This window comes from Salmo salar, chromosome ssa20 (genome assembly GCF_905237065.1).
Source record: "Salmo salar chromosome ssa20, Ssal_v3.1, whole genome shotgun sequence".
Classification (NCBI taxonomy): Eukaryota; Metazoa; Chordata; class Actinopteri; order Salmoniformes; family Salmonidae; genus Salmo; species Salmo salar.
The window spans coordinates 21,034,850-21,323,207 of record NC_059461.1 but is presented as its reverse complement, the minus strand read 5'-3'; the positions used below and the strand labels follow the sequence as shown (position 1 = coordinate 21,323,207).

The following is a 288,358-nucleotide window of genomic DNA, read 5'->3' as shown; positions in this document are numbered from 1 at the left end:
AGAGCCATGGGGGAACCTAGACCTTACACCTCAAATTGTGTGAGACCTAGCTATATAATAACTAACCAGATGATTTATGCTTGGTTGAATTCACATTTTTATTGTACAAATATAATAACTCATCAATCTACTATCTGAAAATGTTCCCTCTCCAAACTATACAGCCATCGCATATTCCGTCCAAGACTCACTCCTCATCCTGACTTCTTATCGTGATGACAAGCTGGGGGAGCTGATCACATCATCTCCATCTGTCACGTTTAATTCCTACAGTACACTACCAATGTAAGATCTTAATTTGATCACCATGTTGCAGGATACTTTTCCTGCAGATTTGTAATTTCCATTTAGAAATGTCCAATTTCCCTTATGAAAAATTGATCAACCCCTACAAAAATTATAATCCACATAAGAATTTACATTTCCTGTTGCTGCAGGATAATTTTCATGCTGTAGCAAACTGTCTCAAATTAAGATCCTACATCTGTACTCCCTCTGGCTCTTTTAGTCAGTTAAAAATATCAGCTGTGGGAAGGAGCTGGGCCAGCCAGCCAGAATGCAATGCTCCAGCGTGGGTTGGACATGGACTGTATGGTGCAGCTTGACACATGTACACTGTAAACCCCAATGTGCTGTCATTACTCAAAACTTTTGAGGAAACCTGTTGCACTTAATGTATCTGAGTACAGTTACTTAAAGTGATTTTGTATTCATTACTCAAAGTGATACGAGTCCCTTTGACTCTGTAAAGGGTCCATATTTGAGATGTATCAGCTTAACATTTTTTGAGTAATGCCCCCACTAAGCCACACCTCACGTATAATTTCTGAGTGTGCCTTGCTTTATCGAGTGAATTGTAGAGTTACCATCCATGACCTTAATTTGTAAGTGACAGAGACATGAATGTTGAATTTGTTCATTTTCAGTCCTGTGGTCTTCACCAAGTAAGTTCCTAGGTGAATGTTATCATTGTAATTAAACTCTTTATGACAATACAGTTCTGTAATCCAGAGTCTTTTAGTTATTCAATGGACCTCATATTTGCATTTGCCTATGATGACTTACTGTGTTCTCCACTACAGGTTGTCAATTTACCTTCTGTCCTCTCTTCAATCCAACTCTTTGTTCTCTCTTTAATTCGGGGTGATATCGGTCTTGTACGTTTTATTTCAATGCTAATATCTCATTAGGCCTTATTTTAAGGCCTAGCTTTACCCTAACACGGTGGCCTGCAATTCGTAGTTATCAGGCCACATCAGGCCTGCAAGTAGGGTTGCAAAATTCCTGAAACTCTCCTAAAATTCCCAGATTTTCAAAAAATCTTGGTTGAACGATTTCCAGGAATCTTCCAACCGAGATTTCTGGAAAACCTGGGAAATGTAACAGTGTTTTGCAACCCTACTTGCTAGTTACATTATGCTGGCTTGCAAAGTAATGTGTAATTCCTATTGGAATCCAGCCAGAGTTAGGATATCCAATAGTTGATTTTTAATGATTGCCAGGGTTAGGAACAGTGTGAGGAGACTACCTAAGCCATTTAAACTGGAACAACCATTTCAGTAACGGGTGCAAAAAATCTAACTAAATGAATGGATTTGTTTTTAAAAAAACATGTTATATATAGTTGTTTAGCATAAGATTAATACATTAATCACTCAATGTACATGTAAAAACACAGATGTTGAAAACAATTCCAAAAAATGTACCTCCAGTAGAGTATGCTGGGAAAAAAAGTTCATTTGTTATCATAACTTTAAAAAAGAGATGATGTGACTTCTCGTTTAGTTTTGAGTTGACTTTGAGTTCAGCTTACTAGAAGTATTTGAGTAAAAAATGCCATGGGGTTTACAGTGTAGTTATTGATAAAGTATAGTGTGGAGAACCAGACTGGGACACTCGTTATGTATTTATACTGTTCTAACTGCAGGTTATGTTGCTGTCTGGAGCTGGGTGGATGGATAGTGTTGTGACTGGAGGCTCTGTACAGCAGGACTGGGGAAGGAAGCAGTGGCAGGAGACATCTAGCGGCCTTTTGTAACTTGAACACAGACAGGGTTCATTGGTTCTGCTGTTGGGGGATATCAAGCCCTTTGGTGTCTCTGGTGCCTGGTGGCAGGTAGCATTGCAGTTAAGAAAAGGTCACTGGGCAGAATCCCCAAGCAAATGAGGTGAAAATCCCTAGTTGCTCCTGTAAGTTGCTCTGGATAAGAGGGTCTGTAAAATGTTAATAAGTCATTGTTTATTCCAGTCAGGCGTACAGTAACATCACCCACTTTTACCTTTTGCTCTCTTTTGGTTTTGGAGACCAATATTTTAAAAGCATACATCATGTAAACACTTCTTAAAAATGTTTACATGTGTATCTATGCAATTCACAAGAAGGACACAGCAGATTTATATGGCCATATACAACAAATGTAAATATATTTAATATCTTAATGTATCCAACAGCAACAATATACTTGATTTACTGCTGTGCAACAAAGAACCTTTGAAAATGCATAAAATAAGATTGAAACTTTATAGCTTGTAAGTATTAGACAAAAAAATGTAAACCCCAGCTCTCCACAGTTAAAAGTATTCTAAATGACATGGCTAATGTGTGCCATTATATCATCTCTTACGTCCAGTCAAATGAATCATCCCTCCCAGCCAACCAGCAGGCTGAGGGCCAGGGCATGTGCAGACAGGGGGGCTCTGACTCCCCTCTCCTCCCCCTATCCCCAGGCCTGATTTAGAGAGACATGGCCCAATAGGACAGGGGGTTTTCTGTACACTCCCAGGCAAGGGGTCTGCCTTCTTTTTCTACCCATCATTCTGTTATCTTGACAGACTGTCAGACCAAGGCAGCTACCTTCAGTCTCAACCAATTCCCAACATGTCTCTGGTATGCACTGTGTTGACATAGAATATCATATCATAATGTGATTTTTTTTATACCCCAAACGTTTTGTTGTGTGTCAATGTCCTGGGCCACTGGACTCGGATGTGGTTTCCTCCGAGTTTATAGTCAAGCAGAGAGCACTGGGGGAAGCTGAGTCTAAATAATGGAAATATGTACGTGAACACATGGGGACATACAGGCCTGTTGACACCCAGTCTTTTAATATGTTTGAATTGGCACATCAATTAAAGTTAGGTAAGCCCATGGTTCGGGTTTAATTACGTTCCTGTCAGGTTACGCTCTCCCCCATTCCCCCTGACCTCTCTCTCCATGACTGTTGCCATGCCATTTGTTCCTGCCTGCCAACCATTATTTTCTCAGTGTTTTGACATCCTTCTTTCTGTTAAATGCTTGGTTAGAGGTGGCGGTAGGTCAGCGTTGGAGCATTGGGATGAATTACGACAGCAGCAGCAGCAGTACATGCCAATCGTTCCCTACAGTGCTTTCATAGACAATGTGTTTGACGTAAGGAATGTATGTGCACCAGTGTGCATGCATTAGGTCATTTGTGTGTGTGTGTGTGTGTGTGTTGTTACGGAGAACACGTGCATGGGGGATGCATAATGAAGAGATATCTAGCTCTTTAGACTTATGTCATACCATTCACTTTAGATGATGGAAATGAAGTAGATTAAACTGCAAGAGTCCAAACCAAATAGAACCCTTATAGCCTTAGCTCTGAGTGTGACAGAGGAGTGTTTGTTACCAGGCTCATGGTCTCTGTGCTGAGGGCAGAGGTTGCAGTGCCGCGGTGCCAAACTCTGGAAGTGGGTCAGTGCTCAGTCACACAGTGGCTGTAACACATACATCATATCACGCGTGCACCTGTAAAAACACACCGAGCTGAGGGAGAGCAGAGCAGAACAGAGCTGGCCTGGCGTCACCCTCCAAATCTGGACACAAACTCAAATAGTGGGTCATTTTCACCCACAGAAAATACTCTGTGACTGGGCTTTCATTCCTCCTCAATGGTAGGTTCTGTCTTCAATATACCTAACCCAGGACAGGTCAGGACAGGAGGGAGGTTACCGGACCAGAGGATCATGGCAACCACGATAGTCTCTGATTCTAAGTTGAGATATTTATCTTAGTAAATTATATACAATATATAATAGTGAATATTAGTACATTCTACCTGTAATAGTAATAAAAACATGATTGATGGTTTGTTTATATCTCATTTGGTGAATTTATTTGTTTTAATAAAATAATGTGTTTCCATTCTATGGTATACTTATCCCCTAAATCTTTATGTGTGTTCTACACCACTTTATATTTGGGGTCTATCGGACTACTTTGACTCAGCATTTTAACTACACATCCCAATGGGCACAGACGTGAATTCAACGTCTAGTTTTGATTTACATTTGGTTGAGTTGCCAACTATTGTGAATTCAACATGAAATGAACAAAACATGTCACCATGTCATTTGATGTACGTTAATACAAAATGGCCTTACGTTGAGGACTTCTTGCGAATTCAATTAGTTTTCCACATTGATTCAACGTCATCACATTGAGTTTGGGGTTGAAATGATGGGGAAATAAAGATTGTGCCCAAGGCAGTATCGAGTTGTGAGTTTAGCATGTCTGGAGGAGTAGGCTGTCAGTATGACGTTTTGAGCCAGACGTCTCTTTGTCTGAGGCTACAAGCCTTCATTTGGAGCACTATGCTATACCACCATTCTTCTGGAGATCCGAAAACACACAGTTCAATGAGGTCTTACAGCACAAACCATTCTGGTTTTGGATTGTGCTTGTTTATATGATAGTTAATGTCATAGACAAATAGAAATCGATGGAGTCTCAAGCACAGACAGAGTGATGTACTCCAGACATGGTAAAGGAAGAATAACAAATGATGACGGCCACTGAGTTGCACCGTGGGTCGGGTCTGGGGGTCTGGAGAGGATCAGACGTATAAGGAAAGGTCTCATTCCTCCCCTGGGTTAACACACGGCCATCTCTCATCTGCTTATCAGCCCCTGAGAGAGCCAGAGTATAGCCAGAACACCACAGACTGTGTGGATGGACTAGTTTCCAAGATCACTGGAAAATGTATATACAGGCAAGTCCAATATATTGTTCCCATCTGTGCAACTTTAATCATGAATATAACCATGTGCCATGTTTTAATGAAAATAACAAAATTTAAGAGAAATATGAATCTTCAGAGGGACTCCACCCATCTATACATAAAAAGACTGCACAGAGGAAATTGTGTTGATTACACCAGTCTATGGAAAAAGGCCAGTATATGCCAGCTTCTTGATTGACGTTGGTTTGTTGGGCCTTTAACAACTTTACCTCACTGTGTATTTTTTTTTTTACAAGTTTACTCACATTGTCTAAACATGTCTCAACCATGTCTGAAATATGAAAAGCTGAATCTCAGAGGGGGGTAGGCCACTGTCTCTCCCCCTGTCACTCAAACCTTCCGAACATGGGCTGCCATGTATGACATCAAGTAAACAACATGTATTAAGTTTAGTTTGTTTAATGTTTGAATAAATTGCACCAGCCTTGTAAAGTGTAACAGCTGTTTCGTTGCTCATTTGCACTTTCCTGCGTGGTTGATGTTTACAGTGGAAAATGTCCCTGACAGCAGGCTCTGCTATGAATCTACTTGTTCACATAAAACAACCTTTTTTTGGGGGTGGGATTTTTTCCAACGCTCTGGCATACGGGCTAGTCTGAACGCTTTCTTCTCATCGCGGGAAGCTTGTAAAGAGAAATTCCAGTAAAGTGGTTCATTAAAACATTTTACGACCAGAACTTGATTAAGGAGCTTTAAAATATATATATATTATATATATTTATATAGAGAGAGAGAGATTATTATTCTATATCAACCTCCACAGTCTGGGTTGCATAGAATACTATTGTTTGGAATAGCATGTCTGTCAGGTTAGACAGGATGATAAGCTTGACCTATTAAAGCAGAACATCCATCAACTCTACTCTAAATGAAGATTGAGGCTGGAACAATTATAGGTCAAAATAGAGCCATATCATTACAATATCTCCTTGACTACAAAATATGGCCCCATTTTCTATTTTAGAGTGTCAGAGTTGTTAACTCTGAATCCCAGTTTGACCAGTCTGTCAGTTCTCTAATGTTACCTGTAATCCTCTGAGTAGACAGAAAAGGCCTCAATCAGGAGTGGCTGCTTCGTTCACCTGTCTAAACAGCTGCTGAACAAACAGGCTGCTGTTAGTTTTTGAGTTATTCTGGCCGGGTTTCGAGGCACACTGAAAGGTAAACATCCCATTCTGAGGATTATTGGCTGCACCTGAGAGAGCCCAAAGCCAGCCGCACAATCCTGTATCTGTTCCCCAGGACTCGGAAAGAAATCTGTCAGATAGATCTGAATATATACATACACCAACTGCCCTGCACACAAAAATGGCATCACCCACAAAGCTCAACCACAGGACAACACGTTTACACAGTCTGCCTTGATATGTGAATAAACTTATCAAAACTTGCAACCACACTGACTTACCAACATTGTGCGGTGTAGATTTTTCGTCCCTTAGTGTGAATACACACATTCACAGACAGAGTTAAAGGACAACTTTCCTCTGTCAAAGGTGTTGACACCCGGTGTGCATTAGGGTCAAATATTGTAGTCCCTGTTGGCAGCATTGCCCTTCATTTTCAGCACAGTAATCAGCAAGTTTACTTGCAATAATCATCAGCTGTGTGTCTCCAGCAGAGCAACAGATGTGCCCTCACCGCCTCTGGTGCTTTAGAGCAGACATACTGTGGGAAAGCAAAGAGTTACCTTATTTACATGTTTTCAGCAATTGAAATATGCTGAAAGTACAGTTCTTTTTGAACACAAGCATTCATGCTGTCCATTCTTTTTTAAATAGCTTGGTGACTGATTTGAAGCTAATCTCTTTTGAGACTAGTTAATGTGGTTTTCATGCGTAAGATATTGACCAACCGTAAGTTGATCAGTCTGTCCCATTAAGCAGAAACCAGCTCTGTTAGCCACCCTTTTCAAAGAGATCTAATGTCCCAACTCACAGTGTTTCGGCCCAATGGGCACATCTCACAAACTCACACAGTGTTACTGTTCCCTGCGGTTGGCTCCATTCTTGGCAGTCACAATGCACACACACAGTGCCAGGCAGGCCAAAGAAGGGGCGAATGTGCCAACGGGTGTCCTATTTAGCATGACTCAATGTCAGTTTAAACGATCACTAGTCTGTGTGAATAAGATCTTTCTAGACCCCATCACTGGTTACCCAGGCCTGGACACTTCAGTCTGGCACTGGAATTAGACCTAGACCTGGAGGCTTTAGGGTCCTCTGCCTCAGAGGGTGAGGTAGTTATGGAAACTTATGCAGGTAAACCAAGCAATGGAGAGTGTTTAGTTTGCTCATGGAGAACCCATTAGAACAACCTGCACTCATTTTGCCCTAGTCTGGTTTGAGGACCAGCATGATCGCCAAGTCAAATTAGCTCTGAAAGGAATACATTTAAGAGTAGTGTTTGCAGTGCTGGCAGTCTTTCACATCAACTTCTAGACTGGCCCAGTTCTACACCCTGGATTGAATTGACAGCGCAGTTTGTGGTATGGTCCCCACATTGCGGTTTTGTAGTTTACACCTTTCCTGCCATGGGGCGGCCAGGCTGTGGGGGTTCTGTTTATTGATGTATAAATACTCAGGAAGATATATGGTGTGAATTAGAGAGCACCACCGACCACACTCTGAGCACACCAGGAGCTCCATTTTCGGCTGGCGGTACGGAGGCAAACGCGCATTTTCAATTTCATCATGTAATCAAATTTAATTTTCCAGCCCTAACGGTTCGGCAATTTACCTGTGTAACATCAGCTCACTTGCGCCTAGGCCTATATGTCACGGTCGCATGGCATATTTAACTAACAGGTTATAGAGCAAACAACACAATTATCACAACACACAGGTTGTAATATGGCTTTTGTTCTGTCTTCCCCAGTGATTTTACCCACGCACCTTTACTGGTTTAGCGGCCAGCTATCTAAACTTGTTATCATGGTCGAATTATCGGCTGGGGGGGGGGGGCTCATTGATTTTGTTAGTAAGTCTCACTCAGATATCATAGAATAACTGCAAACGTTTCTATGGCAAAATGCAGAGGAAATTGCATTGCATTCGAGCCATGCATCCTACGTCTTCACCATAAACCCATGGACGGTGAATCTTTCTAATAAACTATTAGTTTTAACTCAAATGAAACGAAAAAAATATACATCTTGTTTAACAAACAACAATATTTCTAAATAGGATCAGGTCGGAAGCATGATATCATAAATCGCTTCTCTCGTTCCATGGCACTGTATGCACACACAGGCCTAAATGTCTACACGTAACATTCACTCATCTATACAAAATAAGAGAGGCCGAGACAATAAGGCAGGCACAGTGGCACAGTAAATTCAACCACACCTTTGTTTCAACACAAAACCGGAGATCAACCTGTGACCGGTGAAGTTCACAAAGCATATTGCATGTAATAAACAGTTACCTACAGCATGGTCAAGCAAGTTAATGTTTCCGACATTTTCGCACCACTAAACAACTTTCGATTAAGAACAACGGAGAATTACCGCAAATCGCAAATAAAACAGGAGCCGCCTCCACTATTCCAGGACTATTTCAACTTCAACATAATCAAATCTCCTATGCTTGGTCTAATACAGTGACAACCAAAAGCAATTTAGTCCAATCAACGTAAACTACAGTGCATTCGGAAAGTATTCAGACCACTTTTTCCACATGTTCTTACGTTACAGCCTTATTCTAAAATGGATTAAATATTATTTTCCCTCATCAATCTACACACAATACCCCATAATGTCAAACCAAAAAAAGGTTAAGAAATGTTACACATTTATTAAAAATAAAAACAGAAATACCTTATTTACATATACCACCAGTCAAAAGTTTGGACACACCTACTCATTCAACGGTTTTTCTTTATTTAGACTATTTTCTACATTGTAGAATAATAGTGAAGACATCAAAACAATCAAATAACACATATGGAATCATGTAGTAACCAAAAAAGTGTTAATCAAATCAAAATATATTTTATATTTGAGATTCTTCAAAGTAGACACTTTTTGCATGGATGACAGCTTTGCACACTCTTGGCATTCTCTCAACCAGCTTCATGAGGTAGTCACCTGGAATGCATTTCAATTGACAGGTGTGTCTTGTTAAATTCCTGCCATTCTAATGGGGATCCATAATAAATGCAAATACATTTACATCAAAAATAGAGATTTGGATGTAAAAAATAAAATGTATCCTTTAAAGCAGTTAAGTAGAGGTTACTCAACCATCTCCAACTGCCTGTAGAACTCAAATCATATAATTGGTACTCACTCTGACGTCAGATGTTCTTATGTTTTTTGAGTACTGTTTACAAATATTTCGTTCTGCTAATCTAAAGTTACTGAGTTTACAAGTTATGATTGTTTAATATTTGAAAGTCTAACATTTATTAGACAAGTTGTTGTTACTTGATTCTGTTAGGTTTTACTTCTTTACTTAAAATAGTAAAGTAGTAGCATGACACTGATATTTGAGTAAAAAACACTTGATTTGTCTATGTTGTGCTGATATAGAATGATTACTTTTTTGCAAGTTACGAATACTTAATAAAAACAGCAAATCCCTTCCTCATCCTCGTTGTGGAGTATGGCGGCCCCCAAAAAAACATGGGCTCAAAAAACACCCAAATACGTCCTTTTAGAAATGACAAAGCTCTCAGTATAGTGATGCACGTCTTTAGATTTTGTACACATGAAATTGTTTCATTCCGAACTTTATCCGCAATGTTATATTTCCTTTTGCACGACTCGAGATGTTTCCCCTATTCAGCTGTTCCATTCTCTGTGTAGCCTGCTGCTACAGGTAACTGCCAAATTAAAGGAAACACCAACATAAAGTGTCTTAATAGGGTGTGCGTTGGGCCACCACGAGTCGACAGAAAAGCTTAAATGCGCCTTGACATAGATTCTACAAGTGTCTGGAACTTCCTGTGTGGAAGCACCCCAGGGTTTCAATATACTTTGCAGCCCTCATTTACTCAAGTGTTTCCTTTTTTTTGTCAGTTACCTGTACAGTAGAATGGATGGAGAGGTATCACTTGAGTCGCAACAAAATGGAAGATAACATTGCTGATAAAGTTAGGAATGACACAATTTTATGTGTACAACATCTAAAGACCTGCATCACGAATGTATTTTGGTGTTTTTGGAGTCTTTGTTCATGTTTTCTGTGGGCCCCTATACTACACAATGAGGAAGGGATTTGCTGTTTGGGGTAAGTTTCTCAAAAACATGTGAAATCACCACAAAAGGTGTCCGGACCCTTCTATAACATGCCGTTTATATCAAAAATAGAGGTTTGGTTGTAAAGAAATAAAACATCTCCTTTAATGAGTTAGGCAGTGACTTTTAATAGTGTATAGGCCTAGCCCCTAGATCAGTGTGAATGCCGTAGCCTATGTTTAACAATTCATTTCCATATTGACACAATGCAATTAGAACAATGCTTTGCAAATGGGGCAGGCTATTTAACAAACTAGGCTATAACGAACTAGCATTTGAATTGGAGTTGATGACGACGCAACACATAAAATACTGTAAATACGCAACTTGAAGCAACCACATATTTAACCATGGAGCACGTTCTGACTGGCCAGTGAGGGGCCAAGCCTTGACACACCCACAACGTGTTTATTAATCAAAACCCAGCCCTTAATCAAAACCCAACTGCGCCCATAACTGTGGTTGTGAAAATAGCGAAGATATTTCTGACACACCCCCGAACCTATAGTGCTACCGCCAGCGCTTAACTTTACCAATGCATTAGGTTTGTTAAAACAGAGCCACAGCAGAAATACTGAGCCACTGAACCCGCTTGATTATGTTCAATTACTATTTTAGCCGAGATGCTTGGATTCAACAAAGAGGTATTCAGGCCAGCTGAAGCACAGTTTTCTCCTCAAGAAAGAGAGGTTAATCCTAAAAGCTGTATTTGTTATAGTCACTTTGTAGAATCAATCAAATCATGAGATTAGATGATGTTAACTATAAACACCATATTAGAAGAGTATTGCATTTGGCATATGACAAAATAAAAAAAGGCAGTGAGTAAAGTAGTTATTTAATTCAACAGAGAAAAACAATGAAGAGAAATTGTTCAGTCATTTCACTCTCTGCAACTCATAATTATATACATATTTGATTTGCAAGACAGTGCTTTTCCACATGCGAGTGTCTCTGTCAGTGAAACATGTAGGGAAAGGAAGGCAAGGATGGGATGAGGAGGGAAGGAGGACAGAGGTATGTGTGACCAGAGCCCCTCCGCAGAGTCCTCAGTATCAGGTGAAAGAATAACAGCAGTGCTGCTCACTGGATACAGCCGCTCCGCTACTTCAACAACATTACAACATTCTTCAGTGGCATTCAAAAATATTTAGAGAGGGAGGGATGGAGAGAAACCCAAAACAAACACATAGACCTGGGAGGGCTAACTGGGTCTGAAGGAAGAGCTGCCAACAGGAGCTACTGCTTCTGTGGTGCACAGGAATGTGTACAAGCACACCACTATATTCCATCCAAACCTGGACTGGGGTAGACGTACAGTAACATAGTAAATATAAATCCGGGACACTCCAAATAGTATGATATGTTACGTTTTGTATGGTTTGTATTCATTTGTGGATGTCCATCATCCATTTCATATGATTTGTTACGAATTGCATTTCTTCCAAAATGCTACGAATTTGAAAAACGTATATATTTTACGAATTCCAATTTATTATGGCTAACGTTACCTAGGTGGCTAACGTTAGCTAGGCTAGGGGTTAAGGTTAACGGTTAGGTTAAAGGGTTAGGGTTAACATGCTAACCTTTGGGTGTGATGTGGTAAGGTTGGACCCAGGTGCAGAGAAGAGACCAGACGAGGAATCAGTGGTTAAGGATAAACATAACACTTTACTGAGAAACGGTAGCTGCAGGATCACACTACACTTGAAAAAAACAACACACACTTAGTCTCAAAACCTTACTCAGGAACCGACCACACACGGTAAACAATTCAAACTTTGCAAACGACAACAGAAAACACACCTCCTTTAACAGGGAAATCACAATGAGTAAATTGGACACACCAGAGTGTCGTTAATGTCTCCAGGATGGTCTCTGCCACCCTCTGGTGACAGGTGGAACCATGACATTGGGATGCTAGACATTGGTGTTATACACCCACCCTTCCACCCCGACTAACCACCCTACGTTCGTAATATGTACTATATTACATCTAGTCTATGAAACCAGGCTGCCCATCCCCATCAGTGTCATTCTTTCTCTCTCTCTCTCTCTCTCTCTCTCTCTCTCTCTCTCTCTCTCTCTCTCTCTCTCTCTCTCTCTCTCTCTCTCTCTCTCTCTCTCTCTCTCTCTCCCTCTCTGTTGCGGTCAGCATTGGACATTTGGAGCAGAAACACTAATGATGCTGTGTGTAGCTGTTACTTTCGTGCTCACTTCCCCCTGACATCTCACCACCTGTCTCTCTCCACTGCTTTCTCAGCACTACTCAAAGTCAGCTAGGACAACACTGACAGCCACATAGCCACTGTGCTTATCTGACCTCTGATTCTGCTGTTTCACACTGGCAAGTTCATTTAAGATCAATGCTGTCAGATAATGATACCCTGCCTGCCAATGTGATATAAACATGCATTAGGTCTGTACAGACCTGTGTGGTGTGGAGCCCAGCCTAGTAGCAGATTGCTGCCTGCCTATGACTGCAGGCTATTAAAGGTGCAAGTCAGAACACTGTATAAATGTAATCTGGTGTTACATTTACAGCATTATCAAAGTCAGGAGGGTGTGCTTGCTGCCAACCACTTGTATCAGTGGGAAACCTTGTGCCAAACAAGTAAAATCCAAACAGACAAAGGAGTGATTTATGCAAAGGTGAATTGGGAGAGTTTTTAAATTGGTCCTGTGTCACAAAATTGTATTATATATTTTATAGTATGATATTCGATAATGTTTTCTATTCCCCCCAACAATAACAGTTTCTTATCACAAAGGTGTAATTGTTAGGTTCACAAAAAAAGCCTGTGAATAAAAAAAAACACTGTGAAAGTTTATGGACTTAACTTTTGGTTTGTGTATCCTGGGCAGCGCATGCATTCTGTCAACTAGAGGTTACACATTTCAACTGCAGATCATTAAAGGGGTCTTTTTGATAAATGTAAAATGTAAGTGTTTCTGGCGAGGTGTTGTTCATGGTAATGAGAGTGACTGAGTGGCAGATAAAGCCTCTTTTCATTGAGTGCTCTGGGGCAACTAGAGTGGACCTGCGAGGCAATGAAAATACAGCATGGAAAGTATTTCCTGAAATGAAACTCAATCTGATTTGCTTCTAAACAGCAGAATGTAGACCCGCTTAGGGATCATCGGTAAAGTTCTGGTTTTGAGTTGTTTCTAGAGTGGTTGGCAAAATAAAAAAGTTGTTTACATCCAAGTTATTTTGTTGTATTATGGTGACACATTCATCAGAATCTGACAGCCTAATAGTTCAGTTACATGGTTGAGAAGGAGAGTTCTTTAGAATTAACAATAACAGCATTGTGGAAAAAATGATAATAAAAACACCCACAATATTGGTTTAAAGAAATGTCCACTGTACAATTCAATGATTTCCATCTGAAGCGTTCAGACTGTGGCAGGGCCCCTCTATTGCTGAGCTGCCTTCCTTCAGAGGAGATGGGTGGAGTGCCAGCCAAGGACGACATGGGCGTTACTAAAGATACATGGTGTCGCGGTGGAAGTCATAATCCATAGCTTTCCTGTGAGGGCTAGTTTCAAAGAGCCCAGCTGGTTTTGGGTTTCCACCGAGGCAGCTGGGCTCAGAGGGCCAGTGGTCCCCTTCAGTTCCCTTTGAAAGAAGATAGTCAAGCTGAGTCCTACATGGGGCCCCTTGGACCCTGCCACTGAAGATGTGCACAGCAGACACACAGTGAGGCTAGTCCCTAGGTCATGCTGCTGAAGAGGCATCAACAACAGCCAGAAAGCCTACAGAGAGCAGCTGGACGACTCAGGGAAACAGGTGAACACTTAAATAACCCCTTCCAGGGGAAAGAATTGGGAGTGGACTGTCTGGGACCAGGATGGGAAGCCAGCCATACCAGGTGCCATACTAGTATGGATGGATAGAAGAATGGCATAGAGGGGTAGTGCAATGGTCCAAGGGAGGGAAGGTAGCACAGAGATAGGGCAGGGTGTGTGTGGAGCCTGACTTTAATTCTAGGAGAGAGGTACCGGGCTAGTTGACTGAGTCCATTTACTTTCCCCACAGAGGAAGCTGACAACTTTAGGAAAAGCCTTGACAGTGCGTTGATTGGGTCTTTTCGCCAATCTCTCTGATCTACATTTTTTCAATTGGGGAAGGTTTCAGGGTTGAAATGGTTTCCTTGTATTTTTCCTGGCCACACAGTCGCTGGAAAATAGGTCTGAAGCCCATTTTGCTTGGCGAGGTAGCTCCGTTTTATTTGGAGGCCTCTGCTAAAGGATGAGTAGCACTGCTTGCCTGGAGCGGGCCCAAGACCTTTGGAGATCACACAGGCACTAAAGTCCATGTGTGAGATGTATAAACAGCATCCAGTGTTTATTTACGGCATAAGCTCCCTCAGCAGGTACCTCATACAGCTCCACACCGGAATGAGAGAGGAGCAGGACTCTAACATTCCTGTTTCAGGTATAAGAGTACTGTATGTATAGGATACTGTTTTTATGAAGTCTGTCCCACAAAGAGGTGTATGTGTCTTACACGTTATCTACCTGTCACTATCAATTCTGACTTCAGTTCTCCAGCTTTGTAAAATGTTTTATTTTGAAGGTAGCCTTGGGGGGCAGCAGGTAGCCTAGCGGTTAGACCGTTGGGACAGTAACTGAAAGGTTTCTTGTATGAATCCTCTTGCCGGCAAGGTGGAAAACTCTTCCCTTGAGCAAGGCAGTTAACCCCGCAACAACTGCTCCCCTTCCGTCCTCCATCTGGGCAGGCTGGAGAAACTGCTCCCCTTCTGTCCTCCATCTAGGCAGCCTGGAGAAACTGCTCCCCTTCTGTCCTCCATCTGGGCAGGCTGGAGAAACTGCTCCCCTTCTGTCCTCCATCTGGGCAGGCTGGAGAAACTGCTCCCCTTCTGTCCTCCCTCTGGGCAGGCTGGAGAAACTGCTCCCCTTCTGTCCTCCCTCTGGGCAGGCTGGAGATACTGCTCCCCTTCTGTCCTCCCTCTGGGCAGGCTGGGGAAACTGCTCCCCTTCTGTCCTCCCTTCTGGGCAGGCTGGAGAAACTGCTCCCCTTCTGTCCTCCATCTAGGCAGGCTGGAGAAACTGCTCCCCTTCTGTCCTCCATCTGGGCAGGCTGGAGAAACTGCTCCCCTTCTGTCCTTCCTCTGGGCAGGCTGGAGAAACTGCTCCCCTTCTGTCCTCCCTCTGGGCAGGCTGGAGATACTCCTCCCCTTCTGTCCTCCCTCTGGACAGGCTGGAGAAACTGCTCCCCTTCTGTCCTCCCTCTGGGCAGGCTGGAGAAACTGCTCCCCTTCTGTCCTCCCTCTGGGCAGGCTGGAGAAACTTCTCCCCTTCTGTCCTCCCTCTGGGCAGGCTGGAGAAACTGCTCCCCTTCTGTCCTCCCTCTGGGCAGGCTGGAGAAACTGCTCCCCTTCTGTCCTCCATCTAGGCAGGCTGGAGAAACTGCTCCCCTTCTGTCCTCCCTCTGGGCAGGCTGGAGAAACTGCTCTCCGTCTGTCCTCCATCTAGGCAGGCTGGAGAAACTGCTCCTTCAGTCTTTCACTTTTTTTTCTCAGTTGAATGCATTCAGTTGTGCAACCCCTTTCACTTCCTTCAGTTAGAGTCTGAATCTGAAATGTAACAATGTTTCTGTTCATTGTATTTCAATGTAGATGTTGCGATCATAGCTACCAGGGAGCTGGTGGGTTTATGTACCCTGAACCTCATCAACACTCCTGTACAGTCATACCTACAAATAAACATTGGAGCGGTGCTGGAGGTGCAGGGTCCAGTTACTGGATCCCCAGTGAGCTGTTGGACCCTCCTCCCCCTGCACTGGGCAAGTAGAAGGGTTTAAAGATGTGTTCTTTAAGGGCTTCCATCATACAGACATACGAATGTTGTGAATATTGAAAATCTTCTGATACTGTACCAGTGGTGGAGAATGGATAGAAACAAGAAGCCGAAAAGTGGAAGTCAGCAGAATCCTCTTTATTATGAGTGTACACTGGGAAATACACCTTCTACTGAAAAACAATCATCTTTGAGCTCTGTCCGTGAACAGTGATTATGATGGTAAAGAAGTGACGGTTGAGGTGGTTGAAATCGGAGACTGGAGGATTTTCAGTCTGCTCTGAGTCCAGGAAAGGCAGGTCTGCTGGTACCATTCCATTCTGTGAGTGATTGTGTCCATCACAAATAAGACTGTATATACACTTAGTGTACAAAACATGACATAGACTAACCAGGTGAATCCAGGTGAAAGATATGATCCCTTATTGATGTCACTTGTTAAATCCACTTCAATCAGTGTAGATGAAGGGGAGGAGACAGTTTAAATAATTATTTTTAAGCCTTGAGACAATTGAGACATGGATTGTGTATCTGTGCCATTCAGAGGGTGAATGGGCAAGACAAAAGATTTAAGTGCCAGGGTATGGTAGAAGGTGTCAGGCGCACAGGTTTGTGTCAAGAAATGCAACGCTGCTGGGTTTTTCACGCTCAAAAGTTGTGTATCAAGAATGGTCCACCACCCAAAGGACATCCAGCCAGCTTGGCACAACTGTGGGAAGAGTTGGAGTCAACATGGGCCAGCATCCCTGTGGAACGCTTTCGACACCTTGTAGGGTCCATGCCCCAATTAAATGAGGCTGTTGCAACTCAATACTAGGAAGTTCTTAATGTTTTGTACAGTCAGTATAGATACAGTTCTAAGGCAAGGTTCTGTTTAGATTTTACTGTTCAGAGAAAATATGGAAAGCAGCTTGTCCAGATATTCAGTGAGCAAGTTACAGGTAGGCCTATTAGACTGTACAATATGAAATATACAACATGGTTACTATGCATCTTTGGTGATTTTAGTGTGGTATGTATGTATATGTTGAAACATTGAGTTCTGAAGAGAAAACATCACACAGTCCTAGAGCCAAAAATACTACAGCGCCCATATGTTATGTTAATAGCAAACCTACAGTGTATGATTCTTGGCCTGAAGGAATGAGGCACTGCTATTTCTTTACAGGAAGATTCAAAGGTTAAACCACCGCCAGAGTGTAAAGTCTGTGCCAAGTCCCCTTCCTGATCATTCGGGATTGACTCTTCAATAAAATGTCAAAGTTCAGGAGCAAAATCAGGAGTCCCTAGAAAGAAGAATCCAGGTTTGTGCTACTAATAATAAAACACCTCCCCACCATAGGTCCATGTATTCAATAGTAATGCTCTCATGATGACTTCATCCAAATAGATGTTCACCACAGACTGTACAGTAAACAGGACAGATCATAAAACAGCTCATGAGGAGCGTCTTGAGGAGATGTCTGTTCTGTGACATATTGTTTCAGACAATATAACATGTGTTTTTGTTACTCCATCTATTTGTTGGTGGAGGGCAAAATGGTTGATTGTTTTAGATGAACCTCTGTGCTTCAAGTCAAAGTCTGTATGTTGTCATTGTCAGCTGTCCTGGGAACCCAAATGTTTTCATGTCCTGTCACTTCACTGACACTCTGTGTCTTATCACTATGTCACTTGTACTGTACATGTTAAAAGATTCATTATACAATAATCTTGCGGCACATTTTTCCCAGTGAGGCCGGTTGTGTGGGCACCTAGAGTTACAGCCACTTCTGAGGCTGGTGTTAGTGGTCCATTAAGCACCGGTAATTAAAGTGTGGCTGTGAATGGCATGGGCATCGTTACTCTCTCTGGACTGTAAAAATGAGTCGGCCTGAAAGCACGTCTTTCTCTTATAGTCCACCCTCATTACCAGAATATAAGGAAAGTGGTTTGGCAATGGCGGAGAAAGCAGTCCTAGTAAACCTTTCCATGTCGACTTTAAACAGTATGTAACATGTTCAGTACACTGTAGCTTTTCTCTCTCTCCTCTTCGCTGTCATTATGTTCTCTTTTCCATCTCAGTCAGTAAACTTGTCCCAAACTGATTGGAGGACATAATACACATAATCAACAGAGCGGTGGCACATTGTAGACTTTTTCTGCAAGTTTTATCTGAAATCACATATATTCAACACTTTCTTCACATCATCAAACCTTGTTTTCACACATTATTTTAGCTAACTCTCATGAGCTAACCCTTACAGTAAGTGTCCCCCCTTCAGTCTTACAGTAGGCCTATGTCTCTGTGTGTTCCAGATGCTACTACAGAGATTCTCTCAAAGGACATACATAGACAAATACTTTCCACACCTTAGAGCAGTGTGCATTGAGCAAAGGCAAAGGCTAAAGCCTCTGGGAGGTCCCATTTACCATTTTAGAGAGTGGGAATAGTCTCAACATCTGGTTCAAACATGATGAGATGCCTTACCAGAACTGGTGTCCCTTTGGGGTATAGGTGGTTACAGCAAATTTTGTGTATGTGTTCTGGGTGTATTGAAAGTAATTTAGAGTTGATGGCAAAGGTTAAATAGTACTCTAATAGTTAAGAACCGGTCAAACAGCGTTATACATCTAACATATTGAGGGTGAAATGCATCATGATGAAGTTGAAGTAATTGAAATTAATCATTTATTTCAGTTACTGTAAATGGACTGGTAGACTTGCTGACTTTGAAGTGATCAGATAAATGACACATTGCATTCAATATTGGAGTGATTACGACTGTCTTTTCACAACAACAAAAAAGAAACTCTTGGAAAATGACATTAGGTTTTCAGAGTTTCAGGGCATTTAGCCTTGCCAACCTCAATATAACAACTGTAAAACTACTACAACCTGAAAAGAGTTGGTATTGGCAACTGGTCAGAGCAGAGGTTGTAAAACCCAGCCTTATTGGATGCTACAGTATACAGCCACATCCGTAATTTGATTGGATTTCCATGGCATTTCGTGGCATCGGACACAGCAGGTCTGAGTATCTCTATTAACCCTGATGTGCCAACTAAGAGCCCATCACCCACATTCTTTATTCTCCAGTTTAACAATTTCATATTTATTTTTCTGACCTCCCTCTCTCTGTGTGCTTGACTGAATATATGCTGTTGTAACAAAGGCTTAACAGTTCAGTCTAATTACTTTCCCACCAGTGTGCCCTAGCTGTGCCTCCCTATGACAGTTTTGGGTCCTTTTCAAATACCCGTTTGTAAGGCATCACTTGGAACATTTCTGAAGATATAGCTGAATTTGGTGTCACTTGAAATAATGTATTTTCTTGCCTTTGTAATAAAATAAAAATCACAATCTGCAGGACTAGTGGGCAGTAAATCACTGCCACGTTTATTGGGCCTGCCAGCTTGTTAAAGGAAATCACAGACAGTGGACGGCTCTGGCATGGGGGAGTGCTTGGGAGATGTGGGGAAGGACATTTTTCAGCAGGAGTTAATCGGCACCCCATCACTGTTACAGAGATTCTCCTAAGGTGAGATGTCTGGACCTGCTTTTTATCTAAATAGATGGTCATGAAATGATATAATCTGGTTCCTTTATGAATCTTTGGAACACAAAAAGCCAAACTCTTGACCTATGTGTAACGAGTGTCGTACGGAGTAGACCAAGGCACAGCGGGTTGAGTGCTCATTCTAACTTTTATTGAGACACGTAACAAAACAAAACAAGAAAATGTACGAAAAAAGGGGCTACCTAAGTATGACTCCCAATCAGCAACAACGATGTTCCTGATTGAGAGCCATACCAGGCCAACAAAGAAATACACAACCTATAAAATCATTGAAATACAAAACCAGAACAATACCCAAAAACCCGGAACACATAAAACAAACACCCTTCTTACATAAGAACATATCCCAACAAACCCCGAACCACATAAAACAAACACCCCCTGCCACGTCCTGACCAAACTACAATAACAAATAACCCCTTTACTGGTCAGGACGTGACAGTATCTCCCCCCCCCCCAAAAGGTGCAGACCCTGGATGCACCTCACATAAAAAACACAAAAATAACCCCAAAACAAAAAAAATCCCCAAACTACATGGGTGGGAAGGGAGGGTGGCCACTGTCCCCGACGGTGCTTCTGCAACACCCCCCCTTCCCAATACTACCCCCTATGGAGGTGGCTCAGGAGCAGGACGCAGACCCTGCTCCACCCCTAGCTCACCCCACTTACATAACGTCTCTAGAGCAAGGTCCCTCTCCGTCAACCCCAGACTGGGGACCCTCGCTACGGGCGACTCTGGCTGTGTCCTACTGGAGGGCGACTCTGGCTGCGTCGTATTGTAGGGCGACTCTGGCTGCGCTGGTTCCAGACTGTAGGGCGACTCTGACTGCTTCGGTTCCAGACTGTAGGGCGACTCTGGCTGCGCCGGTTCCTGACTTTAGGGCGTCTCCGCTGGCTCCGGACTGTGGGCCGTCTCTGCTGGCTCCGGACTGTGGGCCGTCTCTGCTGGCTCCGGACTGTGGGCCGTCTCTGCTGGCTCCGGACTGTGGGCCATCTCTAGACGGGGCACTGTCGCCGGCCACTCTAGACAGGGCACTGTCGCCGGCCACTCTGGACGGGGCACTGATGCCGGACACTCTGGACGGGGCACTGTTGCCGGACACTCTGGACGGGGCACTGTTGCTGGACACTCTGGACGGGGCACTGTTGCCGGAAGCTCCAGACGAGGCACTGTTGCCGGAAGCTCTGGATGGGGTACTGTCGTCGGAAGCTCTGGACGGGGACTGAGCACTGAAAGCCAGATGCGTGGGGCTGGCTTAGGAGGTGCCAGCCTAAGGACACGCACCACAGGGCTAGTGCGAGGAGCAGGAGCAGGACGAGCTGGACTGGGCTGACGCACTGGAGGCCTGGTGCGTGGGGCTGGTAGTGGAGGTACCAGACTGGAGACACGCACCCCAAGGCTAGTGCGAGGAGCAGGAACAGGACGAGCTGGACTGGGCTGACGCACTGGAGGCCTGGTGCGTGGGGCTGGTAGTGGAGGTACCAGACTGGAGACATGCACCCCAAGGCTAGTGCAAGGAGCGGGAACAGGATACACTGGGCCGTGGAGACGCACTGGCGGTCTCGAACACAGGACTGGCACCACCCGTACTCGCTGGGTGCCTACTTCTCCCTGGCAAATGCGGGACGCTGGCACCGAGCACACCGGCCTGTTAATGCTCAGCCTCGACGCCGTGCGCATCACCCCATAGCACGGGGCCTGACCAGTATCACGCTGCCTCCGGTAAGCACGGGGAGTTGGCTTGGGGCTCAACCAGCCAAACTACCCGTGTGCCCCCCCAAAAAATATTATTGGGGCTGCCTCTCACACTGTCCAATCAGCGTGTAAAATGTCTCATAACGTCGCCGTTCCGCCTTGGCTGCCTCTATCTCCTCCGGTGGGCGACGGTATTCACCAGCCTGGTGCCATGGTCCAGCCCCGTCCAGAATTTCCTCCCATGTCCATGATTCCTTGTAGTCCACATAGTTCCTCTACTGCTCCTTCCCCCGCTGCTTGGTTCGTTGGTGGTGGGAAGTTCTGTAACGAGTGTCGTACGGAGTAGACCAAGGCACAGCGGGTTGAGTGCTCATTCTAACTTTTATTGAGACACGTAACAAAACAAAACAAGAAAATGTACGAAAAAGGGGCTACCTAAGTATGACTCCCAATCAGCAACAACGATGTCAGCTGTTCCTGATTGAGAGCCATACCAGGCCAACAAAGAAATACACAACCTATAAAATCATAGAAATACAAAACCAGAACAATACCCCAAAACCCCAGAACACATAAAACAAACACCCCTCTTACATAAGAACATATGCCAACAAACCCCGAACCACTTAAAACAAACACCCCCTGCCACGTCCTGACCAAACTACAATAACAAATAACCCCTTTACTGGTCAGGACGTGACAGTACCCCCCCCCAAAAGGTGCAGACCCCGGATGCACCTCACACAGAAAACACAAAAATAACCCCAAAACAAAAAACTACATGGGAGGGAAGGGAGGGTGGCCACCGTCACCGACGGTGTTTCTGCAACACCCCCCCTTCCCAATACTCCCCCCTACGGAGGTGGCTCAGGAGCAGGACGCAGACCCCGCTCCACCCCTAGCTCACCCCACTTACATAACGTCTCTAGAGCGAGGTCCCTCTCCGTCGACCCCGGACTGGGGACCCTCGCAACGGGCGACTCTGGCTGCGTCCTACTGGAGGGCGACTCTGGCTGCGTCGTACTGTAGGGCGACTCGGGCTGTGCCGGTTCCGGACTGTAGGGCGACTCTGGCTGCGCAGGTTTCGGACTGTAGGGCGTCTCTGCTGGCTCCGGACTGTGGGCCATCTCTGCTGGCTCTGGACTGTGGGCCGTCTCTGCTGGCTCCAGACTGTGGGCCGTCTCTGCTGGCTCCGGACTGTGGGCCGTCTCTGCTGACTCCGGACTGTGGGCCGTCTCTGCTGGCTCCGGACTGTGGTCCGTCTATGCTGGCTCCGGACTGTGGGCCATCTCTAGACGGGGCACTGTCGCCGGACACTCTGGACGGGGCACTGTCGCCGGCCACTCTGGACGGGGAACTGTTGCCGGACACTCTGGACGGGGCACTGTTACCGGACACTCTGGACGGGGCACTGTTGCCGGAAGCTCAGGACGAAGCACTGTTGCCGGACACTCTGGACGGGGTACTGTCGTCGGAAGCTCTGGACGGGGACTGAGCACTGAAAGCCAGATGCGTGGGGCTGGCTTAGGAGGTGCCAGCCTAAGGACACTTACCACAGGGCTAGTGCGAGGAGCAGGAGCAGGACGAGCTGGACTGGGCTGACGCACGGGAGGCCTGGTGCGTGGGGCTGGTAGTGAAGGTCACAACTTGCAGACTTGTCACAACTTGCAGACTTGTTTACGCTGCTGTGCGTTTTGTTGCCGATCTTACTTTGCTACCTGACGGTTTTTTACTTTTTCATTACCGTATCTTTTTACTTTTTCCCTCACTCAACTTTTTTCATTCAACTTTTTCACCCCGGAGGTTTTATCTGGACATGGTTCGTCAGGACTTCAAACAGCCGAAGCTAAGTAACATTAACATGATGCCTTCTAATTGCAGTCGTTGTACCTATAATATACAGGAGAACGATCGCCTTACGGCAAGGATAGCTGTGCTGCAAGCCCAGCTTCAGACGCGATCGTTAGGCAAGGGTAATTTCAGTGTAGGAAAGGATGAAACAGCATCTGTGCCACCAGTAAGTACAGATGGTAACGTTAGTATAAACCCCCTCGCACGGTCCCCGCAGCCGGACATCTTTCTCATGGCTTCTGGAGGGAAACGCTGTAGGAATGCTCAACCGGTGTCGCTTATTCAGCCGACAGAAACTTTCAACCGGTTCTCCCCATTAAGCGAGTCGGATTCGGAGGCCGAGACTTCTCTGGTCTCTACTCCTCCCGTTGTGGGGTCTGAGACGCCGACGGCTCCCACCATTAGCTCTGACAAATTGAAAACCCTAGTCATTGGCGACTCCATTACCCGCAGTATTAGACTTAAAACTAATCATCCAGCGATCATACACTGTTTACCAGGGGGCAGGGCTACCAACGTTAAGGCTAATCTAAAGACGGTGCTGGCTAAAGCTAAAACTGGCGAGTGTAGAGAGTATAGAGATATTGTTATCCACGTCGGCACCAACGATGTTAGGATGAAACAGTCAGAGGTCACCAAGCGCAACATAGCTTCAGCGTGTAAATCAGCTAGAAAGATTAATTGTCTCTGGCCCCCTCCCAGTTAGGGGGAGTGATGAGCTCTACAGCAGAGTCTCACAACTCAATCGCTGGTTGAAAACTGTTTTCTGCCCCTCCCAAAAGATAGAATTTGTAGATAATTGGCCCTCTTTCTGGGACTCACCCACAAACAGGACCAAGCCTGGCCTGTTGAGGAGTGACGGACTCCATCCTAGCTGGAGGGGTGCTCTCATCTTATCTACGAACATAGACAGGGCTCTAACTCCTCTAGCTCCACAATGAAATAGGGTGCAGGCCAGGCAGCAGGCTGTTAGCCAGCCTGCCAGCTTAGTGGAGTCTGCCACTAGCACAGTCAGCGTGGTCAGCTCAGCTTTCCCCATTGAGACCGTGTCTGTGCCTCGATCTAGGTTGGGCAAAATTAAAAATGGCAGTGTTCGCTTTAGCAATCTCACTAGTATAAAGACCTCCTCCATTCCTGCCATTATTGAAAGAGATTGTGATACCTCACATCTCAAAATTGGGTTACTTAATGTTAGATCCCTCACTTCCAAGGCAGTTATAGTCAATGAACTAATCACTGATAATAATCTTGATGTGATTGGCCTGACTGAAACATGGCTTAAGCCTGATGAATTTACTGTGTTAAATGAGGCCTCACCCCCTGGTTACACTAGTGACCATACCCCCCGTGCATCCGGCAAAGGCGAAGGTGTTGCTAACATTTACGATAGCAAATTTCAATTTACCAAAAAAAAAACAATGACGTTTTCGTCTTTTGAGCTTCTAGTCATGAAATCTATGCAGCCTACTCACTCACTTTTTATAGCTACTGTTTACAGGCCTCCTGGGCCATATGCAGTGTTCCTCACTGAGTTCCCTGAATTCCTATCGGATCTTGTAGTCATAGCAGATAATATTCTAATTTTTGGTGATTTTAACATTCACATGGAAAAGTCCACAGACCCACTCCAAAAGGCTTTCGGAGCCATCATCGACTCAGTGGGTTTTGTCCAACATGTCTCTGGACCTACTCACTGCCACAGTCATACTCTGGACCTAGTTTTGTCCCATGGAATAAATGTTGTGGATCTAAATGTTTTTCCTCATAATCCTGGACTATCGGACCACCATTTTATTACGTTTGCAATTGCAACAAATAATCTGCTCAGACCCCAACCAAGGAGCATTAAAAGTCGTGCTATAAATTCTCAGACAACCCAAAGATTCCTTGATGCCCTTCCAGACTGCCTCTGCCTACCCAAGGACGTCAGAGGACAAAAATCAGTTAACCACCTAACCGAGGAACTCAATTTAACCTTGCGCAATACCCTAGATGCAGTTGCACCCCTAAAAACTAAAAACATCTGTCATAAGAAACTAGCTCCCTGGTATACAGAAAATACACGAGCTCTGAAGCAAGCTTCCAGAAAATTGGAACGGAAATGGCGCCACACCAAACTGGAAGTCTTCCGACTAGCTTGGAAAGACAGTACCGTGCAGTATCGAAGAGCCCTCACTGCTGCTCGATCATCCTATTTTTCCAACTTAATTGAGGAAAATAAGAACAATCCGAAATTTCTTTTTTATACTGTCGCAAAGCTAACTAAAAAGCAGCCTTCGCAAATGGAGGATGGCTTTCACTTCAGCAGTAATAAATTTATGAACTTCTTTGAGGAAAAGATCATGATCATTAGAAAGCAAATTACAGACTCCTCTTTAAATCTGGGTATTCCTCCAAAGCTCCATTGTCCTGAGTCTACACAACTCTGCCAGGACCTAGGATCAAGGGAGATACTAAAGTGTTTTAGTACTATATCTCTTAACGCAATGATGAAAATAATCATGGCCTCCAAACCCTCAAGCTGCATACTGGACCCTATTCCAACTAAACTACTGAAAGAGCTGCTTCCTGTGCTTGGCCCTCCTATGTTGAACATAATAAACGGCTCTCTATCCACCGGATGTGTACCAAGCTCACTAAAAGTGGCAGTAATAAAGCCTCTCTTGAAAAAGCCGAATCTTGATCCAGAAATTATAAAAAACTATCGGCCTATATCGAATCTTCCATTCCTCTAAAAAAATTTAGAAAAAGCTGTTGCACAGCAACTCACTGCCTTCCTGAAGACAAACAATGTATACGAAACGCTTCAGTCTGGTTTTAGACCCCATCATAGCACTGAGACTGCACTTGTGAAGGTGGTAAATGACCTTTTAATGACGTCAGACCGAGGCTCTGCATCTGTCCTCGTGCTCCTAGATCTTAGTGCCGCTTTTGATACCATCGATCACCACATTCTTTTGGAGAGATTGGAAACCCAAATTGGTCTACATGGACAAGTTCTGGCCTGGTTTAGATCTTATCTGTCGGAAAGATATCAGTTTGTCTCTGTGAATGGTTTGTCCTCTGACAAATCAATTGTAAATTTCGGTGTTCCTCAAGGTTCCGTTTTAGGACCACTATTGTTTTCTCTTGGGGATGTCATTCGAAAACATAATGTTAAATTTCACTGCTATGCGGACGACACACAGCTGTACATTTCAATGAAACATGGTGAAGCCCCAAAATTTCCCTCGCTAGAAGGCTGTGTTTCAGACATAAAGAAGTGGATGGCTGCAAACTTTCTACTTTTAAACTCGGACAAAACAGAGATGCTTGTTCTAGGTCCCAAGAAACAAAGAGATCTTCTGTTGAATCTGACAATTAATCTGGATGGTTGTACAGTCGTCTCAAATAAAACTGTGAAGGACCTCGGCGTTACTCTGGACCCTGATCTCTCTTTTGAAGAACATATCAAGACTGTTTCAAGGACAGCTTTTTTCCATCTACGTAACATTGCAAAAATCAGAAATGTTCTGTCCAAAAATGACGCAGAAAAATTAATCCATGCTTTTGTTACTTCTAGGCTGGACTACTGCAATGCTCTAGTTTCCGGCTACCCGGATAAAGCACTAAATAAACTTCAGTTAGTGCTAAATACGGCTGCTAGAATCCTGACTAGAACCAAAAAATGTGATCATATTACTCCAGTGCTAGCCTCCCTACACTGGCTTCCTGTTAAGGCAAGGGCTGATTTCAAGGTTTTACTGCTAACCTACAAAGCATTACATGGGCTTGCTCCTACCTATCTTTCCGATTTGGTCCTGCCGTACATACCTACACGTACGCTACGGTCAAAAGACGCAGGCCTCCTAATTGTCCCTAGAATTTCTAAGCAAACGGCTGGAGGTAGGGCTTTCTCCTATAGAGCTCCATTTTTATGGAATGGTCTGCCTACCAATGTGAGAGACGCAGACTCAGTCTCAACCTTTAAGTCTTTACTGAAGACTTATCTCTTCAGTAGGTCCTATGATTAAGTATAGTCTGGCCCAGGAGTGTGAAGGTGAACGGAAAGGCTGGAGCAACGAACCGCCCTTGCTGTCTCTGCCTTGCCGGTTCCCCTCTTTCCACTGGGATTCTCTGCCTCTAACCCTTTTACAGGGGCTGAGTCACTGGCCTACTGGTGTTCTTCCATGCCGTCCATGGGAGGGGTGTGTCACTTGAGTGGGTTGAGTCACTGACGTGGTCTTCCTGTCTGGGTTGGCGCCCCCCCCTTGGGTTGTGCCATGGCGGAGATCGTTGTGGGCTATACTCGGCCTTGTCTTAGGACGGTAAGTTGGTGGTTGGAGACATCCCTCGAGTGGTGTGGGGGCTGTGCTTTGGCAAAGTGGGTGGGGTTATATCCTGCCTGTTTGTTCCTGTCCGGGGGTATCATCGGATGGGGCCACAGTGTCTTCTGATCCCTCCTGTCTCAGCCTCCAGTATTTATGCTGCAGTAGTTTATGTGTCGGGGGGCTAGGGTCAGTCTGTTACATCTGGAGTATTTCTCTTGTCTTATCCGGTGTCCTGTGTGTATTTAAATATGCTCTCTCTAATTCTCTCTTTCTCTCTTTCTGTCTTTCTCTCGGAGGACCTGAGCCCTAGGACCATGCCTCAGGACTACCTGGTATGATGACTCCTTGCTGTCCCCAGTCCACCTGGCCGTGCTGCTGCTCCAGTTTCGGCTGTTCTGCCTGCGGCTGTGGAGCCCTGGCCTGTTCGCCGGACGTGCTTGTTGCACCCTCGACAACTACTATGATTGTTGTTGTTTGACCATGCTGGTCATTTATGAACATTTTAACATCTTGACCATGTTCTGTTATAATATCCACCCTGCACAGCCAGAAGAGGACTGGCCACCCCTCATAGCCTGGTTCCTCTCTAGGTTTCTTCCTAGGTTTTTGGCCTTTCTAGGGAGTTTTTCCTAGGGAGTTTTTCCTAGCCACCGTGCTTCTTTCACATGCTTTGCTTGCTGTTTGGGGTTTTAGGCTGGGTTTCTGTACAGCACTTTGAGAATATCAGCTGATGTACGAAGGGCTATATAAAAATAAATTTGATTTGAAGGTACCAGACTGGAGACATGCACCCCAAGGCTAGTGCAAGGAGCGGGAATAGGATACACTGGGCCGTGGAGACGCACTGGCGGTCTCGAACGCAGGACTGGCACCACCCGTACTGGCTGGGTGCCCGCTTCCCCCTGGCAAATGCGGGACGCTGGCACCGAGCACACCGGCCTGTTAATGCTCGGCCTCGACGCCGTGTGCATCACCCCATAGCACAGAGCCTGACCAGTATCACGCTGCCTCCGGTAAGCACGGGGAGTTGGCTTGGGGTTCAACCCCGGCCCAGCCAAACTACCCGTGTGCCCCCCCAAAAAATATTATTGGGGCTGCCTCTCACACTGTCCAATCGGAGTGTAAAATGTCTCATAACGTTGCCGTTCCGCCTTGGCTGCCTCTATCTCCTCCGGTGGGCGACGGTATTCACCAGCCTGGTGCCATGGTCCTGCCCCATCCAGAATTTCCTCCCATGTCCATGATTCCTTGTAGTCCACATAGTTCCTCTACTGCTCCTTCCCCCGCTGCTTGGTCCATTGGTGATGGGAAGTTCTGTTACGAGTGTCGTACGGAGTAGACCAAGGCGCAGCGGGTTGAGTGCTCATTCTAACTTTTATTGAGACACGTAACAAAACAAAACAAGAAAACGTACGAACGCACAGTATTGCAGGTTACACAGAGCTATACAAAAACAACTTCCCACAAACCACAGGTGAAAAAATGGCTACCTAAGTATGACTCCCAATCAGCAACAACGATGTACAGCTGTTCCTGATTGAGAGCCATACCAGGCCAACAAAGAAATACACAACCTAGAAAATCATAGAAATACAAAACCAGAACAATACCCAAAAACCCCAGAACACATAAAACAAACACCCCTCTTACATAACAACATATCCCAACAAACCCCGAAACACATAAAACAAACACCCCCTGCCACGTCCTGACCAAACTACAATAACAAATAACCCCTTTACTGGTCAGGACGTGACACTATGAGGACAATGTTGACAATGCAAGTCTAAACAAAACACAATAGTGTAAAGGGCACTGAGGACTTATGCAAAATAAAAGTCAATGGCAGGAAAGGAGCTTTCCACATTGATTCATTTACATGTCCATACACTCAATCATTGCTCTATAATAAAGGTGACATAAAGCATGTTGAAACTGGATTACAACCTGTCTGGTGAGTGATTTTGTTCTCTTATTCAAAATAATGTAGACTATTCATGATATGTTTTTTAAACAGCTGATACCTTACATCAAGGCAATCTTGGAAGGCACAACAGACAAATATCTGGGCATGGGCTTGAGTAAATGAATGTATTACCAGAACATTATCTTTGGATAATCTTTTATTTGGGAGAAGGGATTGGAATCTACGTCAGTATAAGGACAACACAAACACACAACCATAATATTTCTGGTATGGAGCATAGTAAAAATGTCTTGGAACAAAGAAAAAGCGCACTGATACAGTATAGACTAAAGCTCCTGGTGCCCCGCTTTTCTGTGAATAGGTATCTGAGTGACACACACAGTGACACACTCACTCTCAGTCATGATTCAGTGCTTTAGAGACACTGCACTGACTGCTTCTAGATGGTAGTTTATGATGGCCAAGCTCCTTGTTTTACTTGGTGGGTCTCTCCCCCCTCACTGAGCTATTTTACTACCTGTTATGATATATAAATAACTCTAACAGCCTTTAAGTAAAACAAATAATGAGGAAGGTATGAGTCTCGGCTGAGGAATAATTGTTCACCTCAGAAGGGTAAAGAATATGCTGGAGGAAGGATATCTTATCCTCACCCCAACTGGTTGGTCTCTCCTCTCGATAGAAGGATCTGGGACGTGTGCCAGAAACACTAAAAATAAAGAAATTAGAAGAATTTAATCCCAGTCAAAAACATGCCAAAGCCAGAGAGAGGGATTAAAGTCTGCTTTCAAAAGCAAGACAATAATCCCATTTATTCCATGAGACATTTTCCCCATTCATTTGAGACACTTTCTTAGGTTGGTTATGAAAATTGATTTCTTGTTTTTGGTTCATATCGTTTTACGCAGTATATGTGCCACTGTGGAATTCCTCTTGCCAGAGATAATTTAAGGTAGCTTTGTCAGAATGTGAGATGGAGTGCTGAGGGTGAAATGGTGGGAGTAGATAAAAAGTCCACTCTTCTCACAGTTTATATACAAAAGTAGAAGAAACTGAGGACCTGAGCAGAGCTGTTATTCAGAATTAAGCTTAGTTAAATCTTACTGCTTGAGAGGAAAGCAGGCAAAAGAAGTATGCTGCATCAGAGATCTCTTTAGGCTACTGTACTTACAGTTGACTTGAAATAACTTAGAAGTTAGTATGTCTGATGTGTCAGGAAAAAGTGTTTTGGGAAAATACTACCTTTTGCACTTAAAGTCTTTACAATGCCTATTAAACTCTGTTCATTATTGGTCAGAAGTAAAGATTAGCCGGGAAGGTGGAAATATGTTTTATTTTATTTTATTTTACTGTCAATGGTTTAGAAGTTGCAGTATCTTCCTAGGTTTAACCTTCTCTGTAAATGTTTGATATGAGCTTTCCTGTTTGGATACCTGTGGGGAATGTGAAGAAATGTGGACTTTTCAAAGTAGAAGAGAAGTGTGTTCAAGTTTCAGATACAGGCCAAAAAAAGTTGCATTCCAATCTTAGTTGAAGTGAAAATCAATCTGCATTATGTCAGTCTGCCCATAATTGTAGGCATATGCAACATCTTTAGGTGGGCTGCTGTGCACTACTGCCCTGCACGTCAAAGGCCCATTCTTGAAGCATTGCTTCCCTCTGCTGTCTGTTCTGGTGTGTTGTATGTCATAATAATATCACAATTTAGGTCTATTATTTTTGTTCAGATATTTTATCTTTATTAATACTTAGATATAAATATTGTGTAAATGAATTCTGTTGTTTCATTTCCTTTTTACATTGTGAGGAAGAAAGAGAGCCCTCACCAGTTATGTGTGCTCCTCTCTTTGCTAGATGGCTCAAATGTACAGCTGAAGTTGGAAGTTTACATACACTTAGGTTGGAGTCATTAAAACTCGTTGTTCAACCACTCCACAAATGTCTTGTTGACAAACTGTAGTTTTGGCAAGCTGGTTAGGACATCGACTTTGTGCATGACACAAGTAATTTTTTCAACAATTGTTTACAGACAGATTATTTCACTTATAATTCACTGTATCACAATTCCAGTGGGTCAGAAGTTTACATACACTAAGTTGACTGTGCCTTTAAACAGCTTGGAAAATTCCAGAAAATTATGTCATGGCTTTAGAAGCTTCTAATTTACATAATTGTAGTCAATTGGAGGTGTACCTGTGGATGTTTTTCAAGGCCTACCTTCAAACTCAGTGCCTCTTTGCTTGACATCATGGGAAAATCAAAAGAAATCAGCCAAGACCTCAGAAAAAAAATGCAGACCTCCACAAGTCTGGATCATCCTTGGGAGCAATTTCCAAATGCCTGAAGGTACCACATTCATGGGACCATGCAGTCGTCATACCGCTCAGGAAGGAGACGCGTTCTGTCTCCTAGAGATTAAAGTACTTTGGTGCGAAAAGTGCAAATCAATCCCAGAATAAGACCAAAGGACCTTGTGAAGATGCTGGAGGAAACAGGTACAAAATGATCTATATCCACAGTAAAACGAGTCCTATATCGACATAACCTGAAAGGCCGCTCAGCAAGGAGGAAGCCACTGCTCCAAAACCGCCATAAAAAAGCCAGACTACGGTTTGCAACTGCACATGGGGACAAAGATCGTACTTTTTGTAGAAATGTCCTCTGGTCTGATGAAACAAAAATAGAACTGTTTGGCCATAATGACCATTGTTATGTTTGGAGGAAAAGGGGGAGGGTTGCAAGCCAAAGGACACCATCCCAACCGTGAAGCACAGGGTGGTAGCATCATGTTGTGGGGGTGCTTTGCTGCAGGAGGGATTGGTGCACTTCAGAAAATAAATGGCAACATGAGAAGGAAAACTATGTGGATATATTGAAGCAACATCTCAAGACATCAGTCAGGAAGTTGAAGCTTGGTTGCAAATGGGTCTTCCAAATGGACAATGACCCCAAGCATACTTCCAAAGTTGTGGCAAAATGGCTTAAGGACAACAAAGTCAAGGTATTGGAGTGGGCATCACAAAGCCCTGACCTCAATCTTGTAGAAAATTTGTGGGCAGAACTGAAAAAGTGTGTGCGGGCAAGGAGGCATACAAACCTGACTCAGTTACACCAGCTCTGTCAGGAGGAATGGGCCAAAATTCACCCAACTTTTTGTGGGAAGCTTGTGGAAGGCTACCTGAAACGTTTGACCCAAGTTAAACAATTTAAAGGCAACGCTACCAAATACTAATTGAGTGTATGTAAACTTCTGGCCCACTGGGAATGTGATGAAAAAAATAAAAGCTGAAATAAATCATTCTCTCTACTATTATACTTACATTTTACATTCTTAAAATGAAGTGGTGATCCAAACTGACCTAAAACAGGGAATTTTTACTAGGATTAAATGTCAGGAATTGTGAAAAACTGAGTTTAAATGTATTTGTCTAATGTGTATGTAAACTTCTGACTTCAACTGTATCAGATTTGTGAACAGGGCTGCGTTCAGTATGTTCTTACGTTCTAGAACGAATGGGTTGTACTACAATCCTGGTTTTACAAATGAAGAATGAGAGTTCTTACTATGCTATAAGCTGTCTCCAGACAGCAGCACTGAATAATTTTCAACTTTGCAACCACCCAAGTTACGTCTTGGCCACGGCAGGCAGTGATTAGCCCCTCTGGGCCATGACGCATATTGCCCCGCCCCCAAGGATATAATATGCACTGCCCTTCCGGAAAATGTCACTCTAAAGACCCATTCAGCCCACGTAATGGGAGCCAGCAAGGCCGCATTAGTAAGAACTCTCGTTCTTCATTCGTAAAACCAGAGTTGTAGTACAACCCATTCGTTTTACTTCATTTCGAACTTGAGTTCTTACTTTGCTATAGTGTATATAACCAACCTTGCTGGTCAGAAGGACGGGCACCAATGTGCAGCCTGCCGGATACAGTCAAGTGGTCTATAGAGAATACCCCTGATATAACATACTCAAGACCTGCAGGCTATGTGATAGATTTAATAAGAAATAGGTAACACAGGCCATTGTAAATAATAACCTACTCCTACGGCTACGCACTGGTAGAAGGGATTATAGTGTGGACATGTAGGGCCTAAAGGGATGTGTACAGTACATGTTTTGTGGGAACTAACGTCTAGCTGCAGATTATAGAACCTGACAAAAGTGTGAGGTGTAGCCCAAGAGGCTGCCGCGCCCCAAGGTAGGGCTGAAGTTGTTTCCACACCTCTAGTAGAATGCGCTTTAAGTCCCACTGGGGGAGCCTTCCCTGCAGAGGAGTATGCCAAAGAGATACAGTAGCTTCAACTATCCAGCGAGATAGTCGTTCTCTGGACAAAGCCTTGCCCTGTGCTTGTGTACCAAAGCACACAAACAACTGGTCAGAGTGGTGTATGACTGGTGCAAAGAAAAGGCCGCTAGGTCACCTACCCTTTTTGCAGAGGCAAGGGCTAATAGTAAACAAGGGCATAAAAATGTTTTGTGTCTATAGGCTCAATAGGAGGGTTAGTTAACACATCCAGAACGGTAACCAAATCCCATCTGGGGAATAGAAAAGGTGTAGGCGAGCGCAGACAACGAGTGCCCTTCATAAACCGAGAGGCCAAAATGTGGCTTCCCGAGGGCTTGCCATCTATATCACCGTGACAAATAGACCTTCAATGTAGAAGGAGAAGGCCTTTATCAAACAGACTCTGAAGGAAGCTAAACATTTTACCAATACTGCAGTGCACTAGGCGCCTCGCACCAGCGCGCAAACACTTGCCACCTGTTTGAGTGAAGAGACGTTGTTCACTTAAAAGACGTTCCCGTTCTGGTACCAAGCGACCAGCTTCCATTTGTGCGGGGAGGGATGGAATATATCCCCTCCAGTCTGAGACAGAAGGTCTGTGCTTAACGGAGTGTCTAAGGCGCTCCGGACACCATTGAACTCAGGTCTGCAAACCAAATCTGTGAGGGCCAAAACGGGGCCACCAGTATCAGCTCCAGCTTGTGCTCCCTCACTCTGTCCAAGACCTGTTGTTGCAGGGGAATTGGAGGAAATGCATATGGACGAGCACATGGGCCAGGACATCGCGAGACAACGGTGGGTTGTTGTTCAGAATGGAATGCCAAAGAGGGCAGAGTGTTATGCTTCGAGATGCGAACAGATCTACATGGGTTCGTCCGAACTGTCGCCAAATCGCCTCTATCCCCTGTGGGTGGATACGCCACTCCGCAGACTGAGGCTTGCCATTCGACAATAGACTGCAACTAGATTCAACCGGCCTGGAATGTGTGCTACTGACAGTGAGCGCAGGTGTGTGTGTGCCCACAGATGTATCCGTGATGCCACTTGGTGCATGGCCAGTGAGCGGACTCCGCCCTGGCAATTGACATACGCGATCGAGGCTGAGTTGTCTGAACGAATCAGAATTTGATGCTCCTCTATCCTGGGGGCAAAAATGTAATAGAGCCAGGTGAATCGCTTCCAGCTCCAAAACATATATATGATGATTTTTGTGTTCTTCCCACTGACTGTTCATTATGAGTCCCTCGTAAACTGCCCCCGATCCCCTCAGGGAGGCGTCAGTCTTTATGACAACCCCCAAGGCTACTTACTGGACCCAGCTCGATCCCAGCTGAGAGCATGCTCGGGTTTTGCCAGAAGGATAGGCTGTGGCGACATTGCTGCGTAATGGTTAATAGGCCGATAACGGTCTCTGTTGGATGAATGTGTTGGTTTACTGGAAAGGTCTCATGCGTAATAGGCCGTGTGGTAAGACTGCTGATGCTGCAGCCATCAGCTCCCAGTAGAACCAAAGCCCGGCGAACCCTGAAGTGCGTGTGCTGCAGTCAGAATGCACCTATGCCTGGTGACTGTTAGACGCGCATGCACAGACAGAGTTCAGCTGCAAGCCTAAGAAGCTTGTCTGTTGTCTAGGAGTGAGACAACTATTTTTCCAGTTTATCAGGAAACCTAGATTGCAGATATGATTTAGCAATATCCTGGTGTGTCTCGGCCAATTCTCTCGACTTCGCTATTATAAGACAGTCATATAGATAGCACATTATCCCTATCCCCTGTGATTGTAGGGGGGCGATAGCTGCATTCACGCAAACGGTGAAGCAGCAAGGGATTAAGCTTAGGCCGAATTGGAGGACACAAAACTCGCATTTTTTGTTCTGAAATAAGAACCTGAGAAATTTCCTGTGCCTTTCCACAATAGGTATGTGAAAGAACGTGTCCTTCAGTTCCACAATGGTGAAATAATCTGCCTCTCTGACCGCTTTGAATAGACGGCAGTGTGTTAAAATGCGAAAAGGTAGATTTCGTAAAGATTTGTTCAACACCCTCAATCTAAGATAGGTCTCATTTTTGTCTGCATCCCTCACAGGGCGAATAGCTCCTTTTCCTAGAAGGGAGATTATTTCCTGTTCTAGAACAGGGGCTGCATGAGCTGAAACTGTGTGGGCAAGACACCAGTGAACCCCGGTGGACTGCGAGCGAACTACAATGTGTAACCTTTCTAAATGATATTCAGTCCCCAAGTGGTAGCTGGGCATGTGTGATTCCGCACACTCAGTCAGCTGGACAGGTCTGCTCTTTCTATTAGATAGGGCAGGGCTGTGGATTGATTGGGAATATCTGACTATAGACAGAGGCTGCTGAGCAGTTTGCCGATTTAGATGTGGACTGTTTAGCCAAGTCACAGGCAGAGGCTGCTGCATGACTGGAATTAAACTGTGTGTCTCGGTGATACCTAACTGTCCCAACCTTACAGTATGTTTGGCTTTGGGCTAATGGAATCTTTCTCTAGGACCATGACACTTGTAAGAACAAGTGGATAGGGGGCAGTTGAATGTGTGCGAGACACAGGAGTGTGTACACTTAGTGTGTGTTGGAGGGATGTGTGGACTTCTGTGTCTTGTGTGCACATATACCAGGCGGCTTTTTCTGGCAGTGGGTAATGTGTCGCTTGTCTTCTCTTTCGTGATGCTACCTGGCGTGGAGCGGATTTCTCCGACTGTAGGATACAACATGAAGTCCCTCCCAGGAAGGCTCTCAGGCCCTCTGCGGTTTCTTCCCTCTGTAAGCCTGGGCAGCGTGCTGCTGCTGAGGGCGGCAAGGATTGCGGTTCCAGCCTCTCGCACTAGCTGCTGGAGTGGTACGGGACACCTCAGATGTCTGAGTGTGTCTGTCCTGGATCCGGGAAGCACTCGCAGAGTGACGGCGAGATGTCTTGGCGAGGCTGGTTGGAATGAGGTTGTGGGTCAGGGAAAGGAGCCCAGGCCTGCGGGGCATGACAGCCTTGAAGGCTGCAGACTCCTTCTGTTCTGCTCAAACTTGTGTGTGATGGTCTCCACAATAGGCCCGAAGGGCCCAGGGCCAAGATTCACAAAACCTTCTTGAGAAGAAATGTATTCTTAACTGTCATTCTTTCCTTAACTATAGACTTAAGGAGAAAGTCAAGTTGCTATTCCTCAAAGGGTTATTGGGGGCCTCCCGAGTGGCGCAGCGGTCTAAGGCATTGCATCGCAGTGACCAGGAGACCCAAGACGCGGCGCAGAATTGGCCCAGCGTCGTCTGGGTTAGGGGAAGGTTTGGCCGGCTGGGATGTCCTTGTCCCATCGCGTTTTAGCGACTCCTTGGGGTGTCCGGGGACATGCACACTGTCTTCAGTCGTCAAGCAGTGCGGTGTTTCCTCCAATCTAAAATTAAATCAAAAATATCTTTGCTACTCAGTCGATGGCGTAAGCCATCCGATATTAAGCAATTTAGATGAAAAAGAAGTAAAGATTAATTTACAGATTATAAGAATGGTGGCTTTGATAACTTCTCTAGGGTCGGTGGGACGAAATCGTCCCACCTACTCAACAGCCAGTTGAATCCCGTGGCGCGTTATTCAAATACCTTAGAAATGCTATTACTTCAATTTCTCAAACATATGACTATTTTACACCATTTTAAAGACAAGACTCTCGTTAACCTGTTGGGGATAGGGGGCAGTATTGACACGGCCGGATAAAAAAACATACCCGATTTAATCTGGTTACTACTCCTGCCCAGTAACTAGAATATGCATATAATTATTGGCTTTGGATAGAAAACACCCTAAAGTTTCTAAAACTGTTTGAATGGTGTCTGTGAGTATAACAGAACTCATATGGCAGGCAAAAACCTGAGAAGATTCTGTACAGGAAGTGGCCTGTCTGACAAGTTGTTGTTCATCTTGGCTATTTTTATTGAAGACTGAGGATCTTTGCTGTAACGTGACACTTCCTACGGCTCCCATAGGCTCTCAGAGCCCGGGAAAAAGCTGAATGATATCGAGGCAGCCCCAGGCTGAAACACATTTACGCTTTTGGCAAGTGGCCGATCAGAGGACGAGTCGACCCCGTGCTTTATTTTCTTTCGTCTGTTTACCTAAATGCAGATTCCCAGTCGGAATATTATCGCTTTTTTACGAGAAAAATTGCATAAAAATTGATTTTAAACAGCGGTTGACATGCTTCGAAGTACGGTAATGGAATATTTAGAATTTTTTGGTCACGAAATGCGCCATGCTCGTAACGCTTATTTACCCTTTTGGATAGTGTCTTGAACGCACGAACAAAACGCCGCTGTTTGGATATAACTATGGATTATTTGGGACCAAACCAACATTTGTTATTGAAGTAGAAGTCCTGGGAGTGCATTCGGACGAAGAACACCAAAGGTAATAACATTTTTCTTATAGTAAATCTGATTTTGGTGAGTGCTAAACTTGCTGGGTGTCTAAATAGCTAGCCCTGTGATGCCAGGCTATCTACTGAGAATATTGCAAAATGTGCTTTCACCGAAAAGCTATTTTAAAATCGGACATATCGAGTGCATAGAGGAGTTCTGTATCTATAATTCTTAAAATAATTGTTATGCTTTTTGTGAACGTTTATCGTGAGTAATTTGAATGGTGTCTGTGAGTATAACAGAACTCATATGGCAGGCAAAAACCTGAGAAGATTCCTTACAGGAAGTGACCTGTCTGACAAGTTCTTGTTCTTCTTGGCTCTCTTTAATGAAAACTGAGGATCTTTGCTGTAACGTGACACTTCCTACGGTCTCACAAGGGGTCTGAGGATCTCATCTCGGTACCTAATGGCAGTCAGGCTACCTCTGGCTAGCACATGGAGGGCTGTGCGGCCCCCCAAAGAAATGCCACCCCACACCATGACTGACCCACCGCCAAACCGGTCATGCTGTAGGATGTTACAGGCAGCAGAACATTCTCCACGGCGTCTCCAGACTCTGTCACGTCTGTCACGTGCTCAGTGTGAACCTGCTTTCATCTGTGAAGAGCACAGGGCGCCAGTGGCGAATTTGCCAATCTTGGTGTCCTCTGGCAAATGCCAAACGTCCTGCATGGTGTTGGGCTGTAAGCACAACCCCCACCTGTGGACGTCGGGCCCTCATACCACCCTCATGGAGTCTGTTTCTGACCATTTGAGCAGACACATGCACATTTGTGGCCTGCTGGAGGTCATTTTGCAGGGCTCTGGCAGTGCTACTCCTGCTCCTCTTTGCACAAAGGCGGAGGTAGCGGTCCTGCTGCTGGGTTGTTGCCCTCCTACGGCCTCCTCCACGTCTCCTGATGTACTGGCCTGTCTCCTGGTAGCGCCTCCATGCTCTGGACACTACGCTGACAGACACAGCAAACCTTCTTGCCACAGCTCGCATTGATGTGCCATCCTGGATGAGCTGCACTACTTGAGCCACTTGTGTGGGTTGTAGACTCCGTCTCATGCTACCACTAGAGTGAAAGCACCGCCAGCATTCAAAAGTGACCAAAACATCAGCCAGGAAACATAGAAACTGAGTAGTGGTCTGTGTTTCCCACCTACAGAACCACTCCTTTATTGGGGGTGTCTTGCTAATTGCCTATAATTTCCACCTGTTGTCTATTCCATTTGCACAACAGCATGTGAAATGTATTGTCAATCAGTGTTGCTTCCTAAGTGGACAGTTTGATTTCACAGAAGTGTGATTGACTTGGAGTTACATTGTGTTGTTTAAGTGTTGCCTTTATTTTTTTGAGCAGTGTATATACTACAGTACTAGTCAAAAGTTTGGACACACCTGCTCATTCAAGGGTATTTCTTTATTTTTACTATTTTCTACATTGTAGAATAATATTGAAGACATCACAACTATGAAATAACACGTATGAAATCATGTAGTAACCAAAAAAGTGTTAAACAAATCAAAATGTATTTTATATTTGAGCTTCTTCAAAGTAGCCACCCTTTGCATTGACGACAGCTTTGCACAGTCTTGGCATTCTCTCAACCAGCTTCACCTGGAATGCTTTCCAACAGTCTTGAAGGAGTTCCCACATATGCTGAGCACTTGTTGGCTACTTTTCCTTCACTCTGCGGTTCCACTCATCCCAAACCATCTCAATTGGGTTGAGGTCGGGTGATTGTGGAGGCCAGGTTATCTGATACAGCACTCAATCACTCCTTCTTTGTCAAATAGCCCTTACAGTACACAGCCTGGAAGTGTGTTGGGTCATTGTCCTGTTGAAAAACAAATTATATTCCCACTAAGCGCAAACCAGATAGGATGGCGTATCGCTGCAGAATGCTGTCGTAGCCATACTGGTTGAACTCCAAATACATTTTTATTTATTTAACAGTGGGTTAACTGGCTTGTTCAGGGGCAGAACGACAGATTTCGACCTTGTCAGCTCTGGGATTCGATCTAGCAATGTGTCAGTTACTGGCCCAACATTCTAATCACTTTACTACCTTCTGCCCTGGAAAAGCACCATCACACCGCCTCCTCCATGCTTCATAGTGGGAACCGCAACATGAAGGCCGACTCTTTTCTCTGTATACATCAATGATGTCGCTCTTGCTGCTGGTGATTCTCTGATCCACCTCTACGCAGACGACACCATTCTGTATACCTCTGGCCCTTCTTTGGACACTGTGTTAACTAACCTCCAGACAAGCTTCAATACCATACAACTCTCCTTCCATGGCCTCCAACTACTCTTAAATGCAAGTAAAACTAAATGCATGCTCTTCAACCGATCGCTGCCCACACCTGCCCACCCGTCCAGCATCACTACTCTGGACGGTTCTGACTTAGAATATGTGGACAACTACAAATACCTAGGTGTCTGGTTAGACTGTAAACTCTCCTTCCAGACTCACATTAAGCATCTCCAATCCAAAATTAAATCTAGAACTGGCTTCCTATTTCGCAACAAAGCATCCTTCACTCATGCTGCCAAACATACCCTCGTAAAACTGACTATCCTACCGATCCTTGACTTCGGCAATGTCATTTACAAAATAGCCTCCAACACTCTACTCAGCAAATTGGATGCAGTCTATCACAGTGCTATCTGTTTTGTCACCAAAGCCCCATATACTACCCACCACTGCGACCTGTATGCTCTCGTTGGCTGGCCCTCGCTTCATATCCGTCGCCAAACCCACTGGCTCCAGGTCATCTATAAGTCGTTGCTAGGTAAAGCCCCGCCTTATCTCAGCTCACTGGTCACCATAGCAGCATCCACCCGCAGCACGCGCTCCCGCAGGTCTATTTCACTGGTCACCCCAAAAGCCAATTCCTCCTTCGGCCGCCTCTCCTTCAAGTTCTCTGCTGCCAATGACTGGAACGAACTTCAAAAATCACTGAAGCTGGAGACTGATATCGACCTCACTAACTTTAGGCACCAGCTGTCAGAGCAGCTCACAGATCACTGCACCTTTACATAGCCAATCTGTAAATAGCCCATCCAACTACCTCATCACCATATTGTTATTTATTTTGGTCCTTTGCACCCCGGTATCACGACTTGTACACTCATCTTCTGCACATATATCACCCCAGTGTTGCCATACTGTAATAATTTTGCCACTATGGCCTATTTATTGCCTTACCCCCCTTATCTCACCTCATTTGCACACACTGTATATAGACTTTCTCTATTGCATTATTGACTGTATGTTTGTTTATTCCATGTGTAACTCTGTGTTGTTTGTGTCGCACTGCTTTGCTTTATCTTGGCCAGGCCACAGTTGTAAAAGAGAACTTGTTCTCAACTAGCCTACCTGGTTAAATAAAGGTGAAATAAATTAAATAAATAAATAAACACATGCGGAGATCATCTGTTCACCTACTCTTCATCTCACAAAGACACGGCGGTTGGAACCAAAAATCTAAAAAATAAAATTAAAAAAAAGAATCTGACCAAAGGACAGATTTCCACCAGTCTAATGTCCATTGTTCATGTTTCTTGGCCCAAGCAAGTCTCTTCTACTTATTTATGTCCTTTAGTAGTGGTTTCTTTGCAGAAATTCGAACATGAAGGCCTGATTCATGCAGTCTCCTCTGAACAGTTGATGTTGAGATGTGTCTGTAACTTGAACTCTGTGAAGCATTTATTTGGGCTGCAATTTCTGAGGCTGGTAACTCTCATAAACTTATCCTATGCAGCAGAGGTAAATCTGGGTCTTCCTTTCCTGTGGAGGTCCTCATGAGAGCCAGTTTCATCATAGCGCCTGATGGTTTTGCGACAGCACTTGAAGAAATGTTCCATATTGACTGACCTTCATGTATGATGGACTGTTGTTTCTCTTTGCTTATTTGAGCTGTTCTTGCCATAACATGGACTTGACCTTTTACCAAATAGGGCTTTCTTATATATACCACCCCTACCTTGTCACAAGGTATTGGCTCAAATGCATTAATTAGAAATTCCACAAATTAACTTTTAACAAGGCACATCTGTTAATTGAAATGCAATCCAGGTGACTACCTCATGAAGCTGGTTGAGAGAATGCCAAGAGTGTGAAAAGCTGTCATCAAGGCAAAGGGTGGCTACTTTGAAGAATCTCAAATATAAAATACATTTTGATTTATTTAACACTTTTTTGGTTACTACATAATTCCATATGTGTTATTTCATAGTTTTAATTTCTTCACTATTATTCTACAGTGTAGAGTTGGTGTGTCCAAACTTTTGAATGGAACTCTATATATAATAATAATAATAATAATAATAATAATATACATGTATTTAAATTACTCTACCAACTAACCCATTCGTGCAAAACTGAAACTGCGAACCATCGCATTTAACCATGGCAAGGTGACTGGGAATATGGTTGAATACAAACAGTGTAGTTATTTCCTCCGTAAGGCAATCAAACAGTTAAAACGCCAGTACAGAGACAAAGTGGAGTCGCAATTCAACACGACGCATACGATATATGGCAGGGTCTACAGACAATCACAGATTACAAAGGGAAAACCAGCCACGTCGCGGACACCGACATCTTGCTCCTGGACAAGCTAAACATCTTCTTCGCCCGCTTTGAGAATAAAACAGTGCCATCAACGCGGCCCGCTGCCAAGGACTGTGGACTCTCCTTCTCCGTGGCCGACATGAGTAAGATATTTAAGCGTGTTAACCCTCGCAAGGCTGATGGCCCAGATGGCATACCTAGCCACGTGCTCAGAGCAGGCGCAGACCAGCTGACTGGAGTGTTTATCAACACGTAGCACTCACTTCTGTCATCATGAAGTGCTTTGAAAGGCTAGTTAAGGATCATATCACCTCTTCCTCACCTGACACCCTAGACCCACTTCAATTTGCCTACCGCCCCAATAGATCCACAGACGATGCAATTGCCATCACACTGCACATTGCCCTATCCTATCTGGACAAGAGGAATACTTATGTAAGAATGCTGTTCATTGACTATAGCTCAGCCTTCAACCTCATATTACCCTCCAAGCTCATCATTAAGCTCAGGGCCCTGGGTCTGAACCCCGCCCTGTGCAATTGGGTCCTGGACTTCCTGAGGGCCCGTCTCCAGGTGGTGAAGGTAGGAAACAACACTTCCTTTGCTGATCCTCAACACAGGGTCCCCACAAGGATGCGTGCTCAGCCCCCTTCTGTACTCCCTGTTCACCCACGTTCAATTGAACGTTCAATTGAACAGAAAAACGTTCATATGAACAGAAATGGTGCTGTACTGAACGACCAGTTGATAAACGGGTAGGGGAACACTGTCAGCAGGGACTTATTTTCTACAATCTATGGCATGACAACTGCCCTTTAATGTCACTCATTGCTTCAAGCCACACCTCACCACGCCCACCAAACGAGAGCAAACATACCTCAAAGTCTGTTCAATAACATAAAATAATGTTTTGGAGAAACGTTTTTACGTTATGGAACATTCAATTGAAAGGAAATTGTGCTGTACTGAACGACCCGTTGAAAAACGGGGAGGGGTTGAGGAACACTGTCAGCATGGCCACCGCCCTTTAAATACATCACTCATCGCTTCAAGCCACTCCTCGCCACATCCACCAAATGGGAGCCAACCAATTAAGTTTATACACATCATTGGAGCAAACATACCTCAAAGTCTGTTCAAGAACGTACAAGAACGTTTTGGTGAAACATGCCATTCAGTGCAAACCCTTCATAACTAAACATTCAAGAGAACTGAACGCACCTCAGCAGTGTTCTATTTCTATGGCAATGAAGCTTACGCCCCAGATCAGCCTTTCTTAAAGTATGGGTCCATACCTAAAGTGGGTCGCGGACCTGTTAATGGTAGGTTGCGACGTATCAGAGTAAATGTATAATTATATTTCATTGATTACTGGAATTGATTTGGCCAAGTGCAACTGCGCTCACTGTTCAGTGCGCTCTCTGCTTAGCAGCTGCCTCTGCTCAGTTTGGAGGGAGATGCCTGTGTGCTTCGTTTTTACCGGATATTTTTTCTTTGGTTTTCTTGAAGATCACTCCATGACCCACATGCTGCAACTCTGTCGTTCAGCAGCAGATGATGCGCTGTCAGCCACTGACTTGACATTCCCACAAGCCATCACTCACCACTGTCATCAAATGGACTCAAGCTACCTAAAAGTTCTGCCTGAGCTCAATAGTCATGAAACGCAAATACAGCAATGAGTTTCTCTCTCTCTTGGTTTCATACAAACTTTGAGAAATAACGAGGAGCACCCACAATGTGCTTTGTGCTGGGAAGTACTTAGTAATGAGTCTCTCAAAACAAACAAATTGATAAAACGACCAGTGGCGATTTTAGCATGTGGTGGTGGGGCAAAGAAAATACAAGTGGAATGCAAAGCCACTATACAACACAACACTAAACAATACATTCATTGCAGTACAATGTTGACAATAGGTGCCAACAAACTGTTAGGGCCTACATAAAGCTGTCCCAACAGCATTCCCAACATCTTATCACTGCTACATCTAGCTATCAGCAGAGCCTTGTCTGGTAGAGAAACAGTTAATTCAGCCTCATTTGCTGCCTTTAAAAAAAAAACATAGCTGATATGACTGACTTGTTTAACAAATGTGGTTTCTAATGTCAATTGAGATGTACAAACTATTGCATAAGGGGACGACAGGTGGGTAAGAGGCAATCCGTAATTTCAATTAAGACAATGAGCGAGCTAGGACGGACATAACATTAGTCAATTGAACTATTTGTTTAGCACTTTGGAAATGTACAGCGACAAAATTCAGAACATGGGCCGTTCTTACAGTGCTCTCCCTGTACACCAAGTTAGAACCATAGGATAAATAAAGGGGCATAAACGCAGACAATGAAAGCTCTTACAATATTCAATGATTACATTTCTCTAAAACAGGTTATAGGCTATAGTAGAACAGTCAGAACAGTATGCAAAAGGAAGAGGGGTAAATAGACCACATTTTTAGGGTGAAGCACATGGGCTACTAACATCTTACATACACTTAGTATTACTTTCTTAGCTACAGTATACATATAGCCCTGGCATATTACTGTAACGCTTGTCGTAAGTGGTAGTTGAAGTGGACCAAGGCGCAGCGTGGTAAGTGTTCATGATTTCTTTATTCATAAACACACTCAAACAAAACAACGAAAACAAAAACGCACAGTTCCGTCAGGTACAGACACTAAACAGAAAACAACCTCCCACAAACACAGGAAGAAAACAGGCTGCCTAAGTATGATTCCCAATCAGAGACAACGATAAACAGCTGCCTCTGATTAGGAACCACACTGGCCCAAAAACATAGAAACAGAAAACATAGAGTTTCCCACCCGAGTCACACCCTGACCTAGACAAACATAGAGAATAATAAGGATCTCTACGGTCAGGTTGGGCATCTCCTCTTGGTGGAGGCTCCGGTGCGGGACGCAGATCCCCCTCCGCTTTGGGCTCCCCCCACTTTCGTGGAACCGGACGCCGGAGGCTCCGGACCCTGGATCATTGCCGAAGAAACCGTACCGTAGATCATCGCCGGAGGCTCTGGACTGGGAACCCCCGCTGGAGGCTCCGAACTGCCGACCGTCGCTGGAGGCTCCGGACTGCGGACCGTCGCAGGATCTCTACGGTCAGGGCGTGACAATTACATAATTTATGAAGCAGCCTACAATAGATTTTTGGACTCACATTGTTGTGCTCGGCTCACTTGAACAGGAAGGTGGCACGGCAGTTGTTGTAGCATAATTACAAGATTATGTTATGTTTATGCACCAAATGGTTGTTTTATGAAATAGAGTAAGGTTCTTAGGACTCTCTCTCTTCCTTTCTGAGTTAACTGAGAGGAGTCTTTTGAAGCTTGGGCTGGCAACTGTTAAAGAGATGGTTTCCACTCTAGCTTCCTGCAGTTAGCCCGGGCATATGGTCAATGAAAAATGGGTTTTGCTAGAGATAGCTTGAGCTGACAATGTCTTGGTGATAAAAACCTAAAGTTGGCATTTCATAGACAAGATGTGGTGTGTGTGACTCGAGATAGAGATAGCCTGGAAGAGCTTAGAACAATGCCTCATTGGCTCATCTTCCTGGCATCTGGGAAACTAAGCCCGGTTGGTGGTAAAACACCAACCTGTGTAGATAACCAAGGTGGCTTATGGGAGTTAGAACCAATCTGACTAAGCATTTTTAGGTCCTATATAACATCTGTTTTTTCATTATCAGTTAAGCACTCGGCAACACACTTCAGAGTGTGGGGTCGATGGTTTCATAATTGCAATAATTAATCGATATTAAATAAAGATGATTGTTTGAAGAAATTACTAAGTCTCTCTTATCATTTTAAACTTGGAAAAGAGCCCCTTAATCCCAGATTTGGGACCACACAACCACTGTCACTGATTCCTTCCAAACCACTCACTGAATTTGCGATTTCCAACTTGTTGTGTAATGTTTATGTCCAATGGCCAATGAGCACCGATATGATTTATCTATAATTTCTCTTCATTATTTATCTTCATACGACAAGGATTAAAAAGGATTTGCCTGTAGATTGTTGACTTGATTCATGATGATGACTGCTATCTAAAATTGTGAAAGTATGATGTTGCGACTGTACATATAACATGATTTGACGTAATTTTATCTGTGGCCAATGACCTTGAGTCTTCTTGGATGAGCACTTCAATGGCAGCAACCGAAGGGCTAGAATTTTCAATGTCTCCTCTTACACTTGGCAGTGATGTAAAGTCCCCGTGATGTAAAGTCCCCATGAGTGACAGAACACTGAGCCAATCATGGCGCAATGCTTTGTATTTTCTGCTGGCTTGCCCCACCACCACAGAAAGCACTGAGCTGGGCTGAAACACCTGCATTTTGGAGCTGCCTTACTCAAGAAAACAAAAAGAGACCATGTTTGTATGCTGTTTTATTAACTCACTGATAAATATTATTTTTACATTGTTTGCAAACTGATATGTGACACATATTAATGCCAAAATAACATGCAAAACAGGCAAGCCCCCAAAAAATAACAAAAAAAAGTATTTTTTATTTGTTTTGCTAAAAATGTAGGGCTCAAAACAGGTGGGGCTCTGCCCGGAATGGCGGGTCAGCACTGAAAATGACACGTCCTGACCAACATCCACAGCATAACGTTAAACCCATAGAGTTCTTTCAGAACAGGGCAGAATGCTTCAGGAAACAGTGCTTTGACAGTGGAAAAGTAAGTCAGCTAGCAAGGCATTGTTGTCATTTTATAAGCAGATATAATGGAGTACTTTATTTATTTATTTATTTAACTAGGCAAGTCAGTTAAGAACACATTTTTATTGACAATGACGTCCTACCAGAAGGTAAAATGACTCCTGCGGGGACGGGGGACAAATTTTTTAAACTAAATATAGGACAAAACACACATCACGAGATGAGAGACTGTGAGGACAGACGCTGGAGACGAGAAGCAAGTACAGAGAGTGAATATTTAATGAAACACGGACAGGAACAGAATACGGACAGCGTCTGGACAGGGGAAAACAAAATGACGATAATGCTGACATGGGGATGAAACAGAGGAAACAGACAGATATAGGGAAGGCAATCAAACGTGAAGAAGTCCAGGTGAGTCAAATGAGCACAGCTGTGCGTAATGATGGTGACAGGTGTGCGTAATGAAGGGCAGCCTGGCGCCCTCGAGCACCAGAGAGGGGAATCGGGAGCAGGCGTGACAGAGACACCACAACACTACATAAAGAGAGACCTAAGACAACAACATACAGTAGCATGGCAGCAACACATGAACACACAGCATGGTAGCAACGCAACATGACAACAACATGGTAGAAACACAACATGGCAGCAGCACAACATGGTAGCAGCGCAAAACATGGTACAAACATTATTGGGCACAGACAACAGCACAAAGGGCAAGAAGGTAGAGACAACAATACATCACGCGAAGCAACCACAACTGTCAGTAAGCGCGTCCATGATTGAGTTTTTGAATGAATGTTTGTTGCAGCTCGTTCCATTCGCTAACTGCAGCGAACTGAAAAGAGGAGTGACCCAGGGATGTGTGTGCTTTGGGGACCTTTAACAGAATGTGACTGGCAGAATGGGTGTTGTATGTGGCAGATGAGGGCTGCAGTAGGTATCTCAGATGGGGGAGTGAGGCCTAAGAGGGTTTTATAAATAAGCATCAACCAGTGGGTCTTGCGACGGGTAGACAGAGATGACCAGTTTACAGAGGAGTATAGAGTGCAGTGATGTGTCCTATAAATAGCATTGGTGGCAAATCTGATGGCCGAATGGTAAAGTACATCTAGCCGCTCGAGAGCACCCTTACCTGCCGATCTATAAATTACGTCTCCATAATCTAGCATGGGTAGGAATCAGGTCATCTGAATCAGGGTTAGTTTGGCAGCTGTGGTGAAAGAGGAATGATTATGATAGAGGAAACCAAGTCTAGATTTAACCTTAGCCTGCTGCTTTGATATGTACTGAGAGAAGGACAGTGTACCGTCCAGCCATACTCCCAAGTACTTGTATGAGATGACTACCTCAAGCTCTAAACCCTCAGAGGTAGTAATCACACCGGTGGTGAGAGGGGCATTCTTCTTACCGAACCACATGACCTTTGTTTTGGAGGTGTTCAGAACAAGGTTAAGGGCAGAGAAAGCTTGTTGGACACTAAGAAAGCTTTGTTGTAGATCGTTTAACTCAAAATCCGGGACTATATCATCTGCATATAAATGTCAGTAACAACCACATCATCAACAATAAGGGACATTGGCAGCTGTGAGGAGGAGGGTTTATTCTCCAGGTCTTCAATCCTTTTCCAGAACTTCTTGGGGTTAGACCGACAGAGAGAGAACTGCTCCTTAAAGTAACTAACTTTGGCCTTCCGGATAGCCTGAGTGCACTTATTTCTATTTTGCCTGAATGAGAGCCAGTCAGCCTGAGTATGCATGTGCCGAGCGATTTGACAAATGGAATTCTTGAGGTGGAGTCAAACCAGGGGCTGAACCTGTTTTTAATTCTCATTTTCTTTAAGGGCGCATATTTGTTAACGATACCACTGAAAATATCAAAAAAGAAGGTCCAAGCATCTTCGACAGAGGGGGATCAAGCTGATTCTATACTAATTTACAGAGGCCAGTTCATGAAGGAAGGCTTGCTCATTAAAGTTTTTTAGCAAGCATCTGACAAGTCAGGACAGGTAGTTTCACTGAGCAGCCATTACGAACACAGGCTGTAAAACAGTGATCACTAAGGTCATTACAGAAAACACCAGACTGATACCTATCAGGATTATTTGTAAGGATAACATCAAGAAGAGTAGCCTTTTCTGGGTGTTTGGAATCATACCTTGTGGGATTGGTAATAATCTGAGAAAGATTTAGGGAGTCCCATTGCTTTAGGACTTGTCAGGTGGTTTAAGCATGCCCCAGTTTAGGTCACCTAGCAGGACAAATTCAGACTTAGTGTAAGGGGCCAGGAGAGAGCTTAGGGCATTTAGGGTACAGGCCAGTGCTGATGGTGGCCAATAACATCCAGCAACAGGTAACAAATAGTTATCTAAAAGTTTAATGCGTAAAACCAGAAAATCAAATTGTTTGGGGACAGACTTGGTGGAGACAACCGAGCACTGAAGGTGTTCCTTGGTAATGATTGCCACTCCACCACCTTTGGAAGATCTGTCTTGCCGAAAAAGGTTATAACCAGAAAGGTTAACATCCAGTGTTCAAAACACTCTTTCTTAACCTCGTCTCAGTAATGATCAACACATCTGGATTGGAGCTGTGAACCCACACATTCAATTTATACATTTTAGGTAATAAGCTTCTAGTGTTAACGTGCATAAAATCCAGACTTTTACAAGAGCAGAAATCAGTGAAGCAGATATCAGAGCACAAATCAGAATTGGGGCTAGCAACATTAGATGGGCCAGGGTGTGCATGCACATTTCCAGATGTAATTAGCAGTAATACAATCAGGGCACGGCAGAGGACTGGGAGAGCTCTGCAGTGTTGATTTATAACATTTTTATGTGCATTAAATGGCAACAATATCATATTGTACAGCAATTTCATCAGGTAACATGAATACAAAGCCGGTGAGAGGTGGTTAGAATAGGATGGGAGGCCAAGAGTCCAATAGAGAGTCAGAGTTCCGAGTGTGGGAACAAACATAGACTGTCCCACGGTTGGGTAAACAAGCAAGTTCATAGTCAACAAAGCATGCAGGAGTCATGAGGCAAATAGCATAAAGCACAAGCAAAAAATATAACAACTTGGGGTTAGCCATTGTAAGTTCAGAGTCACTCGCCTCAACAGTGCATGTGTGCTGGAGGAGAGCGAAAGCTCGGGAGAGAGGGGAGAGTGTGGCGGGTGTACCTGTACCAGACAGGGGGAGACAGGGCAGATGGTGAACAGATCACCAGGTGAAATCCAAGCAGCAGTGCAGCAGGCAACGGGAGTAGTTGTCACCAACTTGGGAGAAGCTTTTTTCGGGAGGCAGAATCCTTGTAGAAAACCCCAGCTAGCTAGCTAACGTCTAGCAAGTCTGTCCGTCTTTTCCACGTGGAAAGTATCGGAGAATGTTCCTTTACGACGCCCAAACAAAGTTGTCCTGTTGTATTTTGGGGATTCTGAGGAGGATATCTTATCTGCACAGATGGAGGGGGCTTCAAAGTTAAACTCTCCTGCCATTGTTAAGCTCAAGAGTTTTCACACCTCTCACTTCACACTTCAGTGCTAATTTCAGTCAGATTCTTTCCTAGCAGCTTGGTAGCTTAGTGGCCTTATTTATTGAGCTTTATATAACAAAATTACCTAGACATTGTTGTACCTCTTACTGTATAAATTATTGTTGAAAATAAGTCTAGATTGGAACTGTGCTGTTAAAATATAAGTCATAAGTTTCATTCTGAACTGGAATAAACTGATTGAAGCAAGATGTTTTTAGAGGCAAACACACTCACACAGTTCTGGGTTGCTCATCTACAGCAGGACTGAGAAAGTATGTTCTTATCCAGTTTGGCACCACAAGACAGGATTCTCAACTCTGGCATACTTAAAAAACAAGTACAAAAACAGACTCAATGCTGAGCATGACCTCTATGTTGCACTGTTAAAACTGAGCCCAGAATAGACATGCTTGATAAAAACTTCAACCTGTGTGATTTGATCAATACGCTTATTCCAGTTCAGAGTGAAAATTATGTGTTGTATTTTAACAGCAACAGTTCCAACCTAGACAGATATGTAAATGTTTTTAATGGGGAAAAATAAACATGACTAGGTATTTATATGGGTATTTAATTTCATTGTTATTTGTTTTTGTCTATATTGCATTTGTTTTAGGCATAAGGGCAATGAAATGTACCAATATTTACGTATAGTTGCATATTTTCATGAGCTTGGCTCCCAGGAAAACACAGAATTTCTCATTTAGGCCCCAGGCTGAAAAAGTCTTGTTTTACCAATTTTATGTTTACTAAAATCACATTTTCTTTGATTTCTTTATGCATCTATTTCTGAGTGTCAACTCATAAGTAATAAAACAAACGATAATTTATTTAACATAACTACTTTCAGTAGTATCCCATGATGCATCGCCTTATTTTGTTGTAGCTCAGGGAGATGAGCGAGAGAAGTGACAGACATAGTCCTATCTGTTACTGCAGGAAAGAGGAGCGCTTGACCAGCAGCAACGACAATGGCTAACATGGCAGAACGGATTTAGCCACTGTAGCAATTACGGCAACTATATATTACAGAATACCAGACGATATTGTAATATTGTTGAAGGTAGGTATCACGATATGTTATTACATTTATAAACCGTTTTCCACATTGGTAACAGCAGGACCCCTCATCGATTGCACCTGCCTCTCGCAGAGTCTGGTTTTTTTGTTAACATTCTCTAGCTAGCAGCAAGCTAGCCAAATGAGCATAGCATTGTCAATGATTTATTGCTAAAATGAACATAACAGCTTCGAAATGTCTTCGCATGCAGCATCTTAGGTAGCGCTAGCTTCTGCACTCGTTGCTAACGTTTACGTTAGCTAACAGTTTGGTTGTTTAGCGAAGTTAGCTAGCTAAATGTGACATGCCATGTGTGACTGGATATCAAGAATATAAACTACTAACGTTAGCTAGCTGACTTAATGGTTGGTTGGCTACACAAAATGACAGTCGTATTTACTAGCTAGTAGGTGTACCAGATATTACCAGTTCAGCTATTTGGATTGGGAGTGCAATAAGACGATGTTGTTTACAAACAGGGCGGCGGCCTTAACCAATTGTTATGGACCGATCATCGTTCGTCTGAATTACAGTTAACATCAAATGAAACAATTAGCTATTGTAGCTAGATGCCTAGCTAACATTGTTGTCAAATATATTTTGGATTGGAAAGTGGTAGTCAGACGCGTGCCTGTGAAAGTTGGATCGGGTGCTGTCCGCAATGCAGGTGCTGAAACCAATATAAAACGACTATAATTTTGTCCTTGCATGAGGTCAGTTTGACTTGCTTTTCCATTCTAATGAATAATTAGTCCAACAAAGACAGTCTTATTGCTCCAAACCCAAATGGCTACCTGGCTGTTATGGTGACAAGTGCATACATTTTAATTCTACATATTTTCTAGCAGAGAAATGCAGGCTTAATGTCTCAATTGATTATTTCAAAGCACATGGAAAGTTAGTTATATGGACTGGAACAAAGTATCCATGAGACAAAGACATTTGCTCAACACCCACCCTCCATAGGAAAGCTGTGACTTCATGATATTTTCAGCATACTAATTTGAGGCAACACTTAGCTTGGTTAGGTTAATTGAACAAGATTTTCTCAGTCTTAAGTGTGTGAGACTTCTACTCACCTTTTATCACAGGGGGTGTCTGTAGCGTTAATCGCTGTTTAGCGAAGTATGGTAGCTAGTTTGTCTTGCTTCTGCAGTTCATTGGAGAGAGGAGATTGGGGAGTTGGATATTCAGTTCTCTCTCCAGAAGCAACATTAATTTAGGATAACTGAGTATATCAGATCACTACAAATGGAGAAAGAGGGTGGAGGGTTGTTTGTTGGTGATGTCATTACAATGTGATATCATTAGAAAAGTATCATAATGTAATGTTGTCACAGTGCTATGACATCAGCTGAGCTCTCAAGAACCACGCCTGATGCTAGGAATGGGTTGTGCTGTGTGAGAGTGTCTGCCATCCAGGGTTTACAGGAAGGACTCAGGATTACTCATTTATTATAGATTACCTCTTTGAGTGCACCCTTTACTCGCTCTCTCTCTCTCTCTGTGATTACTCGTCTGTGTTGTAGGTCAGCTGGCGTCCTTTGCTTCTGTACACAATGAGAGAATTTGACATAAAACTCCTATCGCTGAAGAGCAAGCTTTGAGAGCCATCAGAGGTGACACAATTTATTATTAATGTTAGTAAGCCGATGATGTAAGAGGGAGAAGCTATGAGATGTGTTATTGAAGCTTGCTTGCTAATGCATGCAGTGGAAGGCTCTCTCTGCACTCAGAGGGGAAAATCAATGTGTTCTCTACTCCCGGCCCAGTAGTGTTGTCTGGGAGAGGGTGGAGACAATGGGACGGCTGCTCTGCTCTGAGTGATGGTCTCTTACCTCACCTCTGGGCGCTGTCTCTGGCTGAACACTGGACGCAAGGACGTCCAAGGAGGGAGGAAGGGACGGGAGACGAGCGGACCCTGCCTGCTGCTGGAGACTGGCTGCATCATGCCGCACCCTGTGTCACTGTGACGTTTACTAATTTTCTCAGGATCTCTGAAAGCATTCTGTACTTAGCCTCCTCCTCACGCTTTGTGCACTGAAATGGAGGAGTAAGTTCCTGCCAGAGTTTGTTTGTTCTTTGTTGCCTAGTTTTTTTGGATGACCTGTTGATAATAACCTATTCAGCCTATGAAATACCCATTGGCCTATTAACCTATTAATTTCATCAAATCCATACCTTGTGTTCTGAAATGTGTGTTCTCTTATATGGTATTTGGATTGGTATTCATGAGGTCTTTTTAATCCAGGGTCTTGTCTCATTAAAGCGTTGATGTTTATTTTAAGCAACATGCTGGTAAAGGGCCCAAGAAACCCCAAAAAAGATTATATGACTTGTTTCCCCCAGAGCTGTCTTCTTTAGAGACGTAGACTGCTCTCTATCTGATGATAAAATCAATAGTTCGACATCAGTGTGTGTAAGCCAATTAGAGTAAGCAAAAAGGTGTTAGCCTATGTGCCCCTTCTCTCCTTGCAAGAAACATAGAATTCGCAATGCAGCCTAATTCTATCAGGATAAAAAAGGGTATTGACTGAGTAGCATTCCAAAACCAATATTCAGTTCAATACTGTGCTATGACCATATGACCATATGTGCTTCATGACCAAGAAACTGTATAAATGTACTCGGTTCATTATATTTTCTACATAGTTCTGATTTGGTTTGAGTCATTTTTAAAGTATACCGAACAAATATATAAACGCAACATGTAAAGTGATCCCGTGTTTCATTAAATAAATCCCTGAAATGTTCCATACGCACAAAAAGCTTATTTCTCTCAAATTGTGACCAAATTTGTTTACATCCGTGTTAGTGGGCATTTCTCCTTTGCCAAGATAATCCATCCACCTGACAGGTGTGGCATATCAAGAAGCTGATTAAACAGCATGATCATTACACAGGTGCACCATGTGCTGAGTACAATAAAAGGCTACTCCTAAATTGTGCAGTTTTGTCACACAACACAATGCTACAGATGTTTTGAGGGAGTGTGCAATTGGCATGCTGACTGCAGGAATGTCCAACATAGCTGTTGCCAGAGATTTGAATGTTAATTTCTCTACCATATGCCGCCGCCAATGTAATTTTTTTAAATTTGGCAGTACGTCCAACTGGCCTCACAACCGCAGACCACGTGTAACCATGCCAGCCCAGAACCTCCACATCCGGCTTCCTCACCTGCGGGATTTTCTGAGGATGGGGGGCATTTCTGACAGAGACATTTCTGACAGAGTATTTCTGTCTGAAATAAAGCCCTTTTGTGGGGAAAAACTCATTCTGATTGGCTAGGTCTGGCTCCCAGTGGGTGGGCCTATGCCCTCCCAGGCCCACTCATGGCTGCACCCCTGCACTGTCATGTAGAGCCATAGATTAGGGCCTAATGAATTTACTATATTTCAATTGACTGATTTCCTTCTATGAACTGTATCTCAGTAAAATCTTAGAAAATGTTGAATGTTGCGTATATATTTTTATTCACTATATATTGAGTTATCCTCACCCCAAAAGTAAGAAAAATCAAAGGCAAAGTAAAGCTGGAGCACATCCCAAATGGGTGAAAGGGGGAGCATTTAGGCTAAGCACTGAACCCCTGATGGTACGGCTCTTGTTTTGATGATGTCTCTCTGTCATCTATGTTTGCAGGTCTCAGAGCTGGTGTGTTTCTACTGCATCGTCTGCCATGGCATCCCCCATTGGTACCCTAGAGAATAATCTGCACAGCGCCCAGAAGAACCTGCTCTTCCTCCAGCAGGACCATGCCAAGACACTGAAAGGTCTACATGCAGAGATCCGCAGACTACAACAGCACTGTACAGGTGAACATGCTGAACCTCAAACTGAACTTGAACTAGGGCCACTAAACCTAAATACATACACTTCACAGGGTTCCTACAGTCATGAAAATCCTGGAAAAGTATTGGAATTTGAAAATGGTGTTTTCCAGGCCTGGAAAAGATTTGGAAAACGATAAAATCCTAAAATGTATTTAGGCAGAGTTTTTTAATAATTAAAAAATATATATATTTTAGATATATATTTTTTTTTACCCCTTTTTCTCCCCAATTTCGTGGTATCCAATTGGTAGTTACAGTCTTGTCTCATCGCTGCAACTCCTGTACAGACTCGGGAGAGGCGAAGGTCGAGAGCCATGCGTCCTCCGAAACACAACCCATCCAAGCCGCACTGCTTCTTGACACCATGCACATCCAACCCGGAAGCCAGCCGCACCAATGTGTCGGAGGAAACACCGTACACCTGGCGACCTGGTCAGCGTGCACTGCGCCCGGCCCGCCACAGGAGTCGCTAGTGCACAATGAGACAAGGATATCCCTGCCGGCCAAATCCTCCCTAACCCGGACGACGCTGGGCCAATTGTGCGCCGCCCCATGGGCCTCCAAGTCGCGGCCGGCTGCAGCAGAGCCTGGGCTCGAACCCAGAATCTCTGGTGGCACAGCTAGCACTGCGATGCAGTGCCTTAGACCACTGCGCCACCCGGGAGGCCTTAGGCAGAGTTTTTAGAAATATTTCATCCATCAAATAAAAGTCGACATATCAGCCAGAATCGGAATGTCAATATCTCATCCGTATTTGCGCGCATCACTTGCATAGTGCGAGACGAGTTTGCCTTTGCTTAAGGAGAGAGTGACAGTCAGACATTGCAGCAACAGGTAGAGAACAGATTAACTAGGTAGCCAAATCCAAACATATCTTGTACCCTCTAGTTTTAACTGTTTAGCTATTATTAGCATATATTCATGTTTTGTTATGTCCCCAAAAACGTTCCACCGACATTCGCGAAAAGGTCATACAAAGTTGATTTACTTTTTTTGAACGATGCAAATTATTTATTTAAACAATTATTTTTGATGAAACAAACAATTCACTTCGCCATTGTATTAGTTGGGAATCGGTTCAATTGCGGTGAATCAAGTCATGCGATACAAATAATAATTTGTGAATCGTCAACATTCATTTTAGGATAACAGATCAGATGTAGCTTTATTTTGGATTATGTGGCATCAACACTTGTTTTGTCGATACTTCCAGTTGATTTGAGCATCCAATGTAGGGGACATTGGAACTCAACAGATGCTCGTCAGCCTGCAAAGTAAACACTTCTAAGATAAATATGGCGAAACTAGAAAAGGTACATTTCCTGAAAAATTGCGGGCTTGCTTCTTCTGAATAAAATGATGTGTAACCTACCATAGCCATTTGATCTTTGATATATTGAATGAGCTAATTATTTCAAAAGGCATAAATTGTATTCAGGTTGCAATGTTTTACATCAAGGGTGATCAACCATCCTTCAGGAGAGCTAATGGTTGTGCAGGTTTTTATTCAAGTCCCCCTCTAACAAACCACATTTTAGAAATGAGCTGCTCAACCAGACCTTGATAAACTGGCTCTGATGCTTTTGAGCAGGGCTTGATCAAAAGCCTGCACACTCAGTAGCTCTCCAGACTGAGGGCTGATCACATGTGTTTTACACAGTTGCCTTAAAGGTATTCTACTTTGTGGGGGGTTAAGTGCCTTACTCAATGACAGGAGATGGTACATGGGATCAGAGAGCAGCCTCCCAGTATCGATACCACATTACGCATACTTTTATATACGTAGATAGAGATGCCGCTAATTGTTGGTCATGGAAAGCCATGAAATTCCATCTGTCAAAAACTGTATGAACCCAGACTGTTACAGAAAATGAATACATACTCACTCAACCAAAGGAAAACATTCTCAACACCTGGACCTTGAGCAAAATGGCGCCGGAAGAAATGGCAGCAGTTTTACTGGCGCCCAACCAATTATGTGCTATTATGTGTTTTTTTCGCGTTATTTGTAACTTATTTTGTACATAATGTTTCTGCAACCGTATTTATGGCAAGAAAGAGCTTCTGGTTATCAGGACAGCGATCACTCACCTTGGATTAGACAACAAAAAAATCCACAACAAACAGGATGCACAGGACATTCTCCAAACACCTGACAGGGCCGACATCCCCGTTATTTGCAAGAGGAAGCGACGCAGGTACAGAGGACAAAGAGTCGGATGCCTCGTGAGGACCCGTAAAAGGCGAGTGGGAAAGCTGCCGTTACCGTCAATACTACTTGCCAACGTGCAATCATTGGACAATAAATTAGACGAGGTACGAATATCCTACCAACTGGACATCAAAAACTGTAATATCCAAGGTTTACGCTATCGTGGCTGAATGACCACATGGATATTCAGCTAGTGGGATATACGCTGCACCGGAAAGATAGAACAGCACACACCGGTAAGACAAAGGGGGGGCGGGCAGTCTGTGCATATTTGTAAACAACATCTGGTGCACGAAATCTAAGGAAGTCTCTAGATTTTGCTCGCCTGAAGTAGAGTATATTGTGATAAATTGCAGGCCACACTACTTGCCTAGAGGGTTTTCAGCTATACTTTTCGTGGCTGTTTATTTACCACCACAGACAGATGCTGGCACTAAGACCGCACTTAGTCAGCTGTATAAGGAAATAAGCAAACAGGAAATCACTCACCCAGAGGCGGCACTCCTAGTAACCAGAGACTTTAATGCAGGGAAACTTAAATCAGTTCTACCAAATTTCTATCAACATGTTAAATGTGCAACCAGAGCGAAAAAAAAAATCTACATCACCTGTACTCCAACACAGAGACACGTACAAAGCTCTCCCTCGCCCTCCATTTGGTAAATCCGACCACAACTCTATCCTCCTGATTCCTGCTTACAAGCAGAAATTAAAGCAGGAAGCACCAGTGACTCGGTCTACAAAAAAGTGGTCAGATGAAGCAGATGCTAAACTACAGGACTGTTTTGCTATCACAGACTGGAACATGTTCCGGGATTCTTCCGATGGCATTGAGGAGTACACCACATCAGTCACTGGCTTTATCAATAAGTGCATCGAGGACGTCCTCCCCACAGTGACTGTACGTACATACCAGAAGCCATGGATTACAGGCGACATTCGCACTGAGTTAAAGGGTAGAGCTGCCGCTTTCAAGATGCGGGACTGTAACCCTGAAGCTTACAAGAAATCCCCCTATCCCTGCGACGAACCATCAAACAGGCAAAGCGTCAATACAGGGCTAAGATTGAATCATACTACACCGGCTCCGACGCTCGTCTTATGTGGCAGGGCTTGCAAGCTATTACAGACTACAAAGGGAAGCACAGCCGCGAGCTGCCCAGTGACACGAGCCTACCAGACGAGCTAAATCACTTGTATGCTCGCTTCGAGACAAGCAACACTGAGGCATGCATGAGAGCATCAGCTGTTCCGGATGACTTTGTGATCACGCTTTCTGTAGCCGACATGAGTAAGACCTTTAAACAGGTCAACATACACAAGGCTGCGGGGCCAGACAGATTACCAGGACGTGTGCTCCGGGCATGTGCTGACCAACTGGCAGGTGTCTTTACTGACATTTTCAACATGTCCCTGATTGAGTCTGTAATACCAACATGTTTCAAGCAGAACACCATAGTCCCTGTGCCCAAGAACACAAAGGCAACCTGCCTAAATGACTACAGACCCGTAGCACTCACATCCATAGCCATTAAGTGATTTGAAAGGCTGGTAATGGCTCAGATCAACACCATTATCCCAGAAACCCTAGAACCACTCCAATTTGCATACCGCCCAAACAGATCCACAGATGATGCCATCTCTATTGCACTCCACACTCCCCTTTCCCACCTGGACAAAAGGACTATTTATGTGAGAATGCTATTCATTGTCTACAGCTCAGCGTTCAACACCATAGTACCCTCAAAGCTCATCACTAAGCTAAGGATCCTGGGACTAAACACCTCCCTCTGCAACTGGATCCTGACGGCTGCCCCCAAGTGCTGAGGGTAGGTAGCAACACATCTGCCACGCTGATCCTCAACACTGGAGCTCCCAAGGGGTGCGTGCTCAGTCCCCTACTGTTCTCCCTGTTCACCCACGACTGCATGGCCAGGCACGACTCCAACACCATCATTAAGTTTGCAGACGACACAACAGTGGTAGGCCTGATCACCGACAACGACGAGACAGCCTATAGGGAGGAGGTCAGAGACTTGACCGGGTGGTGCCAGAATAACAACCTATCCCTCAACGTAACCAAGACTAAGGAGATGATTGTGGACTACAGGAAAAGGAGGACTGAGCACGCCCCCATTCTCATCGACAGGGCTGTAGTGGAGCAGGTTGAGAGCTTCAAGTTCCTTGGTGTCCACATCAACAACAAACTAGAATGGTCCAAACACACCAAGACAGTCGTCAAGAGGGCACGACAAAGCCTATTCCCCCTCAGGAAACTAAAAAGATTTGGCATGGGTCCTGAGATCCTCAAAAGGTTCTACAGCTGCAGCATCGAGAGCATCCTGACTGGTTGCATCACTGCCTGGTACGGCAATTGCTCGGCCTCCGACCGCAAGGCACTACAGAGGGTAGTGCGTACGGCCCAGTACATCACTGGGGCTAAGCTGCCTGACATCCAGGACCTCTACACCAGGCGGTGTCAGAGGAAGGCCCTAAAAATTGTCCCCCAGTCATAGACTGTTCTCTCTACTACCGCATGGCAAGCGGTACCGGAGTGCCAAGTTTAGGACAAAAAGGCTTCTCAACAGTCTTTACCCCCAAGCCATAAGACTCCTGAACAGGTAATCAAATGGCTACTCGGACTATTTGCATTGTGTGCCCCCCCCCCCAACCCTTCTTTTACACTGCTGCTACTCTCTGTTTATCATATATGCATAGTCACTTTAACTATACATTCATGTACATACTACCTCAATTGGGCCGACCAACCAGTGCTCCCGCACATTGGCTGACCGGGCTATCTGCATTGTGTCCCGCCACCCATCACCTGCCAACCCCTCTTTTACGCTACTGCTACTCTCTGTTCATCATATATGCATAGTCACTTTAACCATATGTACATACTACCTCAATCAGCCTGACTAACCGGTGTCTGTATGTAGCCTCGCTACTGTATATAGCCTCGCTACTGTTATTTTTAACTGTTTTTTTACTGTTGTTTTATTTTTTTATTTACCCATTGTTCACCTAATACCTTTTTTGCACTATTGGTTAGAGCCCGTAAGTAAGCATTTCACTGTAAGGTCTACAGCTGTTGTATTCGGCGCATGTGACTAATAAACTTTGATTTGATTGCAAGCTCACTTGGTAGACTACATTCTGAGTCATACATGCAGAATACTCATTTACAGTTCTGCTTGAACAACATGCAGTCACATTAGATCACAGAACAGCAACACTGCAAGGGTAAACAGGATTAACCATAAGTGAATCATGATACCCTGAGCCACAAACCAGAGCGTACCACACCAGAGTGGCTAGCAAGGGCCGGGTCCATTAAATTCATCGCTCTGTGCTTTGGCCCAGGTTGTCAACTATCCTTAGACAATCTGCTGCCATTGCTAAGCTAGCCTGTGACTCTCACTAATCCTAGCCCATCTGTAGAGCCCTGCCATCTCGCCTCTCTCAGGGGGTTTTCTGCACAGAAAAGGGTTAATAAAAAAATCTGTGTTAACTTCAATTACTAAAACCAGATATAAACAATGTAGAAAAGAAAATGGACCAATATAATTATTTTTTAAATTAACATATTTGACAACTAACAAACACCAAAATAAAAGCTAGACAGTCAGGGAGAATCTAAAACTCCAAAATTATCCATTGATTTTATGTTTTATATTTGAGTCACTCAGATAGCCATAAGTCTTGGCAAAATGTGCAGAATTTAAGGAAATTTGCTTTAAAACAGCAAAATGTTGTCTCTGTGGCCAACAGGAAGGCCTCTAAAATTTAGGGTAGGCGACCATGCCATTGGCCACGCCTACTCCCACTCCCTGGCCATGCCCAACATCTAATCCACATTTTGATCCAGAAAAACCCTGCTCTCCACTAGAGCTGATAGACAGGCTCTCTGAATAGCATGCTCCTTTATGCCACCACACCACTCCTGTCAGAGCTGAAGATGTCACTCCCTGGTCTGACGGTGACATTTGATCCTCTTCTCTTTTCACAGACTTGACATATGAGCTGACAGTGAGAAGTTCAGATCCAACAGGTAAGATGTTTAACAGGCTTCCTTTCATAACGTGACCCCAGGCACACCCACTTGACCTGACTTTTTCAATACTTAATTATTACATAGTAATACCATAGTTATTGAGAGATTACTACTTTTTTACTGGGGTGGGATCCAGTCTGTGGGAAATAGGGTAGGGGGCAGCGGCAGTTAATTTTCTCACAATTTTTCGAGATGTAATTCTGTGGGAACTCACTCTGTTTTGACTTGACTCATTGTGTAAGTAATGTCAGCACTGGCAGTATAGTACACTGCTAGACAGAGACATGGAATGTAGCCATTGATGTTTTACCACTTGTAGTTACTCTCTTTGACACTTTGATTGGAAAACTTTAGAAATGAAATGCATATGGATATACGCCTCTGCAAACTGGCAGGTATATTGTTCATAATATTATGTAGCCTATGTGAACTAAGAATGTTTCTCTGCTTGCCTTCACACTGGCTGTTCGAAAACAGTGTCAGTGCCCATGAACAGCCCAGGTACTAAAACCTGCAAAGCTATAAATAAGACTCTCTGCAGCAGAACAGAACAGAAGCCTCCGTATGTCTTAGCCCTGGGAATGGGAGAGAGCAGAAGGCTTGTGCTGTATCCTGGTAACACTCTCCCACCCAGGAAGCGGTGCGCTGCGGCCGGGACCCCCTGCTGTTCAGGGCACTGTCCTCCTTTCACTGTCAGCTCACCGTCAAGCTCATAGCACAGCCCCCTCCCCCACGTTACCATGGACATGTCACAGAGTCAAACAGAAGTCTGAATTATATACACAGGAGAACTGACAATGAGCATGCAGTAGAACCACACAGAGGTCCAACTCTGGGATTTGACCACGTAGTAGACAGACTCAAATAGGAATTGAACATGAATCACAGGGGATCTGTGCAATAGTTAGAAAATATAGCAATCAATGTGATGTTAGATATTCTGTAACGGTCAGTACTACAGAAATACTATTAACAATGGGCAGAAGTCAAGGCCCTCCCACCCTCATCTTTCAGGACATCATTACAGTCTTGATTAAGCAGCTGAAATAGCTTTATATACTTGCCAGAGAACAGTGGGCTGACGCTACAAAGTGTGAGTATCTCTAGCCATGGACCCAAGCAAAAAATAATGATAGAAAAGCAAAACAAATCATGGTTCTGAAATCGGAACTCTTACAATCAGGCTTGCTCTTTGATGTCTTTTGTGCTTCTGAATTATTGAATGGGAAATCAGTCAGTTCACTGTTACAGAATAACAGTAGGTTGTACGACAGGTAACATATCTCACTTAATGTTACCTTGTGAATCCTGTAAAGGGGCTCTGTGCAGTGCAGACAGCGCGGTACTGTGGGGGCTATTTTCAGAGACTGTAGCAGGTTAGTGTGGGACAGCATGCAGATTTCAGTGCAGGAAATTAGATGATGTGTCACAGCACTAATGGACAGTCTGCAACCTACTTAGTGCAGCAGGCAGGGCTCAGTGGCTCCAAAACAAAGACGACATCCCCTCTCTCGGCTGGTAAAGAAACACCAATCGTCACCGCCCCGCCCATTAAGCTGATTGGTATATTTCCTGACTGCCCAGTATAGAAAATAGACGTCTACTCTAGTATTAGATGTAGATGGGTTGTGTTGGGTAGACATCATTGTGTAGGCTCTACAGTATGATGTAGGCCTATCTATCTGATACAGAGAGCTAATAGCTTGGCTATATCTGTACAGTAGCTGCTTGTGAATGTGTGTCTGATCAATGCTAATGGGGTGGGGTGAGGCGAGGTAGGAGCTGTGTTGATGTGGTAAGGGGAGGAGGAAGAGCAATGATGGTCAGAGCAGTGCTGTGACCTTGCTATCGACCAGATCTGTAATATGAGACAGGAGCACTCTCTCTCTCTCTCTCTCTCTCTCTGCCCATCGCAGATGAGTCTCTGTAGACCATCACTCACATCAGCTGGCAGACTCAGTCCATGGTCAGTGGATGTACTTACTCTAGCACTAAAGTAGTCATTCGGACTGCTCATGAATGTAATTTTTGTATTACTCTGTCATTTTTAAAGTCATACCCCCTTCCCTCCTTGACATTTCCGAAATACAGGGCATTCGGGAAGTATTCGGTCCTATTGACTTTTATGCACATTTTGTTACGTTACAGCCTTATTCTAAAATGTATTAAATCGTTTTTTTCCCCCTCATCAATCTACACACAATACCCCATAATGACAAAGCGAAAACACGTCTTTAGAATGTTTGGCTAATTTAAAAAAAGAACATTGAGAGACTTTTCCCGAAGCCACTCCTGCATTGTCTTAGCTGTGTGCTTAGGGTCATTGTCCTGTTGGAAGGTGAACATTTGCCCCAATCTGAGGTCCTGATCGCTCTAGAGCAGATTTTCATCAAGGATCTCGCTGTATTTTGCTCCGTTCATCTTTCCCTCCATCCTGACTAGTCTCCCAGTCCCTGCCGCTGAAAAACATCCCGACAGCATGATGCTTCCACCACCATGCTTTACTGTAGGGATGGTGCCAGGTTTCCTCCAAACGTGATAATTGGCATTCATGCCAAAGCAAAGAGTTCAATCTTGGTTTTATCAGGCCAGAGAATCTTGTTTCTCATGGTCTGAGAGTTCTTTAGGTGCCTTTTGTAAAACTCTAAGCGGGCTGTCATGTGCCTTTTACTGAGGAGTGGCATCCGTCTGGCCACTCTACCATAAAGGCCTGATTGGGGGAGTGCTGCAGAGATGGTTGTCCTTCTGGGAGGTTCTCCCATCTCCACAGAGGAACTCTGGAGCTCTGCCAGAGTGACCATCGGGTTCTTGGTTACCTCCCTTACTAAGGCCCTTCTGCCCCGATTGCTCAGTTTGGTCAGGCGCCCAGTTCTAGGAAGAGTCTTGGTTGTTCAAAACTTCTTCCATTTAAGAATAATGGAGGCCACTGTGTTCTTGGAGACCTTCAATGCTGCAGAAATGTATTCGTACCCTTGACACAATCCTGTCTTGGAGTTCTACGGACAATTCCTTCGACCTCATGCCTTGGTTTTTGCTCTGACATTCACTGTCAACTGTGGGACCTTATTGTGAGCGGACCAAGTCATTTGGTGTCACTCTAAAGTGGAAAGGTGGAATAAACGAGTCCAGAGTAGGTTTTCTTGATTCAACACAGTTCTCTATTGAGGGATTTCTGACTATACAAACACTCCAACACAGTCAATGAGAATCTCCAAAGGAACAACATACATCTTCTTTAGATGACACAGGATCACATTACGATTATCTTCAAACTATAACAACAATCACATATTCGTCAACGTCTTAATGGATCTTCTTGGATAGCACCTCTCTCTCCGTAGCCATTCTCCAGAGATAGTTTATCTTCCTCCCTTCTTGCTGGTTCCATCCTCTCTCTTGTAGGGGAAAGAGAATATCTCATTAGTACCGTCAGCTGTGCTTAATTGACTCTGGTTACCTTGTCTCACATGCCTTGTTGGGCTACTATCCGTGAGCCCAGCCTGCCCTCTGGTGGTCCTTCCACATTATATAGACAGGTTTGTGCCTTTCCAAATCATGTCCAATTAATTGGGACATAACATTTTTACATCTGAGCTCCTAGAGTGTGCGGCTCTCCTTTATTTTTTTAAGTGTTCCACTCTGCTAGCCAGCACCTCGCCTAAATAGGTGTGCGTTTTTTTTCACCTCTCAATTAGTTGGGTTTACCACAGGTGGTCTCCAAAGTTATAAAAACATCTCAAGGATGAGCAATGGAAACAGGATGCACCAGAGCTCAATTTCGAGTCTCATGGCAAAGAGTCTGAATACTTATGTAAATAAGGTAATTCTGTTTTTTTTGCAAACATTTCCAAAAACCTGTTTTCTATTTGTCATTATGGGGTATTGTGTGTAGATTGATGAGGATTTTTTATTTATTTAATGCATTTTAGAATGATGCTGTAACTTAACAAAATGTGGGAAAACTGAAGGGGTCTGAATACTTTCCGAATGAACTGTAACACACGGTCGTTGTTAGAATCTTAAAATCACAAACAGAACTGGAGTTATAACCATTTTTAAATGGTATTCCCCCGTTGCTCCTCCTTCTCCCGACAGTAGGCCTGGCCTGCTCCCCTCCTTCTCCCGACAGTAGGGCCTGCTCCCCTCCTTCTCCCGACAGTAGGGCCTGCTCCCCTCCTTCTCCCGACAGTAGGGCCTGCTCCCCTCCTTCTCCTGACTGTAGGGCCTGCTCCCCTCCTTCTCCCGACAGTAGGGCCTGCTCCCCTCCTTCTCCTGGCAGTTGAAGGTGATGTGCCCAGTTGATAATCACACCGATAATTGTCTCAACTGAACCTAAACTATGCCCAAACTAATTTCACACATAAGAACAGAATAAATAAATTAAGTAAAGTATGATGGGGGAGAATGGGTGATTTGATGAGCGAGGGGAAGCGTACGTTGCAGTCAGACGTCTTGATTCCAAGATGGCGTAGCAGTCAGACGTCTTTGTCCTCGTCTTGTCGTGTCCTGTGTATATATATTTTTTGTGTGTGTGTTTTTATATATATATATATATATATATATATATATAGGGCAAAGAGAAATATATATATATATATATAGGGCAAAGAGAAATATATATATATATATAGGGCAAAGAGAAATATATATATATATATATATATTTTCTTAACCTCAACTTCAACATACTCTCCTGCAATCCGCCTCACCCAATGTGGATGTGGATCTGCTATTTTCTTTTGAACCGGAACCCCCAACAGAAGCTAGCCAGCTAACTAGCTAGTAGTCAGCTAGCCACTGCTAGCGGTCATCAGCTAACCTTTAGCCCGGACAACTCTTGCCAGTCTGCACAGCGCGACTCAAACCAGAGCAAATCGGACTTATTTTTCTCCATATCTCTGGATTCCTACCGCAAGCTCTGAACCTTTTTACCTGGATCATCACAGATAGCTAGCTACTATTCCGAGTGGCCACTCCTGGCTAACGTCTCTGTCCCGAAGCAAGAACCAATTAGCCTGGAGCTAGCCTTTGCTAGGCCCATCTCCCGGATAGCCGAAGAGGTCCATCAGCCACTCCTTGGGCTACAATACCTATTTTGCCAATTGGCCTGGACCCTTTTTACTGCCGACACGGAGCCCCGCCGATTCCATCACGACTGGACTACCGACATAATCTGCCCGAGGGGGTTTTTCAACTGGCTCCTCCGTCGCGACGTCCCCTGAATGCCCATCTGCTAGCCTGCTAGCCGTGGCCCGCTAGCTGTCTAGAGCATATCGGGCTGTTAGCTGAAGAGGCCCATCGGACAAATTCTTTGGTCACTATACCTATTTTGGACCCTTGTGCCACATGGAGCCCTGCTGATCCATCAAGACTAGTCTGCCGACGTAACAGCACGAGGGGGCTACAACAGACTTCTTCCGTTGCGACGTCCGTCTAAGGCCCTTCTGCTAGCTTGCTAGCCCCGACCCGCTAGCTGTCTGAATCGACATGTCTGCAGCCCGCCAAGCTAATCACTGGACCTCTATGATCACTCGGCTACGCATGCCTCTCCCTAATGTCAATATGCCTTGTCCATTGCTGTTTTGGTTAGTGGTTATTGCCTTATTTCACTGTAGAGCCTCTACCCCTGCTCAATATGCCTTAGCTAACCCTTTAGTTCCACCTCCCACACATGTGGTGACCTCACCTGGTTTAAGTGATGTTTATAGAGACAATATCTCTCTCATCGTCACTAAATGCATAGGTTTACCTTCACTGTATTCACATCCTATCATACCTTTGTTTGTACATTATGCCTTGAATCTATTCTACCGTGCCCAGAAACCTGCTCCTTTTACTCTCTGTTCCGAACGTACTTGACGACCAGTTCTTATAGCCTTTAGCTGTACCCTTATCCTACTCCTCTTCTGTTCCTCTGGTGATGTAGAGGTTAATCCAGGCACTGCAGTGCCTAGCTCCACTCCCATTCCCCAGGCGCTCTCATTTGTTGACTTCTGTAACCGTAAAAGCCTTGGTTTCATGCATGTTAACATTATAAGCCTCCTCCCTAAGTTTGTTTTATTCACTGCTTTAGCACACACTGCCAACCCGGATGTCCTAGCCGTGTCTGAATCCTGGCTTAGGAAGACCACCAAAAACACAGAAATGTCCATCCCTAACTATAAAATTTTCCGACAAAATAGAACTGCCAAAGGGGGCGGAGTTGTAATCTACTGCAGAGATAGCCTACAGAGTTCTGTCTTACTATCCAGGTCTGAGCCCAAACAATTTAAGCTTCTACTTTTAAAAATCCACCTTTCCAAAAACAAGTCTCTCACCGTTTCCGCTTGCTATAGACCACCTTCTGCCCCAGCTGTGCCCTGGACACCATATGTGAATTGATCGCCCCCCATCTATTTTAGAGCTCGTGCTGTTAGACATGCTTAACACCCCAGCCATCCTACAATCTAAACTTGATGCCCTCAATCTCACACAAATTATCAATGAACCTACCAGGTGCAACCCCAAATCCGTAAACACGGGCACCCTCATAGATATCATCCTAACCAACCTGTCCTCCAAATACACCTCTGCTGTCTTCAACCAGGATCTCCGCGATCACTGCCTCATTGCCTGCGTCCATAATGGGTCTGCGGTGAAATGACCACCCCTCATCACTGTCAAACGCTCCCTAAAACACTTCAGCGAACAGGCCTTTCTAATCGACCTGGCCCGGGTATCCTCGAAGGATATTGACCTCATTCCGTCAGTAGAGGATGCCTGGTTATTCTTTAAAAGTGCTTTCCTCACATCTTAAATAAGCCTGCCCCATTCAAAAAATGTAGAACCAGGAACAGATATAGCCCTTGGTTCACTCCAGACCTGACTGCCCTTGACCAGCACAAAAGCATCCTGTGGCGTACTGCTTTAGCATTGAATAGCCCCTGCGATATGCAACTTTTCAGGGAAGTTAGAAACCAATATACACAGGCAGTTAGGAAAGCAACGGCTAGCTTTTTCAAACAGAAATGTGCATCCTGTAGCAAAAACTCTTAAAAGTTCTGGAACAATGTAAAGTCCATGGAGAATAAGAGCACCTCCTCCCAGCTGCCCACTGCAGGCTAGGAAACACTGTCACCACCGATAAATCCACGATAATTGAGAATTTCGATTATGCGTTCCACCTGGCTACCCCTACCCCGGTCAGCAGCCCTGCACCCCCCACAGCAATTTGCCCAAGCCTCCCCCATTTCCCCTTCACCCAAATCCAAACAGCTGATGTTCTGAAAGAGCTGCAAAATCTTCACCCCTGCAAATCAACCGGGCTAGACAATCTGGACCCTCTCTTTCTAAAATTATCTGCTGAAATTGTTGCAACCCCTATTACTAGCCTATTCAACCTCTATTTCGTATCGTCTGAGATCCCCCAAAGATTGGAAAGCTGCTGCGGTCATCCCCCTCTTCAAAGGGGGAGACACTCTAGACCCAAACTGCTACAGACCTATATCTATCCTACCCTGCCTTTCTAAGGTCTTCGAAAGCCAAGTCAACAAACAGATTACCGACCATTTCGAATCCCACTGTACCTTCTCCGCTATGCAATCTGGTTCCCAAGCTGGTCATGGGTGCACCTCAGCCACGCTCAAGGTCCTAAACGATATCATAACCGCCATCGATTAGAGACAATACTGTGCAGCTGTATTCATCGACCTGGCCAAGGCTTTCGACTCTGTCAATCACCACATTCTTATCGGCAGACTCAACAGCCTTGGTTTCTCGCCTGGTTCACCAACTACTTCTCAAACAGAGTTCACTGTGTCAAATCGGAGGGCCTGTTGTCCGGACCTCTGGCAGTCTCTATGGGGGTGCCACAGGGTTCAATCCTCGGGCCGACTCTTTTCTCTGTATACGTCAATGATGTCGCTCTTGCTGCTGGTGATTCTCTGATACACCTCTAGGCAGACGACACAATTCTGTATACTTCTGGCCCTTCTTTGGACACTGTGTTAACTAACCTCCAGACGAGCTTCAATGCAATACAACTCTCCTTCTGTGGCCTCTAACTGCTCTTAAATGCAAGTAAAACTAAATGCATGCTCTTCAACCGATCGCTGCCCACACCTGCCCACCCGTCCAGCATCACTACTCTGGACGGTTCTGACTTAGAATATGTGGACAACTACAAATACCTAGGTGTCTGGTTAGCCTGTAAACTCTCCTTCCAGACACACATTAAGCATCTCCAATCCAAAATTAAATCTAGAATCGGCTTCCTATTTTGCAACAAAGCATCCTTCACTCATGCTGCCAAACATATCCTCGTAAAACTGACTATCCATCGATCCTTGACTTCGGCAATGTCATTTACAAAATAGCCTCCAACACTCTACTCAGCAAACTGGATGTAGTCTATCACAGTGCCATCCGTTTTGTCACCAAAGCCCCATATACTACCCACCACTGCTACCTGTATGCTTTCATTGGCTGGCCCTCGCTTCATATTCGTCGCCAAACCCATTGGCTCCAGGTCATCTATAAGTCTTTGCTAGGTAAAGCCCCACCTTATCTCAGCTCACTGGTCACCATAGCAGCACCCACCCATAGCACGTGCTCCAGCAGGTATATTTTACTGGTCACCCCCAAAGCCAATTCCTCCTTTGGCTGCCTTTCCTTCCAGTTCTCTGCTGCAAATGACTGGAACGAACTGCAAAAATCACTGAAGCTGGAGACTCATATCTCCCTCACTAACTTTAAGCACCAGCTGTCAGAGCAGCTCACAGGTCACTGCACCTGTACATAGCCCATCTGTAAATAGCCCATCCAACTACCTCATCCTCATACCGTTATTTGTTTTCTTTATTTTGCTCCTTTGCACCCCAGTATCTCTACTTGCACACTCATCTTCTGCACATCTAATTGCTATATTGTAATTATTTCGCCGCTATGGCCTATTTATTGCCTTACCTCCCTTATCCTACCTCATTTGCACACACAACTACATAGCCTTTTTCTATTTTATTATTGACTGTGTGTTTGTTTATTCCACGTGTAACTATGTGTTGTTTGTGTTGCACTGCTTTGCTTTATCTTGGCCAGGTCGCAGTTGTAAATGAGAACTTGTTCTCAACTAGCCTACCTGGTTAAATAAAGGTGAAATAAATAAAACATTAAAAAAAAATAATGTAATCACCAATTGTGAATGAAGATCAGGGTGGGCCATTCTATACAATTGTATTCTATTGTATGGATCTATTCTAATTATAATCTCAAAATGGTATGTATCCTATATCAGTCCACCGACTCCAAGCAGTCTTATCAGTCTACTCTGTCCTACTTAGAGTACACAGTGTGCGTAATTTACAATGGCAAGAAGACCAAGACGAATGGATCCACATGCTGCGTTAGCGTTGCTACAAAACAAGCATGGCCGATTTATCAGCACAAAATGTCCTCACTGAGAGAGAAGGCCCTACATCGGAAGCAAAAAACATCTGCAACGCACACCATGTAAGCACAAGCTGACAATAGTTGACAATTATTTACATCTGTTGCTTCTGTCCTGTTGTTCACTATTTATCAAGCACACTTTGCGCTTATAATGATGTTTAGGTTACTGATGTTTTCATCCTTTCACCGTGTGTCTTGGTGGTTGGGGTATTTTTAGTATTTTTTTTGTCATTATAAAAAGAAGCTTTCTAACACATGCTTTCTATTTCATAGTTGTAAAAAGGCACGTATACTCCCTCTCCAGCGCTCGAGTTTGCCAGGCTGCTTATTATTACGCACAGCTGTAACCATCGTTATGCGCGTCAGCGCCTACTCAGACTCAATCACCTGCCTGATTACCTTCCCTATAACTGTCACTCCTGTACGCTGCTCGTGTTTCTTGTTTTGTCCATGTTGGTTTTATTTATTAAATTATTCACTCCCTGTACTTCCTTCCCGACTCCCAGCGTACACTTTCCAGCACTCCATGAATAAAATGTGTTGGACACTTGAATATTGGTGTTGTTTGTTTTTTACATATAGCCTACAGTAACATAAATGAATGAAAATGCTATTCTTTTTTTAAATAGATATTTTTTATATTCTAACGTTACCTAAGACCTTTTATAAACACAACCAAATGATTATATTTATGATAGCATATATGAAATATATTGATTACACTGTTAGAATGTTGCAGTCAGGTTGGCTGCTCATTAGCTTGAAGGGGGGTTCCTCGAGTCCCGGCGGTTCTAGTGTTAAAGTACCTATGCGCAAGGTGTGTGTGTGTGTGTGTGTGTGTGTGTGTGGGGTTGGATACACAGTATGTGTAGCCTATATTTGGAATTTGCAGTGTGTGTGCGTGTGTTAGGCCCAATGCAGCGGTTTTTATCTTAATATAATTTCGGGGTAACAGTTATTTACCTTTAAATTAAAATGGCCAAAAAGAACCAGAAATAGCTTCTTAGCAAAGAGCAATTTCTCAAGCAAGAATTGTACAATGTTTTGTTTTGACCAGTTTCTCACAGCAGGAAAATAATCCAGCAGTAACAGGAAATGTGAATTATTGTCTGGATTCTAATTCATTGACATTTATGTAGGGGTTGTGACAGTTTTAGTTGAGGCAAATCAAGTCTGACATTTTTAAGTGGAAAATACTTTCTTTAGAAGCATTTTTAAACCTTGAATACACTACAAGTTTGCATTTCCTGCTGTGCAGGAAATGTCCTGCAACAACAGGGTGGTCAAATTAAGATCCTATATCTGTACACAAGCCTACAGTATTTTGACTGCAGATGGCAGCCCTACCAGACAAATGGCAAAACAGCCTTGTTTGTACTCCTGATGGAATATTTTGAGAGGAATGGACAATGTTTTATTGAGGATCCAAATGAAGCAGGCTACTGTATGTGTGACTATTTTGTGTGTTGCAACAGGGTGTAGATTTCTGATGGTTGTGTGAATGTGCATGTTTTGTCTTCATATAGAGGTCTAACAGTGTGATTTGTTTGTGTGTGTGCAGACAGCAGTGAGGCGCGCTGCAGGGAGCTACACAGTAAGTGTGAGGAGCTTGAGGCTCAGCTAAAAGTGAAGGAGGAGGAGAACACTGAGCTGCTGAGGGACCTGGAGCAGAAGAATGCCATGATCTCTGTCCTAGAGAACACCATCAAGGAAAGGGAGAAGAAGTACCTGGAGGAGCTGAAGATGAAGAGCCACAAGCTGGCTGTCCTGTCTGGAGAGCTGGAGCAGAGAGCCAGCACCATCGCCTACCTCACCTCTCAGCTCCACGCCACCAAGAAAAAGCTCCTGGCAGGCAGCTCCTCCGAGGCCAGCCCCAACGTCAGCCCTGTGAGCTCCTACAAGCCCACCCCTCCCAAAGCCAAGGACCGCCAGTCTGGCCCTGAGACCCCTCTGCGCCGCATGAAGAAGAGCCTGTCTCAGCCGCTGCACTCTGAGTTAACCGAGCTGTACCGGCTGGGTTCTGATGGTAGGAGGATGGTCCTACGGGAGGTGGTGGACGCCATGCCCGACCCCACCCCCTTTCTGCAGGCAGCTCGAGACACGCCTGATCTACAGATGGTACGAGACCGCCCTGCCGTCATCCCCCCCATCGCCTGTGATCGCTCATCCAGCCCCCGCCACAGCCCGGCACGGGACCGTCAGCACCGGGCACACGTGGGCGTGGCACACCGCATCCACCACAGCACCCCTCCACTAGCGCTGTCTCAGCCAGAGGTGGAGATGCTGGCCGTGGACCAGGTCAATGGGGACAAGGTGGTGAGGAAGCGATCCGGGGCGGACAGAACAGTTTAACACACAACAAGAGCGGGAAGGAGCATCACCTACTCTATAATCAGCTGCTTTTTATGCAATTCTGCAACAAGCAAAAGAAAGTAAAATGGAAAACAGACAAAAAAGAAAAATGTCACTTTTGTTCATGGTCCTCCTTCAAAAAACGTTTTTAATATGTAGAAACGGACTACTGTAAGCATGCCAAATGTTTTGTTTTGAAACCCATGTGACTTACACATCCTGTCCTTTTTGCATTGTCTCTCATCTCACTCCATCTTACATTGTGCACATAAACTTCTCCGCCAAACATCTGCATTATTGCCTGCTTACCTGGTGAATGCAATACATATCGTCATAGTTACTACTACAGTTAAGTTATCCATACTTCATCTGGTCAGCAATACTGTCCAGTCAGATAAACAAGCTATATAAAGTCTGCAGCTACTTATATGTTATCGAAGTTAACTTATGAAACTAATACTCCCTGAATGTTTTTCATCTTGTGATGTCAATACATTAACAGAAACAAATCACACAAATGAATTGGTAATTGTCTAGTTATCACACAAACGAATTGGTTACATGTCATGGGCATTTCTAAGACATAATCTACACAGAACTGTCACAGAACTGTGTCCGTGATATCTGTAAATATGTGATGGATTTTTTTATTTATTGTTTGTTTTACTTTTAATATAGAAAATACATCTCAAGTGTCAAAAAGTGGCATAATCACTTATTGTCATGCTTCTCACATCACACTTACTCGTCCTTGAATACTATGTATATGACAATATAATAAAGCAGTCTTTTTTTGTTACTAATGTGGTGTGTGTTGGGAAGAATCTAACCTCTGTCACAGGCTTTCACCATGTCAGCGAAGCCTGGAAGCAGAACTTTGGAAGAATCTGAAGCAGAAACTGCTTGATGTTTCAGGCTGCCAGTGGACATAGGATGAGAAATAGGTCATTAATAGCAGAGTTTTTTTGCAACTATTGAAACACTGGGTGTGGACAAAAGAAGACCAGCATTTTCACACTGTCATGCTGTTATTATAATAGCACAAGTAATCTAAAGTAGGTATTTGACCATTCATAGATTTGGTCTATTATTGGTAATAATGTGTGGGATACATCTTTCTCTGTCTAAATGAAAACAACTAGTTTCCACAAACTCATCAGGTTTGCCATAGACATGGGCAGCCCTGCTTACTACTTTAAATCTGTGTCACCCTTTGCCCAGGAGATAATTTCCTTTTAGCCTAATGGTTAAGAGATTGGTTTTCCAAGAGACAGGTTCAGATCGGGTTCAGATCCCATCTGTGTGTAGTTGACGTGAGTCGGGGTCACGGTCTCATGATGAGGTAGCCCTGCATGTGACTTCAAAATCAGTGTCTCCCTCGGCCCAAAAGGGAATTACCTATTGGGCTAACTGTTAAGACATTGGTTTCTTCTGTGGAAGATCTGGTTTCAGATCCCAGCCGTGAATGGTATTCTTTCGTGGGAGAGGAGGTCAAAGGGGGGTGAATGTAGCAGACATTAGTTGCGCTCAAAGTCTTGTGATGTAGCCTTGTGATGTAGCCTGACATCAAAATCACTGTCGCCCAAAAGGGAATTCCCTATTGGGCTAACCGTTAAGACGTTGGTTTCTTCGGTGGGAGATTGCGCCCGTGAGTCATACTCTGTTACCTCTCATTCGAATTCCCTCTTTCCAGAAGTCTGCTCTAAAGCCAGCAGAGGTCGTCTTTTCACAGACAATCAATGGTGAGCCAAGTAACATGGTGGACAGATGTGTGAATCAGACAAGCACAGCATGAGTGACTTCCAGAGGCAAGATATGTAATAAACAAGTGATCATACTGTACTGTACAAATTCAGTCCCTAGGTAATGAATCAGTGGTCAAATGACCTCCACTCATCACTGTCAAACGCTCCCTGAAACACTTCAACGAACAGGCCTTTCTAATCGACCTGGCCCGGGTATCCTGGAAGGATATTGACCTCATCCCGTCAGTGGAGGATGCCTGGTTATTTTTTTTTAAATGCCTTCCTCACCATCTTAAATAAGCCTGCCCCATTCAAGAAATTTAGAACCAGGAACAGATATAGCCCTTGGTTCTCTCCAGACCTGACTGCCCTTAACCAACACAAAAACATCCGGGGACGTTCTGCACTAGCATTGAACAGCCCCTGTGATATGCAACTTTTCAGGGAAGTTAGAAACCAATATACACAGGCAGTTAGAAAAGCCAAGGCTCGATTTTTCAAGCAGAAATTTGCTTCCTGCAACACAAACTCAAAAACCTTCTGGGACACTGTAAAGTCCATGGAGAATAAGTGAACCTCCTCCCAGCTGACCACTGCACTGAGGATAGGAAACTCTGTCACCACCGATAAATACACTATAATTGAGAATTTCAATAAGCATTTTTCTTCAGCTGGCCATGCTTTCCACCTGGCTACCCCTACCCCGGTCAACAGTACTGCACCCCCCACAGCTACTCGCCCAAGCCTTCCCCATTTCTCCTTCTCCCAAATCCAGTCAGCTGATATTCTGAAAGAGCTGCAAAATCTGGACCCCTACAAATCAGCCGGTCTAGACAATCTGGACCCTTTCTTTCTAAAATTATCTGCCGAAATTGTTGCAACCCCTATTACTAGCCTGTTCAACTTCTATTTCGTGTCATCTGAGATTCCCAAAGATTGGAAAGCAGTTGCGTTCATCCCCCTCTTCAAAGGGGGTGACTCTCTAGACCCAAACTGCTACAGACCTATATCTATCCTACTCTGTCTTTCCAAGGTCTTCGAAAGCCAAGTTAACAAACAGATTACCGACCATTTCGAATCCCACCGTACCTTCTCCGCTATGCAATCTGGTTTCAGAGCTGGTCATGGGTGCACCTCAGCCACGCTCAAGGTCCTAAATGATATCTTAACCGCCATCGATAAGAAACAATACTGTGCAGCCGTATTGATTGACCTGGCCAAGGCTTTCGACTCTGTCAATCACCACATCCTCATCGGCAGACTCAACAGCCTTGGTTTCTCAAATGATTGCCTCGCCTGGTTCACCAACTACTTCTCTGATAGAGTTCAGTGTGTCAAATCGGAGGGCCTGTTGTCCGGGCCTCTGGCAGGCTGTATGGGGGTGCCACAGGGTTCAATTCTTGGGCCGACTCTCTTCTCTGTATACATCAATGATGTCGCTCTTGCTGCTGGTGAGTCTCTGATCCACCTCTACGCAGACGACACCATTCTGTATACTTCTGGTCCTTCTTTGGACACTGTGTTAACAACCCTGCAGACGAGCTTCAATGCCATACAACTCTCCTTCCATGGCCTCCAACTGCTCTTAAATACAAGTAAAACTAAATGCATGCTCTTCAACCGATCGCTGCCTGCACCTGCCCGCCCGTCCAGCATCACTACTCTGGACGGTTCTGACTTAGAATATGTGGACAACTACAAATACCTAGGTGTCTGGTTAGACTGTAAACTCTCCTTCCAGACTCACATTAAGCATCTCCAATCCAAAATTAAATCTAGAATTGGCTTCCTATTTTGCAACAAAGCATCCTTCACTCATGCTGCCAAACATACCCTCGTAAAACTGACCATCCTACCGATCCTCGACTTCGGCGATGTCATTTACAAAATAGCCTCCAATACCCTACTCAATAAATTGGATGCAGTCTATCACAGTGCCATCCGTTTTGTCACCAAAGCCCCATATACTACCCACCACTGCGACCTGTACGCTCTTGTTGGCTGGCCCTCGCTTCATACTCGTCGCCAAACCCACTGGCTCCAGGTCATCTACAAGACCCTGCTAGGTAAAGTCCCCCCTTATCTCATCTCACTGGTCACCATAGCAGCTCCCACCCGTAGCACGCGCTCCAGCAGGTATATCTCACTGGTCACCCCCAAAGCCAATTCCTCCTTTGGCCGCCTCTCCTTCCAGTTCTCTGTTGCCAATGACTGGAACGAACTACAAAAATCTCTGAAACTGGAAACACTTATCTCCCTCACTAGCTTTAAGCACCAGCTGGCAGAGCAGCTCACAGGTCACTGCACCTGTACATAGCCCATCTATAAATAGCCCAAACAACTACCTCTTCCCCTACTGTATTTATTTATTTATTTTGATCCTTTGCACCCCAGTATTTCTACTTTGCACATTAATCTACTGCAAATCTACCATTCCAGTGTTTTACTTGCTATGTTGTATTTACTTCGCCACCATGGCCTATTTATTGCCTTTACCTCCCTTATCTCACCTCATTTGCTCACATTGTAGAGACTTATTTTTCTACTGTATTATTGACTGTATGTTTGTTTTACTCCATGTGTAACTCTGTGTTGTTGTACAGTATGTGTCAAACTGCTTTGCTTTATCTTGGCCAGGTCGCAGTTGTAAATGAGAACTTGTTCTCAACTTGCCTACCTGGTTAAATAAAGGTGGGGGGGGGGGGATGAAGAAGAGGACTGGCCCAACTAGTCTATATACTGCATATTCTATGTATTGTTTTAGGCAGAAAAGGGCTCCATGTTGTATCAGAGAAGGTTGGAAGATGTGGAGAAAGACAGTTTATGGGATGGAAGAAATTATGGGCCGTTTTTTACATGTAAACTCTTAATTTACAATACTTGAGTGAAATAAATTCAATGTACTTAGGACCAATCCAATTTAATTACTCGGGGAAGGTTTACCTCTAGCCTACATTTCCATATCTAGACACAAGATGTCACTATACTATCAGTACCGACTGGCAAAACCAAACATGTATTTTAAAATACCAAATGAAGCATAGGATAGAGAACAAAGGCCTAGAGATTGAGGAGACACAGCCAGATAAGGGCTTGAACCATGTAACCATAGGATTACAGCGTAAGTACACTACCTCCTGACATAGGCCTACAGATCCAGACCTCTTGGCAGAGACAGTAGCAGGTTACACTATTCGGGACACAGAGAGATGGAGAGAGAGCGCACGCAGTTAGAGGTGCAAACATGGGAAACCAGAGATAATCCCACCGCTGCCAATGGCGAACATATCAAGTTCGCTATGATAAAGTCAAGTGTAGAAATATCCTATGCCGCGAAAGTGGTGCTTTCTGTTAGGCTTATCTCTATAGCGTACTATTTTATCTTAAAGTTGTGGAGCAACAATCCAGTGCTGTGATGCACACACCGCAGGTTTTTCTCCCAGACTCGGCTTGGGTCTACCGAATGTAGGCTAAGGAAATTCAATGGAAGCGTTCAGATCAAAGCGTTGAATATGACCAATTTCATGCAAGGATTTATTTATTTGATGAGTAAATAATATAGTTGATTTCGTTAATTTACATGAGCAATATTTTGCTGTTTTTAGAACATACTGTTCACCGTCGTCTCATTTTCACTTCAGCGATGCAACATCTTCCTGTCATTTTTCCACAACGCAACGCGATTACGCGCGCAGCCAAGGTAATAGTAGAGATTTTCTTGGTAAGCATCACAGGTGCTCGTGGACCGTTGTGCGTAATTTTCGACCACTTTTGCATGTTCAGTTTATGAGCGAATTAATTTGATACATCTAAGGGGAAAACCACCAGACCAGTCCTATAGCAATAATGGCTCCGCACCTCAAACGTTCGGGTGATTGTAATTGGGGCATGCGTTTTATTGTTTATCCATAGCAGGCTGTCTGAGTTCGGATAAACTGAGATGCATAGAACGGAAAAATGAAAATATTTCGAAATAACACCCGGCACTGCTTGATTGTGAGGCAATTCATCATCTGAAATATATTTTATTTGTAATTTTAAGGGAGGACATAGCACAGGTTTGAATAACGCTACTGTCCTGAAGAATCGAATACCCTTTTTGTAAGTATTCCTGCGTTATACTAAATCACAACCTATGATTTGATTTGCGCCTGTGTTTATTTTTGCTTGAATTTGCAATAGGCAACATTCGCCTCGATCACAACCTACAGGTCTGTCTGCCGACCAAAATAGGCAATCATTGCAAACTCGACGGGATTAGAACAAAACCTCGATTATTATTACAATGGTTTGTCGAGTCCAGACAAAATTGTGCTTGGACGTAGCTATACTTAATATATATATATTTTTTAAATGTATAATTAAGATCTCGGTAGCCTAGTATGTGTTGGATTAAGCTATAATTATATTCAACACATAAACACTTAAGAGCTGAATAGGAATGCGAACCCTGTATCGAAAAAAGAGACCTCGATAATATTGTAGAATACCGTTGAGGAATATCGTGCACATGATTGTAAATAATGAATAAATAAGATGTTGTAAATAAATTCCAAAATGAAAAGATAAAGACTCCAATCATCCTTACATTGCTGTCGATATGGTAACATGTACATTGTGTCACCATACTTCCTAGAAATAACTATGCAAAGTATAGGATCCTGGGGCAGCATGCTTATTATGGAGTAATAACACTGTGAAGTATTGATGGTATCCTTTGAACGTATTTAAATCATAATGTTTTTGTTGGCATGTGTCCTTTTAGTTAAGACATGGTGAGATTTCGTTTCTAAGTCAGCTCAGGACAAATCCTACCAATGTGCATTTTCTATCCGTTTTTTATGTCACATTCTTTCCTGTCTCCTGTCTGATTTAGAGTGTATATCCCATGTTCATCTGCTTGGGTTTTCTGAGACTGCTCCGGTTGTATACTTCTGCAAAGCTCATCAACATCATCTGCCACTTCAAACACATCAAGCCATAAGAGGAGGGAGCTTAGCTGCTTTTGGCATTTCAAAAAGAGGCTGGTTAAAGAAACTGCAGTGAAAAAAAACACCTTCAGGATGACAGTGAGTTTCTTCTAAGTGAACCAGATGACTCCACTGGACCTGTGCTCTGGAAACACCACCATTTGACCGAGGACTATCAGAGTGACTACTGACATCAAAGTTTTAATTGTTGTTTTAAAAAAGAAGAACAAATGCTTGGGCATCTCTGGTAGCCTGCTGGGTAGCAGTGGTCTTCTTGTACCGTAGTAGCAGCAGCTAAACCACGGTTGCCATAGTGGAACAATGGCACGCCCAGGCTCTGGGGTGCTGGTGTCGGTCAACGGGCTGGGGTACCCTCCTCAGAACCTGGCCCGGGTGGTGGTGTGGGAGTGGCTGAACGAACATGGGCGCTGGCGGCCCTACAGCGCGGCAACGTGCCACCACATAGAGAACGTACTGAAGGGGGACGTGCGGGGGACTGTGGTCCTTGGACAGGTGGATACCCAACTGGCCTCTTACATCATCGACCTGCAGTCCATGCACCAGTTTAGACAGGACACAGGTAAGAACCAGTCAAACACCTGTGTCGTTCATCATCATTATCATGTGATGCATGTGGGGTCACAGACACTTATATAACTGTATTTCCCCATTATGAACTTCAATGGTAGAATAGATGAACAATGTAAAAGGTGCAGTTCATGCCACAGCATGCTGTACATATTATTCAGATGTTCATTCTTAGCCAATAGACCCGTCCATTATGGTGTACATTTTCTTTGCAACCTAGCTCAAGTTATTATGGAAACCACCCTTGAAGGATGTGCATCTATTTCTGTATTTGCCGTACAACCATTGGCGATATTAGCATCATGGTGGGGCAAACTCAAAAACATTTATTTTAGATGCATGCCAGCAAAGCCACAACACAACACTAAACAATACATTAACTGCACTATACCGGGTCCAAGCGGTGCCCACAAACTGTTAGTGCCTACATAAAGCTGTCCCAACAGCAGAGCTTTCTTTTCAGCACCATGGAGTGAATCCTTACCACCGCTACACCTGGCTATCAGCGGAGCCTTGTCTGGCAGCGAAACAGTTCATTCAGCCTCGTTTACTGCCTTTTTTAAAAAACATAGCTGATATGGCTGACCATATCTCCCTGGCATATTACATAATTTATGCAGCAGCATATAAGACATTTTCGGACTCACCTTGTTGTCCTTCGTTGGAAAATTTTGTCATCAAAGAAGAAAATTGTGGGGCTCCAAAAAATTCCGAGTTGCCACTGCGTACAACAAATTGAATTGAACTCCTTGGGGAAGTCAGGCGAGAGATCCAAATGTACTGGGACCTATCTGAACCACAGGTTGAGGTGGGTATTGTTGCTACAACAGAAGAGGAAGCACTCCGAGGACCATTAATGCTCATCAGATGAAAAAGAAGTTTAATAACCACCTTAATCATTACCTCATCTTCTATGCTTTAAAGTCATGACCTTGCCAAAGGTCACCGTCAATGAGGCAGCCAAGCATTTCAAGTGATCGACTGCTGTAATCCTCACTCTCTCCAGCGCCATCAAACAGAAAAAGGATATTTTCTGTCAGAAAATAACAATGTGAAAGATAATTAGTTTTCACGTTTGGTTTTGATGTTGCATTTTCATGCTTCATCTTCTTGCCTCTTACCAGTACTCACAGTGCTGCCACTCTCAGGTACAAACCTATCAGTCATTCATGATGAGAAAAGCAGCATTGACTCAATCTAGTAAATAGAGATACTCTTAGAAATACAGGATAGAGATATCCTATAGATCAGTGATTATCAACCAGTTTCAGCCGCAGGCCGATTTCTTTTCTTGAGTGGATGGTCAAGGGGCCAGAACATAATTACAAATAATTAGTAAACAGCAAATTGACCGCAAGAAACCCAAACAGATATAATATTTGACAAAACATAATCATTTAAACCTTGCTTTCATTTGTATACTATCACATACACTGATTGTACAAAACATTATGAATACCTGCACTTTCCATGACATATACTGACCAGGTGAATCCCTTATTGATGTCACTTGTTCAATCCACTTCAATCAGTGTAGATGAAGGGGAAGAGACAGGTTAAAGAAGGATTTTTAAGCATTGAGACAATTGAGACATGGATTGTGTATGTGTGCCATTCAAATGATGAATGTGCAAGGAAAAATGTAAGTGCCTTTGAATAGGGTGTGGTAGAACTGTGTCAAGAACTGCAACGCCGCTGGGTTTTTCATGCACACCAGTTTCCCATGTGTATCAAGAATGGTCCACCACCCAAAGGACATCCAGCCAACTTGGCACAGCTGTGGGAAGCATTGGTGTCAACATGGGCCAGCATCCCTGTCGAACACTTTCGAAATCCTTGGAGAGTCAATGCCCCAACGAATTGAGACTGTTCTATATTATTATTATTATTTGGATCATAAAACTTGGGGCCAAAGGTCACAATCCCAGCAAGAATCAACAGAAACATACTAGGCTTCTGATCTCCCTATAGGTTGTTTGGTCATTGAGCTTACAAATGTATTCCACTGAGGTGTTAATTTCTCTGCCTGTGTTGCTTCTGTTTCTTGGACACGTTTGCTTCTCAGATATGAGAGTGTTTTTGCCTAAGATTATCAAAGCGTTCCTGTCTGAGTTTTAGATGTAAATGCTGCCACAGTGTGTTGTGGGAGAGGATGCATGCATGTGGGGGAGGTCTCAGAAAGCTGTTCAGTCTCAGCTATAGAGAATCCTTTGACACCTCAATTAGCCTCGCAGGCTCATTCACCTGAACAATTAATGTATCATAGTGATTCATTAATTGATGAACCTTCTATGTCCCAATGGCCAGACTTCTATATTAACACGGCATAGAACATGACACCGTGTCAGAGAGAGGGCAGGAGAGAAAGGGGAGGAAATCTCATTGAGTTTTACTAGCCGGTGCATTTCTTTTTTCATAGAATATCAACTTACTCAGCATGAGCAAAACATTCTTGCTATCCTATATGCTGTGTAGCTTATGAGGATTGGCACAACAAATGTTACTTTGAAGTGAAATGAATTGTTCAGTTGGATTCAAAGTCATTGGTCTTCAATTGATAGCCACGGTGAAATCATGTTAGCTGGTGTGAATGTGACGAGGCAGTATCTTAGCATGGCTGCCTGTCACACTTGCCTAAAAGCCTAAGAAAGTGCTGTGGGTGATTTCTGCTGTCCTTGTCGTCGTGTCCTTTGATAGAATAGAGCTGCACATGTGTCTGAGACTGGGTGGCTGAGAGAGAGAGAAAGGAGCCAGCCAACCGTTTGTCAGCCATTACCATGGTGCTGGGCCTGTGCCTGACGTTTATCGCTCCTCATTGTGCCGTTCTCCGTGTTACCTTCCCCCTCAGCTGGGATAAAACTGTCACAACAGGTGCTGACGGACAGCATCCTGGACACCCACCCCAGACCCCCCTCCTCTACCTTCTCAAAACTGTGATAGGCTCCTGCAGCTGTGGCTGTCTTCATATAGGGCCCTGGTGAGAGGCTATGTGATATTGATGCACAGCCACCATTTAAATGAACGCTGGAATGGGAAACCGTGGCCTCGGCTCTGTTTGTTATGGCTTTCAATATATTTGTTCACAGTGGATGTTTGCAGTGTGAAGGACAAGCGCAAAACCACAATCAACTAGCCTGCTGCAGGGCCTCAGATTGTTCCTCTGGTGGAAGACCATGGTTAATATACCAGTGGTGCTGCTGTCTACTGCAGCTGTGGATGGAGCTAGAGGCTGAAAACAACAGGGTCAGGGTCGGACTACCGCATTTGGGGCCCCGGGGCACCGACTTAAAATGATGCAGTTTTAAAGCAAATTTCCTGCTATTCTACACATTTTGCCTTGAGGCTGAGAGAAAGTTGACTAGCAACAAGTACTGAGACACCCACCATGAGTGCCCACAAAATTTACCCAAGAAGAGGAAAACAAAAGAAAAACTCACACCAAATCAAAAAGTGGTGAAAAATAAAACAGGGAAGAGCAGATAAAGGATTGTTTTTTTTAAATAAATCATTGTGCCCCACGTGCCAACGTCCAACCTCAAAATATAAATGGAAAAAACAAAGCCTGTAACACCTTCCCCCTTAAGACCACAAATATATTCCATATTTTTGTTTGACAAGTTTACTCACAAGCAACAGAAAATGACTTCCATATCACAACATGATCAACTTAAATGCGCCGCTTTCTCCAAAATAAACCAATTAACACGGGCAGTCTTTCATACAAGACAAAACAACCACTTTTTTTATACACTACCGGTCAAAAGTTTTAGAACACCTACTCATTCGAGAGTTTTTCTTTATTTTTACTATTTTCTACATTGTAGAATAATAGTGAAGACATCAAAACTAATAAATAACACATATGGAATCATGTAGTAACCAAAAAAGTGTTAAACAAATAAAAATATATTTTAGATTTCAGATTCTTTAAATAGCCACCCTTTGCCTTGATGACATCTTTGCACACTATTGGCATTCTCTCAACCAGCTTCATGAGGTAGACACCTGGAATGCATTTCAATTAACAGGTCTGCCTTGTTAAAAGTACGTTTGTGGAATTTCTTTCCTTAATACGTTTGAGCCAATCAGTTGTGTTGTGACAAGGAAGGGTTGGTATAGAGAAGATAGCCCTATTTGGTAAAAGACCAAGTCCATATTATGGCAAGAACAGCTCAAATAAGAAAAGAGAAATGACAGTCCATCATTACTTTAAGACAGGAAGGTCAGTCAATACGGAACATTTCAAGAACTTTGAACGTTTTTTCAAGTGCAGTCGCAAAAACCATCAAGCGCTATGATGAAACTGGCTCTCATGAGGACCGCCACAGGAATGGAAGACTCAGGGTTACCTCTGCTGCAGAGGATAAGTTCACTAGAGTTACCAGCCTCAGAAATTGCAGCCCAAATAAATGCTTCACAGAGTTCAACTAACAGACACATCTCAACATCAACTGTTCAGAAGAGACTGTGTGAGTTAGGTCTTCATGGTTGAATTGCTACAAAGAAATCACTACTAAAGGACACAAATAATAAGAAGAAACTTGCTTGGGCCAAGAAACACGAGCAATGGACATTAGACTGGTGGAAATCTGTCCTTTGGTCTGGAGTCCAAATTTGAGATTTTTGGTTCCAACCGCCGTGTCTTTGTGAGACCCGGTGTGGGTGAATGGATGATCTCTGCATGTGTATTTCCCACTGTAAAGCATGGAGGAGGAGGTGTTATGGTGTGGGGATGCTTTGCCGGTGACCCTGTCTGTGATTTATTTAGAATTCAAGGCACACTTAACCAGCATGGCTACCACAGCATTCTGCAGCGATATGCCATCCCTTCTGATTTGGGCTTAGTGGGACTCTCATTTGTTTTTCAACAGGACAATGACCCAACACACCTCCAGGCTCTGTAAGGCTATTTTACCAAGAACGAGAGTGATAGAGTGCTGCATCAGATGACCTGGCCTCCGCAATCCCCCGACCTGAACCAAATTGAGATGGTTTGGACTGAGTTGGACCACAGGGTGAAGGAAAAGCAGCCAACAAGTGCTCAGCATATGTGGGAACTCCTTCAAGACTGTTGGAAAAGTATTCCAGGTGAAGCTAGTTGAGAGAATTCCAAGAGTGTGCAAAGCTGTCGTCAAGGCAAAGGGTGGCTACTTTGAAGAATCTCAAGTATAAAATATATTTTGATTTGTTTAACACTTTTTTGGTTACTACATGATTCCATATGTGTTATTTCATAGTTTTGATGTCTTCACTATTATTCTACAATGTAGAAAATAGTAAAAATAAAGAAAAACCCTTGAATGAGTAGGTGTTCTAAAACTAGTGTATATAAAAAAAAAATGTCTTTTTAAAACTTATTTTTCTTTATTTATAGCAGCCTAAAACTCTGACGTTTTCTATAACGCTCACCCACTTGGAATGAGCTAAACCAAAAATAAACTAAACTCCAATATGGTAAAATTGCAGTCAAAACAAAATGTGTGCCAGGGCTACACAAGGGCTAAACACATCCTTGAAAGACGATCAGTAACCAAGTTGTCCTTACCATGGACATGTCTGTTTTCAAGGGGCAAATCTTGCGATGTGAGACTCCAGCGAAGGAGTTGGCGGTTCGTGGAGCTCGTCTTTTGCAGGAAAAGAGAGAGTTGTGATCGGTATAGACCACCATAGGGGTAGAGGCCGTTACATAAAACTCGATGTAATGAAGAGCCAGTACCAAAGCGAGTGTCTCCTTCTTGATAGTTGAGTAGTGTTTTTGATATGTCTCAAGGAGGAGCACGTGCCTCGGGGCCCCGGGGCACGTGCTCTGCGTGCCCAGTTGGTAATCTGACCCTGAGCAGCGTTGTGTTACGCTTGTGTGTCCATGGTGTCCTAGCAGGAGTGTGAGTGATGGAGTACTCTGTCAGTTGGATGGTGTGTGTCCTCTCTACACGCTCTCTGGGATCTGGACAGTCTCCTGTGGCTTTGGGCAAAACCGTCCCGCCTATGGGTAGGATCCAGACCATAGACCTACACGCACCAAGCCCATACTACCAGAATGAGAGAGCAGCAGCTCTATTTGAACTCCTCTCCCTGTAATCAGTGGAGGATGATGGCAGCAGCACCCACCACAGCCTGTGCAGCAGGGCCCTTCTCTCTATCAGCCTACCCAGCACATCTGCATGCTATTGCCATTCTAAACACAGGGTTTACACAGTGCTCAGCTCAGCATTGGCTTGTGAAGAGAAGATACCAGTCTATGGTGAAGTGTAAAAAATGGATTGCGTGTGCACAGGCTTACAGGGTTGCCTAGTTTGTGGAAGGATCTCTGGCTGGAGGCTGGGAATGGGTTGGCTCATATCCAAAGTGGATCGATCCATTCCCCTCCCCAGAGGGGTGCTTGAAGCTCTAAACACTGCTCTGGACTGATCCCCTTTCACTCCACCCACTCCCATAGCACAACACAGGGGCTTATCAGCCATCTCTATTGTACCCCAACACTCTCCCTGCCACTGGTCAGTGATAGGGTTCAATGCTGCCTCACCACTGTTTACCTCTCATTCTCCTGATGATGGAAAGACAATGTAATAAACACCTATGCACCACACACAGTCATGTAACACTACATGACTGTTACATATGCAGATCATGACATTAGACACACAAACTGTTGTTTGTAATTTCATTCCATGAGATGTTATTTTTACATGGAATTCAACACGCTTGAAACTCCACAGCAGCTTATGACTAATCAAAATGTAGAACTTGTGACTACGTCATGTTATGCTATGACTTTAAGGACATTGTATCATTCTTATATACAGTCGTGGCCAAAAGTTTTGAGAATGACACAAATATTAATTTCCACAAAGTTTGCTGCTTCAGTGTCTTTAGATATTTTTGTCAGATGTTACTATGGAATACTGAAGTATAATTACAAGCATTTCATAAGTGTTAAAGGCTTTTATTGACAATTACATGAAGGTGATGCAAAGAGACAATATTTGCAGTGTTGACCCTTCTTTTTCAAGACCTCTGCAATCCGTTCTGGCATGCTGTCAATTAACTTCTGGGCCACATCCTGACTGATGGCAGCCCATTCTTGCATAATTCTTCAATGCTTGAAGTTTGTCAGAATTTGTGGGTTTTTGTTTGTCCACCCGCCTCTTGAGGATTGACCACAAGTTCTCAATGGGATTAAGGTCTGGGGAGTTTCCTGGCCATGGACCCAAAATATCGATGTTTTGTTCCCCGAGCCACTTAGTTATCACTTTTGCCTTATGGAAAACTGTTCCTGGATGGTTGGGAGAAGTTGCTCTCGGAGGATGTGTTGGTACCATTCTGTATTCATGGCTGTGTTCTTAGGCAAAATTGTGAGTGAGCCCACTCCCTTGGCTGAGAAGCAACCCCACACGTGAATGGTCTCAGGATGCTTTACTGTTGGCATGACACAGGACTGATGGTAGCGCTCACCTTGTCTTCTCCGGGCAAGCTTTTTTCGGATGCCCCAAACAATCGGAAAGGGGATTCATCAGAGAAAATGACTTTAGCAGTCCAATCCCTGTACCTTTTGCAGAATATCAGTCTGTCCCTGATGTTTTTCCTGGAGAGAAGTGGCTTCTTTGCTGCCCTTCTTGACACCAGGCCATCCTCCAAAAGTCTTCGCCTCACTGTGTGTGCAGATGCACTCACACCTGCCTGCTGCCATTCCTGAGCAAGCTCTGTACTGGTGGTGCCCCGATCCCGCAGCTGAATAAACGTAAGGAGACGGGCCTGGCGCTTGCTGGACTTTCTTGGGCGCCCTGAGGCTTTCTTCACAACAACTGAACCGCTCTCCTTGAAGTTCTTGATGATCCGATAAATGGTTGATTTAGATGCAATCTTACTGGCAGCAATATCCTTGCCTGTGAAGCCCTTTTTGTGCAAAGCAATGATGACTGCATGTGTTTCCTTGCAGGTAACCATGTTTGACAGAGGAAGAACAATGATTCCAAGCACCACCCTCCTTTTGAAGCTTCCAGTCTGTTATTCGAACTCAATCAGCATGACAGAGTGATCTCCAGCCTTGTCCTCGTCAACACTCACACTCACTGTGTTAACGAGAGAATCACTGACATAATGTCATCTGGTCCTTTTGTGGCAGGGCTGAAATGCAGTGGAAATGTTTTTTGGGGATTCAGTTAATTCACATGGCAAAGAGGGACTTTGCAATTAATTGCAATTCATCTGATCACTCTTCATAACATTCTGGAGAATATGCAAATTGCCATCATACAAACTGAGGCAGCAGACTTTGTGAAAATGTATATTTGTGTCATTCTCAAAACTTTTGGACATGACTGTATATATACACAGTTGAAGTCGTAAGTTTACATACACCTTAGCCAAGTACATTTAAACTCAGTTTTTCACAATTCCTGACATTTAATCCTAGTAAAAATTCCCTGTCTTAGGTTAGTTACGATCACCACTTTATTTTAAAAATGTGAAATGTCAGAATAATAATAGAGAGAATGATTTATTTCAGCTTTAATTTCTTTCATCACATTCCCAGTGGGTCAGAAGTTTACATACACTCAATTAGTATTTGGTAGTATTGCCTTTAAATTGTTTAACTTGGGTCAAACGTTTCGGGTAGCCTTCCACAAGCTTCCCACAATAAGTAGGGTGAATTTTGGCCCATTCCTCCTGACAGAGCTAGTGTAACTGAGTCAGCTTTGAAGGCCTCCTTGCTCGCACACACTTTTTCAGTTCTGCCCACAAATTTTCTATAGGATTGAGGTCAGGGCTTTGTGATGGCCACTCCAATACCTTGACTTTGTTGTCCTTAAGCCATTTTGCCACAACTTTGGAAATATGCTTGGGGTCATTGTCCATTTGGAAGATCCATTTGCGACCAAGCTTTAACTTCCTGACTGATGTCTTGAGATGTTGCTTCAATATATCCACGTAATTTTCCATCCACATAATTTTCCTCCCTCATGATGCCATCTATTTTGTGAAGTGCACGAGTCCGTCCTGCAGCAAAGCACCCCCACAACATGATGCTGCCACCCCCGTGCTTCACATTTGGGATGGTGTTCTTCGGCATTTTCCTCCAAACATAACGATGGTCATTATGGCCAAACAGTTCTATTTTTGTTTCATCAGACCAGAGGACATTTCTACAAAAAGTATGATCTTTGTCCCCATGTGCAGTTGCAAAACGTAGTCTGGCTTTTTTATGGCGGTTTTGGAGCAGTGGCTTCTTCCTTGCCGAGCGGCCTTTCAGGTTATGTCGATATAGGACTCGTTTTACTGTGGATATAGATACTTTTGTACCTGTTTCCTCCAGCATCTTCACAAGCTTCTTTGCTGTTGTTCTGGGATTGATTTGCACTTTTCGCACCAAAGTACGCTCATCTCTAGGAGACAGAACGTGTCTCCTTCCTGAGCGGTATGACGGCTGCGTGGTCCCATGGTGTTTATACTTGCGTACTATTGTTTGTACAGATGAACGTGGTAGCTTCAGATAAATTGTTTACACAGTATTCTTCACAAACACTGTAGCTCTTAGGTGATTAATTTTCTTCCTACTAATTGAGATTTACATTAGGTTACTGTGTGGGTTGCTGGTCTGACATTCTAGTGTGTGTGACTGACTACAGAGATAAACTCTATCAGAGCGGCTTTGTTCCGTTGCTATGGCCAGTGACGTGCATTGTTTCTCCTCCTTATTTGTTTTGGTATTGCAGGCGTGAGAACCTGTTCTCCTCTGACCTGCCTTCTCTGTGCTTGCAATCCTCAATGACTAATTCAAAACAGTTTTGTGGCTTGTGGTAGAAAAAGATAGAATTGCATAAAATTAAAGCTATCACTTTCCGTTTTCATGTGCAGATGACAACCGGCAGTAGCTGCAGTCTTGGTTCTATTGCTGTTGACGGCATCTTGCTGTGTGTGGTTTCTATACTAGCCTGCAGTGTGTGTGGGGGAAGTTCTGAGAAGGATTCCTGCTACGTGCTACAGGTCGGGTATGACTTGGCCCTCAGCCGCCACCATTTGAAATCAAAACATTATTGACCCACATGTGAACAGGAAGGATGAGCAGAGCAGAGTAAAGATAAAAGAGGACATGTGTATTAGAAAGGCTACGTGTATGTTTTGCAGAGGGACTTTTGTAGAGCTAACTCCATCACCCTTCTGTCCTGAACTGAAGGATAACTGGCTGGATCTAAGGAGATATCGGGACCATTCAATTAGGAGGACCATGGACTATTTCTAATTTCCTGTATAAGCCTACCTATTATTTATATTTCCTGTATAGGCCTACCTTTTATTGTAATTTCCTGTATAAGTCTACCTATTCTTGTCATTTCCTGTATAGGCCTACCTATTCTTGTAATTTCCTGTGTAGGCCTACCTATTCTTGACATTTCCTGTGTAGGCCTACCTCTTCTTGTCATTTCCTGTATAGGCCTACCTATTATTGTAATTTCCTGTATAGGCCTACCTATTCTTGTAATTTTCTGTATAGGCCTACCCTATTCTTGCCATTTCCTGTATAGGACTACCTATTTTTGTAATTTCCTGTGTAGGCCTACCTCTTCTTGTCATTTCCTGTATAGGTCTACCTATTCTTGTCATTCATTCTTATTAATTGTTCTGTCTCTCTGAATTTCTGTTTTATTGGAAATAGCACACAATATATGTAAATCATGTACACAATAATACAGTACAGTTTTATTGTGTACCTGAAAGGAAGGAGGAGAGGGAGAGCTTGTTAATGTAAACTGTGGATGCGGTGGGAGGGGTGGTGCGTGTTTGTGTGTGTGTGTGTGTGTGTGTCAGCAATACGGAAGTGAATGTGTGATGCCCTCCCTGTCAAGGCAGGAATGTTGTTGAGTGACACAATGGGGTTATGTTGAGCTACAACAGATGTTCTACGCATTGTTAGATAAGACCACATCAGTGTTACGATTGTTGAGTGAGAGAGAAAGAATATTCCTATCTTCTAATGAACACTGGTGCCATGGTTTACAGTCATTACATCCAAAGCTGAGAAGAATAGATGAAGTAAATGAATCAAAAGCTCCCAAGTGAACTCATAAAAGCACTTGTACCTCCCGTATTTGAGAGAAGTTTTAGTTATGGGAAACCATTTTTATTTTAGCGTACAAAGCAAAAGCCCATGAGAAAGGTGCAGAGAGGAGCTGAGGACTGAGATCCTGAGAGAAAAGGGACAGAGAGAGAGAGAGAGAGGTGGAGTGTTCCCCGGATGTACAACAGAGTACAAAACAGTTGGAACACCTGCTCTTTCCATGACATAGACTAACCAAGTGAATCCATGTGAAAGATGTAGATGAAGGGGAGGGGACCGGTTAGGATTTTTAAGCCTTGAGACATTAATTGAGACATGGATTGTGTATGTGTGCCATTCAGAGGGTGAATGGGCAAGACAAAAGATTTAAATCCCTTTGAACGGGTTATGGTAGTAGGTGCCTGGTGCACCAGTTTGACGGTGTCAAGAACTGCAATGCTGCTGGGTTTTCACGCTCAACAGTTTCCCGTGTGTATTAAGAATGATCCACCACCCAAAGCACATCCAGCCAACTTGACACAACTATGGGAAGCATTGGAGTCAACATGGGCCAGCATCCCTGTGGAACGCTTTCGACACCTTGTATAGTCAATGCCCTGATGAATAGAGGCTGTTCTGAGGGCAAAAGGGGGTGCAACTCAATAGTAGGAAGGTGTTCGTAATGTTTTGTACACTCAGTGACAGCCATAAAAGAGGGGAGCACAAAGACAAAAACCAGACAGAAACACAGGGCAGGTGTGATTTCTCTTTTCCTTTCTCTTTCCATGTTTCTCTCTTTATCCATCATCCCTTCTCTCTTTTTTCCAGTTCTACCCTCCCCTGTTCACTCTGGATAGAAGTTAGCTTTCCACCTCATCTGGTCCTTCAGAACGTTAGTTTATTCTTGTGCCATTGTCTTTGTTTAGATCACATCAATGCAAAAGTACTGCAAGCTCTAATCAAATGTACAGGATCACATTCTAACTTAAGGCGGCTATACAGCATTTCTGTATATGGAACAGAAAGACAGTTTATGAAGACTGATTCTTTCAGAATCAAACAACAGTCCTAGCCTCCTGATCTCCATCACTACGTCATGGTTCCTTTTCTGGAATGGGGACAAGTAGCTCTGGGGTACTGTTCCACTCTCTAGCAGCTTGGAGAGGTAGTAGCTTACTACAACACTTGTTGCTCAGTGTCCAGACCAGGCCTTCCTCCAGCTCCTTGGTGAAAGTGATCCTATGACCCCCTTTATTCCTCGACGTTGGGGCTGTAGTGTTTGTAGTTCTGGATGTGGTCCTGTGAGGAGGAGACAGTCTGAGATATGGCCACGTCCTACCCAAGTGATTGAGGTAACTGGGCGCTGGGCAGTGGAAATGGTAGCAGCTGCTCTGGCTTGGCAGCCTGGCACATGCAGAAGCACAGTTAGACACCCAGGGCATCTTTCCCTCCTCTCAACCTCTAATCCGATGAGTCACCACTTTTAACTTCTGAGGTGGATATCTGTCTCTTTCATTGCCCGTAGGGCGGCGCACAATTGACCCAGGGTCGTCCGGGTTAGGGTTTGGCCGTCATTGTAAATAAGAATTTGTTCTTAACTGGCTAGTTAAATAAAGGTTAAATAAAATATATGAAATAAATATCGAGCCAAACCTTTTAAAGCTGCTCTCCGCCAGTGCTTCCCTTATCAGGGCCAATCTAGGAGGTCACTCAGAGCCTCCCCTCTCTCTCACTCTCTCATGCTCACTCTCACTCACTCACCACTGCTGTGAATATGAATGAGGCCCACCCGCCTCTCTCCCTCTAAACAACTCCATTAAGGTCTCCCTCTCTGCTGCCTGGTTTAATCTATCACCATCTTCTGTGTGTCAGATGGGCACTGGTGGTTAAGCTGTGAGTGCCAGGGTTGACTCTTGGGGTGCCCTAAAATAGTGATCTGGACTAATGTTTTTATGTTTGAGCTGGACCAATGTGCTAGTGGGGTTAGTCAGGTTTGTTAAACTCCAGAGCACCCATACAAAACCTGGTCTGTAGATGTGGGTGTTTGATGGGAAGGCCTGTATGATAAATGGTTTCAGGTACTTTGAGACTACAACCCACCATCAACTAAAATTAAAGGCAGCAGGTATATCTTTTTTTGTCAAACTACCATGTGTTTGATCTGTGCAGTCACAGAACATGATTGATGAAGTTAACATTTCATTAATTTTGGTAACAGATGCTCGAATGAATCCATTAGAGCCTCAAGTCTCTATTTCAGCTATACAGCACGCTCATGCTCAGCAGAACAAAACGATCGTTAGGCACTTGTCATGTTAAAGGTGACAGAGGAATGATAAGTCAGCACTGGTGTCTTTGATCAGTAGTGTATGTGATCTTTAGTGCAGAAAGATCATTGTTTGACTCAGCAGAGCTTTATTAAGGGAGCTTTGCACAGCTAGCTTAGAGCACATGGCTCCCCTTGATCACTGACAGTACAGATCTCAGCATGGGCCTTTTATTTTGGTTCTAGTCTTCCCTATCTGTAGAACGCACTATTCAGCCACCACACTGTGTGCATTCTGCATGCAAAGCTGAGAAAGCAGAGCTTAGTTTGAGGCTTTAACGATTGAATAGATGTACAGTGCATTCGGAAAGTATTCAGTTCCCTTGACTTTTTCCACATTTTGTTACGTTACAGCCTTATTCTATAATTAATTAAATCGTTTTTTCCCCTCTCATCAATCTACACAAAATACCCCGCAAAAACAGGTTTTTAGAAATGTTTAGAAATGTATTTAAAATAAAACCTGAAATATCACATTTACAAAAGTATTCAGACCCCTTACTCAGTACTTTGTTGAAGAATCTTTGGTAGTGATTTCAGCCTTGAGTCTTCTTGGGTATGACGCTACAAGCTTGGCACACCTGTATTTGGGGTGTTTCTCTGATTATTCTCTGCAGATCCTCTCAAGCTCTGTCAGGTTGGATGAGGTGCGTAGCTGCACAGCTTTTTTGAGGTCTCCAGAGATATTAGATCGGGTTCAAGTCGGGGCTCTGGCTGGGCCACTCAATGACATTCAGAGACTTGTCCCGAAGCCACTCCTGCGTTGTCTTGGCTGTGTGCTTAGGGTTGTTGTCCTTTTGGAAGGTGAACCTTCACCCCAGTCTGAGGTCCTGAGTGCTCTGGAGCAGGTTTTCATCAAGGATCTCTCTTTACATTGCTCAATCCTGTCTACCCTCTCAGTCCCTGCCGCTGAAAATATCCCTAACGTCGGAAATTTATATACACTTATGTTGGAGTCATTAAAACTCGTTTTTCAACCACTCCTCAAATTTCTTGTTAACAAACTATAGTTTTGGCAAGTTGGTTAGGATATTTACTTTGTACATGACACAATAAAGTTTTCCAACAACTGTTTACAGTCAGATTATTTCACTTATAATTCACTGTATCACAATTCCAGTGGGTCAGAAGTTTACATACACTAAGTTGACTGTGCCTTTAAACAGCTTGGAAAATTCCAGAAAATTATGTCATGGCTTTAGAAGCTTCTGATAGGCTAATTTACATCATTTGAGTTAATAGGAGGTGTACCTGTGGATGTATTTCAAGGCCTACCTTCAAACTCAGTGCCTCTTTGCTTGACATCATGGGAAAATCAAAAGAAATTAGCCAAGACCTCAGAAAAAAATTGTAGGCCTCCACAAGTCTGGTTCATCCTTGGGAGCAATTTCCAAATGCCTGAAGGTACCACGTTCATCTGTACAAACAATAATATGTAAGTATAAACACCATGGGACCGCTCAGGAAGGAGGCACGTTCTGTCTCCTAGAGATGAATGTACCTTGGTACGAAAGGTGCAAATCAATCCCAGAACAACAGCAAAGGACCTTGTGAAGATGCTGGAGGAAACAGGTACAAAAGTATCTATATCCACAGTAAAATGAGTCCTATATCGACATAACCTGAAAGGCCGCTCGGCAAGGAAGAAGCCACTGCTGCAAAGCCGCCATAAAAAATCCAGACTACGTTTTGCAACTGCACATGGGGACAAAGATCGTACTTTTTGTAGAAATGTCCTCCAGTCTGATGAAACAAAAATAGAACTGTTTGGCCATATTGACCATCGTTATGTTTGGAGGAAAAAGGGGGAGGCTTACAAGCCGAAGAACACCATCCCAACCGTGAAGCACGGGGTGGCAGCATCATGTTGTGGGGGTGCTTTTCTGCAGGAGGGATTGATGCACTTCACAAAATAGATGGCATCATGAGGGAGGAAAATTATGTGAATATATTGAAGCAACACCTCAAGACATCAGTCAGGAAGTTAAAGCTTGGTCACGAATGTGTCTTCCAAATGGACAATGACCCCAAGCATACTTCCAAATTTGTGGCAAAATGGCTTAAGGACGACAAAGTCAAGGTATTGGAGTGGCCATCACAAAGCCCTGACCTCAATCCTATAGAAAATCTGTGCGCAGAACTGAAAAAGCGTGTGCGAGCAAGGAGGCCTACAAACCTGACTCAGTTACACCAGCTCTGTCAGGAGGATGGGCCAGAATTCACCCTACTTATTGTGGGAAGCTTGTCAAAGTCTACCTGAAACGTTTGACCCAAGTTAAACAATTTAAAGGCAATGCTACCAAATACTAATTGAGTGCATGTAAACTTCTGACCAACTGGGAATGTGATGAAAGAAATAAAAGCTGAAATAAATCATTCTCTCTACTATTATTCTGACATTTCACATTCTTAAAATAAAGTGGTGATCCTAACTGACCTAAGACAGGAAATGTTTACTAGGATTAAATGTCAGGAATTGTGAAAAACTGAGTTTAAATGTATTTGGCTAAGGTGTATGTAAACTTCTGACTTCAACTGTAGGTGTTAATTTTGTCCAGATGTGAAAGGGCAGTGTGGAGTGCAATAGAGATTGCATCATCTGTGGATTTGTTGGGGCGGTATGCAAATTCGAGTGGATCTAGGGTTTCTGAGATCATGGTGTTGATGTGACCCATGACCAGCCTTTCAAAGCACTTCATGGCTACAGACGTGAGTGCTACGGGTCGGTAGTCATTTAGGCAGGTTACCGTAGTGGTCTTGGGCACAGGCACTATGGTGGTCTGCTTGAAACATGTTGGTATTACAGACTCAAACAGGGGGAGGTTGAAAATGTCAGTGAAGACACTTGCCAGTTGGTCAGCGCATGCTCGGATTACACATCCTGGTAATCCGTCTGGCCCTGCGGCCTTGTAAATGTTGACCTGTTTAAAGGTCTTATTCACATCGGCTACGGAGAGCGTGATCACACTGTCGTTCGGAACAGCTGGTGCTCTCATGCATGTTTCAGTGTTACTTGCCTCGAAGCGAGCATAGAAGTAATTTAGGTCATCTGGTAGGCTCGTGTCACTGGGCAGCTCTCAGCGGTGCTTCCCTTTGTAGTCTATAATAGTTTGCAAGCCCTGATACACCTGACAGCGTCGGAGCCGGTGTAGTACGATTCGATCTTAGTCCTGTATTGACGCTTTGCCTGTTTGATGGTTCGTCGGAGGGCATAGCGGGATTTCTTATAAGCTTCCGGGTTAGAGTCCCGCTCCTTGAAAGCGGCAGGTCTACCCTTTAGCTCAGTGCAGATGTTGCCTGTAATCCATGGCTTCTAGTTGAGGTATGTTCGTACAGTCACTGTGGGGACAACGTCATCAATACACTTATTGATGAAGCCAGTGACTGATGTGGTGCACTCCTCAATGCCATCGGAAGAATCCCGGAACATATTCCAGTCTGTGCTAGCAAAACAGTCCTGTAGCTTAGCATCTGCTTCACTTGATCATTTTTTTATTGACCGAGTCACTTGTGCTTCCTGCTTTAATTTGTGTTGTAAGCAGGAATCAGGAGGATAGTATTATGGTCAGATTTTCCAAAGGGACGGCGAGGAAGAGCTTTGTACGCGTTTCTGTGTGTGAAGTAAAGGTGGTCTAGAGTTTTTTTCCCTCTGGTTGCACAATAAACATGCTGATAGAAATGAGGTAAAACAGATTTAAGTTTCCCTGCATTTAAGTCCCCGACCACTAGGAGCCTCTGGATGAGTTTGCTTATAGCGGTATACAGCTCATTGAGTGCGGTCTTAGTGCCAGCATCGGTCTGTGGTGGTTTGTAGACAGCTACGAAAAATACAGATGAAATCTCTCTAGGTAGATAGTGTGGTCTACAGCTTATCATGAGATACTCTACCTCAGGCGAGCAAAACCTTGAGACTTCCTTAGATATCTTGCACCAGCTGTTGTTTACAATTATACATAGACCGCCACCCCTTGTCTTACCAGAGGCTGCTGTTCTATGCTGCCGATAGAGTGTATAACCCACCAGCTGTATGTTATTCATGTCGTCGTTCAGCCACAAATCGGTGAAACATAAGATATTACAGTTTTTAATGTCCCGTTGGTAGGATATACGGGCTTGTAGTTCATCCAATTTATCTTCCAGTGATTGTACGTTGGCCAGTAATACGGATGGCAAGCGCATATTAGCCACTCCTCAGCGGTTTCTCACATGGTACCCCGATCTCTTTCCGCGATATATTTTCCGTCTTTTCTCCTGCGAATGACAGGGACGATGGCCTTTTCGGGTGTCTGGAGTAAATCCCTCTCGTCCGACTCATTAAAGAGAAATTCTTCGTCCAGTTCAAGGTGAATAATCGCTGTTCTGATTTTCAGCAGCAACATTATTTACAAAATAAGTTACAAAAAATGCGAAAAAACAAACAAAATGGCACGGTTGGTTAAGAGCCCATGAAACGGCAGCCATTCTCTCCGGTGCCATCTTCAAGAATGGCTATAGAATATACTGTAATTAATGTAGTGTTTTTAGGGATTGTAGTATACTATAGTATTTACTGTAGTGTTTTTGCAGACGTTACTGTCGTATTTACTATAGTGTTTTTGTTTTATTATCTTTGACGTAGAAGTGGAGGCTTTGTCCTTCAGAAAATCTACTGGAGATACTAAAATATATATTTTTATAACCGGTAGGTAGGACTGGGGTCTGAACAGATGGTTTAGCGCTTCTGCTCTTTTCTATAACCTGTAGGGAACACAATATGGTTTATACTTGGCATTTAGGTTTCTCACTTATGGGTGGCACAAATTGCAACATGGGGGAGGGAAATGGGCAGGGTATATGTAAATTAAATACCGTAGTATTTATTTACTATAGTTAAGTGTTTTTTGTGGACTGTAGTGTTTTTGCTAACATTACAGTAGTATTTACTACAGTGTTTTTTTAAAGGATAATACTGTAGTATTCTACAGTATACTACAACATTCAGCACTACACATAAGCGAGGGATACTACTGTGTGTAGTACAATATTCTACAGAATACTGTAGTATTTTTTCATGTGGGTAAAGACAAACATAATTAATTGTTTGGCACTTTGAATTTAAGGATTGGTGTAGAAGTGTTTGTTGGTGTTATTTCTGTGTACTTTCTGTCCGAGCCCCAGAGACTTGAAGGTCTACCTTGTGCAGTCTGTCTGTCGCCAAGTTTTTGGTGTGTGAATCATTTACTCAAACTCTCAAAGGCTGTCAGTTCCAGGGACTAATGAAAATGAGAGTGGGGATGACTGCGACAAGCCAGGGGAGGTACAATACACGCCTGGCAGACAACCCGGGGTTCACACTCCCCACACACACACTGACTCCTCCCTCCCTCTCTCCCTGCCACCCACCCATGGAACTACAATAATGTATTTTGATATTTGCAGAATGGCCACTCTGCAGAATATCAATGTGAATCTCTCTCTCCTCTCTCATTTTCTCTCCTTTTTCTCAGTCTTTCTCTCTTTCACCTGTAAGTGCTTCTAAATCGCCATTCTTGGTTCCACTCCAAGTCCTATGACTGGCCAGCAGGAGAAACATCCTGCCGCAGCCTGTGAGGTGAATAATATTGGCCAGGTGTTCTTGGCACATGGAGCACTGTGCTGTCGATCCTGAATGGAGCACCGAGCGGCTTCACTTTCCAGATGTCTCATTAATAATGACAGCAAACACACTCTCAGGGGGTTTGTTACTATTGGCTCAAGGTGAATTGTCTTCAGGCAAAGACATAGCCAATCCCTCTATACCTTTCTGTCCCTCACACTGGCTATCAGTCTGTGAGACATTAGTCAATGTGAAAGGGAGTGGGAGTGGGAGTCGCAGCAGAGAGATGTATTGTCTTTGGTTGAAATGTGTGTGGGTTTTCACTGCAGATGGTTTCCCAGTTAATATGGATGCCTGAACAGACGATAGATCTGAAGCAAAGCAAAGATCACACATTGCAGCTCAATCTGTTAGATGGAACATTACCATTTTCATTTCCATATGATGAATAGTACAATTATTTAAATAATTTGATCAAATGCATACATATAATTTAGTTCTACTTCATTGTATTTCCTTGGGGACTTTGTCTTGCATCTCATGTAATTGTCACGGTTGTCGAAAGGAGGAGCGGACCAAAGTGCAGCGTGTGTGTCGTTCCACATTTTATTTATACTGTGAAACTGTGCAATACATAAATAAACTGAATGACAAAAAACAACAAACCGTGATGCAGAGGTGAAACATATACTACTCAAAATTAATCTCCCACAAACCCAGGTGGGACAAACACCAACTTAAATATGACCTCCAATTAGAGACAACGATGACCCGCTGCCTCTAATTGGAGATCATCCCAAACACAGCCCAACATAGAAACAAAAACTAGAACAACCTAACATAGAAATACAAAACTAGAACATAACAACATAGAAAAACTAAACTAGAAACCCCCCTGTCACGCCCTGACCTACTCTACCATAGAAAATAACAACTTACTATGGTCAGGACGTGACAGTAATATACACTGAGTATACCAAACATTAGGATCACCTTCCTAATATTGAGTTGCACTCCTCCCACTCTACAAGGTGTCGAAAGCGTTCCACAGAGATGCTGGCCCATGTTGAGTCCAATGCTTCCCACAGTTGTGTCAAGTTAGCTGGACGTCCTTTGGGTGGTGGACCATTCTTGATACACACGGGAAACTGTTGAGTGTGAAAAACCCAGTAGCGTTGCGGTTCTTGACACAAACCGGTGTGCCCGGCACCTACTACCATGCCCCGTTTAAAGGCACTTAAATCTGTTGTCTTGCCTTATTCACCGTCTGAATGGCACACATACACAATCCATGTCTCAACTGTCTCAAGGCTTAAACATCCTTCTTTAACCTGTCTCCTCCCCTTCATCTGCACTGATTTAAAGTTGATTTAATAAGATATCATACTGTAGCTTTCACCTGGTCAGTCTATGTCATGGAAAGAGCAGGTGGTCTTAATATTTTTAATGCTCAGTGTAAATCAATATAGCCTCAAGAACAAATGATCTGCATAAGAATGACCTAAAAACGTTTTCCCCTCAGAATTATAAATGTATATTATATATGGAACAGTTACTTTATTTTAGAAATGATAAGCATCCTCCCCAGCTATTCAGAGTATACTAGCTATATGTAATGATACATTTACTGTACTGTACTGAAAATACAATACTTTCACTTCACACCAGTGTAGGCTAAAGGCTATAACAGACAGAAGACAGTTATCCCATACTCGGGAATCTTCTATAGCACCAGACATTGATATTTCATAATATTTCAGTTGGTTTTCAGTCCTCACGCTCCACACTGTACCACTAGGCTGACCCACCCGAGAGAGAAAGGCTGACTTTGAAAAAAGTGCTGAGCTGCTTGTTGGGCGGTTTTGGATTTATGAAATTAGTTTCTCCAAAAGCTCTGACCCCATCTCTAGGTAACACTGTTACGCTGCTTTACCCTTTGATGAAGCCCTCTGGACTTCTGGCTAAAGCTGGGTGAAGCTCCTTAGACCTTCTACACCTTCCTAGAGAAGACATGATCCTGATTTAGAGCCTGAATATGACTTTTAGCCTCAACAAGCACATTCTCCCATTCTCAGGAGATCTGGTTGAGCTTGTCCTGTTTCTCTAAACACCCTGCTGGCTCAGAAGAGACAGTTAATTCAGGACAGATACCTTTTTTTATCAAAATTGTCCAATTTCCTCATTAGTCAGTCAGATTGGAACAACATGGAATAATTGTAACATTCACCAGATCGGAACAAGATGGAATCATTTAAACATTCGTCTTTTTTTAAAGACAACAACATCAATTTGTTTGTAACAGGCTGCAGTGTCAAGACATTTCCAGTTGATGTAGGTTGCAAAGTTCATAGAAGAGTACATTAGAATCTTTCTCTTCAGCCATGTTGTTCCAGCAGTAAATCAGTGTGGCTCTGTCTCTATCTGTCTGCAGAGGGAACAGTCTGGCCTGCCTGCTGACCTGCTGTATCACATCACATCTGACTACCTGGACATGTTAGAGCTGATCAAAGCTGACCAGCACAGACAGGGAATCAAAGTGACACCTTGCTTTTATGTAGAGTCTTCACAGATAAGGCCAGACACTGAGCCTGTCTGGCAGCGGGCTGGGTAGACCAGAGGGTTTAAAAACCCCTGTCTCAGCAGCAAAGGGGATACTAGCCTGTCTACTCAACCAAGGCATCATCATCCTACAGGAGGCTAAAGGTCACCATATCCACACCAGCTACAGTGGCAAAAAGAAGTATGTGAACCCTTTGGAAATACCTGGATTTCTGCATATATTGGTCATAAATTTGATCTAATCTTCATGTAGGTCACAACAACAGACAAAGTCTGCTTAAACTAATAACACACAAACAATTATACGTTTTCACGTCTTTATTGAACACACTGTGTAAACATTCACAGTGCAGGGTGGGGAAAGTATGTGAACCCTTGGATTTAATAACTGGTTGACCCTCCTTTGGCCGCAATAAACTCGACCAAACGTTTTCTGTAGTTGCGGATCAGACCTGCACAACGGTCAGGAGGAATTTTGGACCATCCCTCTTTACAAAACTGTTTCAGTTCAGCAATATTCTTGGGATGTCTGGTGTAAACTGCTCTCTTGAGGTCATGCCACAGCATCTCAATTGGGATGAGGTCAGGACTCTGACTGGGCCACTCCAGAAGACGTATTTTCTTCTGTTGAAGCCATTCTGTTGTTGATTTACCTCTGTGTTTTGGGTCGTTGTCCTGTTGCATCACCCAACTTCTGTTGAGCTTCAATTGGCGGACAGATAGCCTAACATTCTCCTGCAAAATGTCTTGATAAACTTGGGAATTCATTTTTCTGTTGATGATAGCAAGCTGTCCAGGCCCTGAGGCAGCAAAGCAGCCCCAAACCATGATGCTCCTTCCACCATACTTTACAGTTGGGATGAGGTTTTTATGTTGGTGTGCTGTGCCTTTTTTTCTCCACACATGGTGTTGTGTGTTCCTTCCAAACAACTCAACTGTAGTTTCATCTGTCCACAGAATATTTTGCCAGTAGTGCTATGGAACATCCAAGTGCACTTTTGCAAACTTCAGACTAGCAGCAATGTTTTTTTTTGACAGCAGTGGCTTCTTCCGTGGTGTCCTCCCATGAACACTATTCTTGTGTTGTGTTTTTGTTCGTATCGTAGACTCGTCAACAGAGATGTTAGCATGTTCAAGAGATTTCTGTAAGTCTTTAGCTGACACTAGGATTCTTCTTAACCTCATTGAGCATTCTGTGCTGTGCTCTTGCAGTCATCTTTGCAGGACGGCCACTCCTAGGGAGAGTAGCAACAGTGCTGAACTTTCTCCATTTATAGACAATTTATCTTAGCGTGGACTGATGAACTTCTAGGCTTTTAGAGATACTTTTGTAACCCTTTCCAGCTTTATGCAAGTCAACAATTCTTAATCGTAGGTCTTCTGAGATCTCTTTTATTCGAGGCATGGTTCACATCAGGCAATGCTTCTTTTGAATTGCAAACTCAAATTTTGTGAGTTTTTTTTATATAGCAAGGCAGCGCTAACCAACATCTCCAATTTCGTCTCATCGATTGGACTCCAGGTTAGCTGACTTCTGATTCCAATGAGCTTTTGGAGAAGTCATTAGCCTAGGAGTTCTAAATGATAGACAAGAAAAATACAATCATTTGTGTGTTATTCGTTTAAGCACACCATGTTTGTCTATTGTTGGGACTTCAGATCAAATTTGATGACCAATTTATGCAGAAATCCAGGTAATTCCAAAGGGTTCACATACTTTTCCTTGCCACTGTATATCTGTTCATCTTGTATATTTGCCAAGAGTGGATTGTGAGAATGATACTCCATGAGTTGTATTATTTGATATGCAGTACATCGCAATTGAATCACCTCACTGGGGCTTGATTAAATCCAGCTATGACTGTCTAGGGACAGAAGGATTGCACTGCACTGGGATTGCATTGTCATATCCAATGACTCATAACCTTTAGTTAGTGTTTTATGTGCGTTTCTATGTAGCTAGTACAGCTCCTCTTGAGGTCGACAAGGACCTGTGCAAACATCCCTCAATGGCCCCAAAGACTAGTATGCCTCTCAATTGGCTTTCTGCTGAGTTAGCGAACCATTTTCACTGCCTTACACGCTTGTTAACTGGCTGATGGCTGACATGAAATATCATCCTGTCACATAGATAAATACTGCTTGGAGCAGGCAGGGGTGTGGTGGAGGGGTTGTGTGTGCTTGTCACTCTCTCTTGTAGTGAGTGGAGTGAGAGGCCGTCTGCTCCACATGTGGTTGGTGCCACCTTAATTGTGGAGGACTGGCTCATAGTAATGGCTGGAATGGAGTAAAGGAATGGTATCAAACACATGGTTTCCACTCCATTCACTTCATTCCAGGCATAATCATAATCCATCCTACCCTCAGCAGCCTCCTGTGGCCTTCTCACATGTAAGGTCACCTGTCAGAGATAGAGAGGAGAGGCCTCTGAGCTCCAGAAATCCACTGTGTCTCCAGATGGCTTAGACAGACACATGCACTCACTTCCCCATCTGCCACCACCCACCTCCTACCACCCGCCTTAACACGGTACAGTACAGCCACCACCCACCACCCACCTCCCCCTACCACCCGCCTTAACACAGTACAGTACTGCCACCACCCACCTTAACACAGTACAGTACTGCCACCACCCACCTCCTCCTACCACCCACCTTTACACAGTACAGTACTGCCACTGTCCACCTCATACCACCCGCCTTAACATGGTACAGTACAGCCACCACCCACCTTAACACAGTACAGTACTACCACCACCCACCTCCTCCTACCATCCACCTTAACACGGTACAGTACAGCCACCACCCACCTCCCACCACCCACCTTAACATGGTACAGTACTGCCACCATCCACTTCCTAGCACCCGCCTTAACACGGTACAGTACTGCCACCATCCACCTCCTACCACCCGCCTTAACACAGAACAGTATTGCCACCACCCGCCTTAACACAGTAGAGTACTGCCACCATCCACCTCCTACCACCCGCCTTAACACAGAACAGTATTGCCACCACCCGCCTTAACACAGTAGAGTACTGCCACCATCCACCTCCTACCACCCGCCTTAACACAGAACAGTATTGCCACCACCCGCCTTAACACAGTAGAGTACTGCCACCATCCACCTCCTACCACCCGCCTTAACACAGAACAGTATTGCCACCACCCGCCTTAACACAGTAGAGTACTGCCACCATCCACCTCCTACCACCCGCCTTAACACAGAACAGTATTGCCACCACCCGCCTTAACACAGTAGAGTACTGCCACCATCCACTTGCTCTGCTAACAAGAAGGCTGCTTGCCGTATCCTTTTGGCAGGTCTGGACAGTGTCTTATGGAGAGTCTTTGTGACGCCGCAGGCCCGGGGCTTTGTGGGGCTCTGTGTCCCATCCCAGTGACATGCTAAAGATGCAGGCTCCTGCTAGACCTGCTGCCTGATGAGGGGCTTTCTCTGTGTGGAAGTGACAACTTGTGACACACTCAACGGGGTGGCAGAGAAGTAGAAAGAGAGTACACTTGACAGAGCTGAAGCACATTGACACAGGACAGTCACGACACACCCACACACACACACACAGTCTGGAGGGTTGTTTCAGGGTCTGTTGCATTGCTGCAGTGCAACATCTGGCAGGTACCTCAAGACTAACTACATTTTTCTGGTCCGTCTTTGTTACCACCATAACTGCAAACTCTGCACACGTGCATTGTAACTGGCCAGCTCCCCAAGGCAGGGGGGTAGAGATGGGTGGGGGGTCGCTCTGCTACTGCTACCCCCCAGCTTGTCTTGTTTGGCAGCCTGTCTTAGGAGGACTGAGTCATTGGGGGCTACTCTGCTCTGCTGCAGTATTCACATTGTAAGCTTGCCTGGGTAAGAGAAAGTGAGACATCCTCATTTCATTCCACTCTAGCAGAGAGGCTCTGTGCATATCACCAACCCTCCCCCGCCAGCCTCTTCCTCTCCTCCCAACCACCTGTACCTTTTCGTCCTTTGTTCATCCATCACGGCGGCTGGAGAGAGGAGGCTGCTGCTGTAGGGATTCTAGGTTGCTTCCCAGCACCATGGGTGTCACACCCTGACCTTAGAGAGCCTTTTCATTTCTCTATTTGGGGGGGGGGGTCACACCGGGTGGTTGGTGGAGCCAGGTTTCAGAACAGAGCCAACTCCCCGCACTCGCTTTAAGGAGCGTGTGACCGTTCAGGCACCATGTTATGCGGTGATACGCACTGTGTCTCCAGTGCGCCTTCACAGCCCAGTGCGTCCTGTGCCAGCGCCCCGCACTTGCTGGGCTAAAGTGAGCATCCAGCCAGGACAGGTTGTGCCAGCTCTACGCTCCAGACCTCCAGTGCACCTCCACAGCCCAGTATATCCTGTGCCAGCTCCGCGCACCCGGTCTCCAATGCGTCTCCCCAGCCCGGTACGACCTGTGCCTGCTCCACGTACCCGGCCTCCAGTGCGTCTCTCCAGCCTGGTATGCCCTGTGCCTGCTCCACGCACCCGGTCTCCAGTGCGTCTCCCTAGCCTGGTACACTCTGTGCCACGCACGAAGCCTCCAGGGATGATCCACTCCCATGGCCCGAAGCCTCCAGTGAAGATCCATGGCCCGAAGCCTCTAGTAGTGATCCATGGCCCGAAGCCTCCAGTGATAATCCATGGCCCGAAGCCTCCAGTGATGATCCATGGCCAGGAGCCTCCAGTGATGATCCATGGCCCGGAGCCTCCAGTGATGATCCATGGCACAAAGCCTCCAGTGACGATCCATGGCCCGAAGCCTCCAGTGATGATCCATGGCCCGAAGCCTCCAGTGATGATCCATGGCCCGAAGCATCCAGTGATGATCCATGGCACGAAACCTCCAGTGATAATCCATGGCCCGAAGCCTCCAGTGATGATCCATGGCCCGGAGCCTCCAGTGATGATCCATGGCCCGAAGCCTCCAGTGATGATCCATGGCACGAAGCCTGCAGTGATGATCCATGGCCCGAAACCTTCAGTGATGATCCATGGTGCGGAGCTTCCAGCGACAGTTCCCAGTCCAGAGCTTCCGGCGACAGTTCCCAGTCCAGAGCTTCCGGTGACAGTTCCCAGTCCAGAGCTTCCGGCGACGTTTCACAGTCCGGAACCTCCTGAGACGGTCGGCAGTCCGGAGCCTCCAGCGACGGTCGGCAGTCCAGAGCCTCCAGTGACGGTCGGCAGTCCAGAGCCTTCAGTGACGGTCTGCAGTCCAGAGCCTCCAGCAACGGTCTGTAGTCCAGAGCCTCCGGCGACGATCTACAGTCCAGTTCCTCCGGCAACGATCCACGGTCCGGAGCCTCTGGCGACGATCCACGGTCCGGTTCCATGGAAGCGGAGGGATCAGCGAGCGGAGCGGGGTCTACGTCCCGAACTGTAGCCACCACCGAGGCTAGATGCAAAACCGGACCCTCCCCTATAGAGTCAGGTTTTGTGGCCGGAGTCCGCACCTTTGGGGGGGGTACTGTCACGCCCTGACCTCAGAGAGCCTTTTAATTTCTCTATTTGGTTAGGTCAGGATGTGATTTGGGTGGGCATTCTAGTTTTTCTATTTCTTTGATGGCCGGGTATGGTTCCCAATCAGAGGCAGCTGTCTATCATTGTCTCTGATTGGGGATCATACATAGGCAGCCTTTTTTCCACCTTTAGTTTGTGGGATCTTGTTTTTGGTACTGTGCTGTGTAGCCCTACTGAACGTTAGGTTTCGTTTGTATTTGTTTAGTTTTCGGTGTTCATTTTTAAATATAAGAAAGATGTCCACCTACCACGCTGCACCTTGGTCCAATCCTTCCAACATCGAACGTAACAGAAGATCCCACCACAAACGGACCAAGCAGCGTGGCCAGGAGGAGCAGACATCCTGGACATGGGAGGATATCTTGGACGGTAAGGATCCTGGAGTTGGGAGGAAATCCTGTCCGGAAAGGATCGCCTTCCATGGGAGCAGACGGAAGCAGCGAGGGTGCATCAACGACGACTCCGGGGTTCACAACCACGAAGCAAGCACGAGAGGGGGGGGGGGGACGGGACACGGGTTGGTTGGCGGAGCCAGGTTTCAGACCAGAGCCAACTCCCCGCACTCGCTTTAAGGAGCGTGTGACCGTTCAGGCACCATGTTATGCGGTGATACGCACTGTGTCTCCAGTGCGCATTCACAGCCCGGTGCGCTCGGTGCCAGCTCCTCGCACTTGCCGTGCGAAAGTGAGCATCCATTCCAACAACGAACGTAACAATGGGTCCATTATGGCTCTGCATTATTATGTCAAAACTGTACAGTGGCTCGGGAGTATAGAAATTTGTTTTGTTGAAGTGATCTGGATGATTAAGTTTGAGGGAGCTTGGGTGGGATAGTTATGGTAAGGAGTAGTATGTTGTAGCCAGTAACATTCTCAAGCCAGCTACTGATACCACACTGTCATCCTCATTACCTAGCTCTCTGATCTCAGACGAGTTAGTGGCATGCTGGTATAACGCTAGTACAGTATCTCACAGTACCTATGATGTATATTTTATTACTTTGTGAACATTCTTGCTGATGCTGTATGCATGTCATCCATATGTTTCAGGGGTCCTAATCCTAATGGGTACATATCTAGAGATTGTATTTTCACTACTTCACCACAGATCTGTTTGACCTAGATGTTTTATCTCACAACGAGGGCGCCTTTTTATGTCATCGACACCCTCCTAGTTCTGTATGTTCTCTCATAACTGTATCGGGTTAATTGTTTGTAAAGGCCTTTTTTCAGGAGATGAAAGGGATATTTCCGTTCAAGCTGTGCTAGTGGGGTTTATGGAAAACATCAAACATACCTCAATTACTTTATTGCCTGTATACAGTAGCAGCACATAATGGAATATTTATTGTTCTTTCACTGATATACAATATTCGCATAGAGAATGTGTCCAGGATAATAAATCCATTTGAGTGCAAGCTGATGTACAGCCCAATAAACATTTAGTTAGAAATTAGGTCGATGAACTGTACCAAATGGCAATATATCCCACAGCAGTAAAATAGAAAAGCTTGTATATGTCAAACCCTGATTTAGGAAAGGTATAGCTATAATGAATCTTAGGTTATGATATATAAGTGAGCAAAAGAGTGCACCTGACCCAGCACCACAGTGTTCGCCACTGGCCAGTCAGTTTGGCTGCTGTACAGATGTAGGATCTTAATTTGATCACACTGTTGCAGGAGAACTTATAGTGTACAGTATTTAAGGTTTAAAAAGACTTCTGAGGTTTGTAATTAACACTAAGACATTGTTGACTTGATTTTCCATTATGAAAAATCTAGCAACCCCTACAAAATTGTCCATTAATTATAATCCACATAATAATTCACATTTCGTGTTGCTTCAAGATTATTTTCCTGCTGTAGCAAACTGCCTCAAATTAAGATCCTACATCTGTAATAAAAAAATTATTAGCCTCTTCCTATTAAGTGCTTCTCAGCTAGCTAACATTCGGCAGCCTCACAGTGTAGCTGTTACTGGCCTCTCTCCCTCTGTAGTTACAGCAACTCATGGAGCTATTTTTAATAAGCTCAGGGTGGCCCAGGGGGAATTGGAGAAGCTTGTCAATTATTAGGATACATAATGGGCCTGTATCTAGAGGCATACAGGGCTTATCATCAGCCTGTCTAGTGCAGCACTAGCGAGAGCATGAGTGCTGGGTAATGTGGACAACAAGAGTGTTGTCTAAGATCAGGATGGTGGCCAATGAGTGACAGGGTGGAAAATGTGAAAAATTTGTCAGAGAGTTGGTGACTAGCCAGGAGTGACAGGAGGGGAAAGGGAGAGCTGGCACCAGCGGAGATGAGAGAGTGGAAGAGAGAGTCAGACAGATCTGTGAGGAGCGAGTCAGACAGACCTGTGAGGGGCGAGTCAGACAGACCTGTCTTCAGCTGAAGACCAAAACAATCCTATTAAAGAGAGTGATAGAATGATAGACTGTCAGGGAAGGAACAGATCTTCAGGAAGCCACAAGAGTCTTAACAGTTTAATTCACCCTGAACTCACCTTTCCGTGTGTGAGCTAGGGTTAGAGTCCCACAGTGTGGCTTGACACAGTTATACATGACACGTCTCCTCACCCAATGGGACCACTGTTTTGTTGGGCAAGGACATCTGGAGGATGTCATGAGGAGGAGGATGGGACGGGGGAAAGGGGAGGAGAGACTTAGGGGGAAAGGGAGAGACCGCTGCCAAAGGCACATAGGGTCAGACAGGAAGTGACCACTCTCTCTCGCCGTTTCCTGTCAGGAAGAGCATAGAGGGTCGGCTGGTTCACACGGAGAGCATCAACAACTCAGCCTCAGTCTTTGGGCTGGAGCCATTATATATACAACAGTAAATTAGTGTATGAGACAGACAGCCATATAAGGTGCTGCGAGGTTGTGAGTGGAGCTTCCTGTTATGGTTCCATGTGATTACTGCACTGTTCTGACCTTCACTCTCTCCTTGAGGCCCTATCTAACACCAGTCACTACCACAGCATAGAAATGCGCACAGTAGACCAGATACAGTCCCTCAGCTAGAGGGTTAGCTCTTGTCTGTTCGACGTTCCCATGTTTCTTCTTTTCACAGGTTATATCTGTCACGCCCTGATCTGTTTCACCTGTTCCTGTGATTGTCTCCACCCCCTCCAGGTGTCGCTTGTTTTCCCCAGTGTATTTATCCCTGTGTTTCCTGTCTCTCTGTGCCAGTTCGTCTTGTATGTTTAGTCAAGTCAACCAGCGTGTTTTTCCCGTACTCCTTTTTGCTATTCTCCTTTTTCTAGTCCTCCCGGTTTTGACCCTTGCCTGTTTCTGGACTCTGTACCTGCCTGCCTGACCATTCTGCCTGCCTTGACCACGAGCCTGTCTGCCACTCTGTACCTCCAGGACTCTGATCTGGTTTTGACCTTTTTGCCTGTCCACGACCATTCTCTTACCTACCCCTTTTGATTATTAAATATTGTAAGACTCCAACCATCTGCCTCCTGTGTCTCGCCTTGATAATATCCTGGGGTTTATATGTGAGGTATATGATTTATGGTCTGGAATAGGAGGGGTAATGTATTCACAAATTGGCCCCTGGTGAGGGATTATTCCTCATGGGAATGTCATGGCCCTACATCATATCCTGTTGGAGTAATTAACTGTAATAACCAGGTAACATGATTTCCAATCAAACCTCCATTTGGGCATGTCACCGTTTATAGAATATCTTTTAGCAATTGTGTGTATATTCTCCACATTAGCTTCCATTAGGGCCTATGAAAACCTAATTGGCTCTTAAAGGAATGTCATGTTTATAGGGCCCTATAAAATCTGGGATACAGAACGTGGACAGAGTCCAGACATTAAAACGGAATTCAACAAAATAAAAAAATGAATTGAGCTTAGTAAGGAATCAACTAAATGTATTGAAAATGAATTAATTTGTCAAAGCTTATCATAAGACATGAACAGAATGCATCAGTGATTCGTATTTCCTGCAACTTTCTGAAGAGGCAACGAGAATCCCCCATCTGTGTATGTGCGGAGCGCACATCTACCATTTTGTGTAGCAGTTAGCGATGAGGCTAATGAAAATTCTTCTGGTAGATGGAAAGGCTTTCCCAAAAACCTTCTCAATTAAATGTTAACTAGCTACAATGTAGCCTATGCCTACCTGGCAGAATTATATCATGATTATTTGCGTCAATCCAGTTGGTATTTGTTTAGCAAACTCTACCAACACGTGCGGTACAAAAACACCCGCTAAAAACCACGCTGGAATTAAAGGGTTACTACACCCAACAATGTAAATAAAATAACAAAAATCCTGATGTGGTTTAAACATTGTTGTGGACTTAGAACATCCAAATGTGTTGTTTTTCTATTTCTTTTTTTAAAGTGTGTTTTTTTTTGGGGGGGGTGGAAACCTGAAAAAACAGGGGAAAAGGAAACCTTGAAAAACAAAACAGATTTTTATAGGGCCCTATGTTTATATTTCCTTGGTGGAGCTAAATTGATGCCCAGCAGATAAAAAGTCTCCACATCATCAAATATTTATAAGGCTAGTGTTAGTTAACTCAGCGTTTAACAAGAGAGTGTGGTGCTGCTGCACATCCATTGATTGGGTCTGAGACGTGAGAACACACACACACACACACACACACACACACACACACACACACACACACACACACACACACACACACACACACACACACACACACACACACACACACACACCGCCTAACAGGGAGAAAGAGAGAATGTTTGTCTGTTGCATGTTAATGTATCCCACAGGAGAGAACACTAAGTGATAAAAGCCTACTCTGTAGAAGAGCTGTTCACTCCGTCTCATCCTCTATCCCCACCTGAGGCTCTGGGTATACTACTGTAAATCAACATGCTGGATGAGTAATTAGTAGTCAGGAGTGAAACAGTGAATTCGTGATACCGTGGTATGGATGAAACAGTGGTAGCTATGTGCGAGTGAGTGTGAATTGGTGAGTTTTATCCTAACATCAGGCATGGGGAAGTAATGCATGAGGGCGAGAGTGAAGAGAGTGTGTGCGTGGAGGAAATTGAAAGTCAATCAATGGACCACTGAGGCAAGGAGAATGAGTGAAGGAATGGATGACTGACTGCCTGGGGAGGTGAGTGACAGAGGCAGCTGGCTGTGTGTCTGTGTGCAGAGGTTCTCAGCAGCCTTCCAAATGAAATGAGCTGCCAAGCCAAGTCCTTTAGCACAGTTTGCGGCAGGGATTCAAGGTCAGTGCTGCTGATTCTGCTGATGCGTTTTATTCTCTGGTGCCAGTGATGCTGTGCTGTATGGCTGGGGGGCACAGCCTTTTACGCCAGCCTTTCCCCCCACCACACACACGTCCTCCCTTCCATTATCACCCCGGTGCGCCACTGCAAGTTAGTGTGCATTTAGCTGTTAAATGAAATGGGGGAAGGGTGGTGGTGGTGGTCCTAGCCATAGAGCCTGGATACCCTCGCTGGTGTGCTGCGTAGCAGGCAGGAGATGGATGGGGAGAAGTGTCCTGATTTCCCATGTGACCACAGTAATTGTATTATATTGGAGGTGGGGGCTGTGAGGCCATCAGCTGGAGGGCAGAGGTATACCTCTGTCTCCCCCTCCCCTATTATGACTGTCATTTTCACATATTAGAATCTGGGTTACTTTTTGATTTTGAAGCATGCTTGGCCAATTTATTCAATGAGTTATACATTTAAATTCATGATTATTTAAACAAAAAGTGGTTTGAGATCTTGGTAAGTGAATCATCTATGATGGATACGTACAGTAGTTCTCTCCTCTGACCTCCTATCCTCTCGCTCTCTCCCTCCAGGCACCATGAGGCCGGTCCACAGGAACTTCTATGAGCCGTCGTCGGCCCCGGGGAAGGGTGTGGTGTGGGAGTGGGAGAACGACAGCGGCTCCTGGACGCCCTACGACATGGAGATCTGTGTGACCATCCAGAACGCCTATGAGAAGCAGCACCCCTGGCTGGACCTGACCTCTCTGGGTTTCTGCTACCTCATTGACTTCAACAGCATGGTCCAGACCAACCGGCAGAGCCAGAGGAAACGCCGCCTGCGCCGACGCATGGACCTGGCCTACCCTCTCATCATGGGCTCCATCCCCAAGTCCCAGTCGTGGCCTGTGGGCGCCAGCTCCGGCCAACCCTGCTCCTGCCAGCAGTGCATTCTAGTCAACAGCACGCGGGCCGCCTCCAACGCTATCCTGGCCTCTCAGCGCCGTAAGCTGTACGGAGGGGCCGCAGGAGCTCCAGGGGCCACAGGCACGCTCAATGTGGTACGGCAGAGTAACACTTTCGCCGGAACCACACTCTGGTCCCCAACCTCCGGTGCCGGGAGCAACAACATACAGCATAACAACATAAGTGCAGGAAGTGGCCAAGCTAAAGCTGAACAGGTGCAGTCACCTCTGTCTAGTTCCAACTTCCCTTGTTCCCCGGCACTGCCGTCCCTTCCGCTCGCACATGGCCACTCCCACACCCATGCACACTCCCACGGCCACCATGTCATCATCAACGGGCAGAACAACCTGAACCGGCCGGGCACCCAGCGCATTTCCATGGGCACTGCTAGAGGAGCCATCCCACCAGGGTAACCAGGATTCATTTTGATTACATTCCACTATAGATTTGCAAACCAAAACCACATCTCTTTTAGTATGAACATTAGAATAACACACAAGCAGTAGGGACATAACAAAAGCACATTCAGTTAGTCTATAGATTGCTTTTCAATGAGATGATAATAGATGAAAGCAATTTGAAGGTAAAAAAAGGAAAATAAGAACCCCATCTCGCTGTCTGTCTACCTGTCTAATATGCCATACAGTTTTAGAATACCTCTGCTGACATACTGTATACAGTGTATGTGTCTGGTGCATTGTGTTGTGTTGCATCACATTATGTCTCTTTGTCTCTCTCTCTCTCTATCTCGCTCTCTCTATCTCGCTCTCTCTCTCTTTCTCTCTCTTTTGCCCTCTCTCTCTTTGTCTCTCTTTCTCTCTCTTTTCTATCTCTATGTTGTGTGTCTGCTGATTTACTGCACTTCTTGTTAACTGGGTGATCAATGGCTCTGCAGTGGGAGCTCCAGGTCCTGGGTGCATTGACAGCTCTACTGCCTCAGCTGCCTCTCCTCTCCTCTCCTCTCTCTCTCCTCTTCTGATCTCTCCTCCACTCTCTCTTCTCTTTCTCCTGTTTCATCTCTTCTCTCTACTCCTCTCTCTGCACTGGGGAGTGTGGGGAACTGTTCTGCTCTACATTTGAATCTTAGCATGGTTGTCCTGGATATCAAGCTTACACTTGCCTCAATAGACTCCAAATAGCTGTTTTCTGCTCAATCCCTCTAATTTTACCCAGTAATTTTCCCCCACACAGTAAGCTATGTGTCATTATATTCTATGCTGAACACTGTATGTGTGTTCTGTTGTTTGTGTGTGTGAAGGTGTGTTCTTGTGGAAGTGTATGCCTGTGTGTGTGCATGTGTAAAGCTGTGCTCCCATGTAGCTGTGGAAACCCATTTGCCATGGAGGCAGAGATACACTGGGGAGAGGTGAATAATGGATCAAGGAAAAATGGGAGCTTGAGCAGAACGATCCGACCCGAGAGCAATTTAGTGAAGGGAACTAAAGGAAAGTAGTGTGTAGAACTGTAACCAATACCGCTGTTCCTATCCTGTTTTCTTTACTAAAATAAACCCTCTAGTGATCTAATTTCATTCCATTTCCCTTTCACAGCTTATGGGGACAGTATGTATTGAAATGATACTGTCCTTCAGGCAGACTTCACAAGGCCTAGTTCTGTGTAAGGGAATGTGTGATGTTGGCAGTTCATGGCAGCACATGACTGGACAGGTGAAGGCTGGAAACCTGAACATGTGAAACAGACAATAGTGTATTATTATTGTGTGTGTGTGTGTGTGTGTGTGTGTGTGTGTGTGTGTGTGTGTGTGTGTGTGTGTGTGTGTGTGTGTGTGTGTGTGTGTGTGTGTGTGTGTGTGTGTGTGTGTGTGTGTGTGTGTGTGTGTGTGTGTGTGTGTGTGTGTGTGTGTGTGTGTGTGACAGCTGAGAACCCCTGTAGTGATTTTTAAGGGTCCTATCAAATCAGAGGGCTGGAGTGGATGGAGTGCTCGTTTCTCACCTCTCTGCACAGTAGGCGGGAGGGAGCTGTGAGAGGCTGTGGGAGAAGACTGAGAGAAAAAATGGAGAGAGACAGAGTGAGAAAGAGAAAGGGTTGAGGTGAAGAACAACATTTCCCAGGCGTGTGGCTCTACACACACAGGATGAGTGTGGTTAACAACTACACACACAGGAGGACACAGACACGTGAACACCCTCACATATTCCCACCAGTGCATTGCAGACAGATAACACAGAAACCCACGCAGAATAGAAACATTTGAAGTTTTTTTTCTCACACACCCACACCCAAATATCACTTGTTTTATACACCCTATAACTACCTCATAAACTCACTGCGTCTTTTCTGTTCTCTGTGCTGATTTTGAAACCCACTGAGGGTTGGTGTGAAATAGCTGAAAAGAAAACATGCGTCTTATCTGATGTTGCAGTAATTCTCTCCATAGTAAATGTTCCAATAACATGTTCCGCTCTGCAGCACTGTGTAGTATGAATTTCACACATGCCGGTAGTAGGCAGTTGCTATATTACACATCTGTACACATTGTAAGCTGTCACCAGTGACAAAGAATGTAGTTGAAATAATAACCTTGTGAGAACATGTAGGTGTTTATAATTTCTATTGATTTATTTCATGTAAGGGTGCGTGCTGGTGGCAGGGAAGTCAGGCGCAGGAGATCGAACTTGGTATAAAACGGAGCAGTTTAATAAGTGCTCAAAAACTCCGAAAACCAAAATAATACAATTGGGTACAAAACCCGTCGCACACCAGAACATATCTTGCACATAATTTACAAACAAACAATCACCGACAAGGACAATGAGGGGAACAGAGAGTTAAATACACAACATGTAATTAATGGGATTGGAACCAGGTGTGATACAAGACAAGACAAAACCAAAGGAAAATGAAAAGAGGATCAGCGATGGCTAGAAGGTTGGCGACTTCGACCGCCGAACGCTGCTCGAACAAGGAGAGGGACCAATAAAGTCGTGACATTTCACCTTTATTTAACCAGGTAGGCCAGTTGAGAACAAGTTCTCATTTACAACTGTGACCTGGCCACGATAAAGCCAAGCAGCGCGACAAAAACAACAACACAGAGTTACACATAAACAAACGTACAGTCAATAACACAATACAAAAATCTATTTACAGTATGTGCAAATGTAGAAGAGTAAGAATAAGCCATGTAGGCAAAATAATTACAATTTAGCATTAACACTGGAGTGATCGATGTGCAGATGATGATGTGCAAGTAGAGATACTGGGGTGCAAAAGAGCAAGAGGATAAGTAACAATATGGGGATGAGGTAGTTGGGTGTGCTATTTACAGATTGGCTGTGTACAGGTACAGTGATCGGTAAGCTGCTCTGACAGCTGGTGCTTAAAGTTAGTGAGGGAGATATGAGTCTCCAGCTTCAGAGATTTTTGCAGTTCGTTCCAGTCATTGGCAGCAGAGAACTGGAAGGGAAGGCGGCCAAAGGAGGAATTGGCTTAGGGGGTGACCAGTAAAATATACCTGCTGGAGTGCGTGCTACGGGTGTGTGCTGCTATGGTGACCAGTGAGCTGAGATAAGGCGGGGCTTTACCTAGCAAAGACTTATAGATGACCTGGAGCCAGTGGGTTTGGCGACGAATATGAAGCGAGGGCCAGCCAACGATAGCATACAGGTAGCAGTGGTGGGTAGTATATGGGGTTTGGTAACAAAACGGATGGCACTGTGATAGACTACATCCAGTTTGCTGAGTAGAGTGTTGGAGGCTATTTTGTACAGTGGGGGAAAAAAGTATTTGATCGCCTGCTGATTTTGTATGTTTGACCACTGACAAAGAAATGATCAGTCTATAATTTTAATGTTAGGTTTATTTGAACAGTGAGAGACAGAATAACAACAAAAATATAGAGAAAAACGCATGTCAAAAATGTTATAAATTGATTATCATTTTAATGAGGAAAATAAGTATTTAACCCCCTCTCAATCAGAAAGATTTCTGGCTCCCAGGTGTCTTTTATACAGGTAACGAGCTGAGATTAGGAGCACACTCTTAAAGGGAGTGCTCCTAACCGCAGCTTGTTACCTGTATCAGAGACACCTGTCCACAGAAGCAATCAATCAATCAGATTCCAAACTCTCCACCATGGCCAAGACCAAAGAGCTCTCCAAGGATGTCAGGGACAAGATTGTAGACCTACACAAGGATGGAATGGGACACAAGACCATCGCCAAGCAGCTTGGTGAGAAGGTGACAACATTTGGTGTGATTATTCGCAAATGGAAGAAACACAAAAGAACTGTCAATATCCCTCGGCCTGGGGCTCCATGCAAGATCTCACCTCGTGGAGTTGCAATGATCATGAGAACGGTAAGGAATCAGCCCAGAACTACACGGGAGGATCTTGTCAATGATCTCAAGGCAGCTGGGACCATAGTCACCAAGAAAACAATTGGTAACACACTACGCCATGAAGGACTGAAATCCTGCAGCGCCCGCAAGGTCCCCTGCTGAAGAATACATATACATGCCCGTCTGAAGTTTGCCAATGAACATCTGAATGATTCAGAGGACAACTGGTGAAAGTGTTGTGGTCAGATGAGACCAAAATGGAGCTCTTTGGCATCAACTCAACTCGCCGTGTTTGGAGGAGGAGGAATGTTGCCTATGACCCCAAGAACACCATCTCCACCATCAAACATGGAGGTGGAAACATTATGCTTTGGGGTTGTTTTTCTGCTAAGGGGACAGGACAACTTCACCGCATCATTTGACGGTGCCATGTACTGTCAAATCTTGGGTGAGAACCTCCTTCCCTCAGCCAGGGCATTGAAAAAGGGTCGTGGATGGGTATTCCAGCATGACAATGACCCAAAACACACGGCCAAGGCAACAAAGGAGTGGCTCAAGAAGAAGCACATTAAGGTCCTGGAGTGGCCTAGCCAGTCTCCAGACCTTAATCCCATAGAAAATCTGTGGAGGGAGCTGAAGGTTCGAGTTGCCAAACCTCAGCCTCGAAACCTTAATGACTTGGAGAAGATCTGCAAAGAGGAGTGGGACAAAATCCCTCCTGAGATGTGTGCAAACCTGGTGGCCAACTACAAGAAACGTCTGACCTCTGTGATTGCCAACAAGGGTTTTGCCACCAAGTACTAAGTCATGTTTTGCAGAGGGGTCAAATACTTATTTCCCTCATTAAAATACAAATCATTTTATAACATTTTTGACATGCGTTTTTCAGGATTTTTTTGTTGTTATTCTGTCTCTCACTGTTCAAATAAACCTACCATTAAAATTATAGACTGATCATTTCTTTGTAAGTTGGCAAACGCACAAAATCAGCAGGGGATAAAATACTTTTTTCCCCCACTGTAAATGACATCACCAAAGTCAAGCATCGGCAGGATAGTCAGTTTTACGAGGGTGTGTTTGGCAGCATAAGTGAAGGAGGCTTTGTTGCGAAATAGGATGCCGATTCTAGATTTAATTTTGGATTGGAGATGCTTAATGTGAGTCTGGAAGAGAGTTTACAGTCTAACCAGACACCTAGGTATTGGTAGTTGTCCACATATTCTAGGTCAGAACCGTCCAGACTAGTGATGCTAGTCGGATGGGAGGGTGCAGGCAGCAATCGGTTGAAGCGTATGAACTTAGTTTTATTAGCATTTAAAAGCAGTTGGAGGCCTTGGAGGGAGGTTGGAGTTAGTTTAATGAGCTAGTTTACGCCTGGATAATTTCAGGCTTAGTCTCACTCTCCTCGAACATGGTTGTTGTAATGTAGTCATGATTATCAGAGGTGGAGTAGAGCTTGCCTGGCTACCCAGACTCCTTGCTCTGGCCAAACACTTCGCCATGCACAAGGATGTTAGTTTCTTCTCTGCAATGAGCGCATTCGGGTTGGTCTGATTGGTCCAGAAACCGTTGGTTTTGGCCAGAGCCAGAACACAGGCGGGTAAAGCGGCAGTTTGAAAAGTCGTCATTGGCTTGATATTCTGATTGGTTAGGGACGATCCAATCAGTGATGACTTTGTTTTGTACAATGACCCTCATGCGCCTCGTCACCACAAACAACTTCCATGATGGCAGTCTCAGACTAAAGTATATAGCGAACAACAGAGCAGCGGAAGAATTTGTATTTATATATACATTACCAGTCAAAAGTTTGGACACACCTACTCATTCAAGGGTTTTTCTTTAGTTTTACTATTTTCTACATTGTAGAATAATAGTGAAGACATCAAAACTTTGAAATAACAAATTTGGAATCATAGTACCCAAACAAATCAAAATATATTTTATATTTGAGATTCTTCAAAGTAGCCACCCTTTGCCTTGATGACAGCTTTGCACACTCTTGGCATTCTCTCAACCAGCTTCATGAGGTGGTCACCTGGAATGCATTTCGATTAACAGGTGTGCCTTGTTAAAAGTACATTTGTGGAATTTCTTTCCTTCTTAATGAATTTGAGCCAATCATTTGTATTGTGACAAGGTAGGGTTGGTATACAGAAGATAGCCCTATTTGGTAAAAGACCAAGTCCATATTATAGCAAGAACAGCTCAAATAAGCAAAAAGAAACGACAGTCCATCATTACTTTAAGACATGAAGGTCAGTCCATCCGGAAAATCTGAAGAGATTTGAAAGTTTCTTCAATTGCAGTCACAAAAACCATCAAGCGCTATGATGAAACTGGCTCTCATGAGGACCGCCACAGGACTGGAAGACCCATAGTTACTTCTGCTGCATAGGATACGTTCATTAGCGTTACCAGCCTCAGAAATTGCAGCCCAAATAAATGCTTCACAGAGTTCAAGTAACAGACACATCTCAACATCAACTGTTCAGAGGGACTGTGTGAATCAGGCCTTCATGGTCAAATTGCTGCAAAGAAACCACTACTAAAGGACACAAATAATAAGAAGAAACTTGCTTGGGCCAAGAAACATAAGCAATGGACATTAGACTGGTGGAAATCTGTCCTTTGGTCTGATAAGTCCAAATTTGAGATTTTTGGTTCCAACCGCCGTGTCTTTGTGAGACACAGAGTAGGTGAACGGATGATCTCTGCATGCGAGATCATCCATTCATCCGATCTCTGCAATAATAATTGTGTCATCTATTGCCTGTAAGCTCGATAAATTATTATATATATTTTCAAAGAAGTGTGGATCATCATTATTTGGACCATATAGATTAATGAGCTAAATCTGTTTATTGTCCAATCGAACAGTTTGCACACTTGGTTCAAAATTATTGTTAATTAATATCATCACCCTTTTCAAGTTTCTTTGCCTACGGGAGAAGTATATTTCGTCCCCCCAGTCTCTTTCCAATAAAACTTTGTCTAAAGGGGTGATGATACTGTTGAAAAGTTTTTGGGTCACTTAGAAATTTCCTTGTTGTTGAAAGAAAATCATTTTTTTTTGTCCTTTAAAATAACATCAAATTGATCAGAAATACAGTGTAGACATTGTTAATGTTGTAAATCTGGAAATGGCAGATTTTGTATGGAATATCTACATAGGCATACAGAGGCCCATTATCAGCAACCATCATTCCTGTGTTCCAATGGCACGTTGTGTTAGCTAATCCAAGTTTATAATTTTAAAAGGCTAATTGATCATTAGAAAACCCTTTTGCAATTATGTTAGTACAGCTGAAAACTGTTGTTCTGATTAAAGAAGCAATAAAACTGGCCTTCTTCAGACTAGAATCTGGAGCATCAGCAAATGTGGGTTCAATTACAGGCTCAAAATGGCCTGAAACAAATAACTTTCTTCTGAAACTCGTCAGTCTATTTTTGTTCTGAGAAATGAAGACTATTCCATGCGAGAAATTGCCAAGAAACTGAAGATCTCATACAACGCTGTGTACTACTCCCTTCACAGAACAGCACAACCTGGCTCTAACCAGAATAGAAAGAGGAGTGGGAGGCCCCGGTGCACAACTGAGCAAGAGGACAAGTACATTAGAGTGTCTAGTTTGAGAAACAAATGCCTCACAAGTCCTCAACTGGCAGCTTCATTAAATAGTACCTGCAAAACACCAGTCTCAACGTCAACAGTGAAGAGACGACTCCGGGATGCTGGCCTTCTAGGCAGAGTTCCTCTGTCCAGTGTCTGTGTTCTTTTTCTCATCTTAATCTTTTCTTTTTATTGGCCGGTCGGAGATATGGCTTTCTCTTTCCAACTCTGCCTAGAAGGCCAGCATCCCGGAGTCGCCTCTTCACTGTTGACGTTGAGACTGGTGTTTTGCGGGTACTACTTAATGAAGCTGCCAGTTGAGGACTGATCGTCTTTTGAGGACTGATCGTCTTTTCTTATTATTTGTTAAACCATTACATTTAATGAGATACAAGTTTCGATTATACTTACCATAATATATGTTTGAAAACTTGCCATTAAGAAGTACCATGATAATTGAATGTTTATATAGCTGGACCATGATATTTGCACTGTGAAGCATACCGCAGCGTCGACTAAGTAAACCTCTAATTGTCTAATATTCCACCTGCTAAACCCTCTCCCCCATCCCAAGTTGGGTTGTCATCCCAGTGGCTGGCTGACTACCCCTTTACACATGGATCCTAGGGTCTTCAAGAGATAGGGGCCCATCCTTTAAAAAGAGCACATGGTGCCACCTACATTACAGATCCAGATTTGCAGCGGAATAATTTTGTGCTTGTCTTCAGGCTAGTGAAGAGCATCACCTACTGGTCTGGCTAGGCATGTCACATTTGCTTTTCATATTGGGTTTCCACGGTTTTCATCTGCTATTCACTTTCCAACTGGCATTTACTTTTGATCTTCTGTACCGGAATCATAAATGTCAGAACGTGTATCAGTAAAAACAACCTCAGAACTACGAACACATTCATCCAAAGGAGGAAGAAAGTGGAATTTAATAGATGTTCGTGTTCCAACAAGGCCTTTGATTCTCTGCCTATCTGGAGTGTACAGAGCACTCCTCTTATGAACGTTTCCTCTGTGATCATACCACAATGTTCAACTCAAAACTTGCCATATATCTGGACGTTGAGTTTCTCAGGGAGTTTTACAGTGATAGTAAAGGACAGAGAGGCAGTTTGCAGGTGATTTGTTTTGTAATTTCAACATCAGAAAGCCACTTCCTCATCTCAACTTCCTCAATTCACTTCCGCATTAGAGAGCACAGAGAAACACAATCTAAGGTTTTGTGCTGTTGGACAGGAAATGTTAGTTTTACTTTATCTGTGTATGTGCTAAAGATGGCTGAGGGGGATACATGGTAAGAGATCCTTTCTACTTGCACTACTAGCTTGTTTGATAATGAGGCTGTGAATAGTACTTTACTATGCAATTGCCCAGCAGTTCTCTCTGCCCTTGGCTGAGTGAGTAGGGTTTGTTTTGGCGCTCATGTCTCCTTGTGTTAAGTGATTATTACCAACGTTGTCCTCTGTTCAGACTGGAGAGCAGAGCTAGCTCTCTAAAGAGGGGAAGCCAGTGGACGAAGCAGGGATTACACAGCCGTGTGTGTAGCCTGCCCTTCTCTGCTCTCCACTAGACCCCCCAGCCCTGTCTCAGCCCTGTCTCAGCCCTGTCTCAGCCCTGTCTCAGCCCTGTCTCAGCCCTGTCTCAGCCCTGTCTCAGCCCTGTCTCTATTAGATAGAATTAAAGGAGAAATAACTGAATAAATCATGAATGCCCATCCAGACCAAACCGATGCTATGTAAGAGATGCTCTGTGTCATTATTGCTTATTTGTCTGTTTTGCGAGTGCTTTGTAAAGTGCATTACTGATGTTGTTCTCTTCCCCTGGGCATAACCGGGGGCAGGGTCTGCCTTCCTCTCCCAGTCCTCCACCACATCAATATGCGATTAAGCACTTTTTGAGTTTTCTCCTCTCCTCCTCCTCCTCCCTGTCTTCCTGGTGCATGATAAACAGACGATGAGATATAAGGGCTCCGTCAGCACTTCTGTAACTGGGCCTAATTTGGTCTCTGTATCCGGAGGAAATCACATTGCTCTCAGCCTAATTAATTCCTGCTCAAGTCAGGCTGGAGAGTCGGTCTGGGAGAGAGGGGAGGAGAAGGAATAGAGGAGAAGAGAGGGATGGAGGAGAGGAAGGGTAGACAGGACTGTGAAAAGGGAACAGAGGATGAAGAGAGTGATGGGGGTTGATGGAGTGAAAGAGAAAAATAGGTTACTGGGTCTGTACTCACTCATGGAATTTACTTGAAAGTGAAATACCAGAACACTCCTATGGTATTGTTTTACTGTACTGTACATTTGTAAGGTACTACCTCCTGATCAAATCTGAACACCAGTTTTAATAATATATGAAAATACAGCTAAATGATCAGTAGATCTTAGGAGTGAGTGCAAGGCTTTTATGTGTGCAGCATGGCATCCAGCTGTGGACTCGTGACCATGTCCCTGCCCACACAGGGAGAGGAGCAGAGGGGGGATGTAGGTCAGCAGTGGCCCATCGCATGAATCCCAGCCCTAGCCCCAGCTGCAGGAAGGACAAGGTCACTGGCCCCAGAGACGGTCCCTTCCCTGAAACAGGTCAATGATAAAGAGCAGAGCAGATAAGAAGAGGGATACTATAACCCTACATAAGCTTACAGATTACACCCTGGATGTTGTCAGATCTTCAACCAAAACCTAATATTAAATAAAAGGATCCTGAGTGAACAAATAACACAAAAATGTGACACTTATTTCATTTTTCTGCAACACTCAATTCCCCTTTGTGGAAAAGTAATTGCCCCCTTACATTCAATAATTGGTTGTGCCCCCTTTAACTGCAATGACTGCAAGCAAACGTTTCATGTGGTTGTTGAGCAGTCTCTCACATCACTGTGGAGGAACTTTGGCCCACTCTTCCATGCAGAACTGCTTGAACTCAGCGACAGTTGTGGGGTTTCAAGCATGAACTGCTCGTTTCAGGTCCTGTCAAAACATCTCAATCGGGTTTAGGTCTGGACTTTGACTAGGCCATTCCAAGACTTTGCATTTGTTGCTTTTTAGCCATTCTGATGTAGACTTGATTGTGTGTTTTGGATCATTGTCTTGCTGCATGACCCAGCTGTGCTTCAGCTTCAGCTCACAGACGGATGGCTTGACATTCTCCTGTAGAATTCTCTGATACATAACAGAATGAATAATTCCTTCAATGATGGCAAGTTGTCCAGGTCCTGAGGCAGCAAAGCATCCCCAGACCATCACATTACCACCACCATATTTAACCGTTGGTATGAGGTTCTTACTGTGGAATTGATTTGCACTTTTTTCGCACCAAAGTACGTTCATCTCTAGGAGACAGTATGCGTCTCCTTCCTGAGTGGTATGATGGCTGCGTGGTCCCATGGTGTTTATACTTGCATACTATTGTTGGTACAGATGAACGTGGTACCTTCAGGCGTTTGGAAATTGCTCCCAAGGATGAACCAAACTTGTGGAGGTCTACAATTATTTTTCTGAGGTCTCAGCTGATTTCTTTTGATTTTCCCATGATGTCAAGCAAAGAGGCACCGTGTTTGAAGGTAGGCCTTGAAATACATCCACAGGTACTCATCCACAAATGATGTCAATTAGCCTATCAGAAGCTTCTAAAGCAGTTGTTGGAAAAATGACTTGTGTCAAGCACAAAGTAGATGTCCTAACCGACTTGCCAAATCTATAGTTTGTTAACAAGACATTTGTGGAGTGGTTGAAAAACGAGTTTTAATGACTCCTACCTAAGTGTATGTAAACTTCCGACTTCAAATGTATGCAAAAACATGCCTTTTTGAATTTTGTCTAACGTTAGTAGCTAGTAGCCTAGTCAAGGATGTGTCATTCATTTGTCACACTAAACTTGTTACAGAGCAAGCGGAACAATAGTAAACCTTTCATTTTTTGGTTGAAAATATCCCTCTGGTGTCCAAGTTGACCTATTTTACTTAACTAGGCAAGTCAGTTAAGAACAAATTCTTATTTCCAATGACTTGTAAAGCTCCCCCAGCCAAACCCTCCCATAGCCCGGACGACACTGGGCCGATTGTGCACCGCATATGGGACTCCCGACCATGGCCAGTTGTGATACAGCTCAGGATTGAACTCGGGTCTGTAGTGCAATGTGCGATGTAGCACTGCGATGCAGTGACTTAGACTGCTGCGCCACTCGGGAGGCCATCGGTTGGTGGATATAAAGTCTAAGATCTTTGGTTGGCTGATGAAGAATTTCTTATCGGAGTAATCATGGCCAGCTGGTTTGTTATCGTAGGTCTAACTGTGCCAGGTTATCCCATGGGAGCAGATAACAAGAAATATTCTATCACATTTTTCTATTTTATTTGGCTGATGCGGATTTTAAGACGTAGAAAAAGTTTACACTTTTTTCATGTTTGCAAGTGTGGACCAGGTGTTACTAAGAATAACTCAAGGTTCTTGTTAATTAAAAGCTTAAAGTTGGAGTTACTAGCTTCCCATATTTAGAAATGAAATGTGGCGAGAAATGCTGTTGTGTGTATTTGTGCAACAAGAGGTTATATGGTTGAACGATCTCATGGTGTTAAAACATTATGCTTACAAATGCTGTTACACTTACACTGTCTCAAGGTGCACTAGCGTGTGTGTATGCATGTGTGTGTGACAGTGCCAAGGGCTCTTTTATATGTTGCTCTCTCCTGGTGAAAATGTATTGTTTAATCACAAACACTCACCATGAAATTCCTGAATTATACATGTTTCAAGAGGCAGGCACTCTTTATTTGAGATACTGTAAGCGCATGTTTAAATATAGGGAGGAATTCTCCCCGTGGGCAATGCCTAATTTGTTTTCTTTGAAAATGCCTGATTGTCTGCTTGAGCTGATTTGCCAGTTTGAGGCGCTGCGTACAGCACGCACTGCAGACATGCCAGCACAATAATCTTATTGGCTCTTGGCCTTTCTCCTCCAACACAATAAATACGTTTTTTCGGCCTTCCTGAGCATAAATGGGCCACACATGCACACAGCTGTCTGACATGCGTCGTGCTATAATATAGATCATTACCCAGCTAGCTGACCTTGTCCTGGCCACAGCTTCATATCTCTACTCCTCTGTAGCCTAGCCTGCATATCGCTACACTAGTTCCCCTGAGAATGAGTGGAGATAAGGCAGATCAGACCCAGAGTGTCCAGGACACGTGGGCCTTTGTTAATTCTGTAGAGCTCATTGAAGGGCTCCCCTGGCACAGGAACACAGGGTCTACTCACATCAAAGCGGCCTTTCGTTAGGGATTTGTGAGGGAGGTGCTGAAGAGAGACTGGGCTAAGGGTCCTGGACACTGTCTGTACATGGAGGAGAGAGACAGAGATGGAGAGAGAGAGAGAGGCTGGTGGGAGGGGCTGATTCGTGTGGAGCACATCTAGTCAGAGCTGCTATTGGGGGAAGGGATCTCTTAGATCAATAGTATTAACGTTACATAATACCTTTGGGAAAGTAAGACAATTTTATTATTCTACTCTAATTCAGTGACGTGCTTCTTGCATGTACTGAAATACTGTGTAAGTTAATACAGGATAATAATTCAATCATCAAAGCTGCTCTTTTTTCATTGCGATCATTGCGTAAGCGCTAAACTGTTTTGGTTGTGTTGACATCAAAATGGCTTCCTTTTCTTCTATTTGGTCCTCTCCATCACCGCAGATCAGTTGTTCTTTTCTCTGCACATAGAGTAGCAGAAGCAGCAGCAAAAGAAGCTCAGCCGGCGGTCTCTAACCCTAGCTCTGACAGGTAACTTTTCCCCGCAGCCTGTCTGCCCTGTGTGGGAGGGCACTCCATTACCAGACTGAAGCTGTGGCTGTGGTTTCTTAAAAGGGACTTACCAACACACACTCACACAAGCTCATCTTGACCCACATGCTTTGTGCACAGCTCTCTATCACTCCTATTTTAGATGTCTTTGCGAGTGAACAACAGTGGTTGTCCTCTCTCTCTCTCTCTGTGTGTGTGTGTTGGTGTGTGTGTGTGTGTGTGTGTGTGTGTGTGTGTGTGTGTGTGTGTGTGTGTGTGTGTGTGTGTGTGTGTGTGTGTGTGTGTGTGTGTGTGTGTGTGTGTGTGTGTGTGTGTGTGTGTGTGTGTGTGTGTGCTCTCAAAGTGTCATTCTGAATCATGCTCTGGGACAGCAGTGACTGTTGATGAGTCAGGCTGTCTTGTCTGTGTTTGTGGTGTAGCTGCTAGCTAGGACACGTAACGTGACCATGGACTCTTTCGCACTATGGCGACATATTCTACATCTGTGTAAGTGTGGCCATTCTGACTGAGAAAGTACAGTACTTTATAACAGTGAACTGTAGTGTCATTATGTTTAGTCTTTTGAAAACCGGATGATTTCATATTGGACGTTTTTCTCTCTGCAGGGTCCCGGCCCTCCCTGTTAAGAACTTGACTGGCTCTGGACCAGTTCACCCAGCAATTGCAGGTAATGCTTCTATTTGTCTTCTCTTTTGCAATACATTTTATTTTTTATTCCCGTAGGCCGCATCTACATGAGTGCTTTAGTTTTCGCATTCCATTCTTAGTCATAATACTAAACCAACATGGCTCTTTTCTTTCCTGTTTGTTTGTAATTGTGTGTGTGCCAGGTATGACAGGTATCCTGATGTGTGCTGCTGGCCTGCCCGTGTGTCTGACCCGGGCCCCTAAACCCATCCTGCACCCGCCGCCCATAAACAAGAGTGACATGAAGCCTGTGCCCGGGGTCAATGGCATCCGCCGCAAGACCAAGAAGAAGCACCTCAGGAAAGGTAAGTACAGGTGTAGGATCGTAATTTGATCACCCCGTTGCAGGAGAACTTTCATGTTATGCAAATTGTAGTGTATTTGAGGTTTAAAAAGGCTTCTGAAGTTTGTAATTTCCACTTTGAAATTTCAGAGTTGATTCTCCCTTAAGAAGAATGTATCAACCCCTACAAAAAATACCCATTAATTATAATCCATTCACATTTCCTGTTGCTGCAGGATTATTTTCCTGCTGTAGAAAACTGGCTCAAGTTAAGATCCTACATCTGTATGTATGACAGGGAGGGTTCCCATGGACACTGGAGGGGAGGGGCTGTCATGGAGTGAGAGGAATTCTATTGAGACATTAAGATGTAAAGTAAATCTCTCCTCTGGAAAATCAGAATATCTTTATTCGCTAAGAACATTTTAACATACCTGGTATTTGACTTAGTGACTAGGTGCTGCCAGCAATAGACAATGTACAAACAGATACAGACACAAAGTCAACATACAGGATATACAGTATAAATAGGGTAAACATACAACTCTGGAGTATAAGATGATTTTCAGTGATGATATACAATTTACAGAGGGGATATATCTATATATGGAGAGGTGTACATAGTGAAAATGCAGTATAGTGCAGTTATTATTATTTCACCTCATTGAAGGCAAGGTGCAGTGCTCGGCTCAATGCAAAGTCTTAATCCCTATGAGCCTGATGGCCAGTTGGTGAGGGCCACAGTACCGGATAAGAAACTGTTCAGGAGGCAGCTGGTTTTGGTCATGATTGACTTGAACCATTTGCCAGGGGGGATTCTTTGAAGGATGGGGTGTCCGAGGTGGGCGCGGTCTGCGATGATCTTTCCTGCACGCTTCCTTGTCCTGGAGTGGTGCAGGTCCTCGATGGAGGGCAGGTCAATCAAATGTATTTATAAAGCCCTTTTTACATCAGCAGATGTCACAAAGGGCTATACAGAAACCCAGCCTAAAACCCCCAAACAGCAAGCAATGCAGATGTGGAAGCAGGTAGCTAATGACCCTCTCAGCAGATTGAACAATGCACTCCCGATGACCCTGGCGAAGGGGAAGGGAGGGCTGACGGTCACATTCACCACATTTCATTGGCTTCCCACCACATTGAAATTAACAGAGCTATTTCCACAAGCATAATTAAGATGAAACTATTGTAGTGAGATGGGTTGATGACGATCCAGTGGTGAGATGTGGTCGCTTTAGCTAAAATCGCGCCAGGCCAATGTCAATTTGATGCCGTGGAAACCATAGGCATCCCCGGGGGACTGCCTGTCCTAATTGGTCAGTGCATGCTGTGGGTTTTTCAGCCCTGCATCACTCTGTTCCACCCAGATGCCTCCGCCATCTCTCCCCTCCATCCCCGGGCTGCAGACCCAGGCGGGGGCATTGGGACGGGAGGACACCACGGATTGATGGGTTGCAGCCAATTGTGCCTGCATTGATGCAGCTTAGCCCCCATGGAGCGAGGCAGAGAGGGAAAGAGATTTAGGGATATCCTGTTCCGGCTGCCGCTGTAAAGGAGGCCAGTAAAGGAGGCCTTTGATCTAGCAAATGAAACCATCAAAAAGGCAATGCCGGAAAATGCATAATGCAGTCCTTCTCCATATCTCTCCCTCAATATATCTCTCTCATCACGTTCTCTCATCTCTCTCGCTTCTCTGTCTCTTTCGCTCTCTTCCTCCCTTCCCCCTTTCTCTCTCTCCCTCTCTCTGTTCCCCAAATGAGCAAACAAAAGTGTTGGGAGAAGAGTGCCCGCCTGTAAGCGTATTAGAGGTGTAAGCTGTGGGTGAGCTCTGTCAGCCATACTAGCTTGGTTTCACACTGGGATTAGCTTAGTGTGTGGGTGATGGCTCATTGTTCTGTGTCACTTTGAAGGTGACCTCCTCTTCAACATCGCACCCAGTATTATTCATACTCTCTTATTGGACTGGTCTGTCTCATCATAATCAAGTAGGGCTATGGTACTTAAGAGCCAGACCACACACTGGGTTTACCTAGTGCGCAAATAGACAGGATTCACTTCTCCTTATGCAGATCTATCTATCATATTTTCCTTTTAACCATATGCTTTCAATGTTGTGTTTTATTGCTAGGGAAAAACCCAGAGGATGTGGTGCGGAGATACACGGAGAAAGTGAAGGTAGCCCCTGATGAGGTAAGGAGTCCTAGGTAACACACACTTTAATACGGTTTGAAATCAATATACTGTACAGTGTATCATTGCTATGCATTGATACAGTAACTGGTGCCCACTCACTTTCCCTTCCCAGGACTGCACCATCTGCATGGAGAGGCTGGTGATGTCATCGGGCTACGAGGGTGTCCTGCAGCACAAGGGCATAAAGCCAGAAATGGTGGGCAAGCTTGGCAAGTGTGGGCACATTTACCATCTGCTGTGCCTGGTGGCCATGTACAACAATGGCAACAAGGTGAGAAAGGGCATTCGCGCCAGCGCTTGTTATGGTATCAATGATACCATATCATCATATGATATTGTATAATAGCGGGTGAAATTACACACCCCATTTGATGTGGTGTTATACTTTGATATCATTCGATTAGATGAGATTAGATTAGACTAGATTGAGATCAAGCTAATTCAGAAGCAGGCCTTACTCTGCCAAACACAGTTCATGCTCATTTTAATGCATAAACATGAAACAAAATGACAATTACTTGTTTTATTAAATGTCAATTTAGTACAGAAGGTGGCTCTATGTCCATGAAGTCACTCTAGATTAGATTCCATTTGTTTGATTAGATTAGTTATGAATATTGAACATTTAATGTGTCCCTGTCCAGGATGGCAGTCTGCAGTGCCCCACCTGTAAGGCTATCTATGGGGAGAAGACAGGCACACAGCCCCCTGGGAAGATGGACTACCATGTCATCCCCCACTGCCTGCCCGGCTACCTGGAAGCCAAGACCATCCGCATCGTCTATGACATTCCTGCTGGCATACAGGTAAACACGACTCACGACGTGCCACCCTTATATCCTCCACACTCCCACGTCCACTCATCCACTGGCTCTCCTTCCTAGGTCTATTCTCTTCCATCTACGTTGGTATAAGACTGCTGTGTCTGACATGAGGAGGCTTCAGAGGGTATTTGACTACGTGCTTAGTGTTGCTGAGGGGGTTGAAGTGTCCCAAAGCCGCGTGACTGCATCCTTGTAGAGAGAGAGAGAACGATTCACCTTCTCTCTTTGCAGTGGGCGAGGGCGGTCGAGAGGAGGGAAGATGGCTGCATATTTCATCCTGACTGCAGAGCGGAGCTTTAGTAGAGTCAATGACCTTTATTTTCAGAAGAGCAGACTTAGCCTCCCTGGGGAGGGTGGAGGAAGACTATGTCTGCCTGTCCTCTGCCCTCCACACTGCAGCAGCACATCACGCCACAGCCCACTCACAGTGCTCCATCACACCACAGCCCACTCACAGTGCTCCATCACGCCACAGCCCACTCAGAGTGCCCCATCACACCACAGCCCACTCAGAGTGCCCCATCACACCACAGCCCACTCAGAGTGCCCCATCACACCACAGCCCACTCACAGTGCTCCATCACACCACAGCCCACTCACAGGGCCCCATCACACCACAGCCCACTCACAGGGCCCCATCACACCACAGCCCACTCACAGTGCTCCATCACACCACAGCCCACTCACAGGGCCCCATCACACCACAGCCCACTCACAGGGCCCCATCACACCACTGACCCTCCTCACTCCCCCCTTGAAACACATCTTCACTGACAGCTGTACTCTGTGAAATAAAGTCATGAAATAGTAATGATACAGTGCATTATGAAGTAGAGTGGAGTACAATGACTATGGTGTGTCATGTCAACACATATCACCTGCATCACAGAGCATGGCAGTTACTTGTTTGCTATACAACTGGTATAAAGAACATGTTTCTTAATGATAACTAAAAAGATTTTGGCAGTGCCCCCCAAAATAAACTCAGAGTAGAATGACCACTAGTATAAAAGTTCATCCCAGGGGCACATTTGACATTTCCCTTTGACTGAATGTTAAGAGAAAGAGAGGGGTTGTTTTTGTCCTTTTCACCAGGCCACAGAGCATCCCAACCCAGGGAAGAAGTTCAGCGCAAGAGGCTTCCCACGGCACTGCTACCTCCCAGACAATGACAAGGGCAGGAAGGTAAGACTTACAGTACTGTCTGTGTATATATGGGAAGGACACGTTTTCCGAAATACATAATGCAGAGATGGTGACTGCACTGTAAGCTGCTGCTGTACCTACCAGGCTCTCATCCTCTGTCTGTCTGTCCCCAGGTCCTGAAACTCCTGATCATGGCCTGGGACCGCCGCCTCATCTTCACCATCGACACGTCCAGCACCACGGGAGAGTCAGACACGGTGGTGTGGAACGAGATCCACCACAAGACAGAGTTTGGCTCCAACCTGACAGGGCACGGCTACCCAGACCCCAACTACCTGGACAACGTCCTGACAGAGCTGTCAGCCCAGGGGGTCGTAGAGGACAACCTGAAGGACTGAGGGGGGAAGAGAGGCCACCGAGGACCACCACCCATACAATACTCCTCTCTGACATAGAGTGGGCCTCTGCATGAAGAGGCAACATGCAGCCGAGATAACTATATTTTACTCCCCACACCCAAAACAGACCTAAAGACCCTCAGATTCTGTATGTGGCCATGAGAGCGGAGGAAATATAGCAAATGACATGATAACATCACGATTGTGTTATACTGTTATTTGCATTTACCTAAACATAAGTGTACAACTTTTCTGACTACTGTCGCTTTGTCAATGCCTTGAGCATGTGTATTTTTGGCAAAATTTCAACCTGATAGGGTAAAGGAACGTAAAGACAGGATTTAAATGAAAACTGATCTCAATGTGTATTGGCAGTTGTGGGGTTTAGACATTGATGCACAGCAACTGTTCATTGATTCCTCTGAGACTGGATTTTGAACCTCCTCTTTTGTACTGAAGAAGATTTTAGGACTGTGACATCGTAGCATTGAAAGAGATGTCTGTTTATACTCACCGCCGAACCATGTGGCCCAGAATTTGATATTGCATTTTAATGTTGACTGCACACCTGGAATTTTTGCAAAGACAGTTGGCTAGGGCTCTGAAGGCTTTCAATGTCTGTCCCGGTTTGTTCTAGTTTTATCAGATGTGTATTTTTTTAAAGAGTAGGGAAATGATTTCTCAAGTTGTAGTTGGTATTTGTGTGGAAATCTTCAGGATCATTTTTATATGCAGAATTGTAAAAGCGTGATTGCTTTCCCAGTCCAATTCACACCAAATCTACACAGTTCAGCTTGTTGTGATATTGATGATGAGGTTGATAGTGAGAGTCTTTTGAAAGTGAGGCCTTTTGCTTAGTTTTAGCTTGGGGATTTTCTGCGCCAAAACTGTCTGTAGATCTGAGTGGACAGTCACGGTGATGTGATTCTCAGGAAGGAGAGAGGGCATCTCTGATTGGCTACACAGGGCCGTTTCACAAAGGCTTGGCGCCACTGGCCAATGAGTCTGTTGAAGGTTCACATGCACCTTCTGACAGAGAGATAGTCAGTTGATCTGAGGATTCAGCTGTCTCACAGTAAATGTATATTCTAACAGGGGTGCCAACCTGAGGAGGCCTTTGGAAGTTAACCTGATAAAGATCCATACACAAGCATCTTACCGACCAGTTAGATGATTGTTCAAAAAATGTATGCTTCTCTAAGTTAAGATCTGAGGCAGTCGAGCAAGCCTCACTCCACTCCAAGGTTAACCTCGTTCGTTTTGTTGAAACATTGGTGACGTTGACCTCTGTGAATAAGCCTGTCTTAGAGGAGGCCCAGGCGTTGGAATGATCTATCACACTCGCAACACATGTGCTTGCCTACTTGCGTGTGTATTTGAATGTGTGTTAGTGTGTGTGTGTGCTGTGGCGTTAATACACTCTCTGGCTTTCTAAGGGCTTTATTTAATCCGTATTGCGGTAGTTCAGCGTGATTGAAATGTAAAGACAATGTTCCCGCGTTAGCAGAGACTGCATTCACGGTAAACTCTATATAAGTCAGCTCGATCGGAAATGACTTTCACATTTCCATGGCTCAATCTGGAACGCCTCAGTCCTTGAACAGAGGAGCAGAACATGCTTCGCAGAGTGCGATGTCCTCTTCAAAGAATGACTCTCTCCTCTGATCCATCATAGAGTAGAGTAGGCAGAGCGGCCCACACACACACACACACACACACACACACACACACACACACACACACACACACACACACACACACACACACACACACACACACACACACACACACACACACACACACACACACACACACACACACACACACACACACACACACACACACACACACACACACAGCCTGTGATGTACGAGCCTCTGGTGTTCCTCCTGTTGGGCTGGTTGCATGATAAGCCTCTGCTGCAGACAACATCTGCCCCATACTGTCTGACTCCTCTGAAGGCTCTTAAGTCTGATACTGATGTACGGGCCGCTGCTGCGTTTCCCCTTCCCTCAGCAGCTAGAGGAGCTCATTCTACAGTAGGATCACTCAGAATGTTGTGCTATAAAGTACAGTATGTGAAGCTGATGTTGCACTGGGAATTTCCACTCCCTTTGCTCCCTCCTCTCTCCCTTCCCACAGATTATATGCCCAGAAGCTAAAGAGTTCTTGAAGATTTGAGTTATTTTCCAAAAATAACAGTTAACCTTTAAGCTGAATAATTCTATCCTCCAGTTGGATCTGACCAATTTGAATGAGTGGGGATGTTGGTATATAGAAGAGATTCATGCTGAGGTTTTATGGTGTCCCACCCACTTCACGGGTTTTGATCCTTTAAATGCTTTTGAATATTTTGGACTGAATCATAGTCTTCCGTAGCACTTTGAGGCAGCAGTTTTCTTTAATTAATCCTTTCATTTTAGGAAGATGTCTTGAAATGTATTGGCTACAAATTCAGCTGTTTTTTATGTTTATGTTTATAAACTTGTCTTGTATTGCTTCAAAAATATACGTATATATATATCTATACATTTGCAGATGTGATCTACCTTTAAATGTACATGTATGCTCAATTTGAGTCATATGGTGTAAGTTTAATTTATTTTTATACTCTTCTATATATGAAAATATACACTCACATTTACCCGCCCACATCACTATACACACAGGCACATATTAAAATGAATACAGTGCCTTCGGAAAGTATTCGGACCCCTTGACTTTTTCCACATTTTGTTCCGTAACAGCCATCTTCTATAATTGATGAAAACAAACATTTCCTCATCAATCTGAACATAATACCCCATAATGACAAAGCAAAAACAGTTTTTGCTAATTCATTAAAAATTAAGAAAAAGGAAATATGACATTTACATAAGTATTCAGACCCTTTACTCAGTACTTTGTTGAATCACCTTTGGCAGCGATTACAGCATCAAGTCTTCTTGGGTATGACGCTACAAGCTTGGCACAACTGTATTTGGGGAGTTTCTCACATTCTTTTCTACAGATTCTCTCAACCTCTGTCAGGTTGGATGGGGGGCGTTGCTGCTAAGCTATTTTCAGGTCCCTCCAGAGATGTTTGATCGGGTTCAAGTCTGGGCTCTGGCTGGGCTACTCAAGGACATTCAGAGATTTCTCCCGAAGCCAGTCCTGCGTTGTCTTGGCTGTGTGCTTAGGGTTGTTGTCCTGTTGGAAGGTGGTCACTGTGTTCTTGGGGACCTTCAATGCTGCAGAAATGTGATGGTACCCTTCCCCAGATCTGTGCCTCGACACAATCCTGTCTTGGAGCTCTACGGACAATTACTTCAACGTCATGGCTTGGTTTTTGCTCTGACATGCACTAACAACTGTGGGACCTTATATAGACAGGTGTGTGCCTTTCTAAATCATGTCCAATCAATTGAATTTATCACAGGTGGACTCCAATCAAGTTGTAGAAACATCTCAAGGATGATCAATGGAAACAGGATGCACCTGAGCTCAATTTCAAGTCTCATAGCAAAGGTTCTGAATACTTATGTAAATAAGGTATTTAAAAAAATATATATATATATTTTCAAAAATGTCTAAAAACCTGTTTTCACTTTGTCATTATGGGGTGCTAAGGATTTTTCTTTCTTTAATCCATTTTAGAATAAGGCTGTAACGTAACAAAATGTGGAAAAAGTCAAGGGGTCTGAATACTTTCCGAAAGCACTGTATGTCAAATCTGGCATATGTGATTTGCCAGTATGTCAGGGACTGTTGAAATATATCTGCCATGTTATGAGCATCTTATATTAGCAGTAGTCTTAGAATTTGCTGCTGTCGTCAATGTAGATTCTGTATTGGAGTCGCTGAGGGATTCAGTAAGTACAGCAGTCCCTCTTTATTATTGGTTGGGGGGAGTTTAGCAGCATGTAGTCGACCCTATCCCCCAGATGGGTCATTGACCATAGAAAGAGAATTCTAATTGTGTCATTTACCATGTATAACATAATAGAACCAAGAGGAGGATACTGTCAGTACCCCAAACTGGTGAGTGAAAAACAAGTAATTTTGCCTGTTAATTTCTTCTTTATCCTTGTGCAAGTTTTGATATCTGTATGCTTTTTGTCACTCTCTTAAATGGGGAAAAACAGGAAAGAAATGCTTCCAGTCTTATCAGGGAATTTCCCATTTAAAGTGAGACTCATTAAGTTGTACAGATAAAACGTTTTTGCTTGGCCAACCCTATTTTCCATGTCATTGTACTTTAACTGATGTACTGTATCAGTTAATATTTCCAGACTTACATTTCCAGTCTCCAAATGCTTAAGTATGTAACTGTAATTTCATGGTCTAGGCCTCCTCAGCTTTTCAGGTGTGTACATAAGGTCAGTATGCTTTCAGTGGAGTCTGTACACCGGGGAATTTTAATGTGAGCATACATTTTATTGTCTGGTTTTGGACAGAGGAATAGAGTTTATGCAATTATATATGCGAGCAATTTGTACCTCATGTCATGTGTAGCAGAAGGTATCAGGAGGTTTTGGGGACAGGAGAATGGATGTTCAACATTTTGTAAGGTGTGTCCATTTGCTATCCAAGGTTATTGCTCAAATGCTCCATATAGGAGAACACATATTTTTGATGTATTTTTTAAAAGATTGAATATCTTCAACTGAGCATTCATACTGTGTAACGTTGTTATATTACTATTAGTAATTAATATACATTCCATACGATTTTCCATAGCATATATTGATTAGGTGTGGGAAATGGAGTAAAGCTGACTTTAAGGACACATTAACAAGGATACTTTCTCATTGGGAGTTTATCTCACAATCATATTGATAACCTCCACAGCATACTGTGCTTATGTCTACACAGATAGGCCTGCAACAATTTGGTGGGAATCTGTGTAGGTGTGAGATAGAGGGTCTGCGTGTGTGAGCGTATGTGCATGTGTGTGAAAATGTTTGGTTTAAGTTCCAAAAAGATTGAAACAGTAGACGTTTGGGGGTTGAGACAAAAAAAATAGACCATAGAAGTGCATGTTACTCAAGACCTAAGCAAGTCTGCTGACAAAAATATTTTGTATTTGACAGTTGAGTCATTAGAGATGTCATCCAGCTGTGTCCAGTGGAGTGGCATGGTGGACTGCTCCATACTCCACTGCTTGTCTGTTTTTACCTCCAAAGAGGGTTTGATGGAGAGAGATGAGAATGAGCTAGCGCTTTGCTGCTCCGCTCTCTCTTCAGGTTGCACAGAAATGGTAACCGTATGTATGAGGTAATTGTCTGCATTTTAAGTGCCCATTTTTTACTGACAGAATGTCAGAGAGCCATGTGGCTATGGTTCAACATTCAAATTTCATTTCTCATCAGAAGCAACATATTACATATTGCGATTTAAAAAAGAAAACACAACACACAAAGAGAAATTGAGATTTGAAATGTATAATCAAATGACTAGAAATAAAGGCAAGATTAGAGACATAAAACATTAAAGGGCTTCTTATCTATCCGTCTTTATTGGATTGTGATGACTTTGTTGCATGTTTGTGTGTTTCATGTGAAAAATAAATGTGCCCTCAACAGGGTAGTTTGTTTGACCTTCTCTCGTTCTTTACTGTCTTTCGTTGCCACCACGTCCTCCTCTTCCTTTAGCTTTTTCGTTCCCCTCTCCTCCTGGCTGCCCTGCGCCTCGTTATGCAGATATAAACGAGCTTTGCTCGAGCTGTGGAGTGTGGCGGTAACAGTTTTCACCGGCAGTAAATGTTGCATTATGGCCATTTTCTGTCACTGGCTGCTGAATGTTGGTGCTGTGTGAAAGAAATGGAGGCTGGGTCTGCAGGCACTGTGGCGCATATTAAAGCAAATACATCCCTTCCAGGTCTGGAGGAACAGCTTGTGGGGCTGTCATGGGAGGTCTCCCTGCTGGTCCTGCGGACAGCCTGTGGTGTCTGTCATGGGGCTCATCGCCCCTCTCACAAGCATAGCCGTGACACAGCAGCTTAGAGCGTCTGTCGTGGCCCGGGGCTGACATCCCAGACTCCCCTGTCCCAGCCGAGCCCCCCTCATCTCATCACTCACCTCCGTCACTAATGTAATGAGGGTGTTAACGAGGGAGTCTCTGCTGCCCCATAGCAGGTGCCTCTCATTAGCATTTTAATAAGGTTAGGAAGGAGATGTGCTGCGAAGACATTTTACTCATATTCTTAAATATTCATCTAATATGAAGGGAAACTGACTTTGTACTTTTCGGGCCACTTTCAATGACTCATATTTCACATGATTTACTTGGTCTGAATCCTGGGAGATTTGATGTCTGTGTTCACAGAGCTTAGAGTAAGAATCAGATGGGAAAAGTCTCACTCTGGTGGGTTTGTGTGATATGACCTGAATTGGGATTCAGTAAATACACTGAAGTAACCCTCCCTTATCTTGATAAGTAACACAGGACGGATCCTTTGTGACCACACAATCAGGGGCTGCAGTTAACCCTAGTGGGAATTGGGACCTACTGAAAGAGCTGGAGGAGGTGTCCCCAGACCCTCCAACACCTGTTACAAAAAACACTTGACTGATTATAAGTCCATTGTGTGCATAAACACAGATTCAAACTAAACAGTAGAAGTAATATTCCATTTTATTGAATATTTCCAATACAGTTCACAGTAATATAGCTGATGTTACCACTCATCTGTAACCACCCACTTTGTACATGCAGTAACTTTGTGTAAGCACTAAAATTTAAGCTCATTTTCAAAATTGCAGCTCTCTTTCAGCAAATACCAAGTCAATGAGCAACAATCAATATTTGTCAAGATTTGAAATTGAGGGCATGCTTGGTGAATTTTTGTGGAATACAACAGTGGTCTAAAATAAGCTTCCAAAGATGGCAAGCCATAGTAAATACAATTTGGAATGTAGAGAGTACAATTTACAAAACAGATTACAATAATAGGTCAAAAATCTATCTGGATAACAGTTAAAGATAATTTGATAACAGTGAAATTGTAATATTCCAATAAGTTTGGCTTTTCACTCTTGATCGACAAGTCTGATCGAAATAAAACATTCTTCCTTGTTACTAATTAAATAAACTATTACCAAAATAAAGACAACACACAGTTTGACATCTGAAACATCTCCCACATCTCCACAGAAAAGCATTTCAAATGGCACACACCATTCGACGCAACTCAACTCACACACTTGGAGTCTGACTTGTCATCTCTCTGAGCTTAGCTCGAAACAAGCAACCTGAATTTGGTCAAAACTGTGGAGGAAAAACAAATGTATACAAAATATAAGGTACAGCATATGAAATGTCATGTAGTGTACATCAATGCTGAAATGGCTAAGAAAGGATATGCTCATACTTACGAGTCAACATCATAAGCTCTCCACAGAGAGCCCAACTGAAGTAGAACAGAAATGATCTACATAATATGTCCAATTTTCATTAAATGCATGACAGCTACTCAGTGGTGGAAAAAGTACCCAACTGTCATACTTGAGTAAAGGTAAAGATACTTTAATAGAAAATGACTCAAGTAAAAGTAAAAGTCACCCAGTAAAATTCTACTCGAGTAAAAGTAAAACATTATTTGGTTTAAAATATACTTAAGTATCGAAAGTAAAAGTATAAATCATTTCTAATTCCTTATATTAAGCAAACCAGACGGCTCTATTTTCTTTCTTTTTTTAAATTGTTCAGAAAGCCAGGGGCACACTCCAAACACTCAGACATCATTTACAAACCAAGCATGTGAGTTTAGTGAGTCCGCCAGATCAGAGGCAATAGGGATGACCAGGGATGTTCTGTTGATAAGTGTGTGAATTTGACTATATTCCTGTCCTGCTAAGCATTCAAAATGTAACGAGTAATTTTGGGTGTCAAAGAAAATGTATGGAGTAAAAAGTACATTATTTTCTTAAGAGATGTAGTGAAGTGAAAGTAAAAGTAGTCAAAAATATAAATAGTAAAGTAAAGTACAGATACCTCAAAAAAACTAATTAAGTAGTACTTTAAAGTATTGTTACTTAAGAACTTTCCACCACTGCAGTTACTGTATGACACTTCACTCAAAATCAGCTGTCTTAAATTACAAGCACCTGAGAAGAAGCGCAAACACTGGATTGACTGGATAAGATTGTCAGTAGTACTGCTACAAAGACACGTTAACCAATTAACTAATCAACTGTGAACCCTATACTGTATATGTAAAATATGTATTATATCAAAGCCACATCTTTGTGTTTGAGTTACTCCACATACATGCACAGAGCAACAGTACCAAACACAAGCTTCACTAAATATTCATCGCAGGTGTCCATGGCAACAGCGAAAACAATATCCTAATAGCAAACACGTGACTGTTCAGGCAATTATGGCGTGTGTGCCGTTGTATTAATAACATTTACTTAGGCATCTCACAGCGCAATGTCCTCAGTGATATGAACACCAAATCTCACTGCTACATTGTGGCGGTTCTCAATTGAAATATATACAATTAGAGAGTAAAAAACATCAATAAAAGCAATATCAAAATAGCATACATTCAGGTGAATTCAGCTAAAACTAGAGTAGATTGCATAATCGTCCTCCTTCAAGGTATGATAATATTGAATATAAAATAATTTTCTTCACATTTCACAAACGCTAGATGCAGGGCATGCATTACATTATAGCCATGCAATAACGCAGTACCACCGAATGACACACTATGTCCAACCCCTCCTTCAGCTCTGATCCACATAACAGTTTGTGTCCTGCTCAATCGACAAGAGCCCAAGCTTTGTGAGAGTAGCAGAAGTTAATATGTGGCAGCCAATCTGCATGCAAGACCTGTAGCAATCAGTTATGTCACTAGATTGCCCCTCTGCCACAGCTGAAAACCTGTGTATGATGTCAAACGTCCATGGAAAAGAACGTAGCAGAGTGGGCTTCGCTTCCTCTACATTCTGTCTTTTGAAGAAGTGATCTGGATGAGAAGAAAGTTCCTCTTGATATCACATGTAACAGACAATATGACAGGGAGAAGGGAGACGCTGCCTTCCTTCTGCGATCACTTAGCTTTCCTACACAGTTGTGCCTGATGCAGGAAGCTGCTCTCCCCCTCAGGCCCGGGCTCATGCTGCTGGGAAGGCCCCGTCTAGGGGGTCAGGATGAGGCTGCCTCCCTCCTCTCTTTCCCTCTGCTGGAAGGTGGCATGGGCTTGCTCCAGATCCAGAACCACCCCCAGCAGCCGAGCCGCTGCAGTCTGCCTGTGCTTCAGGAGCTGCCCGCTACTGTCTGCTCCATCTGGGGGAGAGATAGATTTAAAGCAGGAGAATGCTTTACATTACAGTATTAAATTATAGTACAAGGGTCTAGTGAACCAACCTCTGAGGGCTAAGGTGTTACAACTGTTTAAACTGCATATTAAAAAGGCACTGTTTTGACAGTCTCACCAGACAGCAGCCCAGAGTTCAGTCTCTTCTCTTCCTCTGGGGTTGTCTCAGCCTCCAAATACTGCTTCCTGTAACCACACAGCACAGGGCACGGCACAGTGCACAGCATGGCACACTCGCATTAACACACTGATCAACATGTTGAACAATGTTTAGATAGTGTGTAACAGAGTTTGTGAGAGAGGCTAAGAGTTGTGAGAGAGGATGGCCTTATATTTCATTGATACCATGGTACTACTATGGTACTTTCCCTTATACCATGGTATAGTCTGAATCATAGACATTTACCATGGTTTTAGCCTTGAAGTATGATGGTACTACCATGGTACTGCCATGCACCTAAATAATACCATGGTATAGATGTGGATCATAGAAATACCATGGTTTTAACCTGTATTATACATTCTAACCATGGTAACGCACAATTATGATAAATGGTTCCAAAAATCATATGGCACCATCTTTATTAATTGTGCGTTACCATGGTACAATGGGAGTATAATGCATTAAATAAATAAACACGCTCTCACTCTATATTGGCTCTAGCCTGCTTACATTTGACATTTTTGCAGACGCTCTTATCCAGAGCGACTTACAGGAGCAATACCTTGCTCAAGGGCACATCGACCAATTTTTCACCTAGTCTGCTTTGAGATTCAAACCAGCAACCTTTTGGTTACTGACCCAACACTCTTAACCGCTACGCTATCTGCTGTCCCATGGTCAGCGAGTCAGTTTCATGAGAGAGCCAATTGAAAACTAAAGAGAGAAACACCAGATAAATGATTTGAAACCTTATCTTCACGGTGAGCGAGTCATAAAGTACAGGATATGAAAGACCAAGTTAACTGGAGTTGAATTAATCCATAAAAGTCCTTTAGCATAGAAGCTGACATCGGCTAACATTAGCGCCAGTCAAGCTAGCCTGCCGTAGTCATGGCGACAGAGGACTCCAATGTTACATTTAACTTGCTGTTGTTAGTGGTATGTTGAGAATGACATGATGAAAATGTATTTATGAAGTAAGATGATAATCTATACCTTTTTACAAATTGTTTTTTAGTATGTTGGCTATTTACAATTGTATTTAGAGTAGTTGAATGAGTCAGTTGAATGAGAGAGAGACAACTGAAAACTGTATTGAAGAGCGCCAGATAAACTAGCTAATTATTTTAAACCTTATCGTCAAGGTGTCAGACTCCATTCTTCTCACGAAACCCTATCCAGGTCCCAAGTTTTAAGAGGGTACACTACACTACTAGACCATGTGTCTGTATCACAGCCGGCCGTGATTGGGAGTCCCATAGGGCGGCGCACAATTGGCCCAGCGTTGCCCGGGTTTGGCCGGAGTAGGCCGTCATTGTAAATAAGAATTTGTTCTTAACTAACTTGCCTAGTTAAATAAAGGTGAAATAAAATAAGAAAATGTGTGTTGTGGTTTTTCACTATGAGCTAAAGGGATTTAAGAGGGTACACTAGGCCTACACTTTGCCATTGCAGAGTTAGAAGTCAATGTCACTTTACCCGAAAAATGGTGGGACACACACCATCATGATAATACATTGTAAACAACTACCATACTTTCATGTTTCACTACATGCTGCAAGTACAAAACCATGGTATTTTTTTCATTGTACTACCATGGCACTTTACATTTCAATACCATGGTACTATCATGTTTTTTTTGGAAACAACTATGGCAGGAAAATACCATAGTATTTGCACCAGTACCATGGTATTTACCTGCCATGGTAGTGACCAAGTGTGAGAGAGGCTGAGCATATCAATCTACATTTATGTGTTCCTGGGTTACAGGCTATTAATAATGAATATGAGTAGAGAGTAGTCCTACTGTTGCAATGTAGACCCCTTGTGACAAGCAAATTATCCTGCACATTGTCTGTTGGAGGAGGTTTATCATAGCCTCTAAATGTCCTAATATCAAAGTGTATGCCACTGACCTGAGCTTGTCTCTTCCCTGAAGAAGCTGTTTGTAGATGGTCTGAGTCTCTGCGTCTGGATCCAGTGGGTCACTCCAGTCGCCCAGAGTCACTGCAGAGTGACTGCGACTGCAACCTAAAGCTGAACAAGAGAAAGGGGCCATACAGTGTATTCCCATTCCTTTCTGTCTGTGAGTTACTTCATCTGAGGGAGCAAACGGCTATGGGCTGGTGTAAGAGCAGTATACATCAACGTCAGGTAAAAAGATCATTATGAAGAGTTTAAAAAAACACTAAGATGTTAAGTGTGTGGCACTTGAACAAAGCTTCCATTATGGTCAATGTTATAATTACTAGTGCGGTTGGCCTGTAGGCAGCATGTCCACTTCCCACTGCGGTACGCCCCCGGGTGGAAGGAGGGCAGCATGCGCTCATTGTAGATACTGGCCTTCCTGATGGCTGACAGCCACTGGTTCAACTCATTCACATTCTGCAGACAGACAGACAGACAGACTCTACCTTTTATATTGTCTCTGATAGAGCCCACCATTTTGTAGTGGGGAGGCTGCACTCAAACATCACAGTGATGCAAAGAAAGTACCACATTGTCAACCCAGTCAAGGGTCAATCGTAATAGTGTGGTCAGTAATACTGTGGTCAGTGACTGGGGGTCTGTCAGTACCTTGCACTGGATATAGATGGTGTGCATCTGTCCATCGTTGTCCTGGGCGACGACCTGCATCACATGCTGCTGTTGGAAGGCATTCTCATCCACTCTCTCCACAACACACACACACTGGATGGGGATGGAGGAGCGCACCTGCAGGATACGCACATAACACAGTATGAGCATCCAAACACAGGTCCATGTGGCACTCCTGTATTATTATTATTATGCAATTCAAGATGTGTAACCATTTAGCAAAGAAAGAGGACTGAGAAGAGAAAAGAGTGGTGGAGAGAAGGAAAAAAGCAGAGAAAGTGAGAGAGAGCAGGACAGAAGAAACCCGGCAGAACGGCTGCTTTAATGTGTAAATCAGCTGCTTCCATGGGGAGCCTGCCTCACTCAGGCTAGAGCACGGTGGGAGGGGCGAGGCGGAGATGGGGTATTGTCCACAGTCTGATTTGCAATGTTGTTATGAATATCCACGGCCTTCAATTAACCTAGCCTTTATTCGAGCCACACAAAGGAAGGAGCCCGCTCAAAGAGAACAGCCTTTTACTGGCCTGACTCTCTTCCCCACATCTCTCTCACTCTCTCTTTTGCTCTCTATCTATCACTGTTTCTCCCCGCCCCCCTCTCTCTTTGTCCCCCTTCTTCCTCCTACCCCCTCCTTTCTCTCTCTTTTTCTCTCTCTCTCTCTCTCTCTCATCCCCACTCTTGTCCTGTGCTGGCTAAGCGAATGAGAGAAGTTCATTATCAAAAGGCTGGGCATCACATGACAATAGCCTCCCCACTAACGATGTTCTCATACAGAGCCAAACACAAATAAATAAGGCAGAGGGATGATTAAAATGTTTTTTTATGAGGCAGAATGACGATCAAACACCCTTTGAAGGGTACAGGAGCCAATTCATCACCAGAGGAAACATTGTTACCTTGTTATAATGAATGAGTCACTTTCAGAGGACTTTGATCCTTAAAGTTTTCTTGTCCGGCTTTCTCTGACGTAACAGAGTGGAGGAATTACCATCAGAGGTGTTATCAAAGCTGGTCATGAATAGGTTTCTGTACAGACTGTATGTTGGGATCAGACCTGCCAGGGGTCCAGAGTCTTGGCGTAGGACAGGGTCTCACTGCTCAGCCAGAAGTATCGCTTCTTGAAGGCAAAGCGGGACAGGAGCTGGGGGCCCTCGGCCTTGTGCTTCTGGAGATAGCCCTCCTTCACTGTCACTGAGGGCAGGAACACAGCCCTCTGGGGCACCTCAGACACTGCAGAGAGAGAGGATGGGGGGGTGGAGAGAGGGAGTAGGAGAAACAGTGACAATAAGTGGAAGGAGGATGAGGTAGGATGGGAGAAAGGAAGAGAGAGAAATAAGACAGGTGATATGGGGAGCACGCAAACAAAAATTAAACTTTTATCAATGTGGACACAAGGTGGAGCTGCAGCAGTATTGTTATACATATTGTTGAATTACAGTACAGCACCACAGGAGGTTGGTGGCACCTTAATTGGGGAGAACAGGCTCGTGGTAATGAATGGTATCAATTACATCAAACACATGGTTTCCAGGTATGTGATGCCATTCCATTTGCTCCGTTCCGGCCATTATTATGAGCCATTGTCCTGTTAGCATTAAATGTCAAAGTGGCCTTTGAGGGAGAGCCCAGTGGCTGAGATGACACATGGAGATTGGAACGTGATATTTCAGAGGGATAAGACGGATCACAACAACAGAGTCGCTGACACGTAACCACAAAAAAAAGGGGCATGCTATCTAATCTGTGTGGTGTGTAGGGGTGGCGAGGGCTGCACAGTCCAACGCCCAGCCCACCCCGCTCCCTTGTTACCCCAGTATCAGCTCCCAGCCGCCCATTAATATTTCACCAGTGGGTCTATTCTTACTATTGATATCAGTAATAAACGGCCTTGCCACACCGGCACCTGGTGGGTTAGCCTGCCAGGACAGGAGCCCAGCCAAATTCTGATGTTCCCCTCCAGTGGCTCTACCTTATCTCTACGGTAACCTGCTTGCTCTTCATCAGGCTACTGATGCATTACTACTAGGGTCCAGATGTTCCCTTAGTCAGGTGACGTAGTGACAAAAGACTCCTGACCCTATGCATTACTGAATAAACAGTGTCCTGCTGGTGCTTCTTACCACTATCTTGGTCTATGTCGATGAGCTTGTCCAGGAAGTCTTTAACAGAGGCCACGCTGCAAAGGATGATGGGATGCAGGGGCTCCATCCACAGCTCCTTGCCGTGGCCCAGCTGCAAGCCCAGGTTCCCCACACTCTGCACTGCCTGGAGCACACAGAGAAACAGCCATGTTCATCCATCACTATCTCATGTAACTACAACCATCAATCAATTGAACAAGGAGTATCATTATCAATTCTGCTATTAAATGAAAAGCACAGTATGATCAGGTGCTGCTTGTGCTTTAAGTAACAGAGTATCTCTCTCTCTCACGCACGCACACGCACACGCACACACACACACACACACACACACACACACACACACACACCTGGCCAAGGGAGCAGAGGAAGCCCCTCTCCACCCCTCTCCGAAGCTCTGCTTTGAACCACAGCCTGGCCGCACACAGAGGTAAAAATAGAAAATGTTCTGTAGAGGACCCATAGCAACAGGACTTCAGCACCACGGACAGCAACTCTATCCTCGACAACTGTTTTACCAACACGATCTCATAGTTTCCCTTCGTAATTAAACGTATTATGGATGAACTTCTATTTTTGACACATTAATTCTGCATGGTTACAGGGTTAATTCAGCGTGGTTACAGGATTAAAACAGAATCAATTCAATTGTTGACAGTTAAGGCATTAATGCTGAGGGGTTAAGGTTATGGGAATGGTTTGGGGTTGGCTTAAAATAAAAAAACGACTCGCTGTAACCATCAAGTATTATCAACCATTGTCATGGCTTGCTAGAGCATTGTGAATTGCAGTGGTGCAGTGGTCTGAGCATCACAAGTTCGCGCCCAGCGCTGACCAATCGTTTTTCTTTTTCTGTGTATATCGACGTTCTCAGGACCTTTTCAGATGTCAAAAATCGAAGTCTATTTCTAGTGATCAAGCTGGTTTTACTGTGTGGCACTATTTGGGAATGTGTGTGCATGCATGTGTGTTTGCGTGCAAGGGCACAGTACCTTGGCCAGCAATAACAGTGTCCTGCTGGTGCGTGTATCTGCATGCTGGTCCCTCAAGTGGAATAGCTTGGGTGTGAGGATAGCAGGGGCAAAGAAACGCAGAAAGAAGAATCCGCTGATGGCCAGATACTTCACATCCTGTGGGGAGAAGGTGAGTAGGGAAGGAGTACAAGAGATATGAATAAAGAAAAACACTGACACCATCCCAGTGTCTATTCTCTATCCAGCATTGAAAAAACACCTTCATCTCGGTGACCTTTGTAGGTGCATTTGACCATTGACCTATTGGTGAGACCGACCTCGTTCTCTGGCTCAGGGAACTGCTCCTCCACCCTCTTGTGCAGCTGTTTAAAGGCCACCCTCATGACAGGTGGACACTGGGTAACTGACCCAACGATGGACTCTACGATGCTGGACAGATAGCCCTGTAGCATCTCCACACTGCTCTCCCTCACCTCAGCCTCAGACGTCGCACCTTTAAATGAGATACGCCTCCAGAGAGAAAGAGAGTGGTCAGTGTTACATTGAAATGAAATGTATACTGCCAAATCAATGATGCTGTGAAACGCAAGGGTCTGTCGAACCGTTACTGTGATCTTTGCTTTGCACAAAAAGCATTGTCACTAATTGGGAAGTCTGTGCACAGGGCAAATCAATAGAACATCAAGACATTCCATGAATCAATAGATGCCTCAGTGTTGTGATGTCTGTGGAGACATGAGCACAAATGTGGACAGATAGCATAGTGTTACAGTACATAGTAGGTTAAGTCTGAGGATATTTAGGATCAGTCTGTGTAAATATCAGGTCTGGTCTGAGCTGTGGGAATGATAGATACTGGAGATGCGTGAGTATTAGAGATAGGCATAGTCCCAGTCGGTATTCACATAAAAATAAGGAATTCCCCTCGACCACTCCCACAAATTGGGGAAAACCAACATTATTTCCTATTGACCTCCATTGTAAAAGAGGCAACTTTGTCGTCGATTTTTGTTATACAGAAATAACAAAACATGCTGAAAAGCTGCTGTGTCGTTCAATGTACACGCAGCCAGGTCTAAAATCCTAACCTACGATTCGTAATGTTCCCACGTAGGGAAATAGAGCCTGCGAGAGGAACCCTCTGGCTTCCGCCCTCTGGCTTCAGCCCTCAGACTGTTCAGTGTGGGAGAGTGGGAAATGTGGGGATGCAGTGTCCAAGAAGGCTAAACGTAAAACATTTCATCACAGGTAAGACATTTAACTTGTTTATTACAGTCTGTTTGTAACTCCACTTACTACTTGGAGCTGTAAAGTTTGTTTGTTTGTGTTGTTGGTCTTGGCTAGCTTAATGTTCCATTCGCTAGCTAGCACTCACTCACTCACTCAAGTGGCTGCTAGCATCGTCATGAAAAGGGGCATGAGGGAAGCACTACAATATTACATTTTTCTAAGTAGTGAGAACGCTAGGGAGCAGGCAATGTTGAAAAGTAATCTTTACACATGTTGTACTTTTCTTAAATGTAGTTTTGTAATTGACTAAAACAAGCAGGCAACAAGAAAATTGCGTTTGAAAAAGATCAAGGTTTTGCTGTGAGTCAATGGGGTAACCTAGGTAACCACAGGTTTTTTTCCCCACAGGCGGGCAGGGTCGCGATGTTCTATCTAATACCGACTGGGCCTATCTTAGGGGGTTCTCTCTGGTTGCCAGGCAACAACCTTCCCCCATTTTTACATTCCCTTTTCATATCTTGATGTTGTCGTCTCTAGTCAACTGTGAAGATGTTATGTGCTGTTATCCAGGAAACTATTACATCTCATAAACCATTTTTTACATCTGTATTTCTACACCAGTATTTCCTCTTTACCTGGTTTTGTTCAGGTCAATTTTACATGGGTCCAGCTCAATATACTTCTTCTCCTCAAAGATGCGGTTAATGATGGGCTTCAGGACCTCATGAAGGTACAGCATCCCCACAGCCTGCCAGTGCACAATACCTCACATTTACAAAGCATACATTCAAGGCTATTTTATATTTATCCGACTAACACCAATTATTCAGAATAATAGTGGTTCTTAGATTTAAGTCTTTGGCATGTATATACTGTGGGACAGGTGTGAGCATAGTGTGACTGCCAAGAGTGAATCCAGCTAACATGTTGGATTGAGCATGCCTAGACAACATGATGAGAATATACTGGAGTTCCACTCACCTTCATGAACTGCTCCATGGCTTTAGAAGCTAGAGAGTTGGACCGGAACAGAGTGTTTGGATCCGCTGTCAGAACGATGCATGAAAAGGAAGAGGAATGTAAATAAAAAAATGTAACATAGGACAGGCTTATACACTTCAGGGACATCATATTCCTAAACCACTGTGTATGGGGCTAAGAGGAGTCATGAACCAGATATTGATCTTGGTCTACGATGGTCACCCAAATATTAGCGCTACTCTAATTTCAGTATTCAAAGATGACTGTTTTTGGCCCTCTTTGCTACACAGTTACCTTTATCCTTGGAGGGAGGAAACATTGATGTAGTCATGGTGATATGACCTGTTGCCAGGCAAAGTGTTTTAGTCGTATACCTAAAGGTCATTTGTGAGAGGAGATAGGGAGGAGCTGCCTGCACTTTCATGACATAAAGGATATTTAGAAGTTTGGGTCCACCACACAACTTCTAAGGTATTTTTTTTCTCATTTGTCCTTGTGCCCTGCTTTAATGTCTTGCTGCTCCCCAACATCTATTTTGATCTCCCTTTCAGATCGTGTGGAGTTGCTATGGAAACTTGGGCACTTTGTTTGTTATCACAAGCCACACTAACAGAAAGAGAAGAAAACACGCAGAGCACAACAAAACTCCTTATGACTTAGCCTGGAGACGCGGGTGGAGACAGAAATATAATTAATGAACACGCAGAACTTGTGAAACGACTTAAGGGTGGATAATTGTCGGAGGTCTGATTAATATAGTGCTGGCAGGCGTGCACCGCCCGCCCACACAGCCCGACCGTGGCTGCTGCTACGATTAGAGAAAGAGCGTCAAATCAGAGTTAAATACCAACAACGCTTAGAGCCTCTGTGGGATACGCAGGAACAAGAGCAGGTGAGCAGCTGGGCTCTTATTCAATCTGCCTAGCACACATACAGTACCAGTCAAAAGTTTTTCTTTATTTTTTTTACTATTTTCTACATTGTAGAATAATAGTGAAGACATCAAAATGATGAAATAACACATATGGAATCATGTTGTAACCAAAATGGACATTAGACTGGTGGAAATCTGTCCTTTGATTGATGAGTCCAAATTTTTGATTTTTGGTTCCAACCGCCGTGTCATTGTGAGATGCAGAGTTGGTGAACGGATGATCTCCGCATGTGTGGTTCCCACCATGAAGCATAGAGGAGGAGATGTGATGGTGTGGGGATGTTTTGTTGGTGACACTGTCTGTGATTTATTTAGAATTCAAGGCACACTTAACCAGCATGGCTACCACAGCATCCCATCTGGTTTGCGCTTAGTGGGACTCTCATTTGTTTTTCAACAGGACAATGACCCAACACACCTCCAGGCTGTGTAAGGGCAATTTGACCAAGAAGGAGAGTGATGAAGTGCTGCATCAGATTATCTGCCCTCCACAATCACCCAACCTCAACCCAATTGAGATGGTTTGGGATGAGTTGGACCGCAGAGTGAAGGAAAAGCAGCCAACAAGTGCTCAGCATATGTGGGAACTCCTTCAAGACGGTTGGAAAAGCATTCCAGGTGAAGCTGTTTGAGAGCATGCCAAAAGTGTGTAAAGCTATCATCAAGGCAAAGGGTGGCTACTTTGAAGAATCTAAAATCTAAAATATACTTTGATTTGTAAATAGAAAAATGGGATACTACATGATTCCATATGTTATTTCATAGTTTTGATGTCTACACTGTTATTGTACAATGTAGAAAATAGTAAAAATAAAGAAAACCCTTTGAATGAGTAGGTGCGTGCAAACCTTTGACTTGTACTGTACACTCAAAGCTCCTTCCCACACTGTACACTACCTTAACCTACACACTCCCTGGTTGTTCACAGCTTCACAGGGATTTGTTTCCCTACATCCAAGAGATTCAGTGGTCATATAACCATGTTTCTTACAAGAGCATAAAAAAAAGCTCACAAATATGACTTTCCTATCCAATGTTAAATTCCCAAGCCAGCCAGTGTCTCTTACAAGTGTGGTTGACCTCACGGGTGCTGAGGTAGTCCAGAAAGGGCACCACAAGGCCCTGGCCCAGGTAGATCTTGACCAGGGTCATCGCCACGTCCTGCCGGCTCTCAACCGTGGTCACCTCCTCCAGCATGGTCAGAGGGCTGCTGTCCTCCACCTGGGATGGATCATAGGTTGGAGATAGTCAGGGTCTATTAGCCAAGTGTTCATATATGAGAGGAAGCTGACTTTGTGTCTGTCAGCCATGGAGCACATTATGCTCTCTATATAACCCTGTTGTGGAAGGATGTGGCATATTCTAATAAATCTAAAGAAGGAAATGCATTTTTATAGAAAGGAATCACGCATCATGGCATCTTCATATGGCATGAAAATGGAATTCATTTGTAGCTGAATAAATCATAACAATATCAGTGGCAGTCAGTACCGTTTATGTCACGACACCTACGGAAGGTGGCGCCCCTCCTCGCCCGGGCGGCGCTCGGCGGTCGTCGTCGCCGGCCTACTAGCTGCCATCGATTTATGTTTCACGTTCTGTTAGTTAGGCCTAGGTTAGTTGCGCACCTGTTTTGTGTTAGTTGTTAGTGGGGATGGGTATTTAGGCTAGCTAGTTAGGTTTGTTGTTTGTGCGGGATTGTTCGTTTGTCAGGGTGTGTTTCATGTGGTTCTGTATAGTGTGGAGTTACGCTATTCCTTTTGGGCTGCGTCCCTGGTTACGTTCTTTTAAGGGTGATGCGTTACTTTTGCACACCTTGCACTCCATACCTTGCATATTTTCCGTGTGGATATTTCTATTAAATTCATTAACGGAATCTTTCTGTCTCCTGCGCCTGACTCTTCGGAATCCACAAGCCACCCATTGTGACAGTTTAAGTACCGTTTTTTTTAGGAGCATGGCCTAGCATGGTTCTATTACACCATGTTGGACGACTGTCATTCATATTCCATTCACCCAGTTCAATGTAACATCTATAGGTTTAGGCTACTATATGACACTCAAATTTTCCCATATACCCATCATAAGGCTGTTACAATCTAGCCTATGAATGAAAGATCACAACATTGGTGACACAGGTCCAGAGAAAATGTTGAGGTGACAGACAGTGACACATGGACAGACAGTGACACATTCAACACAGCCTTGCACACTCTTACCTGCATCTAGCTGATCTAGGGTGTAATCATTAGTCCAACAGTTGCAAACGAGAGTTTCTATTGGACACATTCAGGTATGTTAATCCCCGTTTCGCTTAGTTTTAAGAAAAGTTTTTTCAACAGAATCGGCAGAATGAATACACCCCTGATCACACGTAAACACAGCTCACATTCATAGCAGCCACGTTGTATTCCTTCTCGCATCTATGTGCTCTGTGAGGCCTCCCGAGTGGCGCAGTGGTCTAAGGCACTGCATCGCAGAGCTAGCTGTGCCACTAGAGATCCTGGTTCGAGTCCAGGCTCTGTCGTAGCCGGCCGCGACTGGGTGACCTATGGGGCAGCGCACAATTGGCCCAGCATCGTCCGGGTTAGGGGAGGGTTTGGCCGGCAGGGATGTTCTTGTCCCGTCGCGCATTACCGTCTCCTGTGGCAGGCTGGGCACAATGCATGCTGACACGGTCGCCAGGTGTACGGTGTTTCCTCCGACACCTTGGTGTGGCTGGCTTCCAGGTTAAGCGGGCATTGTGTCAAGAAGCAGTGCGGCTTGGCTGGGTTGTGTTTCGGAGGACGCACGGCTCTCGACCTTCGCCTCTCCCGAGTCCGTAAGGGAGTTGGGACAAGACTGTAACAACCAATTGGATACCATGAAATTGGTGAGAAGAATGCATTAAAAAAAAAATATATATATATAATTAATTCAATGTGCTCTTTTCCCTTCGTTTGTGGACTTCAATGCACAACACATCAGCTGTATGTGACCAGGCGAAAAAACCTTTCCAAGCCAAACCATATCATAACTGCTACACACAGCCTACACCGTTGTCACCATATTAGCTAAAGTAACGTCACAGTCAACATAGCTAATAAAACTAAGACGTTAGTAAACCTGCTACAATCACGCAGTAACTATAGTGCGGTTACACCGGCGGCAATAAATTAGTAAAACAAAAAGCTTACCTTGACTTGGAAGAGTTCCAGTATTGTGTTGGATAGCCATAGCCAGCTAGCTAACATCCCTCTATTTGAGCAGCGTGTATGAGTAGTCTAAACTAGCTAGCTGCATTTGCTAGCTAAGTAAGTGAAACTGCTTCTCCTTTATTTTTGAAGAAATTAATTTGTTCAAAACTATTGTCAACTCCTCACCACATTTTATGCACTGCAGTGCTAGCTGGCTGTAGCTTATGCTTTCAGTACTAGATTTATTCTCTGATCCTTTGATTGGGTGGACAACATGTCAGTTCATGCTGCAAGAGCTCTGATAGGTTGGAGAACATCCTCTGGAAGTTGTCAGAATTACTGTGTAAGTCTATGGAAGGGGTTGAGAACCATAAGCCTCCTAGGTTTTGTATTGATGTCAATGTACACAGAGGAGGACGGAAGCTAGCTGTCCTCCGGCTACACAAATGGTTCTACCCTACAGATGGCTGTTGAGGCTACTGTAAACCTTCATTGCAAAACAGTCTGTTTTAATACATTATTTGGTGATGTGAATATATTTAGTATAGTTTTTAAAAGTTTTAACAATTTTATTTGTATGAAATTCACTGAGGTGGATGGTACACCCCTTCCTCTTCTGAAGAGCCTCCACTGAAAAATATCCTGTAGAATGAGTTAATAACAATGTGTTGTGTTTGTGTCAGTAGTGTGATGCTGACCTCAGCAGGAGAGATGACAGACTCCACCAGCAGGTCAATGAGAGGCTGGTAGTACATGGAGGGCAGGATACGGTCCTCCACCAGACGCACCTTAAGACGCAGCGCACCCAGCTTACCTCTGTGGACAGAGAGAGAGAGAGGGAGGCCTCAGACACTACAGTCACAACACTCAAACAATACTCACAGGAAGTTTGCTTAGCACAAGCATGTTATAACACAAGCAGTGCTGAGTATTAAAAAGGGAATGTGACCACACCGGGGATAGGTTTGGTGGATTGCCATGCGGGGTATGATGTGTGACAACCACCCTGTAATGGCCTTTCCAGTTTCCTCTACCCTGCCATCTTGGGAGTGACAGACCTCCCTTCTGATAGTACCTTGTCATTCCTTCCGGAACAAACAACCCCCTAAATCTGTGACTCATTCCGTAATGACTCTCTCTCTGTGTGTGTGTGTGTGTGTGTGTGTGTGTGTGTGTGTGTGTGTGTGTGTGTGTGGTGCCTTGCTATCACAGATACCCTTGTTCTACTGTTATCACAGAGAACAGATGCCTGCAGAGCCCTAGCTGTATACCCTTGTCCCTTGATGAAACTCGGTGAGGGAATAAGATACTTAAGCAGTGATCCGTCGGCTGTCTTCAAACCTTTGCCTTATACTTATTAGGCTGACATTCACCTGACAGGGTAATAAACACCTGAGAAAATGGGGATCTGTTTTTCAAATGTCCATTTTATTTCAGTAATTCATTATTTTAGCTAAATATACTGAACAAATATAAATGCAACATGCAACGTCAAAGATTTTACTGACTTACAGTTCATCAAGGGAAATCGGGCAATTGAAATACATTTATTAGGCCCAAATCTATGGATTTCACATGACTGGGCAGCGGCACAACAACTGGGGAGCCAGTCTCCCAGCCAATCAGAATGAGTTTTTTCCCCAAAAAAGAGCTTCATTATAGACAGAAATACTCTTCAGCAGTGGCGGTTCAAGTTCGTATGGCCCCCTTCAGCCCCCCCCCCCCCCCAACAAAAGCACTATTCTGCACTAACTGTCATTTTTATTCAGACATTTGGAACAACACAAATAAATAATCATAACATTTAAAACTATATAAATATAAAAATATATACAGAAATAAGACTCATAAATATCAAAAACAAGTAACAAAGACAAATAGAAACAAATTGTAGCATATACATACAAATAAAAAGAGAATCGAATTAATACACAGAAATAAACAAAATTGCACAAATCCGATATCACACAAATATACAAATAGAATACACAATTATAAAGAAGAGAACCTGATTATTACACTATTGCACTTCAAACAAGAAACACACAAATTAAATTGCACAACTGCCATCTAAACCCTGACTTTTCTTGCCTTCCTTGATGCAAAGTCATCAATTACATCATCATAAGAAATCTGTCCAGCAATTGCATGGTTAATACTGATGACAGCAAGGCCACTTAGGCATTCCTGTGACATAGTGGACCTCAGGTCCTAGGATTCATCATTACGCACACCTGGCACTCATCATTACGCGCACCACACCCGGACTCCATTACCTTCATAATTTCTTCCCCTTTATATGTCACTCTCCCATGTTCACTCACCAGTTAGTATTGTTCTTGTGTATCGGCATACTGCCTTATGTTAGTGTCGTGTTCTTGGTTTTGTTGTTTCATTAAAACCTTGCACCTGCTTCCGACTCACTGCCCATCCTTACAGAATACCAAATCAAAATATGGAAGCAGCAGGACAACCGGACATGTCCCAGACGATCAATGAACAAGGTGACCTTCTTCGTCAACACCATGATCAGCTGGCTCAACTGGGGACGGCCATGGAAGATGTTCTCCGCAGTCTACAGCGTCTCAACAGCGGAGGATATTCTAGCCTCCGCTGAGGATATTCTCCCCAACGAGTCAGCACACCAGCCCATTCAGCAACCCGCTCAGGTCAGCGATGCCCGTTTATCCCTCCCGGAGATATATAACGGGACACCATCCAAATGCTGTGGCTTCCTCCTTCAGTGCTCCCTCTATTTCGCAGATCAGATGGGAGCTCCCACCACCGAGAGGTCTAAGGTTGCCACGGATATTTCTCTGCTGACTGGGCGGGTATTGGAATGGGCTACGGCCGTCTGGGAGAGAGGAGGAGCTCGAGTCTTATGAGGGGTTCATGGCTCTGTTTTAAATGTATTTTTGATCATCCCGCGGAGGGTAGAGAGGGAGGTGAGCGTCTCCTTCAGCTCCAGCAGGGATATCAGACGGTTGCTGAGTATGCACTTACCTTCCGGACAGTAGCAGCTTCTAGTGGATAGAATGAGTCAGCGCTCAGCACACATTATTTAGAAGAGGTCTGCGCGAGGAGGTCCAGACTGAACTGGCCTGCCGAGATGACAACCTCACCCTGGACGCACTCATTGCAATGGCCATCATCTGGATAACCTCCTCCAGGAGCGTTGGCATCTCCATCACTTCTCTCCCTCCTTCGGCGAGTGTTCGGGATCAGAGCCTGAACCCATGGATGTAAGGATCACACGTCTTCCCACGGCGGAACGACGCAGATGGATACAGCTGGGGCTCTGTCTGTACTGTGCCCAGGGAGGGCACAAGCGCCAGCGTTGTCAATTACTTCAGAATCTGGGATCCATTAGAGCAGAGGGACGGTCACGTGATGTTACATCCCCCGGACCAGGAGTGAGTATTCCATCTACTGCTCTTCCTGTTGGACTATTTTTAGTACCCATCTCTCTGGCTGACTGTCCCTCATGTCCTGTGTCTACATCTTTAGTGGATTCCGGCGCTGCAGGGAACTTTATGGATCAGACCCTTGCCTCCTCTCCTTTTCCAGTTCAAGGTCTCGACTGCCTCTAGGATCCGGAACCATCACACACATCACCCAACCACTCACCCTCACCATGAAGCCCAATCACCATGAAAACATCCCTTCATCACCATTGCACCAGTTCACAAGATCATCCTCTGTCTACCTTGGCTTCAGCGCCATAACCCTACCATCTCATGGTCGAGGATGAGAATCACCGACTGGACACCTGAATGCCGGAAGACCTGCTTTCCTGTCCCCTGTGGTTCCACGTCAGTTGAGAGTCCTGTGGTTGCCCTCCAGGCCAACAACCCAGAGGAATATCAGGATCTAAGGGAGGTATTCTCCAAGACCCGCGCTACCTGTCTACCTCCTCATCGCCCCTGGGACTGTGCCATTGACCTGTTTTCTGGTGCTACACCTCCGCATCTACCCTCTGTCGGTGGCTGAGACCAAGGCTATGGAGGACTACATTCAAGAGGCGATCCAATAGAGTTTCATCCGCAGGTCCAAGTCCCCTGCATCGGCTGGTTTCTTCTTCGTGGCCAAGAAGTAGGGAGGATTACGCCCTTGTATCAATTACCGTGGACTCAATGACATCACCACAAAGTATCGGTACCCTCTCCCGCTGGTGCAGTCAGCCATCGAACAGCTCCACTGGGCCCGGTTCTTCACCAAACTGTACCTCCACAAGTCTGGATCATCCTTGGGAGCAATTTCCAAACACATGAAGGTACCACGTTCATCTGTATAAACAATAGTACGCAAGGGTAACACCATGGGACCACGCAGCCGTCATACCGCTCAGGAAGGAGACGCGTTCTGTCTCCTAGAGATCAACGTACTTTGGTGTGCGCAAAGTGAAAATCAATCCCAGAACAACAGCAAAGGACCTTGTGAAGATGCTGGCGGAAACCGGTACAAAAATATCTATATACACAGTAAAACGAGTCCTATATCGACATAACCTGAAGGCCGCTCAGCAAGGAAGAAGCCACTGCTCCAAAACCGCCATTAAAAAAGCGAGACTACGGTTTACAACTGCACATGGGGACAAATATCGTACTTTTTGGAGAAATGTCCTCTGGTCTGATGAAACAAAAATAGAACTGTTTGCCACAATGATCATTGTTATGTTTGGAGGAAAAAGGGGGAGGCTTGCAAGCCGAAGAACACCATCCCAACCGTGAAGCACGGGGGTGCCAGCATCATGTTGTGGGGGTGTGTCACGCCCTGACCTGAGAGAGCCGTCTTTCTCTGTTTAGTTAGGACGGGGTGTGATATGGGGTGGGCATTCTATGTATTTATATTTCTATGTTTTGGCCAGGTATGGTTTCCAATCAGAGGCAGCTGTCTATCGTTGTCTCTGATTGGGAACCATACTTAGGCAGCCTTTTTCCACCTGTGTTTTGTGGGTAGTGGGTAGTTGTTTTCTGTTTTCTGCGCTTTGGTCCCGTCTCTACGACATCCATAACAGGGTGCTTTGCTGCAGGAGGGATTGGTGCACTTCACAAAATAGATGCAACCATGAGGAAGGAAAATTATGTGGATATATTGAAGCAACATCTCAGTCAGGAAGTTAAAGCTTGGTCACAAACGGGACTTCCAAATGGACAAAGACCCCAAGCATACTTCCAAAGTTGTGGCAAAATGGCTTTAGGACAACGAAGTCAAGGTATTGGAGTGGCCATCACAAAGCCCTGACCTCAATCATATGGAAAATTTGTGGGCAAAACTGAAAAGGTGGGTGCGAGCAAGGAGGCCTACAAACCTGACTCAGTTACACCAGCTCTGTCAGGAGGAATGTGGGAACTTATTGTGGGAAGATTGTGGAAGGCTACCTGAAACGTTTGACCCAAGTTAAACAATTTAAAGGCAATGCTACCAAATACTAATTCAGTGTATGTAAACTTCTGACCCACTGGAAATGTGATGAAATAAATAAAAGCTGAAATAAATAATTCTCTCTACTATTATTCTGACATTTCACATTCTTAAAATAAAGTGGTGATCCTAACTGATCTAAGACCGGGAATTGTTACTAGGATTAAATGTCAGGAATTGTGAAAAACTGAGTTTAAATGTATTTGACTAAGGTGTATGTAAACTTCCGACTTCAACTGTATACATTCACAGTATTATTAATGAATAGTGGTTTATTTGGTAGCCTTTCGTAGTTTGACTGATTTTACTAATTGCATTAGTACTGTACAAAGTTAGAGGTGCGCTATTTGAGATTCCCCCTACCTCAGGCTTCCAGTGTTGAGACCTGAGGTCAACCTACCCCCGCCCCCTCCCCATCTCGTACTTCTGAGTGAGAGACCTTCCCAGGCAGTAGCCTGCTTAGCTCACAAACTAAACTCAGCAAAAAAAGAAACGTCCCTTTTTCAGGACCCTGTCTTTAAAGATAATTTATAAAAATCCAAATAACTTCACAGATCTTCATTGTAAAGGATTTTAACACTGTTTCCCATGCTTGTTCAATGAACCATAAACAATGAACATGCACCTGTGGAACGGTTGTTAAGACACTAACAGCTTACAGACGGTAGGCAATTAAGGTCACAGTTATGAAAACTTAGGACACTAAAGAGGCCTTTCTACTGACTCTGAAAAACACCAAAAGAATAATGCCCAGGGTATCTGCTCATCTGCGTGAACGGGTCTTAGGCATGCTGCAAGGAGGCATGAGGACTGCAGATGTGGCCAGGGCAATAAATTGCAATGTCCGTAATGTGAGACGCCTAAGACAGCGCTACAGGGAAACAGGACGGACAGCTGATTGTCCTCGCAGTTGCAGACCACGTGTAAAAACACCTGCACAGGTTCGGTACATCTGAACATCACACCTGCGGGACAGGTGTACAGAATGGCAACAACAACTGCCCGGGTTACACCAGAAACGCACAATCCCTCCATCAGTGCTCAGACTGTCCACAATAGGCTGAGAGAGGCTGGACTGAGGGCTTGTAGGCCTGTTGTAAGGCAGGTCCTCACCAGACATCACCGGCAACAACGTCGCCTATGGGCACAAACCCACCGTCGCTGGACCAGACAGGACTGGCAAAAAGTGCTCTTCATGGGTGAGTCGTCCCTTTGTAATCCGTGATTGTCTGAAGACCCTGCCACATACGTCTCGTGTCTGAGCTGTTGAATTGCGACTCCACTTTGTCTCTGTACTGACATTTTGCCTGTTTGATTGCCTTATGGAGGGAATGACTACACTGTTTGTATTCAACCATATCCCCAGTCACCTTGCCATGGTTAAATGTGGTGGTTCGCGCTTTCAGTTTGCGCAAATGCTGCCATCTATCCACGGTTTATGTTTTGGGTAGGTTTTAATAGTCACAGTGGGAACAAAATCCCCTATACACTTTTTGGTGAACTCAGTCACCGTGTCATTGTATGTATCAATGTTATTATCCGAAGCTACCCGAAACATATCCCAGTCCGTGTGATCCAAATAATCTTGAAGCATGGATTCAGATTGGTCAGACCAAAACTGAATAGATCTTAGCACGGGTACTTTCTGTTTCAGTTTCTGCCTATGGGAAGGGAGGAGCAAAATGGAGTCATGATCTGATTTGCCAAAGGGAGGGCGGGGGAGGGCCTTGTACGAGAGAATAGCAGTGGTTGAGTGTTTTCCCAGTGTGAGTACTACAGTCAATGTGTTGATAGAAATTCTGTAGCGTTTTCCTCAAATTTGCTTTGCTAAAATCCCCAGCTACACTGAATGCGGCCTCAGGATATGTGGTTTCCCGTTTGCATAAAGTCCAGTGTAGTTCCTTGACGGTCGTCGTGATATTGGCTTGAGGGGGAATATACACGGCTGTGACTATAACTGAAGAGAATTCTCTTGGGAGGTAATACAGTCGGCATTTGATTGTGAGGTATTCTAGGTCGGGTGAACAAAAGGACTTGAGTTCCTGTACATTATAGCAATCACACCATGAGTGGTTAATCATGAAACATACACCACCACCCTTCTTCTTCCTGCAGAGTTCTTTATTCCTGTCTGTGCGATGTACTGAGAACCCAGCTGGCTGTATGTATGTGGACAGTATATCCGGAGAGTGCCATGATTCCGTGAAACAGAGTATGCTACAGTCCCTGATGTCTCTCTAGAAGGAGATCCTCGCCCTGAGCTCATCTACTGTATTGTCCAGAGACTGAACATTAGTGAGTAATATACTTGGAAGCTATGGATGGTGTGCCCGCCTCCTGAGTCGGACTAGAAGTCCACTCCGAATACCTCTTCTCCGCCGGCGGCGTCTTGGCGCAGCCTCTGGGATAACTTAAATTGCCCTGAGGGGTGCGAACAAAGGATCCAATTCGGGAAAGTCGTATTCCTGGTAGTAGTGCTGGTGAGTTCCCGCCGCTCTAATATACAAAAGTTATTTCCGGCTGTATGTAATAACACAAAAAAATGTCTGCACTAATAGTGTAAGAAAGAACACAAAAAAACGAAATACTGCAAAGTTGCTTAGGAGCTAGAAGCAGAGCTGCCATGTCTGTCAGCGCCATCTTGCTGTTTTGTCGGATGGCGGCGCCCATAGCTATATGGATCTGTGCAAAACTGCTACAGTAAGTCTAAAGAAGGCCAGTTTTATTGCTTCTTTAATCAGAACGACAGTTTTCAGCTGTGCTAACATAATAGCAAAAGGGTTTTCTAATGATCAATTAGCCTTTTAAAATGATAAACTTGGATTAGCTAAGACAACGTGCCATTGGAACACAGGAGTGATGGTTGCTGATAATGGGCCTCTGTATGCCTATGTAGATATTCCATTAAAAATCAGCCGTTTCCAGCTACAATAGTCATTTACAACATTAACAATGTCTACACTGTATTTCTGATCAATTTGATGTTATTTTAATGGACAGAAAAATTTGCTTTTTTTTTCAAAAACAAGGATGTTTCTAAGTAACCCCAAACTTTTGAACGGTAGTGTATGTGATATTTAATTTATTTTATTACATTTGCAAAAAAAATTAAAAACCTATTTTTGCTTTGTCATTATGGGGTAGTGTGTGTAGATTGATGAGGGGAAAAAAACAATTGTATCAATTTTAGAATACGGCTGTAACGCAACAAAATGTTGAAAAAGTTAAAGGGTCTGAATACTTTCCGAATGCACTGTATATCGGGAATCGCCCATAAGTTTGGAAAAATCAAGATATGATTTTTAGGCCATATCGCCCAGCTCTAAACCTAACCTTAACCCCAAACCATAAATGTAATTCCTAACCCCAAACCTAAACCCTAATTATAACCCTAACCTTAAATCTAACCCCTAAGCCTAAAATAGCCTTTTTCCTTGTGGGGACTGGCGAAATGTCCCCACTTGTCTGAATGTTCCTTGTTTTACTATCCTTGTGATGACTTCTGGTCCAAAAACAAAAACAAACAAACACACACAAACACACACACACACACACACACACACACACACACACACACACACACACACACACACACACACACACACACACACACACACACACACACACACACACACACACACACACACACACACACACACACACACACACACACACACACACACACACACACACACACACACACACACACACACACACACCCTTACCCAGCATCATCCTCATGGTTTCCCAGGGGCAGCAGACGAAACCAACCCTGCAACAGAGGTGTCTTGTGCAGGCAAGCAAAAGGGATTTCCACCTGAACAGGAAAACAAATAACCAAAACATCATACCATACACTTAACTGAAACAGCACTCTAGCACCAACAATACATATTGGCATTTGTAAAAATATGAATGATTCCACATAGTAGAAATAAGTATAATGTGTCCTCACAGAATAACATAAGTAACCCATAGACATTAGGAACATAACCTCTTCACCTTTCCCAGGAAGTCATTCTTGCCCACCATGTCCCAGTCCCAGACTTCCACTGTGACACTCCCTCCCTCAGTCAGCTCCCAGGTCTCGAGCTCCAGCTCCAGGGTCTCACTCCAGTGTGGATAACGAGTCTTCTTAATGATCTAACACACACACACACACACACACACACACACACACACACACACACACACACACACACACACACACACACACACACACACACACACACACACACACACACACACACACACACACACACACACACCAGAAAAACCCTTCATTTACTATTTCACATGCTCAAATCAGTCTTCGTTTCCACTAAAATTGGTGATAATTCAGACATATACATGTTATCTGGCTCATCTCCCTCCTCACCGAAGTTTCTGCACTGTGGTTATTGAAGAGGATTCTGGCAAAGGGGTCAGAGGTTCCAGAGATGTCTCTTGGAGCCAGGTCTCTATGAGGTCAACGAACAGAAACACATCAATGTATGAGTAACCGCCCAGCCCCTTTACCTGTCCCTATACATGGTGCTGGAATGATTCAATGAGTGAGATGATATGTGCAGATCATTCCTCTAGATTTAACATTACTCTTTTAAATCTAAAGATGAGAGAACTTTGAGCAGCACAGAAGCCTGTAAGATGGGCCTGTGTTGTGAGACAGTAAGTGTAGTGAGAGTATGACTCAGACTGAACTGCATCCATGAGCAGAAGGCAAGCTGCTGAGCGACAGTGGTGATGCGTGAGCAGCACTAAGACAGTGACTTCACCATAGAGGTCGGCTAGAGACAGACTCTTTCACAGAGAGCCAGGTAGTGACCTGTTTATACACCCAGTTTTCATGATCAAACCTGTCTCTCCCTGCTCCCAGTGCTAAGACGAGGTGCATTCACACTCAGATAAGTGAGAGCACAAACCACCATGGTATATCAGTCTACAGAGATAAGCACTGTCTGACAAACAGAGACAAAGCTATGCTGGATACATTTTGTTGAATACATTCTCATGTGTAAGAGATGTGAATGGGCATGTAAGATAGTTAGCTATGTCACCGTCATCATAGCAGCAAAAATACTTGGACCACAACATAAAGCCTATTTACCACATTCAGGGGCCAGGGCACATAATCCATTAAAACTATGTTCTCATTGGGAGCCCATTGCTGTCTACAGGACACAAAGGCAAAGGAGCACCAGACTTTCTTAACTCTGCTGTTTGATACAATCCCCACTGGGCACACCAAGTCATTTCAACGTGGACATTTTGGCAATATTTGGTTGAGACGTCGATCAATGAGGTTTGAACCTTTAATCACCCACTCAAAAAGACAGCCAGAAGTTTGTTGAATTCCCAATGTGTTATCATTATGCTTTCAACCAATATAAAAGCAAAGCCAAAATCAAATGGAAAAATAAGGTCAGATGTTTTGTTTAGTTGTCATCTAAATGTGTTATCACTGCGCTTTCAACCATTTAAAACCACAACCAAGTTCAAATAGGAATACAATGTCAGATATTTTGTATTTATACAACAACTTAATGTGTTATCACTTTGCTTAATCTAATAGCACAACCAAATGACTTGGATTGTAGTTGAGATTACATGAAAAGTACATGGTACAAGTTATCAATGCTGATTATTACAGCAATTGTGATCTCCACAGAGACTATCAACATTTAAATTATATCTAATGCATGAATAGTTTCATCTGTCCCACTGGCTTAATCCAATTCTTTGACTTTTATTTTTGGTTTAGTTGGAGACGTGAATCCAACATTTAATTAGTTAACTTGTCGACATGTTGATGGGCTATTTATACTATTGCAAAAGTGATACTGAAATGTGTTTGGATGTCAACAAATTGTCTACAAATTAATAATTTTACGTTGGATTCACATCTCCATCTCAACCAATAATTAAAGTTAAAAAATAGGACTAAATTAAATAAAACTTTTATTTAAAATGCATTTTTTTTTTTTTTTTTCATCTTTAATTAACCAGGTAGGCAAGTTGAGAACAAGTTGTCATTTACAACTGCGACCTGGCCAAGATAAAGCAAAGCACTGTGACAAAAACAACAGAGTTACACATGGGATAAACAAACATATAGTCAATAACACAATAGAAAAATCTGTATATAGTATGTGCAAATGGAGTAAGGAGGTAAGGCAATAAATAGGCCATAGTGGCGAAGTAATTACAATTTAGCAATTTACACTGGAGTGATAGATGTGCAGATGAGGATGTGCAAGTAGAAATACTGGTGTGCAAAAGAGCAGAAAAACAAAAACAAATATGGGGATGAGGTAGGTAGGTGGTTGGATGGGCTATTTACAGATGGGCTGTGGACAGTTGCAGCGATCAGTAAGCTGCTCTGATAGCTGACGCTTAATGTTGGTGAGGGAGATATAAGTCTCCAACTTCAGCGATTTTTTTTGCAATTCGTTCCAGTCATTGGCAGCAGAGAACTGGAAGGAAAAGCGGCCAAAGCAGGTGTTGGCTTTGGGAATGACCAGTGAAATATACCTGCTGGAGCGCATGCTACGGTTGGGTGGGTGCTATGGTGACCAGTGAGCTGAGATAAGGCGGAGCTTCACCTAGCAAAGACTTATAGATGACTTGGAGCCAGTGGGTTTAGCAACAAATATGAAGCGAGGGCCAGCCAACGAGAGCATACAGGTCGCAGTGGTGGGTAGTATATGGGGCTTTGGTGACAAAACGGATGGCACTGTGATAGACTGCATCCATTTAATGTTTGATTTGATTTAATTTAGTCCTATTCTTTAACTTGGTTGAGATGGAGACGTGAATCCAACATACAGTGACTTCGGAAAGTATTCAGACCCCTTGACTTTTTCCACATTTTGTTACATTACAGCCTTATTCTAAAATTGATTTTTTTTTAAATTCTCAGCAATCTACAGACAATACCCCATAATGACAAAGTGAAAACAGGCTTTTAGAAATGTTCGCAAATAAATAAATAAATACTTATTTACATAAGTATTCATACCCTTTGCTATGAGCTCAGGGCCATCCTGTTTCCATTGATCATCCTTGAGATGTTTCTACAACCTGATTGGAGTCCACCTGTGGTAAATTCAATTGATTGGGCATGATTTGGAAAGGCACATACCTGTCTATATAAGGTCCCACAGTTGACAGTGCATGTCAGAGCAAAAACTAAGCCATGAGGTCAAAGGAATTGTCCGTAGAGCTCCAAGACAGGATTGTGTAGAGCCACAGAACTGGGAAAGGGCACCAAAAAACATTCTTCAGCATTGAAGGTCCATAAGAACACAGTGGCATCCATCATTCTTAAATGGAAGAAGTTTGGAATCTCCAAGACGCTTCCTAGAGCTGGCCGCCTGGCAAAACTGAGCAAACGGGGTAGAAGGGCCTTGGTCAGGGAGGTTACCAAGAATCCGATGGTCACTCTGACAGAGCTCTAGAGTTCCTCTGTGGAGATGGGAGGAACTTCCAGAAGGACAACCATCTCTGCAGCACTCTACCAATCAGGCCTTTATGTTAGAGTGGCCAGACGGAAGCCACTCCTCAGTAAAAGGCACATGACAGCCCGCTTGAAGTTTTCCAAAAGGTACCTAAAGACTCTCAGACAAATGAGAAACAAGATACTCTGGTCTGAGGAAAGCAAGATTTTGGCCTGAATGCCAAGCGTCACGTCTTGAGGAAACCTGGCACCATCCCTACGGTGAAGCATGGTGGTGGAAGAATCATGCTGTGGGGATGTTTTTCAGTGGCATAGACTGGGAGACTAGTAAGGATAGAGGCAAAGATGAACGGAGCAAAGTACAGAGATCCTTGATGAAAACCTGCTCCAAAGCGCTCAGGACCTTAGACTGGAGCAAAGGTTCACCTTCCAACCGGACAACAACCCTAAGCATACAGCCAAGACAGTGCAGGAGTGGCTTCGGGACATGTCTTTGAATGTCCTTGAGTGGCCCAACTAGAGCCCGGACTTGAACCTGATCAAACATCTCCGGAGAGACATGAAAATAGCTGCGCAGCAACGCTCCCCATCCAACCTGACAGAGCTGCAGAGTGGAATGGGAGAAACTCCCCAAATACAGGTGTGCCAAGCTTGTAGCGTCATACCCAGAAGACTCGAGGCTGTAACCACTGCCAAAATTGCTTCAACAAAGTACTGAGTAAAGGGTAAAGGGTCTGAATACTTTTTTCTTTTAAAATAAATGTACCAACATTTCTAAAAGCCGGTTTTTCCTTTGTCATTCTGGAGTATTGTGTGTAGATTGATGAGGGGGAAAAAATGATTTAATCAATTTTAGAATAAGGCTGTAACGTAACAAAATGTGTAAAAAGTCAAGGGGTCTGAATACATTCCGAATGAACTGTATATGCCTTTTGTAATTGTTTTAATTGATGTAGTGCTGTTCTTGTCTATTAATGTTCTGTATTATGTCATGTTTCATGTTTTGTGTGGACCCCAGGAAAAGTAGCTGCTGCTTTTGCAACAGCTAATGGGGATTCTAATAAAATACCCCAAAATATTAATTATTAATTTGTAGACAAACTGGAATTAAAGCCAGACTAATTCAGTGGCATAGATGGAACTATCCAAGCAGAAAATGCCTCTCCTTCAAATGTTTATATTTTGTTGCATTGACAACCAAACAAAATATAAATATCCAGTTTGTCTACAAATTAATCATTTATATGTTGGATTCATGACTCCCATCTCAAGCAAAAATCGAAGTAAAAAAATAGGACTAAATCTAATCAAACATTAAATGCACTTTAAATACAGTTTGATTTAGTCCTATTCTTTAACTTAGATTGTTGGTTGAGATGGAGAGGTGAATTGAACATATTAAACATGAACGTGAAGATTACATTTGATATCAATGAAAGCTTGATACCCTAGGCCTATATGTATTGTCTATTTTTAGTTGAACCCTGGTTTGAATTGAAACAATATCTGTTGATGACTTTGCAAATGCTATATAGGCCTAAATAGTATAATTGATGCTACATAACTTATAAAGTATGGTTACATTTAATTTGCTTTGTTAAACCTACCCTTTGGAATGACTTTGATAGTAACAGTGAATATATTTAGTTATTAAAAGGTCTCAATTTAATCATTCTCAAGATAGCACAATGGTAGTAATCAATAGTGATCGGGGAAAAAATTTATACAGTTACATATCTGGATATTATTTTTGACGATATATATCGTATCGTTTTAACTATTGCAATATTATTTTTGCGCTAATTGGCTGTACCTGCACCAGAACTCCAGTATTTTTCCTTCATAGCTTGTTCTCCATCTGCTTTTTAAATAGGGAGCCAATTTGTTTTCAGCACTTTTATTCTCATGACTAATCAAAAGTAATTTTCTCATGACTCTCTCTGTCTCTCTATGGTGAGCAATATGCTTGGAATATCGAATCGCAAATACATATAGAATTGATTGGAAAGGAGCATCAAGTTCATCACCTTTCTCCACCCTGTGAAGTTCACCATAACTTATTTCATCTTTAGCCTTATAAACAGCATGCTTTCCTGACGCGTCGTAGTGGGAGGACCACACAACATGTCATCGCGTGACTCCAAGTTCTTTAATATGATGGTTAATATATAAATATTTGCGCATAAGTGTATCCACCAACATTTCTTGCATAATTAATTTTACAGACACAAAAAGATCCTACTGTGTGTAGCGTATTTTGTTTTGTAAACTTTTTGAAAGTTACCCAACATTTTTCTGTTTCCATCAGGCCTGTCATGACATTTTTTTTAAAGATTGGTTTATGTTGAAAATCGGTTACAATGATGACATAATACTGTGGTTGAAATGCCACCTTCAAATCAGTTTATGTCTTTTTTCAAATCCAATTTGCTCCATGATTCCACGTCGCAATATGTAGCCAAATTTAGTTGAAACAACGTTAATTCAACCAGTTTGTGCTTGTGGGATGTTTCCCATGCGGTGCTCTGCTTCCATGAGAGAAAACAAAGTTGTTTCATCCCCTAATCTGAATTCTCGGGAACGGTATCCTCATTATTCTTGGTTCTCACCCTTTGCGCAGAAGTTGGTGTATGTCATGATGGAGACCCGGCATGAATTATCCGGTTTTGTTATGTTTAATAACTCTTAAATCAGACAATTAACATGCAGCCCACCGAGCTACTATCTGCTAGTCCTCATTGCTAGGTTAGTCCTATTACCGTAGTTCACTAGGTCAGTCATATCTATCAGACATTACTACATATCGGCTTTTCTGAGAGAAATCAAAACTACAACATCCTCTCTACCTAATACAAATACAAATATTTGTATCTCAATAACATACAGTATATATATTTTTTTCTTCTCTAACATCGACAATACACATAACTCTGTCAACTAGGACATAGGGGTAGACAGCCCTTTGTCCACAGCAACATAAGGATTATTCTGCCCCGAAACAGTTTCTGTTCCTATACCTCTTTCTTTCCTATTTTTTTTCTCAGGTGTCTATGAACCTCAGTGGTAGTTTTACCTGTCAAGGTCATTCTCACCAGTTGTGGTGAGGCTGGCTGAGGTGGTGGACATGAGTGAGGGAGCTGGCTGGCTCACAGGCGGGGCCTGAGTGCCCTCACTGGTAGACTGGGTGAGTCTTTTGTTGTTCTGCTGCTGTCTCTCTGGAAAAGCATGAAGGTGTCGCCTGTTTCTCTGAGCAATGGTGCCGTGTTCAGTTTCCACAACATAGGATCTCGGCTCTGGAGATTTGCTGATGACAGCTGCTGGTGTTTTCCATCCTTTCTCTCCGTCCAGCTTGACTCTTACACTCTGTCCAGGGTGTAATTCCAGTAGGGGGTGCACTGAATGCCTCCTGTTATAGAAGGACTGCTAAACTTGTTTGGCTTTCTGGTCCTTCTGTTTAACACCGTTGTGGCTGATGCATTTTGGTTGGAGTTTCCCATCAATCACGGGGACCGTCGTCCAGATCTGACGTCCAGTCATGAGTTGCGCTGGGCTTGCTCCTGTTGCGCTGATGGGCGTGTCTCGGTAGCACATTAGAGTCATGTGTGGGTCTGGTTGTTTAAGAATTTGCTTAGCTGTCTATACAGCTCTCTCCGCAGCTCCATTTGCCTGCGGGTAATGGAGACCGGAGGTGGTATGAGCAAAATCATACTTCTTTCTGAACTCCTTGAACTCAGTGCAGACAAACTGAGTAGCGTTGTCGCTAACGAGCTCGGTAGGTATCCCCCATCTTACAAACATACCATTGAGGCGGGTGATGACCTGCTGGCTAGTGGTAGTGGGCAGGTGAGCTATTTCTATGTCCCTAGAATAGTAGTCCACCACTATGAGGTATTTCTTGCCCTATAGCTCACACAGGTTGGCTGCGATCTTCTGCCACGGACCCTTAGGTAAAGGTGTGATGACAAGTGGTTCTCTCTTTTGAGTTGGTTTGTTCTCTGTACAGAACCTGCATGACATCACTTTTCTCACGATATAGGGGCTGATGCCTGGCCACCACACCGACATCTTGGCTCTTTCTCTGCACTTTGTCAGCCCCATGTGACCTTTGTGTATCTGTTGTAGAACTTTTTCCCTCTGTGAAGCTGGGTTGACAATCCTGTCTTTATATAGCACAAGTCCGTCCCGCTCTAATAGATGCGCTTTCGCTGTGTGGTATCCCTGTAGCGAGTAGGGTAGCTGCACCATTCTCTGAGGCCAGCCTTTTCGGATGTAGCCCATGACCATTTGGAGGTCTGCATCGTTGCGTGTCGCCTCTCTGATGTCATCCGACCTGTGTGCAGACACTGGTCTGTTCTTCCCCACAGCTTCCACATATGCTTTGACTTCTTCTGTGTCTGACGTGTTTTCTTTCAGTGGGGTTCTTGACAGTGTGTCAGCCACCACTAACTGCTTCCCAGGGAACACTGCTTTCCCATTGACACGCATGAGGCGCATGAGCAGTTGCTGACACCTGAGTGGTGCTTTGTCCAGGTCGTACGTGTTGATCAATGGAACGAGTGGCTTATGGTCTGTATGTAAAACAAAGCTACCCATCCCCTGCAGGTAGTGGGCAAATCATTCGCATGCACATACCTGTAAGGTACTCTTTTTCAATTTGCGCATACCTTCTCTCAGTCTCTGTGCGTGAACAAGAAACACAACAGGATGGAGCTCGCCTCCCTCTTGTTCCTATAGGAGTGTAGCTCCGAGGCCATAGCTACTTGCGTCTGCACTGACCACATTTGGTTTTCCGGCATTGTAGTATGCCAATACCTGCTCCTGTGGGTCTCCCCACATCTCTTTTTTCAATAGCTCAGTGATGGGGTGTAGCACTGATGACAGGCCCGGCTCAATGATGTTTGTTGGACTGGGCATCTCGGAGACGTCTTTCACTTTGCCGTCATCCGGCTTTATCCCATCCGCTCCGATCACATGACCGAAGTACTGGATCTCCGACTTCCCAAAGTGGCACTTGTTTTTGTTCAGCTTTAGTCCTGACTCTTTGATGGGTTGCAGCTGGGTTCAAATGGTATCTGACCAAAACCACTAGACGCATTGAGTGTGGAGAAGACTCTTGCCCTGGATAGCTTGGGTACTATATCCTCCAAGGTGGGTAAGATGAACCTCTCCCGTTTCACTGCTTCGTTGAGTCGTTTTAAGTCTATGCATGTTCTCACTTTGCCATTTTTCTTCATCACCAGCACCATGGGAACACACCAGTCTGCAGACTCGGTTACTCCCTCTGATGCCATTTTTTCTCCATTCTGTCGAGTTCATCCTCCGCTTTTGGAAGGAGTGGAAAAGGAATTCCGGATGGCGAAGTCAGAGAATAGGGGACTGCATCGGACCTAAGTTCAATCTTGACCGGTTCACAGTTCAGTAGCCCTATCTCTCCAAACACATCTGTGCTGATCTCATCTGCTCTGAGGAACAAACTCATCTTGCATGCAACGGTTCTGCTAACTTGGTTATTAGCATATGGTTCTTGAATCACAAAGATCCAGAATTTGTACTTTTCTCCCTTTCTTTCACTCCCATAGTCAATCCTGCCACCTGGGCTGCGAACGTCAGTTACAATGTTAACCAGCCGGGGGCGCTGTGGCATTCTCTGGTAAGTGCTCTGAGACATCACTCTAATATCAGCACCAGTGTTAATCTTGAACTTTACAGGTGTGCCATTTACTGGGAGCTCAACATGCCACTGATCTTCAGACTACTTAGTAACTGATCCTAAAAAGAATGCCCCTTGCATTTCCTCTACATCCTCAGCTGTAACTTCTTTGACCATTTTAGTTTTGCATGCAATCTCAAAATGCCCCATTTCGTTACACTTCCTGCATCTTTCGTTGAGTGATGGACAATTTTCACTGTAATCATGGCTGTGGTTACAACGTGAGAAATTCCCCTGTTTTGACTGACTGTTTCTTTGCTTAAACGGTTTGTTCTGGCTGCCTGCAGTCTGCTTAGAATGTTTGTTGTAATGCTGTGGTTTGCCTCTCACCTCATCAACGTAGTTCTCAGCTCCCGCTCGCATGTCCACGTGCTGCTTCTTTATCTGCTCTGACTGGCGTGTGATTTGCATCGCCTTCTCCAGTGTCTCCAGCTGTAGCTTTTGTGAAAGATCACAGTCCATAATGCCAATCACAATCCTGTCCCTTATTTGTTCGTCCTTTGTAGTTCCAAACTCGCAGTGTTCAGCTAGCTCATACAGATTCCTCACAAAAGATTCCACTGTCTCTCTCCCCTTTTTATTTTAATCCGTTTATGGAAACATGCTCATTCGTGAATCACGTTGCGCCGTGGCACAAAATGTTCATTCAGTTTTTCGATCACCACATCATTGTTGAACTCATCATTAAAGTAATCAAAGGAGAATGCATTGTAGAAAATCTCTGCATCTTTCCCCATTGCATAAACTAGTGAATTCACCTGCACCACACCGGTCTCCTTATCCAGTTTCGATGCTACTCGAAAACAGGAAAAACGTTGTCTCCAGATCAGCCATGCCGATGGCGACGGCTGTGAGAAATCGAACGGCTCTGGTAGGTTGAATTTCTACATTTCCCCACTAATCTTCGGCGTGTGAGTTCTTTAATTCTGACAACATGTCATGATGTAGGCCAGGCTGTGAATTATCCGGTTTAGTTATGTTACAAACTCTTAAATCAGGCAATTAACATGCAGTTCACCGAGCTACTAGTACTCACTGCTAGGTTAGTCCTATTAGCGTAGTTCGCTAGGTCAGTCACATCCGGTTATGACGATGACACGCATAACCAATGAATTACGGAGATATCTATCAGACATCACTACAGTGTACAAATGTTGTTAGGATTAATTTAGTAGAAAATAACTACATTGAAACCCCTAATCTCAAACGTTAGGCAGTAATGAGAGCTTGCCAGATCTAGTTAGAAGCCCTCCTTCAGGGGGTCTTGAGCACATTGCCACTGATTGCTCAAACCCTGCAGAAACAGCCAAGCTGGACAGATGCCATGCTTACAGTGCTCAGTCCCCATCACGTTACTGAAACCCTCTCTGGGACCTCTCTGCCTCTCATTTCTTAATGGCTTTCTCTGTGGCACATTCCTCTTTCTAAATGAGCGTATCCTCCTCAAAATCTGCTTTCTGTAACTCTGTGGCCTTGGTGTTTGCTGGCACTTCAACAAGCGGGTAAACACAATCTCCTCTGGGACTTATTTTAAGAATAAAGGCGACGTCAATAACATACAGTACCTTAAGAAAGTATTCACGAGGCTAATGGTGACTTTAAAACAGTTACACAGTTTACATGGCTGTGATTGGAGAAAATTGAGGATGGATCAACAACATTGCAGTTACTCCACAATACTAACCTAATTGACAGAGTGAAAATAAGGGAGCCTGTACAGAATACAAATATTCCAAAACATGCATCCTGCTTGGAACAAGGCACTAAAGTAATACTGCAAAAAATGTGGCAAAGCCATTACATTTTGTTTCTGAATACAAAGTGGGGGGGGGGGGGATTTGGGGAAAATCCAACCACTCTCCATATTTTCAAGCATAGTGGTGGCTGCAACATGTTATGGGTATGCTTGTAATCGTTAAGGACTTGGGAGTTTTTCAGGACTAAAAACAAACGGAATGGAGCTAAGGAGCTAAGCGCAGGCAAAATCCTAGAGGAATGCCTGGTTCAGTCTGCTTTCCATCAGACACTGGGAGTTTAAATCACCTTTCAGAAAGACAATAACCTAAAACAAGGCCAAATCTACACTGGAGATGCTTACCAAGATATCAGTGAATGCTCCTGAGTGGCCGAGTTACAGTTTTGACTTAAGATTATCTTAACTCAAAAGGCATTCGCACATCTGAGCTATCTTTTTTGCAGGTGCATGGTAACAGTTAAATACGATGAGAAAAAAGAAGGAACCCCCACACTGCTCTTGATAGTATCACTGCTCTTTAATAAGCTTTACGTATCGGCCTCAAGGCCTTCCTCAGGGTTTTTGTGAGTTGTTTTAAAATTAGCATCCTTATGTAGACATAGCTCCACCCACATCCGTTCCATGCATCGAATGGGGTTGGAGTCGAGGGAAAATGAGTGTTACCAAATATAACAATGTGCATTTCATAAATATTTAATAAAGTGTGTACATAAAACGTATTAAACACATCTGTAAAACCACAATGAGGACATCGACCCATCAAGCAGGTTTTCTTAAATCATTGGGAATAGCGCAAGAAAAACGTCTGAGAAATTTGAAATGGGAGCATTAATTAATGTTCACATTTACAACATAACATACATAGGCATTTCATCATTAAGACCTTTAGGAAATAATTTCTGGAGGGTGAAAATCCCAAAACATTATATTTTGCTCAGAGTATTATCTATATCACCTCCCCTGTCTGATATCTTAACTTTCTCTATGCCACAGTACCTAAAGGTAGAATGTCATGTTCTTGTTCATTAAAATGTACTGCGACTGGATAATCCCTGTTGTTACTCCTGATTTAACTTTTATGTTCACGAATTCTCTGTTTGAGAGAACAAGAGGTTTTACCTACAAAACACAGCCCACATGGACATTTATGTAGATAACATGGGTGGGTTTGAGCACGTAATAATGTAATCTATTTGGAACCTGTATGTGGGTGGCAGAAATATTCACACTTCATCATATCATTGCACAGTGCACAACCCCTGCATTTATAGGGCGTAAAAGTGCCTGGCTGATTTTCTTTCGTGGCTGGCAGTTGGCATGGACCAATTTATTGCAGAAATTTCGACCTCTCTTATATACAATAAGTGGTGGATTCTTAAATTCAGCTGGCAAAGCTGGGTCCGATGATAAAACATGCCAGTGTTTCTTGACAGCATCTCCATATTTGGAAGCGCTTCGGTCACCTGACTTTTGGCAGGGATTTGACGACAAGAAAAATACAAAAAGTTCTCACGCATAGAAAGCGATTTTTGTATTCAATCAATTTTGAATTCAGGCTGTAACACAACAAAATGTGAAATAAGTCAAGGGGTATGAATACTTATTCAGGCACTATTGATTGATGAGCATTGCAGATATTGTCAATAAAGTTTTTTATGATTTTTTTTATCAATTTGACATTACATATCACTAATAATAATAAAAACATAACACCCAACAAGACAGGAAAAAAAGACAGCACCTTTCAACCATATATCAGTGGTTGGAATATTAAACAGCAAGTAATAATAATAATAATAATTTTAAAAAGTTATAATAATAATCAATTAAATTATTTGTTCTAACTTAAACCCTCGCTTCTCACGCGCATGTCCCATATATAATTCAAAAAGTGATCCCATATCATACTAAATTTCCCTTTCCTCTCCTGTCATTTTGCTATCATTGATTCATGAGATGCAGTCTCCACCATGAGTTGGAGCCAATCTGTTGATTTCAGACAATCTGCACTCTTATCAGTCTAGTATGAAAATACCATTGAGGCAAAACCAAACTTTTCTTTGCTAACATCTGGTGCTAAAATATAGTGGTGGAAAAAGTACCCAATTGTCATACTTGAGTAAAAGTAAAGATATCTTAATAGAAAATGAAAGTGAAAGTCACCCAGTAAAATTCTACTTGAGTAAAAATCTAAAAGTATTTTGTTTTAAATATACTTAAGTATCAAAAGTAAATGTAATTGCTAAAATATACTTAAGTATCAAAAGTAAATGTACAAGTATAAATAATAAAAAATTCCTTATATTAAGCAAACCAGATATCATCATTGTTTTTTGGGGGTGGGGTTTTGTTTACAGATAGCCAGGGGCACACTCCAACACTTAGACATCATTTACAAACAAAGCATTAGCTTAGTGAGTCCGTCAGATCAGAGGCAGCAGGGATGACCACGGATGTTCTCTTGATAAGTGTGGGAATGGGAACATTTTCCTGTCCTGATAAGCATTCAGATTGAAAAAAGTACTTTTGCGTGTCAGGGAAAATGTACGGCATAAAAAGTACATACATTTCTTTAGGAATGTAGCGAAGTAAAAGTAAAAGTAGTAAAAAATATAAATAGTAAAGTAAAGTACCGATACCCCAAAAAACAACTTAAGTAGTCCTTTCAAGTATTTTTACTTAGGTACTTTACACCACTGATAAAATAGATATATCCCCTAATAAGAACAGCTGTGGGAACTCTGGGATAGGCTGTCCCATCCATTCTTCAAGCTTTTGAAGAACCTCCTTCCAGAAAAGGAATACCATGCGACAATCCCATATAGCATGCAGAAAGGTACCTATTTCACCCTTGCATTTCCAGCATACATTATTTTGCAATAAACCCAATTTATTTCATCTAACTGGGGTAGGTCCAATAGTACATATGAACAATCTTATAATGTGTACATTTCACCCTTGCAACCCTGGTGCACCACCCTACATTGGAAACAATATTTTTTCCATACATCCTCCTCAATGTCACAATTAAGATCCCTCTGCCAAATCAACCTTAAAATCTCACAATTTCCATATTGTGCATTCGAGACTCTTTTATAAAACACTGAAGCGGAGTGTGATATTCCTGGTAACATGAAATATTGTCTAACAAGTTTTTATCTCTCTGGAAGTTAATGCTCATAAGGTGAATGACAGATATTGTGAATTCAACCACAAAGCACTGCATGATGATCTGTCATACAGAGGATGAGCATTTTGACAACCTTTTGAGATTGAAGAAGCAGTTATATATTTCAACAAGAGACCATAACGGCTTACAGTAGCATCAATTAGGCAATAAAGTGGGTGTATTACCTGGCCTCTATGAAATGGCAGCGCAGTCCTATCCTCTTGGCATCTCTGAGAAGCTCCAGACCCAGGTGGATCTCCCCCTGCACCTCCTCATCTGGGTCCACCCGGGTTAGATTCAGCCAGTTATCCAACCCTGGACACAGGGGACATTTTACAACACATACACAATATATACAAAAGTATGTGGACATCCCTTCAAATGAATGGATTCGGCTATTTCAGCCACACACGTTGCTGACAGGTGTATAAAATCTAGAACACAGCCATGCAATCTCCATAGACAAACACTGGCAGTAGAATGGCCTTACTGAAGAGCTCAGTGACTTTCAATGTGGCACTGGCATAAGATGCCACCTTTCCAACAAGTCAATTCGCCAAATTTCTGCCCTGCTAGAGCTGCCTTGGTCAACTAACTGTAAGTGCTGTTATTGTGAAGTGGAAACGTCTAGAGGCAACAACGGCTCAGCCACGAAGTGGTAGGCCACACAAGCTCAAAGAACGAGACCTCTGAGTGGTGAAGTGCATAGCGCGTAAAAATCACCTGTCCTCGTTTGCAACACTCACTACAGAGTTCCAAACTGCCCCTGGAAGCAACGTCAGCACAATAACTGTTCGTCGGGTGCTTCATGGGTTTCCATGGCCGAGCAGCTGCACACAAGCCTAAGATCACCATGCGCAATGCCAAGCGTCGGCTGGAGTGGTGTAAAGCTTGCCACCATTGGACTCTGGAGCAGTGGACACGCGTTCTCTGGAGTGATGAATCACGCTTCACCATCTGGCAGTCTGACGGATTAATCTGGGTCTGGAGGATGCCAGGAGAACACTAACTGCCCCAATGCATAGTGCCAACTGTAAAGTTTGGTGGAGGAGGAATAATGGTCTGGGGTTGTTTTCATATTTCGGGCTAGGCCCCTTAGTTCCAGTGAAGGGAAGTCTTAATGCTACAGCATACAATGACATTCTAGGCGATTCTGTGCTTCCAACTTTGTGGCAACAGTTTGGGGAAAGACTTTTCCTGTTTCAGCATGACATTGCCCCCATGCACAAAGCAAACAACTTGACTGGCCTACACAGAGCCCTGACCACAACCCCATCGAACACCTTTGGGATGAATTGGAACGCCGACTGCGAGCCAGGACTAATCGCCCAACATCAGTGCCCAACATCACTAATGCTCTTGTGGCTGAATGGAAGCAAGTCCGCGCAGCAATGTTCCAACATCTAGTGGAAAGCCTTTCCAGAAGAGTGGAGGCCGTTATAGCAGCAAAGGGGGGGACCAACTTCATATTAATGCCCATGATCTTGGAATGAGATGTTCGACAAACAGGTGTCCACAAACTTTTGGTCATGTAGTGTATGTATCGTTTAATAAAGCCCATCAGCAGTGTTGCTCGGACAGTGAGGACTAGTGTTTTCTTTCAGATACCAGCCAAGACCAGAGGAGTAAAAAAACTCTAAATTATCAGCTCCCATTCACTCAGCACATAAAACCACTTGGTCAGGCACACTTAATGACACGTTGATATTTTAATCGCCCATTGAAACCTGGGCTTCCTACTTTACTCATAGCATTACTGTCCTTTACTTTAGTTGAAAAATATCCTCAATACCTTGTCACGCTCATCAGAATTTCCTTGATTTGCTGGTAGGGAAGAATTAGGGAAATTATTTGAAAGTTGCATGCCCACTATTATTAGGGTCTTTTTATCTATTATAGACCTGTTTGGGTTAGTGATCATTTGTAAAGTGGCTCTCTATTTTCCCTTGGCATGTATGTTTTCACCATTCTGAATGTCTAAAGAATCCATATGTTTCTTTTGAAATATGAACACAGAAATACTGGACATTTTTAACTCTTATTATGGTGGCGATTTGACATTGGATTCGCATTTTTCTGGTCTCTAAAACACAGTTTTTCAATGAAGGTGTACAGTAGGAGGACAGGATAGATGCGAGAAGGAATTATACAATGAGCAAAGTGATCATGCTGTTTGTATGTGTCTGCTATCAAAGTGAACTGTGTTTGCGGGTGGTTCGGTGTGTATTCATTCCACCGATTCTGTTGAAAAAAAATCTTAAACGGAGGGCAAACGGAATAAAACAGGGATAAACATACCTGATTTTCTCCAATAGAAACACTCGTTTGCAACTGTTGCGACTAATGATTACACCCTAGATCAGCTAGATGCAAGCAAGAGTGTGCAAGGTGATTTTGAATGTGTCACTGTCACCTTGATTACAAAAAAAATTCAGGTCTTGCCATATATTTTCAAGTAGATTTAAAATTGTAACTCGGCTACTCAGGACCATTCCCTGTCTTCTTGGTTAGCAACTCCAGTGTAGATATGGCCTTGTGTTTTAGGTTACTGTCCTGCTGAAAGGTGAATTTGTCTATCTGGTAGAAAGCAGATTGAACCAGGTTTTCCGCTAGGATTTTGCCTGTGCTTAGCTCCATTCTGTTTCTTTTTTATCCTGAAAAACTCCCCAGTCATTAACGATTACAAGCATACCCATAACATGATGTAGCCACCACCATGCTTGAAAATATGGAGAGTAGTATTCAGTAATGTGTTGTATTGGATTTGCCCCAAACATAACACTGTCACATTTTTTGCAATATTACTTTAGTGCCTTGTTGCAAACAGGATGCATGTTTTGAAACATTTTATTCTGTACAGGCTTCCTTCTTTTCTCTCTGTCAATTAGGTTAGTACTGTGGAGTACCTACAATGTTGTTGATCCATCCTCCCTCACAGCCATTAAACTGTAACTGTTTTAAAGTCACCATTGGCCTCATGGTGAAATCCCTGAGCGGTTTCCTTCCTCTCCGGCAACTCAGTTAGGAAGGATGCCTGTGTCTTTGTAGTGACTGGGTGTATTGATATACCATCCAAAGTGTAATTAATAACTTCATCATGCTCAAAGGGACATTCACTGTCTGCTTTTTTATTTTTATCGATCTACCAATAGGTGCCCTTCTTCGGCGAGGCATTGGATAACCTCCCTGGTCTTTGTGGTTGAATCTGTGTTTGAAATTCACTGCTCAACTGAGGGACCTTACAGATAATTGTATGTGTGGGGTACAGAGATGAGGTAGTCATTCAAAGATCATAAACCCTATTATTGCACACAGGGTGAGTCCATGCAACTTATTGTCTGACTTGTTAAGGACATTTTTGGAGCTGAATTTATTTAGGCTTACCATAAAAAAAGGGGTTGAATACAAGACATTTCAGCTTTTCATTTTAATTAATTTGTAAGAATTAATAAAACAATTCCACTTTGACATTATGGGGTATTGTGTGTAGGCCAGTGATTAAAAAAAACTCTATTTAATCCATTTTAAATTCAGGCTGTAACACAACTAAATGTTTAAAAAGTGAATGGGTGTGAATACTTTCTGAAGGTACAGTATATCAAAAGACAAGAGGATCCTTTTGTGTGTTATAATATGGGCACTGCTGCTGACATTTCTGGTTGATATACAAGGTGGCGAGGGCAGTAACTTCAGTTTCACATCCAAAAGAGGAGAGAATTCCTAAGATCCTGTGAAGGAGTTGTTGACTCAGTGGCAACATGTTGCAGTGAATCACAGGACTGAATGCAGAATGTTCCGAGGAGAGGACTGGTATCAGACACTAACTAACAGAAAAGGTTTCACATTTAGTTTTATGTAGCGGTAAAGCACATTCAAAGTAACAATATATTTCTAACAAACACACTTGCATCTATACCTAGATGCCATGGATAAGAAAAAGCAGTGCAAGGATATACCGTATTGCTAGAAATTCTAACTAATTCCCACGTTAAAAGCCACTGTAGGAGAGCCAGGTGTACTGTGGTGAAGAAAGCCGCAGGCTGACTGTTTGAAAAGCTTTGCTGCTTCTCACAGACTACAGTGGGATGACAGACATAAAGGACAGCTGTACAATGAATGATCCTGGAGTTGATGTAAACCCTGATTCAAAGAGTAATCCTGCTAAAATGTAACCATGTTCAGGTCATTCCTTCTGCCTGTAGCCTGTCCAATGAAATGAGAGCACGTTGCTCAGAGACAAATCAGAAGAAAAAAAAGAGGCGGACAGTGTGTGAGCAAATAAACAAGCATAAATCAGAAAATACATCTCCAAAAGAACCCATGGATGAGTGAGAATACACTGGCAATATTTCCCAGCAAGAGGACCTAAAAAAGGTCCAGCTCCTCAATTACAGTGACCTACATGGCAGAGCCTTACTCAGAGTCGTGGGAATAACCCCTCTCTGGTGACCCTCTTTTGGCTTGCCCTCTTTAGCATGGCATAGGCAGAGAAGAAGACCCACAGATATCAACCGCAGCACTGAAAATCATTAAGCATTTAGAACTGTTTCTGTGCTGGTAGTTTTTCCCCATCATGATGGTGCCACCCTTTCATTTAAAGACACCAACAGTATTGTGGCATAGTGATCAGGTATACCTTTAGCCTGGGCCCCGATGGCGTCTTTGCTCAGCAATATCTTTCCAATGACGTCGTCATGGCTAGGGCAAAAAATAGAGAATTTTAATACCGCAATACCATATTCATAAAAACGTATTATAGAAAACACAGATACATTGTTTAAAATTGACCCTGCTTCTCACAGCAGGAAAATAATCCAGCAACAACAGGAAATGTGAATTATTATGTGGATTCTAATTAATGGACATTTTTGTAGGGGTTGATACATTTATCAGTGGGGCAAGTCAAGTCTGAAATTTTAAAGTGGAAATTACTAACTTTAGAAGTCTCTTTAAACCTTGAATACACCACCATTTGCATTTCCTGCTGCACAGGAAAATGATCTTCGACAACAGAGTGACCAAATTAAGATATCCAATCTGAAGAGAACTTCACAAGAGATATTTCTCCAAAAATAACTTACTATCCTATAGAGTTCCCTGATATAACAGCTAAAATATATTCATAAACTGATGAGACCGTTGATCAGGACAGGAAGGAAAATACTGAGGTCGTCTTTCATTTTTCAATCTGTGGTATCATCTGCGTGTTGATGTTTGTTTATTCAAAGCATGCAGGTTTTTCCAAAACACACATCCATGGCTCCTAACCCAGTCCGTCTAGGTAACAAAACTCTCAATCACAGGCTCTGCTAAACAAACAAAACACAATCATGAACATCTCTTATAATACAAAACTATACCTGTACAGGTTATATAGATATAACTTGTTTATACACCATTATCAACGAGTTTGTTGACACACTACAACAATTCTCTGAATTATCTTTGACAGCTGTTGAAGACCATCTTACCCAATGGTGTCCTCATCCATGACATAGAAGGAGAGCGAGTGGAACCCCGTTGGGAGGTGCAGTGTGTATTCTTCTCCCCAGAAAGGGTTAAGATTCTTCCACACTGTGGCTGTCCTGCAAGGAAAGGTTGCAAATAATTGTGACAGTAACCTCAGAAAGTACTGTATGGCCCTTATTTCTTATTTATAACAACATACCCTGTCGTCATGAATGTCAGTAACAATGAAAGATGACAATTTAGAATGAAGTTTGTGTGGGAAATATTGTGATGTGTTGAAAGTAATGAAACAAAGCGACAGAATGACGATGCAATAACTTCAAAAGTAGTGTAACAAAATACAAGTCTACATGCAATCATTCTTAAATCAACCTTCTCATTATAAAACATGAACTACTGCAGATTCTCTAACCATAAACTGGAGATTGCAAACCTGCTGTCTAGACATGATATTGAGGAATGACATCTGCATCATGTCCTCTATGCCAATGGGTAGCTGGAAGGTCTATTTTCATCAGTAATGTGCATCCCTTTATTATAATGACACTCTGCTTTTCCAGACACCATTAGCCCACAGCAGGGTCAAAGCACCATGATGCTGACAACGAGCCAGCCAGAGACTGATGAAGATCTCTGCAGTCAGTCAACCCTCCAACTCATCTCATTATGGGAGAGCAAACAACACATTTAAAAGACAAAACAAATGCATCTTATCAACCTGAAACACTTCAGTTTGTCAGAAAGTAGATACAGTGCGTTGGGATCTGGTCTGCATTCATTTTACAAAGAGGTGTCAGGAGTCTTGATTAGCCAACTCGTTAGTGGTTCCACATATGGACAAATCGACCCAACAGTTCTTATAGAGGGGACTCATACACACAGTCCTTAAATGACAATACATAAAAAATATGGGAAATGTATATACACTTGTGTGCAGGCGCGTAACTTGCAATATTAGAAACACACCATGATTAGTTCGATTGACTGGTAAAAATGTCCCCAATGTAAAGCGCCAAGGCAGCTACTGGCTTTATGTGCCTTTGCACCACAGACTAAGTCCCTCCTTTTATGATTGGATCCCCCGCTGCCAAATATGCTTTTGGTTGTGCAGGTCCCCAGATGCAACCGGCTGTTCGGTAAGCGCAGCAATGCGCACACATAGTATAGGATACAAGCGAATGTTCCAAAATGGCAATTAACTGGAACACACTGTTCTAAAAAGCGCACCACACATGCGAGCGGTTTCATGTGACAGAGATGAAAATATCTGTTTGAAATTGAGAGGGGAGATCTAAAGATGCAACAACTACCATGGGTTGCTAATATGACCACGATTATGTCTTTGGCTGCTGGGCAATGAAAGAAAGTTGATTTTAAAACCAATACAACATTTAAGAAATGCTGGTTTCAATGGCATAAGGAAGAGTTTATAAAATGATTCCCTCAACATTTCTATGGTCTGATTTGGCTAGGCTAATATGAAACAAGATAAGACATGCCTCATAAAATGCCATAAAACCTCCAAATTTTAAAACGATTAAGTTTATGGTTAAATTGTTTCAAAATACTGACTGCCTCCGCTCAGATTGCAAAGTGGGTGATGTGGCTTTCTCTCCGCTCTTTTGACCATTTGCTCGGAACAAACTGTGCCTCGATTATGTCAACAGAATCAAGCCTTTAGACGTTAATGTTAATTATCCTACATTATATTTGTCAAATATGACTGCCGTTTAGTCTATATTTATGTAATTAAAAGTTTGGCTACATTTTATGGTGCCCCCCTCATGTCAGCATCGGTGTGGACATATCACCTAGGCTACACTTTGAGATTTAGACTAATTATATACAGTACCAGTCAAAAGTTTGGGAACGCCTACTCATTCAAGGTTTTTCTTTATTTTTACTATTTTCTACATTGTAGAATAAACTATGAAATAACACATATGGAATCATATAGTAACCAAAAAAGTAGCCACCCTTTCCCTTGATGACAGATTTGCACACTCTTGGCATTCTCTCAACCAGCTTAATGAGATAGTCACCTGGAATAAATTTCAATTAACAGGTGTGCTTTGTTAAAAGTTAATTTGTGGAATTTATTTCCTTCTTAATGCATTTGAGCCAATCAGTTGTGTAGGGGTGGTATATAGAAGATAGCCCTATTTGGTAAAATACCAATTCCATATTATGGCAAGAACAGCTCAAATAAGCAAAGAGCAATGACACTCCGTCATTACTTTAAGACATGAAGGTCAGTCCATCCGCAAAATTATTAGAACTTTTAAAGTTTCTTCAAGTGCAGTCACAAAAACCATCAAGCGCTATGATGAAACTAGCTCTCATGAGGACCACCACAGGAAAGGAAGACCCATAGTTACCTCTGCTGCAGAGGATAAGTTCATTAGAGTTACCAGCCTCAGAAATTGCATCCAAAATAAATGCTTCAGAGTTCAAGTAACAGACACATCTCAACATCAACTGTTCAGAGAAAACTGGGTGAATCTGGCCTTCATGGTTGAATTATTGCAAAGAAACCACTATTAAAAAGACACCAACAAGAAGAAAAGACTTGCTTGGGCCAAGAAACACGAGCAATGGACATGAGACTGGTGGAAATCTGTCCTTTGGTCTGATGAGTCCAAATTTGAGATTTTTGGTTCCAACCGTTGTGTCTTTGTGAGACGCAGAGTAGGTGAACGGATGATCTCTGTCATTATTCCACCTGTCACCAGAGGGCAGCAGAGACCATCTTAGAGACAATTATGACAGTCAGGTGTGTTCTATTACTCATTATGATTTCCCCTTTAAAAGAGGTATGTTTCCTGTTTCTCTTTGCAGAAGCTTGAATTGTTTACCATGTGCATTCCTTTCCGGAGTGAGTTTTCGAGAGTTGGAATTTGTTGTTTTTTCAAGTGTACTGTGATCCAGCGGCTACCGATTCTTAGTAAAGTATTATGTTTATCCTTAACCACCGATTACTTGTCTGTTCTTTTCTCTGTACCTGGGTCCTACCTCAACACGTCACAGCAAGCTTCTGCCCAAACATGGACCAGCAGAGATTGCCCAGATCAAGAATGTTGTAACCCACCAAGGAGAATCATTGAGGAGCCCATTCAGATGGGGGACACACGTCTGAGCCCACAGGAGCGTGACAGGCGCATGTGCGAAGGCTGCTGCCTCTACTGCGGAGGTCTCGACCATCTCCGTGCTACATGCCCAGAGCTGACGGGAAACGCCAGGGCTCGCCAGGACAAAGTGAGACTCTGACAAGCTGTGAAGTTACACACCCCCCCCGCTACCCAGTCACCGTCTGTCATTACCTGCAACCCTCCACTGGGAAACCGTCAGCACCAGATTCAAGCCTTCGTGGACTCCAGGGATGCAGTTAATTTGATTGATCAGAACTTTGCCAGAGAATTACAAATTCCCTGCATGAAATATCCCGTCCCTCTGCAGATTTACTTCTACGACATCCTGATCTTCTCCAAGACCCTTCCGGAACACATACTGCACGCCCGCCAAGTCCTTATACGCCTCCTGCAGAGTCAACTGTCAAGATAGAGAAGTGTGAGTTCCACGTATCCCAAGTTTCCTTCCTGAGTCACATTATCTCTACTGCAGGAATCCAAATGGATCCCGTAAAGGTTGAGGCGGTTGCCGACTGGCCCCATCCCACCTCACTCAAGCAGATCCAGTGGTTCCTCGGGTTTGCCAGTTCTTACAGACGTTTTATACGCAACTTTGGTGTGGTGGCAGCGACTCTCACAGTCCTATCCCGCAAGTCCCAGACCCGTTTTTGCTGGACTCCTGAGGCTGACAGGGCATTCATGGAGCTCAAGGGACGTTTCACCTCCGGACACATCCTCGTTCATCCTGATCCTACTCTTTCCTTTGTGGCAGAGGTGGACACCTCAGACACCAGAGCAGGGGCAGTCCTTTCACAGCAGAACGAGGAGGACAAGAAACTGCACCCATGCGCCTTTCTCTCCAAGTGGTTTTCGCCAGCGGAACACAACTAAGATGTAGGCATCCGGGAGCGCTTGGCAGTTAAGTGGGCCCTTGAGGGGTGCAGACACTGGTTGGAGGGGGCACCTCATCCTTTCGTGATCTGGATGTACTATAAGAACTTGGTTTCCATTCAAGAAGCCAAGAGATTGAACGTTCGCCAGGCTAGGTGGCCTCTGTTTTTTAACAGGTTTGATTTCACACTAGCCAATCGACTGGAATCCAAGAATCAGAACGCAGACGCCCTGTCCCGCCAACACAATGTCTCTAATGAGGAGAGAGACTCTGAGCCCATCATCTCCAGCTCCCACGTTGTGGCCCCTGTGATATGGAGTATTGAGACCACGGTCTGACAATCCAAGACCCGAGAACCTGACCCCGGCGGGGTACCCACTAAAATACTTTACGTTCTGCAATCAGCCCATTCACAAGTACTACAATGGGGACACTCCTCTCAATTAACTGCGCATCCAGGTCAAGTCCTCACGACAGCGACCGCTTGGGTGACGCCAACCTCTGCCCATCCCCAGCCGGCCCTGGTCCCACCTGTCCGTAGACTTTATCACAGTGTTACCTCCATCCCAAGGGCTTACCACTATCCTGGTGGTCATTGATCGGTTCTCCAAGGCAGCCCATTTCATTGCCTTACCCAAGTTGCCCTCAGCGAAGGAGACCTCTGATCTCATGATTAACCATGTCTTTTGACTACATGGACTTCCCCAGGACATTGTCTCGGATCATGAGCCCCAGTTCGCTGCACGGTATTGTAAAGCCTTCTGCTCCCTGCCGGTGGGCGTTGGTGAGTCTCTCCTCTGGAGTCCACCCACACACAAATGGGCAAACGGAGCGGGCCAACCAGGAGCTGGAGAAGTTCCTCCACTGTTTCGTCTCTACCCAGGCCAGCAACTGGAGCAAGTTCCTCGTCTGGGTGGAGTATGCTAACAACACACCGCCGAACTCGTCCACTGGACTCTCACCGTTCGAGTGTCAGTTTGGGTCCCCCCCGTTTCCTGAGCAAGAGGCCGAAGCGGGGGTGCCTCGGCTTTCATTCAACAATGTTGCAGCACCTGGATCAGAGCGCGATCCTGCTTTCTCCGCTCCTCTGCCCGACACCAACACCAGGCAAACTGACACCGAAGGCCTCTTTGGCTCCTCCAACCGGGTCAACGGTTGTTCCCTTAACTTCTTTGGGATAGGGGCGGTATTTTGACGTCCGGATGAAAAGCGTGCCCAAAGTAAACTGCCTGCTACTCAGGCCCAGAAGCTAGGATACACTCTAAAGTTTCTAAAACTGTTAAAATAATGTCTGTGAGTATAGCGGAAGTGAAATGGCAGGTGAAACCCCAAGGACAAACCATCCCCCCCAAAAAAGTTTCATCCTACCACTGATTTCAATGGCTGGCACTTTTATAATAGGGCAAAATCGTGCCCGATTGCAGTTCCTAGGGCTTCCACTGGATGTCAACAGTCTTTAGAAAGAGTTTCAGGCTGGTTTTGGAAAAATGAGCTAGAAATTGTCGTTTTTCTAGGTGGCTCCCATTTTGGCTGTAGTATTTCCAAACGTGTGAATGAGAGCGTGTTCTTTGGTATTTTTCTCCAGTAAAGACAATAACGATTCTCCGTCTTAAATTTTTTGCGTTTATTTGCGTACTAAGGTTTGATTATAAACGTTGATTGACTTGTTTGGATAAGTTTATTGGTAACGTTTGGGATTCATTTTGTATGCATTTTGAAGGAGGGAAACCAAGTGGATTATTGACTGAAGCGCGCCATCAACCTCTGGTGACGGGTGATGGTTCCACCCGTCACCAGAGGGCGGCAGAGATCATCCTAGAGACAATTGACACTCGGGTGTGTTCTATTACTCATTATGATTTCCCCTTTAAAAGAAGTGTGTTTTCTGTTTCTCTTTGCTGAAGCCTGAATTGTTTACCGTGTGCGTTCGTTTCCTGAATGAATTTGAGACTTAGTGTTTTTTTGTTTTTTCAAGTGTACTGTGATCCTGCAGCTGCTGTTTCTTAGTAAAGTATTATGTTTATCATTAACCACTGATTCCTTGTCTGGTGTCTTCTCTACACCTGGGTCCAACCTCACCACGTCACAATCTCTGCATGTGTGGTTCCCACTGTGAAGCATGGAGTTGGAGGTGTGGTGGTGCCTTGCTGGTGACACTGTCTGATTTATTTACAATTCATGGGACGCAAACTTCTTAGGGATAGCCCCCTTTTTTCAATTTTCGCCTAAATGACATACCAAATCTAACTGCCTCTAGCTCAGGCCCTGAAACAAGGATATGCATATTCTTAGTACCATTTCAAAGGAAACACTTTGAAGTTGGTGGAAATGTGAATTGAATGTAGGAGAATATAACACAATAGATCTGGTAGAAGAAAATACAATGAAAAAAACTACCTTTTTTTCTACCACCATATTTCAAATGCAAGAGAAAGGTCACAGTTCTAGCCATCACTCTGGTTGTTATTCCAATAGTGTCTACAAAATGGCAGCAGTGTATGTGCAAAGTTTCAGGTGGATAATTTGAAGTATGAGTGAACTACAAGACTTTTAGTTTGAAGTCCCCAGGTACATTTGGGCAAATCGTGAAGGAGACATTCGCATTCATATTACATTTTTCTGCAGAAATATCATCAAATCTGTATACTTGGGACTTTGATTTAGCTTTCCAAGTATTAGTAGCCATATTATAAGTTCAACATTTGCAAAACAACCAGTTTTCATAACTTTATAACTCTGAAAATCCTTATAATTTTTGTCCAAAATGAAAAGGCATGCTGTCATACAAGGTTAGTAGCTACATTTGACGACATATACATGGTTTCCGGATACTCCCATAAAGCCCAGCTCATTGGCTATCTAGCTAGCTTTATTTCCCCCGATTGGTGCTTATTTGACAAAGATACAGTCGTTCAAGTGATGACATCGGCGTGCCATGAAGGCGTCGCTCTCTGACCATATGGTGTCCTATAGGATGTACTACACCCCTAATGATAGTGAAGTCTTGTTACCTTCTAGGATCTCTGAGGAATACATACGAATGTGATTTGACTCATTGAAACAACATTTAGGGTGAGATTTTCACAGATTCCTTTCTTTGCAAATTGAATGAGTGGAAATACAAAATTGACCGTGCATGCTATATGGACCTTTTTAGGATTTGAAAAAAGATTTTATCTAACAAAACGACACTATGTTATCTCTGGGATCCTTTTGATGATACATTCTGAAATCTTTCTCATGGCTACCCATGTATGTCCATGAAAATATAACGTTTATTTGGAAAGTAATAAATGTATAGATATTTTTAAAAGCCTTCATGATTTGCGTAAATGTAATATACTAACTATTACTCGTTAAAAATATGAAATGGTATTACATTTGGTGAAGAGCACATTATGACTTGTTTAGGACTCGAAACGCAAAGTTTAGGACTTGAGACTTGACATTTTCCTGTCTTGACTTGGGACTTGACTTGGAACTTGAGTGCTAAAGACTTGAGACTTACTTGTGACTTGTAAACAATGACTTGGTCCCACCTCTGCTCATATGGCTCTATATCCAAGATGGCATAGCAGTCAGACGTCCTTTGTCCTCGTCTTGTCGTGTGCCGTGTATATATATATATATATATTTCCATATTTTCTTTGCATGTTTTTATACATTTATTTTCTAAAAACTCAACTTCCAAACACTCTCCTGCAACCCGCCTCACTAATTGTTTTAAAAAAGTATTATTCACCTCAAAACTGAAATCCACAACAGAAGCTAGCCAGAAGTTAGCCAGGCTAACGTTAGTATTCAGCTAACCACGGTTGGCGGTCATCAGCTATCCTTTAGCTCGAAAAGCTATCGCCAGTTTTTGTATAACGCGACTCAGACCAGAGCATACCGGACCTATTTTCTCTCCATATCCCCGGATTTCTACCGCAAGCTCTGGACATTTACACCTGGAACTTGCAGCTAGCTAGCTGCTATCCAAGTGACTATTGGCTAACGTCGGTCCCGGAGCAAACATCAATTATTCTGGAGCTAGCCAGCTGAAGAGTTCCATCAGGCACTCCTGGGCTACAATCACCTATCCGGACCCGTTTTACTGCCGATGCGGAGCCCCAACGGGCCTTCACGACTGGACTACCGACGTTATCTGCCCGAGGGAGTTATCCAACTGGCCCCTCCGTCGCGACGTAAACTAAACGCCCATCTGCGGCCCGCTAATCGTTAGCTGTCTTATCGGCTGCTATCTGAATAGGTCTATCGGACAATTTTCTTGGGCCACTATAACTATAACTATTTTGCCAATTGGATTGGTCCCCACTACCACACAGAACCCCACTAATCTACCGACGGAAACGCATGAGATGTCTAAAAACAGACCATCTTCTGCCAGCTTGATACCCATGGCACGGCTAGCTGTCTGAATCGCCATGACCCCAACCAACCTCACTACTCACTGGACCCTTATGATCACTCGGCTAAGCATGCCTCTCCTTAATGTCAATATGCCTTGTCCATTGCTGTTCTGGTTAGTGTTTATTGGCTTATTTCACTGTAGAGCCTCTTGCCCTGCTCATTATACCTTATCCAACCTTTCAGTTCCACCACCCACACATGCGATGACATCACCTGGTTTCAATGATGTGTCTAGAGACAATATCTCTCTCATCATCACTCAATGCCTAGGTTTACCTCCACTGTATTCACATCCTACCATACCTTTGTCTGTACATTATACCTTGAAGCTATTTTATCGCCCCCAGAAACCTGCTCCTTTTACTCTCTGTTCCGGACGTCCTAGACGACCAATTCTCATAGCTTTTAGCCGTACCCTTATCCTACTCCTCCTCTGTTCCTCTGGCGATGTAGAGGTGAATCCAGGCCCTGCAGTGCCTAGCTCCACTCCTATTCCCCAGGCACTCTCTTTTGATGACTTCTGTAACCGTAATAGCCTTGGTTTACGCATGTTAACATTAGAAGCCTCCTCCCTAAGTTTGTTTTATTCACTGCTTTAGCACACTCTGCCAACCCGGATGTCCTAGCCGTGTCTGAATCCTGGCTTAGGAAGACCACCAAAAACTCTGAAATCTCCATCCCTAACTACAACATTTTCAGACAAGATAGAATGGCCAAAGGGGGCGGTGTTGCAATCTACTGCAGAGATAGCCTGCAGAGTTCTGTCCTACTATCCAGGTCTGTACCCAAACAATTTGAACTTCTACTTTTAAAAATACAACTCTCTAAAAACAAGTCTCTCACCGTTGCCGCCTGCTATAGACCACCCTCTGCCCCTAGCTGTGCTCTGGACACCATATGTGAACTGATTGCCCCCCATCTATCTTCAGAGCTCGTGCTGCTAGGTGACCTAAACTGGGACATGCTTAACCTCTCTAGGGTCGGCGGGACAAAATCGTCCCACCTACGTAACAGCCAGTGGAATCCTGTGGCGCGTTATTCAAATACCAGCTAGGTAAAGTCCCCCCTTATCTCAGCTCGCTGGTCACCATAGCAACACCCACCTGTAGCACGCGCTCCAGCAGGTATATCTCACTGGTCACCCCCAAGCCAATTCCTCCTTCGGCCGCCTCTCCTTCCAGTTCTCTGCTGCCAATGACTGGAACGAACTACAAAAATCTCTGAAACTGGAAACACTTATCTCCCTCACTAGCTTTAAGCCCCAGCTGTCAGAGCGGCTCACAGATTACTGCACCTGTACATAGCCCATCTATAATTTAGCCAAAACAACTACCCCTTCCCCTACTGTATTTATTTATTTTGATCCTTTGCACCCCATTATTTATATTTCTACTTTGCACTTTCTTCCACTGCAAATCTACCATTCCAGTGTTTCACTTGCTATATTGTATGTACTTTGCCACCATGGCCTTTTTTCGCCTTTATCTCCCTTATCTTACCTCATTTGCTCACATTGTATATAGACTTATTTTTCTACTGTATTATTGGCTGTATGTTTTTACTCCATGTGTAACTCTGTGTTGCTGTATGTGTCAATCTGCTTTGCTTTATCTTGGCCAGGTCGCAATTGTAAATGAGAACTTGTTCTCAACTTGCCTACCTGGTTAAATAAAGGTGCAATAAAAATAAATAAAATAAATATGTATCGACATTTGTTGTTTCTCTAAAATCTGCGATGATGACAAAAGGCGCTACATGATTTACAACTGTCCCGTTGACGGGACGCCGATTCTTACGTTTTTTAACCAGCATGGCTACCACAACATTCTGCAGCGATACGTCATCCCATCTGGTTTTTAGCTTAGTGGGACTCTCATTTGTTTTTCAACAGGACAATGACCAAAAACACACCTCCAGGCTGTGTAAGGGTTATTTGACCAAGGAGAGTGATTGTGCTGCATCCACAATCACCCGACCTCAACCCAATTGAGTTGGTTTGGGATGAGTTGGACCGCAGAGTGAAGGAAAAGCAGCCAACAAGTGCTCAGCATATGTGGGAACTCCTTCAAGACTGTTGTAAAAGCATTCCTCATGAAGCTGGTTGAGAGAATGCCAAGAGTGTACAAAGATGTCATCAAGGCAAAGGGTGGCTACTTTGAAGCATCTAAGAAACAAAATATATTTTAATTTGTTTAACACTTTTTTGGTTACTACATGATTCCATATGTGTTATTTCATAGCTTGACTTCACTATTATGCTACATTATAGAAAAGAGTAAAAATAAAGAAAAACACTTGAATGAGTAGGTGTGTCCAAACTTTTGACTAGTACTGTTGTCATGACGTTGCCCTCTGGGTTTTCTATGCACCATCCCCCGACCTCTATACTTCTGACACAAGGCTGTGTGAACGCGGTCGTAAATTTCAAAGGGAATGTCCTGCCTCACAGGCCACAGTTTTGAGACAGAGTGGGTTTCGTATAGAGAACAAAGGATTCTTCCACCTCACAGGATTGGAGAACCGAACGACATTTAGGTTCTGGAGAAGGTATAAAAGATCGGTGAAGAATCCAGCTACGAACTGGTCCGTTTAGTACAATTTTGTGAAACTCATTAGAGACAATATGGCCATATTACCATACTAAGGTTTATATACTAGCCTCAGCGATGAGACTTACATCTAATGGTTGTATAAAATGTATGAACAAGGATAAAGCTATTTGGAATATGTTGAGATGCTATGTACTTATGTTAATGTGAGAGAATTGTATGTCTGTTCAAAGCTTAACTAAGTCATCGGCACGCCCCCAGGGACACAGACAGGACAAGGCGTCATGTGACAGCCTTTTCTACGTTCAGTATATAAGCCCCACCCAGAATTTCTTTCTTCAGACCAGGCCTCCACTCCATTACGAGTTGGCCAATAGGTTTGACCATGCATTCCTCTACTGAACTTTAACCATACCACGTGGTTAAACTTTTAGACTATCGATACCGACAGAATAATAACAAGTCTTTGATATTAATTACTAGTCTGCAGCTAGAAATTCGGTATCATTGAACGCGTAGACCGACGAAACATCCATTCTATAACGACATTAATGAATGTCGCTTTGAAAGATCCATTCTAACCAACAAAGATCACGACGACACACTGAGCGTAAATATATATATTGATTGCAATTGTTCCCGAATGAGTGAGCGTTCATGTGCAAAGGTTTAGCATATCAATTGTTAATATTTATCAACTCTGTTGTGCCGTCTCAGCTGACCCTTATCACCCTTTGTTTAACAAGCCGCCATGCCGGTTTAGCCCACTAGGGCACATTCCTTTATCATTGCTTTGTAACGATACCTACTGTTTTGTATGCTTTCTGTGAATTACTTAGTTTAGTAAATAAATGATTTTAAGACAATTGATGTATGGATGACTTAGTGAAGACTGGGTTCGTGCAGATAACAACAATTTACGACGTTTGGAATGAGACTGGACGCGATGTAATAACACATCATTAAAACAAGAAGATAATAGATCAGATCTTATAATATAATATATAATGTTATAATATCTGACAGTTATATTAGGAAAATTATAACTGTGTAATCTGAATATTTTCCTTGGTGCCCCGACCTCCTAGTTAATTACAGTTACACGATTAATCAGTTAATCGCGTAATAATAATTACAGAGAGTTATTTGATAAACATGTCTACTAGTTAATGATGCCCAAAGACACAACACTGTATAGTACTGCATTCTTGAAGAATATAACTTATAAATGCCTTATGAGCTTAGTTCAACTGTCACACTCCATTAGAACCCAAAATATAAGCTCGTTTTTCTCCAATGTCTGTAAACATCGTAAATGTAAACAAACACTGTATAGCCTCAAAACATGGTTAAAACAATAATGTTCATATCGTGAATGGTCAGTCCTTGCATCCATAGCTATGTATATTAATATGAGAGTGGTTACATTTCTCCAGGCCCATCCCTCAGCTTTTTACAAAAACAGAGGCGTCGCTGCCATTTTGTCATTGAATTTGAATTTGCCCTTGAAACAGCTGCATATTATCAAGATATTAAAATGTCACCAACAAAAAGGTAAACAATAGGCCTATAGCAAATGCAGCATATGACATTAATTTTTCACAAGTAAATAGCACTTCAGTAGTGCTCAAAGCATGCCATTCCATGAGAGCAGCATTTATTTTTTAACTTGAATCAACCCAACCAGTCCTCCATGACAACAAAATCATAAACAACAGAGCAGGGCTGGCTAACAAGTCCTGAGTTTTGGGGTTATGCTCAGGTAAAACAATTTGGCTAATCTATACTTCCAAATTTCCGAGTCCTATTCTTGAATATCAAGGGGTATAACATTTTTTGGAATGACTGGAATTCTGAGAAACTTTGGTTTTTAATGTAAAGATATAATTTAATCGTATTATTATATGTAGTAGAAAGTGATGGGTTAGAAGAAGTCTACATAACCAACCCATAAAGTAATATTTAACATCCATATATGGCCAGGTATGTAAACTTTAACATTGACTTATCCTGCAATAGATGTCGTTCAATTGGTAACATACATTTGTGTCTTCTTCTAATGCCTATTACGGGAAAGGTTATCTTAAAGTAACTGGATGTAATCAGATTACGTTACTGAGTTTGGGTAATCCAAAAGTTACGTTACTGATTACAATTTTGCACAGGTATCTAGTAGCTGTAACGGATTACATTTAGAAAGTAACGGATTACATTTAGAAAGTGTCAAACAAGGCCTGAGTTCCAAATAGGATACACAAACGAGTCAACAGTTGAGTCATTTACTTTATGAAATTATAGCCTCATGCGCTCACATCAGTGAATTCAATTTATATTGTGCTGCTTTTGTTTGTATGCAGCGGAGGGAAAGTGTACAGACACATGTCACAGTCCTAAATAGACTACTAAAATGTTGCAGTCTGGCTTTAGTTTTTAAAGCTTGACAATGAATACCAAAAAACACAACCTGCAACAAAACACAATACAAAGGAGAAACATGTAGGTATATTACAGCAACATTTGAGAAGTAGCCTAGACTGGCTACACAACTACAAGACATTTTGAGTGTACCATACAACAATGCTGCATTCAACCGCACCGGTGATCCATGCAGTGCAAAACATTTTTTTTTTTACATGTTTTTCAAATGTTACAACAACCTATAGCTACGTTTTTGTTATTTGGAATTATTAAATATTTTTATATTAGGGTCGCAGCATATTATGCACATATGCAAGCATAGCATCAAAGACTGGATAAATATTATGTATCTCTTATTTTGTTTTAACATGTTAAAATGCTATATACAGTATCCTATGTACGTAAGTGGACATTATAAAGAACCATATTTTTTTCAAAAATATAGCAATGGCCAGTTTGGGTCGCAGTTGCAAGTTTTTTTATAAAAACAAATAGGCTATGTCTGGCCCGCGAATTCGTTTTTTTTTTTTTCAATACGACCCGTGCACTGATCGAGTTTGACACCCTGGGCTAGCGTATCTATTTATGTAGCTAGCTATTTATTTAGCAAGCTAAAAACACGGAGCCTAACGTTAGCTAGCTAGCTGCTGGGAGGATGTCATTGGAGGAGTGGGTTGTGACCGACTTTTTCCCCTCGTATCATTTTTCAGTGGCTACAACTAGAGATGCATGTATCATTTGGTTAGCTAGCAATAAATGTGAATTGACTTATCCACAATTAGCATATCTCTCAGTTGTCAATCAAATGTATTTGGCAGGCAGGCAAGCAAGATCCCATTCAGTTGTCAAAAAGTGGATTGGGACAAGCATGCATTGGTAGGCAAACTGCAGAAGGAAGAGCTGGCTACTATTCCCCATCGTTCATCTGTGCAATTTTGACGGCCAACTAGCTGAAAAAGTTTGAGAGGGTCTGGGTTCCCTCGTTAGATTTTAGCTCATCTCACTCTGGTTAGCATTAGTTGTTGATCTTGTTGTTCTTGATGTGCATAGGCAACTGAGGGAGAGAGCCTACCTGTTCATGGTTGCTTGATCAATAGTACCGTGAAGTTCCTAAATGTAAGAGGACTCCCGTGGTATTTACAGAAATCCATTCAGGTGTATTTTGTGGCTTTTGGCTAATGTGTTCTAATGATCTAAAGTCTCGCTGTTGCTACTGCCTGTAAACACACAGTCCAGTTCAAAGTAAATGACGGCAGGCCCGTGTGAAAAATGGCTTATTTGCATATAAGCCTACTGTAGCTCTGATTGGAAATTGCGCACCTGTCTGCATAGAGTCCAGTCCAGGACAAAACATGTTTTTATTCAGTTTTATTCACTGCCGTGTCTATTAATTGTCCAATTGCTCTTCCGTTTTCCCACTCTATATTGCTATAGATTTTTCACAAATGCCTTAGCATATGTCATTACCAAACATTCTATGAATTTATGAAAATGTGAAAATGACCATATCTAAGTGCTCGCTTGTCAGAACATGTAAAAAATGGTGTCATTCTTCCTAGGGGTTTATATGAACAGATTTTAACAAGATTTCATGTTGCTAAAACGCTGTCAGTTCCACTTTAATGGAGGTGCCAATGCCAAAGAGGAGAAAAGTGCAGGACATAAGATTTTTGGGGGAGTGCAGAGGACTGTAAGTAAATCTTAGCTTATTAACATTAATTAGATTCTGCTTTTATTCGCTATATTATTTATTTACTGTCTGGCAATAGGTATAGCTAGCTAGCTAACTACACTGTACAATTCAACAGACTGGTACTAAGTAGTCAGCTAACTAGCTATACATATTGCCAGACAATAAATAAATAACTTTGCTAATAAAAGCAGAATCTAATTCATGTTAATAAGCTAACCCCATCACTGTGAAGTCCAGCCATTGTTGTCATATGATAATGGTATTTGGTCATACGATTATGGGAAGGTTCAAAGTCGGGCAATACAGAAGGTGAGTGAGAGAGCACCACCCATGTTGAGGCAAGGAGAGGACGAACAAGTCATCAGGTGAGATTGTGAGTTGTGTAACCAAGTAAGACGTTTCTCGACTCAGATTGCCTCGACTCCTTTGATGTTAATTGGGTATAAGAAATGTGTTATTGAAGACCATGTGGTTAAGAGTACACAAATAGAATAATGGGTTTTGACTTTTTAAATGTAGTTAAAGAAGGGTTGTGGCGGTGACTTTCTGAGTTTGTTGTTAAATAATCAGGACATATTTTTATGTATTTTCCCTTCAAAATTCACCAGAAATAACAATTTCAAAGCTTTTTAACACCAGGGGGATCTCGGACACCCTAGAGGGGTGAACTGACACCGGAAACCACTGACCCCGACCCCCGAATATCAAACACAAACCTACACCATTGCTTGTGTGGAGACACACACTGCCAAAAACAGGGCAATGCACTGCCAGAACCATGGTTACCTGCTGATGTCCTAAAGGCAAGCCCTGGATCAGGTTCTCATGGGCTTGGGGGGCTCAAGCTAAGAACACCACAGTCCTGATCAGTAATCACACACCTATCCTACTGTACCACATCCCAACCCACTCCGTCATCATACATTCTGTTCTCATCCAGTTTTGAATTCAACGTGTGTGCAAGGGTAATCAGAGGTTTTATATAGTCTAGATTAAGGACAACATGATGGATACAATAGTTTCCTTTGAACTGATAAATATTTTTGCATTTACAGTTGTCCCCTTAAGTACATCAGTTTTCATGTTCTTGGCAGCAGCATGCCACTTGCTGTCACATGAAATTCTAAAGTAACCATATAGCCCACTTATCAATAGCATTTATGATCAGAAAATAGTCAAATTAAGTAGCAAACAAAACAAGAACGCATAGGACTTGATGGACTCACCTGGCCACAACTTCATTGTCCACTTTTACAATGCAATATGGGTCACTGGTCCCAGAGCTTGAGAGATAAAAAAAAAAATGTTATATATATTTAAGATGGAATTAAGGTAGCAACTCACTGTGCACAGAGGTCAATTCAACATCTGTTCCACGTTGGTTCAAGTATGACATTACATGGAAACAACGTTGATTCAACCAGCTTGTTCCCAGTGGGAGAGGAAACCTACACATATCTCTTCACTTATTATTTGCTTAAGAACTTATTGATAAACATTTCTTAGAGAACACTGTAAAACATCTGTAAAACAAAGGTATTCTTGACTTCAAACAAGTGTACGTCCTATAAGTGTACTTCACACAACGAGAAACCTATAAATAAGCAAATAGGAGTAATTGCTGCCTGTTGCATGATGACAATTACGAAATACTCACACGTCTTTGGCTGGTAGGCTCCTGCCCTCTACAATACGGAAATATAGGGATGTGTTTTTGGCCATTTCTGACAGAGAGTGGTTTTGCCACTTGTTTTCATCTGCCCATCCGCGACCCTTACTACGGTGCTCCCCTCATCAGCAAGTGTGTTCTCTTCATTTCTGGCACCTTTTGCGCGTGACGGCGCGTCGAGCACAGTTAATCAATGATGTATCGTTTGCATTGTACAGGTTTAGATATAGAATTAACAGTCACGTTGCAAACGTATAAGCGTAAGGTCAGTGTAGGCAAACAAACAACAATGTTGTTAAATGTTTGGGTGGAAACAACCAAATGTTTTATATATCTAAAGTATGGTGCCAATAAATAAATCTATATTTTCTGACTGACATTTACTTTCCTCATTTCGGTCCTTTGAAGAAAATAATCATCCTATGCGTATTTTCGAATTTCCAGATACGATTTGTAGCCACCTATTTTAATAAAAAAAATGTAGATCATAGTAGCTACTTTTTTTTTAAACTATACATCTTTAGGCTTCATTGGCGTCTCAACCTGCACTACCTGCCGTAATGACACACATGACACGGTCAACTACAGTTGCAAACACAAGCATCCTCAAGTCATCAGCGATGCTCAGCTGCTCGCTTTGTTGCATCTTCACCTTACTCGATTGACAGACAGTGTGCGGCGCACGCCATCTAGCGGACGAATATAGTTCTCGCGCCCCCTAACTCGCTCTTGTTTGTGTAAAATAATAGTTAAATATTTAAATTGAACTTATCTTCCCTAATATAATACATACTAAGATTGATAACAAAAATGACATTAAATAAAAATCATATGAAAATATGAATTACAAGCAGGCATCTTATAGACAACAAACCTTTTGTTAGGGTCCTTCCACAGAACATCAGCCACTTGCCTGACTGTTTGCTAGGCTATAGCAGAAATGCACGATACATTGTGTATACTACCTTTTGATGAAATTCTAAAGGAAATAACTGTAGCTAGGTAACTTGGTAAGTATGTGGTTCGTCTACGCTTTTACGGTAAAGGGTTTGATAATAACATATGCTTTGGCTCAGATTGAAGCTAACTAGCTAGCATGATGGATTGCTGACTTACTTATTCATGACTCGGAATTTCTTTGGGCTCACTTGGTTTATCCGAAAGCTAGCTCGGGGATAGCTAAAAACAACATCGACCTTCTGGTGTAAATATTATGGATTTTGGTGATTGATATGGTTCTTTGACTTCACTTTAGAAAATGGAGAGTTATCCTGTGGTTTACGAAGAGCAGAATGATTCTACAAAACAACAAGAGAGACATTACTACTTACTTTCAGAACTACAAACCCTTGTCAAAGATTTGCCCAGGTAACCGGCCCAACCTAGCGCTATGGGAGACTCTCAATTGCATTCACCTTATTCCTCGAATCTTCTTTCTTCGCGTCCATCTAAAAGCCCATCGAATGGTCCCTTCCAATTGATTATATGAGAAGGTGAGGATGCGAGGTATCAAGTTAAAACAATTGAGATTCTCCACATAACTAGGAACCATGAGTGCATATAAGATATCTACAGTTGTTGGATGTCAGAGGCATGTCAGAATTTCAGGTAGTCCCATCCCTGTTTTGGTCTGTTTGGTTCCTAGTGAATACACCCCAGGCGTTACAGAAACTAGACTTGACCTCCAGAAACAAATCTGTTTAACTATTTCTCCCCCATGTCCAGTTCCTTTCAGCAGCGCCTGTCCTACACCACACTGAGTGACCTGGCTCAGGCACTCATAGATGGAACAGTGTATGATATAGTACAGGGACTCCTGGACATCCAGCACCTGACTGAGAGGAATCTGTACAACCAGAGACAAAAGCTGCACTGTGAGCATCGAGGTGTGTCTCTCTCTTTAGGTTTCACATGTTCTGTCTTATAAAAAAATTGAGTGTATGTTGGTGTGCCCATTATACCAAGGATCTGAGGTCCTTTGACATTACAATGTCTCAATATTCTCTTCCTCATGCCCAGCACTCAAGCAGGATTTGGTTCGTAAGCATAAAGAAGCCCTACAGGTTTGCAAGTCCCACAACCTTGCAGTTATGAAAACCAATCAACAAGGAGAAACAGAGGTATGGAATTGACAGAGCATCATGCCATTTTACTAGTCTTTTTTGTTGTTGTTGTGTTTGTGTGATGTGATTAGTTTTCCACATGTTATCTAAATATCCATCCTTCTATATCACAGCCACAGAGTTAATTTCTATTGATCATGTCTGAGGACATTATGATTGTCTCTATCAGGCTCTGGAGATTCGAGTGAGAGAGGAGCAAAGGATGATGGATGAGAAGATTGTGGTGGAGATGGACCAAAAGGTGATAGACCAGCAGAACACCTTGGAGATGGCTGGAGTCCCAGGGTTTTACATTACCACCAATCCCCAGGTGAATCAACACTTTGTAAATGTGCATTCTTGTGCATATGACAGATACATGAAACATAATGGTTTTATGTCATTGTGCCACTACATGAATTTATAACCAGATGTCTATTCTATCAAATAATATGGTAGATTTTAATTTGTCACCATTCTAATGTAGACATAATCCTGCTTATTTAGGTAAATGTATTGCCTTGAATTCTAGAGAAATGATTTGTTCTGCTGTTTGAAGTGTTGAAAGCTAAGTACACTTCCATTGGGGTCAGGTGAAACACAGATTGCAGTGCAGAAACATTTCCAGTAGATGGTGGTAGAGGCTCTCTCGTTCCACCATTGTAACAGACCTGTTATGCTGCAAGTGTAGACAAATTATTGTGGGTTTTTAGCTGCTTCACTGGAATCATATCCTGGAGGCAGTCAGTGCAAGCAGAGCGCCAGCCACTTTAAAGGAATACTACGAGATTCCGGCAATGAAACCGTTTTTCTACTAGTACCTGTAGACTTCGTCATTGCGCTAACGCTAGTTAGCGTTGGCTCGCAAAGCTACCTCTAACTTCCTTCATAATGCAGGCAGAGACATAAAAAGGATTTTGGGCGTGAGCAGCTTAACGCATTCTTGGGTTTGTGGGACTGTGCTGCTCACACAGCCAGTGTAGCAGGCTTCATTGACAGCAATCGGCTCGCGTCACTAGCAGCTCATACCCAGCAAAAGGTGCATGTCCAGTGTAGTAGTAGGTCTGTAATGACTCGGGAGATTTCATGTTCCATTCTTGTCATTGCAGGAGCTGACGATGCAGATTAACCTGCTGGAACTGATCCTTAAACTTCAACAGAAAGAGTCCCAGTCAGGAGTTCTGTCATGAGACACAGACAGACACACACACACACACACACAGACAGACGGGGTCTGATTGTGTTAAATAAAGCACTGGACACTGAAGAGCATATCCTAGAGTGGATAGACACTTCAAAGAGCATCCTGTCCTCTTGTTAGTGAGCACTTGAGCGGGGCTCAGGATTCACATTCAGGTTCATGTCCTCAGGAGCTGTGTGTGTTCCCTTAAATGCACATGGAAACCAAGAAGTTGCATTGCTTTGTGATTCTATGTAGAAATCACTGGTTCTGGGTGGCAATGGGGCCCTGATGAGAGTGCAGGAATTTGAAGAATCACTGAAGGCTGTAGATATGTTTCTATTTATGTTGCCGCTCACTCACAGATAAATAATGGAAATAATTAATATTATTCATCCAAGTTATCATGTTTGTGATGACATTAAATTATTATTTTTCATTCATGTTTATCAACATTACATGTTTACCATGATTTTGGCCACTGTAAAATATGTGTTCATGAAATAAAGTCAATTTACTTTGATTGTGACTTTGATTGTTTCATTATTAGTCTAGTCAGTGACAATAGGGTCAACCTACATTGGTTAAATGGTATTAAAATTGACTAGTACTATACAAACTTAGAGGACTTGAATATAATTTGTATTCTAATACTGTAGCATCCAGTTATGAGTTACTATGGTAGATGAATACTTCTGACAGCTTTAGCCTTTACTCAAACTCGTGGGAATTGGCCTATATGGATAGAGCTAAATTGAAATGTTTCTTACAGAAGAAATATGTAAGCATATGCATAATCATGGTGGCAATTAAAATGGAAGAATTTGGAGATTATGAGAAAATTATTAGACTAAAGGTGAGGACACAGTTCACCTGACACAAAACTGAATTCAAACATTGCACTGTTGATTTAATGTGCATTTGACATGTTCTGTACTTTTTACTGTATTTGTTCATTATGAAATCTTACAATACTCAATATATTCAGTAACATAAGAATATTAATGGGAAATGTGGGGTAGGTGCAACATAAGACACGGAAATGACAAGGGTTAGAGTGAGGGTCTAACTGGTGCCTGACTGGCAACACATCTCTCCGTTCACAGTTCCTAAGTCATTTCAATGCACTTTTATGACTCAAAGAATAATCTTCAACTATAAGGTGCTTTTTTTATCTCTTACCTGTGCAATTGAGGAACTAGAGCAAGCACACTTGTATATGTTTTGTTTGGAACACAGCCCTGCATCCCAGCCATCACACAATAACTTGTGGTTTACACAATCTAAAAACAGTCCATTATAAATTGCAATCTGAGTCAGGTGGGAATCATTTGAAAGCTTGTTCTATTGCCTACATGACTAGCTAAGTTATAAAATCCAATCTTAGTATTAGGATTTCACAAGGCAATTCAAAGAAGGAGATAATTTTGGTGTGCATGGAATGGATTCATGAGTGCATTCAGGTGCGTGTTCCACGGCCAATTTTCTTCACAATAGACAAAGGCTCATTCTGTTCAGAACAACCCAGTGTATGAAGCCATGTCATCTTGCAATGTCATCTACACACAATACCCCATAATGTCAAAGTGAAATGTTTTTTGACATTTTTACAAATTAATATAAATTGAAAAGCTGAAATGTCAGATTCAACAACAAAGACCAGGGAGGTTTTCCAATCGCAAACAACAGACATTGAATATTTCTTTGAGCATGGTGAAGTTATTCATTACCCTTTGGATGGTGTGTCAATACACCCAGTCACTTAGAAGATACAGGCATCCTTCCAAATTCAGTTGAAGGAGATAAAGGAAACCGCTCAGGGATTTCACCATGAGGCCAATGGTGATTTAAATATTTTTTTCAATTGTATTTTACCACCTTTTTCTCCCCAATTTCATGATATCCAATTATGATCTTTTTTCATCGCTGCAAATGGGCTCGGGAGAGGCGAAGGTCGAGTCATGTAAAACATGACCCGCCGAACCGCACTTCTTAACACCTGCCCGCTTAACCCAGAAGGCAGCCGCACCAATGTGTTGGAGGAAACACTGTTCAACTGACAACTTTTTGTCCTGAATATAAAGCATTGTGTTTGGGAAAAATCCAACACGGCACATCACTGAGTACCAATCTTCATATTTTCAAACATGGTGGTGGCTGCATCATGTTATGGGTATGTTTGTTATCAGAAGGACTAGGGGAGTTTTTTGGGATGAAGAAATGGAATAGATTCAAGTACAGGCAAAGTCCTAATATGCAAGGCCAAATATATAGTGGAGTTACTGACCAAGATGACATTGAATTTCCTGAGTGGCCTAGTTACAGTTTTGACTTAAATCAGTTTGAAAATCTATGGCTGTCTAGTAATGATCAACAACCAACTTCACAGAGCTTGAAGAATTTAAAAAAGAATAAGGGCAAATATTGTACAAGACTCAGAAAGACCCAGAAAGTAATTGCTGCCAAAGGTGATTCTAACATGTATTGACTCAGGGGGTTGAATACTTATCTAATCAAAATCTATTAGTGTTATTTTTAATTAATTAAAAATAAGTTCGAATTTTTCTTCCATTTTGACATTACAGAATATTTTGTGTAGATCGTTGACAAAAAATGACTATTAAATACATTTTAATCCCACTTTGTAACACAACGTGGAAAAAGTGGAAAAAGTAAAAGGGTGTGAATACTTTCTGAAGGCACTGTATGACAAAAAATACCTTAAAAAAAGAAGAAGAAATAAAAGTAACAACTAATTAAAGAGCAGCAGGTAAATAACAATAGCGATGCTATATACAGGGGGTACTGTTACAGAGTCAATGTGTGGGAGCACCGGTTAGTCAAGGTAATATGTACATGTAGGTAGAGTTATTAAAGTGACTATGCATAGATAATAACAAAGAGTAGCAGCAGCGTAAATGGGGGGGGGGGGGGCAAATAGTCTGGGTAGAAGGAGTCTTATGGCTTGGGGGTAGAAGCTGTTTAGAAGCCTCCTAGACCTAGACTTGCTTGCCATGCGGTAGCAGAGAGAACAGTCTATGACTAGGGTGGCTGGAGTCATTGACCATTTTTAGGGCCTTCCTCTGACACCGCCTGGTATAGAGGTCCTGGATAGCAGGAAGCTTGGCCCCAGTGATGTACTGGGCCATACGCACTACCCTCTATAGTGCCTTGCGGTCAGAGGCCGAGCAGTTGCCATACAAGGCAGTGCTTTGGTTGAGTTTCCCTGGCACTGTTTCCACATGCTAAAGTCATGGGACCGATATTAGCATTTTTCACCATCATGTTCAAACATCTATAAGTGACATTGTAGAGCTTCACAATCAATTATAGATACTTTCAGATGATTTGGAGATTGTGCACGAAAAATACTAATATCTGTCCCATGACTTGAATGGGATTTATGCCACTATGTTAAAACGTTAGCATGTGAAAACAGTAACAGGGAAACTAAACCAAAAGCATGGATTGTTGTCATAACTTGTCCATACACTTTTAACAACGTAAGGAAACCATTGTGGAATTTTAGAATTTTCTTGAACTATCCATTTAAACACTGGCTGTACACAGGCCTTTTGGGTGAATTCCTTTTCCCAGGCATTACTGACTTATTCCAGATTTTATAACTTGTGGATAAGTATTTTACGTTTCGGCTAACCATATTATGTTATAGCAATCTGTCATTAGGCGATACAGTCGATGGCAAGGCACTGGTGATGCATGCAATGTCTGAGAAGGGGAATGCGACGCTTGTCTGATGGCCGATCCCATCGTCGTCAGATGAACAATAGACCAGTACTGTGCCTTTAAGAAGAGAGCTCGGTCAGCTCACTATCCTCTGGTTCTCCACCTTCCTCCCTTCCTCCCTCCCTCCCTGTCGTTGAGCTTCAAGGGATATCAACCGGGCCCGAGATAGGCTACTGATAAGCAATATTCAGCATTCAAGGTAAACCAATAAATACATTTGTTACCATAATAGAGCGTTTTATATTACACTATATATGCAGAATAGCAGCAATGGTTGTGTTTCTCACCTGGCTCTTGCCATAGGCTACATATTGAACCACCTTGTTTGTGCCATAATAAAACAATATAAAACGTAAAATGTCATAGAATAGTCAGCCATTGCTTTACTGAAATAGCTTATCGTTTGTCATGAATAATATTTGCATGAGTTTCCATTTTCTTTTAAATTATTAATGTGGATTTTGTGAAAACGACGCACATAAAGCCATTCATTCTATTACACACGAATCACCCGGTTATTATGGAGGACAGATGGGTCGCTTCACTTTGTGTTGGTGTTTATTTCTAGGGAATAAAAGCGTTACGTAATGTATTTCTAGCATTGAGGCAGAACTCGCCATATGCTCGCCGCGCGCAGTTGTCGGAAACTGTACATCAAAAAAGCCGCTTACCGATGGTCCAATTTGTAAATGTGTTTTATCACATAAAACGTCCATTGATGATTGATTTTGGTACAGCAGCGTTAAACCGTAACCAAATAGTTGTGTATGAATGTGGTAAGGCTACTTTTAGTCAGTCTCATTACAGGAAGCTGAATATAATAGCCAACAGGTCTACCATCATTAGGCCTATTGGACTGCCAGTGAATATAAGACGTGTCAAACACCCAGAGCAGATGTTTGAACTCTTTAGTATGGGCAGTTATTAATCAGTATTAGACAGAGCAATCACATTTCTTAAATTGCATACTTTATAGCTTTATTTATAGGTTTTACATGACTCAGATAGACCCAATAGACATTTATTAAGCTACCCCACATAAGGCAAATACGAAAAATGTGTCTGCAATTCTGAACATGTTGTTTCCACCTTTTGATGAGGGCAGACATGGAATGCACAGTATCATCAGCAATATGACATCAGGCAGCAGTATGGATAGGTGATCGATGGATGACTTGAGTTGCTTTTGTCTACCTGCTCTGAAGTCACAGGCTTCAGGGCAAATTCAATGATGGCTGCTTTGTCCCTGCATGATGGTATGCATGTGTGTTTTTGTCTCTCAGGTTAGTCGATCAGGAGAAGAATGGATCCAGTTTGAGCATCTTGACTGATAAGACCCTGTCCAGTTGCTGAGTGTGATCCTGTAACCATGGCGACCTGCGGGCGTGGCTGTGTCCCTGCAGTGCGTTTCTGCCAGAGGCTGAACCGACTAAAGACCCTGGATGATGACTTGATGGTGACGTCAATGAAGCGTTGCCTGACCATGGTGGACCTGGCCCTGCTGGGTGTTGGTGGCATGGTGGGCTCTGGCCTCTACGTCCTGACTGGCACTGTTGCCAAGGACACCGCCGGACCTGCCGTGGTCCTCTCCTTCCTCATAGCAGGCATTGCTTCCCTGATGGCTGCCCTCTGCTATGCAGAGTTCGGAGCTCGTGTTCCCAGAACGGGCTCGGCCTACATGTTCACCTATGTTTCTTGTGGAGAGATCTGGGCCTTTCTCATTGGCTGGAACGTAGTGTTGGAGTACATGATTGGTGGAGCCGCGGTGGCGCGGGCGTGGAGTGGTTACCTGGACTCCATGTTTAACCACACCATCCAGAACTACACAGAGAACCACATAATGAAGTGGAATGTTCCCTATATCGCCCACTACCCTGACCTGCTGGCTGCCGGGATTCTAGTTGTTGCCACCATCTTCATAACCTTCGGAGTGCGAGTCTCCTCTTGGCTCAACCACATCTTCTCAGCCATTAGTCTGGTTGTCATACTCTTCATCTTGGTGTTTGGCTTCGTGCTAGCCGACCCAGTCAACTGGAGCCAGAAGGAAGGAGGTTTTGCACCGTTCGGTGTCAATGGGGTGATGGCGGGCACAGCCACCTGCTTTTACGCATTTGTTGGCTTCGATGTGATTGCAGCCTCCAGCGAGGAGGCAAAGAACCCCCAGCGAGCCATTCCCATGGCCACAGCCATTTCCCTGGGCATGGCCGCCACAGCCTATATCCTGGTCTCCACAGTCCTCACTCTCATGGTGCCTTGGCACTCGCTCGACCCAAACTCAGCCCTGTCTGACGCCTTCTTCCGCCGAGGCTACAGCTGGGCTGGCTACATTGTGGCAGTAGGGTCCATCTGTGGTAAGTGTCTCTTGAAAGACTGTAACCACACCAATGTTAGCCTCGCAAGACACCTGATGTTGCAAGCTTACATGAATGGTTTGCTACCACGGAATCATGATCGCGCAGCAGTAATCAGTCTGGTAATTACGAGGCTACACCAATGTATCATGTCATTAAGTTTAATTTGGTTAGTTGATGATATAAATGATTGAAGGGCAAATGTGTATTACTTTTATTAATTTTTACTTCATACAGTAGGTCTCTTGCGCTGATAATAATGTGACTCTGTCTCCCCTTTTCCAGCCATGAACACAGTGCTACTCAGCAACCTCTTCTCTCTCCCTCGGATTGTTTACGCTATGGCGGAAGATGGCCTCTTCTTCTCCTTCTTCGCCAAGGTCAACCCTGTCACCAAGGTCCCTGTTAATGCCATCTTGGTGTTTGGCCTCCTCATGGCCGTCATGGCCCTCATCTTTGACCTGGAGGCCCTGGTCCAGTTCCTGTCCATTGGCACCCTCCTGGCCTACACCTTTGTGGCAGCCAGTGTCATCGTGCTGCGCTTCCAGCCTGAGAAGGAGAAGACCAGTTCCAAGGCTAACTTCACCATGTCCCCCAACTCTAACCCTGAGCCCTCGCCCGAAGTCTCAGAGTCTCAGATCATAGCTCAGGACAGTGGGGAGCTGAAGGAGTATGAGTCCTTCTCAGACAAGCTGCAGCTGGTGGAGATGCAGAAGACCAGGAAACGGAGTGCCCCAGGGGCGTTGAAGGCCCGCTGGGAGCCCTACCTGGGCAGGTTGCTGGGGGACTTTGAGCCAGGGGAAGTGGTGGCCTTTTCTGTGCTGGCCGTGATGGTGAGCTCAGTGTCCCTCTGTGCCGTGTTTGTGTTTGGGAGTAACCAGCTTCAGCTGCCTACGTGGAGCTTCGCCCTGCTAATAGTGGTGTTTGGCTCAACCTTCCTTCTCTGCCTGGTCATCATATATGCCCATGAACCACATGTCAACACCAAAACCTTCCAGGTGAGCCAAACAGATTATCACTTTTGTATTATATGTCTGCTCATATGCCCAAAGTTTAAATGCAAAGCCATTCACAACTTTGTTGACTTTCACTTGTATAGAATAGTGTGGGTCCACCCATAAAGTTAGGGAAGCAGAACTAAACTCTCGCCTTAGAGTTATCTGTATAATGTTGTCTGCCTGGGGAGTTGAGCAAACAGCCTTTTATATTTCCCTAAGTTCTTATGTAGCTATGATAAACTGATACTACTCTTTATGAGTTTTAAGTCTCTCACAGACTCATTATAGCTGTCGCTACACTTCAGGTGTGATAAACTCTGCTCAGTTTGACTAGAGCCCAGACTGCCTATAGCCCAAAAGACAGGGACTCAGGGAGCCACATTATCAGCTAGCTCTTAGACTGAGTCCCAGAAGACATTCACTCTCCGCTGTGTGGTTGATCTGCTCCTCATATAAAATAAAATCTGTTTCTGTGACTCATATTTGAGAGGCAGATGTTTCTGTGAGCTCAAGCAGGACCCATGTTCCCCCTGGCACCAACCTATTCATTCTGCTGAATTATATTAAGTGAACCAAGCTCTAGTCATCTTTTAGTAAAGACTAGTGTTCTTCTTGGCTCTCCAGCTTCCTTTTTGTCAATGACTAAGACTTACCGAATTGAGGAAGGCTATTTGACAAATTTTTATGCATGTCAGTATGGTTGTTTGCTGTTGTAATTTTTCTAGGTACCCTTGGTCCCATTCATTCCCGGTGCAAGCATCCTCATGAATGTGTTCCTAATGCTGAAGCTCAGCCCTATGACCTGGATCCGCTTTACCATATGGGTGGCTGCAGGTAAGATTACATCTGCTAATGGCACAAATATGTGTTGTGTAAAGACCATGTGCTATGTAGCACAGACAGGCCTTGTAAGCCAAACATCCTGTCAGGCAGAACTGAAATGGTTGCATTCAGTGGTTGAAATACTGTGCCTTTTAACCTAAATGATCGACAAATAGTATGGTTACTTAATACTGATTGATGATAAATAGCAGGATACGAAACAGGGTTTTATACCTACAGGGTTTTGTACATGGTACATGTTTGTATTTAAACATCTGCAGGTTTCTTGAGCGTAAACCCCTGAAGAGACAGTGAGTTTTCTAGCCAACACCTGCTGCAGTGAGAAAGTGTTAATTGGCTATTGAGTTTGCTGTCATAAAAGTTGATCATCAAGGAAACATGAGTGGCTGTATGGGCTCAGAGGTCTTCTGGACCATGTAAACCATTTAAACACACCTGTCTGCCTACAGAGATTTAACTGGCTTCACAGGGAATATTGGACATGACAGGGGCTTGGCTAAGCCATGTCTAAGTAATAATTTCCCTGGTGAAAGTTATGTGACCATAACACACAGATGGGATGGGCCAAGATGCATCTATAGGCTGTGGTGACTGTTAAGCACCACCATATTCCTGCTATAGCTGTATATTCTCAACAGAGTTGCACATACAGTATGACAACAATAACAACATGTCTGTGTGATTATGTAAGCGTATGTAGTCAAACAATATTCAAAAGTGCTACCCAATGCTATAACAAATACCAGGTGCTTTTTAGAATACTCAAATTCAATTAACAGTGTATGTTGCACCTCTCCAGGTCTGCTGGTGTATTTTGGCTATGGGATCTGGCACAGTAAGGAGGGCCTGAGGGAGCTGCAGCCCAAGGATATGGCAGCCAGGTACGTGGTGCTCCCCAGTGGCAGCCTGGTAGAGACAGTCCAGTCTGTGCAGCCGAATGGACAGCGTGACGCCAGCACCCTCCACACCACTTCCTCCCCGTCTGCTGAGGAGCAGCAGGCAAAGAGATGATGTGTAAGAAGGGAGCCATTCTTATTAAAGTGGGCCATTATCGTCTATCTGCTCCTGCTTGTATACTTTTACTGCTTTCATTACCTCACTCTCTTCTCTTCTCACCCCTCCCTCATGTGACTGGCCTCATACAGTAGGTGTGTAACCCCGCAAGGCTCTGTTTCTCTGCATTAGTAAATACACATCACTGGATGGGACTCACTCTCATTATGAAACATATTTATATCTGTTAATATGGGAACATACCTTTTTATAGCTATCCAGCGTTGTTTACGATATTATTTATTTCAATAAACCAGCACAGGGGTTTTTTCTTTGTTAGCATTGCTCTCAACTTAAACATCCCTTTGGCACTCACACTTTAATGTTTTTGGAAGATGTAAAGTGCTTATGATCATGGCATACATTGAGTCATGATTAGGGCTGTTGCGGCGACCATATTACTGCCACACCGGCGGTCACGAGTCATGAAGACAGTCAAATTCCATGTGACCGTTTAGTCACGGTAATTAGGCTTCTCCAAGCTCTGATGCTGCTGACAGTCATTAGTAGCCTACCAAACTTGCTAAATGCCTGGAACTCAGCACTCTATTGTCGCTCTAATCACTCTGACATCGATGCAAATGTAATTAACTTTTTCGAATCATAGTCGCACACGTCATGCAGCCTAGCCCATACGCCCATATGTTTTGATAAGGTTCGAATCACAACTAAAGTGGCCAAATAACTTCTTAAAATTAAGCACATTAATCTGCTTTAAAAGGGGTGTAGAGCCTAACTGGCATACATAAGCAGTGCGTGAGTTTCAAGTTTGAGGAAGATAATTTTCACCATAAAAATGCACCTTTATAATAAAAGCATTACATGCATAATGCATTTACGGTCACTTTTGATAATGGCCAACTCTTCTTTTTGGCTGTTGAAAAGTAATGGATAGTTTTCCCAAAATCTTCAATATGCACCTTGGAATTGTATAAGGACACGCGCAGTTGCGTCCCCGATGTGTCTGTCTTCACTTGTAGCCTGTGAGAAAGACCAGATCACTGATGGAGAGCCATGTGAGTGAGAGGTGCTTCTGAGCGCGCAGCATTCCGGGCCAAGGGCACAACAGCCACTGGACGCAAAAGACATGGATTTTTTTAAGGTGCTTAATGGCCACACAAAGGGGATGCTGCCGGAAAATTCGAGGCATTATCAAGTGCTTGTCAAATTGTGAATGAGGGACTGATGAAGTGTGTACAGCCTGCGCAAAAAAACAAAGCCTTTCAAGCGTCTTTTTTCAAATCATCATTAGTCTCATCATGCAGCCTTACAATGTATTAAAAATCAAAACATATAGCCCAACATTTGTAGAACAACTAAAGTTACATTAATAACTCTAAATTAAGCATATAGGAGTACCTATTTCTTTGTTAACCACTCAACACAGAATAGCCATGTGTGTGTTTGGAGAAAATATCCTTTCTATTTAATTCAGCTTTGTTCAATTGTAGTCTTTAAACTATAAAATAATGCCATGGAATTCTAAGCAAATCTTGTCTGCTAAATGAACTAGCGTAGCCCACCGCATTTAGCATAGCCAGATTAGAGCCTAACATAATGACACCTCAGAGTATACTATTCTGTACTTCTGAAATAGATTACATTTTCTTCATATCATGTTTCTTTAGACCTGTCTAAAATAAATAATGGATTCATTGTGAAGGTGTAGGCTATATTACATGGATTTTATTTTTACTTTAAAAAAATGTAGCTGTTCCAAAGGTCTGCATCAGTGGCTTGTGTGCAAGCCAGGAGATGTGTGGAAGCTAGGAGATGCTAACGGTCAGTTACCGTGAGACTGGCAGTTATTTGCTTGACAATCATCGGCTGATGAAATTATCACACACACACACAGTCTTGTATAACTAATCTTGTGGGGACACAATTCAGTCCCATTCAAAATCCTATTTTCTCTAACCCTAACTCTAACCTTCACCCTAACCCCAAAACCTAACCTTAACCCTAAAACTAACCCTGGCTCCTAAACCTAATTCTAACCTTAGCCCTAAACCCCCTAGAAATTGCATTTGACCTTGTGTGGACTAACAAAATGTCCCCAGTTGATCAAATTTTTGTTTGTTTACTATTCTTGTGGGGATGCACTCACGCACACACACACACACAAGCATTATTCTCGCCTGAGGAGAGACTAAATTCTGTCAGTGGGTCATGTGGCTCTACTTACAACCCCTGGGACCGCCTCTGTAGCTCCCTCACGCTGGTGGCTGCTCAGCCAAACACAAATCGACTACTTTGCTAAAGTTTCTTAAACTTGTTCTGTTTTTTTAAAGATTTTTTAGATATTGATTTATTTAGTGTATTCTCCGAACTGGGAAACATTTCACTGATGATGGCATCTCTCAGATGGTACTCTCTTTAATGAATCTATGTCTTTCCCCTATCAGTGACTAGGCCAATCAGTAATATCACACACATATTATATTATATTATATTTTGGTACCTCGCTTCGTATTATAGTGACCCGACTCCACTTGAGATGGTCGTGACAATTCTTCTAATGGTGACTAGGTGGTGAGAAGACCTTTCAACCTGTCACTTAATCCACAGACTCCTATCTCATGACCTCACTCTCTCTTATGTGTCCCACATTTTGTCAATGAACTTAATCTCTGCTGAGAAGGGTTTTTTCCCATGCACAATAACTAGACAGCGACCCATTCCCCGTCGCTCTGCTAGCATGAGGTTAGATTATACAACCAGCTGATATAAAAGCACATGGATTGTTTTAGCTATTGTTTTGTTCTCATTTCTCCTCATACACAAGAGGGATAACGAGAGTTATAAACATATCAAATAAAAACTAATCTAATCAAATGTTATTTGTCACATGCGCCGAATACAACAGGTGTAGACGTTACCATGAAATGCTTACTTACAAGTCCTTAACCAACAATGCAATTCAAGAAATAGAGGGGGGGGGGTCACAGTAAATAGTCCAGGTGGGCATTTGATTCATTGTTCAGCAGTCTTATGGCTTGGGGGTAGAAGCTGTTAAGGGGAACTTTTGGACATAAACTTGCCGCTCTGGTACTGCTTGTCGTGCAGTAGCAGAGAGAACGGTCTAAGACTTGGGGACTGGAGTCTCTGACAATTTTATGGGCATGTGATTTAATATATGCTTTTTGTAAGGCAAGTACAAACCCAGTGCATGATGTACCTGAACAGGGTATTTGGTGGTGGTGGTGCTGTTGCTGCTGCTTAAAAGCATATTGACAAACAGAGATTGGGAGTTTTGTCAGACTATGCCAGCAATAGGACATCCCTCATCCTCATGAGGCCTCTGTAATCTGACAGATTTGCAGCGGTCCCTGCAGCTGCCTAATAGCTTGACCTATATGATAAAACACATATGTGAGATCACACAGTGCTGAATTACACTGAATGTCTCAGAGAGATAGCATTCTGACCCGCAGTTACTCCCTACCCTGTCTGCTAGCACAGTGTCTAAGATGTCACAACAATGTAACAATGTCTCAAAGTGATAATCATAGCATTCCAATGGCTGAAGTTTTCAGTCAAGTCCTGATAAGGGGTTATTTTGTTACCTATTAGGTGTAGATTTGCATGGTTGTCACGTTTGGAGATTGCGGTAAAACATCTACCATTTATCTGTGTTTTAATAATGTTACTAAAACATTGCCTTAATGTTATTACCATTTTCTATATACCACAGCCCTTAGAATGATGAAGAATGAGCATGATTCCCTGACTACTGGCTACCAACCTCAGAAGTGTCTGTAGCTCAACTTAGTGTTGTACCGGAAAATATGTTGTTTTGCCTCTTATTTATCACTATTTATTAGTTATTATAAACATACTGATTTGTTAATGTAAATATATGACACAATGGCCTTAAAGATGTTTTCATGAATACGGAATGATTCCCAAAGCTTACGTGAAATCTAAATTACTTCAGTTGTTCAGGTATTTTTTTTCTTCTTCTATTCAAGTAGTTTTCCCTGTTATAATCTCAGTATTTACTCATAGGATATTATATCGTAAATTATTATATAACATTCAATTGATTTGAACAACAGATATATCCTTTGAAATAATCTAATGTTGGTGGATGCGGGGATACCAAAAATATTCAATGGATTTTTGTACAACTTTGCACATTAAGTTTCTAACTGCAAATGACTGTATGTGTCTTTCTTCCACCTTGTCTCTGTTTTTCCTGTGGGAGCAAGTTGCAGGTGTTGACATTGGTGCTTTTGGCAAACTGAACATTTCCTCACCTCTGAGTTACAGTCTGTCTTTTGTGTACCAGTAAGCACAGTGCGATATGAGGTCTGACTGTACCTATGTACTCTACTTTCACATCCAAATGTCTTTTTTTGTTGTATAGTCTAAAAGAAGTTGTGTTATTTTGTGACAAATAAATGTTTTGAAGCAGTATTCTGAAAATTGTTATTTTTACAGGGTAGAATACTATTAAAATAACTCAAATTGATTATACAATGCTTCATTTTACATTTTCAGATAAATACTGTGTGTCTGCCATATTTTGTCTTTAAACTCCATGCAACAATTAACAATTAGGCTAAATCAGTCTGTCAATCATGTACCATAGACAATACATTCATCATCTATCGGGGGACACATCTCAATGACATGCTTGAGGGATGACACAGCTGTATAATTGGCTCAAATGAAAGACTGAAATCTGAGGTCCAAGGTTAGACTTGATCAAGCAAGTTTGTCACCATAGAGAAGGACTTGTGAGTTAGTGGGCTAAGAAATTAGTGATTTCATTAGTACATCTGCAGTCTGCAAATACTTCACTATCTAGGTATATCCCTGAAAATGAAACCCACTATTGTGCTACCTCTGAACTCATGCAGAACTGTTTGAACAGGCATGAACAATAATATGGGCTTGAATTGCATACAAAGAGCGCTCTCCTTCTGTTAGTTTCAGGTGTAGTCAATATCTAGTCTGGATCTATGGGGCTTTTCACAGGTATCTCCATGACTACAACCCACCTTCAGAAAAGTCATTTGGCATTTCTAGTGCAAGGAAATACAAAGGACAAAAATATTGCAACCTAACGTGCCATGGGAAGCATACTTCACAATGAATTGGTTGGTCTACCACCAAGTATACTCCTCAATAGGTGAAGGGTTGGACTGACAGGAGGGAACCCACACAAGATGTCATGCTCTGATCAACAATGTTGCCATAGGAACTTACCCCTCCCTCGTCAGAGTACTCTGTAAATCATTAGACACGTCTGCATTCGTGGCATTGTGTTGGTGACACAATAGTAGAGCCTTTAGAAGACCACACACAGCTAAACACACAGACACACACCATGGCTTGTCTTTTACCTAGCCTTTCCCTTTTCTAGACTGATCATTTTAAGACACTTATTTTTAGTGTGTGTGTTTGTGCATGACTACATTCTTTATGAGTTTAAATAATGAATGTGCTTTGATAGGCTCGTTATGCTCAGTCTTATTGCTTTACCTTCCAAATAAGGTAAAACTGTTACACTATCCCCTGGGGATAATTTTGCTAAATGCATGAAGTCAAATGCACATTTGTAATCCAAAGTAGCAAAGTGATTAACACAACAGTTCAAGAAAGAAAAAACATGATACCACAGTTTGTGTATGAATCAAATTTATTTTCCGTTAAATAGCAACTTCAAGCCAGCTCAATGTTGCCAAGATCCTGAACTCTAACCTTTCTGTGTCTGCCTCAGCTGATAGACAAATAACTATGTGTACGAGCTACAATGCAATGCCTTACTGCAGTCTCCTGATGGAGAAGCCTGATATATACTTCTAACAGCCTCTTTCTGCCTCAGGCTCTTTCAGCATTACTATGCTCCAAAAATAGTCAACATGAGGTTGATCACCCAGTGCTGGATTTATTTCTTCCTCTGGAGATTGCCAACAGAGCAGGTTCAGGACGCCTGGCGTATCTTTGCTTAGGCTCTGGCTGCGCTGGTGTCTGGGGAGAGCCGTAGGGTCCGCTGGTGCACCAGAGCTGTAGAGAAGGTGGCAGAGACATGATCCCAAGGCCCCATCACCACAAGGGTTGAATCCCCTTTGTCTGCTCCCTTCCTCCTCACTCAATATTTCAACACTCCTGCACTGGAGGTCTGTCTGGGATGGGCAGAATGAGAGAAAAGATGAGTCATAAAGACATTCATAAATAATGTATTTATGAAAACACTACTAGAATTAAAAAACACTATACATGCTATGGTAAGATTCCATTTTTTGTAGTCCCCAAGAAAAACGGTTGGCCAAGCAAAACCGTTGACTGCTGTATTACCTGCAGTATACATAAATATCCATATTATTTCTGTGGTGTTGACTTACAGAGGGCTGTGTTGTACGTAGGGGGTGGGATTTAGCTGTCTCTCTCTGGGAGCGTGAGGCAAAGACTGAGATAATCCAAAGCTGCTCAGAGAGGTTGTCTGTAAGAGATAATATGTTTTGTGTTTTACAAGTGTCGTTATCATTGTTCAGGTGTGGTCGATAGATAAAACATGCAGTACAGATGTAGGATCTTAATTTGAGCCAGTTTGCAACAGCAGGAAAATAATCCTGCAGCAACAGGAAATGTGAATTATTATGTGGATTATAATGAATGGACATTTTTTGCATTGGTTGATACATTTTTCATTGAGGCAAATCAAGTCTGACATTTTAAAGGGGAAATTACAAACTTTAGAAGCCTAGTTAAACCTTGAATACAGTACAAGATTGCATTTCCGGCTGTGCAGGAAAGTTCTCAGCAACAAAATAGTGATCAAATTAAGATCCTACATCTGTAGTTCTCCAGCAGCATTATAGAAGTATTATCCCCTCAGTCCTTTTCATCAGTTTCCACGGTCAACACACTTTATACTAAAGGAGTAGAATTGTCCCCTGGACCCCACCTTGGAGGCCCCATGTTGGGCTCTGTCCCTCAGTTTCACCAGGCTGCTGTGCAGGGTGCTGTTCTCCTGCTCCAGAACCATAATCCGAACACAGTTAGCCTGCAACTGCTGCTTCATATCCTCCAACATGTCCCCTGTGCCTGAGAAAGAGACAAAGGCAAGTCTAAGTTAAGAATATGCACAGAGCTGTGACAGGCAACTTCACATGGTGATAATAGAAATGAATATTTAGCATAATCAACATACAGTGCATTCGGAAGCTATTCAGCCCCCTTGACTTTTTCCACATTTTGTTACGTTACAGCCTTATTCTTAAAAGGATTCAATTGTTTTTCCCCCTCATAAATCTACACACAATAACCCATAATGACAAATCAAAAACAGTTTTTTTGAAATTTGTGTACATTTATTACAAATAAAAAACCAAAATATCACATCTACATAAGTATTCAGACCGTTTACTCAGTATTTTGTTGAAGCACCTTTGGCAGTGATTACAACCTCGAGTCTTCTTGGGTATGAAGCTACAAGCTTGGCACACCTGTATTGGGGGAGTCTCCCATTCTTCTCTGCAGATCCTCTCAAGCTCTGTTAGGTTGGATGGGGAGTGTCGCTGCACAGCTATTGTCAGGTCTCTCCAGAGATGTTCGATCAGTTTGAAGTCCGGGCTCTGACATGTGCATGCTCTGACATGCACTGTCAACTGTGGGACCTTATATAGACAGGTGTGTGCCTTTCTAAATCATGTCCAATCAATTGCATTTACCACAGGTGGACTCCAATCAAGTTTTAGAAACAAGGATGATCAATGGAAACAGGATGGACCTGAGCTCAATTCCGAGTCTTCTTTTTAATACATTTGCTAAAATTTCTAAAAACCTGTTTTTGCTTTGTCATTATGGGGTATTGTGTGTAGATTGCTGAGGGAAATGTTTTATTTAATTCATTTTAGAATAAGGCTGTAAAGTAACAAAATGTGGAAAAAGTCAAGGGGTCTGAATACTTTCCAAATGCACTGGAGTTGTAACCAGGTCTATGCTTGTAATACTGGTATTTCTATTTGAAACCATATGTAAGTAAACCCACATTAACAAACAATACAAATGTCAAACAGGTTGTACAAGTAAAGTCAACATTGTGGTCCACATACAGAAAATGCTCTGAGTTATTTAGGGAAGTGATCCTACTCTGTGAAGATCCCTGAGGCAGTGGGTTGAGCTCCGGGAATGCCACCAGTAGCCTCTCCCTCTGGGCTAACTCCTGCACCTCTCCTCTCAACTGATCCAAACTGTCTTTCAGCTTGCCCACATGACTCTCCAATCTCTGCTTCTCCTGCTGCAGCTCAGAACACAGGGCCTCAGGGACTTCAGAGGCAAGGCCGTTAGTTACACACACATTATTGTTCTTTGAAAATGAAATAGGATCATATTTATATACTGTATCTGCTATGCTGAAGTATGGCTCTGCCCAACGTATGCAAGCAGCACGATAAAATGAACTATAATGTGAAACATTTTATTGTGCTTAATATTGCGTTGAGTCACATCTGTCTGGTAGTAATGTACCTGTTCTTGGGTGAGCTGGGTTTTAAGTTGGTCCTTCTCCTCTGAGATGTGTGTCAGTCTATCCTGTAGGTCTGTCTGTGTGTCCTCAGTCTCCCCCAACTGTCCTTGAAGCTCCTCACACTCCTGGTCCAGAGCATCCGCTCGCTCCAATAGAGACATCTGCTTGGCCTGCAGTGACTGTTGAAGACACAGAGTGAGACTGTGCAGTAACAACAAGAGTTTTTAGATGTGGCCTTTAACACATTTACTAGTACTGCCCCAGGTCTGGTTTTAAAGACTCATCTGCCCCCATGAGTACCCAACCCCATACATGGCTGTTATACTGACCTCCTGTTGGTGACATGCATTCTGGTACTTGGAGTTCTCTTTGTCAAGTAAGAGCTGAGCACTGGACAGTTGAGCCTCCAGTGTTTGTGTCTTCTCCTCTAGTTTATTCAGTGCCTCTTCCTCTACCTGCAAGGCCTTCATTTCCTGATGTAGCTTATCTCTCTCACACTCTGACAAAGAAAGGACAAGGTTCCACATATTTTCTGTTCACAACAATTAAGATAACTTGGGCTGTCTCCTTCTGCTCCTGAAACATCAGACTTGGGGTGGGGGTGTACGTCCTTACCGAGTTTGTGTAACCTTTCTTGTTGCAAACCAATCTCTGCCTTCAGTTTGGAGTTGCTATCCTCCAATGACATGGAGCCTAAAATGGACAGATATACAGTATATTGTGAATAACATGAAAGCATATTTACTATTGAAATGTTACAATATTTCGTCCCCCTTCAAATATGTTGTCAGCGAGGTTTCCTCTGAGTGCTACTGTACCTCACCTCAGCTCCTCATGTTCGTCCTGCAGTCTCCTCTCTGTCTCCTTCCTGGATGCCTGGGCCTCCTAGTCTTGCTTGGTCCTTTGCCCATTCACGCTTCAGTTCCTCCTGTGCCCTCCCCCAGCTGAGCCCTGCACTGTGGACTGCACCTTCAGCAGATGCTTTCCCACCTGACCCATGTCCCTGTGCTGCTCTGTGGACCACTGGGACAAATCTCCTACAGTCAGACGGCCCTGCTCCAGGGTGTCATCCACAGCCACCAGGAGGCGCTGCAGAGAGGTGGGAAGGCCCTCGCTCCGACACAGCTCCACAAGAGCATCACCAGTCTCCCTCAGGCTGGACAGGACCTGAGCACAGGCATCACAGGGGACAAGGGAGGACTCTACTGTCTGGCAACTTACATTATGAGTGTCAGTGGATATAGGGGAAAGGCAGGAGGGGATGATGCTTGCTGTTTTGCAAGTAGGACAGGAGGGGCCGCCATTTGCTATTTTCTGTGGAGGACATGGAGTGCTTGCTGCTCTTCTTGAAGTACAGTGCTGAGACACACGGATGGAGACTGTGGACAAATATCCCTTTTTGTGGCCAGGAGTGAGGATGCTAAAGAGAAAGTGGTGTTTTCCTCACACTTTGGAGTTTTGATCAATTCTTGAATATCTTGCTTCATGCTCTGAAGAAGAGGAGGGAACAACATGGTCATAAAATATAAATTTTATGTGAAGAAAAAAAAATGCTAACACCAGGAGTGCTTTAAAAACTCACTCTGGTTGCCAATCTGGATAAAGTTATTCCAATAGTTATTCCAATAATAATTATTATTATAATAACTTTATTCCAATAAAGTTATTCCAATACAAGGCCAATTGATACACATGGGGCTGTTTGCTTCATGTTTTCTTTCTGTCCAAACTTCAACTGCTCTGCATGTGCACTGAAACTTTGCAGCAGGAGTAGTAATCTAAGGAAAATAAATGGATTACAGTCATGCATCGTTAATTTCCAACTATTCTCTAGCTACGGGTGGGTCTAATCCTGAATGCAGATTGGTTAAATCTGCATTCCAGCTGGTGTCTATTCCACAGCGTTTCTCAGCCGGTCAAAATCATGAAACAGCGGGCATCATTTTTATGTATATATATACAGTCGTGGCCAAAAGTTTTGAGAATGACACAAATATTAATTTTCACAAAGTCTGCTGCCTCAGTTTGTATGATGGTAATTTGCATATACTCCAGAATGTTATGAAGAGTGATCAGATGAATTGCAATTAATTGCAAAGTCCCTCTTTGCCATGCAAATGAACTGAATCCCCAAAAACATTTGCACTGCATTTCAGCCCTGCCCCAAAAGGACCAGCTGACATGTTAGTGATTCTCTCGTTAACACAGGTGTGAGTGTTTACGAGGACAAGGCTGGAGATCACTCTGTCATGCTGATTGAGTTCGAATAACAGACTGTAAGCTTCAAAAGGAGGGTGGTGCTTGGAATCATTGTTCTTCCTCTGTCAACCATGGTTACCTGCAAGGAAACACGTGCCGTCATCATTGCTTTGCACAAAAAGGGCTTCACAGGCAAGGATATTGCTGCCAGTAAGATTGCACTTAAATCAACCATTTATCGGATCATCAAGAACTTCAAGGAGAGCGGTTCAATTGTTGTGAAGAAGGCTTCAGGACGCCCAAGAAAGTCCAGCAAGTGCCAGGACCGTCTCCTAAAGTTGATTCAGCTGCGGGATCGGGGCACCACCAGTACAGAGCTTGCTCAGGAAGGGCAGCAGGCAGGTGTGAGTGCATCTGCACGCACAGTGAGGCAAAGACTTTTGGAGATGGCCTGGTGTCAAGAAGGGCAGCAAAGAAGCCACTTCTCTCCAGGAAAAACATCAGGGACAGACTGATATTCTGCAAAAGGTACAGGGATTGGACTGCTAAAGTCATTTTCTCTGATGAATCCACTTTCCAATTGTTTGGGGCATCCGGAAAAAAGCTTGTCCGGAGAAGACAAGGTGAGCGCTACAATCAGTCCTGTGTCATGCCAACAGTAAAGCATCCTGAGAACATTCACGTGTGGGGTTGCTTCTCAGCCAAGGGAGTGGGCTCACTCACAATTTTGCCTAAGAACACAGCCATGAATAAAGAATGGTACCAACACATCCTCTGAGAGCAACTTCTCCCAACCATCCAGGAACAGTTTTCCATAAGGCAAAAGTGATAACTAAGTGGCTCGGGGAACAAAACATCGATATTTTGGGTCCATGGCCAGGAAACTCCCCAGACCTTAATCCCATTGAGAACTTGTGGTCAATCCTCAAGAGGCAGGTGGACAAACAAAAACCCACAAATTTTGACAAACTCCAAGCATTGAAGAATTATGCAAGAATGGGCTGCCATCAGTCAGGATGTGGCACAGAAGTTAATTGACAGCATGCCAGGGCGGATTGCAGAGGTCTTGAAAAAGAAGGGTCAACACTGCAAATAGTGACTCTTTGCATCAACTTCATGTAATTGTAAATAAAAGCCTTTAACACTTATGAAATGCTTGTAATTATACTTCAGTATTCCATTGTAACATCTGACAAAAATATCTAAAGACACTGAAGCAGCAAACTTTGTGGAAATTAATAATTGTGTCATTCTCAAAACATTTGGCCACGACTGTACAAAGAAATGTAAATTGAAAAAAGGTAAAACGAAACGAAGTGCAGCTACTTTGCAGTCTTTCCAGCTTCAGTTGCTCTAAATAAGTGTCCTGACGAATGAACACATTTTCTATGAGACGAAATCGCGCCTCATTAGCTCATTGTTATGGATGTCTCCAAATAAATGTCCCTACAAAACAGCGCAAACAAATGCAAATGTAGCTACCTTGCTGTTATTCTGAATGCACTTTTTGACATGACTGTAAATTAGCCGTAGTTGGCTGGCTAGAAGGCAAAGGATAATAACGTTGCCAGCTAGTATGGCAATGGAACATTTAGACCGAACGACTGGGTCTCGTCCATAGATACAGAACAACCCTTTTACAGGGGCTGAGTCACTGGCTTACTGGTGTTCTTCCATGCCGTCCATGGGAGGGGTGCGTCACTTGAGTGGGTTGAGTCACTGACGTGGTCTTCCTGTCTGGGTTGGCGCCCCCCCCCTTGGGTTGTGCCATGGCGGAGATCTTTGTGGGCTATACTCGGCCTTATCTTAGGACGGTAAGTTGGTGGTTGGAGACATCCCTCTAGTGGTGTGGGGGCTGTGCTTTGGCAAAGTGGGTGGGGTTATATCCTGCCTGTTTGGCCCTGTCCGGGGGTATCATCGGATGGGGCCACAGTGTCTTCTGATCCCTCCTGTCTCAGCCTCCAGTATTTATGCTGCAGTAGTTTATGTGTCGGGGGGCTAGGGTCAGTCTGTTACATCTGGAGTATTTCTCTTGTCTCATCCGGTGTCCTGTGTGAATTTAAATATGCTCTCTCTAATTCTCTCTTTCTGTCTTTCTCTCGGAGGACCTGAGCCCTAGGACCATGCCTCAGGACTACCTGGTATGATGACTCCTTGCTGTCCCCAGTCCACCTGGCCGTGCTGCTGCTCCAGTTTCAACTGTTCTGCCTGCGGCTATGGAACCCTGACCTGTTCACCGGACGTGCTTGTTGCACCCTCGACAACTACTATGATTATTATTATTTGACCATGCTGGTCATTTATGAACATTTTAACATTTTAACATCTTGACCATGTTCTGTTATAATATCCACCCTGCACAGCCAGAAGAGGACTGGCCACCCCTCATAGCCTGGTTCCTCTCTAGGTTTCTTCCTAGGTTTTTGGCCTTTCTAGGGAGTTTTTCCTAGGGAGTTTTTCCTAGCCACCGTGCTTCTTTCACATGCTTTGCTTGCTGTTTGGGGTTTTAGGCTGGGTTTCTGTACAGCGCTTTGAGATATCAGCTGATGTACGAAGGGCTATATAAAAATAAATTTGATTGATTGATTTGATTTGAACAAAAAGACTGGGTCGCGTCTCTGGCAACCGAACCGATAGAACAAACGACCAGCCAGCGTGGGTAGCAACTCTAGATTTGTGTCGGGACTATATCTTGTGTAAGGATGAAATTGTATGAATACATGTATTTATTTTTTTAAAAACGTTTTTAATGAAAATATGTAAATCATTATTTGAATATGTTGGTAACCCGTATAAAAGTGATAATGCCCTCGAAGCCCGTGTTTGGAGGATATGTTGGCACGGTTTGCTGGCCCTCTACGAACAACACCCGTGTCAATATATCCTCAAAACACCGTCTTCTCGGGCATTATCACTTAAATCACTAACTCCAGCAAAACAATGTGAATGCTGATTGAATTCCACCTCCCCATCAACAAAGTCGTATTGTTCTAATAGTGACACCAGGTCCAGATCGCATGAAAGCTTATCTGAGAACTTCCAGGAGTGGAATCGAACCGGGCCAGTCCGAGAGAAGACATCCAGAACAGCACCTTGAAGATCTATTAGATAGTTTAGGAGACTTTCAACGCAGTCCTAAGAGATGGGTCATCTTGACAAAACTTAGTAGCTTGCATTCTTTCTCTCATGTGTTGTGTCTAGCTACTTGTTGTTGTGCCTGCTTCAGGAAGACGCTGTGAGCGAGCAGAGCTTAGACGGTTGGATGGTGTCACTTAATTTCCATAGCGACCTGCTAGAAGAACTGCAAATCCCACAATGCTTAGATGTGTTTCCGGAAGTGAAAGACCTCCATTCCAGGCAGGTCAACGACAGAAAACGCACTCGTAGGTCCTATCTGTAAATATTTTGTGCAATTTATTAGGTTTCTAGACATACAGTACGACAACAAGTTGTGCAATTGTGAAGATAAATAACGTTTTTGTTGGACTTTTCACGTTTTAACAGATCACCCAATCAAGGAATTGACGCAGCCATGCCGCCTGGGCCTGTACAACTTGTTCAGCTTGAGCCCAACAGCAAGGTAAGATTTTCTACCTCAATCGCCATTAACGTTTTTACTACCCCCTGTAATTGTGAAGATGTGGGGTAACATTACCACCGTGTTGCGTTTTGTCTAAAAAGAGTAGCTAGAAACTTTGCCCCAATAACTTTGCTATCTGTATAGTTACTAAAGGTAGCGCTACCTAACTTAAAGTAACTGTTCAGTTTTTACAGATTTCTGTGAAATGTGACCTATAATAAATTACAATATGAGGAAAATAGTTTCCCTTCCATTTAAAAAAAAATTAAGTATGTTAAAACGCAACTTTTCTGTGTTGGAATGGTGTGGGCGTACCCCAACAGCATAATGGTGTGGGTGTTTAGCGGTCATTACAAATAGTCATGCTGATTGGCCAACTCTCAGCCTCTGAGGAAATAGCAAGCATTTTTTTTAAATGGTTTATTTGAGGTAGGGTTTTTGAAGTGTTTTTTTTCTCTCTCTCAAATATATGCTTTGTCCACGCGTATGAGTATATGATAAGTCAAAACATTATTTTGGTGTGAGTTTTACTTTGCAGATATGAAATAAACAGACTGTCATAATATCAGTAAAAATGATAAAATTCCCAGTTTATGCTACAAAACCAACAGATAAGAGGTTTTAAGAATAGGTTCTATTTGACTCAACAGTCCATGGTGTACACTAAGGCATTGTTGGTAGAATAGATGGATGCAGTTCAATGCATAATCTATATAATTCGCCAATATATTTCTTGGTAGTCCAAAAAATATTGCTGTCAGGTTGTAAATCACAGCTGGCCTGGTACATTGTTTGCTGCCTCCATTCAGGATGCACTGTTTCAGTTTCTCAATATTTTGTACAAAAACGAACGAATGTAACCAAGGCTGGGAATGTCAATACAATCAAACTAGCAAGGGCAGTGATCACAAGTCATTCATAATGTAGCTAATATACTAGCGTATCTATGTAGAAAGCTAAAAACACAGAGCCTAACGATAGCTAGCTAACTAATTGCTAGGAGGATGTCATGTCATTGGAGGAGTGGGTGAGTGACTGACTTTTCCACCTCGTATCGTTTTTCGGTGGCTACACAGCTGGAGATTCAGGTGTTATTTGGTTAGCTAGCAAGAAATGTGAATTGCTTTGCTAGCTAGCTATGCTGAACGACTGTTATCCATTTAGAATTTCAGAGCACTCTTGTGTGAGTGTGCCAGAGCGCAGAATAACTGCTGAATTTACGAACACGCAAGACACGCTGAATATGACCGGTGTCAGTAAACGAAGGCACATTTTTTTTAAATAATGAGTCAGGAACGCTCTATATAACATGTAAACAGCCTAACCAGCTCTGCTAGGGTGAGTGAAATGGTCAGTGAGGTGTTCTCTCATTTGCGACTGGAAGTAGCAAGCTAGCCAACTTTAGCTAGTTAGCTTGGGTGCTTGGTTGGGACAACACATGCATTGTCAGGCAAGCTGCAGAAGGATGAGCAGGCTATCCCCCATCGTTTATCAGTGCAAATTTGATGGCCAACTAGCTGAAAAAGTTTGAGGGTTTATATAATGTTCCTTCGTTAGACTTTAGCTCGTCTTGCTCTGGCTAGCATTAGTTCTTGTTGATGTGCATATAGGGAAAGATAGCCAACCCTTTTATGGTTGTTTGATCAATAGGACTGTAAAGTTCCCAAATGTAAGAGGACTCCCGTGGTATTTAGATACATATTTTCAGAAATCTATTCAGGTGGCTTTTGCTGAATGTGTTCTAATGATCTAAAGTGTTAACTGCCTGTAAACACACAGTCCAGTTCAAAGTGAAGGATGGCTGGCCCTTGTGGCAAATGGCTTGCTTGCATATAGGTCTACTGTACCTCTGATTTGGCTATGGCGCACCAGTCTGCGTAGACTCCGGGCCTGGACGAGACAGATGTTTTTATTAGATTTTATCAACTGCACTATCTATTAGTTGTCCAAACGCATGGCCACTTTCCCACTCTATATTGCTATAGAATTTTCACAAATGCCTTAGTATATGTAATTCCCAAACATTCTATGAATTTATGAAAATGACTATCTAAGTGGTCGCTTGTCAGAATGTAAAAACGTGTCATTCTTCCTGGGGGTGTATATGAACAGATTTGAATAAAATGTAATGTTGCTAAAATGCTATCAGTTCCACTTTAAGAGGATATTAACTTTAAAAATATATATTTTCACTGGACATTTTCACACTAGTTAAGTCAGCGGAGAGGCCTTGTCAAGAAAGTAAACAATTCCAGCTACATCCTAACCCTAGTGTAGATACTTGTGTAGCTATATCTGAAAGTAGGGCTGGGTGATATGGCCTAAACATCATATGTCGATAATTTTTTTCTAACTTATGGGCGAGATATATCATGTTTTGTTTTTCTCTAAATGAAATATGTTGTACAATTAAAGATACAATACACTGCATTTCAAACAGTCAGCAACAATCTATTGAATTAGTGCTAAAACGAAATAATAACTAAGCTAAATATAAGCCTTCCACAACCATAAGACCCACTAATAATTGTATTATTTTATCAAAATAGTTTAACCAGCCTTTTTGCAATAATCACTGATCTGGTTTTCAAGTCTATGAAAAAGCCCTTTTCGTTACACATTTTACCAGAACCATGCATAATGCACATTACACTAATAATTACTAACTTCTTGTAGCAGGCAAATTAACCCAGGTCTCATAAACAATCTCTCAAGCACAAGCCCACGTGCTAGTGAGTAGCCAGCTAATTGTTATATTTCAAGTTTAGCCAACTTCGATCTATTGCTAGCGAACAAGGCAAAACAGTTGAGTTGTTATGAACACACCCTTCTGTCCATCTCCAACTATTTGAACAGCATGCTAGCCTGTTCACTTTTTCAGATGTTGCAATCAAGTGGCATACCTTATTTCTCAGAATGAGAACAAGTTGCCAATTCCTTATATAATTGTGTTTTATGCTTATTGCACATTTATAAAAGACTGGACCGCAAGACAAACTGAGCATTTAATTTTCTAGAATCAATGTTTGACACCTGTTTTATTGGTGCCTGCTCTGCGCACAATTTGAGGAGTTGAGACATAAAAAGGTTATCGTTATAAAGGTTAACTTCTCCTTTATTACAGTAAAATAAGGTCTCCATGTGTTTGTGTCCGTATGACCTATTCTGTTGGACCAAACCTCAAATACTAATATTCAGTTGAAACTGCTTGTCAGAGAAGTGATCTCTTTGTTGTTATGAGTGGCAGGGGGAATGGGCTTGGTGTGTGTATACGGAGAGGATGAGGCGAAGTGAGAGGTTTCACTCTCGCCAAAATCTGTCCAAAATAAGCCCAATGCGTTTCTATGGGCTGATTTTGAACCTACACTTGTTGCCTGCCTTCCCGCCGTTGGGACAAGAACTCCTATTGTTAGGGCGGAGTCATGAACATCTCGTCATAAAATACAGATCTCTGGTGTAAATGGAAAAGTGCACAGAAGGACTGAAGGAGACAATACCAAAAAGACAAACAGACATAAATAAAAACTAGATTCTTGCAATACAGGCATTTGGAATATCGTGCAAAAACATAGATTTGAATTAATTTGAAATATCGCCCAGCCCTATCGGAAAGATTTGGATTGATGAAAAATCCACCCAGTCATCAGAAGATCTACTACCATAGTACTAAGAGGGTAGGATATAGGGTAAATTAAATGTCATTAATGTAGCCTCAAACGCCTCCAGGTGACGAGACTTCAATTTCTATTGTTTCAACAGGCAGATGAGCCTACAGGGGAAACCCCAGCAACGAAACCCATAGTTGGGATCATCTATCCACCTCCTGAGGTCCGAAACATCGTTGATAAGACTGCCAGCTTTGTTGCCAGGTTGGTTTTTCAGTCTCATTCTCAGTCATGTTTTTTATAAAATTGTATGAGGTCTTATATATGATGTCCTATTGCAACGATCATTCATTCTTTTCCTTCCATTAATTCTCAGGAATGGACCAGAGTTCGAAGCAAGGATCCGTCAGAATGAGATCAACAACCCAAAGTTCAACTTCCTGAACCCCAATGACCCCTACCATGCTTACTATCGCCACAAGGTCAATGAATTCAAGGAGGGCAAGGGCCAGGAGCCGTCTGCGGCCGTGCCAAAGGTCATGCAGCAGCAGGCCCTGCTGAACTCGCAGCAGCTTCCTCAAAAGGTGTGCCTTCCTAGACATCGAGTGGTTCCTTGTCTATCGTTTTATAAATCACTGATTGTGTCAATGATTCACTGTAAAGTGTAAGACGTGACTGATGCCTAAAAAGAGCTATTCTAAGTTATGGTTTCCTTTACCGGTAGGTGCAGGCCCAGGTGATTCATGAGACAGTGGTGCCAAAGGAGCCTCCGCCCGAGTTTGAGTTCATTGCTGATCCTCCTTCAATCTCTGCATTCGACCTGGATGTTGTCAAGCTGACCGCCCAGTTTGTGGCTCGCAACGGGCGCCAGTTCCTCACACAGCTCATGCAGAAAGAACAGCGAAACTACCAGTTTGACTTCCTGCGACCTCAACACAGCCTCTTCAACTACTTCACCAAGCTGGTGGAGCAGTACACTAAGGTACAACTTCTTACTAATTATTATTGATTGTGGCACATACTTTGTATAAAAAGTGTATGTGGACACCCCTTCAAATTAATGGATTTGGCTATTTCAGCCAGACCCGTTGGTGACAGGTGTATAAAATCGAGCACACAGCCATGCAATCTCAATAGACAAACATTGGCAGTAGAATGGCCTTACTGAAGAGCTCAGTGACTTTAAATGTGGCAACTATCCAACAAGTCAGTTCGTCAAATTTCTGCCCTTCTAGAGCTCCCCGCTCAACTGTAAGTGCTGTTATTGTGAAGTGGAAACGTTGAGGACCAACAATGGCTCAGCCGCAAAGTGGTAGTTGTCTGTCCTCGTTTGCAACACCCACTACTGAGTTCCAAACTGCCTCTGGAAGCAACGTCAGCACAAAGCTGTTCGTTGGGAGCTTCATGAAATGGGTTTCCATGGCCGAGCAGTCGCACACAAGCCTAAGATCACCATGCGCAATGCCAAGCATCGGCTGGAGGGGTGTAAAGCTTGCTGCCATTGGACTTTGGAGCAGTGGAAACGCGTTGTCTAGAGTGATGAATAATGGTCTGGGGCTGTTTTTCATGATTCGGGCTAGGCCCTTTAGTTCCAGTGAAGGGAAATCTTAACGGTACAGCATACAATGACATTCTAGACGATTCTGTGCTTCCAACTTTGTGGCAACAGTTTGGGGAAAGACTTTTCCTGTTTCAGCATGACATTGCCCCCGTGCACAAAGCAAACAACTTGACTGTCCTGCACCGAGCCCTGAACTCAACCACATCAAACACCTTTGGGATGAATTGGAACGCCGACTGCGAGCCAGGACTAATCGCCCAACATCGATGCCCAACCTCACTAATGCTCTTGTGGCTGAATGGAAGCAAGTCCCCGCAGCAATGTTCCAACATCTAGTGGAAAGCCTTCCCAGAAGAGTGGAGGCCGTTATAGCAGCAAAGGGGTGACCAACTCCATATTAGTGCCCATGATTTTGGAATGAGATGTTCGACAAGCACGTGTCCACATACTTTGTCATGTAGTGTTTTTTGTTGAAATATTATATCATTTAAATTATTTGACTTGTTAGTCATAGACCATGTCTTCAGCTGGTTGTGTTGTGATGCTCACCTGTGTTTGTCTTGGGTCTTTTTTTCCTAGATTCTGATCCCTCCCAAGGGACTGCTGATGAAGCTGAAAAGAGAGGCTGAGAACCCCAGGGAGGTGCTGGACCAGGTAAGCCCCTGAAGCTTTGCTGTTGGGTTCAGATCTTGGATAACTATAGTTTTAACTATGCTTTGTGAAAATAAACTATTTGAATACAGATCCCCAAAAAGTACTACTTTTTTACAAGTATTTGAATTCAGATCTCAGAAAGTAACTGCCATTACTTTTTTGAACTATTCAAATACAGATCTGAGAAAGCAACTACTTATTAAAAATATTTGAATACTCATCTCAGGAGGTGAGTAATATTCAGAAACTATTGGATTGTATGCCTTCAACTAATGGAACTGCATGTTGATAGAAATGGAGAACACAATCTTCTATACTATTCCAATATATCTGATAGAAATGTATTGTTTAGATCAAATATGACTATCTGAACATTCTGTAAATGTCCATTGCCCCAGGTGAACGTTAAGTCAAACCAATTATACAGTCAGAAGTTTAGTCGGAAGTTTACATACACTTAGTTTGGAGACAATTGAACTCGTTTTTCAACCACTCCACAAATTTATTGTTAACAAGCTATAGTTTTGGCAAGTCGGTTAGGACATCTACTTTGTGCATGACACAAGTAATTTTTCAAACAATTGTTTGCAGACAGATTATTTCACTTATAATTCACTGTATCGCAATTCCAGTGGGTCAGAAGTTTACATACACTAAGTTGACTGTGCCTTTAAACCGCTTGGAAAATTCCAGAAAATGATGTTATGGCTTTAGAAGCTTCTGATAGGCTAATTGACATAATTTGAGTAAATTGGAGGTGTACCTGTGGATGTATTTCAAGGCCTACCTTCAAGCTCAGTGCCTCTTTGCTTGACATCATGGGAAAATCAAAAGAAATCAGCCAAGACCTCAGAAAAAAAATTGTAGACCTCCACAAGCCTGGTTCATCCTTGGGGACAATTTCCAAACGCCTGAAGGTACCACGTTCATCTGTACAAACAATAGTACGCAAGTATAAACACCATTGGACCACGCAGCTGTCATACCGCTCAGGAAGGAGACACGTTCTGTCTCCTAGAGATGAATGTACTTTGGTGCGAAAAGTGCAAATCAATCCCAGAACAACGGCAAAGGACCTTGTGAAGATACTTTTGTACCCGTTTCCTCCAGTATCTATATCCACAGTAAAATGAGTCCTATATCAACATAACCTGAAAGGTTGCTCAGCAAGGAAGAAGCCTCTGCTCCAAAACCGCCTTTAAAAAGCCAGACTACTGTTTGCAACTGCACATAGGGACAAAGATCGTACTTTTTGGAGAAATGTCCTCTGGTCTGATGAAACAAAAATAAAACTGTTTGACCATAATGACCATTTATGTTTGGAGGAAAAGGGGGAGGCTTGCAAGCCGAAGAACACCATCCCAACCGTGAAGCACGGGGGTGGCCGCTTCATGTTGTGGGGGTGCTTTGTTGCAGGAGGGACTGGTGCACTTCACAAAATAGATGGCATCTTGAGGAAAGGGAAATTATGTGGATATATTGAAGCAACATCTCAAGACATCAGTCAGGAAGTTAAAGCTTGGTCGCAAATGGGTTTTCCAAATGGACAATAACCCCAAGCATACTTCCAAAGCTGTGGCAAAATGGCTTAAGGACAACGAAGTCAAGGTATTGGAGTAGCCATCACAAAGCCCTGACCTCAATCCCATAGAAAATTTGTGGGCAGAACTGAAAAGGCATGTGCAAGCAAGGAGGCCTACAAACCTGACTCACCCAACTTATTGTGGGAAGCTTGTGGAAGGCTACCTGAAACGTTTGACCGAAGTTAAACAATTTAAAGGCAATGCTACCAAATACTAATTGAGTGTATGTAAACTTCTGACCCACTGGGAATGCTGAAAAAAAGCTGAAATAAATCACACTACTATTATTCTGACATTTCACATTCTTAAAATAAAGTGGTCATCCTAAAAACAGGAATTTTTAATAGGATTAAATGTCAGAAATTGTGAAACTGAGTTTAAACGTATTTGGCTAAAGTGTATGTAAACTTCCAACTTCAACTGTATGTAATAGGGAATTAATATACACGAACAATCAAACGCAAATCATTTACACAATGAAGTTATGAAACAATGAATGTTCACAAATTGGCAGGAGAGAGCACATTCTGTAGAGAGAAGTGCATTGTGCATCTGGGCACATGGTCAATCCAACATCTGCATTGGCCATGCAGCATTCACAGTGATATGGCCTCCGCAGAAGTCAGGGTAAGAATGGCCTCAGCAGAAGTCAAGGCATTCATACTTCTTGTGCTTCACGGAGCAGTGCAGAGTTGAGTTTGCGATTTTTGGTTCCAATCGCCGTGTCATTGTGAGACGCAGAGTAGGTGAATGGATGATCTCCACATGTGTGGTTCCCACCGTGAAGCATGGAGGTGGTGGTGTGGGGGTGCTTTGCTGGAAACAGTCAGTGATTTATTTCAAATTCAAGCTACACTTATCCAGCATGGCTACCACAGCATTCTGCAGCGATACGTCATCCCATGTGGTTTGCGCTTAGTGGGTCTATCATTTGTTTTTCAACTGGACAATGACCCAACACACCTCCAGGCTGTGTAAGGGCTATTTGACCAAGAAAGAGTGATGGAGTGCTGCATCAGATGACCCGGCCTCCACAATCACTCGACCTCAACCTAATTGAGATGGTTGGGACCGCAGAGTGAAGGAAAAGCAGCCAACAAGTGCTCAGCATATGTGGGAACTCCTTCAAGACTGTTGGAAAAGTATTCCAGGTGAAGCTGGTTGAGATTATGCCAAGAGTATGCAATGCTGTCATCAAGGCAAAGGGTGGCTACTTTGAAGAATCACAAATATAAAATATATTTTGATTTAACACTTTTTTTTGCTTCATGATTCCATATGTGTAATTCCATAGTTTTGACGTCTTCACTATTATTCTACAATGTAGAAAATAGTACAAATAAAGAAAAACCCTTGAATGAGTGTCCAAACTTGTGGTGTATGTATGCATGTGTTTTAGTTGAGCAGTAACAAATATAATCTCGGACGACCAACAGCCTAACGAAAAAACAATCGATCTGTCACACGTACTGTACACAAGGAATAGTGACGTCCTTATTCCACTCATGTAATAACTCCATTATAAAGCAATGTCTTATGTAACAACAATTTTGCTTTTGTAATAATCAAAGTTACTGCACATGTATAAGAACTTGCTATCAAGTGTTGATATTACCTTATGTCTCACTCGGGTGAAAGGAAGGCAGTCCGGTAAACGTGACTTTATCAAAATTTAATACAGCATGCCCCCCCCCAAAATGTGTTTTCAAATAACTTGCATATATTCAAATACCTTAAAATATGATTTGGGTTTCTGAGAGGTATTCAAAATACTTTTCAATATTATTCGTTTTTCTGAGACCTGTATTTGATTATCAAAGAAATTAGTTGCCTTTTTAGTTGAAACTCTATACAAACTATATTTGACTACCTTGAGTATTTTAAAAGTTGGTATTTTCAAATAAACTACAAAATAACACTTTTCTTCCCTGGTCTGGTAGGGTTTACCCACCATTGGCTCATAAAATGTTCATTGTCTTAACAGCTTATCTCCTTGTTTTACCAACAGGTGAGGTACCGCGTTGAGTGGGCGAAATTTCAGGAACGTGAAAGGAAGAAGGAGGAGGAGGAGCGGGAGAAAGAGCGTGTGTCCTACGCCCAAATTGACTGGCATGATTTTGTAGTGGTGGAGACTGTGGACTTCCAGCCTAATGAGCAAGGTAGGGAAATGAACTGAGAGCCAGACAAGATTATTTGAATAGATATTTCCTGTTCCTGAGAGAATGTTATCCACCCCCTGTGTCAATAGCTTTGTAATGATGGTGTTGTGACTTCCAACAGGCCACTTTCCCCCACCCACCACACCTGAGGAGCTGGGAGCTCGCATCCTGACCCAGGAGCGTTATGACAAGTTTGGAGAGAGCGAGGAGGTGGAGATGGAGGTTGAAAGTGAGGACGAGGATGATGTTGAGCAGGAGGATCGGGATGATGGGCGTCCCACACAGCCTGATCAGGACACACAGCTGCAAGACATGGATGAGGTTAGTAAACACAACCTGTTTTAGTAGACACACACAACAGGATGTCATTAACAGCGTATTACTTCTTCAGAGTTACTGATTGAATCTGAAGGTAATATTACTATTATTAGGAAATGGTGTAATCAATGTAGAGTCTTTGATGCCTTCTCCCCAGGGTTCTGATGAAGAGGATGATGGCAAGGCACCATTGCCCCTAGACAACCCCATGCCACCCCCACTGCCCCCTACTCCAGACCAGGTCATTATCCGCAAGGACTACGACCCCAAAGGTGAGAGGGATTTCATCATCAGGACCTAAATATCTAGATGTTTTATTATCATGTATGACAAAGGACTGGAGAATACATGCCTGTTCTTAATTTGCCCTTACATTGTATCCCTTATTCTTGCCCTGTAGCCTCCAAGCCCCAGCCTCCAGCCAAGACTCTGGATGAGTTCCTCATCTCTCCCATCACGGGTGAGAGGATCCAAGCCAGTAAGATGCAGGAGCACATGCGCATTGGACTACTGGATCCCCGCTGGCTGGAGCAGAGGGACCGCGGCATCAGAGAGAGGCAAATCGAGGACGAGGTTTACGCCCCTGGCATGGACATTGAGAGCAGCCTAAAACAGCTGGCTGAGAGGCGTACTGATATCTTTGGTGTGGAGGAGACAGCCATCGGTAAGAAGATTGGAGAAGAGGAGATCCAGAAGCCCGAGGAGAAGGTGCGTGCAAGCGGAGAGAGGGAAATAGCCATGTGGTTTATGAGTGGTTAGTGTATAATCGCTGTTTAGGTTCAATCTTATTTATTTTCGTTGTCAATATGAGGTGAAAGTCTTTACTTAATGCACCTTCCCTCCTTAGGTTACCTGGGATGGGCACTCTGGCAGCATGGCGCGTACTCAGCAAGCAGCACAGGCCAACATCACCCTACAAGAGCAGATTGAGGCCATTCACAAGGCCAAGGGACTGGTGCAGGAGGATGAAAGCAAAGAGAAGATTGGACCGAGCAAGCCTGAGCTTTACCATCATCATCAATCACCCCTTATCTCCTCTTCCCCACTTCTGCCCAAACCCAACCCTCCATTGAACACGATTGCTCGGGCCCCTCCTTCCGTAAGTTGCTTTCTTGTTCAATAGAAGTGCTAAAACACGTATTTTCTGTCAGGTTATTATGTCAATATACAGTTGAAGTCAGAAGTTTACATACAGTTTGGTTGGAGTCATTAAAACTCTTTCAAACACTCCACAAATTTCTTGTTTCTAGTTAACCAGCTATAGTTTTGGCAAGTCGGTTAGGACATCTACTTTGTGCATAACACAAGTAATTTTTCAAACAATTGTTTACAGACAGATTATTTCACTTATAATTCACTGTATCACAATTCCAGTGGGTCAGAAGTTTACATACACTAAGTTGACTGTGCCTTTAACCTCTCTGGGCAAGGTGGGACGTGACCATCCCACACTATTCAACAGCCAGTGAAATAGCATGGCACGAAATAAAAAACAGCAAAAATATCATCATTTCAATTTCTCAAACATATGACTATTTTACACCATTTTAAAGATACACTTCTCCTTAATGTAACCACATTGTCCGATTTCAAAAAGGCTTTACTGCGAAAGCAAAACATTACATTATGTTAGTTGAGTACATAGACAAAAATAACCACATAGCCATTTTCCAAGCAAGGATATATGTCACAAAAACCCAAAACACAGCTAAATGAAGCACTAACCTTTGACGATCTTCATCAGATGACACTCCTAGGACATCATGTTACACAATGCATGTATGTTTTGTTCGATAAAGTTCATATTTATATCCAAAAACAGCATTTTACATTGGCGTGTGATGTTCAGAAAATGTATTCCCACCAAAACTCCCGGTGAATGACCACATCAATTTACAAAAATACTCATCATAAACGTTGACAAAATACATAACAATTATTTTAAGAATTATAGATACAGTACTCCTTTATGCAACCGCTGTGTCAGATTTTAAAATAGCTTTTCGGCGAAAGCACATTTTTCAAGAGTTCTGAGTACATAGCTCGCCATCAAAGCAAGCTATACAGACACCCGCCAAGTTCTGGGGTCACCTAAACTCAGAATTAGTATTATAAATATTCTCTTACCTTTGCTGATCTTCGTCAGAATGCACTCCCAGGACTGCTACTTCCACAAGAAATGTTGTTTTTGTTCGAAATAATCCATATTTATGTCCAAATACATCAGTTTTGTTCGTGCGTACAGAGCACTATCCAAAGGCATAATGCGCGATCGCGGTACCAGAGAAAGTCCAAAATTTCCACTACCGTTCTTAGAAGCATATCAAACGTTTAAAATCAATCTTTATAGTATTTTTAACGTAAAAATGCGATAATATTCCAACCGGACAATAGCATATTCATTCAAAAAGAAAAAGAAGGAACGGCGCGCTCGCGAGATCGAGCATTACCAATCCCTTTGTCCCCAGGCAGTCCACTCATTGACTGAGCTCCTTTTCTCTGACCGGTTACAGGAGACGGATGAAAAAACTTTCTGAAGGCTTTTGACAGCCAATGGAAGCCTTAGGAAGTGCAACGTGACCCCACAGACACTGTAGTTTCGATAGGGATTAGAAAGAACTACAATTCTCACATTTCCCACTTCCTGGTTGAATTTTTCTCGGGTTTTTGCCTGCCATATGAGTTCTGTTATACTCACAGACACCATTCAAACAGTTTTAGAAACTTCAGAGTGTTTTCTATTCAAATCTACTAATAATATGCATATTCTTGTTTCTGGGCCAGAGTAGTAACCAGTTTAATTTGGGTACGTTTTTCATCCTGCCGTGAAAATACTGCCCCCTATACTTTAAGAAGTTAAACAGCTTGGAAAATTCCAGAAAATGATGTTATGGCTTTAGAAGCTTCTGATAGGCTAATTGACATAATTTGAGTCAATTGGAGGTGTACCTGTGGATGTATTTCAAGGCCTACCTTCAAACTCAGTGCCTCTTTGCTTGACATCATGGGAAAATCAAAAGAAATCAGCCAAGACCTCAGAAAAAAAATTGTAGACATCCACAGTCTGGTTCATCCTTGGGAGCAATTCCCAAACGCCTGAAGTTACCACATTCATCTGTACAAACAATAGTATGCAAGTATAAACACCATGGGGCAACGCAGCCATCATACCGCTCAGGAAGGAGACATGTTCTGTCTCCTAGAGATGAACGTACTTTGGTGCGAGAAGTGCAAATCAATCCCAGAACAACAGCAAAGGACCTTGTGAAGTTGCTGGAGGAAACAGGTACAAAAGTATCTATATCCACAGTAAAACGAGTCCTCTATTGACATAATCTGAAAGGCCGCTCAGCAAGGAAGAGGCCACTGCTCCAAAACCGCCATTAAAAAAGCCATACTACGGGTTGCAACTGCACATGGGGACAAAGATCGTACTTTTTGGAGAAATGTCCTCTGGTCTGATGAAACAAAAACAGAACTGTTTGGCCATAATGACCATCGTTATGTTTGGAGGAAAAAGGGGGAGGCTTGCAAGTCCGAAGAACATCATCCCAACCATGAAGCACGGGGGTGGCCGCTTCATGTTGTGGGGGTGCTTTGTTGCAGGAGGGACTGGTGCACTTCACAAAATAGATGGCATCATGAGGAAAGGGAAATTATGTGGATATATTGAAGCAACATCTCAAGACATCAGTCAGGAAGTTAAAGCTTGGTCGCAAATGGGTTTTCTAAATGGACAATAACCCCAAGCATACTTCCAAAGCTGTGGCAAAATGGCTTAAGGACAACGAAGTCAAGGAGTGGCCATCACAAAGCCCTGACCTCAATCCTATAGGCAGTCGGTGGGCAGAACTGAAAAAGCATGTGTGAGCAAGGAGGCCTACAAACATGACTCATTTACACCAGCTCTGTCAGGAGGAATGAGCCAAAATTCACCCAACTTATTTTGGGGGAGCTTGTGGAAGGCTACCCGAAACGTTTGACCGAAGTTAAACAATTTAAAGGCAATGATACCAAATACTAATTGAGTGTATGTAAACTTCTGACCCACGGGGAATGTGATGAAAGAAATAAAAGCTGAAATAAATCACTCTCTACTATTATTCTGACATTTCACATTCTAAAAATAAAGTGGTGATCCTAACTGACCTAAAACAGGGAATATTTACTGGGATTAAATGTCAGGAATTGTGAAAAACTGAGTTTAAATGTATTTGGCTAAGGTGTATGTAAACTTCCAACTTCAACTGTATAAGGTTGACTGTCTATTTTCCACTGTGAATCATGTAGATGCTGCCCCCTGTACGCACCACTCTCCTGTCGGCTGTGCCTGTGATTCCACGGCCCCCCATGGCCCCTGTGCAGATGCGTCTAGCCCCAGGGCAGGTTCTAACACCCATGCCCCCCATGATGCATGCTCCCCGCATCAACGTGGTGCCCATGCCCCAACCACCTCACATGATGGCCCCCAGACCACCACCCATGGTGGTCCCAACTGGTAAGACAACCATTGCTACACTATTCACACAGTGTTAAATACTTTGAAATCCAATGGATGACTTCAGAAATATGCACTGCTACAAATTACTTTCATGATTATTTACCATTTTAATTCAGGTTGTCTTTTAAGCATGTTATTTATTGACTCATTTTATTCTTCCCTGTCCAGCATTTGTCCCTGCCCCTCCAGTCCCGCAGCCCCCGCGCCCCCGCCCTGACCCGCAGCCACCTTCCCAGCCACCCCTACCCCATAATGATGAGCCAGCCAGCAAGAAGATGAAGACAGAGGACAACCTCATGCCAGAGGAGGAGTTCCTCCGCAGATACAAGGTTTGTTGGCCAATTAAATGTCAAGGACTAATGGCAAAATGCAGTAGTGTGAATGATCCACGGCTGGATTTAGCTATGCCCTGTCAGTCATCCTATGCTTGCTGTTGGTAGTTCTGTGTATTAACATGTAAGGCTTCCTGTACAAATATAGTTATTCTAATGTATATATATTTTTTGTAGGGTTCAGTGTCGGTCACAGTGCAAGTTCCCAACATGCAGGACAAGACTGAATGGAAGCTAAGTGGACAAGCGCTCAATTTCACTATCCCACTCACAGATCAGGTATGTTAGTAGTTCACCCACCATTCCACACTCTTTCAGCTAGACTTCATATATTCTCAGGAGTGCACCCCCAAGTCAAATTTACTGGAATATTTATAATATTTGATCTTCCCATTCTCTCGCCACAGGTGTCTGTTATTAAAGTAAAAATCCATGAAGCCACTGGAATGCCAGCCGGAAAGCAAAAGCTACAGTATGAGGTAAGCATTGTCGTCCCTGTTTTGAATAATTGTAAATGTAAACTGGCATGACCGAGTCATTTACATCAATCACTTCTTCCATTACAGGGAATTTTCATAAAAGATTCCAACTCGCTGGCCTACTACAACATAAACAACGGTTCAGTCATACACCTGGCACTGAAGGAGAGAGGTGGGAGAAAGAAGTGAGGTGTACATCCCCTCAACAGGTTTCTCTCTGCCATACACACAGCCAGTTTGGGACATTTGTCTGAGCAGATCTTTCTAAACGATTTATATCCTTTGGTCATAGCAATTTTAAAGACTGCTTAAGGCATAAATAAACTATAACTTGCTGCAGTTTCATATTTTAAGCGATGATTATTTTCTATAGGTTAATTGTATTGTTTAAGGGGATTGTAGTTCATGTTGCTGTTTTGTAGGGGGTTTGGTCAGTGTATTTGTTACCCATGTCCAGAGCTTACAGCCCATGTCAATCATCAAATAAAGTAATAAAATGCCACCATTTGTCATTTTAGTTTGTTCAGTATGTTGAATGTAATGGGGCATATTGTCATGCTGTGCAAGTGGGATATTATATGCGTAGTTCAAAATATTAAAAGTAAGCAGAAGTTCAAAAGTGAGGCAGCTGATGTAGCAATAGATGTAAGTTTAAGCTGTTGGGGGAATTGTTTTAAGATGGTCATACTATGGATCGTTTAGCTATTTGATATTGCATTTTAGTACCTCTTTAGGTGTGTGTGTGTAATGTATATATGATTTGATAAAATATAGAATTTGGCCTTTACTACTATAGCCCAGAGAAAGGCATTGAATAACACCATTCATAAATGGCAAAAAAAGACATGACACATATGACTGACACATTTTTGAAGTGTCAGTCATATTTAGCAGATATAAGAAAGCTCAGGAAATATATATATATATATATATAATTTTTTTTTTACACATGTAACCCCATTTTTGGGGTAGGCGCACAACTACCTTAATTATGTACTCATTTTTTAACGGTAACGTTACCTACAGACGAGTCCCGTGACACTTGAGTCTCCCCTTTCCATAGTGGTCATAATAGTTTTTAGGTCAAACCGTTCGAACAATACAGATGTTTTCGCGAGAAGACCGATTATCGGGATGCGTCAATCGACTAAAGGATTTCTTAAACGAAGCAGGGAGGGACCTACCTTTTGCAACTGTTTTGGACTAATTACACCCTGAACACAGACTAAATGAGTCAGCCGAACTTCCCCCCCCAGGCGAGGAAACGGAATCCATGGACCAGGAAGGAAGGACACTAAAACGTTGTTTAGCTTGCTTCACCGACGTAACAAACACAAATCTCACATTTTTGGTGAATTGTGCTAGTTTGATTAACATGTAGTCGATGGAAGTTATTTCAACCTAGCATGCGTTTTTAGCTAGCCGGTTAACTTACTAGCGAACTAATACATCATTGACACATCACAAGCTAGCTAGGCTAACGCGTTAGTCAGATTTGAAAAGCTGGAAAGTCAACATCGTACGGGGGATTTTGCGGTATTTACTAATTTGGCTCGCTCAGAGATCATGTTAAGTATTTGTTTGTGTTAATAACCAGATTAAGTAACTAGCTAGTTAACTGTAGTAGCTAGTTACAGTAGTTAACTAACTTAAAAAAAAAAAACCTCGATAGGCTGTTTGGTAGCGGCTAACACTAGCTAATTAGCTAGCCTAGCTACGTGTTCCATGCCATGGCAATGGTTTTGTTTGTTTGGAAACTTTCGTCTGGTTTCTTACTGTTGGTTGTGACAGTGCCAACGAAATAACGTTAACTTTGGTTATTGTTGAGCTATCATGGCTAAAATAGAGAATGGTCTCAAGTCGGCCGACTCAAGAAGTATCAGGACAATTAGCAGCAGTCATATGGACGACGAGAGCTCCCTTGGCTCAGACTCCGAGATCAACGGCTTCACCAATGACAGGCATACGGATAAATATGGATTTATTGGAGGGGCGCAACAGTATTCAGAAGAATCGTAAGTAACCTTGGTGTTCTGCTCGCATGGCCCCATCATTTGTAAGCTTGTACACTCCTTTAGTTGGTTGGCTAACTCTCACAACTTGGGTGGGGAAGGTGTGAATTGTTTACCAAATACCAGTTCTTTCACATGTACATGAACTGAACTACATCAAATGTGTTTATAAATGTTTGTCTCGTCTCAAACCCCACCCATGAAAAATAAATGGCACTAGTATCAACCACCCGATCATGTCACCTAGTTGATATGTGAATGGGCTATTTGAGGTGGACTTGACAAACTCACTGTTCTAACAGAATGTGATTTATTTCACTAGGTAGCTGTGTCATTTAAATACAATACTATTTTAAGACGTGAGCACATTTGCTAACATAAAATCTCTGTAAACAGCCCTCCCTTCCAACCACTTCTCCGCTCTAAAGGTCAGGGGAGGCCCCTGATTGTTTGTTTGTTTATGTCCAATGTTTGGTCTTGTATAAGATAAGAACAGAATACTCTAGAGGCAAACCGAGAATAACCTAAGGGGTGTGAAGGGCTACGCTGACCGGCTTTATCATCTTAATCTCCTTTCCTGTTCATCCATCTCTTTTGTTGTGTCTTTGAATGACAATGCCTTATGGACACTGATGGCATATAACTGCTGGCAGCATGGAGACGCAAACGCTCCCCTTTGATTGGAGGGACACCAGGTTTTGTTTTCTTGAGCACATGTACTTCCACACTTGGTTCAGCACATCTTTTTTATGACTTTGATTCTGCTCTTTTCCTAACATTAATAGTTCCCTTAAGATGCATAGAGTTGGAGCACAACTGGATTCTGTCATTGGGCTACTGCTCCCTTCACCTTCCAAACAACTTCATATCTAAACAATATTACGTATTTCATTATCTGCTCCATGAGCACTTTTCCAATTTCCTCTCTGGTTTTGCCAGAGCAGAGGTAACAAGTGATTGTGAGAAGGCTCTGTTCTTGTGCTCATGCCCCTTGGCCCTGCTGAGTAGCACACTGTGAGTGGAGGAATGAGTGAAAGTTGTGCCAAGCATTAGTTGCTTGGGAGCTTCCTGTTTTCTGTGAGGTTGACTGGCCTTGTGCCACAGCTCTGGTGCCCTATTGTTGGAGTGCCTATTCTGGCTCAGGGTTGTATAGGAAGTGGAAGACAAAAGGGTTTTATTTTCATTTGTGTAGGGTGGTAGGCAAACTTGCAAAGGAAGATACACATATTTATAGCTCTTTGCACATTTTGGGCTACTGGAGTGAACAGAATTACAGCAGACCTCTAGGAAATAGGAAGGTCCACATTTAAAGGCCTCTCTTTGAAGACTTCTTACATCTCATGATTACAAGGTTGTGCTCATGATTACATACTAGTTGAGCGCCATCACGCCAACCTATAAGAAAATGTTAGGCCTATATTTTGCCATGCATTGTGAGTGTTCTAATCTCAGTTCCGTTTCTTGGATAGAGCCAAAATTACCACATTATAGCATTACCTCATCTCTTGACTGGTTCTGCACCAGGCCCGCCCTGCCTAAGTACGTAGACGGAAAATCGAATGCCTCTGATAGCCTACCTGTTTTTCCCTTTCCCCCTGCTTGAATCTCTTATCTTTAATGCTTCAAAACCTGTACATTTGCATTGTAGTTCTTCTAGACACAGTTTATATAAAACTAGCTGTAATACACACTCACATTTCTGAGAAATTATATTATTTTTCTTAGATATAGTTTTGGAAATGTTAATATTTTCCTTCTTGTTCTTCTGTCCTTCCCCCAGGGCTCAGGACGTCCCTCCAGAGGTTTTGAGACAGCGAGAGGTCAAGTGGCTGGACATGCTCAGCAACTGGGACAAATGGATGGTCAAGAGACACAAAAAGGTCAGAGAGCTACTGAGAGTTGGAACATTCATAGGTCTGACTTCATTTGTTGCCATGTCTAGACTGTTGTGACACTGTTTCTCACCATCTGGTCTTAATTATTCCTCAAACGATCCTAAATAAGTTCTTTCACAGTATGTGGCAACTCCTTATTATGTTATTAGCCAACCGGGGCCTAGTTAGTACTTTCATCTTGTTGGCACTCTGCCCTGTATGTGTCAATCCAACTGTTACTTCCATTCTCTATCCAGGGCAGGCATGTTGGGGGTTTGGGTTGTATTGGACGACAACAACATTTTGCAGTGCCTAATAATTCAAAGACAAGCCAGTGATTAAGCTGTATGTCACTCAGACATTGGCCTGTTTGTTCCTCTGTAAACTTAAAATGGTTGGAAGAAGCTGACCTTTTGATGATAGTTTTCTTCATGGAGGTTGTGCTTGTCTTTGGCCTTTGGCCAGGTTGTTTTCATCTCCAGTTGCCTAGCCGGATCTACTTGTGTGTCTAACGTTAGCTATTCAACTACAGCCTCATCTAATTTTCTATGAGTCAGCAGCAGGGAGTGACACAACCCGTCCCTTTGTCTCCGGTTAGTGCTTTCTCAGGATCCTTAGGGGGTCCTTACCGTAAACACTAACCTTAACTAACCTTAATATAGTATGGATGTCCCAAGGAACCCAGATAGCAAGGACCCTTCTCACTCACTGACTCCATGTTGGGCTAAGTAACAGAGCAAGACTCTGGGTGTGGTTGTACTGACCTCACATCCCTGTTACAAAGATGGTGGTGGGATTTCAGGTTTGACAGCGACTAGCTTGTTCTCACTGCAATCTCAAGTATGGACTTGGTTAAGGGCATTACCACATGAAACGCACTGAGGCACACACTTAAATATATACAAAATTATTCAGTAGGCATTTTTTTTGCCTCTGACTGCTTTGCTGGTTAATTGAGGTCAGTCAGTGAAGGTCATAGTGTCTCTGTTTCCCCTTCTCTACTTTGTTGTTCCATGATATCCTCATGGATGTTCACTCTTCTGGGAGGAGGAGGAGGGGCCTATGATCTCAGTAAAAATAAATGGACTGAGTAGTACTGTGAATAAGCCATTATTCCACTGAACCTGTACAATATTGTCTTGGATCACCTATTTCCAAAGGCCTGTTCTGTTTTCCCTGAATACGAGGTCCGTCCTGTTCAGTCAACGATACTGGCCTACAGTATAAAGATGTAGTATAACAACTCTATTACAGTGCAGCTTCATTTTCACTGGCACATTCCTTGGTTGGTGATGAATACATTTCTGTCTCTGTTTAACAGGTGAGACTGCGGTGTCAGAAAGGGATTCCTCCCTCACTGCGAGGCCGTGCTTGGCTTTACCTGTCAGGGGGAAAAGTGAAGAGGGAACAGAACCGAGGGAAGTTCGAGGTTGGTTATGTTATGTTCTTTCTCTTGCTCTCTGTGTGTTTTTACTCTGTGGGAATGTGGTTGACTCCCTGGTGTTGTTTCAGGAGCTGGACAGTCAGGCTGGAGACCCGAAGGAGCTGGATGTGATTGAGAAAGACCTGCACAGACAGTTCCCCTTCCATGAGATGTTTGTGTCACGGGGGGGCCACGGGTTAGTTGTCTCACACAATGGAATAATTGACCCTCACTCAGTGACTGATGTTTGACTTTTAGTCTTGTTTGACCTTTGTCCTTGTGTGTTCATTGCTGTTGTTCATGGGTTTGTATGTTTGTTTACCCACACAGGCAACAGGACCTGTTCCGTGTTCTGAAGGCCTACACACTATACAGGCCAGAGGAGGGCTACTGTCAAGCCCAGGCCCCCATTGCTGCTGTGCTGCTCATGCACATGCCTGCTGAGGTGAACCCTGTGCCTCTGGGCTCATGCTTGAACTATGGTTCTCTCACAATGACTGCCTGACCTGTGGTGTAGCACAGTGAATAGTGCTCTGAACCAGCTTCTGAACCACCTATTTACGATGGAGTTGTTTATGTATGCTACACCTGTAGTTTGCCTGCTAGTGTGTGCTTTAGTTTTGGTTTCCTCTGAAAGGGAAGGTTCCGTTCACAATGTCCTAACACCACCATCTGTATGTTTTTCCACAGGATGCGTTCTGGGGGCTGGTCCAAATTTGTGAGAAGTACCTTCCTGGATACTACAGTGCTGGGCTGGTAAGACATGTGCCCTTCACGAATGCTCTACAGGAAAAGGCACATAGAGTTAACTAGACCACACGAGTTATGTTTTGTTATCCTGTCAGTATGAGACTACATGCTCATCTGTCCCTGCAGGAGGCCATTCAGTTAGATGGAGAAATCCTGTATGCCTTGACTCGGCGCGTCTCCCCTTTAGTCTACCGCCACCTGGAGAAACACAAGATGGAGCCCATCCTCTACATGACAGAGTGGTTCATGTGTGCCTTCTCCCGCACCCTGCCCTGGGCCTCTGTGCTCCGCGTCTGGGACATGTTCCTCTGTGACGGTTTGTTGCAGAAACTTCCATACAAACATCTGTCTTGCATTCATTCAGTTACGACCTCCAATTTACACTATACATCTACAGTAAGGGAGAGTGGGGTAAGTTGAGCCATTTTTTATAAAATTCACTCTGTCAAGGGAAATATAGTATTCTTTCTAACAAAGAGATCTACATATATTTCAGGATGTTGGGTATCCCTGGAAATAATTGGAATTCATGAAAACATAACCGTTTTGAACACATAGCTTGTCTAAAAAAAAAGTGGTCTCGGCACCATTTACCCCGGGTATGGGGTAAGTTGAGCTGCTGGACAGGGCATGTTAAGTCGCCTACAAATTTCTGTGCTGAATGAAATATTAACACTACCTTCTTAAAGCCATGTCTATCTTTATTTCCCAAGCACAATTCAACACAATCATAATCGCTTTTTGGTCTTTTAATAATTTTAATCATCTTAACACATTTAACCCCTTTTTACAAAAATGTTTTAACATGGACCAGGCTCTGTTGTTACCTCATATCCCAGCCATAATGCCTTGCGTTACACCTGGGAAGAAAACACTTCAATTGGCTCAACTTACCCCATGGCCATTGGCTGAACTTACCCCAAGGCTAACATTTTGACTATATTACGCAAAACAGCTACAAGGATTCACTTTCATCCAAGGTTTAGGACCTCCTATGGAAGCTTATAGAGAGCCCAATTGATGTATAGCAAGGTCTTAAAATGATCTACTTTGGTTTAGAAACATTTGACTTGGTGAAAAACAGTTTTTTGGACCTAACTTGTTTACCACTTTTTCCATGTGGTTTCTTCCTTCACAGACGCCATAAAATGATGACCTCCCTAAATATTTGGTCAAATTATACATTTTGTGAATGGTTCCCTAGAAACAAGGGTGGCTCAACTTATCCCACTCTTCCTATTTGTTGATCACCCAAATGAGATAATCAATAAAGTTCCTGTGATGCTTGTAATTGTGGATTCTAACATCTGCCATCATCCCTCATGTCCAGTTAGTGACCGTGTGACCTCTGACCCCTCCCCCAGGTGTGAAGATCATCTTCCGGGTGGGCCTGGTGCTGCTGAAATGCATGCTGGGTACCCGTGAGAAGCTGAAGGCGTGTCAGGGCCAGTATGAGACCATGGAGCTGCTGAGGACCATAGAGCCACGCTACATGCAGGAGGGCTTCCTAGTCAGGGAGGTAAGGACTTCACTAGCAGGGAATCGATGACGCTAGAGAGACACAGGACTTACCCAATAATAAACACAGTTAGAGATGCATAACCGCAGGATAAGTATGGTCTTTGAGCAGACTGGAGTAGTAGAAAGGACCAAGAGAATGAGATCACACCCCTATTTCACCCAGATTGAGAATAGTCATCTGTGTTTGTCTGTAGAGGACAATGGCTGTTAAGAAGTCTATAGTACTGTGGAAATGTAGAGTTCAGGGTGGAAGTTCAAGTGATGCAGAGAGAGACACATTGACCACAGTTCTGACTAGTCTGTGTCTAGTCCCTTTCCCTGGCTTCGTGTGAGTGTCTCTTCAGTTTGACAATGGCCTCTCTGACCATTCTCACTGTGAGAAGCTCCTTCAGCCTCAGGCAGTTTGACATTTACTAACAAGGTTAAGATTAGGACTGGAATGAATCCCTACTGAAAAGCCTTTTCTCCTCTTGGCCATTAGCCCTGGTCTTTTTGCATGACATTTCCTACAATGCAGACTAAACCAATTTTCTGTTTAGTAACACAGTGTACTATGTGCCTGTAATGTCAACCACCAGCAGTAACCTTTCTTCTTCTCCCTCAGGTTCTGGAGGTTCCTGTGTCAGAGCGGGACATTGAAAGGGAGCACCATGTTCAGCTGAAGCGCTGGAGGAAGAACCGTGGTGAGCTTCACTGCAAATCCCCTCCCAGAATGCACGGTGCTAGGGCTATTATGGCCTCGGAACCTCCCAGTCGCCAGGACCTGCGTCAGAACCCCACCATCATCGTAGAGTCGCCCCTGCCTCCCCCTCAGCCTACACCTCAGCTGAAGAAGAGCAAGGAGGAGAAGAGCAAGAAGAAAGGAAGTATGAAGAAAGCCCCTCCTGTCATGGAGATCCCCAACCCTTATCCTTTAGCCGGTGACCCCCAGCTTCCACTGAGAGACCCCCAGCTTCCACTGAGAGACCCCCAGCTTCCACTGAGAGATCCTATGCCTACTCTCAGAGACTCAACAGTACAGCAGTCCCTCTTCAATGACACACCCCTCCCAAACACACCCGAAGGCTCTCCACCGCCACACCAACCACCGCTTAGCGACCAACCACCGCTTAGCGACCAACCACCGCATAGCGACCAACCACCGCATAGCGACCAACCACCGCTTAGCGACCAACCACCGCTTAGCGACCAACCACCGCTTAGCGACCAACCACCGCTTAACGGCCAGTCTCTTCTAACAGTGTCGCCCCTCCAGAAGTCCACACAGAGTCTGAGTAGCATAGAGGCAGATCAGGACACATACCTGTAGCTCTTGCTTTGGGCAGAGGGTGGAACTGCATGTCAAACTGGGCATGATGGGAACAAGGTGGAGGAGTGAATAGTGAAAGAGGAACTGGAACAATCCCTGTGTTATCCTGGACCTGACTCACTTCCATAGTGAGAGTCTAAATCTGATGTCACCCAGACACAAAAAGCCTTGCTCTGCCCCAGGCCAGGCATATGTGCCCCCTGACCTCTGTGGGAGATTCCAGGATGGCTCTACGGAGGATGTTCTAGTTGTCATTGGGACGATCTCAATGGCATACTACTTGCATAGTATGCCAGAGGTCTCTCCCCTGACTTTCTCCTCCAGTGGGTTTTGAGAAGGAGATGAGGAGCGAGGGCACGAGGAGTATGCTATTGAGATCTTCCCATTCACTCACTCACTTTAGGCCCTCTGCATGCCAACCAAGCCCTCTGTCTGTTTACCAGGCACTAGCACAGCTCCGCCATCAACCTGTAACTGGGTGTATCATGGCCAATGGCACTGCTGCCCAACTATGAGCGACAATTGTATATTTTTCTATAGATTTCTTCCCCCGTGCTTGCTTTTAAGACACCGTATTGCCTAGACCACAGTCAGCAGCATTCACTAATGCATCACTTCTAAGTGTTCTACTACTTTAATCCATATGTTACTTCATTATTCTTTACTCTATTAGTGATGTGAAAGGGAGACATGTTACTCATTTACTGGTAGTGTAGTTATTGTATACATGATGCATTCTTTTTTAAACATGTCAAAGACCAGCCAATAGTGTATCAGGTTCTAGGGTTTTACTCAACCTGCCTTCCTTTGGGCAAAATGCAAGTTTTTTTTTTCTTCTTCAATATTCATTCAAATCTCCAAATCACCTGTTGTGTGTGTAGGAAATAGGAATGCTTAAGAAAGAGAGATAAATATTGTTTAATGTCCCAGTTAGCCTTGGTGATAATCAAAGAGCCCTTCCATTCTTCACCACCAGAGAGCAGCCTTGGTATGTGCTTCCATCTGTTACATTCCCCTTCCTAAAAAGGAAAGCACAACAATCTTGTCTCGAATGTACAATCTGAGGACATCCATTCCCTATCAATTCCGTACTTTCCATACTTTCAAAGGAACTTCGTTAGCATGCAAGCATGTTTTACTTTCCAGTGAAACCTGACATGACGTGTGCCTTGTACGTGTGCATAAATCCTCCGGACCAGCATTACTTGTGACTGTTTATTCTCCTAGCCAGGTGGTAATGGGCCTGATGTCCTGAGACAAGACAAATCCTCACTGTGCCAGGCTGTTCCAGTCCCTATGTAGCGTTTAACTCATGTAAGATATGTAAAAGGGAGAGGGGACTGGACATTCCTCACAATATCGCACATTCCTGCCTTTGGGTTCCTTAAAAGCCAATTAGTCTTGTGGCTAACATGCATAGTCTTCTCTGTATCGTGTATGTATTAATGCATGTTCCTATTTTTAACACTTTTGGGGGGGTGCTGTGTGTGCCATGCCAGTTAGCTGTGAAGTGTTGACCTCTGGTCCTTGCCACAGGTGTGCTAGGTGTTATGGACCTGGCAGGCTAGTTACTGTATCTCTGTGGTATTGGAAAGACATGAATGACCTCATTGCTACACTGAGTGACCGATCCAGACGGCGCAAAGATGGTGATGAAATCAAAGATGTGATTAGAATCGTCAGTGATCTACTTCCTTTTACTCAATGCTTAGTTGTCTCAACGCAATCGTTGCAGACGGGCAAAGAGGGTTTCTGTACATGGTGATTGAGACCTTACTTTTGGGACATTTTTGGAATCTTCATGTTTTGGGATAACATGGGAGCCTTTCCATTTTTAAGTCAATGTAATTCATTTGGGAACGTTGTGAGGCCTGTTATGATCCTGCCTTTGCTTTGGGGAAGAAAAAAAACTAATTGGACAGTGACCATAACCTTTTTGGGGAATTCAGTTTAGAGGGAGCTTAAGGTTTGCAATCAAAGGTGTCAAAAGTTAAAATATTCTGTTTACAGCACTATGGGAAGTTATTCATTAGGGATTAAGATGTGCATGACTCAATGCACATCAAGTATTATGACACATCATTCCACTGAATCCTGCAAGTTTCTTATACAAGTCACCTCTAAGACCTCACTAAAAAGCAATACCAGTTGAACGAGGGCAAGTAAAAAAGCTACAAACAAAGCCTTTCTCCACCTAAGTGCATAGCGGCCTGTATCACATACTTCCCATTTTGCAAGTATTCTAGTTGAACTTGATGCTTAAAATGTGTAGATAAGACTAATTTGTAAAATAACGTTATTTTGAAATGAACATTTATTTTTTTCAATTGTTTCCATGCTACATATTTTATTTAACAAACAATAATCAAAATCCACCATTTGCCATATCATGGTAGACTTATCTATTTTAGCTAGACAATTTTGACACTAGTTTCACAGTTTGAAAAGCAAACACAAAAAGCAATGCTTTCTTCCTTAGAAATATCTTCTCAGCAAGAATGCTGGTTTTAATTGTGTTCTTCTGAAGAGACCTCTGGTATTAATGTCAACCATCCGTAAATATATCATATTCTGTATTTCTCCTAGAAGTGGTTACATATTGTTGTTTTTACAAATAAAATCATTTTGATCTTCAACTAATGACTTTGCAAATTGGAAATTGTTTATTTAGTATAGTAGTGAATAGGTGAGTGAGCCTGATGAAGTTTGTGGGGTGAGTTTACTTTATAGCAGCAGAGGGAGCAGTAGAGCTGTAGAAGACCGTATACACAGTGTACAAAACAGGAACACATTCCTGCACCCAGAACAGCCTCAATTCGTCAGGGCATGAACTCTACAAGGTGTCAAGCATTCCACAGGGATGCTGGCCCATGTTGACGCCAATGCTTCCCACAGTTGAGTCAAGTTGGTTGGCTGTCCTTTTGGGTGGTGGACCATTCTTGATACACACAGGAAACTGTTATGCGTGGTAAAACCTAGCAGCGTTGCAGTTTGACACACTCAAACCGGTGTCCCTAGCACCTACCCCGTTCAAAGGCACTTCAGTCTTTTGTCTTGCCCATTTACCCTCTGAAGGGCGCACACACAATGTCTCAATTGTCTCGAGGCATGTCTCAATTGTCTCGAGGCTTAAAAATCCTTTAAACTGTCTCCTCCCCTTCATCTACACTGATTTAAGTGGATTTAACAAGTGACAATGAGGGATCATAGCCTTCACCTGGTCAGTCTGTCATGGAAAGAGCAGGTGTTCCTGATGTTTTGTACACATTGTAGACTTGTCTTCCAAGAACGTTCAAACACTTCAACCAATTAAGGAAATATTTGAAATCTGTCCCTTTTTACCCTCATTTCTGTGATGTGTAACCTACTCGAGGTGAGGTCATCCCAAGGTACTTCTGCCACCCTGACTAATTATACAGGCGCTTTTGTTTTTCTTAATTTGTTTTGACGGTCAAACATCTCTTATTCCCACCTCGAGGTGTGAGATAATTGGAGTGAATGCCAAACCTCTTCCCCTTGTTCAGCACAAATTGCTACCTCTACACCCCCAATAAACCCATTTATGGTCAGACAATAGGTGGACTACCTGTGTCTCCAATCAACAGGTCATTTCTTTCCTTGAGGTCTGTAGGCATGAATAATTAGGTCTTTCCATTTCTATTGTTTCTTGTGTGTTGAATGAACAAATGCAAGTCAAGATAAAAAAATTACTAAACAATTACCAGAATTTGAATTTCTTATATGCAATTGTTTTATTTGGTACAGAGAACCAAACATTTTGAAATACTGTAAAATGCTGAATACACTGTATTGTGCATAATTTCACAAGTTTGATAATAGCTGGTTGCACGGGGCATTGTGAAACCATGGTAAAGAGTACAATGATTTGTTAGTCACATTTTGTATTGCCCCTTGCTCTCATGGTGTCTAAACTGGCTAGAGGTATGTCAACAGTTAATCGTTTAGGAATCCATGCACCCACCGTTACGCACTCCCTCTCAGCAGTGGACACCTGCCCCTCTTTCAGTGCCACCGTTCCATTTACATCTCAAAGGGGGACATCAAGAAGGCCCTTTCTGTGCTCTTCTCCATTCTTCAGAAATGATCTGATTTATCTGTTCAACGGAAATATATGCCTTTAGAAATCCATCCCTCCCTTCTTGTCCTCCGCTAATAGAGATGGGGAGAAGGAGCAGTAAAAGAGAGACTTGTGGTCCTGATCCTTCGACCTAACGGACCCCTGTCACAGTGGTTGATTCATGCGATGCGGGTTACTTTCTCCCTGCTCCCATGGCTCTTTGTGTTAAGGAATAGGGGGCACGGCAAAGTGCAAAGCAAAAGCCGGCTGTATTTCTGAGGTATCCGATTCCCATGTTTGATGGCGCATGACAGGTTGGCTCAGGTCAAATTAAAAGGCAGAGGTAACGAATATGTCTACAGACCTTGTTATAGGCCATGCAGGTGAGCTTTTCAAGGCAGGGTGAAATAAAAGTGTAATTTATCACACCTAGGGAAAACATTAGGGGTTGTGCGAGGAGCCCTACTCAGGAAGGAGGTCTGGGGTAGGCCTGATAATTGAAACATCCCAGTGTTTCTCCATGTGGAGTTCTCATCAACTGTCAAAGGGAAACTCTACACTTTGATGTTTCCCCTTCCTTATGAAGATGTAGTTACCTGTAGCAACCTTGAGTAACATTGGTAATACACAATGTCTATATTTATATATGCACAGGCAAGTTGTGCAAAGCAATGCTTGTCTTTGTGTATATGCTGTGCTAACACTGCACTTACAGATCCCTTCCTCCATACAGACTTTGCTTGTCTCGTGTGTCCTTGTAAATTTTCCCCATGTTTTGGCTCATGTATTCCCAACCATTCCAAACTGGCTGCCGTTTATTCATGTTATCATTATGTCTGTTAATGTTTTCAGTGTTGAGTTTAGCCTGCGGGCCCCAGTACGCCACCATACAGCCTCCTTATATAGAGGCTTTTGAAAACATGTGGGTCTGTAATTTTGGCAGCTGTTCTATATTTCCATGTTAATATTATCTTCATATGGAGTCTAAGTATACACTTAATTCCAAGGTGGTAAATGTAACTTATGATAACAAGCAAGAATGCCCAGGGGCACATTTAAAGTGAACTGAAATACTTAATGTCATCATGGTCTTTACTCCAGTTGACATACGGCCTGCGGCTAAAAACTAATCAAATACAGCGATTGAGTAGTCCGTGGACTAAATTCAGCCTGCCAATCAGTAGACTCTTATCTGATGAACAATAGAGGCTGTGTTCATCTTGTAAGGTACAATAAAGGGTGGGTGAATGGTGGAAAGACAAGTGAAGCGTAGTAAGTGTCTGCTAATCACCTTGGTGCTAAGCCCACAGGACACAGAGCAGAAAGAGATGATGGGTGTGCGGGGGGCAAATGATACACACCTGTGTGCCCTGCAAAGGCTGTCACAATCCTGGGTGTTGAAGCTTTTAATTTCATTTTACACAGCTCCCCTCTACTACGACCCCTCTAATCCATCTCATCCTCCAGCTCAGCAGTGCCAGAGGCATGCTCAATTAGGGCTGCAGTCTTGTCAAGAAAATTAACCATGAGCAACACCCACATTCTAACCCTGAAACTCATGAACTTTGGCTAAGTTAGGTTAGTGTCTCCCTTGCTTCTCTTAATCATGTACTGGATGTTAAACTAATCCCGAATGACCTGATTCTGGGCATGTTCTTCCTCATATAATGCTTGTAAAAGTAATAATGGGAGATTCAGTGGAATTCACATGTTAGTCTCAGTCTCCTCATCATCCCTCCATCTGATATGCTTGATCCTTTTTGCTGCAGCTCTCTGCCCCTCTGATTTCTGAATCATTAACCCATATTTTTTACCTGACGGTTATATCATGTACTCCCCCTTCACAAAGGTGGTGACCCTTGTGACCTAAATCATTATTGCCCTATTTCTAAACGTTCTAGCTAAAATATTAGAATCCTTGATTCATTCTCAGCTAAGATCTTTTTTATCTTTGAAATGTATTCTAAATGTACATCAGTCGGGTTTTAGATCAAGTCATAGTACTATCTCTGCTGCATCCATAGTTATAAATGTGGTTAATTGTATGGACAAAGGCAACATTGTGCAGCCCTCTTCATTGACCTGTCAAAGGCTTTCGATACTGTTGATCACTCACTGCTAATTCAGAGGCTTTCCAAAATTGGCCTAGATAGACCAGGCTGCATGTAACTGGTTAAAAAATTACTTGATAGGTAGAACTCAATGTGGATCTACTGATGGTGTTAAATCAGGTTTCCTGGATATTACGAAAGGTATCCCGCAGGGGTCGATTCTGGGTCCTGTACTTTTTACTGTTACATTAACAATATCAACTTGTCTGTAAAAAACTGTAACCTGCATCTTGTATGCCGATGATACTGTTGTGTATGCTATTTCCCCCACGGTTGACCAGGCTTTATCTGAACTACAGTCTGCCTTTATTGTATTACAGAAACTTTATTGACCTGAAATTAGTATTGAATGCAGGTAAAATGAAGTAAGTTGTTCTCTAGAGCGCATATAAATAACTCTGATTTATATGTAGTTTGGATGGTGTCCATATTGATTGTGTCCCTGCTTACAAATATCTGGGCATCTAGAAAGATAAAAAGCATATTTATGAGTTAAGAAGCTGAGAATAAAAATGGGCTTCTTCCATAGAAATAGGTTCTGCCTCTCGTTAAATAGTAGAAAGCAGATTATTTAGTCGGTTCTAGACTATGGTGTTGTCGTTTATATGAACGCAACTGCCACTTCATTAAATGCAGTTTATCATAGCGCACTGCGCTTTATTACAGACGACAATTGTAGTACTCATCACTGCATTCTCTACCAGAAAGTTGGTTGGCCCTCTTTGATGTCTCGTAGGTTGATACATTGCTATATTTTTATTTATAAAGCCCTTTTACAAAAAGTCCCACTCTACCTAACATCTTTAGTAAACTTTAGACATACGAGTTACCACACCCAGTCTCAGGGATGGTTAAACTCTGGAAATTCCTTTGGTCTCTACTGAGTTAGGTAAATCAGCTTTTAGTTTTCTTGCTCCTTATTTGTGGAATAATCTTAAGAATGTTGTTAAATGTGATGTTTTGGTGCCTCTAGGGGAATTCAGAAAGCTGATTGAGGACGTTATTACTGATGAATGTGTTTGTTTTTATGACCATGTTTTTTTTCTGCTTGCATTATGTATTTATATGAATGTGTGTATTTTCTGTAATTTATGTAATTCAGGGCTCATCTGTAAAATAGACCTTGGTCTCAGTATGACTCCCTGATAAAATAAAGGTTAAATAAATACGTTGTTTTATTTAATCTTAAGAGATTAAACATGGCAAAGGGTTTCTTAACTCAGTAATTAAAAGGCCCAAGCAGGTAGAGAGTTAGCTGTTAAATGGATATCCGCTGGGGGTGTTTGTTTAGATGTGCTTATGGTGGTTCCTGGTCAGTGGGTGATGAGTAACAGACACAGATGGTGGGCATAAGCAGCCTGGCCGGCCCGGGAGCATATTAGCCTCCCATGTCTAACTCAGCCCTATGCAGCCCACTCCCACTGAGCCCCCAGAGGACTGCAAGCCTGGCCTGCCTTGCCTGCTTCTGTAACTCTACCCTCTGTGTCAGGACTCAATTGTTGATGGAGGGGGGCCACTGGCTTATCTAGTCCCACAGAGGGGGGAGTGGGACAAACAGGCTCAGGGGCTCCCAGAGAGAGGGCATGGAGGGGGTGGGACGGGGGAGACCTGCTTGCTTGTGCAGCCTTTTTCAAGCAAACTATCTTGTTTTAAGAAGACATTACGTTTCTGTTCTAGCATGTTGTTGTGATGCTACTGCATCTCCGATTTTTGATTAGAATCAAATCAATCACGTTTTTTTTTTGCCACATGCTTCGTAAACAACAGGTGTAAACTAACAGTGAGTTGCTGACTTATGGGCCCTTCCCAGCAATGCAGAGAGAAACATAGTAGAAAGATAATAACACTAGGAATAAATGCAAGCGATAAGTAAGCGATAACTTGGCTATATACACGGGGTACCAATACCGAATCGATGTTCAGGAGTATGAGGTAATTGAGGTAGATATAGTGACTTCGGAAAATATTCATACCCCTTGACTTAAAAAAATCTCACCCATTTACACACAATACCCCATAATGACAAAGTGAAAACATGTTTTTAGAAATTCATAACACATTTATTGAAAATGAAATACAGAAATATCTCATTTGCATAAGTATTCACACCCCTGAGTCAATACGTGTTTGAATCACCTTTGGCAGCGATTACATCTGTGCATCTTTCTGGGTAAGTCTCTAAGACCCTTGCACACCTGGATTGTACAATATTTGCGCATTATTCTTTTTAAAATTCTTCATGCTCTGTCAAGTTGGTTGTTGATCATTGCAAGACAGCCATTTTCAAGTCTTGCCACTCATGAACATTCAATGTCGTCTTGGTAAGCAACTCCAGTGTATATTTGGCCTTGTGCTTTAGGTTATTGTCCTACTGAAAGGTGAATTTGTCTCCCTGAGTCTGTTGGAAAGCAGACTGAACCAGATTTCCCCCTAGGATTTTGTCTGTACTTAGCTCTATTCCATTTCTTTTTATCCTAAAAAAACTCCCTAGTCCTTGCTGATGACAAGCATACCCATAACATGATGCAGCCACCACCATGCTTGAACATTTGAAGAGTGATACTCAGTGATGTGTTGGATTTGCCCCAAAAATAACACTTTGTATTCAGGAAGCATGTTTTGCAATTTTTTATTCTGTACAAGCTTTTAACTCTGTCATGTAGGTTAGTATTGTGGAGTAACTACAATGTTGATCCATCCTCCATTTTCTCCTATTACAGCTGATTTTAATTTCCTAAGCGGTTTACTTCCTCTCCGGCAACTGAGTTAGGAAGGAATACGTGTATTGATACTACATCAAAAGTGGAATATTCAATGTCAGGATTTTTAAATTGTATTTTTACCCATCTACCAATAGGTGCCCTTGTTTACGAGGCATTGGAAAACCTCCCCGATCTTTGTGGTTGAATCTGTGTTTGAAAGTCACTGCTCGACTGAGGGACCTTACAGATAATTGTATGTGTGGGGTACAGAGATGAGGTAGTCATTAAAAAGTAATGTTAAACACCTGTACATAGGGAGTCCATGCAACTTATGTGACTTGTTAAGCAAATTTTTACTCCTGAACTTATTTAGGCTTGCCATGACAAAGGGGTTGAATACTTATTGGCTCAAGACATTTCATGTTTTTATTAATAAAAAAACAAAAACATAATTCCACTTTGCCATTATGGGGTGTTGTGTGTAGGCCAGTGACACAAAATCTAAATCTATTCCATTTTAAATTCAGTCTGTAACACAAAAATAATTGGAAAAAGTGAAGGGGTGAATACTTTCTGAAGGCACTGTATGTACACTTTATGTACAGTACCTCTCAACCAGCTTCACCTGGAATGCTTTTCCAACAGTCTTGAAGGAGTTCCCACATATGCTGAGCACTTGTTGGCTGCTTTTCCTTCACTCTGCGGTCCAACTCATCCCAAACCATCTCAATTGGGTTGATTGTGGAGGCCAGGTCATCTGATGCAACACTCCATCACTCTCCTTCTTGGTAAAATAGCCCTTACACAGCCTGGAGATCTGTTGGGTCATTGTCCTGTTGAAAAAAAATGATAGTCCCACTAAGCGCAAAGTAGATGGAATGAAGTATCGATGCAGAATGCTGTGGTAGCCATGCTGGTTTAGTGTGCCTTGAATTATAAATAAATCACTGAGAGAGTCACCAGCAAAGCACCCCCACACCATCACACCTCCTCCTCCATGATTCACGGTGGGAACCACACATGCGGAGATCATCCATTCACCTACTCTGCGTCTCACAAAGACACGGCGGTTGGAACCAAAAATCTCAAATTTGGACAGACCAAAGGACATATTTCCACCAGTCTAATGTCCATTGCTCGGTATTCTTGGTCTAAGCAACTCTCTTCTTATTATTGGTGTCCTTTAGTAGTGGTTTCTTTGCAGCAATTCGACCATGAATTGGGGCGGGAGGTAGCCTAGTGGTTAGAGCGTTGGACTAGTAACCGAAAGGTTGCAAGATCGAATTCCCGAGCTGACAAGTTAAAAATCTGTCGTTCTGCCTCTGAACAAGGCAGTTAACCCACTGTTCCTAGGCCGTCATTGAAAATAAGAATTTGTTCTTAACTGACTTGCCTAGTTAAAAAAAGGTGACATGCTGGTTAAAATGTTGTAAAACAGATTTCAGTTTCCCTGCATTATAATCACCAGCCACGTAAACCACCACCTGTGGATGTGCATTTTCTTGTTTGCCTATGGTCCTATACAGCTGGTTAAATACGGTCTTAATGCCAGTAAGTAATCATTTGGTTGGTCGAACTCCACTTAAAGAGTCATTGTCATTTTTCTATTGGCTTGAAGCCATTTGACCTCCTGAGTCTACTGTATATTTCTTGCCTCCTGTTTGTGGCTTTGTGATGTGATTCATAACCAAGGTGATTTTGTTTTGGATGATGAGTCTCCTGTCCTGCTTGTTTTCCCACTCCTTTGTGTGCCACCACAATAGGAAAACGGATGACATTGCACAAATGCCCATACAGTGATATCCACTGTGCACTGGACAGGAAGTGTGGTTCAAACGGGATTAGGTTAAAGGTCAGCCAGATGCATTATTGGGGCCGCCATCGGGGGAAACAGAGTGGGCAGTGGGTTAGCGTTCGGGGGCCTGTTTATTTTACAAACAGTGGGAGCAGATTAGTATGGAGCCGGGCTCCCCCAACCATATGGGTAGGATGTCCTCTGTTGGAAGGCACTCAACAAACCATTGTGCTCTCTGAACAGAGATGGGACCACACACTGACACTATTTTAGTCACTACTAATGATCTGAGACAGTAGGCTATGATATTGTTGCCAACATTTCTTTTCTTTAAAAAAGGATGACATTTTCAACTTGATTCCACTACCACTAGCACTACAAAGCAAGGATACAGTACTGTATGAAAAACAATCCTGCCCCCAACACATTTGGGTCATCAATATTCTGGGTGCATGCAGGTCCTGTCCAGAGCGTGGTTAGGAGCTAAAAACCGGAAGTGTATTGCAATCACCACCCCTGAATTGGCTGACTGTAGTAGGATGCCTCAGACATGGTGCTTCCAAACAGCCAGATGACTCTGTTCAACTGTGCCAGAACATAATATTGCTGCTGTGCTGACAGCACTACTGCAATAATGCTCTGAGATGAGTCCATGTTTGGATTGGCGTAATCTAGTAGCACCATTATCAAATACTCTCTATGACGTCTTCAGTCACAGACGGCACATTGCTGGTATTGTTCAGACAGTTCAGACAGAACTTGGTGCCTGGATGTGTGGGGTAGTATAGGCTTAGGGGTGCTGGGAAAAGCAGACCCTGGGATAGGCTGTAGTGTAGCCGACACGGTGAGGAGATGTGGACTAATGGAGCTGGAGTCTCCGGGGTACTCTCTGGCTTCTCTTAAATCAGACAGCTGAGAGGCCTGTACTAGAACGGGGGTACAGTACACGCACACCCCCCACCTCCATCCCACCGTGGTCTACTCTGGTCTCAGCACTCCGCCAGCCTGCCGTTATGATGACCAGATGAGGGGAAACCTGAGCATTAGAGGGTGCTCTCTCCGCAGAACGGAACCATAAAAATAACAGCAGTTTTGATGTTCAACAGTGTTGATGGGGCCCCTCTCTTTAAAAAATCAGTCCAGGAGTACAGTAGTGGAGGGAAATGTTGCACACTGGTGTGGGCTGGAGTGAACAGAAATCTGGTTTGTTTCCCATGCAAAGGGATTGAGTTTAGTTTGAGTGTTATTTACAGTAAACCAAGGGGCTATCAGCTGTACAGTGCTGTTGTGGAGTAGCATTGACAAAGGCCTTACGTCTCCACACTGGACTATGATTGAGGATGATCAGGTCTGAGCACAGGGACTTGTTAACACTAGTGTTACGGAACACTGGAGGCTGAGTGAAAACTGCCACTAGATTTTAGCCCAGCTCCTGTCCTGGGTAGGATTCTATATCGTTGGTTTATGTTGGATTAGCGTTGTTACAGAATGTGGTTTTTGATTAAACTTTTCATGCCCTCTCACAGATTTTGGTTTACTAAGGGGGATGTTATACTAAGACTTCTCTGAATGGGTTCAGCTGCAGGACATTTCTTAATACAGTAGTTGTATATATATTCTGGAAACAATCTTCCATTCTCATCCATTGCAATCTCAGAGACAGGTGTTTGTCTCTGACTGGAGCATCACCTCAATGGATTTAGTGGTGGTTAGGTTACTGCACTACTACATGTCCAGAGATGGATGGTACTATGGTTAGGGTTGTGGATACGGTGGGCATAACTGTACACTTAAAGGGGCAATCTGCAGTGGCTACATCCATTTTTTTTAACTGTTTAATTAACGATAAACACCTATTGATTCTTGAAGAATATTACTAATAGCCTCATGAGCTTAGCTCAACTGTCGTGCCCTATCAGAAACCAAAATATATTCTTGTTTTACTCCTTTGTAAACATTGTAAATGTATGAGAATAAAGCGAGTCGCACACTCCATATATAAACTCCCAGTCATTTATTGGATAAATCTTCAACATTTTGGCGTCACTGTGCCTGAAGAAGTTTATATATAGAGTGTGCAACTCTCTTTATTTTTATAGCTTATAGTTTATACGCCGTTAGTCAGCACCTCGACATAAAATAATTTTCTCTGGGTGTGCGCCAGCTCGTGTTTTTTATTCAAGCCTTGTAAATCATGGTTAAAACTTTATCCATAGCTCTGTCCATTTGGGAGTGGTTACATTTCTCCAGCCCCATCTCTCAGCTCTTCACCAAACCAGTGGTGGGATGCCCACCTTGTTATTGTTTGAACTGCAGATTGCCCCTTTAACTGGGTTATCTTGTGCTTTTTTCAGGGTTGACAGATAATTGCAATAGATGTTTCATGCTAATTGTATAGTCCACAAGATCAAAAGTGTAACTGTTATGTTTTGGGAAGAATAATAGCCTGAATATTCATGTAAGTGAGTACATGTCAGCCGTTTGTATTATTTTTTTGGAATCTAGAATACATGTCTTCCCCTGAGGAGGGGATGATGACATAACTCTGATTGGAGTCAGCATTCCTGAACACATCTGGATGGAGTTTAGGGTTTGGTTATGTTTCTGCATATGTGTGTAATACTCAGGTATTCAGTATTAATCTCATTGAGGTCCCTTTATCACTGTGATTGCCTGGGGGTGTGCTGGGATTTGGCTCAGGTCTCATCAGGCACAGCCATTAATAGTTGTACGAACACTGCAGATGAGAAGGTTTATCTAATCACAGAGAAACACGATCATGGACAAATGAGCCATCAGGAGCCCATACTGCCTCTTCCAATCAACATGTTTTATTTGACTTGTCCTTTTCGTTTGCTGCAATGCTGTCACAACTGCATTGCAGCAAAAGTTTTTGGGAATTTGAACTCAACATATGATGTGGTTTTAGTGCATACCAATATGGCCCATTGCTAGCATGGTTTACAGTATATAGATTTACTCTATGGGTATGTTATATGAGGTGACAGGGCTATGGGGTGGGTGGGGGTGTGAGGGGCCGGACGACCCTGAGAAAGCACAGCGGAGTTGGGATGGCGTGCGGGCAGCGCCGGCAAAAGAGATCAGTAAGGAGGGGAGAGTGGTGGCGCTGCCAGCGATAACAGCAGGAAAGATAATAAAGGAGAAGGTGTTTCCTGTGAGCACTCCCTCAGGAACACACTGACTCCTCCACACATTATTACGGCCTTATTGCAGCCGTGGCTATAGCCCCAGAGACGGCCGCCATCTTAAACTGACTTACTATAGACTGGGAAGAAAATCAAACAACCTTGGTTATCACAGGAAGGGAGGGGGTTTAAGTTGTGAGCTGCAGTCTGGACTTCGTTGAAATCTACACTTCTTAAACACATAAACACACATAAACACTATCCATCAACTCAGTCAGTTGAGACAATGGACTTGGCACACAATGCCTGGCCTCGCTGACTAAGATAGTGATGTTCTCCTGAACGAGCTAGTGTGTGTCAGCCATTGTACTGATATTCCTCTACTCTCACCCTGAGTATGGAGCCACATATGTGATTCAGCTTCAGCCTCTCCAGATGTCACAGGTGCACTCAAATTTATCACACATTACTCACTGGGTACAGACAGTCAATTCAACGTCTATTCCGCGCTGGTTCAATGTAATTTAATTTCTATGAAGTGGGAACGACGTTGATTCAAGCAGTGTGTGCCCAGTGGGTAGATTCTCAGCCAGGTTGCGTTTCTCAACCCTAACCCTAATGAAGACGTCATGGCCAATGCTTTTCTCATTTAAATAATCCTTACCAAAGACACCGTGAACAATGCCTTGTTCAGTAGTGCTGTGTTTGCAAGCTGTGGGTTCTAGTTGAAAGAGCCCAGGACCAAAGGCTGAGCCCAGCTCTGCAGCTGACTCTTATTTAAAGTCACCCAAGCACTGGCTCAGTCAGAGAGAGCAAGGCCTGTAATTAAGATAACAATGAGTCTCTCTGCCTGGTGAACATATTGGCTGACTGCTGGTGACCACAGTGTTATTGATCAAAGCTGTTTGAGTGGGTAGAAAGGAAGAGGAAGGGGGAACAGGAGGAAAGGCATGGCGGTTTGACTATATGAACAGGTGACAGCTACCCCAAAGCCCTGGCCAGGTTTTAGGCCCAGATGTTAATAGTATGGTCTACTGTGGTCAGAATGTGCCACCCAGGAGCACCATGCCATTCCTGAGGGAGATTGTAAAAACACAGGACTTGATGTCTTTTGGCATCAGGCACAATTGGTCATTATATCCCTATCAGAACGGGCCAATACAGAACGAGACAATACAGAGCCCTGACAGAACTGGAGACTGGCTGCCTGGCTGGCCTAGCAAAGTTATACTTTATCAAGAGAGGTTCTTCCTCCTGAACACACCCAATGTTTTGACCTAGCTTAGTCGCAGTCAGAAATAACCCGGGCTATGTTCCCTTACCTTATTTTCCCTCAGCCGCTTGGCCGACTCAGAGAAAGGCTCACACAGACTTCAATTCATTGGAAGAAACTATATTTAGCTGTAGTGTTATCGGATACTCGAAGGGGATTTACTAAATTGGCATCAAAGTATCTCTTAATGGCTATAAATCTCACTTTTAGTTGCATCAACATGAACTTTGACCCGTTTTGGTGAAAACTCATCAGTGAGCATTTGCACCGTTCAGCAGTTAAAGACCAGGGCAGAGCCGTGCAAAAACAGTAGCTTATTAAAGAATGAATAATCCAGTGTTCGTTGTGGTGATCCAGGGGCGGCTGCTACACACGTGTGTTAGTGCGGTGTGACCAAGCCTGGACACAGATGGTGTGGTGGAGCTGATCCAGCTGGGACTCCACCCACGGCCTCTCTCTCTCTCCTTCCCTCCCTCCTGCTATCGCTCTGATGTAATGGGAGAGGCTGTGATGGCTGCCCTGAAGGGGCCTTCCTCACCTCCAAACAGAGTTGAAAAAGTCGGAGGTTTCGCAAAGGAGAACCAAAAAACAATCCCAGTGACTTGCACGTAGAGCTCGCCGTATACTGCAGAGAGCAGAAAAGCGTGAGACACCGACAGTAAAGGAAAGGGACTGAGACAGAGACAGCAGGTCAATGAGAAACTGTGGAAGGAGGAAGGAGACCGGATAAGAGCTACATTATCATTGGGCCTCTTGTTTCTTGAGCTGAGCGCTATGTCTAAATTGAGGGGAATAGGGAGTCCTTCTCCTTCCCTAACCCTCCTAGCCCAGATGGAGCAGGAGAATGTACAAGTCAGCCTGTATAAGTGACCACTGCATGACACCACTATTCCTCTGACTATTCAGCTTAGCTAAAACATGATCTTTGAAGTATATTGATCTCTATAGTCATTGGGATTTCATTTTGTTAATGGAAACCCAAGAGTCCTTTATGGAAAGATGAATCCCCACATGTATACTTGTTGTTGTCATTGTGTGAAACATTCTATATTTGTGACGGGATTGTGTAGCGGTAGGTGAAGGAGTCAAGCGCAGGAGAGCAGAGATGTCCGAGATGCATATTTAATAGGCAAGTCCCACAAACATACAGGTCAGGTACAATACCAAAAGAACAGAGAAAACCAGTTACTCACAGAAGGAGGGAAACAAAAAACAACGCTCCTGAACTTATACACACTATGTATAATACGTGAAAACCAATAAGGCACAACCTTAGCGAACAACATCACAATGAACAATCCCGCACAAACCTAGGCAGGCAATCGGGGTAATTATACAAACAGAAATTAAGGCAAATGAAAACAGGTGTGAAAGAACCACAGACAAAACAAACGGAAAAGGAAAAAGGCATCGGTGATGACTAGTAGGCCGGCAACGCCGAGCGCCAAGCGCCGCCCGAACAGGGAGAGGAACCACCTTTGGTGGAAGTCGTGACTATATTTATTTTCAGTAATATCTTGTGTGTGTGGCGCTGTGTGCTGAGGTGATGGTGTCAAGCCACAGGAGAGGTACAGGGGCCTCTCAGGAAATCATTGGAACCAGGAGTCCACATGTTGTGATGACAGCCACAGCCGGCCCAGCCGCTCACACACTGAATAGTGTACGGTATTGGCCTGATTACTTCTTTGCAACTTGAGTAATCGGCGACCCCTCCTCCACATGCTGTACGTACTCACTCAGCCAGACACACAATACACACATAGATGATAATACAGTACAGTACTGGTTCAACTCAAGGTTGAGTGACTAACCACCACTCCACTGATAGTGTGGTTGTGGGATCTTTTGTCAAAGTGTAAGTGTCTTCCCTGAGAAAATGGCAACACACACAGAGAGGCAGCATCCCACAGGAACCATCGACAGACACATCCCAAACACTCCAGTTGGTCACCTCGCCTCCCCTCTGTTCTTTCTGCTAGCCACCGACGTGCTGAGACTCTTGGAACAGGTACAGTGTGCTCCTGAAGTTGCCATTAATGTCCCGGTGCCTTGTATTGTAAAGGAAAGGACTGGGAAAATCTACAGTAGGAAAGACTTTGATGCTGTTGTACGCTCCCATCAATGTGCCTGGATAAGCTGTAAACAGGGTATGTGTATGATTTCTATAGGGTTGTTTTTAACCTTACATCTTTTATGTTTTTAATTTGGATTTTATTTCTGTCCTGTATTGTAGAAATATCCCCCTTGCCTTTAACATCCCCCCTCACCCTTCACCTGAATAAACTATCCCCCCTATCCCAACCTTCACCACCCAGAACTGTGGCTCTGCCCTGGGCTTCACAGCTCTCTCCTGCCATATCTCTCTCCTCTCCCCTCTCCTGCCCCTGTGTTCTCCCCTTATGAAAACAGGAAGGGTGTGTTTGCAAAGCTAGAGCTCAGGGAGTTGGGCCCTGGCCTGCCCTAGCTGACCTGAAGAGTGAGAGTGTGTGTGTGCGTGTGTATCTGTGTGTATCTGTGTGTGTCTGTGTGTGTGTGTGTGTGTGTGTGTGCGTGCGTGCGTGCGTGCGTGCGTGCGTGCGTGCGTGCGTGCGTGCGTGCGTGTGTGTGTGTGTGTGTGTGTGTGTGTGTGTGTGTGTGTGTGTGTGTGTGTGTGCGTGCATGCGTGCATGCGTGTGTGTGTGTGTGCACTCGTGCATTTTCTCTGTTTATCTGCATGCCAGGGTAATTACTTTCAGGCAGCCCCTGAGTGCCTTACCCTCTATTCTTCATCTCCTTTGAGGTCCTGCAGTCAGTACCTTGGGCATTGTGCCTCAAAGGCAAAATCCTCAGCCCTGCACGTACACACGCCTGTGGCCACACACTGACATGCACACTATGCTAAACAAGCCTGTGCATGTCTGAATGGGTTTGCAGGGATGGATGTTCATGTACTATTTTCTACATATTTTCCACATGCTTATCTAATGCTGAAGATATATGCTGATCTAATACAAATACAAGTTATTAAAACGCATGTTAACTGAGTATGTATTAATTGTATTGGTTGCACCACATAATAGTTAGCGCTCTCTCTCTCGTCCTCTCTTCCCCTCTCTCTCTATCCCTCTCTCTCTCTCTATCCCTCTTTAGGGCTCAGTGGCTATTCTTCCTGTGGCCTAGCAGTGGCTGCTGCTGTGCTGTGATGTTCAGGAATGTGTCGGTGTAGCGGGCAGGGTGGGGACAGCAGGCTGGTGGAGCTGGAGGGGGATTAATGCCTAGCGCCCTGCCACAACTCACAGCAGGAGCTGTCATGTCAACCCAGGCACCCTGCAGCTGAGCCTCACTCCGATTGGGTAAAGGTCAGGGGCCAGCGTCAGGTCACACCACCTGCAGCCTTTCACTGAACGCTGGGCATGCCATTCTCTCACACAATGTACAGCAGCCATCATACACATGCTCTGACAACCCACGCTGGAGCAACAAAGGAGGAAGGGGAGGTTGAGTGTGAGACAGTCTCTATCGATTCCCCCCTGCGGAAATCTCCCAGACATCTCAAAACAGAGGTCTACTCAGTAGAATCTGGAAGTCATATAATTGAGCATATTCACTTTTATGCTTTGATAGTTCATTCTCAGTATGATTCCCTGTTATTGTGAGCCAGTGTACAGTGAAGACACCGTTCATAGTTGTAGAGGGAGAGAGTTATGCAACATTTCCATCAGGTCATATTGTATGTTGTATCTGAATGAGTTAACTAGCATTCTGTTACGTAATGACCCTCTTTGCTAGTGTTATTTCTCTGATAAGGCTTTTCTTCTTAAGCAATATTATGTCTCCTTCCCTTTCAGCACCACAGTATGGGACTCATTAGCTGTGGTATAAGCCGGATCCATAGACGTTCCAGGTCCCACATGATATCAGGCAGGATGTCGGCCATTACACAATTCTCCCTGGAGTGATGTGTGGGGAGATGAAGAGAGTTCATTATGCATAATGGAGAAACATCGCTGTTTAGTGAGATTCATAGCACACATCTAGTATCCCTGCACATTGTAAATATGCTACTGGAACTGACCCTGTATATTTACACTTACATTTTAGTCATTTAGCAGACGCTCTTATCCAGAGCGACTTACAGTAGTGAATGCATACATTTCATTTCATACATTTTTTTTCTGTGCTGGCCCCCCATGGGAATCGAACCCACAACCCTGGCGCTGCAAACACCATGCTCTACCAACTGAGCTACAGGGACAACCCTAGGACATCATGCTATACAATACATGCATGTTTCGTTCAATCAAGCTCATATCCACATCAAAAACCAGCTTTCTACACTAGCATGTGACCAGCATGTGACCAGCACTCCCAATAGCTTCTTACTTTCTCGTGTTCTTGTTATTTTCAGTATTTAAGAGGTAGGGTTTCAGATGTTTTCAGGAGATGGGCAGGGACTTTGCTGTCATAGCTTCAGGGGAGGCTGGTTCCACCATTGGGGTGCCAGGACAGAGAAGAGCTTGGACTGGGTTGAGTGGGAGCTGCTCTCCCGTAGGGGTGGGAGGGCCAAGAGACCAGAGGTGGCAAAACGGAGCAGAGTGCTGCAGGCAGCTACAGTGGCATGTGTGAGTGTTCCTTTATACAGGGGCAGCTGGCTCTGACTTGAGAGGGTCTCCCATCATGACGAGGGCCAGGCAGGCAGTAGCTAGGCTTCAGTGGGAAAGAGAGCCCTACCCTGCCACTGAGAACCCCGCTATCTAACCCACAGAGGAGACAACCACTGATCCAAGCCATAGCTACCAAACAATCACAGCAGCGTCAGGCTATAAACTGTACTGTCTCCTGTTGCCAAGCTCCTCCACAACAGCCACACTTATACTGTTATGGACTAATCACCCCAGCTAAAGTTTACAGTATTAGCACACTCTGATGTCCGGCTCTGCCCCTGTCACCCCACATCTCTTAAGTAACTCTCCCTTCAAGTTGTTCTGTTCAAATAAAATAAAATAAAATTTTCTTGGTCACATACACGTTTAGCAGATGTTATTGCGGGTATAGCCAAATGCTTGTGTTCCTAGCTCCCACAGTACAGTAATATCTAACAATACACATACATCTAAATGTAAAATAATGGAATTAAGAAATATAGAAATATTAGGACGAGCAATGTTGGAGTACAAATATATATACAGTACCAGTCAAAAGTTTGGACACACCTACTCATTCAAGGGTTTGTCTTTATTTTTACTATTTTCTACATTGGAGAATAATAGTGAAGACATCAAAATTATGAAATAACACATATGGAATCATGTAGTAACCAAAAAAGTGGTAAACAAATCGAAACATATTTTATATTTGACATTCTTTAAAGTAACCACCCTTTGCCTTGATGACAGCTTTGCACACACTTGGCATTCTCTCAACCAGCTTCATGAGATAGACACCTGGAATGCATTTCAAAAAACAGGTGTGCCTTGTTAATTTGTGGAATTTCTTTCCTTCTTAATGCATTTGAGACAATCAGTTGTGTTGTGACAAGATAGGGGTGGTATCTAGAACATAGCCCTATTTGGTAAAAGTCCATATTATGGCAAGAACAGCTCAAATAAGCAAAGAGAAACGACAGTCCATTATTTCAAGATATGATGGTCAGTCAATGTGGAAAATTTCAAGAACTTTGAAAGTTTCTTCAATTGCAATCACAAAAACCATCAAGCGCTATGATGAAACTGGCTCTCATGAGGACCGCCACAGGAAAGGAAGACCCAGAGTTACAACAGCTGCAGAGGATAAGTTCATTAGAGTTACCAGCCTCAGAAATTGCACCCCAAATAAATGCTTCAAAGAGTTCAAGTAACAGACACATCTCAACATCAACTGTGGTCCTATCATTTGTTTTTCAACAGGACAATAACCCAACACACCTCCAGGCTGTGTAAGGGCTATTTGACCAAGAAGGAGAGTGATTGAGTGCTGCATCAGATGACCTGGCCTCCACAATCACCCGACCTCAACCCAATTGAGATGGTTTGGGATGAGTTGGACCGCAGAGTGAAGGAAAAGCAGCCAAAAAGTGCTCAGCGTATGTGGGAACTCCTTCAAGACTGTTGTAAAAGCATTAACGGTGAAGCTGGTTGAGAGTATGTAGAAGAGAGTGCGCAAAACCATCATCAAGGCTACTTTGAAGAAAGTAAAATATAAAATGTATTTGATTTGTATAAAACTTTTTTGGTTGCTACATGATTCCATATGTGTTATTTCATAGTTTTGATGTCTTCACTATTCTTCTGCAATATAGAAAATAGTAAAAATAAAGAAAAACCCTTGAATGAGTAGGTGTGTCCAAACATTTGACTGGTACTGCATATACATTATGTCACGAACCGGCTCGAGGTTCGTAACAAAAAGGGAGACAAAGTGGAGATAAGGAATAACAAAATATATTTATTAACTGAATTAAACTAAATACAATTTACAATGGTGTGCGTAGTCAGTAATCAGTAGTGTAAGTGAGTGTTTGTGTGCATAAATGTGATAATGAGGGGTGTTGAAAGGTGCCAAAGCAAACAAACAAACCGGCCACAAAGATGCCACAGCCAAACTCGTGTGTCTGCATGGAGAGAGTCTCCTCAATGAATGGGGAAGAGGTGTATTTATCCCGGGACACACCCGAGCCCAGGTGTGACCCATTTCGGTGACGACCCTCCTGGCTCCGCCCACCGACATCCTATTGAGGAAAACAAGAGCAAAGAGGAAGAATTCGGTAGACAGAGTGGGAGGGTCGTCACAAGTATATATATGTGATGGGATGTATAGACATTATGGACAGTATGTGGATAGAATATATAGTATATCTGAAGAATACGTGGATAGAATAGTATATGTACAGCAATAGTTGAATAGGATGGACTTGACTAGAATACAGTATATACATATGAATTTGGTGAAACAGTATGTAAACATGAATAAAGTGGCCAGTGATTCCATGTCTATGTATATAGGGCAGCAGCCTCTAAGGTGCAGGTTTGAGTAACCAGGTGGTAGCCGGCTAGTGATGGCTATTTAACAGTCTGATGGCCTTGAGATAGAAGCTGTTTTTCAGTCTCTCGGTCCCAGCTTTGATGCACCTGTACTGACCTTGCCTTCTGGATGATAGCGGGGTGAACAGGCCGTGGCTCAGGTGTCTGAGGTACTTGATGATCTTCTTGGTCCTCCTGTTACACCGGGTGCTGGAGATGTCCTGGAGGGCAGGCAGTGAGCTCCCGGTGATGCGTTGGGCTGACCGCACCACCCTCTGGAGAGTCCTGCGGTTGAGGATGGTGCAGTTGCCATACCAGGTGGTGATACAGCCTGACAGGATGCTCTCAATGGTCCATCACCTTCTTCACCACACTGTCAGTGATGTCAGATTGTCAGTGATGTGTACACCTAGGAGCTTGATGCTTTTCACCTTCTCCACTGCGACCCCGTCAATGTGGATGTGGGCATGCTGTCTCCTGAAGTCCACAACCAGCTTCTTTGTTTTGTTGACGTTGAGGGAGAGGTTATTTACCAGGCATCACTCCGCCAGGGCCCTCACCTCTTCCCTGTAGGCTGTCTCATCATTGTTGGTAATCAGGCCTACCACTATTGTTTTGTCTGCAAACTTGATGATTGAGTTGGAGGCTGACATGGCCATGCAGTCATGGGTAAACAGGGAGTTTAGGAGAGGGCTGAGCACACACCTTTGTGGGGCCCCTATGTTGAGGATCAGCGTAGTGGAGGTGTTGGTGCCCACCTTCACCACCTGGGGGCGGCCCGTCAGGAAGTCCAGGACCCAGTTGCACAGGGCGGGGTTCAAACCCAGGGCCCCAAGCTTAACGATGAGCTTGGAGGGTACCATTTTCGAGCAAACGGAATGAGCAGCAGCCACATTTGGCTACATATGGACCGTTAGTGGAATTCCCACGAGAGAGTAACGGTTAATGTGATTGGATGTTAATTATTTGACTAGGCTTCCTGTATTTGACATTTTGTTGTTATTTCGCTGAACACTAAATGGATTAATTTTATTTTTGGCAGTGAAACGAGGCTACTCAGGCGAGAAAAAACCTCACCCAAATCTATAGCCCCGTTGGAAAATAGAAATGGACTGTTTGAAAATGTGAATAAAAAAATAAATAAGAAATCGAATTTAAAAATGTGTTTTTATTTTTTTAAATGTGAATCACGTTTTTATTTGGCATACTCCCGACGGCATTGCACATACCCCGTACCCCAGTTTGGGAATACCTGGTCTAGGGTGTCGGGTAAGGTGAAGGTAATATAATCCTTAACTAGCCTCTCAAAGCACTTCATGATGACAGACGTGAGTGTTACGGGGTCATAGTAATTTTGTTAAGTTACCTTTGCTTTCTTGGGTACAAGAAAAAATGGTGGACATCTTGAAGCAAGAGGGGACAGCAGAGTGGAATAGGTAGAGATTGAACATGGCTGGTGCATGGGGGTAACTCGCTGTCCCTGTCCCTGTACCGGTGCTTCTGCCTGGCATGTTTCCTGGTTGACATCCTGTCAGAGGGGAAATGGTTTCCCGCCAATCTGATCATGGAATAGGGGTTTAGTGAATTAGCACTGACACTGTATTCATCAAAAGACAACAAATGCAGTGGGACATGATGCAATCTACATCACTGATGTGTGTCTGAAGTAGTATTTTATGAAAACATGTTTCTCTGTTGATAGGCAGCTGAATGTTGTATTGAGACATCACTGTGTTCAGTTGTCTTGGTGGGGCTCCATTCTTTGACATCCTTCAGAGACCACCATAAAGGTCAAAGGTCACCTCTGTCTAATGGAATGTAGTGATCACAATGTAGATGACCTGTCGACCAGGGCATTGTCTGAGCCTTACGTTGAATAACATGTCAGGTAGAGAGGTGAGTGTGGTCAGCAGTACTCAGTCACTTACAACTCTCTGAGGAATGTTCCATGCTTACAACCTCCTGCCCTGGAGGGGCCCTGAAGAAGTGATTGAGACAAGGGTCAGATCTTAGCTTTGGGCCATAAACTGCATCCTCCTGTGATTCATCTGCTGATTAGTTGTGTTTTATCATTGCAATATGAAGATAGTTATAAACCATGTATATAACCTTTGTAACAATGTGTTTCATATAAAAATATGGTCTACAAGCCTCATGACAGTATTAAGCCAAAGGGAGATATTTTGGGCTGTCAACAGCAGCTTTAGCCTAAAACTGAGTGAGATATACTTTCATTTAGAGTGAAGAAAATTAAGGGTCTGTAACTGCAGACTCAGAGAGAGATATACTGGGCTCTAGAAAGATCTGTGTCTTTACTGAAAGCTGATGATAAATGCTAATTTAATGAATTGAGCTTGGTGTTGAGACCATTGGGTAGGAAGGTAGAGCAATGGGAATAGAAATACAATTTATGGGCCTTTCTGTAAAGTGCAAGCATGACTTAGTTTTAGAGCAATTTGAAGTTATTTATCACCATTGGGATTATTGGGGCCCTCCCAGCATGCGGGGCCCTCCCAGCATGCTCACATTCACATCCAAGGTCACACAACTCTTAAACCACCATCCACAAACACAGGCACTACACAATAGACAGTAGCATCAACACAGTCTCTCAGACTCAACATCCTACAGTGTGACTGCCAGTTGACCAGTTAACCATTGGTGTGTGGAGTCCCCAGGCCTTGTGTGGTTTCCTCTTACTGGCCTGAGAGGATACATCACAACCTCCTGTTTACATGCCTGGTTCAATGCAACGAAAGTGGTGCGGAGAAATGCCACAACACAGTAATGAGAGCTCACAGGGTCTCTTTTGACCAGAGCCATCCTGTCATTGTGGGTCTTATACCCAGGGGTGGCATACTGATTGTTGTGTGAGAGACCCACCTACTGTTATTGAGAGTAATTAGTCACAAAATGGCTGAACTAATGAAGTGTTGGGTGGTTTTTGCCCTGGGACATTGGGTTGTTTCCTTGGGACCTAGGACCAGGGGTCCAGCTTAATGGCAGGGTCCTGTTTCACCAGGGACACCAGTACACTGTGTCTGACCCCTGGTTCAATCTCTGTTGTAATGTAGAACCTATTTGGGTTCTGCACTGGGCGACCTGGTGTATATAGTGTGTGTATGAGCGTGCGTGCGTGCACATCTGATTCATGCCCATGTTCCCATTGATCACATGACATCAGTGCCCATAATTATACATGCAAAAAAAGAGAGATAATAATGACTACAAAACCACTCAATGGGGATCTGTCAGATGAGAGTTAGAATAGATATTGGCTGAGTTTCTCACAATGTTTACTGTTAGGAATTGCATTGCTCTCCAATTTTGCATCAGTGAATCATTGTCTGTGTGGATGATCCTGCCTGTTCATAAGTGCCACTGGGTGTGATGGGCTACTTAGGCCAGGTTTACTTTGACCTACAGTCTCTACAATACAGTTGTTTGTGAGGGGTTGTTATTTTGCTGAACACTAGATGGTTTAATTTTATTTTTGGCAGTGGATTGGGAAGGTGCAATTGAGGCACCATCTTGACCTCTCTCTGTTTCCTTCTCTCTCTCCCCTCTGTTTCTAACTCTCTCTCTACCTCTCTCTCTCTCACACACTCTCTCCCTCCCCACTCTCTCTGCCCCCTCCCCCTTCTACTCTGAGGAGGTCTGGCTGATGGATAGGCTGTAATCAGCAGCAGACAGACCTGCCACAGGAAACATCTCCACATCACGTCTACGGAAACCAGCACTTCTCCAGAGACCCACAGACAGACACGGGGGAGAGGGATTGGGGGGGGGGTGAAGGTCAAAACAATAGGATTCTCCAAGATTCAAACAAAAAAGCAAAAGGCTTATTGTTCACAAACTTAAGAAGAAATACACATTTTTGCCAGGTGACCTTCTTAGAACAATAAGTCAGGGATTCAATTGAAATTGTATATGTAGTGAAACTATCCCCAAAATTGGCAGTTTTTTATTATCATTGGGAACAGAACTCTTCTTAGCAGCCATGTTGGTAACTTGAATAAAAACATATGTGTGTGCAGGGAGGATTGTCAGAGTAAAGATAAGATAGAAAACTGTCAGATGCTTTAGGGCATTTATCAAGGGAGGTGCAGGGAGAAGACATCTTTCTCATCATACTTTGCTGTGTGCTATGTATCCTGGCCCCGGGGCTTTTACACTACTGACAGCCAGGTGAGCTGTCTCTCCTGAGAGGCAAATCCTCCTGAAACCCACCAGTATGTTAGGAAGAGAGAGGTGATGAGTTGTCATTCACTCTGCTTATGAATAGAACAATGTGTCTGACACACCAACCTGCTATTTTGGAATGCTGAGGACTGTTTGACTTTGGGCTGGTAAAAGCCTGCCCCTCACTACCCCGCTAACAAAGACGATCCCAGTGTAAGGCTTAGGCGTCTACATGTCTCTCTCTTCTTCTCAAATCCTCTGACCTTGGGCTAGCGCTCACCCATCTCCCTGCCTCTGCACTGATCCGTGAGCTCTTTGTGGCACAGGTGTGTGGGGGAGCATCCTGTCTTTGTATAATGGGGGTAGCAGTGTTAACCATAATAGTGAAAGTAGATGTTTTTTGTCACAACATCAGAGGACCTGGTGGAGCAATGTACTATAATTCTGGAGAACTGTTTTGTATTTGATCCCTCAACTAGTTGCTCTCATCTGAGGCATAGATAATGGCCTGTAATGCCTTGTTAGAGAGAGCTCAGAGAGAGAGAGAGAGAAGGAGAGAGAGCTCAGAGAGAGAGAGAGAGAAGGAGAGAGTGCTCAGAGAGAGAGGGAGCTCAGGGAGAGAGAGAGAGAGAAGGAGAGAGTGCTCAGAGAGAGAGGGAGCTCAGGGAGAGAGAGGGGGAGAGAAAGAAATCAGAGAGAGAGAGAGAGTGGGAGCAGGTTTTGGCTTGCCCTCCTTCTCAGTCCTAATCCTGTGTCCCCAGACAGGAGGAATCCACCTCTGCCTCCAGGGAAGCTTCTTCATCATGACACCCACCAATATTATTAGAAACATCAGTCAAACTGTTAAGGCCTTGCAAACAGAAACGCCTGCAAATGTCCCACTCTCCCATATGACGTATGGTTAGACCTCACTGGACAAACCTGTAGGGCAAGGGCCATGCACCAGGGCCGCCCTAAACAAAGTCCCACAAAGGCAGGAAGGGCAGGGGCATTGAACCCTGCACCCTAGAAAGGATTCCAGTCCACTCAGCCCTGTGTACAGGGCATTGACTGTGAGGACACAGGGAGGAGCACAACGATAGGCAACACAGGCTGTTTTTCCTGTTGAAGCATTCACATGTGAGGAAAGGATCCCTCTCCTGAAACACAGGAAGGCTCACCAGGGGTCCGCAGAGGAATATAAACACACACATATGCTCCCTCCACACCACAGACATGACATATCCCACAGGTCTTCCCCCGGAGTGGAAAACATAAACATCACGCTGATTTCACTTGTGTGGATAACGGATGGATGTTAACTTGCTTAACCATTGTATTAGAGGTTACCATCCAAGTCAGCTACCTTCCAACTCGGCTGCCAGCAGAATACTGGTAGATGCTTTAACCAAGCACAGGCACTCTCTGAAGCTACACTCAGAAATAAAGGTGCTAAATAGAACCATGTAGGGTTCTTGGGTTTTCCTCATGGGGGAACCCTTTCTGGTGCTATGTAGAGTTCTTCATAGAAACCCCTGTAAATTGTTCTACCTAGAACTTTCTATGAAGGGTTTTGCCCAGGAGTGGTTCTACCAAGAATCCGTTTATCTTTGAAAGGTTCTTCTTAGAACCCTCTATGAACGGTTTCACCAGCCTTATTAGCATTTAAAATTAAACTCTTTATGACAATACATTACATATGTCATAATGCCTTTCTTTTGAAGGCCAAGTTCAGCGTTTCCCAAACTCGGTTCTCGGGACCCCAAGGGATGCACATTTTGGTTTTTGCTCTAACACTACACAGCTGATACAAATGATCAAAGATTGATGGTTTGTTGATTATTTGAATCAGCTGTGTAGTGTTAGGGAAAAAAACTAAACGTGCACCCCTTGGGGTCCCGAGGACCGAGTTTGGGAAACGCTGGCCTAGTTATACCCTAACGGCATCAGCATGCTTCAGTTTGAACCGAACGAGTGTGCTCACATAATCCCTTAAAAGACCTTTGCTTGAAAAATTAGAAAAAATTGGCAATAATATTATTTGTCCATTTGGAGATGCCGTAGCCAGTATACGATTCCTCAAAATAGTAGATCATTATTATATGATAATTCAAGAAATCTGTCATTAATTTGGATGTTTTTGCAGAGGAGATCTTAATAGCGCAATTTTGCATCTGATTGGGATGTTTGGTGCAGTTTTTCTCAAGGAAAAGAAATGTGCATGAGGATGAGTCGTCACTCGTTGAATGACAACAGGCACTTCATTGAAGAATCCCTACTGTTGGCCAATCACCGACGAAGGGGCATAGACTTCAGCTACCGAAATGTTGCGTGCCCAAACAGCCCAAAAAAACCTTGCCGAAGTCCAAAACGAACAGAAACATTGTCATAATATATGCACAAACTGTTCCTAACGGTTTTGACTGGGAAGCATGCAGACTCCTTAACACAGTGGTGTTAGGAAACTCCTGGTTTACAGGCTGTATCAGGCCTGCAGTTCACATTATGCTGACTTGCAAAGTGATATGAAATTCCTATGTCCAGAGTGAGGATATCCATCTATTGGAACTTTTAATCACCCACAACCTACATTCAAAATGACTGCCAGGGTTGGGAAGATTGAGTAATAGGACTACCAAAATTATCTAAACTATCTCAGTAACGGGTGCAATAATAACTAAAAACAGATTGGATTAGTTCATTTTTTTAAATGTTATTTATCTTTGTGTAGCGTAAGATTAATCAGCCAATCAATGTAAATGTAAAAATACAGACATAGAAACAAACAATTCTGAAAATCAACCTGTAATAGTGCATGCTGGGAAATATGATTTTGATGGGTGTGGTTTTGAGTGTTTTACTCCACACAATCACACTCAACTCTGGCTATTAACACAAACACTGGGGTTATTTTACACCACTGAGTTTTGAATTTAACTTCTGAATCAACACTACAAATGTTACACTGAAAAATAAACACTAGGGATTACCAGATACATGAATAAATATTTCCATATACAGTTTAAAACATTCTCACACCTATCTTTTAGAACTTATCACATTACTAAAACTCCTGATGTGAATGTTTTAGCACTGAGGTAAACATTTATGCTCAGGCACAATAAAAAATAAAAAAGCTTATTAAGATTCAGAAGAATTCTTCTTGCCTTCCAAACAATCATCAAAGAACGCTTTCTTCCAAAAACGGTTCTTAGGATGAAAAAGGTTCTAGGTTGAACTCTTTGCCTAACAAAGAACCCTTGTCTTATAAAAATGGTTATCCAGATGATAACGCTTTTTGGTAGAAGCCTATCCCTCTGCAAAGAACCCTTTTGGAACCCTTTTTTTTCTAAGAGTGTAGAAACTTAATGCTTGTTTGTTCTACTTTTCAAGCGATTCAAGATACATTTTTGTTTACTTGTATGTGTTCTTTAACGCAATTCGGCTTTCAGCTGCCTAGTATAGCCTACATGTAAAATGAAATAAACTACTACTAATAATAACACTAATATGAACAGCAGGTTGATCCTGTGATATTAACTGAACCCTTGGTCTGACATGTATTTCTTAAATAAAAAGTTAAACAAATCATAGAAAATTAGATGAGTTGAATAACCTGCTTTGAAATAATATAGTTTACCTTCTGAGTCTTTAAGAACAGGCTAGACATGATGATAGTTTTGCTTTAGACCCACCTGGTGCCTTATAGATATGGGCCGTATAAATGGAAAGTCTAGACAGGCTCAGTGGTCGATTGTCATCACTCAACTATTCTGATGATTTTATGTTAAAGGTCCTCATTGTCACTCTTGGACACATGAGATCCAGTTTCTAGATTGTTCTTTCAGATTGTTCACGAGCATTAGTCATGTGGATACCATCCACGACTGACTGTAGCTGCAAAGCCAGCAAAATGCCAAGGGTTTGTTTCAGACCATCTCTTTTCATGTACTATACAGATGAAGGATCTTAATTTGATCACTCTGTTGCAGGAGAACTTTCCTACAAGGCAGGAAATGTAAAACTTGTAGTGTATTTGAGGTTTAAAAAGGCTTTTAAAGTCTGTAATTTCCACTTAGAAATTTCAGAGTTGATTTTTCCTTACGAAAAATGTGTCAACCCTTACAAATCTTTACCCCTGACTTGAATTTGGAAAACACTGTTATTATTGCTTTGCATCAGGGTTTTTTCTCCTCCTGCCAAATTATGGTAATTGTTCCTTTAGAAGTGTGAGGGGTGGATGGGGGATGTTGCAGCTGTCTGAATCAACTGGATCAGAGTCAGCTGGGTGGGGTGGGGATGGGTGGGGTGGTGGAGGCAGGGAGCTCATAGGGGACCCCTATTACTTTGTGCCACCGTTAGCCTGCACAGCACATATGCCAGTCCCATGGTCACCCTGAAAACCTGGGTCCCATGCAGCTCTCACAACTGTAACTCTGTAATAACATGGCCTGTTCTTCCACTAATGGATTCCTCCACCATGCAGCCATCCTCTTCACTCCACTAAACCTTTTCAATGCATTCTTTACAAACTTTGATTGACTTGCTCTGCTGTTTCACAACATCCTTACCTCGTTTCCGTACATATGGAAGCTTGAACATGTTGAGGAGCAGTTTTGGAAAACTGAAAAAGTCAAGGGCTTTGTCCAAATATTTTCTCAGAGTTGCTGGCCCATATTACAGGGTAGTAAACCTTCCCCCACCAGGCTTGGGAGAGTGACACATGGCTTTGACATTGACTTTGGGCCTGTTTTGGCATCGTTAAAAGTAAATTTGCCAGTCTTCAAAACAAGGCGGACAGAGCGATGTGTTTTAAGGGGCCCCATGTCTGGGCCTTTTGTGTTTTAACAGTGTCCCGCTTCCTCTTTTAGAATCCCTGAACTACACATGTCTAATGCAAAGTCAACGTCCACAACCTGTTGCTCCCATTTCACTATCAGGTGCCGATCAGGGACTCCTATTCAACAGGACCACCGCCACACAGGCCCTGCCCTGTTTGCATGTGTTTTCCTATTCCTTTCCTACATCCTCTAGTCCAATGAGTGTCTGGTAAAAGGGTTCAGCCAGGCTCTATGATAATAATCATGAGTGGTAATGAGGCTAATGTCATAATGAGCTACCTGTTGAGGAGAAGTGTGATAAGAGGAAAACCTCTCAGAGTCTGATGTGTGATGTGCAGTAAACACAGAGGCAGAGACAGAGCTATAGAGAGGAGGCTGAGGTCTGCTCTGACAATCAGAGCCACTGTATGGCCCGCCTGATTAAGGGAAATGGACCTAGAGGAAACTCTATGTGTGTGTGTGTGTGTGTGTGTGTGTGTGTGTGTGTGTGTGTGTGTGTGTGTGTGTGTGTGTGTGTGTGTGTGTGTGTGTGTGTGTGTGTGTGTGTGTGTGTGTGTGTGTGTGTGTGTGTGCGTGTGTGTGTGCGTGCATGCTATCTATATATATATGTCCCCAGCAGACTCCAAATGTGTGTACATGAGCACTTTGCTTGAGTTTTGTTTTCAGACGCCAAGACAATAGCAACGTCGAAACAGACGTAGAAACAATTAGAGCGGGGTATGTTTTCACTTACTCTCTCCCCCTCGCCTTGTGATTGCACATCAAAGTTGCAGAGTAAGTGCTAAAGTGCCTGTGATTGATTTGATTGTGTAGCTCCTTGGAGCAGTAGTCTGTTTCTGAAGGAGCAATGAACTCTAACTGTAGACAGAGATGAGATCACAGACAGCCTCAGAACAACCATAACTAGAAGTGTAATTTGTGTATCTCTTTGCTCAGCCACTGGCCATTGTCATTTACCCAATCGGAGATGATGCTTGATAGTGGGTTAGGTTGAAGGTTTTAATGGTACCTGGTAAAAGTGGTGAACAGTGAAAACAGCTGACATGGGTTAAGGAAGTGAGAGAGGCAGTGAGACTGGCACGATCATGGTGAGTACAGACCTGCTGTTTGTTTGCTCCCAGCTTGGGGAGTTGGGCCAGGCTGCTTTCAAAACTCCCTGATTTACAGTTTGGTGCTGTCTATCAAGCAGCTGACAGATGGACCCAGCGCTGCACTGCCCCCTCAGCAGCACAGCAGACACACATCACTGTCCAAACTCCAACCATTTCCGTCTAGAACGCTGAGGTGAAGTCCATGTGTTTGTTGGGAAGATTTTAACAGGTACCATAAACGTCTTATTGTAGAATGTCAACAGTTCTGTTGTGTACCAGATTTGTCCATGGATCCACCTGTCGTTCAAACAGCTAGAATATCATCTCACAGTTGGAGGCCACTGCAGGGGATTGAGAGAGCACAAAGACCTGCCTCTGTTATACTAGATTCAGTGGCATTTGACACTATATATTAACTTTACACATAATGAATACTTTTTTAACCCTTATAAAAACATTTTTATTCGCGGCTCTAAAATAAGACTGAGAAAGTTACACACCCCTTGGCCCCAGCAGTACAGGCGTTGTCGTTCTGACAGACAGGCACTCGGGACAGAAATACTGTATAAATATGATGGCTTATTCCTGGCATGCTAACCGTATGGGCCACAACACACTGCTCAGTTTAGACGTTTTATAAAAAGGGTTGTTTTATTTGATTTTTTGTAAAGATCTCTGAGGTTTTGACTGGCAAAGCTCCAGTTTAGGGTTAGATTAAAATGCTTGAATTGACTGTAATAAAAGTAGACTTTAATTTTGCTTTCTGAGGCCTGATCTATATACAGAAATAACAAAATGTTCAGTCTACAAATCACTCTTGCATTATATGGTAAATTATTGCCTTGATACAAAAAATGTGATGGAAAAATAAGCAAATCTGTGATGTATTTGTAGGAGTCGAAAGCCTTGTGGCATCTGATCATGATACATTCCCTCCTTGTTTTTGCCAGTGAGGCCTGAGACTGGGCTTTCATTCCCATCCTGATGCAAGGTATCATATGACAGCCAGAGGTTCCGGGCGGACATTGGTTGTGTGTGGAAAGTCTGAGCACCTGGTTTTCGCGTGGCCACTGTTTGGGTTTTCACTAAGCCTCTGCATGGCAGGGATAACCATTGAGTGTTTTTGAATCTGGGGGAAGGAGAAATAACAGAATGTGACACCCTCATGTATAAAAGGGTAAATGTCAATTATGGAATTGTTAGACATATCCAAGCCACCTCTTACCATATGTCCGAGGTTGGCTAACGGTTTAGAACAGTAACTGTAATGTTAAATGGAGACAGGCTAGCCTCACAGCAGCTTATTTCCACCTAACTGAGTAAAAGGAGTTTTGTTTTGTCAAGAGATTTTGGGCCAAATGGAGTCAGATTCCTATAGATCTCCTGGGATGGGTAGGCAGGACAGGGGCAGTTTAACCCCTCTAGTGTCTACTGGGACCAGTGGATCCCAGCTGTCTCCAGATCCTAAACCCTGTCATTTTTCACAGAGCTGGGCTGTCTGGGCCAATAAACAGGGGAGACTCTCCTCCGCCAACCCCAACCCTCTCATCAGCCTTAGCCTTTGTCCTTCTATTCCTCCCTTTTAAAAGAGGGGAGTCTCGTCCTCCCCTCTTTCATCAGCTTTATCGGTTGCCCCTCTATTTTTCTCCTCTCATGTTACTGTTTCCCATGTTTTCATCCCCTTCTTCTCTCAGGTTTCCTACCCCTCTTCTCTCAATCTTACTCCTTCCATGGAGTGGCCTTGCAGAGAGACTGCAAATGAATGTGTCTTTCAGATCTACTTAAACTGTCACGACTTCCGCCGAAGTCGGTCCCTCTCCTTGTTCGGGCGACGTTCGGTGGTCGACGTCACCGGCTTTCTAGCCACCGCCGATCCACTTTTCATTTTCCATTTGTTCTGTCTTTGTCTTATCACACCTGGCTTCACTCACCAATCACTTGTTTATTATTTAACCCTCTGTTCCCCATGTTGTATTTGTGAGTGATTGTTATTGTGTTACGTGGATGATTGTTAGGCGTTGCACTTTTGTTTTAGACCGTGTTTTTGGCACTTGTATGTGTTATGTGCTGTCATTTGGTAACCGGTATTAAAGTGCGTCTGTTTATATTACTCCGCTCTCCTGCACTTGACTTCGCCTCCCATGTACACGCACTACATAAACTTATTTCATCAATATTGCTACTGTTCTTTTTATTGCTTTGGTACTATAGGCTTCCCTAAATATCTATTTATAAAATCATTTATCTTTCATCTCTCTGGGTTTTCATAATGTTCCATCAATTTGCAAGTGGCTGAATCTCACCGGAGAAATCATCTGAGCGAGGGACACAGACCCCGCTGTCTCAGTATGTGTAGCCCATGTATCTGATGCTGTCTGGACCAAAATAGTATAACATATTGCCGCCGTAGCATTTGATTCATAGATGCCAGCAAGCATTTGGCCTCCCTTGATGATTTTTTAAATAAAAGAATTGAACTCAACTCAATTCACCAAGAGATGCCTTTTTGGATTTGGCTTCAGACCAATCAAATCACTACCTAAGCAAAACTTCATTTTCCGAAAAAAACGTGTCCGTATCTGGTCTGCTTGTGTTGATGTCCTGCTTTCTTGCTAAATCTTCCCTTTCCTAAACCATGGATGGAGATGGAGATTTCAACTTGTGGTTTTGACTCTAGTTCTCTGTACAGGCCAATGATTATGACGGTGATTCTGATCTAACCATAAATGAATATGTTGTGCCCATGGCCTGAGACAACGGAAGGTCAGTGTGTAGCCTAGATGTAGCCTAGTGGGCTCACATTAACTAGCTAGCTAACTTAGCTTGTTCATTGTTGCCCATGCAAGGAAGTTAGGCTAGCAAGCATTTTAGATAGGTAGCCTATGACAACAAAAACGAAACGTGTACTGTATGACAGAGCCATAGACTGTTTTGCTGGCATTGGTGTTCAACTAGTCTACAAATAAGGTGAGTTAAAGAAAAAATATGTTTTTACTTGCGCACGCACGCACCACACACACACACACACACACACACACACACACACACACACACACAGAAAGCAGTACCATGGACAGCCACACGATATTTATCAACATTGATTGGACTCAATTGTTTTTGGCATCTTTAAGTTTGTTTTCAGTATATTAAACTAAGCATACAGTATATAGCCTTGTTGATTTGATGATGTTTAAATGTTGAAGTGGAAATGGTGCTGGGATAGCGGAGGCAGTGCTCCTGTTGTCTTTGTGCTGACTTGTGGTAACTCTGTGGTTCTAAATCACTAGCTGTATAGTAAGCTGTGGAAAACATGACCTTGCTTGACCGTGCTGCAGGTAAATATACTGTTTGTTAAATGTAATATTTGCTTTGTGGACTTCACCGGATATAAGTTGCTCTCCGGTTTTGTGATGAAACAAACAATTGTGTAGTTGAATTTACGTATTCTGCCACTGTGTGACTGTTGTCTTTTTGTTGTCACAGCCTTACTGTACATCACGGTGGTGCATGAGCGAATGGGTTATAGAGCAAACAACGCAGTTATCCCAACATAGGTTGTAATGTAGCTTTTTTACTGGCTTGTTTGGCTTCCTCAGTGATTTTACCTACCCACCACTATGGACTGCGTGTAAGTTTACTGTGAAATATAATGAGTACATTGGTTTAATCACCAAAACACAACATAATGATATCATCTCAATTTAGATATTTTAACATCCAATTAATCCAATAGCAAAAAAAAATCAAATTGCCTTTTGAATGTAGTATGCAACAGTACTGTAAATTACAGTACATTACACTGTTTTCACATTAGGCAATACTCTTATACTATCCATTAAAATTGTCTGAACATCACATTTCCATCATTTCTATCCCATGTGTGATCAAAAGTGTGATTATTGTAGACATCTTTCACAATGTAATCAAATTAAATAAATGAAAGAAACATAATGTTTAGCAGTCAGTAGTTTGCATCAAGACTGTTTTGAGAATTTGGCCATAGGTTCTCATCGAAATCACAGTAAATATCCTCATTGTTCATGCACCTGGGGAAAAACCTTTTGGCATGGTGAATCCAAGCCTGACATAGGTCTGGATTGAAATCTTTGCATGTGTCATCCATGGCCTGAAGGAGGGTGGTACGCTCAAGGGGCTAGAAATCATGCATCTTCCACCTGTATAGTAATTGTATTGTATTTTACAGTATTGTATTGTACTTATGTATTGTAGTGGTCCTGTACATGGTTCAATTCATAAGAGAATGACAATAGCAACACCAGAGTTGTGGGTTTGATTCCCACTGGGGTCACATAGAAAAAATGAAAGGACTGTTGTCACTTTGGATAACAGTATCTGCTACTTAAATTGCATATATTACGGTATCATAGTACTTTATTGGCCAATGCAAGCATTTCTCTACACCTGCTGTAACATCTGCTAATCTGTGTATTTGACCAATACATTTTGATTTGATTTGTAACTTACAATACTTACAAGATCTCCGATCTTGACAATTTCAGATTTACTTGAAGTAAAATCATGATAGTCATCATCATAGTTGTACATTCGAGTATATATCATACTTTTGATGTTTTTACTTTACAGACATAGATGTTCATTATGTAGTTCTCC

At 43.3% G+C, this 288,358-nt stretch overlaps 7 protein-coding genes and 1 long non-coding RNA gene across 16 annotated transcripts; 6 read left to right on the top strand and 2 right to left on the bottom strand.

Moving 5' to 3' along the window:
* The first annotated feature begins 51,855 nt into the window (after positions 1-51,855).
* ccd92 (Coiled-coil domain-containing protein 92) lies at positions 51,856-74,702 on the top strand. 2 transcript variants are annotated; one of them, NM_001173789.1, is given in 4 exon segments: positions 51,856-52,023; positions 55,666-55,838; positions 62,081-62,122; positions 73,113-74,702. In NM_001173789.1, coding segments are annotated over 3 exon segments (969 nt in total). In that variant the 5' UTR covers positions 51,856-52,023; positions 55,666-55,702; the 3' UTR covers positions 73,904-74,702.
* A 3,951-nt stretch (positions 74,703-78,653) lies between these two features.
* Positions 78,654-136,508, top strand: LOC106579922 (E3 ubiquitin-protein ligase DTX1). 4 transcript variants are annotated; one of them, XM_014160323.2, is made up of 11 exons: positions 78,855-79,348; positions 79,691-79,749; positions 80,525-81,198; positions 114,050-114,830; positions 128,742-128,803; positions 128,967-129,128; positions 131,235-131,296; positions 131,412-131,570; positions 131,944-132,105; positions 133,219-133,308; positions 133,443-136,508. In XM_014160323.2, exons 3-11 carry the CDS (start codon positions 80,940-80,942, stop codon positions 133,665-133,667), a joined length of 1,962 nt encoding a protein of 653 aa, XP_014015798.1. In that variant the 5' UTR covers positions 78,855-79,348; positions 79,691-79,749; positions 80,525-80,939; the 3' UTR covers positions 133,668-136,508. The 4 variants fall into 4 exon arrangements, with proteins under 4 accessions (XP_014015800.1, XP_045559027.1, XP_014015798.1 ...); XM_014160325.2 differs by lacking the exons at positions 78,855-79,348; positions 79,691-79,749 and adding an exon at positions 78,654-78,769; XM_014160324.2 differs by lacking the exon at positions 79,691-79,749.
* Positions 136,509-141,417: 4,909 nt separating this feature from the next.
* On the bottom strand, positions 141,418-201,499 carry LOC106579924 (rasGAP-activating-like protein 1). The gene is made up of 21 exons (XM_014160328.2): positions 200,906-201,499; positions 200,475-200,531; positions 184,158-184,271; positions 183,323-183,384; positions 178,872-179,001; positions 164,974-165,055; positions 164,598-164,738; positions 164,321-164,412; positions 155,870-155,987; positions 153,063-153,216; positions 151,062-151,126; positions 150,716-150,828; positions 149,168-149,360; positions 148,869-149,006; positions 147,856-148,000; positions 146,790-146,965; positions 145,715-145,852; positions 145,387-145,522; positions 145,054-145,174; positions 143,093-143,160; positions 141,418-142,943 (listed from the first exon to the last, which is right to left on the bottom strand). The coding sequence occupies exons 1-21, from the start codon at positions 200,968-200,970 to the stop codon at positions 142,795-142,797; spliced, it is 2,457 nt and encodes an 818-aa protein (XP_014015803.2). The 5' UTR covers positions 200,971-201,499; the 3' UTR covers positions 141,418-142,794.
* Positions 201,500-201,843: 344 nt separating this feature from the next.
* dgcr6 (DiGeorge syndrome critical region gene 6) lies at positions 201,844-204,721 on the top strand. Its single transcript, NM_001146607.2, has 6 exons — positions 201,844-201,927; positions 202,173-202,285; positions 202,643-202,803; positions 202,937-203,037; positions 203,210-203,350; positions 204,129-204,721. The coding sequence occupies exons 2-6, from the start codon at positions 202,176-202,178 to the stop codon at positions 204,207-204,209; spliced, it is 594 nt and encodes a 197-aa protein (NP_001140079.1). The 5' UTR covers positions 201,844-201,927; positions 202,173-202,175; the 3' UTR covers positions 204,210-204,721.
* A 3,302-nt stretch (positions 204,722-208,023) lies between these two features.
* On the top strand, positions 208,024-213,194 carry LOC106579925 (cationic amino acid transporter 4). Its single transcript, XM_014160329.2, has 5 exons — positions 208,024-208,145; positions 209,230-210,297; positions 210,583-211,295; positions 212,021-212,129; positions 212,938-213,194. The coding sequence occupies exons 2-5, from the start codon at positions 209,316-209,318 to the stop codon at positions 213,147-213,149; spliced, it is 2,016 nt and encodes a 671-aa protein (XP_014015804.1). The 5' UTR covers positions 208,024-208,145; positions 209,230-209,315; the 3' UTR covers positions 213,150-213,194.
* Positions 213,195-218,820: 5,626 nt separating this feature from the next.
* Positions 218,821-222,775, bottom strand: LOC106579926 (uncharacterized). Of its 2 annotated transcripts, none has more exons than XR_001322772.2 (8): positions 222,489-222,775; positions 222,286-222,363; positions 222,000-222,169; positions 221,673-221,849; positions 221,295-221,471; positions 220,108-220,247; positions 219,545-219,642; positions 218,821-219,325 (listed from the first exon to the last, which is right to left on the bottom strand). It is a non-coding gene; the product is annotated as an uncharacterized lncRNA (long non-coding RNA). The 2 variants fall into 2 exon arrangements; XR_006760880.1 differs by having other exon boundaries at positions 222,494-222,775.
* A 4,434-nt stretch (positions 222,776-227,209) lies between these two features.
* sf3a1 (splicing factor 3a, subunit 1) lies at positions 227,210-243,143 on the top strand. Of its 4 annotated transcripts, none has more exons than XM_014160064.2 (16): positions 227,210-227,256; positions 227,374-227,449; positions 231,209-231,318; positions 231,431-231,638; positions 231,779-232,036; positions 233,195-233,269; positions 236,861-237,011; positions 237,133-237,332; positions 237,487-237,601; positions 237,730-238,037; positions 238,177-238,428; positions 241,620-241,827; positions 241,999-242,159; positions 242,340-242,441; positions 242,570-242,641; positions 242,729-243,143. In XM_014160064.2, exons 2-16 carry the CDS (start codon positions 227,402-227,404, stop codon positions 242,828-242,830), a joined length of 2,370 nt encoding a protein of 789 aa, XP_014015539.1. In that variant the 5' UTR covers positions 227,210-227,256; positions 227,374-227,401; the 3' UTR covers positions 242,831-243,143. The 4 variants fall into 4 exon arrangements, with proteins under 4 accessions (XP_014015539.1, NP_001135217.1, XP_014015538.1 ...); NM_001141745.1 differs by having other exon boundaries at positions 227,236-227,252; XM_014160063.2 differs by having other exon boundaries at positions 227,247-227,265; positions 231,785-232,036.
* Positions 243,144-243,688: 545 nt separating this feature from the next.
* On the top strand, positions 243,689-254,166 carry LOC106579927 (TBC1 domain family member 10A). Its single transcript, XM_014160331.2, has 9 exons — positions 243,689-244,656; positions 246,434-246,533; positions 247,849-247,956; positions 248,040-248,146; positions 248,281-248,395; positions 248,641-248,706; positions 248,827-249,016; positions 250,065-250,219; positions 250,826-254,166. The coding sequence occupies exons 1-9, from the start codon at positions 244,475-244,477 to the stop codon at positions 251,528-251,530; spliced, it is 1,728 nt and encodes a 575-aa protein (XP_014015806.1). The 5' UTR covers positions 243,689-244,474; the 3' UTR covers positions 251,531-254,166.
* Positions 254,167-288,358: the final 34,192 nt, after the last annotated feature.

Coding starts and splice junctions, on each gene's coding strand:
- ccd92 (XM_045702936.1), top strand. Junction 55,839..62,080: donor ACTACAACAGCACTGTACAG/GTGAACATGCTG, acceptor CTCTTTTCACAG/ACTTGACATATGAGCTGACA. Junction 62,123..73,112: donor GAGAAGTTCAGATCCAACAG/GTAAGATGTTTA, acceptor GTGTGTGTGCAG/ACAGCAGTGAGGCGCGCTGC.
- LOC106579922 (XM_014160325.2), top strand. CDS start 80,940: ATGGCACGCCCAGGCTCTGGGGTGCTGGTGTCGGTCAACGGGCTGGGG. Junction 81,199..114,049: donor CCAGTTTAGACAGGACACAG/GTAAGAACCAGT, acceptor CTCTCCCTCCAG/GCACCATGAGGCCGGTCCAC. Junction 131,297..131,411: donor TGAAGGTAGCCCCTGATGAG/GTAAGGAGTCCT, acceptor TTCCCTTCCCAG/GACTGCACCATCTGCATGGA.
- LOC106579924 (XM_014160328.2), bottom strand. CDS start 200,970: ATGGCCAAAAACACATCCCTATATTTCCGTATTGTAGAGGGCAGGAGC. Junction 155,988..164,320: donor AACCATGAGGATGATGCTGG/GTAAGGGTGTGT, acceptor CTCTGTCCACAG/AGGTAAGCTGGGTGCGCTGC. Junction 145,175..145,386: donor CCTACAGGCCAACCGCACTA/GTAATTATAACA, acceptor TCTCTTGTTCAG/CTTTAGGTTGCAGTCGCAGT.
- dgcr6 (NM_001146607.2), top strand. CDS start 202,176: ATGGAGAGTTATCCTGTGGTTTACGAAGAGCAGAATGATTCTACAAAA. Junction 202,286..202,642: donor CTTGTCAAAGATTTGCCCAG/GTAACCGGCCCA, acceptor CCCCATGTCCAG/TTCCTTTCAGCAGCGCCTGT. Junction 202,804..202,936: donor GCTGCACTGTGAGCATCGAG/GTGTGTCTCTCT, acceptor CCTCATGCCCAG/CACTCAAGCAGGATTTGGTT.
- LOC106579925 (XM_014160329.2), top strand. CDS start 209,316: ATGGCGACCTGCGGGCGTGGCTGTGTCCCTGCAGTGCGTTTCTGCCAG. Junction 210,298..210,582: donor GGCAGTAGGGTCCATCTGTG/GTAAGTGTCTCT, acceptor CCCCTTTTCCAG/CCATGAACACAGTGCTACTC. Junction 211,296..212,020: donor TCAACACCAAAACCTTCCAG/GTGAGCCAAACA, acceptor TAATTTTTCTAG/GTACCCTTGGTCCCATTCAT.
- sf3a1 (XM_014160064.2), top strand. CDS start 227,402: ATGCCGCCTGGGCCTGTACAACTTGTTCAGCTTGAGCCCAACAGCAAG. Junction 227,450..231,208: donor AGCTTGAGCCCAACAGCAAG/GTAAGATTTTCT, acceptor TTGTTTCAACAG/GCAGATGAGCCTACAGGGGA. Junction 231,319..231,430: donor ACTGCCAGCTTTGTTGCCAG/GTTGGTTTTTCA, acceptor ATTAATTCTCAG/GAATGGACCAGAGTTCGAAG.
- LOC106579927 (XM_014160331.2), top strand. CDS start 244,475: ATGGCTAAAATAGAGAATGGTCTCAAGTCGGCCGACTCAAGAAGTATC. Junction 244,657..246,433: donor CAACAGTATTCAGAAGAATC/GTAAGTAACCTT, acceptor TCCTTCCCCCAG/GGCTCAGGACGTCCCTCCAG. Junction 248,707..248,826: donor GATACTACAGTGCTGGGCTG/GTAAGACATGTG, acceptor CTGTCCCTGCAG/GAGGCCATTCAGTTAGATGG.